General features: G+C 38.6%; 9 protein-coding genes and 1 non-coding gene across 13 annotated transcripts; 4 read left to right on the plus strand and 6 right to left on the minus strand.

Moving 5' to 3' along the window:
- Positions 1 to 2,978: 2,978 nt before the first annotated feature.
- Positions 2,979 to 8,113, minus strand: LOC126969623 (vacuolar protein sorting-associated protein 41 homolog). The gene is made up of 2 exons (XM_050815170.1): positions 7,535 to 8,113; positions 2,979 to 5,200 (listed from the first exon to the last, which is right to left on the minus strand). Exons 1-2 carry the CDS (start codon positions 7,968 to 7,970, stop codon positions 3,108 to 3,110), a joined length of 2,529 nt encoding a protein of 842 aa, XP_050671127.1. The 5' UTR covers positions 7,971 to 8,113; the 3' UTR covers positions 2,979 to 3,107.
- A 7,283-nt stretch (positions 8,114 to 15,396) lies between these two features.
- On the plus strand, positions 15,397 to 67,562 carry LOC126969619 (regulatory-associated protein of mTOR). Of its 2 annotated transcripts, XM_050815166.1 has the most exons (27): positions 15,397 to 15,691; positions 18,628 to 18,730; positions 20,091 to 20,212; positions 22,650 to 22,769; positions 29,729 to 29,875; positions 30,514 to 30,743; positions 31,653 to 31,882; positions 32,009 to 32,164; positions 32,315 to 32,556; positions 33,286 to 33,360; positions 34,387 to 34,467; positions 37,941 to 38,295; positions 48,184 to 48,262; positions 51,581 to 51,693; positions 51,854 to 51,966; positions 52,036 to 52,141; positions 53,961 to 54,050; positions 54,200 to 54,400; positions 54,891 to 55,020; positions 55,114 to 55,260; positions 55,373 to 55,476; positions 55,809 to 55,883; positions 57,750 to 57,899; positions 57,976 to 58,162; positions 58,721 to 58,837; positions 60,931 to 61,059; positions 63,727 to 67,562. In XM_050815166.1, exons 1-27 carry the CDS (start codon positions 15,515 to 15,517, stop codon positions 63,791 to 63,793), a joined length of 3,846 nt encoding a protein of 1,281 aa, XP_050671123.1. In that variant the 5' UTR covers positions 15,397 to 15,514; the 3' UTR covers positions 63,794 to 67,562. The 2 variants fall into 2 exon arrangements, with proteins under 2 accessions (XP_050671123.1, XP_050671124.1); XM_050815167.1 differs by lacking the exon at positions 58,721 to 58,837.
- A 12,777-nt stretch (positions 67,563 to 80,339) lies between these two features.
- On the minus strand, positions 80,340 to 81,103 carry LOC126969652 (EKC/KEOPS complex subunit Tprkb-like). Its single transcript, XM_050815221.1, has one exon. The coding sequence runs from the start codon at positions 81,068 to 81,070 to the stop codon at positions 80,537 to 80,539; it is 534 nt and encodes a 177-aa protein (XP_050671178.1). The 5' UTR covers positions 81,071 to 81,103; the 3' UTR covers positions 80,340 to 80,536.
- A 5,997-nt stretch (positions 81,104 to 87,100) lies between these two features.
- LOC126969646 (enoyl-CoA hydratase domain-containing protein 2, mitochondrial) lies at positions 87,101 to 90,093 on the plus strand. The gene is made up of 3 exons (XM_050815214.1): positions 87,101 to 87,537; positions 88,259 to 88,594; positions 89,574 to 90,093. Exons 1-3 carry the CDS (start codon positions 87,258 to 87,260, stop codon positions 89,837 to 89,839), a joined length of 882 nt encoding a protein of 293 aa, XP_050671171.1. The 5' UTR covers positions 87,101 to 87,257; the 3' UTR covers positions 89,840 to 90,093.
- LOC126969649 (phosphomannomutase) lies at positions 90,008 to 91,191 on the minus strand. Its single transcript, XM_050815216.1, has one exon. It carries the CDS (start codon positions 90,830 to 90,832, stop codon positions 90,077 to 90,079), a length of 756 nt encoding a protein of 251 aa, XP_050671173.1. The 5' UTR covers positions 90,833 to 91,191; the 3' UTR covers positions 90,008 to 90,076.
- LOC126969631 (N-sulphoglucosamine sulphohydrolase) lies at positions 91,089 to 113,506 on the plus strand. The gene is made up of 11 exons (XM_050815190.1): positions 91,089 to 91,309; positions 98,164 to 98,293; positions 98,379 to 98,515; positions 99,904 to 100,060; positions 100,669 to 100,843; positions 100,956 to 101,019; positions 105,861 to 106,036; positions 108,666 to 108,801; positions 109,545 to 109,717; positions 110,592 to 110,721; positions 112,551 to 113,506. Exons 1-11 carry the CDS (start codon positions 91,213 to 91,215, stop codon positions 112,694 to 112,696), a joined length of 1,521 nt encoding a protein of 506 aa, XP_050671147.1. The 5' UTR covers positions 91,089 to 91,212; the 3' UTR covers positions 112,697 to 113,506.
- A 10,352-nt stretch (positions 113,507 to 123,858) lies between these two features.
- LOC126969654 (28S ribosomal protein S33, mitochondrial) lies at positions 123,859 to 124,502 on the plus strand. Its single transcript, XM_050815223.1, has one exon. The coding sequence runs from the start codon at positions 124,006 to 124,008 to the stop codon at positions 124,354 to 124,356; it is 351 nt and encodes a 116-aa protein (XP_050671180.1). The 5' UTR covers positions 123,859 to 124,005; the 3' UTR covers positions 124,357 to 124,502.
- An 84-nt stretch (positions 124,503 to 124,586) lies between these two features.
- LOC126969324 (tuberin) lies at positions 124,587 to 211,890 on the minus strand. Its single transcript, XM_050814680.1, has 38 exons — positions 211,643 to 211,890; positions 211,421 to 211,557; positions 207,615 to 207,869; positions 205,444 to 205,580; positions 203,689 to 203,863; positions 202,501 to 202,737; positions 199,471 to 199,612; positions 198,541 to 198,686; positions 197,944 to 198,110; positions 190,921 to 191,089; positions 186,830 to 187,057; positions 175,227 to 175,412; positions 174,804 to 175,161; positions 174,431 to 174,586; positions 170,134 to 170,330; positions 169,274 to 169,387; positions 167,800 to 167,945; positions 167,249 to 167,374; positions 164,169 to 164,232; positions 162,615 to 162,682; positions 159,323 to 159,413; positions 154,162 to 154,311; positions 152,037 to 152,144; positions 150,900 to 151,118; positions 150,601 to 150,665; positions 150,454 to 150,522; positions 149,576 to 149,672; positions 148,540 to 148,721; positions 147,009 to 147,190; positions 144,378 to 144,490; positions 141,885 to 142,003; positions 140,875 to 140,996; positions 139,479 to 139,594; positions 137,992 to 138,068; positions 136,351 to 136,492; positions 134,557 to 134,697; positions 133,528 to 133,704; positions 124,587 to 126,178 (listed from the first exon to the last, which is right to left on the minus strand). The coding sequence occupies exons 1-38, from the start codon at positions 211,713 to 211,715 to the stop codon at positions 125,960 to 125,962; spliced, it is 5,670 nt and encodes a 1,889-aa protein (XP_050670637.1). The 5' UTR covers positions 211,716 to 211,890; the 3' UTR covers positions 124,587 to 125,959.
- Trnap-ggg (transfer RNA proline (anticodon GGG)) lies at positions 200,550 to 200,626 on the minus strand. Its single transcript has one exon. It is a non-coding gene; the product is annotated as a tRNA-Pro (tRNA).
- A 16,475-nt stretch (positions 211,891 to 228,365) lies between the features above and the next one.
- On the minus strand, positions 228,366 to 244,494 carry LOC126969627 (ecdysone oxidase-like). 3 transcript variants are annotated; one of them, XM_050815179.1, is made up of 5 exons: positions 244,373 to 244,494; positions 244,171 to 244,301; positions 238,510 to 238,637; positions 230,255 to 230,388; positions 228,367 to 230,050 (listed from the first exon to the last, which is right to left on the minus strand). In XM_050815179.1, exons 3-5 carry the CDS (start codon positions 238,634 to 238,636, stop codon positions 228,533 to 228,535), a joined length of 1,779 nt encoding a protein of 592 aa, XP_050671136.1. In that variant the 5' UTR covers position 238,637; positions 244,171 to 244,301; positions 244,373 to 244,494; the 3' UTR covers positions 228,367 to 228,532. The 3 variants fall into 3 exon arrangements, with proteins under 3 accessions (XP_050671138.1, XP_050671137.1, XP_050671136.1); XM_050815181.1 differs by lacking the exon at positions 244,373 to 244,494 and having other exon boundaries at positions 228,366 to 230,050; positions 238,510 to 238,642; positions 244,171 to 244,366; XM_050815180.1 differs by lacking the exon at positions 244,373 to 244,494 and having other exon boundaries at positions 228,366 to 230,050; positions 238,510 to 238,661; positions 244,171 to 244,366.
- Positions 244,495 to 288,358: the final 43,864 nt, after the last annotated feature.

A 288,358-nucleotide genomic window follows, 5' to 3' on the forward strand; every position in this document is an offset into this window, starting at 1 on the left:
TTTAAAAGCAACAGCCCATGAATATCCATTACATTAGAGGTCAAAAGATGAATTGCCAGCCTTTATGTAGGAGTTTTTTGTGGGAGTAAGTATGTTCTAAGCTTGAAAGCCCCTAAGTCGTAGGTCCCTTAGATAGAACTACAGCTATCTTATTTTAAAATAGGTAATAATAATCTTTGACATTGACGAAGAATTATAACTATAAATTGAAAAGAATCAAAAATTTAAAAATTCAGTAAATAGTACAACTAGAGTATAAGATTTAAAGACTAGAAAGAGAGAGAAAAGCCAATAATATTGTAATTTTTGGGGTGAAAGAGATAGAAAATCAAGCTGACAGCTATAACATCTAACTTCAGAAGAACTTTGGAAAATAGACACAGATAAGGCTTGTGTGGAATAGACACAGATAAGGCTTATGTGGCATTTCGCACCATCGTTGGTGGTAATGATGCGAAAACCGATCCAACGCGCTGTTCCATCTCAGCAACCGTTGGGCAATCGGAGAAATACACTCTGTCCTTCACATAACCCCACATAAGGAAGTCCAAGGGTGTGAGGTCCGGAGAACGAGCAGGCCATAGCACCGGTCCCCCGCGGCCGATCCGTCCTCACGGAAAGTGAACGTTAAGATGTTCTCGTATGTTGCGAGCAAAATGTGCCGGAGCTCCATCATGCTGAAACACCACGTTTCTTTGGTTCTCAAAGTAATCCCAAAAGTAAGTAAATAGCATACATTTATAAATGAAAAATTGAAAAACTATTAAAGTAGACAATTATTACAAGTACAAATGGAAAATGGACATGGCTATTTCCCGATTCAGAAACTAAAAACGAAACTAAAAAATATGGAACGGGCCGGACATGTAACATAAAAACTTAGCAATAGCTGGAGTAATAGGATCACATCATGATATCCGTAGGACACAAAACGAAAAAGAGGCTGACTACCACCAGGATTGACGAAATAATTGCCTTTGAAGAAGTAATCTGTACCCGATCAGGAGCCGACAAATTTTTTTGAAGAAAAGGACGACAAACGAGCGTACGGGTCACCTGGTGTTAAGCGATCACCACCACCCCCATTCTCTTGCAATACCAGAGGAATCACAGGAGCGTTGCCGTCCTTTAAGGAAGGTGTACGCGCTTTTTTTGAAAGGTACCCATGTCGTATCGTCCCGGAAACACCGCACAAGGAAGTTCATTCCACAGCTTTGTAGTACGTGGCTGATAGCTCCTTGAAAACCGCACTGAAGGCGTGTCGTGCGACGGTGGAATTCAGCGGCAGGAATCAGGTGAAACAGCTAGTCAAGTCGGAACACTCCCCGTGATAAATGCGGTAGAAGACACACAATGAAGAGACGTCTCTACGCAACGCCAAGTGATCCAGCCGTTCACAGAGCACTCGGTCCGAGACACTTCTAGCTTCTCTGCGTTGCACGCGGTCAAATGGATCGAGCTGAAACTGGGATGTGCCAGACCAGAGATGACAGCAATACTCCATGTGTGGTCGGACCTGCGCTTTGTAGAGCGATAGAATATGCCGGCTTGAAGTATTGCCGTGCTCTATTAATGACGCCCAGCTTCCTCGAAGCCAATTTGGCTTTGCCCTCCAGATGGCCACGGAATTGGCAATCGCTCGAGATTTCGAGACCCTGTATTCCGATCTAGGCGAGGCTTTAGGGAAATGCTGTCGAAGAGCGGTGATACGACAAATGGTTTTTTTTAGTGGTAAACACGCAAACTTGAGTCTTCGGGGGGACCTTCTCTAGAAAGGACTCCATAGAAGACACAAGTTTTTCGCGGCACTGGTCAACGATTTCCCGAGAGACCTGCATGGCACGTGTATACGGCATCACCGGTGCTGACGTCTGCATAGCAATGTATGTTGTAGATGTCCAACATATCATTGATATTCAGAAGAAACAGCGTGGGAGATTTTTTGCGTAGAAAATACTAAAAATACATTTTAAAATTGCGCTTTATAGCGTGAAATTATAAACCATTAAGCCCTTTTTTGTAATTATTAAATAATAGTAATATAAATAAATATAGTTCTTTGAATTACAAATTAAATGTTTGCTTAGGTGTTTTCGTAAAAATAACGAGATAAGAACGCCCCTCCATTGATGTTTGATTTGACAGGACCACAGAGTACATTTTTTATAATTCGTTAATATGCAATAGCCCGGGCCCTTACTGCCTCGTCTTTAGTATTTTCATTTTAGGTATTTATTTTCAGTATTTTGTGTTACAAAAAAGTCCTATAAAGTATTCTCATCTCATCTTTCATCAATAAAATTTTCCTTTTCTGTATGTTTTCGCTATTTTTTAAAAGTTATTAACAACACGATTCACTTTCCTCTAAGGAAGTAGCAACTTATTTCGAATCACTCACTTTGACACATATGCTATCCAGTTTACGTTGAAATATTACCTCATGGTACGAATGAATGAACGAACTAAATCAGTTTGCTATTATTTGACATCATTTTTGACATTCAAATAACATCATTGCGATATAATCAGTTCATTTGACGTCAACCTAAAGTATATAGCTCTAATCAAGTCGTGGTACGAAATAGCAAAGCAGTTCATTTTAGATTGTCAATTGAATCGCACTAAGAGCTCATGGCAGGCCCGCAGGTACAGCATTGCGAGCGTACTTAACATGAACTTTCATTTATTTTCTCAAAAACAATCAAATCATTTGTATTTGAGGCTCACTATAATAATAAATTGATTTAGTTAAAAATACATTTTTTTTTTGTCAAATTGTATAATTTAATGAGAACTGTCAAGTTGCAGTTTATCAAGACTATGTAAATAACTAGTCATATTTAGACCAGACAGTGAATTTAAAAACCTTAAAAATATTAAGATACATTCAATATATAGCACAAATTGTTCAAGTTTTATAACATCAGCTTGTTATTGTAATGAGGAAATGCTATAAAAACAGCAATATAACACCAAAGCACCATTAATTAGTTAATTATATTCAATAAATAGATCATTTACTGTTATAATATAAATAAGCAATAATAAGGTACATTGTGGAAAAATACAAATTACATACACTGTGATAAAATCATTGAGCATTTGGGTCACATTTTAACAGCACTGCAAACACTACAAATGTTGCTGACAACATCAGGCAGACACTCTATGTGAAAGGAGTGCCGGCAATTGTAGACAACCAGGTCTGAGGCATTGGAGAGATCCCTCATGATGATACGTCTCTGACACACGCAACACATAAAGTCATCAGTAACAGATATTCCTCGCTGGTGGGTACTTATAAGTTTCTCATGTAGATCAAAATAATTTCTCAAAGTAATTACTTTGCATGCTTCTTGGACTGACATTTGCAAATGATAGTCACACATCATTTTAACTAATGACTTCTTAAGATCTTTGATTTCTTGGTTGGGCTGTATGTTCTGTATGAGCATCCTAGGATCCACATAGTTGCCTATCCGCTTTAGAAGCAATGTCACACATTCAGGTTTGTCCACTGTTTGCTTGATCAGGTCTGTCCACAGCTCCTTGTCATTGTGCTCCTGGCAGAAGTTTATGGCCTGGTTGATATCATTCAAATGCTCGATAATAATTTGCAATGCCTCCCTTGTATTTCCAATACGGCCCAATAAAAACACCATTTCTGGGTAGAAATGATTGCTTTGACAAACATCTAGAGCTTCTTGAATGGGATAGTTATCACTGCTCTTTAAAAATGGAAGCAATTTGTTCCGAGCATACTTGGCATAGAGCTGCAGTAATTTTCCATGATATTTTCCATTTGGCTCCACCTTGCTATAGGCATCCAAGTATTTATACAGAAAAAAATCATTGTTTTCTAGTTGTTTTTGGACCACTTCTACAGGGACTTTAGTCTTAGCTTGAAGTAACACTGATATAGCTTTATCACAGTCGAGGTTCATCAGGTCAAGTATTTTGTCATATATCACAGAGAACATTTGGTGTTTCATTATCAGATTGAAGACATCTTTGTGTTGTATCTTCAAATATGCGTTTAAAGCCTTATCATACTTCTTCTGACAACAATATAGTAATGCTAAAGCTTCTAAATAAATATTTTTGTCAACTTCTGTTGTCAACAAATGTTCCAAAACTTCCTTTATAATAACCCCCGTATTGTACAGACAAGAATTGATTGAGTTGAACTCTTGAACAAGTTTTAAGAAGCCAGGTGGATCCACTTTCAAATATTCGTAAAATATCAATTCATAAATATGTGAGTTCAAGGCTTGATCCGGGTTTCTAGGGACATAAGAACTAATTGCTCTTAATTGATTTACTTCAGCAAATTTTAATATTTGGTTCTCCCATAATACTTTATCATTCTTACATATTCTGGCACACAGTATAGCAGCATCATCATACATGTGTTCTGACAGTAAGTGGTCCAAATATTGCACTCCCACTGACACAACTGAGTGCTTTGCAGTTTTACCTCCAACTTCCCCTAACACTGATATTGCTTTTTCAAATCTGCCGTGTTCTGTTAGCCAGCTTACCCTATCATCAATGTCATAGGGGCTTGCTATTAAAATATCTTTAGGTGATACAATAAAGAACCTGTTCTCTTCTATAAGCATGTCTAAATAGTAGTCATTAAATGAGTATTCTTCATATCCGCGAATATTAAGACTATCCGTAGAAACTTCACAGAACTCACAATCTTTATAATCAGCTACAGATAAAACAGGCCTTTGTGCTTTTCCAGTTTCTCCATCGGGCTCTTTTGGAACGCCAAGTAACACTAGTTGATCATCTAGTGGTCCCAGCCCACTTATATGGTAGTCAGTCTGGAAAGTGTACACAGGATCAAGAAGATATTCACTTACATCACGTGTCTGCAATTCAATTTGGTTACGTTTTCGTATAACACATATTCTTATGGTGTCCACCCACCCAATCATCAGAGTCCTGGATGCTGACCAAAGTAAATTGCAACGAAAGTCTTCAATAGATCGGTTGGGAGTGTTTTCCCATTTAATTAGACCTAGAGAGCATCTGGCCACAAGGTCGTAAACACGAACGCCAACTTCGCTGGCCCACGCTACAAACCTGTCGTGCCATGCCATAGCTTGCACATTCCCCTCACATGCAAACAATACCGTAGCACGTAAGCGATTCAAAAATGTTTTTTCGTATAAAGTTAATTTGTTGTCACCTGAAACAAAAACAACACAAATTTTAATTATTTTTTGCAAAGTAAGCACTTCATATATTAAAATAAAATATGACAGATATTCAAAACTTCAAAATGCAAATTTTAATTTTATGGTGAACTTTAACCAAAAATTCCTTTAAGACCCTGATTCTAATTTATGATCCCCAATAAAATAATAATCTCAAGTTTGACGGTCACACATAAACAACTCTTGCACTCCAGTATTTCTAACTCAAAATTAGAGGCCATGTTCTGTGTGACTGTGGACTAGATGAGGGAAATGTGGACAATTTGTTCTTATGTTGCCCTTTACTGAAGTCCCTTGTAGAATTTTATACTCTCAAGGATTAATTTATAAGAAGTCTGTCTGTGGTGCGCGAGCCAAGCTTTTCTCCATTATACCCATTGAAGTCACCCATAGTATGATTTCAGCGGAATAAGCGTGCCATCACACCAGGACTGTCCAAAAAAGTATTTGTTTTGCCATATTCGCTAGCCCATGAATTGAATGAGAGCTGATCTCCTCAGCTATCCTTCCACGTCCAAACGTCGCTTTTCACTTTAGCATTGTTATATTATAGCATACCCCCGCTATTGCTGCGGGCAAATGCTCTTGTATTGGCTCAGGTCCTTACGCATCTTTGACAGCTTAACGGATAACTACGCAATCTTGCGGGTTCGAGTCCCTCATTGTATGTAAAGTTTTGTTTTCATATTTTATTTGTGTATGATGCTTATTTAAATTCACACCTCGGTAAAAAATTCATATTGATCTAGATATCACTACGTTTGTGTTATTTTTATCGAGGTATCAAATAATATTATTATTATATTATAAAATTCAATTACATATTAGTTTATTTCCTTTATAAATATGTAAGTGGTTTACAGCTCTCCAAACAATAAGTAACACCATTTAAGATTAAAAAAGGCCGGCAAAACTCCAGTGGTTCCTCTGGTGTGTCAAGAGAATGTCGGTGAGAGGTTGACTTAACATCATGTATCCCGAATGCTAGTTTGTCCTTCTCTCCATAAAACAAAAGGTTAAAATTAGTATCACATAGCACAAATTATGAGGTATAAAATATTGTAATTGATAGAGTTTTAGTCCACGATTATAATGCTACCACTCTTTATTACAAGGTAATGCACCATGCCAGAGAAAAAAGCATTATGAATATTATAACCTAACCTCAAGTTATGATATTTTTAAGGATTGGGACATTTTTATGGGGAGGAAAGAAAGGCAAACACCTAGAATTCGTTTCTGGCACTCGCCGGCTGATGCTGCGGACCCCTAAGCTCGGCTCATGTGTTGTATTAACTGTTCTACATAACCTTACCTAATCAATTTTAATAAATTGTTGTTGATAGAGCTTTTTTTTATGGAATAGGAGGACAAATGAGCGTACGGGTCACCTGGTGTTAAGTGATCACCGCCGCCCACATTCTCTTGCAACACCAGAGGAATCACAAGAGTGTTGCCGGCTGTCTTTTTATAAATGTTTTCCTTTTATCTAAAAATAATTAGTGATGAAGCTGTCTAATCTGTCACAGACTATTTTTTACATTTCATTTCAATGTTTTTCATACAATTTATGGCTGCATGGGCTTGAACCCTTTGCCATCCTTTTGCATTTTACGAAGAAACCAATATCATTTCATGACAGTTTTCAGCCTCCTGCCGCGATACCTTTTAGGTTGGAATTTTTTTATTTTCTTGAAAACGGTGCATTACCTTGTAATAAGAGTGGTATAATTATAATCGTGAAATAAAGCTCTATCAGCTACAATATTTTTTACCACCAAATTCATGCTAAGGGATACTAAGTCCGACCCAAACAAAATATTGTATTTATAAGAATACCAAAGTGGCACTGCTTTTTAAAAATTTAGAGTATCTGTCAATATTGTTTAAAATTTCTACAGGCTTTTTCAGAGAATAAGTTCAGTTAAGAATAATAAAATAATGTTCTAAACTCACAACAACCAATTCAATCTACTCAAATTAGAACAAGCTTTATTAACCAAAAATTAACCTTCATTGACCAATAACTTATTACTACTCCACAAAATTTAGGTGCCAAAATCCACATTTATATCACCCTATTTCTCTCTTTTATGAGACTGGTTCAATAATAATATTACATACACATTAACATAGCACAACATTAATACATTAAAAACTATTGCTAAGCTATTATAAGATAATAACAACTATTACAGAGACAATAAAAATCAAGCTCTATAACTCTCAAAATATCAGATGTTGCAGAACAAAGAAAAGTTTAAGAATAAATAACATAATAATATGTTGATAAGTGAAAACTCTACCTGTAAGAAATCTTCTCCCAGATCCAGATTTAAAATAGTAAGGGTCTAAGGCAACTGACTTAACAACTCTTCCCAAAGATAAGCTATGAGCGTTATCATTTGTATATAAGCCATACACCAACACCTTTCCATCATCTGAACAGCTGGCAATATAATCACCATTTAAATCAACAGATATTTTGTTTACAGCGATTGCATGTGCTTGTAAATACTTCTGACTGTTGTCCTGGGATATCGGCACGATATTGCCTTCGTGATCCAATAAGTGTATGACACCCCATTGCGTACCAAGGCAAATAAACTTAGTGTGTACACAAATGCAGCTAACCGCATCTTTTAGTAGAATATTTTGAACGTCATTACCCATTCGATCATATTTCAATTTAGGTTCTTCATCTGGTGGCAAGCTATCACAGCTCTCCAAGTTCAAAGCCATTTCAATAATGATTTCATCAAATAAAAAGTTACACTTATTTTATTAACAAAATCACATTTTTATAAATTCCAACTTTTCATTTTTCATTAATATTATGGATTTGTGCACTGTACCCTAGGTACTTTGTAGGTACACCTATACATAACAATAGTAATGACAAATAACAATTACAGACATTTGACAATGACATTTGAATTACATTTTTTTTTGGGCTTATGACTAGGATGCTAGGAGCATGAAGCTATACTTTTGAGATGAGCAGAGCAATTCTAATAACTGCAACTGCACGAATCCTGCAAACTGCCACAAGTAGGTAATGTTACCATATAATCAAAATTAATTTCAATCAATGAATGAATGCTTGGAAAGAGATTTTAATTAACTACTGGACTGGCGGCTGTCAATGTGCTTTTGTGCCTGTTTGGTATTCGCCATTTTGGCGCTGTTGGCCATGTAGCGAGAGTCTGCGGTACTAAAATTAGTGATGACAACCTTAGCAAACATCGATAGATGGTCGGAAACTATTTACAAAAAAATGTGTACTTTATTACGTTGATTCTTGAAGTATAAATAACACAAAAAACGATCGAAATTTATTTAAAAATGCAAAAATACTTCAGAGTATTGTACGTTCCTTCGCAGCCATTTTATCAGATAACGATGTCCTTGAGCAGAGGTAGGTAGAGGTCCAACAATATCTATGTGTATATGCTGAAAACGAACGCTTGCGTCAAAACATTGAATTTTGCTGACTGTGTGGCGTTGTATTTTACTTTTCTGACAATTTATACAAGTTTTACTCCACTTCCCGATGTCGATATTCATTGATGGCCAAAATAATTTTTGAGATATTAATTTACGTGATGTTCGTACTCCTGGGTGAGTAATATTATGTACACTATTAAAAATATGTTTGCGGAATTCTGTAGGTATGTAAGGACGTACATGACTTGTTGGTGTTTCGCAATATAATTCTAGGTTCGTGTTAGGTACATTTATTTTCTTGAAGGTTAAGTTTGGTTGTTGAATGAGTTGTGTTATGCTGCTGTCTCGCTCTTGTGCGTTTGCCATCTCGCTGTAGTCGATCGTAGGTGATACGGTTATTGTTTCTATGCGACTTAATACGTCGGCATTAATATCGTATTTTCCACTGATCTGTCGAATATCGGTTGTGAATTCACTGATGAATAATAATTGGCGCGTTAGGCGTGGCGTTTCGTTTGCAGTATGTGTTTTATTCATAGCGAATGTGAGGGGTTTGTGGTCTGTGAATATAATTAATTCACGTACTTCAAACGTCTTACGGAAATGTTTCACTGACTTATAGACGGCTGAGAATTCTCTGTCATACGCTGAGTATTTCTTCTCCGCCTCTGAGAATTTCTTTAAAAAGTAACCGAGTGGTTGCCAATTAATTTCGATGTATTGTTGTAGGACGGCACCTACTGCATTGTCAGACGCATCGCAGAATAATGCGATAGGGGAATCATGTGATGGGTGAGCGAGTAAGGTAGCTTTTGATATACTATTCTTGCACTCTTCGAATGATTGTGATGCTTCGTCGGTCCATTCAATTATTGTTTTATCACCTTTCTTGACATGGTGTAGGTAAGCGTTTAGCGGAGCTTGTATTGATGCAGTATTCGGTATGTGGTCACGATAGAAATTTAACATGCCTAGAAATCGTCTTAAACCTTCTATAGTTTTCGGTTTTGAATATTCGGTAATGGCTTTAATCTTCTCTTCTGGTGGCTGTATACCGTTTTTTGATACGATCTATCCAAGAAATTTGACTGATATGTGATACCGTTTTCTTCCAATCTTCTAAGAACTGTTCTTAGGTGATCGCGATGCTCAGTCTTGTTTGCTGAGGCTATGAGCAAATCGTCGATGAATGGGAAAACGTAGTCTAATCCACGGAGCACTTCGTGAATAAATCGCTGAAATGTTTGTCCCGCATTATTCAGACCAGGACACATGCGAGGAAATTCGAATAAACCCATTGGTGTGTTGATAGCTGTCTTCTCTATGTCCTGTTCCCTGGTCTTCAATTGTTGGTAAGCGCGGTTGAGGTCGATTGTGGAGAATATTGTTTTACCAGAGAGATGATGGGTGAAGTCCTTGACTCTCGGCACTGGATAACGATCGGGTTTGGTTATGCTGTTCAATCGTCTATAATCACCGCATACCCGTATATCGCCATTCTTCTTAGGTACTATATGGAGTGGTGAAGACCACTCGACTTTTACTCGGTCTGCAGAGTCCTTGTTGCATCATGTTTACGAATTCTTTCTTCACTATTTCATAACGATGAGGTGGAATCGGACGAGCACGGCAATGTTATGGAGGTCCTTGTGTTTCAATATAATGTTCCACGTTAATTTTTGGCGATAATTGCATCGATGTTAATCTCGTGGTACCGGGGAATTCGGCGAGTATCGCGTGGTACGGGGCCTGTATATCGATACTTCGTATTGTGGGTGCGGTCGTTGACATAATTGGCGCGTTGATTTTAAGATTTGTGACGGCATCAATTAATCTTCGATTTTTTTAAGTCTACGATAAGTTGATGGTGGTTGAGAAAATCGGCACCTAATATTGGTTTCGTGACGTCAGCTACAATAAATTTCCACTTGTATGGTCGACGGAGGTTGAGATCGAGTTCTAATGTTTTCTCACCATAAGTCGATATTGTTGTGTTGTTTGCAGCATACAATTTAAATGGTAGAGGCGTTGCTTTCAGGCCTAGTTTTCTTGGTAGGACGGATATATTAGCACCGGTATCTACTAAGAATGACATCTTTGTTTTCTTGTCTGTGACAAAAAGGCGGTATGAAGTGTGAAGGACACCGGGTTCCGCCGCAGCTAACGTCCGTTCTAGTTTCCCGATGGCTCTTTCTTGAAACTGCAGGGCGTAGTACAACGTCGTGCTTCACTACCAAATCGGCGATGGTAATAGCAGTAAAGTTTTGGTGAGCTATTGAGTGTGCGGAAACGGTGTTGTGACGAAGTTCTATTGCGAGATGACGAGCGAAATCGGTGGCGATGATAGTGTTGAGATGGCCTTGACTCGTTAATAAAGAATTTTGTGTGATCTACCTGATTTGACGTCGATGATTCTGGACCTGATGCTGGTGGCTGGCTCGAGACGACTGGTGGCAGGCTGGAGACGGCTGGTGGCTGGCTGGAGACGGCTGCTACCTCCTGGATTTGCTCCATCATCGTGTCAGCAAGCAACGCTAGTTCCTCCAGCGTGGACTTCGCGCTGAATGACTCGCTGACGGCGAGCACGGAGCGGTCGTGGGCTGGCAGCAGCTTACTCCACATTATGCGGAGGGTGGAGTCGGTAACCTTGTCCCTTCAAGGTTACGCATGCGTCGCAGTAGCTGTGAAGGCTTCTGGTCTCCAAGCTCCATCTCGGCGAGTAGCTTCTGGAACTTGCGGCTGTCGGATTCTTCATACACCGATATGAGACGTTCCTTGATTGCTGAATATTGTTTGTCTCTCGGTATGTTAAATAGGATGTCGGAGATTTGTTCGATGTCAGCCTTTTCTAATTGGACCAGCACCATCTGTGTCAGCTGGGCTTGACTCCTTTTGAGATCATCGGTGGCGGCTTCAAAGCTGTGATACCACAATCGCAGATTTTCCCGGCAAAATGGTGGTATGCGCATCGACAGTGAAATGGTGGAGATTTCTGTTGCGGTGGGCGCTGGGAGTGGCTGAGCCTGGTTTGTGTCTTCCATTTCTTCGTCGGGTTGATATTCCTCGAGCAGAGATTCGTCGAACAGGAATTCGTCGTTTCGGCGAGCTGGTGAAGCTGTTCTTCGATGTGTAGCCGGCCAGAGGTTCGGTGTTCTTCTGTTCTGGCTTCCTTCCGTCGGCGTTCTTGTTCGGGTTTCTTCCGTCGGTGTTCTTGTTCGGGTTCCTTCCGTCGGTGTTCTTGTTCGAGTTCCTTCAGTCGGTGTTCTTGTTCGGGTTCCTTCCGTCGGTGTTCTTGTTCGGGGTCCTTTCGTCGGTGTTCTTGTTCGGGGTCACCACTTTAGAGACTGAGCGTTTGGCGATTAAATAAAACAACTGTTACAAGTTAGATATTAGACATTTGTATTAATTGATTTTATTGGTTGTAGGTACAGCTACAGTATTATACGTCAAAATAAGTTCTCTGGAGGCATGCGAGTGACGCTTCAAATAGGCACAAAAATTTGCGGTCAAACATATGGAACAGCCTGTCCAGTATTATTTATACAGGTCGGCGAATATAATACAATAATATGAAACTTGGTTTAAGCTGATGGACAGCATAAACCAAGTTGATTGAGTGTTATAAGTATACTCATGAATATAAGGATGCTATAGTTAATTTAAATGAAAAAAAAGTTACATGATAAACTTATAAGCGCTATTAAAATCTAGCATTGTCAATAATAAGAATTGTATACAATTTAATACTATAATAAGGCGATACTATAATCTATTACAGTGACTTAAATTGTAAACATAATAAACCCAAAAATACCTATTGCAAACCTCAACGTGGTCATACGAAGAAATACCTAGGTAACACTGAAAATGTTTAGTAAATAAGAACAGTTAGCCTGGATATAGCGAAGGCCTTTGATCGTGTATGGCACAAGGCGCTCCTCTCTAAACTTCCATCATTTGAGCTTTCCGAGAGCTTATGCAAGTGGACCTCCAACTTCCTCACTCGGCGCAGCATACAAGTCGTTGTCGACGGTTTTGCTCGAATCCCAAGCCCGTGGGGCACTCCAGCGCCCCAAGTGCCCCAAGGCTATGTGCTATCTCCCACGCTGTTTCTTCTGCATATCAATGATATGTTGGACACCTCCAACATACATTGCTATACAGACGAAAGCACTGGTGATGCCGCATACACGGGCCATGCAGGTCTCTCTCGGGAAAACGTGGACCAGTGCCGGGAGAAACTTGTGTCTTCTATCGAGTCCTCTCTCGAGAAGGTCGCGGAATGGGGTAAATTGAACCTTGTCCAATTTAACCCCCAGAAGACTTAAGTTTGCGCGTTTACCACAAAAAAAAACCCCATTTGTCATATCACCGCCCTTCGATAACACTTCCCTTAAAGCCTCACATAGTATCGGAATACTGGTTCTTGAAATCTCGAGCGATTGCCAATTCCGTGGCCATCTGGAGGGCAAAGCCAAATTGGCTTCGAAGAAGCTGGGCGTCATCAATACTTCAAGCCGGCCCATATTCTAGCGCTCTACAAAGCGCAGGTCCGGCCACACATGGAGTATTGCTGTCATCTCTCGTCTGGCGCACCCCAGTATCAGCTTGATTCATTTGAGCGCGTGCAACGCAGAGCAGCTCGAATTGTCGGGGACCCAGTGCTCTGTGAACGGCTGGATCACTTGGCGTTGCGTAGAGACATCGCTTCATTGTGTGTCTTCTACCGCATTTATCACTGGGAGTGTTCCGAAGAGCTGTTTAATCTGATTCCTGCCGCCGAATTCCACCTTCGCACGACACGCCACAAATTAGTATATCATCCCGACCATCTGGATGTGTGTCGGCTCCACAGTGCGCTTTTCAAGGAGCTTTCTTCCACGTACTACAAAGCTGTGGAATGAGCTTCCTTGTGCGGTGTTTCCGGGACGATACGACATGTGTACCTTCAAAAAAAGTGCGTACACCTTCGTTAAAGGCCGGCCACGCTCTTGTGATTCCCCTGGTGTTGCCAGCGAATGTGGGCGACGGTGATCACTTAACACCAGGTAACCCGTACGCTCGTTTGTCCTCCTATTCCATAAAAAAATATAAAATAAAAACTGTTTAGTTTAGAAAGTTGCCAATACTTTTATTGTTTTTTGAAAAAATCTCCGTTCCTCTCTACACTTTGTCGCATTCCATGGAACCAGTGAGAAGAGCAGGCCTATTCTGCCTTAGGGGTCTCTTCTATGGCATTTTCTTACGCTTACACCGCATCTTCAGGGCTCGTAAATCGAATACCTCGATTTTTATCTTTAGTTTTTGGGAATAAATAAAAGTCGCAGGGCGCCAGTTCAGGACTGTATGGCGGATGACTCATTATCTTGAAACCTTCCATAGTCAAATATTCAACAGTCCGTTTTGCAGAGTGCGCTAAAGCATTGTCGTGGTGAAGGAGGATCCTGCTTCGAAGGCGCTGGTGTCGAATTTTTTCCAATACAACAGGCAAACAGTGATTGACATACCAGTCTGCAGTAACTGTCCTTCCATCTTCTAGCACAACTATCGCGAAATGACCTTTCTGACCAAAGAATGAGGCAATCATCTTTTTTCCTTAACTTCTTCCTTTCTTTACCTTAGTTGGCCGATCCTCGGAAGGAAGCACCCACTGAGCTGAGTGTCTTTTGGTTTCGGATTCGTAGCAATATATCTTTCATCAACTGTGAAGATGTCAAATACAGCATTTGAGTCACCGCCGTTGAACTTATCTAACATTTGGCCACTGTGTTTCTGGTCGTCGGTTAAAGTATGGGGAATCCATCTGGTATAAAGCTTCCTGACGCCTAAATGTTCGTGTAATATTTTTTGAACTTGACTCATACCAATGCCTAGGCTTGATATTGCCGTATCTGCTGATAGGTCACTCTCTTATCGTCCTCTATCATGCGTTGCACATCACTGGTAATATCTTCAGTAGTCGCTGTTAAAGGGTGTCCCTCACGCGGATCATCATTGAGATTGCTACGTCCACGCTTAAACTCGTTAAACCAATTGTAAATAGTGGCATCAGATGGGGCTTCATTAAGAAATGCTAAATGCAGCCTATCATAGCTTTGTTGTTGAGTAAGTCCACAACGAAAGTCATAAAAAATCATTGACTGAAAATTTTCTCGCGTTAGGTCCATTTTCACGTGTAATAAGAGTTATATATATGTCGGTGGGACTACGTTTTTGAGTACGTATTGTAATATGTAGTATGCTGTGTGTTATAACGCCCCACTCTACACAGAACAGAAAAAACTAGTAGAAGTGGCATCATGTCATTTTACTATGGAAACCTAAGATGGAAACCGATGTTGCCAAACTCACACATTTATCTATAATAATATAATAATATTACAATATTTGTGCTGCAGAAGAGGGGCGTTTTGTGGGGCGGTGTATAAGCTTTTACAAGAAGATCCCAGAAAATGTTCAAAACAAAAGTATTACGAAATTCAAAAGAATAGGTAAAAACGTTTATGTGCTAAATGTTACTATGATATTAATGACTTTCGTAATGATACCACCGATTGGGAATGGAGCGACAGGCGTGCTTTAGGTCAACAGTTTTCCTAATTTTTTTTTATACGAACGACTTGGCGGTATTGTGTATAGACTGTAACCTGTCCTTAAAGGTTGAATTAAGAAAAAAAAATCATTTCACAATTCACATTTGTCATTTGTCAATGTTTTCCCATGTGCTGAGGAAGCGCCTGTGGTTATTGGATGTTTGAAGTGCTAAAATGTTTTATTTTGTGTTTACTTGAATATAAGCGTTTTTGTAATAACAACCTTATTAAAAGTGGAAAGTGAAAATGACTGAAATGCCCCCTTATCTAGCAGCAAATGATGAGGAGAAGAGCAGTGAGCAAACCGATAGTGATTCTTCGGATTACGAAGATGATTTACCCATTACATTTAATCAACCTAGACACACAGAGCCTATTATAGGACCTGAACGAGAGGAACACACTTGGAGAGCAAAAGAAAAGGTAAAGTTTCGATAACTTTCGTTAAATTTGTACACTTCTTCATACTGCGCATCATGTCTCGTTTTTTGTCAAAAACAAACGCACATGGTTAGCTTCCATAATTATTATAATCAAGCAAGTAATACTAAAAATGTGAAACAAAAATCTCATTAAGAAATATATTGTATGTAAAAAAAATGTAAATTTATTACGTCGTAAAAGTTTGTTTATTTACATCAAGTCAAAGATGTTTGACATTGATTACCTACAAAAAAAAAACCAGAAATTAATTCTTTTGTTTTCCTTGTATTCAAAGCGTCACAACATTATTATGATTGATTTTATTTCATACATTTACTTAGAAATTTTAATAATAGCTGACTTAAATTTTTGGAACTAAAGAGATTTTCATTGTAACACACATTATTTCACAAAACCCAACATAATAATTTGAGATTTTTTTTTGTCATTAAATCAAGAGAAAATTCTAAATCCTGATTGCTCAATGGGTCGGTTTTCAATCTAATTACTTAGAAATTCTCTCCAATATTACTTAAGCAAAAAGTTTGTTGACATTTGGCCTTTAGTTGCTAATCTCATTTTCTTGTGAATAAAAATAATATCTTAACTTCCCCATTGACTTGGAATAAACCCTGTATGGAGATTGTCATTGAATATTTTTTGGTAACACAGCTTATTTCAATGATGGTGCTTCCCATCACTTCATTTGGTATGCAGTTGTTAGGTCCAGTTTCACAACTTCATAACACATTCACTGTCTACAAAAAAAAAATATACAATAGCTGGGCACAAATCCTTCTTGAGGCAAAATTTGATTAAATACATATGAATGTTTGAAAATATGGATAAATGAATACTCATTTTTGTAAGTTGACTATATTAGCACAGCTGCAGCTCAAAGCAACATTGACTCGCCTCAAACTCCTGCAGTTTACTGACTACTACAAAATGAATGGGACACTCACTTGGATCCAAGTGGGGGGTGCCACTACTATAGCCCCACCCTACTTGGATCTAAGTGATCATCAAAGAATTTGTTAAGTTAAGGATCTCTGATAATTTATCTAACTTTTCCACATTAATAGTATCACTATTAGAGTAAGGGTTTGTAAAAATCTGTTGCTAGTTTTTGGATCTCTCTGCCTTGTGTTAGTGTGCTTACTTTCACACTCCACTTTTTAGATAGGTTCTAAAGAGTCATTAACCCTTTGAGTTTGAGTTAACCCTCTCTAAACATTGAATGTTGCTTGTTTGCCTGGCATATTATAGTTACAGTGATTACAGTGAATTTATCTGAAAGTTAGTGAAACAATCTTTTATAATAAGTGCAAATTATTTTATTTGTAGTTATATTTTATTTTACACAGACCTTTCTTTCGACAATAAGTTGAAAAACAGTTATATTTTTGAATGAACAAGGATTTTCAAGGAAAACAATTGGTTTTGTTTATAAGTGCTTATGGTTTTATAATTAACTTTATTTTTTTTTTTTCACCGAACTAAAATTTACATGCTTCACAGTAATTATTTGAGATATTCCTGCAGAAATTGATGATGAACAAAGATTGCACATATTAGTGACCATTCATTCATAATCCTATTTTGAATAGATGTTCAGTATAGACTCATCTAGACTTTATATATTTATATACTGAATGATAGGAAATTGAATCTAATTTGTATTGAATAATGATAATTTGGATAATTTATTAAACCAAATACCTTATGAAGCAAAATATTGAATAAGTTAGGAAATTCACAAAATTAATACGAAGATTTTTATTCTTTTAAGTTGTGAAAAATCTATGTTTTCTGTTAAAAATACATATTCCAAACTAAATAAACAGTAAAAAGCAGACAAAGGAAACAATGGTTCAAAGTTGTTATTCAATTTGAATGGAACCCTATTTCAAGTCCAATTTATATCATCAACAAATACTATAAGTATCATATCATACTATTATAATTTTATAATATGATGTCTCACATAATATAATTGTGTTATAACAATAGCAACTCACCGAATATTGGGTATAAATAATAAAACAACCAAATCCTCAGCACACTCACGGAAATAAGAGCAAAATTTAAAGAAATAAGCATTTTAACTGTTGCCTCTCAATATATCCTTCATAATGTTATGTATGTACATAGCTACATAAGCAAATATTCTAGAACCTGTCATAATAACATGTATTTATTTTTACAAGTTGATCACAAAAAAATTTCAATACAAATGTATTATGAAATTCAAAACTTGTTCTCATATTTATTTCTTTAATTATAGTAATTGTTATTTTTCTTATCTCACATTTTCTTTTATTTCCTTATTATGATGAGACAACAAAGAAAATCTTAAGGAAAGATTACCTTAAGATTTTCTTTGCTGTCTTGTCCATTTCAAAGTGATTTCCTTTCTTCAGATTTAGATTCAATATTGTTTCAGTTAGTTCTTTCAATTTGGTCGTGCTATGTTTAATTTAGTAGTTACACCCACATAGCCGCACTTCGTAAAAAATCTGTACCACAACTGTGGATTGTTTGCGGTATAATATCCGCGCGAATTTTTTTTCCGCAAGTGCGTGCAGCTTCATACAATTTTGGGGGAAAAACCGGGTAGAATACGAACTGTGTGCCAGCACTTATAGACAAAACCTTGATAAATAGATTAAAATCACAGTTTTTTTTTCTCCGAAATGATACCATTTTGTAGGATAGAGCCATATTAGTCATTGTACTTTAACAAAGGATTATGAATAAAGCATTTTATTGATTGTTTGATATAAAGTTTAAAATAAGTTTGACCAATATGGGTTCATGTTTTAATTATGAATAAGGCGGTTAAGGTATAGTTTAATAAAGATGTTTGGGAATTGAAAAAATAGCAAATTCTTTAAATTCAATAATTTGAAGAATGTATGTTTTTTTTTTTTCAGTATAAAACACATTGTGTTGCATTGGTCCTCTGTCTAAATGTTGGAGTGGACCCGCCCGATGTCATCAAGACGCAGCCGTGCGCCAGGATTGAATGCTGGACAGGTGTGTGAAAAGAAGCTTGTTAAGATTACATTAAGGGTGTGGTGGTTCTACAAGTTAATGTTTCGTTAAGGCTACTTGTGACTTATTAAAGACATCATTTGCGTTTCACAATGTGTGAATAGTGCTTGCCTAGCATATAATACACGCCAAAGGAAGCGAAGGATCAAGCCAAATATATTAATGGTTTTACAATAAGGACTTGACAACTTTTTTTCATAATAAAATGAAAACCATTGGAGATATTTTAAAAACTTTAATATCGGGTTGAAGTACATTCAAAACATTTATGAATGCAACTCGACTTCGCTCATATCGCCACCGCGGGCACGTTTGCAGCGGTCGATTCGTTGGACCCACACCACACAACGAATATGTAGACTCAAACTTTTTCACTAAACTTATTACTGACTGTCTACTAGTGCGAGAATTACTACCGAAAATCAGAGCTCTTAAAGTAGCGGCCACTGATGATGATTAGTGAAAAAGTTATGTCTACTGAATAAAGTGACAGTGACAGTTCGATGTTAAGTGAAAAGTTGCATTCACAAACTAAATTCAAAATTGTCAAGTCCCTATTGGAAAACCCCGTATATATATATATATAACTAGCTGACCCGGCAAACATTGTTTTGTCATATAAAGTATAATTCACGCGATAGTTTTATAAGTAATAAAATATTGCCTATATTATAGCCTGTACATCATTTTGTTCTATTGTCAATACTTTTTGCAGCGCACGCAAAAATAGGTTTTCGATTTTACACCTTGTGTTACAAAATAGCAATTTTATTACGGATCCCTAATTTTGCAAAAAAAAAACATAGCCTATAGCCTTCCTCAATAAATGGACTACCCAACACTGAAAGAATCATTCAAATTGGACCAGTAGTACCAGAGATTAGCGCGTTCAAACAAACAAACAAACACTGCAGCTTTATATATTAGTATAGATATATAGCCAAAGGTAAGCCCCATTTGGCAAAAGTGGATTACTGTAGAGTTTGGAACGACCTTTATATTTATAGTAAGATTTCATTTTAGTGGTTTGTTATGTATTATTATCGTGGTATATCTAGCTAGTAGTACACTTGTGTAGTGTTTTACAAATACTGATCTCTAAATCTAGGAGTGAGGCATTGCATAGAGATGTGGGTTCTCTGCATCTTCTACCACATACATCACTTTAATATAAAACATTAATTGTCAAAACAGTTTAGTTAAAACCTGACCCATTTATGTTGCTTTTTATAATATGATCTTGTCAAACCGACCTTAACGAATTAGCATGATGTACTAACTTTTTATGATACATAGATCTGTGAAATTAAACACTAATTAACCATTACTCTTTTTAATTCAGATCCAAACTCATTATCACAAACCAAGGCTTTGGAGACCATTGGACATGCATTGCAATCACAGTACGAGAGATGGCAGCCCCGTGCTCGCTACAAACAGTCGCTGGACCCAACGACTGATGATGTAAGTAGTAACATACTAGCAGTTCAGTGATCTGATCCAACAATAACAGCACCAGCTCAAAACAATACATCCACTCCTGTGACAATGTCATAAACAGCACCTCATAATCAGCACCCCAGCTGCTAAAATATCTGTGGTCGTACTTTATTAGCATATGTGAGCACCATTTCACGCGAGCCCGCTTCTGCTCCGCTGTCAGTTCATGAGAGATCTTACGACAACAAAGTTTCCGAACTTTCTATTCTTCATGTAAAATTTTCTGAATTTGGCTCATACCAATCCCCAATAGTCCTCGAATTGTCTCGTAGGTAATCCGCGGGTTTTCTTCCTTTAGCTTCCTTCATGAAATTCGCCATGTAAAAAACCCAACCTCTCTCAAATTCAGCAAACCATCGCCTCACGGTGCTCAAGCAAGGTGCTGCTCGCCCAAAAGCATTTTGAAGTCGAGCGGCACAGTCTTGCGGAGAGAGAGAGAACTTTTAAAATCATAAAAAATCATCGCTCTAAAATCTTTTCGACTTAATTCCATTTTCGTTGCGTACGTAACTTTGATGTGTGATAAAAATAAAATTGACAAATGAGTGTTGACAAAACCCGCCAATTGTTTTTTTTATTACTAAGAAGGTTGCAACGTTTCAAAAAAGATAAAAGATAATAAAATAAAGATAGCTAGAAGTGCAAAACTTTTAGTGTGCCCCATGTATTTACATCAAATCAATAGCTATTTATTCTTATAGGTAATTAATTACACATTATCCAAATATTTTAAATTCAATCTATGTACCAAGTACTCTCATACATTTCAACTTATTTAAATGTAAAAAAATATGAGTAGTAAATGTAATTTCTCCGTGATAGATGCGCTCGAAAACACACGTCGCCTCCGAGCAATGAAATGATAAGGGCAATTGACAGAGTATTTGATCATCGATGATTAGAACAGCTCTGTGTTGGATGTGACGAAGTCATGCGAGCCGGTACTCCGTCTCATAGCACGGTAGGTTGTAGTCCGGCGTGAAGTATCATTATCTCACAATTAAGACGAAGCCCAGTGTCCAGGAGTTAAGTTTAGTTACATTAAAATTTTTGATGGACCCAGCGTGATAAGTTTCAATATTGTCGTCGAACGAACTATAATAGGATTATTGTAATCTTAATTAATAAAATTAGAACAAGGTTACTGTACGTATTGCGTGCTTACTCCTAATTCGTCTGTCTGATCAAATGGACAAAATGTTTTTATTATACAGCTCCACGCTACAATGGTGACATTAAATGAACGCAAGGACCACTTAACTATAATCATATTAAATACATACATAGTTCATATAAATTGATCAATCTTTTATAGTAATGTTTCGGAGCAACCTGTACAGCCTAACGAAACACTCTACGAAAAAAGCGATTCACTCGATTGTATGAAACGTGCTGTGATTGATAGATTGACAGATGACAGCTATAGTATTGTAAAAACTGGAGATAGCCGAAATCCACTACGTTTTTAGCAACAGTTCGCTTTCAAACATAGCCGGATTACTTCGTCGCCAATCCCCATACTGTAATTACTACTATTACAAACTTATGTCAAATAACTGTACGTTTCATACTAAACTAAATTTCAATTTTGCTTAGGCAGTCCCGCCTTTTATTACGTAGTATTTACATCCTCTTTGAACCTGTAAGTAGTCTAGTAGCCGTGCGCTAGCGTAGGCACTGACACCTTTTTGTGCCTCGCCGCGTGGCTACGAGCTTGTAAGTGAGAAACGCCCACGCAAAGTTGTGTATATTAAAATTTAATATACTCAATGTACAATCTCTTTGTTTCAAAATTTTTAATATTTAGAATTTTTTATGATGACTGTTAAGTAGGTGTACCCGTGCAGTTTAGTGGCGTAGTAATCTGTATGAAAAGATCCCATTGATAATCTGTTCCGGACTCCGGTGCGTACACCAGGTGGGTGTATCGGGTTTACCGTAGTAAATGAGGGTTAAATGGACTAACATACTACATTAATAATTGTGTTAATAATAACAGCAGGCTATCCCGGTTTTTCCAGTAAACTCAGTGTAATGTGCTACGTTTGGTCACGAGTGAAACACCTGTTCTTTACTATGTATCACTACACCCAGAGACGTTCACTCGCAACCGATAGCCGATTGGAACTCCCTTCCGCTGTACTGTGCCTTCCATATATAGTACTCAACCTCACACGGTGAGTGTCACTGTCGATGTCATGACAGTGACAATGATTGCTAACACATACTCAGTTCAGACTAGATGTCAATACACTACACTCAGTAAAAGCAAAATTATCGCTTAAAGTTGTGTCATTTCACATTTGTATATTCAACAATGTTGCGTATTTGTCCGTGAGATGTTTAGTTTTTAAACTCAATTCTGTCACAATGTCTTATAAAGATCAACAATTTGTTTCAGATCAAAAAGTTGTGCTGCTCCCTTCGTCGCAACGCGAAAGAGGAGCGAGTGCTGTTCCACTACAACGGACACGGAGTGCCCAAACCCACTGCTCAAGGAGAAATATGGGTTTTCAACCGAGTGAGTCTATCGGGCATTTAATTATAATTTTTAATGTACCATTTCAACGACGGCTTTAATTTGATTGTATTCTATGACAATCCTATAAGCTTATAATGTTTAGTAAACCTGACCTTTAAGCTGAGTGATCTCAGTTGATTCAACTACTCATGTGGTTGTTTGAGAGTCATGTATAAATAAATCTATTAGGCCATTCTTCTGTATTTATGTAAACTTTCTTCATACCTACTACACCTTCACGGAAAGTGCCTTGTATGTGATTGATATGACAACTGGGCGGAAAGTACGTCATTTATTACAGTAATCTATAATTAATGTGCTCGTGAAAAAATCTGAAAAACAATATTTCTACAGTGTTCTACAGTTGCTTTTTATTAGGGTTCCGTAGCCAATGGCAAAAAAGGAATCCTTATGGGTTCGTCATGTCTGTCTGTCTGTCGGCCCGTATTTAACAGCCATTTTTTTTTTAAACTAAGAACTATACTGTTGAAACTTGGTAATTAGATGTGTTCCGTAAACCGCATTAATATTTTTACACAAAAAGAGAAAAAAAAAACAATATTTTTTCATTAAACCTACCATGGATAGGTCGATGTAGATGGAACGTGATCTAAAAAGTAGTTTTTTTTTAATATATTGTCATAAATCGTAAACAGTAAATACAATAATATAACTTTTTTAGGTGAAACTTTTACTACATCGCCTCAATTTTTTTCGTTCATCTATCGCATGTCACATTACAACCGGCCGTGGAGTAGGGGTGAAGTTGAATCACTAAAACACTACTGCTTTCAAGTCAGGTTGGCCGATTGGTGTATGGTTCGAAACCCCAAACCTGACTGACAGTATTTTTTATAATTTAATATTTTATTTTTCGAATAAATTTGTTTTTTTCTATTCTGTCTATAATTATGCTAGTAGTAATAAGTATGCTATTTAATGAACAAAGGTTTCACTTGCATCATTGTTTGTGAGAATCGTTTACTGTAACCATCGGTGAACAGTGTTCTGATGATGGTGATACTGTTGTCTATTTATTGTCTATAATATCTGTAATAATATTTTTTTTAAATAGGAGTTAAGGGCTTCTTCATAGGTCCTGTTATTCAATTTTACAGTATACTGGGACTCACTGAGCACAAATTCAAGACATATATTAAAGCTTCTTTGTCAAAGAAGGCTTGGCTTACATAGTATAGTAGATAATATAGGGGATAGTAATGTAATGCTCTTGTCTGGTTCTGCTCACGCCACCTAACATTGTAGTGTTTAAATATTAAGAAGTCTAAGCAACTTTGTTATAGGTATGATTTAAAAGGTGGGCTGGGAGTTTCTTATCAGTTCTTCTCTCCATTTCAAAGTCCCTTTACGAACTTATGTAAATTTATGACCTTTACCAAGTTTTGTTGCCATATCTTACGTTATTGTCACTTCCTACGGAAAATAAAAGGCATTTATTTTCTCAAAATTGATTCCTTTAGAATTGTTTTTTATGTCATTTCTAATAACTACTAGATACTACTACCGCTTCGGAAACAAATGGCGCTCTGAGAGAGAAGAAGCGACGCAAGAAACTCGCCCAGCATTCTTTTTTTGCGCTCTTTTCAATAAAAATATACAATATTGTACAGTCATTTCTATCGCTATAAAATTATCACAAAAAAACAATAAAAGTATTGGCAACTTTCTAAACTAAGCTGTTTTTCATTTTTTTTTATGGAATAGGAGGACAAACGAGCGTACGGGTCACCTGGTGTTAAGTGATCACCGCCGCCCACATTCTCTTGCAACACCAGAGGAATCACAAGAGCGTTGCCGGCCTTTAAGGAAGGTGTACGCCCTTTTCTTGAAGGTACCCATTTCGTATCGTCCCGGATACACCGCACAAGGAAGCTCATTCCACAGCTTAGTAGTACGAGGAAGAAAGCTCCTTGAAAACCGCACTGTGGAGGACCGCCACACATCCAGATGGTGGGGATGATATCCTAATTTGTGGCGTGTCGTGCAAAGGTGGAATTCGGCGGCAGGAATCAGGTTAAACAGCTCTTCGGAACACTCCCCGTGATGAATGCGGTAGAAGACACACAATGAAGCGACGTCTCTACGCAACGCCAAGTGATCCAGCCGTTCACAGAGCACTGGGTCCCCGACAATTCGGGCTGCTCTGCGTTGCACGCGGTCAAATGGATCGAGCAGATACTGGGGTGCGCCAGACCAGAGATGACAGCAATACTCCATGTGTGGCCGGACCTGCGCTTTGTTTTTTTTTTTTATTAATTTTTAAATTAAATAAGTACATTTTTAACTTATTAATATATCTTGCCAAACTTCAACAGTTTGTTGGCAAGTTAATGCGCTTAAAAAACATTTAATTATGTGTACATACTTAACTACTACGTACTATAATCTAAACTATTAGGACTTACAACTAAACATTAATAGAATTATTCAAATTAGACAAAAGAAAACATTTACTAAATCTATTATTGTATCTTGTTATTGTTGAATAACATTGAACAACATTCAGTGAGAGTTATTCAATGCTATTCAACAGCGCATTTTTCATCTTAAATTTAACTGCATTTTTATTTAGTTTGGGAACACTCCTCAGCCACGCTATCTCGTTGTATATGACTGGCACCACATATTCATTCAATCTTTTGCCGTAGTAATTTTTAATCTTTGGAACCATTAACTTTCCCTCCCTCACGCTTCTGGAGTTATATTTATTTTTTATAGGAACTTTCAAACTATCGTTAAAATAAAAATCTATTGCTATTTGGAATTTGGTTTTTAAATCAACAGGTAGTATTTTAGTTAGTGAATATAGTTTTCGATAATCACCTTTACAATTATTTTTATCTTTTTTGCTTACCAAATATTTTATAAATCTGGTTTGCAAGATATATACCTCTTTAGTATATGTATTGTAGGTACGACCATACACACCAACAGCGTAGTTGATAAGCGAATCAACTAGCGCATAGTACACAGTGCGAAGTGTTTGTTTATTATTTACGTACCTTAGCTGATAATATTTGCTTAAAATAGCTCTCAATTTTATGCATAGCGCGTCAATATGTAATTTTAAATTATAGTTCTTATCAACTACTAATCCTAAATATTTGTATTTTTCTACATATTCTATTGCGGAACAGTTACAATTTGCTTTATTTCGGTGTAGACATTCGTAAGTATGTCCTATTATAGGTATATTATTGTAGTTTATATTTTTTGCATTTCTGTTGTAGGTGGAAAAAATATGCAAACACTTAGTTTTTTCTAGATTCAATATGATGCTGTTGTCATGCGCCCATTTTATAATATTTTCGAAATCGTCTTGGATTGCCATTTGTGCACTTTCTATGTTTTCAGACGCATATAATAGGCACATGTCATCAGCATACATATAAATATTACATTTTTGCACGACGTTAACTACACTGTTGACAAGCATTGTAAATCCAATAGCGCCAAATACAGAGCCAGTCGGCACCCCTAGGGTCACCTTAGCCTCTTCACCAGTGGTTCCATTTATCATCGTGTTTATTGTCCGATTAGAGAGGTAGTTTCTGAACCACTGATTCATTTTACCCCCCACTCCGCATTCTTCCATGGCTTGCAGCAACACATCATGGTCTAAAGTTTCAAATGCCTTTTTGTAGTCTAGAAAGAGAGCTATTACCTGCTTTCCACTATTTAGACTATCATTTATAAAGTTGGAAAAGTTGTTAAGCGCTGTTTTAGTGCTGCGCCCCTGTCTGAAGCCGTGCTGGTGAGGTGTCAACATACTGAATTTTTCTAAAAAGGAGCAAATTTGTCCTACAATTATTTTTTCAACAATCTTATTTATCACTGATAATATTGCTATTGGTCTATAATTAGTATATTCGTAATGGCTACCACTTTTATAAACAGGTCTAATTAATGCACTTTTTAATATATTCGGATATAATCCAGTTAAAACACTAATATTTATAAAATGCGCTAAAACTGGACTAATCTTTTCGTTTATAAATTTTAAGTCTTTAACTCTTATCTTATCTATACCAGGAGATTTTTCAATATTAAGTCTGTTGATTATTTTATAAATATCCCTCGATGAGGGTTTAGCAAATCTGAAGGATACATTATTTAGATTTACATATGTCGTTCGGTCTAACAATTTCATATTACAAACATGTTTTAAATCTATGATTTCTTTCGTAAAACTTTTTGAAAATTCATCACAAATATTTATCAAATTATTGGTTTTTCCTATGTACTTCATAATTACACTATCTATATTAGGTTTCACCCTTCCTATCCAGCTATTAATATTCCTCCATATTTTCCTATAATCTCCTTTACATAATTCTATTTGACTCTGCCTATATTTATTTTTAGCAGCATTTATTTCTTTATTTACTTTATTTCTGAATTTTGTGTACTGTAATCGTTTGTTAATATTATTATAGGACGCTTTCCACGCGCGAAATAAAGCATCTCGTTTTAGAAGCATGCAGTATAAGTCTTTGGTAACCCACGGTTGAGGTTTTCGCTTCTGTTTTACTATAATTTCATTTTGAGATTCCAAATAAATACTGCTAAAAATAGAATAAATTTTATTATATAAAATTAGTGGACACGTAATTACTAAAAGTTTATGCCAATCGTATTTATCTAGTTTATCTGCGATAAGATTCTCATCATATAAAACTTTTCGTACGTCTTCACCTTCACAGCTGTTGCTTTGCGGAATGTTGTAGAGTGCTAGAATGTGGGCCGGCTTGAAGTATTGCCGTGCTCTATTAATGACCTCCACCTTCTTCGAAGCCAATTTGGCTTTGCTCTCCAGATGGCCACGGAATTGGCAATCGCTAGAGATTTCGAGACCCAGTATTCCGATACTAGGCGAGGCTTTAAGGGAAGTGCTGTCGAAGAGCGGTGATACGGCAAATGGGGTTTTTTTACTGGTAAACGCGCAAACTTGAGTCTTCTAGGGGTTAAATTGGACAAGGTTCAATTTACCCCATTCAGCGCCCTTCTCGATAGAAGACACAAGTTTCTCCCGGCACTGTTCGACGATTTCCCGAGAGAGACCTGCATGGCCCGTGTATACGGCATCACCAGTGCTGTCGTCTGCATAGCAATGTATGTTGGAGGTGTCCAACATATCATTGATATGCAGAAGAAACAGCGTGGGAGATAGACACAGCGTTCGGGCACTCCAGCGTTCACGGGCTTTGGAATCGAGCAATAACCGTCGACAACGACCTGTACGTACCATAAGATACATAATAGCTTTAAGGGTAAATGTATACACTTCTACAATAAAGTCCCAGCCACTGTTCAGGCATTGTCTATAAATAAATTTAAATGTTTTATAAAAAATGGCTCTGTCGTAAATCCTATTACTCCACTGCTGAATATCTAAATGATCGGACAGCCTGGGACTAGATTGTGATTATTTTATAGCAACTGTACAATATTGTATATTTTTATTGAAAAGAGCGCAAAAAAAAAAAGAATGCTGGGAGAGTTTCTTGCGCCGCTTCTTCTCTCTCAGAGCGCCATTTGTTTCCGAAGCGGTAGTAGTATCTAGTAGTATAAGAAATGACATCAAAAAGAATTCTAAAGGAATCAATTTTGAGAAAATAAATGCCTTTTATGCCTTTTATGCTGCGCCCAGTGAGGAAGCTGGAGGTCCACTTGCATAAGCTCTCGGGAAGCCCAAATGATGGAAGTTTTGAGAGGAGCGCCTTGTGCCATACACGATCAAAGGCCTTCGCTATATCCAGGCTAACTGCCAGGCCTTCTCCCTTGCTTTCAATAGCCGCCGCCCATCTATGTGTTAGGTATACCAGAAGATCGCCAGTAGACCGACCATGGCGAAAGCCGTACTGCCGGTCGTTGATCAACTGGTGACCCTCAAGGTATACCGAGAGGTGGCGGTTAATTATGATCTCGATGATTTTGGAAAGCAGGGAGGTAATCGCTATAGGCCTGTAGTTTGCCGAATCCGAACTGTCTCCTTTTTTTTGGATCGGATGGACAAGGGCTGACTTCCATGAGTCAGGGACTACGCCTTTTGAATAAGAGTGCCGGAATAAACGTGTTAGCACCGGCGTAAACTCAGGGGCACACGTTCTAAGCACGATTGGAGAAATGTCATCCGGCCCGCTCGACTTCCTGCCGTCCAACGAAAACAGAGCTCGCCTGACAGTTTTTTGTCTGAACTGTACTTCAGGCATGGAGCTCTGCCACCGCGGGATGATCGGCGGTGTTTTTTCGTTGTCGTCAAGAGTCGAGTTGGAGGCAAAAAGAGTGCACAGGAGAACGGCCTTCTCTTTTGCCGTATGGGCCAGGGTGTCATTCCTGAAGTGCAACGGCGGCATGGACGGCTGGTTGAAGTTACCAAGAGCAGCTTTCGACAACGACCAGAACTTGCGTGTTCCGGTGGGGTTACTGGAAAGCTGCTCGCCAATTTTGACGATGTGCTTCGATTTCGCACGGGCGATTTGCTGTTTAAAAAATCTGGAGGCACGGTTATATTTCCTCTTCAGAACTTTGCAGTTCGGATCCTTTGAGCCCAGCGCCGCAATCCAAGTTCGATACGCCTGTTTTTTGCAGTTAGATGCTGCTCACGCATTGAACCAAGGCTGTGATCTGCCACCGATCGGTACTACAGAGCTTGGTATAAATCATCAAGTAAGTATCGGCTACTGCAACGGCGCAGGCACTAGGATCATCCGAAGGGAAACAAACCTTGCCCCAAGGTTTGTTTAAATTTATTTATAGATAATGCCTGAATAGTGGCTGGGACTTTATTATAGAAGTGTATACATTTACCCTTAAAGCTATTATGTATGTTATGAAGCCTAGAATTAGTTATAAGCAATCACAGCACCTGGGTCTGGAGTCCGTTCGTCTTCCAAGTGTAACAGCAGCAGGTTGTTGAATTGTATTGTGTTATCCAGGCGTACACGCAGTACATCCCGCTGTCCATGTTCGACCTGCAGACCTGGATGGGGGCGCCCTCGCTCTACGTGTACGACTGCTCCAACGCGGGCACCATCATCAACATGTTCCACATGTTCGCCAAGCAGCACTACAGGGAGTACGAGGTTGCTATCAGTGTTATTATTTAAAACTGGCATGCTTTGAACAGGAACCTCGCCTTTGACCGAGCTAATCTATTATTAATGTAACCGATTTTGATTGACAAGTCGTTAACAGTCAGCTACGCATGGCATTATTAGCTCCTTCGTATTTTGAACATTAAACCACTGGCTAACTCACACATTGTTAAAACAAAAGTGTTAACACATTACCCGTTTACAATAAATTTTCTAATATAAGTAGCATTGATTAAACGTAAAGGTAAATGAATCATACGTCGTAATATAATGGTTCATTTTTAATTGTATATTTTGCATAACACATAAAAAGTCAGTAATTGTATTTAAATCGGAAAATTATGATTACCGGTGATAGGAAATCCCTGCGTTGGATATATTTTTATTGCAGATATGATTGCTACAGTCAAAAATCGCACACTAAGGCATATTTGTATTTAAAAGATAATTATGCTTCACTCGACATCAAACAACTGGTCTCACTTGAGACTCGAGTAGATAAATTTGTACACAATATTGGCGACAGGGTAACCCCACATTCCACTTCCAATAGTTTTTTCTGTTTCGTGAACTAAGACACCAGATTTTTTCTTTTGATAATAAAAGTACTCGAACAATGTCCTCAGAAAGATTTAAAAGCGAAAGGCAGAGACGCCGTGGGGCCCCCCGTCTCGTACAAGAACTGCATCCAGCTGGGCGCGTGCGCGGCCGGCCAGAGCCTGCCCATGTCGCCCGAGCTGCCCGCAGACCTGTTCACGGCCTGCCTCACCACGCCCGTCAAGATGGCCATGAAGTGGTTCGTGCTGCGGAGCAGGCCGCGCGCCACACGGGCCGACCTCATTGACCTCATTGATAAGTGAGTTGTAGCACCACCGCCCAACCACACCAATCTCATTTAAAATATATGTCCCTAGTCCCTGTCGGGCCAACATACTAGGCTTCAATATTATCACACTAGATGCAGGGTTATAACGTTCACGCCGACATCCTCACGGACAGCTAGTTATACAATAGTTTCGTATCATCTTCATATCAGCCGAAAGGTGTACTACTGCTGGATAAAGGCCTCCCCCCTAAAGATCTCCCCGCAGATCCGTCCTGCGCTGCCCTCATCCAACCTATTCTAAAAAATATTATATTCCGGCGATCGTAACCATATCATCGGTCCATCTTGTGGAGGACTACTTCCGGAACTTTACTGCCTTAACGACTATCTGTGTTTCGATCTACGTGTCCTGCCCAATGCCACTTCAGTTTTCCAATCATCTGGGCTATATCGGATTTTTCAGCTTTGGTTTTATATCCAAATCCGTATCTCCTCAATTAATTCTATCTCGCAGGGAAACTCTGAGCATAGCCCTCTCTATTGCCCTATGGGCGACCATGAGCTTTCTCATTTGGGCCATGGCGACTTGCGACATATTTTTTAAAGTAATACTTATTTTGTAAAGCCATAATTGTACTTACGTGATTGGCGGCATCGGTAAAAGCACAGCGGTATACGGCGTGAGGGAAGATTTCCCGTCTTTTTCGTTTGAGTTTCGTTTGACTCAGCTGACACTAGCTCTACGTTATTGGACCTAGTTCAGGGCGATAACCTTAGTTTACTGGTAGATTAAATAAATCAGGGGTTTTCAAGATCTTTGAAATCATTTAATATGAAATGTTATTATTGTTTTATTTTTAGTGGTGTCTCTACAATCTATTTCATATCCGTATCTTAGAGGGTTTTTTTGAACACAGTATATTATGTATGTTATTTCAGAATCCCCGGGCAGGTGACCGACCGCCGCACAATGCTGGGTGAGCTCAACTGGATCTTCACGGCGATCACGGACACGATCGCCTGGACCTCCCTGCCCTCGGAGACCTTCCAGCAGCTGTTCCGTGCGGACCTGCTCACGGCCAGCCTGAGCCGCAACTTCCTGCTGGCGGACCGCGTGATGCGCTCGTACAACTGCACGCCCGTGTCGAGCCCGGCGCTGCCCTCGCTCGGTGAGCTGACACCACACCACCTCCGTCCAGCTGACGATACTATATATACCACTTACTGATATTGTTGCACCTATTAAACTAGTTGAAGTATTAAAATGTTCTCTGACATGTATCTCGCCTGGTCAGCCCGCCACCCGCTGTGGGCCGCGTGGGAGCACACTCTGGAGCTGTCGCTGGCGCAGCTGCCGTCGCTGGTGACGGAGCGGCCGCAGCCCTACGTGCCCTCCACGTTCTTCAGGGACCAGCTCACCGCCTTCCAGTTGTGGCTCGAGCTGGGCGAATGTGAGTCAACCTTTCTATAATACACTAAATATTTCAGCTTGAAGTCGAGTTGACCCGAGAGGCGAGGCATTCGCCCTTTACACTTAAGCCGCGTCACATAGTTCGGCGACACATGAACCATGCCGAGTACACTGCTCTATAATACCCCAGGGTCGGCGGCGCGCGGGTCCCCGGAGCAGCTGCCCATGGTGCTGCAGGTGCTGCTCAGCACGCTCCACCGGCTGCGCGCGCTGCAGATCCTGTGCCGGTTCCTGGCGCTGGGCCCGTGGGCCGTGCGCGCCGTGCTGGACGTGGGCATCTTCCCCTACATGCTCAAGCTGCTGCAGGCCTCCGCGCCCGACCTGCGCCCCGCCATGCTCTACATCTGGGCGCACATCATCGCCGAGGATCCGGTCAGACCGCCGTCGCTTTGTACCATGATATTAATGACACCTATATTGTAAACTTTTAAAACAACCAGTCAATACGATGTCACAATTTTACTAACCCAAAATACAGGCGAGTAATACATATCCTTAATATATTAATACATAGTCTGAACAATTTATAGATTATAGACAAAAAAAAAATTGTGCGTTCGAAAGCACGCACAAATTTTAGTCCAACATAAATAAGGTTGTGCGAATGATTACACGAACATACAAGACGAAACATCCTCCAAATAAATAGCGAACATCAAAATATAAGAAAACGCCTACCCACAATCAGTTCAAGTCACTTCCTGTAGACGGTGTTAAAGAAGATTCAGACTTGTTTCAATATGCAAGCAAGAAAAAATTTAATATTACTCCTCCAATCGCTATAATTCGTGCTTGGAACGATAGAAGAAAGCTCCCTTAAAGTTTATCTATATTTGTAAATATTGAGTTTGGTTTAACAGCACAGACCACACTGACAAGGAGCCAGCACCTCCCCACAAATAGGGGTAGCTTATGTCGTTACCATTATACATGTCCTTGCGAACGTAAAATGTTAAATCAAATTAAGCATTTAATTGCCTATCAAAAATAATATTGATTAATGCACCTTTACTTTTTGCCCACATTAATTAGTTTCATAACTTAGAGAAGTGCCTATATTGGTACACTGTGTCCTATTTATTGATGTTCAACTTCCCACAGAGTTGCCAAGTGGAGCTGGTGAACGCCAAGGAGCACAAATACTTTCTCGCAATTCTGCAGGACTCCACTGTTGACGTGAGTGTTTCATCATCAATCATTGCTAGTAGACAACAAAACATTCTTGGTTTGATCAAATATAGATATCTTTTTTAAAGTGGTAGGTCCTTACATTATTTTCATAATAATTTTTTATTATCCCCCTTTTTTAAAATGTCTTTATTCGCCAGGGGGGCAGCTGCGTAGTGCCGGCTATTATGTTTTGGTTTGAAGGGCAATATAAAAAAAAGGGCAGAAAAAAAAGGCGCACTATCTAGTGAAATGACTGGGCTGTAAATGAGATTTAATATCTTGTCAAAGTGAATGCCAAAATCTTGATGCCGCTCAGAGTAAAAATTACATAGATTCCTTCCGATACCAAGTTCTTCTTGTATCGATACTTTAAAATAATAATCGAAATACCAAAATTACAATTTCATTTGAACACATTCTTTGTTGATACGTAAAACGCTCTTGTTTTATATAAAATATTTTAGACTTATTCTTTTCCTAATTTAATGTAGTTGTCCAGCTTGTTTATTATGCCGCCAGTCGCTGTCAGTAGAAGTGTCGTGCGTGATTGTCATCGACTATTGCTTTGTTTTTGGTTTGCGCTCGTAATGTCAGCTGTTTTGTGTTAAACGCATTCATTGAGTACTTTATTATTATTTGTTTATTGAAAAAGGGTCCACCAGTCTAATGTGTGGCAATATTTCATGATAAATGAAAAAAAGCGAACGCTGCAAAAAATGCCTTCAAACCATGCGGTTTTGTGGCAATACTCACAATTTGCATGTGCATTAAAAAAGCAAATAAAATTATTTTCATGTAAATCAATACTTATCACTATTTTTATTTAATTTATTCCAAATTTCCCTATGAAGTATCGATCGATAAAAATATTGAACATTTACTGTTTCGCGTATAAACATCTAGACGTATAAATTATCATGATATTAAACTCCCATTAGGCGTATTTTAGTTTTACCTTTAATAATGTTTGTGCCACCATCAGATAATAAACACGTATTTTATGCCAATGATTAAAATGATTGACGTGAACAGCGCGCGCACCGCACACTGGCTGCCTTCGTGTTGGCGGGCATCGTGGACAACTACCCGCCGGGCCAGGAGGCCGCTCTGCAGGTGAGTGAGCCGCGCCCGCACCGCACCACCGCAGGAAGATAACATGATACAGATTCATTTGAAACTATCGTTCGGTAAAGAGTCTGCAGTCGGACTGAATGCTACTGCACATTGATCAGGTGTTTTTTTTTCCCTAGAGATCAGTTGTTAAGAACTGTTTCAAAATTGATACAGTTACGCTTGTCTGTCAAAAGGGAATGCATAGATAAAATAAAACACCCGATTGTAAAACTATAGTGTCAGATAGATGCATCGCGAATTGTATATAACTCTCAGGCTTCTCTGATCTCAGATGTCTTACAATATCTATATAGAGTATGTTCCGATATGCACTGCGAGCGCTGCACAGTGCTATCACTAGAAAAATTCATTCCGTTATGGACTGCCAGTATACTGCCGCAGTACCCTAGGGAAATATATGACGTCATAAATCGCCGCCATATTCTATTGTGAGCACTGGTGTTTTCGAAGTAAGGCGCACAGTACTTTGATCACGTGATCAGTCAAAACCACTCGAGTGTCTAACGTTTTATAAACAATACCTACAGTTTAATCCCAAATATTTTTAATTTGACAGTAGTCCAACAACAGTTTTTTCAATGAATTAGAAAACTTTAATACACTCATTTGAATGCTGCATCAAAAAATGCGGCTGACAGTATACGGGATTGTGATCTGTTTTATAGAGTAACTAGTATAACTAACTATAAAGGCTTCACAGTATACTAAATTGACGTCACACTGTACAGTGGTCACAGTGCATATCGGAACATACCCTAAGTGAGCCGTTCATACATACTAGTAGGCACAACTTGAATCGTAATTTTATTTTATTTTGGCAGCAAACAGTCATGTACAAAAAAAATCTCATTCTAATTCTTAATAGATGAGGGCCTTTAGTGCCCACAAATTATAATGAAGTTATTAATTATTGATGTAAATATTCAGGAAGTATTAGGAAATTAACAATAACACAACCCGAATACCAAAAGAAAACAAACCAACATTAATTGCTTTTTGTAAAAAAATCGTTAATTAGTGATTTTTTAAAGGTTCTTATATTAGTGGTAAAGGGATCCAAGTGAGACATTTGATTAATATTATCTGCATAAAGGAGAACTTTGCAGTAACGAATGTAACTAGTAATGTCTTTAATGTATATGGTAAACAATACTGGTCCCAAGTGTGATCCTAGCGGGACCCCAGAAAGTACTGATAAAAAGTCTGATATGTAACCCCTGGTGGAAACTGCTTGAGGACGAAGACTTTTATAGGACTAGACCCAACGGAATAGTTCGCCATGCACTCCGGCAGCCCAAAGCTTCTCCAAAGGCATATTTTTTTTTTTTTTTTTTTTATTAGGAAAAGCAAACAACTACAACTTACAAAGTAGATACATAAAGAAATAACAATTAAGTCTAATAAAATTGTAGTCAGATACGCTATCCACATCTTACTATGAAAAACTTAGAGGTATTCAATGTTACGTACAAAAATAAATGTTTATACAAAACTAATTGAAACTAAAGAGAAATAAACAATGTTCTTAATATTATGGCTAGTTGGAGTAAATTAAATTTATAAAAATCAAACAATTAATAAACACAAAAAGGAAAACAAAAGAAATAATTATCTACACAAATCTACACTAAATTATGACTATATATACAATGATATTAACCTAAAGTACTTATGATGTTTAGTAGGCATTTAAAAGAATGTATGTAAATAAATCAAATATTATCCAGTATTTTTTTTTTTAATTTGGCACTTGAACTGGCTCTCGGATAAATGGAAAATGTCAACACTAATGAATTCTTTGTTGTAATTGTCAACTAATTGATGCAGAGGTGATCTTATTCCTGCATTAGTACGAAATTTACCTGTTGCAAAAAGTTTACGATTACACAGTCCCCGGATATGGGCTGTTCTAGGAATAACATAATTTAATTTGTTGGTCAATTCTGTACAATCAAATTTGCTATGTATAATGCCGTGCAGAAACATACATTGAAGAAGTTTGCGCCTTGATTGAAGGGATAGTAGTTTATACTTATCTATCAAATCTGCGTACGACATATTGTAATTGTCATAGCATCTGTAACTCATGGATCTTAAGAATTTACGTTGGACATTTTCTATCATTTCGTAATACTTTTTATAAAAAGGGTGCCAAATAGGAACGGCATATTCCAATTGGGAACGTACAAGGGATTTATATAAATGTAAAAAAGTATAGGGCTTCTTAAAGTCAATGGATGTTCTCATGATAAATCCATACATTTTGAAAGCAGTGTTAACAATTTTGTCAATATGAAGATTTAAGTGTAATTTATTATCCAAGATAACTCCTAGGTCCCTAACAGATAAAACTTTACTCAACGTAACATTAGAAAGAGAATAATTATAATTAATAATGCATTGTTTTTTTGAAAAGTTGATAGAATTACATTTATGTAGGCTTAATGTTAATTTATTCTTTCTGCAATAATCAGATAATCTATTTAGGTCCTGTTGGATTAACTCACAATCGTTGAGATTTGTAATTGAGTTGAATATTTTTAGATCATCAGCATATAGTAAAAATTTACAATTATCAAAACACTGCTTTATGTCATTAATATAAATAATAAACAGGAGAGGTCCAAGTATGGAGCCCTGAGGTACGCCAGAAGTGACATCTATACTTTCAGACCTAAATCCATTAATAACTACTTTTTGAGTTCTTTTTGTAATATAAGAAGAAAACCAGCGTAACAAATTACCACGTATACCATTAAAAGCAATTTTACCTAACATAATTTCATGGTCCACCTTGTCAAATGCCTTCATAAAATCAGTATAAATCACATCTGTTTGAACGTTATTGTCCATATTATTAAATAGAAGAGAAGTGAAATTAATTAGGTTGGTAATAGTAGATCGCTTTTTAACAAAACCATGTTGCTCCTCTAAAATTGTACTACGGACAACAGGATAAAGTTCATTATGAACAAGTCGTTCAAAAACCTTTGCTACTTCGCATAAAATAGAAACGGGACGATAGTTTTCCACTAAATGTTTAGAGCCGCTCTTATGAACTGGTACAATGTTTGCACGTTTCCTTACTTCAGGGAAAACACCATATAGAATACATTTATTAAAAATCAGGTGTAAAATTTTATCGAACGCCTTAGAAAAGTCGGATTACATGACGTCTACTTGTAGTTTATTATCCATTGTATTAAGTACAAAGTCGATGAAAGTTATTAGATTTGTGTCTAAAGATCTACCGTGCAAGAAACCATGCTGGTAGGGCGTTATATAATATCGAAAGGCAAAGGCTAGTTGATCTGTAACAGTTTTTCCAAAAGTTTACCTAATACACATAATTTTGAAGTAGGTCTACATTCAGTAATATCATCTCTTATGTGATTTTTGGGTATCGGTGTTATAATAATAAGTAATATAATATAAGTGTGTGTCGCGCGCAGTGCTCCATGATATCGGCGTGCCTGGAGCAGGTGAGCGGCGAGGAGGCGGGCGCGGGCGCGGGGGACGCGCTGCAGCAGTGGGCGTGCATCGCGCTGGGCCGCGGCTGGTGCGGCTGCGAGGCGGCGCGGGGCGCGGGCGCGCGCGACCTGGCGCACGAGAAGCTGGCCGCGCTGCTGGCAGCCGCCGCGCCGCCCGCGCGCGCCGCCGTGGCCTTCGCGCTGGGCTGCTTGCTGCGGGCCGCGCCCGCCGCGCGCTCCGACCACGCCAACGCGCTGGACCACCAGGTGGCCGTGCTGCTGGCGGCCCGCCTGGCGCGGGACGCCTCGCCGCTCGTGCGCGCCGAGATCCTGGCCGGTGAGCGCGTCCCCTCGTACAGATGCTGCGTCACTCTTAACTGAGGCCGCGCTCCGACCACGCCAACGCGCTGGACCACCAGGTGGCCGTGCTGCTGGCGGCCCGCCTGGCGCGGGACGCCTCGCCGCTCGTGCGCGCCGAGATCCTGGCCGGTGAGCGCGTCCCCTCGTACAGATGCTGCGTCACTCTTAACTGAGGCCGCGCTCCGACCACGCCAACGCGCTGGACCACCAGGTGGCCGTGCTGCTGGTGGCCCGCCTGGCGCGGGACGCCTCGCCGCTCGTGCGCGCCGAGATCCTGGCCGGTGAGCGCGTCCCCTCGTACAGATGCTGCGTCACTCTTAACTGAGGCCGCGCTCCGACCACGCCAACGCGCTGGACCACCAGGTGGCCGTGCTGCTGGTGGCCCGCCTGGCGCGGGACGCCTCGCCGCTCGTGCGCGCCGAGATCCTGGCCGGTGAGCGCGTCCCCTCGTACAGATGCTGCGTCACTCTTAACTGAGGCCGCGCTCCGACCACGCCAACGCGCTGGACCACCAGGTGGCCGTGCTGCTGGTGGCCCGCCTGGCGCGGGACGCCTCGCCGCTCGTGCGCGCCGAGATCCTGGCCGGTGAGCGCGTCCCCTCGTACAGATGCTGCGTCACTCTTAACTGAGGCCGCGCTCCGACCACGCCAACGCGCTGGACCACCAGGTGGCCGTGCTGCTGGCGGCCCGCCTGGTGCGGGACGCCTCGCCGCTCGTGCGCGCCGAGATCCTGGCCGGTGAGCGCGTCCCCTCGTACAGATGCTGCGTCACTCTCAACCCGACAGATGTACCTCTAAGATAACTTTCATATTTTGGCTTATTTATTCTAAACTTCATTCCTGGCTTCATCCACAAAATCTACTATTCAGTTGATAGTCCATAGGATTCCACAAGGTTCTCTCTTAGGTCCGAAACTTTTCCTTGCATTTATAAAGGACATCTCTGAAATTACATTGCATTCTCAGTACCCATTGTTTGCTGACGACTTACAAGTTGTGTCAACTATCCTGCCGATGTGATCTTACTGCAGGAATATTTAAATCGGATTATTGAATGGTTGAGTGACAAACATTTACCTCTCAATATCAAAAAATGCAGATTTCGCCTCCAACTCGACTCTTGACGCCAACAGAAATCACCGCCGAGCATCCCGCGGTGTCAGAGCTCAATGCCTGAAGTACAGTTCAGACAAAAAACTGTTCGGCTTGCTCTGTTTTCGTTGGTCGTCAGGAAGTCGAGTGGGCCCGATGGTATTTCTCTAATCGGGCTTAGAACGTCTGCCTCCGAGTTGACGCCGGTGCTAACGTGTTTATTCCGGCACTCTTATTCATAAGACGTAGTCCCTGACTCATGGAAGTAAGCCATTGTCCATCCGATCCAAAAATAAAGAGACAGTTCAGATCCAACAAACTACAGGCCTATCGCTATTACCTCCCTGCTCTCCAAAATCATGGAGAGCATAATTAACCGCCAGCTCTTGGTATACCTAGAGGGTCACCAATTGATCATCGACCGGCAGTACAGTTCGCCATGGTCGGTTGGCAGGTGATCTTCTGGTATACCTAACAAATAGATGGGCGGCGGCTATTGAAACCAAGGCCTGGCAGTTAGCCTGGATATAGCGAAGGCCTTTGATCATGTATGGTACAAGGAGCTCTTCTCAAAACTTCCATCATTTGGGCGCAGGATAAAAGTCGTTGTCGACGGATATTGCTCGAACCCAAAGCCGAACGCTGAAGTGCCCCAAGTCTGTGTGCTATCTCCCACGCTGTTTCTTCTGCATATCAGTGATATGTTGGACACCTCTAACATACATTGCTATGCAGACAACAGCACTGGTGATGCTGTATACCCGGGCCATGCAGGTCTCTCTCGGGAAATCGTCGACCAGTGCCGGGAGAAACTTGTGTCTTCTATCGAGTCCTCTCTCGAGAAGGTCGCGGAATGGGGTAAATTGAACCTTGTCCAATTTAACCCCCAGAAGACTCAAGTTTGCGCGTTTACCACTAAAAAAAACCCATTTGTCGTATCACCGCTCTTCGACAACACTTCCCTTAAAGCCTCGCCTAGTATCGGAATACTGAGTCTCGAAATCTCGAGCGATTGCCAATTCCGTGGTCATCTGGAGGGCACAGCCAAATTCGCTTCGAAGACGCTGGGCGTCATTAATAGAGCACGGCAATACTTCAAGCCGGCCCACATACTAGCGCTCTACAAAGCGCAAGTCCGGCCACACATGGAGTATTGCTCGATCCATTTGACCGCGTGCAACGTAGAGCAGCTCGAATTTTCGGGGACCCAGTGCTCTCTGAACGGCTGGATCAGATCAGATCAGCAGATTTTAAAGAAAAATTGGGAGAGTCCAGAACTAAAGCGGTCGCCCAATTTCACCAATTAGAGAAACGTTTTATCAAAAACATAGCCATTAAAGAGAATTATAAGCAATTCATTAACGAATACATTGAATTTAACCATATGAAGCAATGTTCCGGTAACCAGACACCGGAATCATATTTACCACACCATTGTGTAATACGCGCGGAGTCATTGACCACTGCAACTCGTGTCGTTTTTAACGCATCAGCTAAAACTTCGACGGGGTATTCTTTAAACGATTTAATGTATAGTGGGCCAAATCAACAGAAGGATTTACTCACCCTTATTATTAGTTGGCTTCAATATGAAATTGCTTTTACTCCTGACATCGAAAAAATATTTAGGCAAGTGTTACTCAATGAGAAAGACCAACCTTTGCAAAAAATTGTTTAGCGTGACCATCCCAAACAACCACTTAAAAATTACCATCTAGCTACTGTTACATACGGCACCAAGGCTGCACCATTCCTAGCTATGATGACTTTTAAACAGTTTTGCCCTGTACTTTCTCCGGGGCGTAAAAAGAATAGGGGAGTCCCAGGCCCATGGGTGTCGTAAGAGGCGACTAAGGGCTTTTTTAGAAGTGGGAGAGTCACGCTGCCGTCTTATGACGTCAGCACAATCGGGCCAGACTCGTCCGGGTTAATTACCACACTCGCACAGATTACCGGCGTGAAGTAGCGGCCTAGTGCCGCTATGTTTCGCATAGGTTAGTGTCGAGGACCGGAGGCCATCCCTTCCCCCCCCCCCCACACAAATTATGAGAGCGGTCCGTAAAAAGATATTACCCCAGGAGGGTACCAGCTCTACCAGAGCCGGAGAATCCCTCCCCGAGCACTCTCGCTCGGGCCGCCCTTCGTATTCTGGGGTGGGCACTGAACCGCGCATGACCGAGGACAAACGAGGCAGTAACACCACGGCACCCCGCTCCACGCTCAACGTGGACTTTTGCAATATCAGGGGAATTCACTCCAATTTAATCGCCGTCCACCACCACCTTGAGACGGCGCAGCCGGCCTTGTGTTTCCTTACAGAGACGCAGATATCTCGACCTAGCGATACGTCATATTTAACGTACCCCGGGTACAAAATTGAGCACAACTTTTTGCCTCATGCCGGGGTATGTGTGTACGTTAGGGAGGATATCTGCTGTCGCCGTCTCGACAATTTTGAGGGTAGGGACCTGTCTACTCTCTGGCTCCGCGTAGATTTAGACGACCGCGTCCGTATCTATGCGTGTGTCTACAGGTCCCATAGTGGTAACGCAGAAACCGATCATCTCATGGGCTGCGTTCAAGCTGCAATTGACGTCGTGCTTGCACAGATCCCCTCCGCTGAAATCGTGGTCTTGGGTGATTTCAACGGGCACAATGCCGAATGGCTTGGATCACGTACCACAGACTACGCAGGGCGATCTGTGCATAATTTTGCATTGGCGTATGGTCTGTCCCAATTGGTTGAGTCGCCAACGCGGCTCCCGGATGTGGATAGCCACATGCCGTCCTTATTAGATCTTCTGCTGACTACACATCCCGATGGTTACCAGGTCTTTGTCGACGCCCCTCTTGGAACGTCCGACCATTGCCTGGTCAGGAGTGTAGTGCCTATCCGACGCCAACGTCGCAGACCACCAGCGACCCGCCGCGTTTGGCACTACAAGTCAGCAGATTGGGATAGGATGCGTTCCTTTTTTGCATCCTACCCTTGGGGCAAGGTTTGTTTCTCTTCGGATGATCCTAGTGCCTGCGCCATTGCAGTAGGCGATGTGATACTGCAGGGCATGGATATTTTTATACCAAGCTCTGTAGTACCGATCGGTGGCAGATCACAGCCCTGGTTCGATGCGTCAGTTAAAGCAGCATCTGACTGCAAAAAACAGGCGTATCGAACTTGGGTTGCGGCGCTGGGCACAAAGGATCCGAACTGCAAAGTTCTTAAGAGGAAATATAACCGTGCCTCCAGATTTTTTAAGCGGCAAATCGCCCGTGCGAAGTCTAAGCACGTCGTCAAAATCGGCGAGCAGCTTTCCAGTTACCCGACCGGAACACGCAAGTTCTGGTCGTTGTCGAAAGCTGCTCTTGGTAACTTCAACCAGCCGTCCATGCCGCCGTTGCACATGAGGAATGACACCCTGGCCCATACGGCAAAAGAGAAAGCCGAGCTCCTGTGCGCTCTTTTCGCCTCCAACTCGACTCTTGACGACAACGGAAAAACACCGCCGACCATCCCGCGGTGTCAGAGCTCTATGCCTGAAGTACAGTTCAGACAGAAAACTGTTAGGCGAGCTCTGTTTTCGTTGGACGTCAGGAAGTCGAGCGGGCCGGATGGCATTTCTCCAATCGTGCTTAGAACGTGTGCCCCTGAGTTGACGCCGGTGCTAACGCGTTTATTCCGGCACTCTTATTCCAAAGGCGTAGTCCCTGACTCATGGAAGTCAGCCCTTGTCCATCCGATCCAAAAAAAAGGAGACAGTTCGGATCCGGCGAACTACAGGCCTATTGCTATCACCTCCCTGCTCTCCAAAATCATGGAGAGCATAATTAGCCACCAGCTTTTAGTATACCTAGAGGGTCACCAGTTGATCAACGACCGACAGTACGGCTTTCGCCATGGACGGTCGGCAGGTGATCTTCTGGTATACCTAACACATAGATGGGCGGCGGCTATTGAAAGCAAGGGGGAAGGCCTGGCAGTTAGCCTGGATATAGCGAAGGCCTTTGATCGTGTATGGCACAAGGCGCTCCTCTCAAAACTTCCATCATTTGGGCTTCCCGAGAGCTTGTGCAAGTGGACCTCCAGCTTCCTCACTGGGCGTAGCATACAGGTCGTTGTCGACGGATATTGCTCGAACCCGAAGCCCGTGAATGCTGGAGTGCCCCAAGGCTGTGTGCTATCTCCTACGCTGTTTCTTCTGCATATCAATGATATGTTGGACACCTCCAACATGCATTGCTATGCAGATGACAGCACTGGTGATGCCGTATACACGGGCCATGCCGGTCTCTCTCGGGAAATCGTCGACCAGTGCCGGGAGAAACTTGTGTCTTCTATCGAGTCCTCTCTCGAGAAGGTCGCGGAATGGGGTAAATTGAACCTTGTCCAATTTAACCCCCAGAAGACTCAAGTTTGCGCGTTTACCACTAAAAAAACCCCATTTGTCGTATCACCGCTCTTCGAGAACACTTCTCTTAAAGCCGCGCCTAGTATCGGAATACTGGGTCTCGAAATCTCGAGCGATTGCCAATTCCGTGGCCATCTGGAGGGCAAAGCCAAATTGGCTTCGAAGAAGCTGGGCGTCATCAATAGAGCACGGCAATACTTCAAGCCGGCCCACATTCTAGCGCTCTACAAAGCGCAGGTCCGGCCACACATGGAGTATTGCTGTCATCTCTGGTCTGGTGCACCCCAGTATCTGCTCGATCCATTTGACCGCGTGCAATGTAGAGCAGCTCGAATTGTCGGGGACTCAGTGCTCTGTGAACGGCTGGATCACTTGGCGTTGCGTAGAGACGTCGCTTCATTGTGTGTCTTCTACCGCATTTATCACGGGGAGTGTTCCGAAGAGCTGTTTAACCTGATTCCTGCCGCCGAATTTCACCATCGCACGACACGCCACAAGTTAGGATATCATCCCCACCATCTGGATGTGTGGCGGTCCTCCACAGTGCGGTTTTCAAGAAGCTTTCTCCCTCGTACTACAAAGCTGTGGAATGAGCTTCCTTGTGCGGTGTTTCGGGGACGATACGACATGGGTACCTTCAAAAAAAGCGCGTACACCTTCCTTAAAGGCCGGCAACGCTCTTGTGATTCCTCTGGTGTTGCAAGAGAATGTGGGCGGCGGTGATCACTTAACACCAGGTGACCCGTACGCTCGTTTGTCCTCCTATTCCATAAAAAAAAAAAAAAAAAAAGTTAGCCAAAGATGAAGCTCATCGTTTTCCTGCTGCAGCCGAAGTGGTGAATACCAGCTTCTTTACTGATGACGTATTGCACGGGAGCCATGACCTTGAATCCGCAAAAAGGTTAAAAACAGAATTTATAGCCCTGTTAAGTTCGGGTGGATTCAATCTGAGAAAATGGTCATCTAATAAACTTGATTTATTTGATGAAGATACGGAGAACAGTACTAATGATCACACATATATTTTCAAGCACCAAGAGTCAACAAAGGCATTGGGATTACAATGGAAACCAAGTGATGATAAGTTTACGTTTAACCTCATATTAGAACCATCGTTAAAGCTTACCAAATGCACTTTATTGTCTGACATATCAAAAATATTCGACCCACTTGGTTGGTTATCACCTGTTACAGCCAAGCTTAAGTTGTTATTCCAGGAAATTTCGTTACTTGATCTTCAGTGGGATGATATATTGCCAGAAACCATTGTATCTAGATGGGATACCATAAGAAATAACTTAAATAATAATATAAAGCATATTAATATACAACGTTGGCTACAACGCAACGCTAATGACACCATTGAGTTTCACGGATTCTGTGATGCATCTGAAAAGGCTTATGCTTGCGTTATATACGCTAGGATTCATAAGAACGATCAAAACAAATCGTCGGTTGTCATCGTAGCATCAAAATTAATCAATAATTGTACCTAGCATAAGTTTATATAAATGTGTAATATATGTAATGTTGATGATCCAAAAAAAAAAAAAAAAAAAAAAAAAAAAAAAACACGGCTTGTTCCGTCCAAGAAGATTATTTCGCTACCTAGACTAGAACCATGCGCCGCTGTGATACTATCAAAGTTGATAAAAACAACTTGTAAATGTTTGTCTAAATTTAATATTAAGATATTTGGTTGGTCTGACTCCACAGCGGTATTAGGATGGTTGAGCGGAGATCTTAATCGATGGAAACCATTTGTGGCGAAAAGGGTCAAACATGTAATAGAACAAATACCGTCATCATGCTGGGGATATGTACAGTCCAAGGACTACCCTGCTGATTGCGCAAGTAGAGGAATCACGTCTGACCAGCAAGTTCACCATTCTATATGGTGGTCCGGCCCAGTTTGGTTGCTATCGTTTGAGGAAAAAACCACAGAAAGTACATCCTTCAGTACAAAGGAAGAGATTAAAATTTCAACACAAATAAATGTGTCTACGCTAAAATATGAAAATAACGTTATAGAAACCTTATTAAGCAGACATAACAATTATAAGCAAGTATTGCGAGTTATGGCTTGGATGCTTCGTTTATCTATGCGATTGAGTAACGAGTTGCAATTATACAATAACTTACTGTCGAGTAATAGGTTCCCAGGCGGGCACGCACGTCGTTGACGCGGACTTATCAATGGAATGGGTTATGATGCACATTCGTTGTTCGGTGTACTCGATGACCATTTCGCTGAACAATATAAATATAATCTTGTAAGAAACAACCAAAACCATTTAATTCAACTTTGGAAGAATCAGACATCAATTATAGAATTAGAATATAATGTTCTAAAGAGGATTAGCTCTTCCATAGACAAACAACACAAATTGTTTAATCAATATCTTAACCAATTGCAAAATAATACCAATGACATCAAGATATAGTGACAACAAATGGATTTTTATTATCATCTATAGCCCTTAACGGTGTGTTGAGTAACTTAAAGGGGATACAAGATATATTACTAGATACTGTTTCAGAAATTAATTATGGAAAATTAAAGCTGCATCTATTGAAACCAGACCAACTATACCAAGAATTTAATTTAATTTCAGGGAAATTATCAAAAGAATTGGCGTTACCAATAGACATCAGCAATTCTGAATTACAAAAAATGTATCCATTATTAAAGGTAAAAGTGAGGATGACTACAGACTATTTCATCTTTGAAGTAAGAATACCACTTGTGAGTAGAGATACTTACGAAATTTATAAAATAATTCCGCTACCGAAGAAAGTTGGCAGTAGCATGGTCACCATAGTTCCCGTCTCCGATTACATAGCAATTAACTTACGTAAGGATGAATATGTACGTATTACTCACAATGACGTTGAAAACTGTCTACATGTGGACGCTACGTCACTACTATGTTTTACAAAATGGTCCTATTTTTCATTTAAAGCCAGAGGATAATTTATGTTGGAGGAACAAGGCAACACGACTTTGTAAAACAAATTCAGTGTCGTGTTCAGATCTGTGGATGCCATTAAATAATATGAATAATTATATATACTTCTGTTGTGAGCCTACGACTGTGCGAATTATATGCGAAGACCATGTAACTTCGGAACGTCTCATTGACCCCGGCTTAATAATACTCGGTCCCTCCTGTGTCGACAAGGGGAAGGATATAACCATTATCGCGCCTCGAGAGAGTTAAATAACAACATGAGCATAAGATCAGATGTGGTGGAAATAGATATACCACCAGTTAATCATATATTTAATCAAAATCTGTCGTTCCCTCTCGATTTGGATCCTTTAATAACAGACCATAAAACTGAGTTGGATAAAATAGGATCCAGAATCAGGCAATTGAAAACGGAGGCAGAGTTTGGTAACGGGATGTCCTACCACGACGTGCACCATTACGTTACCCGCAGACCCCGCCCCCGCCGAGGTGTTCCCGCAACCCGCGGTGCGATGCCTCAGCAGCGAGGCGGTCCATTATAGTGTTAGTGAACAATGTGCAAAAGCAGAGTGTAGTGATAAAAAACCAGTGTATAGTGTGAACAAATCTACTGTTGTGTTTAGGTATAGTTTTAGTGATGAGAATAGTGAAATAAAATAGAGACTGTACATTAGATTAAGATTAATTGTTGATCACCACGTACCATTTTCATTATTCATGACCATTTCACCTTACTCCTCTAGGGGGAGCATGTACGAGTGGAACATCGCACATCACGTTGCGCCCTGTCAGCAGTTGCGCTGGCGCATTTTCCCCCAGTTCACGTTCGAGCATCAATCGGTTCGCGTGTGCTCAAAACCATTTCAACCATTTAGAAGTTACGTTCAATAAACTAATTGTTCTTAAGTCTAGTTTAATTTATGAACCAAACATAAATTAATCTGTACGGCAACCAGAACACCGTACACTTGGCGTTGCGTAGAGATGTCGCTTCATTGTGTGTCTTCTACCACATTTATCACGGGAAGTGTTCCGAAGAGCTGTTCAACCTGGTTCCACGACACGCCACAAGTTAGGACCCACCCCCATCTGGGTGTGTGGCGGTCCTCTAGGGTGCGGTTTTCAAGGAGCTTTCTTCCTCGTACTACAAAGCTGTGAATTAGCTTCCTTGTGCGGTGTTTCCGGGACGATACGACATGGATACCTTCAAACTAAGCGCGTACACCTTCCTTTGAGTAATTTGAGTACTTCCGCGATTCCTTTGTGTTGTATTTGGCCATCCACACCTACTTAGATAATCCACCTGACAGAAACGTTAGTTATCAATGCAAATAATAAATCATTAACTTCGCTAGACTGGCTATAATTACAGTGAACATTTACTTTAACTTGGCAGCGTTGCAGTGGGTGGTGCTGACGTTTGAACAACACTTCATTGCAGTGTACCTGCAGCAGAGGCTGAGGCGGAGCGACAGGTGAGCACCTACTTTCATATCCATTTAACCTAACTAAAGTGAAGCAACATCCTCTCAGAACATACTCAACGTCCTTAAACTACTATCTATTAAAGCTGGGCATACATATTAAATTTCAAATATTTTTTCGTAATAGGATATAATATCGCTTATTGAATGTCAAAAACAATGACCCATTCGAAAAAGTATAATATAGATCTTTATAATATGTCAACATATTAATATTGACACGAGAGTGGGTCTGGGATTGGAAATAATACTCCGCTTATAGGAACGAGTCTTTATTTGCGTTCACTTTTTCTGAACTTGCACTACGCCGGTCTGCCGCTGTTCCTCTTGTGGGCGGCGGTACCTTCAACGCGTCACACTACACCGAACACTAAGTCTCTTCTGTCTTCTTCTTCTTAGAACACTTCCAATTTTCACTACTTTTTCTTTTCTTCTTCTTCTTCTTTACACTTTCGAGTCAGAACTAGAACTGCCGTAGGCCACGCTTAGTACGGCTTATATACCCCCGGATCTATTCTATTTTCAAAATGATTCTCCCATTCCATCTTTAAATTTAAATTGTACTAGAAAATTCTTTTAACTATTTTTATCCTGCTTACACATTTTCCATCCCTTTTTTTCTGTTCGATTTGATCCTGAACTTACTAGAAATTTCCATTAACTTTACAAAACCCAAAAAAACTCCATAGACTGGTAGGTGTATCGAACCCGGGTCTACAGCGTCTTAACACTTTTCCGCTAAAGCTACGAGTATTGCTGACGGAGCAGTTAAAATTATCAATGTTTTGAAGTTTGACAACTCTCGTCATGTACGTTGCTGCACGATATGACGTTTGACAACTCTCGTCATATACGTCGTAGCGTTGCTACGCGACAATATGTTGGTACTAACCATAGACTTACAATATACAATTAAAGATTGCGAGAGAGAACATCTCTTACTGAGCTATAGAGAGATAGCAAAGGTAAGCGAATATATTTGGCTACTAATTGTGCATTCGTCATTAGATTAACTCTTCGTTTAGTATTGATAGCAGATAGAGACTTATAGAAACATTGTTGTCACTCCGCCATCGAGCGAGCCGGCGACGACTGGTCTGGAATGCACCTCCTCTGCCGCGAACTCTCCGGGAAGTCCTCCCCCGATTTAGACCCCTCATGGCCAGTGACGGAACCACACGTTACGGAGCTGAGGATCGATAGGAGATATTTGCGGACCACCTAGAGACGCAGTTTACACCCAACCCGACTGCGGATGTGCAGCACATAGAGACTGACGAGCAACATGTGAAGAATTACTTCGAGTCGCTGATAGCGCCGACAGAAGACCCCGTCGTGCCCTCCCCCTGGCCCCGATCGAGTCAATAATGAAGCACTGCGTCACCTACCTGCGCGAGCAATCGCGACGCTGACGCGGCACTTTCCACCGTAGTGGAAGCTCGGCCGAGTCATACTGATTCCCAAGCTAGGCAAGAACATTATGTTGCCTGGGAGTTACCGTCCTATCACTCTTTTGTCCACCACCTCAAAAGTATTTGAGAAGCTACTGTTGCTGCCCTGTAGAGTTAAAACGGTTTCTTGTGCTGTATGAGGTTTCGCGTTATCATGGAGCAATAATGGTGAATATCAATTCAGGAGTCGGGGCTGTTTCACTGCTAGAGTTTGGCTTTCATTGTTTGGAGTTCAGTACAGTAGACATTTGCTTGAACAGATCAGAGAAAGCTATAATGAATAACACCGTGCTGAGACCACCAAACAGTTACCATTGTCTTTTTATTGGTAAGCTTTGCTGTAGGACACTGTTGTGGCGTTTGACCTGGGGTCAGCCATTGCATTTTTCGCTTACGGTTATCGTACAGAATCCATTTTTCATCGCATGTCACAATTCGATCCAACAAGGCAACACAAGTTTCAATACGTGTTTCTTTCTTCAGGTCAGCCAATTCATGAGGTTCCTATTTTCATATTTTTTATTTTATTGATTTGACGCCAATGAGTCAATATTTGTCGGTAAGGTAATGTTAAACCATGCCATCACTCCCTGGGTAGTTTGGCTCGGATCGGATTCCACTCCATGAAAAGCTTTTGAATTCATTCCTAGAAGACTGAAATTCGATATTAAGGCTTAGAATAGCATATAAAGTTTATACTTGATTGTCTCTCGGCAAACCGAGTGTTTAATCAGTCGCTAAAAGACTTAGAAGTTTATAGGATCGTTATAACTCTTAACCGGTAAATTTTAAAAAATCTCAAAAAAAAAAGTACGTACTAATCAGCTCTAAGCATCAAAAAATCACGTCGATCGCCATGTGGAACTGCTCTATTATATTGTGTTTTTGAGCTCGAAGAGCTCAAAATCGTCATTTAGGTACAATTTGAAGCGGGATATATATGAATATGGAATTAATGGGAAGTTGCAGGGATGTCCTTTAGGGTTAACCGTATTCCTAATTTTTTTTATGTTTTAATGTTATGTGTTGCCTATTATTAATGTGTTAAATTATCTGTATAGTAATTTCTTTTGAATTTTTGCAAAACGTGGATAATTTAAATCGGACTTCAGAATTTAGTTAGATAGTTTGTTAGCTGTAAGTTTTCTAAAACTTGTAAAAATTACATAAAAATTATTGAGCTGTGAAGAAAGTGATCAATGATTAAATTGAAAAGATTTTATTTTCAAATATCGAACATCTATTTTGGATGTCCGTTGAAGAAATAATATATTCTATTACAATTTTAACAATTTTTGTGCATACTGCTACTATACATAGTAAAAATAAGCAAATGCTACGTTATGTTAAAAAGGGAAAAACAGTTTTACAGCTCTATATAGTTCAGCCAGAAATGGAAATATAACAATGACGAGCACTTAGATTTGATTAAAACTATTACACATAATACATTCATATTTATAAAATTCGGAAAATTCCCTATTGCCAAGAGATACTTAAAATATCACCAACGCAAAAATAAAACAAAATGGAAATTTTCTCTCCTCCAACCCTTCGCTTCTTTCTGTAAAAGTAATAGTAATGTAATGTCAACAGAGTCACAGGTTCACAATGCTTTAAACCAGGCTCGGTAGAGTAAAAGTATAAGTAAGAGGAAATGTTCCGTGGCAACATTAAGCCCTTTAGGAATGTTTTGTGCGACATTTACGAAATGGCCAAGGTATACTTTTAGACCTAGTTAGACTCTTCCTGCCGCATTTTAAACTTTTGCATCGTCGTGCGATTTGATTTCCATAATTTCAACTCTTCTAAATGTTTAATGTCATTAAGTAATTATTGTAAAGCTAATTAATCACAGAGAGGGCCAGCGCGGCGGCGCCGGCGTGGACCCCGGCCAGGAGGCGCTGGTGGGCGTGCGCGGCGTGCGGACCTGGTCGCCGGCGCAGCACACGCTGTCGCTGCCCGCCATCGGTGAGCACGACCTAGCCATTGTGACAACCGGTTTAAACGAGGCTCATACTAAACTTGACGCTCCTTCTGCTTAATCAATGTAGTTCCATTCTTAGAAACCACCTGCTGTAATTGTGTATGTGTGAGTCGGTCCTTGTAAGCAGCGTGCGTGCGTGTGCAGGGTTCGGGTCGGTGTACATGAAGCTGTGGAGCACGCTGAGCGCCATGTGCCGCGAGCCGCACCCCACGCTCGCCCAGATGGCCAACGACATCTGCTCGTACATCGCCAACCAGGTCAGTCGCTGACTGTTGTGTTGGACGTGCAGTGTGGGCTGTATATTAATATGACGTTATACGCGGCAGGTGGACAGCGTGGGCCGCGACCTGGAGCGCCACAGCAGCAGCGGCTCCAGCTCGCTGCCGCCGTCACCCAACACGCGCCCCGCGCCGCACACCATGCCGCACCACGGTAACATATTACTAAATTTACTATGGAATCGGATGAACGAATACTCAAAGGGTGTGTCGCTTGCTTCTTATTTAGATTATCACAGACTAAACTTGCGTGACGGTCAGCAATATGTCCGGCGTGGTCTGTTCGAATCCAACCTTAACCACACACGATCTGGGCTTATTCAGGGATCGATACTGGGGCCTCTTCTTCTTCCAAAATGATTAACGATCTTCCAGATGTACTTGATAATTCTCGGTGTCTCCTTTATGCTGATGACCTAAAACTCTTCAAAAAGATCAAATCTGATTCAGATTGCATGGCACTCCAGAACCGTGTCATTTAATACGTCCAAATGCTATGACTATATACTATCATGACATTCGGTCGAAAGTGAGGCACAATATCTCGATCAGAAACTATCAATGACCTGGGTGTCACATTCGATCGAAAGTTAACCTTCCATGATCATATATTACCACTCTGGCAAAATAATCCTATAGAATTTTAGACTTTGTCTTGAGGACTTCTGTGGATTTCACATCTGAACCAGTCATAAGGCTTTTATTTGGTGCTTTAGTGCGCAGCAAGCTAAAAACAGCTACGTGTGTGTGGGATCCGCATGAAAGTACTTATGTTCTCCTCCTCGGCGTTTCTTAAGTACGCTTTTGTACAGTTTCTAACCGCTTTACATATATATATATATATATAGTACTGCGGATTCCATACAGAACTGCAATATTCTAGGATACTACGTACGAGACAGGTATAAACTACTACTTTAGTACTGGGACTCTTAAATTCTTTACAGTTGCGAAGAAGGAAGCCTAACATTCTAAATCCCTTGTTCGCAATATCATCGATATGCAGGTTAAAACACAATTTGCTGTCTAGAATGACTCCCAAGTCTCTAGTGTGGTTGACTTCATTCAGGGTTACCTGATTAATCTGATAAAGTCTCTTTGGTGTGTGTTTTTTCCTACTAAATCGAATTATGTGACATTTTTCTGGATATAAGCTCATTGCATTCACATTGCACCACTTTATCAGATTGTCAAGGTCATTTTGCAGAGACTGTGCATCTTAAAAAAAATTGACTCCTGAAAACATTTCCCGATTTCATTAATGAAAATATTAAAGGATAATTGTCCCAAATGTGATCCTTGAGGAACCCCAGATGTAGCAGTGAATGCTTTGGATTTATATCCTCCAACCACAACGAATGATTGTCGGTCCAACAGGTAAGACCTGCACCAATTTAAAAACACGCCGGCTATTCCAATACAGCACATTGTACATATCAACATTCCATGACTTACCCTATCGAAAGCTTTACTAAAATCGGTATATATTGCATCAAATTATTGTCCACGATTCAAATCAAGTTGGTTGAAGTGGAACGTGATTTAACGAAACCGTGCTGTTCAGGTGCGACCATATGTTTAAATTGATAAGATATTTGTGTATACAAAAGGAATTCGAATACTTTTGCGAAAGTGTTTAGTATAGATATAGACTTTTATTTTTTACCTCAATTGCGTATAAATAAATAAATTAGGTATCTCCTCATAATTTTTCTCTATAATTTTTGCCTCATTTGCATATAAATAAACAAAATAAATTAGGTATCTCCTCAACTACCTATCACGTGGAGATAATATCATCATAATATAAAATAATATAATTAATAATATATCATTTGAAACCATGATGCTACAATCAGAATTTTGAAAATTGAATATTTTCTCATAAGGATACAATAAAAAAAACTTGTTGAGGATAATTTATATTACAATTAAACATTACCATGATATAGCGTTGTTTTGTTTCCCGTCAGGTCATCGGCGCGGCAAGTCCGGTCTGCCTCACACCATCTCACAGGACTCTGTGCCAATCAGGGACAGAGACTCCACTTCTTCCACCTCCAGTAAGACTCCTCATTCATTATGTCAACACCGAATGCTTTCTTAATGTGTTAATGACGTTATTTAGTTGTTGTTTCGCAACACAATTCCTATTTATAAAATGTCAATATTTTATATAGTCAACATGCTGTAATATTATGCCGTGTGACAGGTCAGAGTTCAAAGAAGCCGATAGTGACGACGCAGTACGTGGAGTGGGCCGCTGCGCAGTTCACGCGCGGGGACTCGGACGCGAGCGTGGTGGCGGGGCTGGCGGGGGGGGGCGGGGCCGCCGTCGACTGCGAGAGCCGCGCGCACCACGAGCGGGTGTGGCGCCGCGCCAGGAACTCCAGTATCAGGCGGGAAGCGCGAGGTAGGACGAGGCAGTGTTACTTACAGCTCTTAAAGCAAAAATTCTACACATTAGCTCGATTGCGCTCGTCATCTTGAGACATAGAAGTCAGGTCTTAGTAGCGTCATTTAGCTACGGCGCTCATAAAACCGATTAACAATTATTTATTTTATTTTATTTATTTGGGAAATCAAACAGTTTTTCACAAAATATAGTTAAATTTAAATAAAACACAAACAAACTTAAAGTTCCATAAAATTAAGCACAAACTTAAAATTACAAAGTCAAAGGTCGGTCGTTAAATATATCATCTATCATTATTTGTATTAAATTTTAAATTATTATATTCATCAAAAAACCAGCTTACGTTGGATACATTAAAGTCCCCTAACAATAGATCAATATCATAACTATGTATTAATTCAGAAGCATTATCAAAAGATGATTGTGACGATTCGATATATTTGTTACCATAAGTTGCACACTAGCCGGTACATATATCGTAACGCAGCGCTCCGCACGAGCCGCGCGGCGCGTGTCGAGACGCAGGCCTTCCACTCGCGCTGCCCGCTGCCGCCCGCCGTGGTGCTGTTCCACCCCTACGAGCAGCACGCCGCCGTCGCCTCCAAGGACAACTTCGGGTGAGTCTCTCCGCGTGGCGTCGTTTATTCTGATTGCCTATTAGGAATGCGTCTACTTCTACACGGTCACACAACTGAACCTGATATTTTCAGTATATGGGACTGGGGCACCGCGGCCAAGCTGTGCGTGGGCACGTGGCGCCGCACGTGGGGTCGCATCACCTCGCTGGCGTACCTCAACGCACACGATCGGGCCCTGCTCGCCGTCGCCTCGCACCAGGGCAACCTGGCCGTCTACAGGTATGCCCGTATACCTTTTATTGATTACTATTAACTAAACTAATCCGACAATGACTTTTAGATGATTCAACAATAACAAATTAAAATGATTACGTGATTGTTGCTGTCGCAGACCAAACGGCAGCAGCACTGAGCCGCAGCTGGTGTCCGCGTGGCGTGCGCTGGACGTGCGGCCCGCGCCCGAGTACCGGCCGCCCTCGGCGCAGCCGCTCTACAGTACGTACTACAGTACACACGCACGGACCAACCCTTACTTATCACTGTAACTGGGAAGAAAATTATCCGAAATCACATAATATGTAATTGATGATGTTACTTTTTTCGGGCTTTTTTATTTGAGAATTGTGAGTGTGCGTACGGGATAACTAAAAACTTACTTCCGCTAATTTACTGATTTGCACCGGGGGCAACGCTATCAATTACAGCTCGTTTCTGAGACGTCATCGCTCTAATGTTTCGAGTTATCTAATGTTTATAGTTATTGTGAACTATTTATTAGATGAGGCTCTCACTCGCTAATGATAAAATTGTTTGTATCGTGTCCGCAGGTTTGGCGCAGCTGGTCTCGGAGCAGTTCAGCTCGGCAGAGGAGCGGCTGACGACCCGCAGCTCGCGACCAGACTGTGAGTATGAGAGCCGACCATACAACACCTGATCTTTAACTGTATTGTATCCATTCCTGGTGTAGGTTCTTCTTTTAAGTGAATTGAACTGAACAGATCGTGACGTCAGACTACATCGATACAGGTGACAGTGACTAGTATTGGGATCATCGCGTCAGTGACCCACACTTGAAGTTACGAACAGGTCTGACTATGATTTGATTTTGATCACTAAACCCACAGGGCGCGAAATTGCCACAGCAACAATATCGTTTTCAGAGTGGAAGACACTGATTTGGGATTATTCTTGAAATACAAGATGGCCGCCGCTCAAAATTATAATTGCAACATAATTAACATGATTACCTAGGTTTCTCAAGTTTATCGTACGACTCATCGCACTATCACTCGCAAAAAAATGTCCGTGAAAGTAACTAAAGTACAGCAATCGTGCAGTTTCAATGTCCGACAAGAACGCGGAAATTAGTAAGTACTTTACTTAAATGCGAGCGAAAATGTTATGCAGCAGAATAAGTCTGCTCGATATTTTTTATTTATCCAGAAGATCGTTTTCCATTGAACATACAGTCTTTAACAAATGATATTTATATATGTATTTGTATAATATAGTTAAAATTAATATCGACAATGAGATCCGTGCAGGTTAAACATAAGCATTTTTTTAAAGTATAGACACAACTTATACATAGTTATCATAATTTTGACAATTATCTTAAAAGAGTACAATATTTTTCTTATATGTAACTTAAATTTACCAAATGAAAGATGAAATATATCAACTTCTAAAAGAGGTCTGTTGTACAAGTTAATAGTTCTTCTAAAATATGTATTCTTTGCATAGTTGGTATGATATATATCTATGGAAAATAAAATGCGGAAACGAGATGATTTGCTTGAAATTCTAAAGCTTATTTTATTTATTAGAGAGGGTGAGACGAAAATGTTATTTAATATTTTATATAATAATATGGTGTCTAAATATCTACGCCGACTGTTGAGTGATGGGATGTTATGACGTTTGGTAGAAACATGAGAGTCTTTGAATACATTTCCCGTGCGGAAATCAAGTTGTTTCAATAATTTATTCTGAAAATTTTCAAGTCTAGTAACGTGAACCTGATATTGCGGGCTCCACACACTGAACCGAATTCAAGTATGTTTCTTACGACGAAAAATATAGTATTTTAAGAGTAATGGCTGATTGACAGGTTTTGTGATACGAAATATAAAGCCGAGCAGTTTAAATGCTTTATTAATAATATTATTAATGTGTATATTAAAATGCATCTTAGAATCTAGGGTTATTCCAAAATTTCTGTTTTCCAAAACCCATTTAAGACTTGCACTACCTAGATTATAATCGAAGATTATTTATTTATTTGAAGGTTAAGTTAGAGCTGATTTGTCGTGCTATGATCATTTAATTTATCTAGATCATAGTAAATGCTGATAGTCAACTGAGACATCAGCGTAAAGAAAATGATAAGATTTTGAAAACGTGATCAATATCGTTTATATATTGAGAGAAAAGTAAAGGACCCAAATGGGAACCCTGAGGAACTCCGGAGGTAACATTGAGAAAATTTGAAATGCAACCTCTTAATGTAACTGCTTGACGTCGATTACTAATGTATGATTTAACCCACCTTAGAAGGTCGCCGTGGATACCGAATGAAGATAATTTCGTTACGAGGAGGTTATGATTTATTTTGTCAAATGCCTTGGAATAGTCTGTACAGGCAGCGGATGCTTTAAATCTTTTACCATAATTTTTATCTCAGCAGAGGCGAGAGTACCATGGAATGTATCAAATGTTGTAAAATAAAAATATCAGTTTCAGTAAAGTGTAACATTAATTATGTGCAGTGATCCCCGGCGCGGGCTGGTCGCCGCCGCCGCCCGGCACGCTGCTCCGCTGGTGCGCGCGCCGCGCCACGCTCACTCTGGCCGGCGCCGCCGCCGCGCTGCGCGTGTGGGACGCCACCACCGAGCTGCTGCGCGCCGACATCCCCACCCGTGAGCACCCGCGACCGCGACCGCGCACCAGCCCCGCCCGCCCCCGCCCTGACGTTGCTCTGTGCCTTGCTTGCAGAGTGCGAGGCGGCGGCCACGGCGCTGTGGCGCGGCGGTGACCGGCTGGCGGCCGGGTTCGCGGACGGCAGCGTGCGAGGCTGGGACGAGCGCGCGCCGCCCGCGCCCGCCTTCACGCTGCGCGACCACTCCGCGCCCGTGCTGTGCGCCGCGCGCCGCGACGACTTGCGCCTGCTGCTCACCGGCTGGTCGGTATCGTCTCCCACGGAGCGCGGGGACGCGAGGAGCGTCCGCCGGAGCGTTTTTGTTTTTGCATAAAGTCACCAATTTATGGCGGAAAGACAAGTTGGATTCGCTGGCCGCAATACCTGACTGCGTTTGACGAAAATACCGTAACATAAGCTTTATAGAACAAAATATGTTGGTTGAGTGCCGCGGCCCGCGGACGGCGTTTCTCCACTGCCTTCTTGTACTTCATTCCTAGCCACTGCAAACTTAAACCTACCCCCATGTAACAAAATGCTTGATTTTTAAAATACCAAATCGTTGTATAATGACTGGCATCTTAGTAAAATAAAATAAATAAAGAAAACTGAAAAACAATTGATTGGGAATTATAAAATTCAGCCCATGCATATGCTAACACACATACTACTAAACACATCCTCCTTTGTGTCACGCATGGTAAAAAGATTCTTCATGATTATGGTTAAAAATTATAAATTGAACAATATACAACTAGATTACACATGCGAGACCACTACCTCCATGTAATAATGTTTGTCGTTTGCCGGTGCGGCGGACAGCACGGAGGGTGTGGTGCGCATCTACGACACGCGCAAGATGGCGGCCGTGGTGACGCTCCGTGCGCCGGGCCCGCTGGCCGCGCTCGACATGCACCCGCGCGCGCACCTCGTGGCCTGGTAACACCCGGACACCACACAACTTGACACACTTTTTACTTCAAAATTATGACTAGAAATTTATTTTACACAGTATCCTAATACTGCAATTGATTAATAAAATAAAAGCACGCTTAAACGTTTGAACATACAAGAAATGGGTATTGATATATAGAAAGAATAAAAACGACAAAAAAAATTAAAGAGTATGTCCCATGATACTTCTAATAAGCCTAGACAGTGCTAGGATACACGGTTCTATTTAGGAATTCCATTGTCCACCTTCCGGCTTGATCATCAGACTGCATATCACATATATACAGAATACTTAGCTTTAAAAAGCACCGGTCCGGTAATATATGACCCTCATCCAATATTTATTCAAAATCAGATTTTAAATATCAAAAATTACCGACGATTGTATGCTTAAATAACCGTACAAACGTTTCAATATAAGCGACACCATGCAATGTGATTTGCTGATGTTATATTTTTTATTATATTTCAATATATTAACTTAGTTAGTTAGCATTCAGACGTCGTCCCGGGCGCGACTGTCTAATCCCAGTCTCGTGTCACCTCATTAGTTTAGTCCATGTATTATCTAATTTTAAAATAATTATCCAGTTGGTCCTTCGAGCCGTTGGTCGTAAAAATGAAAGAATCAGAACGCATGTGCTTGTGAAATATATTTCTGTGTGTGTCGCATTGATATCTGCGTATCAAGAATACATATTGAAGTACGCCTCCAAAATTTAGACTATACAATCGAATTGAGATTCTGTTCTTAAAGTTGCTTAAAAATGAAAAGTAATGGTCCCAATTTAACTCCTGAAGAACTCCAGAAAGTATTCATTTGTAGAGCGAGCTATAACCACTATTTAATAAAGTAAATAATTTCGATACAGGCCTAGGATAATTCAATACTTCTATAAATTGACTAGTACCTCCATAACCAAACGGCCCGCTCTGAATGATTTATCAAATAAAATGCATCTCATAAAGAGTAAGTTACATATTATTGATTATGTAATAATACATTTTACTAAAATTGCAATTAGAATTTAAATCTTATGTGAGTACATTTACAATATCTACCTGACCGAATGTCTAAAACAATAGGTGGTGGAGAACTCATCGTTAACTCTAGACATTATATTCTATAAACTTTATATATACAACTAGAAATATTTTATGTTTCTTACAATTGTTATGACTTTATAACAATCTGAAATATTAATGAAAAGCAAATACAAGTATAGAAACCATAGTAAATTAAGATTTTTAAATAATTAAGTCAAACTTACATAAACAGTTTTTGAGCCGTAATCATTTTTAATTTCTTATTTGCGGTATTTTTTCCATTGATATTGACAATATAACAATGAATGAATGTCTAATGTACGTATACGGCAAGATTGAGTTTTTAATTATGGTTAGTTACTGTTGAGTAATATTTTTTTAAGTTTTAGGAATTCGTTAATAAACTTTATTTTAATTATTAACATCGAGAAAAAGGTGATAATTATCGTTTGTTTGGAGGAGTACGTTTCCTGTGCTGATATTTAAGTCAACCATAGATGGGCAATTTTACTGTCAGCATTGAGTACAGCACACTTCAACACCACCTTAGATAGTAAGATTAAATAGAACTCATCTCGGCTGTATATTAAATGGTATGAAATATGTCATTGTATCTTTATGTATCTAGACAATATAACTCCAAAAACCTTGAGAGCAAAATGTGTCATATGAGACACTGCTTTCGGATATGGATAGGTGTTAACTATAAATGCCATATTATTATGCTCGTGTCATCTTTAATAAAAATTATTCAAACAGTAGCAATGAAATAAAGAAAACACATTGGTGATCATTACAGCTTATGTTACTAATGATGCAGTATAATACTGTTATATACTTAATTCGTGCGCGAAGAAGCAGAGATGGAACCTTGTGATATTAAAGTCTGCGCGCGGATCAGTTTGCAAGCGCATCTTTTGATTGGTGATTTTAGTGTGCCTGTAGATGACCTCAACAAGATGACATGCTGTCCTCATCTCAACGCGCGGCAATAATTAAATAAAGCATTAAATACTCTTTATTTGTAACAGCGGCTCGGTGAACCAGTGCATCAGCATCTACGACCTGAAGGGCTCGCACCTTAACACCATCAAGTTCCACGAAGGCTTCATGGGGTCGCGCATCGGGCCCGTCTCCTGCCTCACATTTCATCCGCTCAGGTGACTATTGTTATTGAATTCTTGCTATGATGATCTTTTAATGTGAGTCTAACCCAAGCATGTTATAAGTATACAAGTGATACTAAGACATCATGAGAATAATAATACCATTGCTATTACTTCTCTCTTACGATTAGTAGGGCCTAATATATATATAGGTATGCCTATACCTAATATAGGTATTCATGGGCTACTTTCCGGAACTCGACGTCAGCTATGAGCCTATTCTGCGTGGTAGGGTCAGGTTGCTTATCTTGCCATCCCAACTCCTCAAGGAAGTTACTCAAGCCTCTGATGTCATCCATGACTTCGGGGAGAGTACTCGGTGACCCCAGGTGTTTGGCCCGGTATTTGGCCACACTACGGCACTCCAGGATGAGGTGTGTGGCCGTCTCTTCTGTCTCCATGCAAGCCCTGCACAGGGGACTGTCGGTGACATCTATATTAAATAGATGCTTGTTAAAGGGGCCGTAATCTTGATCGTGTGAGTTTCGCCAGCTTGCAAGAAAGCCTCTGATCTATGCATGGTAGAGCCTCTTTTGTCTGTCTGCATCCACTCATCTCTGTCCAGTATTTATTATGTAGCTCCTTGGTATTAGTATGGCTTTAAAATCACTTCAAAAACTGACACCCATTTTAAATGTATGCCTTAGACCTGAGAAGAACGGGCGCAAGAAACTCAGCGGATTTTTTTCAGTTTAGTTAAAATATATGTAGTATCGTACATAATCATAATCTGAGGGTATTCCGTCCATTCCCAGTCTATGTTATCATTAAAAAAACCTTTACCACACAAATGTTTTTGAACAATTCTATTGAATTTGGTAACACATTTGTTTTGTATATTTTCTGTCATCATTTTGTAGAAGGATATACATCGCGCAGTAAAAGACTTAGCAACTCGACGTAACCGAGTAGTTGGCATAACTCGTATTAACATTATGACTGTCGCACTTTTTCTCAAATTGGTTAATATGCTTATGAACATATAGAACATTATTAAGAATATATTGAGAAGCAATAGTCAAAATGTTTTTTTTTTTTAATTTAGCTTCTTTATAATAATTCATTAGGACCTAGGTTATTAATAGCGCGTATAGCTGCTGAATGTCGCACCGTATCTGTGTCAGTTAGCTGTCTAATTTTTTTTACTGCACAGCCTGCAGAACTAAGTCTATTTGCCAATCCTTCAATATCCGCATTGCAATTTGGAGTCAAGAGTAGTAAGGCCCAGAAATATAGCAGATTCCACCGGTCTTACTACCTCTCAGTTTAAGAAAACAATCGCATCTACATTTTTGACATTTGGTGCTATAAATTTAATATATTTAGTTTTATGACTATTTAACAATAGGTTATTATTGGCGCTACACCAGAACACTGTCAGATAGGGCATAGTTTATTTCGTCATATAAAACTTGGCATCTTTTGTCTTTGAATGTGAGGGAAGTGTCGTCCGCAAATAATACTTTGTGTTTTTTTTTCTTCAATGTTAGGTAATCATTTATGAAAATTAAGAAGACAAACGGTCCAGAAATAGACCCTTGCGGTACCCCCATACCGAGAGAAGTCCTTAGAAATAGTTTGGCTTCGATTGCTGCACTCATCTGCCGAAGGACAAATTTAAAACTTTTGTTTTTATTGTTTATTGTGTTACTTTTTCTCGAAAAGAAACGGTCTACTTCTACTCCATATTGATGGATAATTCTTGTTCAAGTTGATTCCAATAGGTGATTTAAAAAAACCTAGTAAACTAAATCAAAATAGTATTTAAACCAGCCATTCGAAAACGTATAGGTCAGGTTTGAGAGGAACGGGCGCAAGAAACTAAGCGAGTCTCTTTTTTGCTTAAACATATAGCCTGGGACGCGAATATTTTGATGTAGAAACTCATACATGATTACGATGATGATGGACATAAGCACGAGGAGCAGGCAGTCGTCAGTATTACTAGTTGGTGATAGTTAGTGATGCGTGAAGCTGACGTCACAAAGATGGCGTGCCAATAAATAATAATAATAAATATTAATTTATCAATTAAAAACTTATACTATATTATTGCGAAAGTTGCCAATGTTATAGGAAAAGTATACAAAATTGATATATTACTATAATTGATATATTACTATTAGGAAATAAGATCAAGAATAAGTTTCAAACAACACAGTTACTAATATTCGAATAGAAATCTCTATACTATAGAAATGACTATAATTGATATATTACTAACTTTATAAAATTAGCTCATTTAGGTCAATTAAATATTATGTCAAGCACTAAGCTTATACGTATTTTACTGATGTGTAACCTAAGTAGGTAAACTATTTGTGTCTTAAACAAATAAGAGATTCCAAATTGAAAGCACGAACTTTTACATAAACATGGTAAGATTATGAGTATTGTTTGTAAAACAAACAAGTGCCTGACTGATAGTACATCACTCTAGTAGTTGTGTCGTGGAATATTGAAAGGGACGAAAGGAGCTGACCTTCAGTTCGGCTCTCTGTTCTCTTTCTAACTCTATCAATATTTGTGGGCGACGCCCCGGGTCGTGATGGAATAGAGTAGTATCACAACGCGCGGCATATTATAGTAATGTGAGCGGTGCGGGTGCACTCTGAAATATTGTTAATACTATAATATAATAATATGTGTGGTGTTGATCAGATGCGCGCTCGGCGTGGGCTCCAAGGACTCGACCGTGTCGGTGTACGTGTCGGAGGCGCGCCGGTGACCCTCGCTGTACGCGCACCTCCCGTTCGCGTGCTGACTGGCCTCACACAACACACACATAACACACACAACACACACAACACACGCGACACACCACATCTATTGCCGTTCTGAATTGACTGACGCAGGCTTTTTACTGCCGCAACAGCACATGTTATGACACACTGTTGTGTGCTCTGATGCGAAATACACAAATGAATTCCATTTTTATGCTGCAGAAAAGGTTGGTTCGTGCAACATTACAAATAAAATTAGTAAATGTTATGAAAAAAATATTGAAAAAATATTTGCATTTACATTTTTATGAGTGACTGTACATCCCTCGGTGACCTTATCAGTCGTGTACTATACATTGTTATATGTAGAACAGAGGGGGGTGCGGATGATCGCACTGTATATAACTAATATTTCATTCAAAAATGTATTCCTTTATTTATTTTTGTTGCAAATCATGATACGTTGACTATAAAATTGTATGTTACTATAGTTTTAAATTTATAAGTAAGAAGTATGTACAACATCTACTTAAAAAGCTGTTAAATGTAATTTTATAATAGGATATATTATACGCAAAGTAAGTGCCAGTAGAATCGGAACACATTTGAAGCTGTGACTATCGGAAATACAAGTCTCCCCACCGATCACATTTTGTGCCATTTATTACTTTTTCCTATTTGTGGTCACTTGATAAACTGTTTGTTGCCGTAACAATAAATTTAATACGATCTAGATATGACCAATATTTGAATTATCAGTGACATTTAAATAATTGCAATAGTAATACATTTGTAGATATAAACGACAAATAATCTGAGACTGATCTTGGGGTCTAGTGTTCAATAATGTACCTAATGTTATGTGTTAATGTAAGTTAAATATTGATAGCATGGATTGGCATGAAGCGGCAATCCGCACTGTAACATACATATTTCCTACAAGCTATTAAATAAAAATTGCAATCGATATTGTATAGAGTGGTACTTAATGTATGATTTAATAAGGCCCTAGACTTGATATATGTCAGGCTGTACTATTGTGTAACTGAGGCAAAACCCGCACCGAAATATTTTCTTATGTATACATAAGTATCTTGTATTACACAAATAAAATTTAGAAAGCAAAATTTTATTTCAGGTCGTGGCTTCATCTACTGAGAGTTGAACAAATCATACAAGATTTTATGACGATACGTCACTCGAACGGTTAGCTCAGTTGGTTAGAGCACTGGCACGGAACGCCAGGGGTCGTGAGTTCGAGTCACGCATAGTTCAAAAAATTTTGTTTTTCAAATTTTATTTGTGTATTAATCCTAGAAGTGAGGGTTATCACTTTAAAAACAACAAAATGTTGTAATAACCAAACGACAATCCTGATGGACTGTCTCAATGTTTCAAATGCTTCAAGCTTGCGCGAAGAACTCATATTGTATACAAACAGTACAATCACAAAACTTAGAAGACTACTATATATAATGCAACTCTTCTTTTTCTTATGTAATAAGATTTTGTAATTTTTCCACTTAATTTTAGATGATGGAGTGTAGATCCTCTCGGAAGGAGTGTTACCATAATTATTTAAGCGTTTTGAGTAAATAAAAGAGAGGGGCTAGTCTCACTCACCAAAGTGTTCATTGGGTGCTACCGCCTAGGTTAACGTTATTACTGTTAGCTGGAGCACTGTCACCATGAAGTAGGAACACACCACATACCGACAACTACCACTATCTTATAGTAAGATATTATCTATTATAATATGTTAGACATGCTGTTTTATTGTAAATTAAGGCTGGCTGCATCATATTAGCTGTTATATTTAAGGTTAAAGTAACATTTAACGCTGACTTTAACATAGACTGCGGAATGTGTTGCACCATCGTTTTCCTTGGCATGGTTAAAGTTAAAAAGTGAAATATCAAGTCTATAGAATATTTATTTAAAACTTTTGACAGGTCGCTATTTAATATTAACAATAGCTTTAACCGGCGAAGATTGAAAGGTTACGGTGATAACAGTTAAAGTTATGACGTCATCTAAATATTGTCAAATGGTGCAACACATTTTTGCTTAACCGGTACTATAACATGTTTTAATTGGCTAAAGTTAGTTGATGCAACCCACCATAAGTGTAGAGCGAGTATCTATATATTTAGATTCAGCAGCCCTTAGCGCACCGTGACAACGAAACAAACTAACTCGCGACCACACAACTAAATACGTAATAGGCCTCTCGTTCATTAATTATTTGCAGGAAATATATCCATGAAAATGGACAGACCAGGGGAGATGGAAACTGAAGATTAATAAAAAGTGTTCTAATCGAAGATTTTTGTTTGTAAATGATCAAATTTTTTATTATAAATGTAATTCTTCATCGGATTGAATGGAAGTTGTCAAATTTTAAATTGATCGCGTCAAATTCAAGTTGACATTTTGATGCTCCGAGTTTATTAAAAAGTTCCTACAAGTCAACCGATTAGTTATTAGATATGCCATTATTATTGTGTTCCAGTTTGTTAGGTGTATACTAACAACTTGACGACCTAATAATCTTAATTTTACGTGCTGCTTTCAAAGTTTTAGTAAATATCGTACCTTTTAGGTAGGTGCGGGTAATAAGGCTTATCTAAGGGAGATTTGAAATATAATACAAACTATTTAAGTACCTGAATCAACAAATTTTAATGTAACAACTATTAAATATAAAAAATGGCAACTTCTGCCGGATAAAAAATAAAATTTAACATTTTTAAAACCTTGTCACTAGGCCTTATTAAACTATAGTAAGATAATTAGGCCTCAGACTTTAACGTCATAAATAATCAAAAAAGGCTCTTTAAGTTTGGTAGTTGAGTTCAATAAATATTAATTTTTCATTAATTATGGTAGTCTTAAAAATAATAACAGATTCCTTAATTTAACAGCCACAATAATTATCTGTATCATCCGCTGACAAACAAACGCATTCCTCGTGACCACAACCACTTGCCGCATTTAAAGATTGCCTCATATCGGCGGCAGCCATCTTGTCCTCCTCACAACCAGTATTACCATGACAGTATCACCTCGCCTGGTTTTCTTTAGAATCTATGCGGTTACCTTTGCAAAAACATGAGTGTATTAAGACCTACGGTTGAATTTGGTAGGCTTTAAAAACCATCGACAAAGTTTGTTAAAATAAACTAAAAACATTATTATTTAATCCATAATACAAATAAAACCGTTTAAACATAATTCAAACATAAAATAATACAAAACTAAAGTGCAAAATTATGAATATAAGTGTAATACTACAAAAAATACTTGACTTATTCGGACGATTTTTTATTATTCGAGCTGTCAAACCGCACACACTCACAACGCATGACGCCGCTCTGGTCACGCGACAGGCTTGAAGCGCCATCTTTGAATGTGAATATGCTACTTATGAGTGCGACTACGAGCGGCTACGGTCATTTTAAATTGTATTTTTGTTACTTAGGCCTTACTAGCCGCACCTACCAGATTTTTGAGGTAGGAGACAAATTATTTGTTGATTATTGAAAAAAACTGATGTAAGCATAATATAAGGGCTACTATATCATTTCTGTGAAGTCATAGTATAGTTAGCATCTTGTATACAGAACAATGTTGATTAGACAGGATTGGCTCCTAGCTAGTGAACAAAGTTTGTGTAGGTGAGCGATGACTCCTATGTTAGGGTAACATTGCTTGTACACATAAACGAAAACATTTTACATAATAAAGTTATTGTTGTTTAAATAAAACAAAGAACATTGTTTTATTTCAATAATCTAATATCGGTTCTTTCAGGAGAGTACATAGTTAAAGATAAATATGAAAATACATACGTTATAGTTTCCACCAGTCTTGGGGTAACTTTATATTTAGCTAGACACACCCCAACCACATAGATACCAATATACATAGCGAGTTTAATATTAAATACTGACACCATCTGTAAAACTCCTTCACTAATGTGAGCTTAATATAATGTGTTATAATAATATTATCCGGTAAAGCGGGAGTCAAACACAGGGTTGGGTACTACATGTTTAAATACAAACAAGTGATTACAAGTATGATTTCAGTGATGCCGCTCAGCCGGTTTACCTTACCCCTAGACGGGTGTTAGCTGTTAATGTCTGGACATAGTGAGAGTCTGCAAACGGGTCAAACAAAATCTTCGAAGCTTCCTATAGGACGTTAAAGGTGACTTGCCCTGTGCATTTTCGGGCCAAAAATATAATAGGAAATTCCAACTGTGTAAGCGCCCCGCCTAGATTAGTAGGTACCAAATTCGCATAGAAAACCGGTGTGAAACAACGAATGGTGTAGCGCAGCAACACAAGGAGAGTTTTGGTTCTCCCAGAGTAGGAGGAGCCCGCCCCGAGCATTATCGCTCGGTAGTGAGCAGGTCTATGTAGACACTCCTCTCAATCTCTAACATAAAATTCATAATTTTATTTAACACTTAATAATTTTGTAGTCTCCATGCAGAGATAGATCAGAAAACTATTCAAGCTACTTATGCAGCTCTTGAAATTATAAACCCACAAGATGATGAAGTGGCTGAGCCCTCTCCTGTGGCTTTGTTGTTACGTCACACCCTAGATATTTATGGACGAGAACAAAATGTACCACAGCCCACGGCCAAACGTGGCGCCGTTGTATACAAATTTCAAAAGTCGAATTCCTTCAAAAATTTGTCGACATCCATCCTAGAGTAAATAACCATTTTAATAGGTAGGTACACCTGAAACAATTGATATAGTTAAGAAATAAAGCCCCCAGCACATGTGGTAGTTTAAACGTGCGTTTTCTATGGCGTAGATGTAGATTGTTTCGTCTACTGCGCGTAAAACGCACGTGTGAAGCACGTTCGAAACTTGTTTGATGCGAGTAAAAAGGGCTACAGCGCGTCTGTATCGTTGCATACGCGCAGTAGACGCACGATCACCCCGTGAGGTTACAAGTTTGCGTTAAAGCGCGTATACCTACGTGCGTTGCCAGCGCGTCGTCTGCGCGCTTAAAATAAGCCGTGTTCTAGGGGCCTAATAATATTTTAAACATGCACGTTCATTTTTGCATTATTATTTACAGCTACAGCAACGAAATAATGTTATATCCAATGACGTTCTATAAATACTGCATATCACTCGCTGTCTGAAAGCGGCACAGCAAAGTGTGTTTTAAGACAATGTAACCAGACTTTTCTCTTTAGTCGTGTCAACTGTGTGTCAATCATCAAGCCTAAATGTGCTATAAAATTGCTCAAGTAATAGGGTACGTTAAAGACGCACAAAAAAAATTTGTAGTGACTTTTCACCGGTAAGTTTATTTTATTTATACAAGTTTTCAATAAATATGGTACAATTATTGATAAGTATGTGAATACTTATCAACAACCCTTTCTTTCCCACATATCAGAATGAGACAGATGACAGGACACGAAATGAAAACTATTAAGTCGCTCTTTTTTTAAAAGGCCCAGTGAACAATGAATAGCAAAGTTGTATTTTGTGTACAGAAAGCATCTGCCGGTGAATGTGAATGGCTGTCAAGAATGTGAACAATTTTTCAGCTTACCCGTACACGAGATAATAAAAGGAAATTGGCGCCAGTTAACCAACAGGCAACCGCAAGAGAGAGATCTGAAGACACAAATAAAATTTGATAAACAAAATTTTATGAACGATGCGGGACTCGAACCCACGACCTCTGGCGTTCCGTGCCATTGCTCTAACCAACTGAGCGAACTGATCGAGTGACGTATCGTCATAAAATTTTATACGCTTTGTTCAACTTTCAAGTTGTGGCTTCATCTACAGGATCTACTTTACAGTTGATAACCTGCTCAACCCCCAATATTTGCATATTAGGAAATTGACTTGAGACGTCGCTCTTGTAAATCTAAACAATTTGTTATGTTTTTAAAGTGATAACCCTTTAACTTCTAGGATTAATACCCAAATTAAAGATGTGAAGAATTTTACAAACCAAATTAGTCGAGTATCTTGCTCGAATCAATTGTGGTGTGTGGAGATTTTAATATAAAATTGCTTGAACCTTCGGCCAATTGTACTAGCCTTAAAAATTTATTTCAAAGTTTTAATTTGTTCAATGTATTTTGGGAACCTACTAGAATCACTTCTACAAGAGCAACCTGTTTAGATAATATTTTTACAGATGTTACTGTTACTAGTAAACTCATAATAATCTTCAGTCCGACCATAGTGGGCAACTTATAAAAGTTAATACAAGATTGGACAATGTCAGACCAAAAAAGGTGACGATTTTACCAGTTACGGGTAGCCGTCTTGAGAGATTTAGAAATAATTTGGTAAATACGATACCATTTCTACACTGTGGTAAAACTGCTAATTTTCACAATAACTTAGTCTTCAATTCCTTCTGTGAGGAATTTGACAGAATTTTTACTCCAGTAACGGTGACAGTAAACAACAAACATTGTTTTAATGATTGGGCAACAATGGGTATCCACAAAAGTTGTAAACGCTTATATGACCTTTATTATGAGAAACAGTACAATAATAATGAAGAATTTAAATTATATGTAAAAAATACTCCAAGCTCTTTAAAGTAGTTTGTCATAAAGCGAAAACACGTTTCATTGCAGATAAAATTAAAAACAGTAAATTATTACTTTATCGCTTTTAGTTTATTAAAACTAACTGTTAGTTTTAATAAACTAAAAGCGATTTGGAGTGTAATTAACAATGAAACTGGTAGATAAAATTGCCGTAACATACATATCTGTTTAAATATTAATAATCGCGTTATAAATTCGGAAATAGAAATTGCAAATGAATTTGATAAATACTTCTCCGAAATCCCGATTGTCACGACCAAAGACCTTAACTCTTCACCAAAAGCAGCACATGATATGCTTAAATTACAGGTACCAGTATCTTCCATTGATTTGAAATTTAAGTATGTTACAGGTAGCGATATAATAAAAATCTTCAAATTAATTAACCTAAAAAATACAAAAGACCTATGGGGCCATTCAACTAATATTGTAAAATACATACTTGACATTATAGCAGCTGAATAAGCAATAATATTTAATGAATGCATAGATGAGGGTGTGTTCCCTGACCTCATGAAATACAGCAAATTTATACCTTTGTTTAAATCGGGCAGTCCTTTTGACCCTGCTAATTTCAGACCTATTTCAGTGCTGCCTGTTGTTAGTAAAATTTTTGAAAAACTTTTGCTTCAACAGCTACAAATGCATTTTTGTAAATTAATGAACAAAAATCAGTTTGGTTTCACTCTTTGGGGCTTATCAACAATTAATGCGGGTACTAGACTCATTGAGCACATTTTTGACGCCTGGGAAGAGTCACAGGATGCATTGGGCATTTTTTGTGATTTGTCCAAAGCATTTGACTGCGTCCACCATGAAACTTTACTCCTAAAACTAAAATATTATGGTGTGAAAAATAGAGCCCTAAATCTGTTAAAATCATATTTAAGCGACAGAGTTTAGATAGTCGATGTAAATGGCAAACGGTCTTCGGGTAAACCTGTGGGAATAGGTGTTCCACAGGGTTCTATTCTCGGTCCTTTCTTGTTTCTTATATATATTAACGATCTACCGTTTGTGGTAGATGAAAGCCATGAGATTGTATTGTTTGCTGATGATACTTCACTTATTTTTAAAGTGAAGCGACGTGCGAATTGATGACGAGGTAAACAATGCACTCTCAAACATAGTGCGTTGGTTTGAGACGAATAATCTGCACTTAAACAGTAAAAACGGTTCATTACACCAAACACAGCGGAGGTACAAACCAACGTACTTATAAATGACCAGAGATTGGAACTTGTGGACACTACGGTCTTCTTGGGTACCACGTTAGATAAAAAGCTTCAGTGGGGTCCACGTATTGCCTATCTATCTAGCAGATAAACTCAGCTCTGCGGCATATGCGGTTAGAAAGATTAGAGAGTACACGAATGTTGCGACCGCTAGATTAGTGTACTTCAGTTATTTTTACAGCATCATGACGTACGGTATATTACTATGGGGTCATGCTGCTGACATTGATATAGTGTTTGCTCTGCAAAAGAGAGCTGTTCGTGCTATATATCAGCTTGGTTATAGACAGTCTCTCAAAGAAAAATTTAAAGAAATAAATATTATGACTGTTCATTGTCAGTACATTTATGAAAATTTAATATATGTTCACAAAAATCGTCACCTTTTTGCTCTTAATAGTGATTTTCAATATTATTACACTAGAAATAAGGGATTGCTTGTAACTAATGCTATGGCTTCTTAAGATACATAATAGCTTTAAGGGTAAATGTAAACACTTCTATAATAAAGTTCCAGCCACTGTTCAGGCATTATCTACTTGACTCTTAACGACAACAGAAAAACACCACCGACCATCCCCCGGTGTCAGAACTCTATGCTTGAAGTACAGTTCAGACATAAAATGGTTCGGCGAGCTCTGTTTTCGTTGGACATCAGGAAGTCCCCGACTCATGGAAGTCAGCCCTTGTCCATTCTATCCAAAAAAAAAGTAGTCAGTTCGGTTCCGGCAAGCTACAGGCCTATCAAACCATGGAATACGTACAGTATTCTCAAGTGTATGAGGAAAAGAGATCGCCTGTACAAAGTATTTAAAATATCGCCATCCTATCTTAACAGGATAACTTATTCTAGGTATAGAAATATTTGTAACTCACTATTGAAATCACTTAAGCGGCAATACTCATCAATAATTAGTAAATTAGGCGAACACAAAATAGACCGTCCTCTCGGTATGGGGGTACCTTGGTCCCTTCCTCTTCCTAATTTATATAAATGATCTACCTAATCTTGTAGAAAAAAAACACAAGGTGGTATTGTTTGCGGATGACACTTCACTTATATTCAGAGTGAAACGAAGCCAAGTTTTATATGACGAAGTAAACAATGCTCTATCTGACATCGTGTACTGGTTTAGCGCCAATAACTTATTGTTAAATAATCATAAAACCAAATATATTAAATTTACCGCGCCAAATGCCAAAAATGTAGATGCGAATATTTTATTAAATGGAGGTGGTGGTAAAACCAGTGGAATCTGCTGTATTTCTTGGCATTACTCTTGATTCCAAATTGCAATGTGGCCCCCATATTGAAGGATTGGCGAATAGGCTTAGTTCTGCAGCATATGGTGGTTAAGAAAATTAGACGGTTAACTGACATAGATACGGCGCGACTAGTATACTTTAGTTATTTTCATAGTATTATGTTCTATGCTATATTGTTATGGGGTAGTGCGGCTGATATTAATACCATCTTTGTGCTGCAGAAGAGGGCTATTCGCGCGATTTATAAACTAGGTCCTAAAGAATCTTTATGAGAAAAATATAAAGACAAAATACATTTTTGATAATTTTCAGTATGTTCATAAGCACATTGAGGAATTTTCTACAAACTGTGACATTCATAATGTTAACACGAGGAACAAACATAAACTTGTTATGCCTACTACTCGGTTGGGTCGAGTTAGTAAGTCTTTTGTTGGGCGATGTATATGCTTCTAATATGATCCCAGAAAATGTACAAAACAAATGTGTTACGAAATTTAAAAGAATTGTTAAAAACCGTTTGTGTGGGAAAGGTTACTATAGCATAAACGATTTTCTTAATGACGCCACGGACTGGGATTAAAGCGAACACCCTCAGGCTCTTTAATTATAAATGTTTATTGAACGATATCACATTGTAATCCATATTTTTATATTAAAAAAAAAAGCCCGCTGAGTTTCTTGCGCCCATTTTTATTAGGTCTGAGGCAGTCTCTTTTGAATGGGTGGTAGTTTTTGACGTTCAATAAGTAATTTTGAATGAAATATTTGAATTGCTCTGATATGGCCTCAAATGTTCCATTTGGATCTCTTATGCTTTACCCTACTGATATTGTCGAAGGAAAATGTATTATTCTCAAACTTAAATCAGCAAGTGCTCCAGGTTATGATAAAATTCACTCATATTTTGTTAAAAGATTTATGGACTTACTCTTAGAACAGCTGGTTCATATAATTAACTTAAGTCTTTCTAGTGGTATTTTCCCAGAGGTTTTTAAAAAGGCAGTTGTAATTCCGGTTCATAAGAGTAGTAACAAAAAAGTTGCTTCAAACTATAGACCCATATTATTGATGAGTGTTTTAGTAAGACGTTGGAAAAAATAGTTCATATCAGATTAACTAAGTTTCTTGAAAAATATGAGCTACTTGCTCAAAACCAATTTGGCTTTCGGTCAAATCGATCTACTCTGGATGCAGTACATGAGGTCACTAAATAGTACTATACTAGTACCCTAGATAGTGGCAATAAATGCATAGGCGTTTTCCAAGATCTGCAAAAAGCATTCGATACAGTCTCAATCCCTATCTTACTCAATAGACTTTCCAATTTAAGAGTTAGAGGAATAGCATTGGACTGGTTCAAAAATTATTTTAATGGAAGACAGCAGTGTATTAAGATAGGCGATCTTACTAGTGATCTTTATTCTTAGCTTACATCAACCCTCTTTGTAAGATTTCTCCCACGTTAGGACGTATCTTTTGCTTTGCCGATGATACTGTGGTTTTATTTAATGGAAATCGTTAGCCAAAGAAGGATTGAGCCAAATCACGTCTTGGCTGGAAAATAGTTTACTAACTGTCAATACCGCTAAAACTAAATATATGTGCTTCAATATCTCAAACAGAAATAATCCTGACGGACAATTTACTCTCCGAATACACACGTATCTTTGTAACCGGAATAACAATCAATCTTATTGTAAATGTAACATCCTAGCCAAAGAGGAAACCATAAAATACTTTGGTGTTACGCTAGACGAACACGCAAATTGGACGCCCCAAAATTTATAATACAAAAAATAAAATAAAACGTCTCATTCCATTATTTAGAAATTTAAGAAACGTGGCCCTTCGGCATACGCTTATAACTACTTTAGTAAATTTAATAAAAATATAAGTAAAATAAATAAATACCCTAAGAAAATCTTTAAAATCATCAATCAAACGTTCTTAAAATTAAAACTTAAGCATCAATTACTAATACTTATTTAATCTTGTGCACAGTTTCACATACTAACATAAATAAATAAATATAATAAAATAAAAATAGCCTTTATTGCAGCAGCTACATTACATTTAAATATATTGCATAACTTAATTATTAAAAACTTTTCTTGCTGCGTGTCCCTCGACATAGGCCTCCTCAAAATTTTTCCAAGTCGTTCTATCTCTGGCTAGACGAGTCCACATGCTTCCGACCAAGTTTCGGATGTCGTCCTCCCATCTTTTGGATTGGCTGCTTCTTTTCTTTTTCCGTTTCTGGGGTACCACTCAGTCACTTTTTTCGTCCATTTTCCAGAATTTTCTCAGATCATATAGCCTGTCCATCGCCATTTTTGCTGTTTAATAATTTTGCTTACATTTATAAAATTTATTTTTTCTTTAATGTCCTGCAGCTTCATTTTGTCTCTCAATCTAACACCTAGAACGCTTCTTTCCATGGAATTTTGGCAAGTTTTTAGAGTTGTGAGATTTTTCTCAGTTAGGGCCCATGTTTGTGATCCATAAGTTAAACATGGTAGTATGCAAGCATTAAAAACCTTTCTTTTGTCCTTAATGAGAATATGCTTGCTCTTCATCACTTCGCTGAGCGACCAATATCTTTTCCAGGAGTTCGTGACCCTTCTATCGATTTCTTTTGTCATACAGTCTTTGATTGATAATAAATGCCCCAGGTAAACGTATTCGTCTACATATTCAATTGTTTTACCATCTACTTTAATTTCTTTTCTATCAGAGTTTGTCATTATTTTAGTTTTGTTGACGTTCATTGTGAGGCCTACTTTAGCACTTTCCTCTGACAATTGTTGTAGCATATGCTCTAGTTTCTTTGAAGACTCAGAAAATAGTAATATATCGTCCGCAAATCGTAGATGGTTTAGTTTTTCCTCATTTATATTAAGTCCCTCACTTTCCCATTCAAGATTTCTGAATATAATTTCTAATACTGCTGAGAATAGTTTGGGAAATATAGGATCTCCCTGTCTGACTCCTCTTTCTATTGGGAATTCGCTGCTGGCTTTATCCAATTTTATTCGAGCTGTGCTTTTGGAGTATATATTCTTTAAAATATTTATTATTTTTCCATGGACTCCTTGAACTTTAAGAAGTTCCAAATTGCATCATGTTCTAGCGAGTCAAAAGCTTTGTTGTAGTCGACAAAACCTAGATAATATACACAGTTGTACTCTTTAAATTTTTCTAATATTTGTTTTACTATTTTATTTACTATGGTCTACAGTCGAGAATTTTGTCCTGAAGCCTGCCTGCTCTTTGGTTCTCGTCTAATACCTTAGAGAGTCTTGATAGTAATATCTTGGAGAACATTTTATATATGTTTGCCATCAAACTTATCGGTCTAGTTTCCGATATCGTTATTGTCACCTTTTTTATAAATTAGTACTATAGTTGATTTAGTCCAGTCTGCCGGAATGCTTTCAGTTTTCAGGATTTGATTAAATAGTTCAGTGAGCTTGGGTGCTATTATAGGTAAGGTGGCTATGCATCTCATTTGATATTTGGTCAGGTCCTGGTGCTTTGTCGTTTTTCTGTGATTTGATAGCTGAAACAGTTTCACTGAGAAGGATCTCCGGTAGAGGATCTTTGTCTGTAATAACATCATATTGATTGTCTTTAACATTTTCCGCTAAGTTTCGATAATTTCTAGAAGTTTTGTACAGATCACGATAGAACTCGGCTGCAGTTCTTATTATTTCTTCCCTATTCCTAGTTATTCTATTAGTTTTATTCTTGAGATTAATCATCCAATCCTTTTTGTTCATTAGTTTTTTTAGTGCTTTTCTTACTCCTCCAGCTTTGGTAATATGATCTTGTATAGTTTTATTTATTTTCCGAGTTATATCTTTGCGTTTTTGAGATCTTAATTGTTTACTTAATTCTTCAATTTTAGTTTTAGTGGCCTTATCCTTTTTTGAAATCAACTGTTTTCTTTGTTCTATCAATTTCTCACTTTCTTCTGATAGAGTCTTTGCTTCTGGTTTACATTTTATTGTTTCCCTTATTAGGTTAGTTATTAATGTATTATATTGTTCTTCTATATCCTCATAGTTTTTGTCTTCCTGGTTTCAAGCTATGGACAGATTATTTTTTAGTTTCTTGTAATCCTCTGTTAAAGGTATTGGCTTGGTGTTTTATAATTCCTTCTCGATTTTTTGTCTGGTACTATTTGTAGTGAAGCTCTTACCATTCTATGGTCGGTATTAAAATTGTTCAAAACATGTGTATTAGAAAAACATCTCGCTTTATTTGTCATAATAAAATCAATTTCGTTCTTATAATTTCCATTAGGTGACAACCAGGTCCATTTTTTATTAGGTTTTCTTTTGTATTGACTGTTGAGAATTGTTAGTTTATTTTGTAAGGCATAACTGATAATTTTATTACCATTTTTACTGAGTATAACATAACTAGAATTGCCTATTATGTGCTCTTCGCCGGGCTTACGTTGTCCTATTTTGCCATTAAAATCACCCATAACTATAACGTTCATTTTCATATAATAGTTGTTCGATTGTAATTTTTCGAATGATTCTTCAACTTTCAAACGTTCTTCTTTAATTACAAATAACCTACAGGTTCAGTGGGAGCATATACTTGTACGATTGTCCATGATTCATCTTTTACTCATGTTGGTAAATTTATATTCTTTCGGATTTCAATTATTTCTTCTACTTTTGATGACAGATATTTTTTTAATAGAAAACCAACTCCGTAAAGGCCTGGTGTTTCTCCGTTATGATATAGAAGGTAGTTGTCATAATCTTCAATACACTCTCCCATTCTTCGCACTTCGCTTAAACCTATTATGTCCCATTTAATATCGTCGAGTGCTTTTTCAAATTCAAGTAACCTTTCTCGTGAGCTAATGGATCGTACATTTAATGTTGATATGTATATATTATGTTTGTCTTTTTGAAAAGGGTAGTTCTGTGAAGTTACAATTTGAATTTAAAGGGTGTTGGTCATTTTCCTCCACGATGACCAATCGGCTTGGAGGAAGATTTTCGTAGTTATTCTTAATGTTGTCTGTAACAGTTCGGTTGCCGAGTAAGGGTGATTGCTACTTGTTTTGGTCCGTGCCTTGGTTAAAAGAATTAGAGCGAGCCCGCATTATATCGAAAGCATTGACTCTACTAAATTTTGATGTTGCTGTGTTGTTTTTAGACTATTACATTTGGACTTTGTGAAGAAGCATTAGAGCTATATGGCGTCGATGAGGTACGCTTTCGTTTCTCATGACTCTTATTGTTCTTTATTATTAGTTTATTGTATTTGACGTAAGCAAAATTCCCTCTTTTCCTCTCTTCTAGCAGTACAGTTCACATACTAACATAGACTTAATAAAATAAAAACACACACATACCTCTTTTTAATGAGTTTGCTAATTATGTATAATAGTGTATCTTTAAATAATCTAATAATGTACCTTTCGGAAGGACCTAGCCTCTGCAACTCACTCTGATCCTACCACAGCGGGTAGGGCACAAAACATTCTGTACCATATATTTTTAGTCTTGAATAAATTATTATTATTATTGCTTTTACCTCCTGATCTCTAAAATCATGGAGGGTATAATTAACCGCCAGCTCTTGATGTTATACCTTGATGGTCACCAGTTGATCAACGACCGACAGTACTTCTTTCGCCATGATCAGTCGGCAGGTGTTCTTCTGGTATACCTAACACATAGATGGGTGACGGCTATCGAAAGCAAGGGGAAGGCCTGACAGTTAGCCTGGATATGGTGAAGGCCTTTGATCATGTATGGCACAAGTTGCTCCTCACAAAACTTCTATCATTTGGGCTTCTCAAGAGCTTATGCAAGTGGACTCCAGCTTCCTCAATGGGCACATCTTACAAGTCGTTGTCGACGGTTATTGCTCGAACCCGAAGTCCGTGAACGCTGGAGTGCCCCAAGGTGTGTGTGTGCTATCTCCCACACTGTTATGGCGGAACGTGCAGCGAGATACAGTCGAAACATCTTGTTTGTCCGACGAGATTCGTGTGTAGTCGGTTTATAGCCATATGAAGTAACTTATGAGAGTTAAAGTAAGTAAATATTTGGCTTAAAATTATTTTATTCTTATAATAAAATTTTTACTGAGGGTCGTCAAAACCAATACAGGACTATAGTTATTTGGGTCAGAAGAGCATCCCTACTTAAATATTGGTGTAATTTTACTATCTTTCAGTAGGTCAAGAAACATGCCATGATTAATACAATTACTTATTTAAATTCTTGAGAAAAGATGCAACATGATTATATCATGACCTCTCACTATAGGTATAGTTCATATAGCCATTGTCTGCTCCTATGAATGCCAGCTGTTGTCATTAAATGACAAGAGACCACCTGATTTGACTGTCTTAGAAGTTAATATAGAAGCAAACCCTGTTTTAATTATTTTAAGTAACATAACAAACATTTCATTATGTTATCAGCATTAATATTATATTTTAATAATATTATACGATAATAACATTATATTTGAGAGTTTTACTGACACATTACCTCTATATTTCTCCATTCGCCTATTATTCACAGGAACAAACATAAACTTTTTAATTTTAGTACATTTCTTGACCTAAATATTAAGAGGCTAATTGACCAAAGTGGTCTGAACTTATTATTGACTGAGAAATGTGTTTATAATTGGTAAATATGGTATCAATACATATACATGTAAAGGATATAACATAATGTGATGCAACAGTCAAAATGACTCTCCGCCAGTTGCATAACACATATTTAAAGTTAATGTTTTGTTATATCACATCTTTGACTGTCAAAATGAAAAATAAATTGACATTATTATATTTAAAGAAACATTAAGTTTAAGGAAACTTTGTGCAACTGGTGACATGTTTATTTCTTTAAAATTTTGTCTAATTATTCTCTAATTATTGTAAATATTTATAATTTCTCAGATAAATATAGGCTGTTAGAAAAAGCCGTTATAAAATAGTTACCCAACCTTTTTTCCTATTCTATTTCATAAGTTGATATTTTTTCAGACTTGCCATATAAGAATACCACATCTAAATGGCACACTGTAATGAGCCTTGGTTGTGACTGCATACTCTTTTATTATATCTTACTTATAACAAGCATCTATTTACCATAGGTGTGATGGTCTGTTGTTTATGCAGGGGATGCATGGATGAAACACCATTAAATGTGCACCATTAGAGTGCAACATTGTGGCTGAACAACAGTCACAAATTCTCCAATCTCTAGTATCATCCCAGATGCATGCAGCAGTCTGAAACGGCTGCTATCTAGCTGGGACGGCCTGGGCTGGTTAGAGTAAGAAGATTAACTGACATGCACAATGGCCCAATCAAGAGGCTTAGTGTGCAAACAGCCCAGTCAAAATAACTAACTATTGAACACCATGATATAAAAACCCATCTAATAAACAGATAGCATGTCTGCCCTATGTGATTTGATTTCTTTATTCATTTCATAATAGTAATTCACAAATAAGTATAGATACTTAAACATTAGAAGCAAACTAAAACCTTCAATTTATAACAAAAAAAAACTTAACTTTAACTTACAATGATCATTGGTCCATTCTATTGATCATACTCAAATATTTTCTGCCTAAAACTAAAATGTAACAAAGTTTTTAGTAACTATTCTACTGACTATAATGTCAAGTAAATCTGTATCTTTTCCAACAGAACCTAACTTATACACATCTTTGACTTGTTTAATATCTGTATATCTTGATAACTCTGTCAGAGGACATTGCTCACCATCCACTTGTTTCACTACACTTTCAAATTCATTATCATCATCAGTTGATAAAAAACATAATAATAAACTTTCATCTTGGTCAATACCAAACTTTTTCAAACTTTGAGATATGTTTTTGGATATTGATAAATTGTAAATGATTTCTGAATGCACTGTCTTTGTTATCATGTTTCCAAATTTCTCAGCAATTGCAGCACGATTAGCGGCGACAATCACTTGAAATGGATCGAGCACAAGGCTAGGTTTTATAGCAGCACATTTCCAAACTCCTCCTATAATATTTTTTCTTATATCATCGACATTATTGACGTTCTTGAATAAAAATATTTTCAGTGATGTTTTAAGTTCAGGATCAAGATAACTTGTATACTGATAGTCTGACATTTTTCATGTAAAAAAGAAGAGCATAATTTTTTTTTTTTATATTAATTCGTTCTTTCGAACAGGCTATAGCCAGGGGCCTTACTGCCTTGTCGTTAGTATTTTCATTTCTTTGGTATTTATTATTTTCACTATTTTGTTTTACAAAAAGTCCAATCCAGTTTTCTCATTTCATCTTACATTATTTCCATTTTCCTTTTCCAATTATGTATATTCGATAGCGAATATTTATAGTAGTTTCTTTCATCAAATCCAATCCAGTCTTAAAGTCATCAGTTATTTTACCATTTCCGTTAATGTATAATTCTCTAAAGAATATTTTCCATATTTTCCTTTTAGTAAGTCCAAATCCAGTAATATAGTCTCTAATAATTTTCCCCTTTTCTTAAAGTCAAATCCAGTGTAATTTGCATAACTTTTTAGAATAATACCTACCTATTTACATTATCTGTTCAGTTCGCGAATTGCGCTATGCTATTACTAGTTGTATATGTACAAGTTATAACGTATTTACATAATTATAAACAAATTTACAACGTATGTATCTACAAATTACAATGTATTTACAGTACTACATACAAATTTATACAAGGACATATAAGTTGATGTGTCCTTTAATAGATCTATTACTGAGAGCGGGATTATATTGGGTGCACCATATATTTCCAGTAGCTCATCCATCAGCACAAGGCGCTGTATGCCAAAGGACGAACAATCAAAAAAGATGTGATCCAGAGACTGATCTTGTTGCTTATTACAATGGTCACAAAAAGGAGAGGAGACAATTTTTTTGCGATGAAGATGAAAATTCAATCGATAGTGACCAATACGCATTCGTGTTATTGTAGTATAGAACTTTCTGTGAGCGTTATTTTTAAACTTACAAAACCAGGGTGTGCTATTAACGGGATTATCTAACAAAGTATACGAATGAGCCTTATTTTCAACTTCTGTACAATTGTACCAATATCTTCCCCAAAGAAGAGTCATATTCTGTTTTAGATTACTTATTATATCTGTATATGGTATGTTAATGTCTAGATCTTTGCAATCAGGATATAGGGATAGATCGGATATATTAATGATAGTTCTAGCTAGAAAATCAGCGCTTTCGTTTCCTGCTACTCCTATATGGGACGGGACCCAAACGAAATCCACTTTAATATCGATTAAACATAGTTCGAACCACAATTCCTTTATAGCAAAAATGATGTAATTGATGTTAGCACTCATTTTGTTATTTGACAAACTTTTTAACACACTCATACTATCACTTACTATTACCCACTTCTTATTAAGTTGATTTTGTTTCTTAATATGCTTTAAAGCAAAAAGAATAGCGACGGCTTCAGCAGTAAAAATACTGGCATATCTATTAATCTTAAAGCCAATACCCTTCCTAATTTCAGGAAGGTAGATTGCAAAAGAAACATTATTATTGTTTTTTGCGCCATCCGTATAAACAAATTTACAATTAGACCATTCTGACAATAATACATGAACCTCCTCTTTTGAAGTTAAATTTGGATCTATTACAACATTAATTGCAGAATATTTACATCGAAAAGAACCTGCATGGCAGGGAAGTATATCATTATTCCGATGAATATTTAAATCTTGTAGAAATTTAAAAAATGAAGAAAAATCTTGCAAGATAAACAACTGTCTCGGAAATGAAGACGATTGATAAGCAATAAGATTCTTAAGAAGATTGTTCGTCGGCAAGCTATAGAGCTTTAAAATAAATCTTTCTTTAAGATAACTAAATCTAATACACAAAGGAGGAAGGTTGGCCTCGATTTGCATAGCAGCTATTGGGCTAGTTTTAAGTGCACCCAATATTGTACGCATACATTTATTTTGTATTTTATCCAGACTATTAACAATTTTGCTGTCTGCGGTGAAACAATGAAAGCCATATTCAAAATGACTACGAATAAGCGATTTATACAAAATTAACAATATTTTAGGGTCCGCTCCCCACGACGTTGCACACAAAGATTTTAATACATTATAAGCTTTATTCGCTTTAATTATAACACTATCTGTATATTTTTTCCAAGAAAGTTTTGGAGTAAATGTTACACCTAGAAATTTTATGTCACATGAAATAGGCAGTAGAATGCCATTGTATAAAATGGGAGGCAATATGATGCGTTTACGACCAATCACAAAGACTTTTGATTTGGTTGGATTTACATTTAAATTAAGATAAGAAAAGTATTGATATAAATTTACAAGTGCTTTATTAATAGTAGCGGCTAAATTAATCAGATCAACTCCCGATACATAGACGACTAAGTCATCTGCATACTGTAGGTTTACTATATTTGGCCCCAAAATAAGGTTCAATCGTCTTATGTACATAATAAAAATTAAAGGAGACAATATTCCCCCCTGACAAACACCTAGAGAAGAAAGTCGTGGTCCATACAAATGTTTATTAAATTTTACATATACTTTTCTGTCAGTCAAAAAGGATTGCATCCAATTTATTATTTTACCTGGTATCCCTAACATTGATAACTCGTCACAAAGCACGGCAATATTTACACTATTGAAGGCACCTGAGATGTCAAAAAATACAGACAAAAGATATTGATTACTTGCTAAACATTGATGCGCATCAAGCTGTAACTGCGCTATACTCTCCCTAGAAGACCGACCTTTGCGAAAACCAAACTGATTATTAGGCAAAAGACAATTTTGTTCTATAAAGAACTCGAGACGTTGTTTTAGAAGCTGCTCAAATATCTTCCCAACACAAGACGTGAGAGCTATAGGTCTATAAGAGTCAGGTAACATTTTATTTTTGTCTGGCTTTAAAACTGGGATTAAACAGTCTGTTTTCCATTCTGCAGGAATAGTATTCTCCTTCCATAGGCGATTAAGATTATTTAAAAAGATGTTGAGACTGTGGCAATTAAGTTTTTTGAGTAAAATATATGGAATGGTATCAAGACCGAAAGATGTATCTCTTCTAGTAAATAAAGCGGATTTTAGTTCTTGTAAAGAAAAAGGCTCTATCAAATATTTATTACTATCATTAACAACATTTACATAGTTAGTTAACTCATTTGATACAAAGTCAGAAGCATACTTTTGTAGAAAATCTGGAATCCAACTATCATTCAACACACTGTCAGGAATGTAAGTTTTGTTAAATTTGCGCATGTATTTCCAAATTGAAGACAAAGGAGTACAACGATTAAATGAATTGCACAAGCCTATCCAGCTATTTCTTCTTTCACTTTTTAAGATAAGTTTTTTTAAAGCCCGCAATCTCTTAAACTCCACATAATTTTCATCAGTGGAGTTGTTTTTAAAATTAATGTAACCATTTTTAGCATTTAAAACTGCTTCTGTACACCTCTGATTCCACCAAGGCGACCAAGGATATTTAAAAGATTTTTGTGAACAAGAACTAGTAGCATTATTACTATTAGAACTTTTGGAAAACAGACAGCTAGGGATTGACTGCTTGGCAGCAGAAAGTAAAATATTACAAAAGGAATTAAAAGCATCTATTGAAGATAAAGTGTCAAATTTAACATCATCCAAATAAGAAACAACTAAGTTACTATACATATTCCAATTCACCTGCTTATAATTAGGGTGAGTGGGCAAATGTAGATTATTACATAATGTGTTTTGCAAACTAATACTATCACTACTTACTGCCATTTTTATTATTACAGGGAGATGATAACTACTGCCCAGAGGACTGTCAATAACTGACCAGTCACATAAAAGAGCTAAAGATGGAGTTACCAAAGTCAAGTCAAGAGCATTAGGACGCCAAGATGGAGATCCTATTGTGGTAGCTTGACCATTATTCAGAATAACAAGACCATTCTCATCTATAACCTCTAAAACATCTTTACCTCGAGGCAATGTATCAACACATCCCCACAACATGTGATGAGCATTGAAATCACCTGCAAATATCATTGGCTCTGGAATGGACTTGATTAAACTGTTTAAATTGTTTTTATTAAATGGAGGATTTGAATTGGAAGGACTGTAAAAACTCACAATACTCAGTTCTTTGTTATTAATTTTAATTTTAATGCAAACATTTTGTAGAGCACTATCATAATATGTATTTATGTTAGAAAATGTGATATTATTATGAATAAAAATTGCTACACCATTGTGTTTATTACCACAATCATTCCTTATTGTGTTATAGCCTTTTATTAAAAAATACTGATGTGGTTTTAACCAAGTTTCCGAAATTATAGCAATATGGATATGATTTTCATATAAAAACCTTGTAAAAATAAGCCTATTACTAATAATACTTTGAGCGTTCCACTGCACTATATTCAATGTATCCATAATAACAATTAACTAGGTGTCTTTTTTCTAAAAGTGTTATTCAGAATTTCCTTAATACTATTTGAATTTATAGTTAACTTATCTTTATTTGTACAAATTTGTAAAACTGCTTCAACCAAGAGGTTCATAAATTTGTCAGATTTTATAAGATTGCTCAGGTGTGTGTCAATATACTTTGAGTTTAATTGAGGGAAAGCAGATTCATTGAAGAGATCTGAGTATCTAACACTACGGGACTTCACTTTGTTTTCTTCAATTTTTTGTTTTTTCAGAGGACAGGTAGATGAGATAGCTATGTGATCTCCACCACAGTTGGCACATTTTGTTAAAGTTTTTGGACACATTTTAAAATTGTGATTGTCAGAACATATGGAACAAACTTCATTGTTTCTACAAAATTTAGCAATATGGCCAAATTTCATACAGCGTAGACACTGTTTAATAGGGGGTACATATACATTAACCTCATGCCTCCAGTGATCAAGTGTTACATACTCAGGTAACAACGTTGATGCAAATGTGACTGCAACAGTTTGCGTTGGAACAAAGGAGACAACACCCTGTGGGTCCTTTACTCGCCGCATGAACCTTCTCACAGCAATAACTTTTTTACTTGATGCAATTAATTGATGAATTTTTTTGTTGGAGTAATCAGTGGGAACAGAAGTAAGAACTCCAGTGACCTCCGTTTCAGAAGCCGGAATTGAGGCAACCATCTCCAACTCGCTAAGTAACTTCATTTTTTAAAAATACATTCGCATTGTTAGGCAGGTCAAAGGTAACACCAACTTTAAAAGCATTAACGGACCTCAGGTGCAACACACCCGATACGCAATGCCTCCTGATTCCATTTGACAGACCCAACCTGTCCTTGTCTGATATTTTGACTTCACCCTGCTTGCGATTGAGAAATACAATAAATTCCTTCTTATTTGAATTTTCGTCGTATAACCTATAATAATTTGTCGCTCTATAAGGGGTATACTTCTCTTTATCCTTTCTTCTTACAATGAGACGTTCAGTCACCTCCACGTCAGATACCGAGGATTCGGATAGGGGAAGTTCGTCTGCTGGTTCTGCGTCGCTCTGGCCGTTCTTCGGCCTTTTACCTGTACGCTTCCCCATGGCGATGGGGAAGCGCACTTAACAATTTATATATACAAAAATCGAATATTTATAAACCAGGATAAACAATTTACAAGTATGAAAAATATATGCACTATGAACAATAATTTAAACAATTTTTTTTTGTATAAGCGCGCCTTCCTTCGTTCACTCGTTCCCGCCAAAAAACAGAAGAGCATAAATTGTAGTATGTACCTACTAATGTAGAAGAATGAAGTAATCAAAGAGAATTTAAACACTACGTTCAGAAGTAATGTAATACTTTAGCGCCGTGAACGTAGTGATTATATTCTCTTTGCCCGATTAGCAGAGCTTTAGTTCAAACAATAGGTACAAAAAAAGGTTTTGTAGGTTGGTAGGTATTCTATTTAGTTTTTGAATATAAAGTTTCCAAAAAGGAGTGAAATTAAAAAATAAAAGTGGCAACACTCCTGGCTGACACAATACAAATCAGTCAGGCCTGTGGACTTGCATACCGTGCCACAATATAAATAAAAAAAAAAACCACATCAGTCAATCTGTCAACGTAGTGTATAGATTCTCTTTGCAATCTGTTAACATCAAAGAGTATAATAATATCTTTCAAATCGTCTTGTGATTGTGTTTATTTTATTTTAGTCATTTTCATTGAATTTGCAAGTGTGAATTAACGTACATAAAAACAGGTTACCGTTACTTAGGACTTAGGTTACTTCCAGGGAGCTAATATTATCATATAACTAACATGTTTGTAAGAGTAAATAGATTTATGGGGAGATCTCACTATTTCAAATTATTATCAACTCAAGTCCAAAGTGCAGAGGGAGCTAATCCGGTTGTACTTCAAAAGCTGACTGGTGAAGAAAAGGGCATTGCATTGTACGGTCTCAATAGCGCAAAAACTAAAAATGTACTTGGACATGATCTAATACAGTCAATGAGAGAGGTTAACAGGATTTTAAAGGAAGATACCAGAATTTCGGTTATCATCATTCACAGTCTTGTTCCAGGAATATTTTGTGCTGGTGAGGAACTGTTGTTTTTATCTGTATAGATATAATTATGTCTAAATACAAACTTAACACCAATAAAGCTGTTTTGTCACAACTGTAACCTCCGGTCTGTGGTAGATCATACATGTATAGTGGCTGGCCTAATGAACTACCCTGTGGTACGGCTTATACCCCTGCCAGTATATATTGGAAGTTTGATGTAAAATTATAAAATTTTTCTGGCATAGTTTGTTTAATAGTCCTGTCTCTAGGTGTCACTAGTTTCTGAGGTGAATACAGATCAAGTGTACATTTTACATCTGCATTGGTGGTTTCTGGTTCAGGTCTTATTTTATCAGAAAGAGTGAGAGAGAAAGCAAGACATTCACTGGTGGTGTTCCTAACAATTAAGTCCCATGTGGAAATTTTGAAAATCTTGTAAAACATATTTAACCAACATTCTGAGTGGCATTGCAATTATTATGCTGATAACTTTAGAGATATAAGATAACAAGTGTCTCTAGCCCAGTAATTTCACCAGCTACTCAGTCCTTAAAACCAAAACACAATTAATACTTGCATTTTATTGCTTGGCGGAAGAAAAAGGTGTCACTGTGGTGGCCTCCTAGCATTTTCACATCATCACCGGCATCTTGTTTATGAACTCTACCATGGGTATAACTTTATAATTAATAATCTGTAGTGGTGGTTTACTAAACTAATATGCATTACTAATTACACTTGTATTTTACAGGAGCAAATTTAAAAGAGAGATTTCAAATGAATGATGAAGAAGTAGCTTCATTTGTACGTGAATTGAGACAGACTCTGATAGAGGTAGAAGATTTACCCATGCCAACAATAGCAGCCATTGATGGTTTTGCTCTTGGTGGTGGTTTAGAATTTGCTCTAGCTTGTGATATAAGAGTAGCAGCTGAATCAGCCAAGTTAGGTCTAGTTGAAACTAGCAGGGGCATTTTACCTGGCGCTGGTGGAACTCAAAGGCTGCCTCGAGTTATTCACCACAACATTGCTAAGGAGTTAATATTTACATCTAGAATCATTAGTGGGAAAGAAGCTAAAGAATTAGGTATATAATCTATACATTTATAAATAATTTGTCCTATATACAGACACAAAAGATAAGTCATAAAATTTTTTGAAGCTTGAATTTGTTGAGCCAATTGTTTGCCAATAAAACAACTATAAGCACTTCAGAACAATTGTTATCTTATCTAAAAACATATAATTAGAGAGAATTTATATATTTAGAGATAACATCTTTTAAATTATTCACTAATTTATGGAGCTGACTATGAGCAATTCCTTGTTTCTTAGCTATGATAAAGATATATTTATTATGAAAATATATTATACTAGCAGAACCAACAAATGTTCTGTTCATAATAAAAAAACTCTTGCAAGTGGAAAAAATCTTCTTATCTGAACTCTACTCAGCAAAAGAAATATCTACAATACCAACCAAATAATAAACCAACTTTCAAGTCTCTATGCCTTATGGTTCCAGAGATATTGTGATACATAAGGGAAAATCATATTATATAAATAGGTTTTTCAAATGTATACTTAGAATGAACAGTTATATTTTTCCCCTAAGAATCTAACAAAGCTCTCTTCTTAATGTTGGTATGCCCTCATAGCAAGACACCTATGTCATAGAGCTATGAAAATAACATAAATAAACAACAAAAATCTGGCCACAGCAGTGTTGCTAATGTTAGTATATTCTCATAATCTATATAATGGTGTATGTATCAGAACTTATTTTACCTGCTTGTGTTAATTTACCACAAAAACAACCTGACCTTTTTCAGGGGTTTCAGGCAAAATTCCTAAATGGCTGAATAACACATATAGCTGCTATAATGATGTAGCTCATTTCCCAAAATGAATAAGCATTCTATAGCAAAACAATCTAAACTTATGAAATTGTAAATAAATCAGTGATCAGAGTACCACGGTAACAAAACACTTTATAAATAAGCTGCACCATTTTATAAAACTTTATTTAGTTATGTGAAATATTCATTGAATCTTTTTTTATTCAGGAGTGGTGAACCATGCAGTTCCACAAAATAGTAGTAACAATGCGGCATATGAGAAAGCGCTTGGTTTAGCTCGTGAAATCAATTTAAATGCACCAATAGCATTGAGGTGTGCAAAGCAAGCTATCAATGAGGGTGTACAGCTGAGCATCAAAGAGGGCTATGAGGTGGAACAAAAATGTTATGAACTCAACATTCCTACTAAAGACAGGATTGAAGGAATGGTGTCATTTATTGAGAAGAGGAAACCAAAGTACATGGGACATTGAAATTTTGTTAAGTGTTAAAATGATAAGGAGACTGTGTTACTTTGTTTTTTTAATATAATTTTAACTGATAATATTAAGAAAAATGATAATGTTGAAGTTATCTCTTATCTAGTTGTGTATATAATCTCTGTTGAAACTTGTTGATTATTGTATAAGAAAAAACATGAAGCATTTATAAATAATATATTTTTATACACATTATGTACATTGTACTTTAATCAAATATATTTTATGATATTATATATTTATGTTAAGTATTTGTCTTAATTGATTGTGTGTATCCTCTGCCGAGATTACTTTGTGACTGATTGTTCTCTCGTCATTGTATATCTCATAGTCATTGCCACCTGGCATTGTTTTATCTCCAAAGAAATGTATCTCATCAAAGTTCTCATTGGCAACATGCTGCAGACAGTATGTTTTGTCCCATCCTTCAGGAAATACATCAACACTTATTTGCCCGCCAAGAGCAAATTTTAATTTGGTTTCACTAAATTTTGCTTGCAATGCTTCCACAAATTTTGCTCTAATTTTATGCTCCATATCAAATTTGCTGAACTCATCTCTCTCTGCCTGACTACAAGAGCGACCTACAGGGCACATATTTATCATACTTGACCGAAATTCGATGAAATTGCCTCTCTTAGCCGGCAATTCAAGTTGAGACATATAACCCAGGGAGAAATTGATCACACTTTGTAGAGTTTTCTCTCCAATGAAATTTAATATGCTTTCGGAGCTTTTTAGTTCTCCATTGCTGTAGTGCACCACACCATTCTCACAGAACACGTAATCAAATTGGTTGGTAACATGTTCACCACCCATTTGTTCTACGATTTTTGGGTAATCAGAGCCACTTACCAACCCTATAAATACACGAGGTTTCACTTTATTTAAAAGGAACTCTTTAAGATCATTAGAAATCACTTGCCGTGGTTTCGTAAGTGTACCATCAACATCGAACAGAAATAAAATATTTTTTCGTCCTATCATTATTAACACTATTTATTATTAAATCAAAATATTTTTATTAGATCTAGTAAATAAACGCCTACCGGCACCCAAGTCCTAACCTTAATCTTTATTCTCACTTCTCTGTAATGATTATAATATTATCTATGAGCCTTATCAACAAACGACACCGGACACGACCTTTAAATTTTAAAATGCAAATAGTCCGGCCGACCGGCAAAACTAATGACACGTCAACAACTCAACACTCAGTGAAACGTCATTAACAGCTGTTTTGCACAGTACACTGAACACTGAGGTCAGTTGAGGTTCATGTCACTATTTGCACAGAAACAATGTTTAAACAAGTTTAATAACTTTTCTTTAATAATTGTATTTTTGTTAGGTTAGTAAGTGATAAGATGACGAAAGTATCAGATACTATTTACGTGCTTCTTATCAGTTGCCTTATCACAGAAACTGTATGTAATACTACCCGAAATGTGCTCATATTATTGGGTAAGTACTAAGTACTAGCGCTAATTGTTACAGTATGTACGCTTATTTTTAGTAAATCGAAAAATGTAATAAAAGTAAGAACCAATCGTATGTCTAATTAGTGCTATGGGAAGTTCCAGACCGTTTTCTTATTTTTTATCGCTACATTTTATGGTATCTACCTACGATCAGTGCGCATCAAAATGATAAACTCAGCAGCGGCAGTCAAAATTTTAAGAGATATGTTCAGGAATATTCCCTATAATAAAGCAAAAAAAAAATTATATACAGGATGCTATTTTGAGATGGGCGGTGATGGCCAAGTCGGTACCCACGAGACTTAGAGAAAAGTCCTTAGTCACCATGCCCTCGATCTATTTATTTATTTATTTATTTCATATACAATACAGTACAATAGTTTTAAATAAAATCTAATAGTGACAATAAGCCAATTAAAGGTCCTCACGGATAGCGACATATTAGTTTATAATAGTTTCGAACACTTCAGTTAATACTGTGAACGATAGTGATAGATATACTTATATAATAAATTACATACTTATACTTATGCTCTAACAATTCAATGAAAGAATTCGTTACTCAACATGTGTCTAGCCGATGCTACGCTTGTGCAGAATAGGTCTAAGCCTACTCGCTTATCGAGTTTATTAAAGTTACTGCTCACTCGCCACAAGTAGGAATTTTGCCTGTATTTGGTTTTAACTAATGGTGTATGTATAAGAGGATTGAAACGCAAAAGGCTAACAGGGGTATTAAATTTTATCAAATTTAATAATTCGGGACAGTCAATTAAATTGGAAGTAATTTTCAAGAGGAAAGATATATCTGCTATTTCTCTTCTCATGGAGAGAGGGAGTATGTGAAATCATGAGTCGAAAACATAAATACTTAATAAATTTTAATTGTATCCTCTCAATTCGTCTAATGTATGTGTCGTATTGTGGGTTCCACACCTGGGAAGCATATTCATGTATACTGCGTACGAATGTGCAGTAATTTTTTTTAAATGTTTTGATGTTTTTGAATGAAGCACATGTGCGTTGCATAAATCCCAGGGCGCTTGAAGCTTTCTTGACTATATGTTCAATATGATCATCAAATAACAGTTTAGAGTCATATAAAACTCCAAGATCACGCACAACAGTGTTTTTTGTTAGTGTTTGACTTTTTAATTTATAATCCGATGGTATAATGTTATATTTACGTGTAAAAGTCACTACAGAGCATTTGGAGGGATTGAGATCAAGCTTATAGGTTTAGCAATAGTTGTCCAGTCGGTCTAGGTCAGCTTGAAGGTTCTCAACATCACTAAGAGTCGCAATGGTATTAAATATCTTCATATCATCAGCAAAACAGAGCAAGCGAGTGTTATGAAAGCAGGTGGAAATATCATTTATAAAGATGGTGAATAATAAAGGACCAAGTAACGAACCTTGCGGAACCCCACTGGGAATGGTTACCCAGCTCGAGATATAGTTGCTGATTACCACAGCTTGTGACCTTCTGTCAATATAAGATGAAAACCACCGATGCAAGTCCCCGACAATACCGAAAAGTTGAATTTTAGATAAAAGCGTCTTATGGTCTATACGGTCAAAGGCTTTGCTATAATCGGTATATACTACATCTACCTGGCTACCATTGTCCATGGCTTCAGTCAGAAATTCACTGAGCAAGATAAGATTGGATACAGTAGATCTCCCTTTGAGGAATCCATGTTGAGATGGGTGGAAGGAGTTCTTTAATGAGTCGTAAACCTGGGTGTGTATTATCTTCTCAAAGACTTTGGCTATTAGGCATAGCTTAGATATAGGTCTGTAGTTTAATACATCCGTTTTAGAACCTTTTTTGTGTATTGGTGTAATATAAGCTGATTTCCAAATTTGAGGAAACGTACATTCAGTAAGAGATTTTCTATACAAGAGTGCGATGGGAATTGCAATAGTTTTAGCACAATTTTTTAAAAATATCGGACTGATATGGTCTGGTCCGGCTGATTTAGTTGGGTCAAGTTTTGATAGTAGTTGAGCTACTAGATCTGTGTCTATGTGGATTTGAGAAATACAACTTGAGTGAGAACGAGTCAGTGTCGCTAGGGGTGAGGAATGTTGAGTGAAAATAATTGCTAAATGACTTACAAATATTGTCGCCTGTGTCAGCAGCACTTCCAAGATAGTGCACTGAGCTGGGAATGCTGTTAGATTTGGTTCGTGATTTTACGTAAGACCAAAAATGCTTAGGATCCTTTTCGATAGAACTTTCTACATTTGCTATATAGTTCTCATAACAACGTTTTTCGAGTGATTTGGTTCTGTCGCGCAACAAAAAGTAAGTCAATTGGTCAGATTTATTGTTGTACGTTTTATATTTTTTTAGATATTTGTGTTTTTCTTTTAGCGACTTAATCAGTGCAGGCGTATACCATTTAGGATAGGCTTCTCGCATTATACGTTTGGTCGGTATGTATTTTTCAAATAATTTATCAAGGATTTTATAAAATAATGTAACAGCTTTATCTACGCTATGTAAGGAAAATTTGCTATGCCAGTCAGTTTCTAATAATTCCGAATTATTGGCATTATAATCTCCCTTATTGAACAGATAAGTTGATCGAGCTAGAGGTATTAATAGCGGAGTATCCATAAACTCCACCTTTATTACAATTGGCTTGTGATAAGGATCAATTTTTGAAAGGGCGTCGTCACATTCAAACACATGCACAACGTCATTACATAAAACAAGATCAAGAATCCTTCCTTGATGATTAACAACCCAGTTGAATTGCTGCAAATCTAAAAGAGTAAGGTCATCAATGAAGTCTTTGTGTTCGTCGGTAGTTACATTATAGGGCATCATGTATTGAGAGTCATTACAGCGGGACCACATAATTGAACTGAGATTAAAATCGCCAACTATCAAGTACTTATCATTTGGGTTCATTAAAATTATTTCATTAATTTTTGATAAGAAATTTTGTAGCTGATCTGAAAATGATAAGCCACATTTCTGTTTACATAAATATATGGCACACAAATTGATTTTAATACAATTTTTAGAATGGCTTTGTTTTAGTGTTATTGTGACCCATAAGTCTTCAGCCGTAGAATGAAATTTGGACTGTGTCATAGTGGTAATGTCCCTACGTACAGCTATAAGGACACCACCCCCCATAGCTTCCTGGGTTAAATCATAATCCCTATCTCGCCGCCATACGATATACCTGTCGTCAAATAACTCTGAACTAAGAATACTATCTACCAACCACGTTTCCGTTAATATAATAATATCATACGAATTGAGACAGAGATTTCGATAAAAGGTTGTTGTTTTCGTGCGTAATCCCCGAGTATTTTAATAGTAGATATTAATTTTGCCCGTGTTATCCATTTTTAAAGCTATAGTATAGAACAAGAAAAGTAACAGTGTATAATAGAGCGCTTGTAAACATTATGAAGTTTGCGTTTCGAAAAAATAAGTATAAAATTAATAGAAGAAGATCTAAAAGAAACGATTAACTGCATATTTGTTTTTTTTTTAATTTTTTGAACATTTGACAGAAATCGACCCGGCATAAACTTAGTAACCCGCAGCACGAATTATGAGGTTAAAAAATAATGTAATTGATAGAGCTTTAGTCGACGATTATAATGCTACCACTCACGATTACAATGTAATGCACCATTCCAGACAAAAAAGCATTATATCCTAATCTCAAATTATGAAAATTTTAAGGGTTGGGACATTTTTATAGGGAGGAAAGAAAGGGAAACGCCTAGAATTCGTTTCTGGCATTCCGCTGCCGCGGCCCGCTACGCTCGGCTCGTACGATTCTATCGTGCTGTTCTAACATAACCTAACCTATTTTTATAAATTATAGTTGATAAGAGCTTTAGTCCACGATTATAGTGCCACTAATCTTATTAATGCAAAGTTTTCAAGAAAATAACGAAAAAAAGTTACAACCTCTAATCGGATAAAACACAGAGCACAGGAACATTCATGCAACTACGATAGAAACGGAATAAAGTATAAACAGTATAGGAAAACGGAATAGACAATAGGTATAAGAAATATAATTATTGCTTTTTTACTGGCTTTATAACTCTGGGTTCGAGCCTTTTTAGTCTAAAAATTATAATTGATGAAGCGGTCTAGTCTACCCCAGACTATTTTTTACGTTTTATTTTTTTTCATTTATAATTGACAGTTATTATCAAGTTTTTAGCCTCCCGACGCGCTTTTAGCGCTCATCTATAGTTTTATTTTCGTGATTTACCCGTCTCAACTTAGATTTTTTTTTCGTTATTTCTTGAAAACGGTGCATTACCTTGTATAAAGAGTGGTATCATTATAATCGTGAATTAAAGCTTTATCAACTACAATATTTTTTACTTCTTATTCGTGCTACAGAATAATAAGTCCAACCCATCGACCCGAATCATTATTCATAAAAATTACATTCTGTACCTATTATTGAAACAATGGACTCTGTTGCTGACAAAGGATCAATCGTTACAAAGATGTGTATTACTAAAAATTCAAGGAAATAGAAAATTTTTACAAATTTAAAAAGCTGATGAAAAGCTTCAACTGTCGCAAAGATCTAATAACCTGCTATTTTGGCGCGCTTGGTACACACAATATAATAGTTCATAGAATTTACAAACGAACAAACAGGTTTGGCTGAAAATTGACATTTTTCACAGGAACTATTTGAATTTTCCAGAAATGATTGCACTTAAAAGAAAATTATCTGCTCATTATAAAATTAGCATCAAAGATACTGATGTATGCAATACATAAAATTGTAAAGCGATAAAGATTATTAGAGATAATTGACACTTATCTAAATCGTAAAATGCAATGCTGAAGCTCCACCAGGTATCCCGAGCTGGCGAATTATGATCAACTGCATTACTTTGGAGAAAAGGTGTGTAAGTGCAATGGGGCGGTACTTGGCAGACATGATAGTACTTACATTTTTTTGGGTTTTGGTGCACTCAACCTGTTCGAAATAGGATTCAAAGTCACTTATTGAACGTCAATAACTACGACATAAATCTGGAATTGCGTTTGATCAGAAGAAGTAAGTAAGAACTGGAGTCAATTCTGGAGCACGATCGGTGGAATAAAGCATAATGAATGTCCAAGGTGTAGTCTTTAGGAGTGCGGCTGCCGCTATGCCGGAATATTAACTCTGGAGTACCAGATGAACAAGGTACAGTAGTACCTTGTTCATTAAGAGTCGAGTTGGACGCGAACACAGAGCCATAGGATTTTTTAACACTTATTGAATTTCAAAATCTATCACCGATCCGAAATTATATGACTTAGACCTGAGAAGAACTGGCGAACTCCATTCCCAAGGTACCATGAAGTGGTACATCATTAAGAATAGAAGTATGTTACAGTTGACTTTTATAAATTCTTTTGAATTTCGTAATATATTTGTTTTGTACATTCTCTGAGTTAAAGCATATACCTACACCGCCCAACAAAAGACTTAGGTGCTAACACGACGTAACATTAAGTTGTTAAAGTTATGATTATTAGTTTCTAGAAAATTCCCTCTGCGCTTATCTAGGACAATTTATAGAGACATGATCATGACATTATCAAGAATATTAAAAGGTTAATATTTTATTTCTTAATTTTTTTCCCTAATGATTCTTCATACTTAGGTTAGCGCGAATCTCTTCTTAAAACAATACTATAAAATAAAATAACTAAAAAAAATGTCTAATCTTTTTAACCTGTATGCATGCCCTCATAACGTGTAACATTGCAGAACTAAGTCAATGTCTTATCGTGCCATATTGCGCGTTCGAAGACACTGCACTAAGGGCCCAAGAAGAAAATATTCTTCGGTATCGGTCCGTTGTAGTGTGATCAGTGACGGATTAACCCTTAACCAAATTAAGCATTTGCCTAGGGCATCAAGTCTGAGGGGGCACCAGAAGAAGAACAAAAAAGTCCGTCCTTAGGGCATCATGTCTCACTCTCACGTCACCAAAAACCACACCAAAAAAGTTTCTGGGACTAATTTGAAAATTCGCGCGTTGAAAGTTGACAGACTCTTTATGACTCTAGGTCGGACACCTAGAGTCATAACCCCGCTCCACATTAGGGAAACCACAGTCTTTTCCCTAATGTGGAAACAGCCCTGAGTATATTTTTATCGCTTATGATAACAAATTGCTCAGTGGAACGTTCTTCTCAAAATTAAAAATATAAAAAAAATTAAAAAGGATAAAGATGATATAAGAAAGGCTCGATAATTTATCGATATTTTACATAGCGTCCGATATGTTAAAAACGTTGGATGTTAATACTATCTTGCGTGAATTCAATGTTAGGAAAAGCTGCAAGGTACATTTCGATAAAAAATAAATTATGCTTTGGTTTTTATTGTTGTCGCACCTACTCCACTTCTAAAGTGCGTTACATCTCATCATCTTATTTTACAAAAAACTAATGTTTGTAGGCGGTAAAGGTTAAAAGACCGATTCTAGTTGAGATACGGATAGTGGGGCCCACAGGCATGGATTGCTTAGGGCATCAAGTTATCTTAATTCGTCACTGGGTGTGATGTCGCACCGAGTGCATTCGCACCCTATTCATTAATAGAAATAGTGAACATTGGTAGAATTTTACAAAGTGTTACAATTAAAGCAGTAAAGAGTTTTATGATACCTAAGTATCTCAATAGGTCTTCTAGTTCATACCATGCAAGACAACTTACTTGTTACATGTGTTTTGGCCAAATAGGAATTGTATGAATAAAAGTAAAGCTATGTGATTTAAATACTTTATCAATATACAAGGCAAAGCTTACATAATTCCTTTTTTCCTAGCTGACGACGGCGGGTTCGAGCTGGGAGTGTATGGCAATAAGATTTGCCAGACACCGAACATCGACGCGCTCGCTCGTCGCAGTGTGATTTTCAACAACGCTTTCACTTCTGTCAGCAGTTGTTCACCCAGGTTTGGACCCCATACCATACTGCGTGTCTGCCTGAGCAGATTGTGAATTGATTGTTCACTTAAGTCTACCTTGTTATTTACATAGTCGCGCCGCGCTGCTAACGGGCAGGCCAAGCCACCAGAATGGCATGTATGGTCTGCATCACGGCGTCCATCACTTCAACTCCTTCGACAATATCACCAGCTTACCAAATATATTGCGGGAACATGGAGTATATACAGGTGAGTCCATCTTGTTATAACCCTTTCAAGGGTAAGGCTAAGAAAACCACACTCAGCACACATGTAACTAACTTCACAATCACTGTATACATATCTGTAACACTCACCCACACACTTCACCCAAAACTAAACACATAATATAATAATAATAATGTATACATCTTAAATCACATGTCCTGTACAATTTTTTAATGTACATACATACATACATATAATCACGCCTCTTTCCCGTAGGGGTAGGCAGAGACCACTTCTTTTCACTTGCTACGATCCTTACATACTTGTTTCGCTTCGTCCACTTTCATTATTCCTTTCATACATGCTCTTCGGTTTAGGGTACTCTTGACCTGGCCTTTTTCCAAGACGTCCCTGATTTGATCTTGAAACGTCCGCTTAGGTCTTCCCCTTCTAACACTCTCATTCACACTGGCCTTACACACTTTCTTCGTCAATCGTTCTTCATTCAATTTCTCGACATGTCCAAATCATCTCAGCATGCCTTTCTCAATTTTTGTCACAACATCTTCTTTCATACCACAACGTTTTCTTATCTCACTATTTCTTATCCTGTCACTAATTTTAACTCCTATCATACTTCTCAACGCTCTCATCTCAACTGCATTTATTCTGCTTTTATGTTTCTTCTGCCATACCCAACTTTCACTTCCGTACTTGAGTGTTGAAACCAACACCCCCTCATGCACAGCCAAACGAGCCTTATTAGACACCTTCTGCCTGTTCATAGAGGAGTGCAAAGCTCCATTCACCATGTTTCCTGCATTCACCCTTCTTTCAATATCACTCTCATACTTTCCATCTATTGTAAACTTAGAACCCAGATACACAAACTCATTCACCTTTATTTTTAATGTCTTGTTATCAATTACCATACTCTGTTTACTATTTAGATCTTTGCGCATGGAACATCATTCCTTATTGTATTCGGAGAAGGTCATTGTTAGCTGCGCTGCTGTTTATACTTTTGCAGCTATCGTCATTTTAACTTGTTTGTATTAGCTTTGTTAAATTGTCCCAAATAAAATTGTTATATATTTATAAGACTCACAAAATAATAGGTATGACACAATATTCTAGCTCTACGTTTCTTAAAATTATTGTATTTTGTTTTCGATACAGAACAGCTTGAACATACCTAGTATAAGTCTTGCCATAAATATTACTTTACCTTATTTTTTTTATGGTAGAAACTTGTCTGGTTGCCTTGCACAAAGTAGTGGTAGAGAGTATTTGGTCATTTTCAAATCACTTAACCGACGGTACCTGCTATCGAAAACCATAAAAAATAAATATTCGTGTAATGGTGAAATTTACAATAAAATTATTTTTGGTAATTTGTAATTAAATCGGCGGTATCAATATCTATTCAGGTATAATAGGAAAAAAGCACGTGGGCCCCGATGACGTGTACAAATTTGATTACGAGCAGACAGAAGAGAACAACCATATCAACCAGGTCGGTCGTAACATCACACATATCAAGCTGCTCACCAGGCAGTTCCTGCGTGACGCTAAAAAAAGCAGCAAGTAAGTTATACGTAGTAGAAGTACCCATATTTACATGATAGTATCTACCAATCTATTATTGAATATAATAATTACTATCCGTGACCACATAAATAAACACAAAAATCTAGGGCTGATGCTTCGCATCCGGGTGGCACTGATGCAATTCCTTCCTGCCACGTATTACAACAATCTGTTTTCGTTTGTCGAATTCTAATGTACCTACCTATAGGTATATGTTTTTTTCAACGGTCTTACGTTGAACAAAATCGTTTGGAAAATCAACATCACACATAACCTTTGAATCTGCAAAGAGATACCAAAGAGTGATGTTGACGGATCACCAAATCTTAATAGGTTAACTTAGAACTACAGGCTCAAAAATATTGGCCGTCGTAAAAATATAGATCGTGCAGTTCCAGATTATAACAGGATCGGAGTTTCGTTACTTTTAGTGTTTTCTTAAACCGACCGACGAACCTTTTCTGTTACCTGCAACCGGTAACTTTTCTGGTACTACTGAGCTTGGTATGAATATGTCTATGCCCTGTAGAGTCACTTCGATTGGTCTGACCACTAAAATTTGTTTAGTTAGATCGCAAAAGCACAAATCTAATAAATATTTGCAGCGGCTTCTTCTTGTACGTGGGGTTCCATGATCCTCACCGATGCGGTCACAACGAGCCGCAATATGGTGCATTCTGCGAGCGCTTCGGATCTGGTGAGCCAGGTATGGGCCGCATCCCGGACTGGCAGCCCTGGTACTATCAGTGGGACGAGGTGCAGATGCCCTATCATGTGCAGGTATCTATACTTCTGACGTCCATTTAAATATTTAAAATTTCTTTGATTCATATAAATTTATGCATTTTTTTATTGATATGTCCCATCCTGATTTACAATGAGACTGATGCAGGACACAGAGGCTGCAAGGAGAGATATCGCGGCGCAGTACACCACCATGTCCCGCCTGGATCAAGGTACCTACTTATTATGCTTAACTAATAAAACACAAGTACATCGAAATCTAATAAACTTTGTTCAATTAGGCTTAAAGTAAGCGCTTTTAAATCTTCCTGCTTCATTGTTGCCAGCAGAAACAAGTTAGGTACAACCCTTAACATCAAGTTTAAACATTTCAGAGTTGTTCGTAATGCGTGGCGATTGTTTAATCTAATATTTTCACACTGCAGCTAAATCACATATAATCATGACATTCATACTAGCAGGAGTTATGATTGCTCATGAGTTGTAGGCAAATGTACTGTAGAAATGAGAGTTTTTCAAATTATAATCCGCGATATCCGTCTTAACCGTCTTAACAGGCCTGATTGTATATTATATAATACTAGCTGACCCGGCAAACATTGTTTTGCCATATAAAGTATTTGTAGTGTTCGACCGCTTTTTCTCAGACTTATTTTTAAAATCAGACTATCACGAAAAAGTCTTTTCAAAAGTTTTTGTCAGACGCGCTATTTACCCCGGCCGGCCAGAACCGCAGCAAACGCTACCTCCCGCAATTATTAAATCTGTAATATCTTCGAAAATATTCATTTAAATCATATGCTGTAAAGGGCCATATAGCTATATATTAAATCAACAATGTATTTAAGGTATTTAATTAGATAAGGATTAATGCTGTATTGGTTAAAATCGCTTCGAAAATAAGCCATTATTTGTCGTAAAAAGTAAATGACAAAAAAATGTTATTGTGGGATATCCATAAGAGATAGACACATACCACAGCGGAGTTTTCTGTAGACCTTTTCAATGTGTACAATACTTAGTTCATTATTTTGATAAATCTCTTTTTTTTTTTGTTTTTATGGAATAGGAGGACAAACGAGCGTACGGGTCGCCTGGTGTTAAGTGATTACCGTCGCCCACATTCTCTTGCAACACCAGAGGAATCACAAGAGCGTTGCCGGCCTTTAAGGAAGGTGTACGCGCTTTTTTTGAAGGTACCCATGTCGTATTGTCCCGGAAACACCGCACAAGGAAGCTCATTCCATAGCTTTGTAGTACGAGGGAGAAAGCTCCTTGAAAACCGCACTGTAGAGGACCGCCACACATCCAGATGGTGGGGATGAAATCCTAACTTGTGGCGTGTCGTGCGAAGGTGGGATTCGGCGGCAGGAATCAGGTTAAACAGCTCTTCGGAACACTCCCCGTGATAAATGCGGTAGAAGACACACAATGAAGCGACGTCTCTACGCAACGCCAAGAGATCCAGCCGTTCACAGAGCACTGAGTCCCCGACAATTCGAGCTGCTCTACGTTGCACGCGGTCAAATGGATCGAGCAGATACTGGGGTGCGCCAGACCAGAGATGACAGCAATACTCCATGTGTGGCCGGACCTGCGCTTTGTAGAGCGCTAAAATGTGGGCCGGCTTGAAGTATTGCCGTGCTCTATTGATGACGCCCAGCTTCTTCGAAGCCAATTTGGCTTTGCCCTCCAGATGGCCACGGAATTGGCAATCGCTCGAGATTTCGAGACCCAGTAATCCGATACTAGGCGCGGCTTTAAGAGAAGTGTTCTTGAAGAGCGGTGATACGATAAATGGGGTTTTTTTAGTGGTAAACGCACAAACTTGAGTCTTCTGGGGGTTAAATTGGACAAGGTTCAATTTACACCAGTCCGCGACCTTCTCGAGAGAGGACTCGATAGAAGACACAAGTTTCTCCCGGCACTGGTCGACGATTTCCCGAGAGAGACCTGCATGGCCCGTGTATACGGCATCACCAGTGCTGTCGTCCGCATAGCAATGTATGTTGGAGGTGTCCAACATATCATTGATATGCAGAAGAAACAGCGTAGGAGATAGCACACAGCCTTGGGGCACTCCAGCATTCACGGGCTTCGGGTTCGAGCAATATCCGTCGACAACGACCTGTATGCTACGCCCAGTGAGGAAGCTGGAGGTCCACTTGCACAAGCTCTCGGGAAGCCCAAATGATGGAAGTTTTGAGAGGAGCGCCTTGTGCCATACACGATCAAAGGCCTTCGCTATGTCCAGGCTAACTGCCAGGCCTTCCCCCTTGCTTTCAATAGCCGCCGCCCATCTATGTGTTAGGTATACCAGAAGATCACCTGCCGACCGTCCATGGCGAAAGCCGTACTGTCGGTCGTTGATCAACTGGTGACCCTCTAGGTATACTAAAAGCTGGCGGCTAATTATGCTCTCCATGATTTTAGAGAGCAGGGAGGTGATAGCAATAGGCCTGTAGTTCGCCGGATCCGAATTGTCTCCTTTTTTTGGATCGGATGGACAAGGGCTGACTTCCATGAGTCAGGGACTACGCCTTTGGAATAAGAGTGCCGGAATAAACGCGTTAGCACCGGCGTCAACTCAGGGGCACACGTTCTAAGCACGATTGGAGAAATGCCATCCGGCCCGCTCGACTTCCTGACGTCCAACGAAAACAGAGCTCGCCTAACAGTTTTCTGTCTGAACTGTACTTCAGGCATAGAGCTCTGACACCGCGGGATGGTTGGCGGTGTATTTCCGTTGTCGTCAAGAGTCGATTTGGAGGCGAAAAGAGCGCATAGGTGCTCGGCTTTCTCTTTTGCCGTATGGGCCAGGGTGTCATTCCTCATGTGCAACGGCGGCATGGACGGCTGGTTGAAGTTACCAAGAGCAGCTTTCGACAACGACCAGAACTTGCGTGTTCCGGTCGGGTAACTGGAAAGCTGCTCGCCGATTTTGACGACGTGCTTAGACTTCGCACGGGCGATTTGCCGCTTAAAAAATCTGAAGGCACGGTTATATTTCCTCTTAAGAACTTTGCAGTTCGGATCCTTTGTGCTCAGCGCCGCAACCCAAGTTCGATACGCCTGTTTTTTGCAGTCAGATGCTGCTTTAACTGACGCATCGAACCAGGGCTGTGAACTGCTACCGATCGTTACTACAGAGCTTGGTATAAAAATATCCATGCCCTGCAGTATCACATCGGCTACTGCAACGGCGCAGGCACTAGGATCATCCGAAGGGAAACAAACCTTGCCCCAAGGGTAGGATGCAAAAAAGGAACGCATCCTATCCCAATCTGCTGACTTGTAGTGCCAAACGCGGCGGGTCGCTGGTGGTCTGCGACGTTGGCGTCGGATAGGCACTACACTCCTGACCAGGCAATGGTCGGACGTTCCGAGAGGGGCGTCGACAAAGACCTGGTAACCATCGGGATGTGTAGTCAGCAGAAGATCTAATAAGGACGGCATGTGGCTATCCACATCCGGGAGCCGCGTTGGCTACTCAACCAATTGGGACAGACCATACGCCAATGCAAAATTATGCACAGATCGCCCTGCGTAGTCTGTGGTATGTGATCCAAGCCATTCGGCATTGTGCCCGTTGAAATCACCCAAGACTACGATTTCAGCGGAGGGTCTGTGCAAGCACGTCGTCAATTGCCGCTTGAACGCAGCCCATGAGATGATCGGTTTCTGCGTTACCACTATGGGACCTGTAGACACACGCATAGATACGGACGCGGTCCTCTAAATCTACGCGGAGCCAGAGAGTAGACAGGTCCCTACCCTCAAAATTGCCGAGACGGCGACAGCAGATATCCTCCCTAACGTACACACATACCCCGGCATGAGGCAAAAAATTGTGCTCAATTTTGTACCCGGGGTACGTTAAATATGAGGTATCGCTAGGTCGAGATATCTGCGTCTCCGTAAGGAAACACAAGGCCGACTGCGCCGTCTCAAGGTGGTGGTCACGGTGTTTAAATTGGAGTGAATTCCCCTGATATTGCAAAAGTCCACGTTGAGCGTGGAGCGGGGTGCCGTGGTGTTTCTGCCTCGTTTGTCCTCGGTCATGCGCGGTTCTGTGCCCACCCCAGAATACGAAGGGCAGCCCGAGCGAGAGTGCTCGGGGAGGGATTCTCCGGTATTCTCTGCTAGAGCCGGTACCCTCCTGGGGTAATATCATTGTACGGAGCGCTGTCATATTTTTGTTGGGGGGGGGTTAAGGGATGGCAACCGGTCCTCGACACTAACCTATGCGGAATGAAACATAGCGGCACTAGGCCGCTACTTCACGCCGGTATACTGTGCGAGTGTGGTAATTAACCCGGACGAGTCTGGCCCGATTGTGCTGACGTCATAAGACGGCAGCGTGACTCTCCCACTTCTAAAAAGCCCTTAGTCGCCTCTTACGACACCCATGGGCCTGGGACTCCCCTATTCTTTTTACGCCCCGGGGAAAGTACAGGGCAAATCTCGTAGGGTTTAGCCTGCGTTTGCAATGTAAGCGGAAAAATGTAATTATTTACGACATTACATTAGAAACCTCAAAAATAAGAGTATTTCTCCACTATTTAATGGATGTTATTATACATATAAATCTATTAAAAAAACCGCATCAACATCCGTTGCGTAGTTGTAAAGATTTAAGCATACATAGGGATTTAAGCATGCATAGATATAGGGACAGAGAATGCAACTTTGTTTTATACTATGTAGTGATATGTATGGGTAAGTGTTATTAGCATTAGTTGTTAACCTTTGTGGTTTTTTTTAGATGCTAATTTGACCTAGTTTTATATCGGTATATGTAATATTATAAATAAAAAAGAAGTCACATTGAAAAGGTTGAGCAAAAGATATCAGATTATTATAATTGTTTTCCTTTATTTAGGCGCCGTAGCTAGCGAAGTTACTGACTTAACATCTTATGTGTCGAACTGACTGAATGGGCACAGAGCAGGCATTTCAGTATAAATGAATCACTTTGTAAAGGTTTGGTGAACGGAACGGAAGGATCAGGTGAACGTCTGTCTCGTATATAACAGTTGTCATCGTGTTACAGGTGTCGGCTTGGTGCTGCAGGAGCTGGCGGCGGCCGGGCACGCCCATGACACTCTGGTGCTGTACTCGTCCGACAACGGCGTGCCGTTCCCCGCGGGCCGCACCAACCTCTACGACCCCGGCGTGAGGGAGCCGCTGCTCGTGAGCTCCCCGGAGCCCCGCGCCCGCCGCAACCAGGTCTTAAGTTCCATCAATCTTGTTATAAATTCCCTATAAATATAATGCTATAAACTATTAACGACCGGGGACGCCTTCTCAATTAGAAAGGACAGAGCGCTCGCGATCTAGGAATAATTTCTGACGAGAGTTTGAGATTCGAAAAATATGTGAATAAAACTACTAGATAACTGCTACTGTCGACCTAAAACACTTTATCGTATTAGAAATTACATCAATAGGTACTTTGAGACTGCCTAGGCGATTCACTTATCTAGTCGAAACTGAATTTCGGAGACTTGGTGTCTGGGGATCGATTACCTGGTCGCTCTAGGAAGGCAATACAACGTGTACAAGACGCGTGTTACTGCTGGGACATACCTGCCTGATCCTTTATAACTCTGTTTTTGAACGATACCGGTATCGTTCAAACACAGAGACTCCGGAGTTCTTAACACAAGATGCCACGGAAAAGTCCACTTTGCAGTTATGCTATTCGGTGTACTAATGGCCAAAACACCATACTACCTCTACAGTAAATTGTATTGGCTAGGGGATTTCAATGCCACGTATTTTACAAGATTCTCGCAATATGGACTGGCTGTCTTAAAACACCATAGTGCGGCATTTAGAGGAAGTTTCATCTTCCACCTCCTTCGTGAATTACAAACCGTCGAAAATGTAAGTCACGATTGTTGGAACGTCTAAAAACAATATCAACTTTGGTAGCATTGGTGGTGAAAATATAGGTGTAGTCCAGTATTATAGATATAAGTACGTTTGATGCTATATGTTTCTATTAATACTACTTTTTATTTTAATACATCTATATATTTTACTATCGATCATTACATGAGATAAGTATATATATTATTATGAATTATTTATTATACCTATACTAGCGGACCCGACAGACGTTGTCCTGTCTTAAATTTGAAAATATTAAACTATTTGGAATAAGTCTTATATTGAGTCCTCTCTCCTTGGCCCAATTTCACCCGCAGACTCAAGTTTTACACTAAAAGAAAACTCATTTGTCGAATCACTGCTCTTCGATAAACCTTACTTAAAGCCTCGCCTAGTATCGCAATACTGGGTTCCGATATCTAGATCGATTGCCAATTCCGCCCACATCTGGAAACAGCAAAAATTGGCTTCGAAGAAGCTGGACGTCATAAATAAAGCATGGCAATACTTCAAGCCAGCTCAAATTCTAGCGCTCTACAAAGCGCAGCTCCGACCACATATGGAGTACTTATTGCTGTCATCTCTGGTCTGGCGCAGTCCAGTATCAGCTCCAACCATTTGACCGCGTGCAACGCAGAGCTGCTCTAATTATCGGGGACCCAGTGCTCTGTGAACGGCTCGATTACTTGGCGTTGCGTAGAGACTGAGAGAGAAACACACAATGAAGCGATTCATTGTGTGTTTTTTATCGCGTTTATCACGGGGAGTGTTCCGAAAAGCTGTTTCATCTGATACCTGCCGACGAATTTCACCTTCGCGGCATGGTGATCCTCCACAGTGGAATTTTCAAGGAACTTTCTTACACATACCACAAAGCTGTGGATTGAGCTTCCTTGTGCGATGTTTCCTGCAGGAAACGTATGGTGCACCATAGGTCATGGATATCTTCAAAAAAAGAGCGTACACCTTTATTCAAGGCCGGCAATGCTCCTGTGTTTCCTCTGGTGCTGCAAGAGAATGAATGGCGGCTGCGTTGACTTAACATCAGGTTTGATTAAATGTGTCACAGATAATCCTGGGTCGGTTACCCATTTCCTGCACTGCACAGGAACTCTCCACTAATAAATCAATTACCTACTATTTAAATACGTTCTTTTTCGGTTTCTTTTGTAGTTTTAATATTTTTCTATTAAATGTATCCTGCGAGTGTTTTGTGAAATAAATGATTTTCTTTCTAACTAGGATCGTATTACCCAATATACTTAAATCAAGTGAAATATTATAAATGTCGTAGCTATTCTCAATTTCATTAGATTACGCATAAAAATTTTATTTTTTAGATAGATAATCACGATTCTTTCAGGCCTTCGCTATAAGACAGCTGATTATCTCACATATCTTTTTATGCAATCGATTCTCATTGGTTCATACATAACACACATAACACATTTTTCCAGTGGGAGGCTCCTTTGCACAGGAAGCCGGCTAGATTATGGGTACCATAACGGCGCCTGTTTCTGCCGTGAAGCAGTATTGTGTAAAGATTACTGTGTTTCGGTCTGAAGGGCGCCGTAGCTAGTGAAACTACTGGGCAAATGAGACTTAACATCTTATGTCTCAAGGTGACGAGCGCAATTGTAGTGCCGCTCAGAATTTTTGGGTTTTTCAAGAATCCTGACCGGCACTGCATGGGTTGGGCGTATCAATTACCATAAGCTGAAGGTCCTGCTCTTCTCGTTCCGTATTTTCATAAAAAAAACATAAATTCAGACCGTTAATGCTGCTGTGATTGCTTTGGTGCTGCAGAGTGTGTGGGGTTCTTGCGTTTAACAAAATGAGGGCTATTAAGGATATATAAAGTTTGATATTCTTTGTAGTATTATTTTGATGCATCTACCAAATATTTTAATATAATCTAGTTAACTTTGTGTTTCGGATTGCAGCAATTTCGATTGATTTTTAGGTTTCGTACGCGATGATAAGTCTGTTGGACATATTCCCTACAGTTCTGGACTGGTTTCACATCGGCACGGAGCAGCAGACAGCCAATGAAATCTGGCAGGACGGTCCTAAGAGTCTGCTCCCCATTTTGGAGAAAGGTACCTTCAATAATGTTATTATGTTGGTATATATATCCTCAATAAGCGACCCAGTAACTATAATTATTATTATGAGAAATATCTATTTTAGATCTATATATATCTAGATATCTAATTATAGATTACAAGCTGACTCGACAGACGTTGTTCTTGTACATAATAAATAAAATACTGTTTTTGCCAAATATTTCATAATGTCAAGAATTATTTCGTAACATATGCTCCATGTTTTTATAATGAAATTGTTTCGCAGCAGAACTGTCAAACCGTGCGTCAATAAATTCACTCATAGAAAATATGTCCATAAAAACAAATATTGGAAATAAAAATAATTATGGGGCCCAAATCGAAATATAAAGTATCCTATCTCTCAAGTTGGACTAAACTCCATGAAGTTAATTTATATATATTAAGACTAATTTAATTATCAAAGGTTTATAAATGCTTTATAAGAGCATAAATAAACGTCTCATTTGTGTTACCTAGTAATTACTACTACTTACTTATTCTTATGTTATTATTATATTAAGTAGATACTTATCGATTCAAAAAATATACACCAATATTGTACATTTCAAGAAACAAAGACTTATAAGAAGATAAAAGTAAAGGGAAGTCCGACTTGTCTGAGTAGTTTATTATATTATGTAATACATATGGAGGAGAGGCTGACATTAAATTGATCAATTTGCTAAAACTATGAATGTTGTAGAAGATATAATATGTAGCGCGGTCTGGTTCAGAGCCGGCGCCGGCTGCCGACGACGCGGTGTTCGGCTCCCAGACGCACCACGAGGTCACCATGTACTACCCCATGCGGGCCGTGCGTACGCGCCGCTACAAGCTGATACATAACCTCAACTTCGCCATGCCCTTCCCCATCGACCAGGACCTCTACGTCTCGCCGACGTTCCAGGTGAAGTCTTGTTACCTAGGTACTATATTAGAAGTATTGTTTATGTTCAGGTAGTTGTATCGTCATAGAAATTTAACGAACACTTAACACAACACATACCTACTTTAGTGAAATTTCTACCAAAGCTTATTTTACAATTTTAGAAAACTTACACTCTAAAATAACAAAATAATGATAAAATTTCCTCAAACTATACTTACTAAACCTAGTTAGATAGGTAGGTACCTACCTATTCATCTAATTATTAAATACATTTTTCACAGATAAATAAATGTTATTGTGCAAGTCGATGGAAATTAGTTCTACAAGTTATATTTCGAATGGTGTTATACTCAAGGTCATATAGGTCAAGGTCATATTTTTAGCATGTTCTAATAAAACAACTGTTCTGACTATGCTGAATGTATTTCGAATACGTTGACTCGTATTTGAGAGCTGACGGTACGCCAAGCTACTGCAGCCATTCTCCACAGTTCACAGATAGCTACAGATAATACGTAAGAAAGGTCTGCAGTACTCATGCAAATAATATTAGGTACATGTAGATATGTAATACATAGGTACATCTTGAAAAGGTAAAAATGAAATTGTTTACATAATAAGTAGGTGAGATTATTTGCACCAGATTGTAAATAACGTTTGAATATTTTTTGAATTACTTCAACACGGTTAATGTACCCGTGATTGTTATGGGTAAAGTAACCACAGTAACATTGTCTAACATAATTGTAATAGTCTTATAAACTAATGTAAGTATTTTGTTTTAAACTAAACATAATTTGTCCGACAAGCTGTTACAAGTTTGAGTACTTATTATATATAAGTTTGTATATAGTTAATAGTTTGTTGTTTAAATGATTGGTATGTTGGGCAGGACATCCTGAACCGAACACGCGCTAATCAGCCGCTACCCTGGTATAAGACCCTCAAGCAGTACTACTACCGTCCGCAGTGGGAGCTCTACGACTTGAAACAAGACCCTGAAGAGCTGAACAATTTGCATGGTACGGCTGCTGCTTCAATATGTCCCCGCGGGCTGGCCTTCCAAATATTAAATATGCTAAAACCTCAAGTTGCCTATACGGTGGAATACCGCAGTAGTTAGCCTGATATATTATTATAAGTTTGATCAAGTAGACCGTCTAATAGTGTTGAGGAAGCTTTACTTTCACAGCCATAAAGTCAACCTTCTTAGGTTATTTACATTGTACCTTGACAATTTATCGTCGTAAATATCATCCTATTTATTATATATCATAATAATCGTGCTTTCATGCTAGGAGCTCTGGGGTACCTACCCTAAGTCTATATTGGGTCCTTTTCGATACATTTCTTTATTTAAGGTATTAAACAAACGTTTTAAACATAGTCAAATCTGACACACTTAAAATATACAGATGTATATAATAATAGTTTGCTTTATACCATTATAGTACCTTAGATATAATATCACTCGCTACAGACAAATGGAAGTAACATTCACAAGAAAGTGCAACCAGATCACATAGACATATTAAGCATTGTTTACTAGTGGAAAGCTCCTTTGCACAGGATGCCGGCTAGATTATGGGTACCACAACGGCGCCTATTTCTGCCGTGAAGCAGTAATGTGTAAGAATTATTATGTTTAGGCCTGAAGGGCCCCGTAGCTAGTGAAATTACTGGACAAATGAGACTGAACATCTCACGTCTCAAGGTAACGAGCGCAATTGCAATGCCGTTCAGAATTTTTTGGGTTTTTCAAGAATTGCCATTGCCATGGCAGGGCGTATTAATGACCATCAGCAGAACGTCCTGCTCGTTTCATTGTACCATAAGGACAATTAATATAATTTCATAAAAAAAAAACTGTAAGTATTCAAATTCAATCATGTTTCACGTAACACATGACGTAATCTTGGACTCATAGCTATTAGTTAAATAACATGTGATAGCTGCTATTATGTAGGTCTAGGAACAAAGAACTTCTCCGAGCAATTGTGAGGATCCATTTAGAATACCCATCACCAAATTGGAACCCAGTATTTACGATAAATTTCGTGCAGTGCTGAATCCATCAGCGAAAGTACACAAAAATGTTTCACATTCGACTCACCTCTTTTCTCAAATTAATTTCCTGTTCTACGATTTACTTCGAGAATATCTCACATATTTGCCTAACCAGCATGTCTCCCTATGAAAACTATTGATTTTTAAATTTGATCTCTAAACTCTTGACTCTTCCCCCAAGTGCAAGCAATAAGTTAGCAGCCAACAAATTTTTATCGCAATCGGATGAATGATATGGCAGCGCTTATGAACAAACAAAAATAAATTTGAATGTTATTTGGATTCGCTATTTTTACTTAAAATCCCAGAAATACTACTATCCTTCGAGATATGACCTCGCACGTTAAACATTTGTTCAAATCTCATTCTTAGTTTAATACAACAATATCTGGACCACCGAGCCTTGCTCGGATTTTTAAGAATTACAAAAATTTTACAAAAAAGAAAACTAATAGGACATCTGGATCGGAACCGCGGTCTTCTGCTTTCCAGATCACCCAATGTGCCATTTGAGCTATTTTATTATAGTCATGTATATAGTGGCGAAATTTACATTTGTATTCTAATGTTATTGTAGCTGTTGCTCATTAAAACTCGGATAAAACATTTTTTTTAAATTGAAACCTAGCTAGATCGATTCATCACTCCCGATCCTCTCTATAATAAATTTTATGAAAATCGTTGGAGCCGTTTCCGAGATTCAGATTTTACAAGAGTTGTTTTAAAGATATAAGATTAAAGGTACTTTTTTACGAATGAGTACTCATCAGTTATATCGTGACAGGCAAGGAGGCTGTGTCTGGTGTGGAGAAGCAGCTCCGCTCTCGCCTGGGGGCGTGGCAGCGTGCGTCACTCGACCCCTGGCGCTGCGCCCCCGCCGCCGTGCTGGAGCGGGGCGAGTGTCGCGCGCTTGACAACATAGCGAGCTAAACATATAGCTACTTTCTTACCTTCCGAAGTGGGCGCTGTTATTACATACTATCTCACCACGGCATCACAATAAAACAATGTATGCAGGAATTTCGATGTAAATTCACTTGAACCTTCTGTGAATTGTACTTTCCTTGAAAATAAAAGGCGCAATATTTTTTTGCGGATGACACTTCACTCATATTATATTAAACGCTCAATGCTCTCCTGAGCACAAAGTGTGACTTGTTTGCGGATGAATGGACGGGAATAATGTCAGAATGTACTGTGAGCGAGATGAATGTCTGAGTTAAAAAAATTTTTGTTTAATTTATGTAATTGGTGTAAACCGTATTAATTAATCAAATAAATAAATTAAAGTGAAAAGAAACCAATTTTAAATGTTTTATCAGACACTGTACTGGCTCAGCGACAATAATCTAATGTTACCTACCCATAAATCAAGAAAACTAAACAAGTAGGTACCTAAACAGATGTGGCTCGCCTAGTTTATTTACTAAAAGTAACCATGTAAAACTAAGTCTAACTATATAACTGAGATATTGCACTTATTAAATAAACACTGCAATATTTCTCATTTAGTAATGGAACCTACCTACAATTCATGTTTTAGAAAAATATGTTAATACGTTGAGCACTGTTAGAATTAGACCTGAAACAAGGATGCAGCTCTGAATAGCTTAAAGATTTAGGTTATAATGATGATCATAATATTAATATACTGGATTTAATAAGTCTAATATTTACTATTTGTAATACCTAAGTTTAGTTTATGTATATTTTAGAAATAAATAACAACACATTATTAAATTCTTTTCATTTATTGTTCAGTTAAATGCCTGGCTACAATACAATACTCACTAACAATAATAAACAAACATAATATTATATTGTTTGATTTGTAATGCTTAGACTTAAGAGTATACTTATGCCATAATGCTAATGAGATCCATCAAAGTAAATTCTTAAAAATATAATAAATTAAACATAACAAAATAATTGGCTTTTAACAACATAGCTATTAAAAATAATAACAATATATAAATTAATCAACAGTCTTTCTTTTTGAGAATTACAAAAAAGTGCCTGGTTCAGATCCCCAACAAATTGTTCAAATAATATAAAGTGGAGGTCACCATAAGAGTAGACCAACAGATTCTGTGTGTTACAAAATTGTTAGTGTTAGCTCAGTGGTTTAGAGCACCGGCACGGAACGCCGGAGGTCGTGGGTTCGAATCACGCATCGTTCATAAAATCTTGTTTTTCAAATTTTATTTGTGTATTAATCCTAGAAGTGAGGGTTATCACTTTAAAAACATAACAAATTGTAAGTGTTGTTTAAATCCCCCTGAAGGAAACTAGTATTTATTAAGTCTTTATATAGTGTCAAGTACAAAGAAAACAAGAATAAGAATTGACTCCTTAAAGATTTTTCTGTACGCCTTAAACCTTATATCATTAAATCAATTCTTGAATGTCAACTGTAAATCAATATTTATTCTTGATAGTATTATGTATGTACATAGGCACATAAGTGAATTTGCTAGAAACTCTCATAACTATAATGTTAATACCAGCAACACACATAAACTTATAATGCATACTACTCGGCTAAATCAAGTTAGTAAGTCTTTTGTGGGGCTATGTACCTATATGCTTTTACAACAATATCCCAGGAAATATTCAAAACAAATGTATTATGCAATTCAAAAGAATTGTTAAAAATCGTTTGTGTGGTAATGGTTACTATAACATAAATTACTTACTTAATGATACAACAGATTGGGAATAGAGCGACCGCGCTCAGGCAATTAAGTAATAAGTTTAATTGAATTATATTACTTTGTAGACATATTTTTTATGAAAAAAAAAAAAAACCTTGGGCCGCCATGTTTCTCATAGGTTACTGTCGAGGACCTGAGGCCATCCCCCCTCCCCCTCCACCAGCCAGCTCTTGGTATAACTAGAAGGTCACCAGTTCATCAATGACCGACAGTACGGCTTTCGCCATGGTGAGACGACAGGCAACCTTCTGGTATACGTAACACATAGATGGGCGGTGGCTATAGAGCAAGGGGAAGGCCTGGCAGTTAGCCTGGATATAGCGATGGCCTTTGATCGTGTATGGCACAAAGCGCACACGGCAATACTTCAAGCCGGCCTACATTCTAGCGCTCGCAAAGCGCAGTTCTGGCCACAAAAGGAGTATTGCTGTCATCTCTAGTCGGCGCACCCCAGTATCAGCTCGATCCATTTGACCGCGTGCAACGCAGAGCAGCTTGAATTGTCGGGGACCCAGTGCTCTGTGAACGGCTGGATCACTTGGCTTTCACTTCCCTTTCACTTTCTTCTACCGTATTTATAACGGGGAGTGTTCCGAAGAGCTGTTTCACCAGATTCCTGCCGCCGAATTCCACTTTCGCACGACACGCCACAAATTATGATATCATCCCCACCATCTGGATGTGTGGCGGTCCTCCACAGTGCGGTTTTCAAGGAGCTTTTTTCTACGTACTACAAAGCTGTGGAATGAGCTTCCTTATGCGGTGTTTCCGGGACGATACGACATGGGTACCTTGAAAAGCGCGTACACGTTCCTTAAAGGCCGGAAACACTGCTGTAACTCTTCTGGTGGCGCAAGAGAATGTGGGCAGCGGTGATCACTTAACACAAGGTGACCCGTACTCTCTTTTGTCTTCCTTCTGTCCTGTTATTATGTCCTCCAAAAAAAAAACAAATTAAAAAAAAAATACCCGATTTTAGTTATAGTCCTCATATAACTGACTTTGGTCTGGAAGTCCCTTTTGGTAGGAGTTTACCACCTCCTCAACCTATTTGGCAACATTACATTCCATCTCAATAAGAGCGGCTAGAACTGGCTTCGTCTTAGCGATCTAGAAGTTAAGCGAATTATATAAAACAGGCAAAAAGACATTTCAATATAGTTGGTATAGAAGATAAACATGCTACGTGCAAAAAATCATTTTTTACATTTTAATAACAAAATATATACTTTTAAAAATCAAAATGTTTCTTGAACTCATAACATTGATTTATTATGGCTTAAGTTCAGTCATACACTAAATTTCATAATAATAAATAAATAATATCAAACAGATAAAATTAAAATCAAACAAATCAAATAAGTAATATAAATAACATCAAACAATTCCAGGCTGCTTTATCATTTAAATAATCTTGGATATTGTAATAGCATTTGCTGCTTAATTTACTTTTTGTGAAGGCTTTGAATTTGTTTATAGACATATTTGCTATATGTTCGGGGAGTTTATTATAGAAGCGAACACACTGACACCTAAAAGAATTACTGATTTTATGGAGTCTTGTGGCAGGCATGGCAAGTCTACCCTTATTTCTAGTATTAATACTATGTAAGTCACTTAGTTTTGTGAACTTATTTTTATTCTTTTGTATAAATTCTCGTAAATATATTGTGAGGCCACTGTCATAATACTTATTTCTTTAAACTTATTCTTTAACGAAATGCTAGATCCCATCTTATAAATGGCTCTAACGGCTCTCTTCTGCAGCACAAATATCGTATTGATCTCAGCAGCATTACCCCATAAAAGGATACCATATCTCATAATGCTGTGGAAGTAACTAAAATATACTATTCTGGCCGTATCTATGTCAGTCAGTTCTTATCTTCTTAACCGCATATGCTGCAGAGCTTAATCTGTTTGCTAAGGCAGTTATATGGTCACCCCACTGAAGCTTCTCATCTAGAGTTATACCCAAGAACACTGTCTTATTTACAAGATCCAACATTTCTCCATTTAATTTAATATGTGTGTTAATCTTTTTTACATTTGGTAATATTAATTTTAAGCATTTCGTTTTCTTACCATTCAAAAGAAGATTGTTTACTTTGAACCATTGTTCTACCTTAGAAATAGCATTATTTACATGTTCAATAGTAGTTGCATGTCGATTAACTTTAAATAATAGTGATGTATCATCCGCAAACAATACTATATCACGTGTGTTCTTTATAAGATAGGGTAGGTCATTGATATAAACTAAAAATAGAAAAGGTCCGAGAATTGAACCCTGCGGGTCACCCATTCCTAACACGGAGCCTGAAGACCTTACACTATTAACACACACACAAATATGAGATTAATAAATTTAATGCACTTCCTCTTATGCCATAGTGTTGCAATTTCCTGATTAGAATTTCATGTTGGACGCAATCAAACGATTTGGAAAGGTCGCAAAAGATTCCTAAAGAATCTTGTGAATCCTCCCAAGCACTAAAAATATGTTCCATTAATGCAACACCTGCGACAACAGTTGAACGTCCCCGAGTGAATCCAAATTGTATTAAAATTTTATTTATGTTAAAATGAGCGCGTAGTATTAGTTTTTCAAATATTTTACTCAGGGTAGGCAAAATTGAAATAGGCCTATAATTAGAGGGATCTGATGAGCAACCCGACTTGAATAAAGGTATTATTATTGCTATGCTTCATGAGGTCTGGAAATGTGCCACATTCTATACATTTGTTAAATATTAGGGCTAGATCAGGCGCTATTATATCAATCAGAGACCTATTACTTTAACAGATATACCCCAGAGGTCAGCTGTCTTTTTAACATTAATCTCTTTAAATGACTTTATAATATCCGAGATATTAACATACTTAAATTGGAAATTATTTGAACATTAAGTGACATTTGCAGAAAGAAATGATATTGCCCTGGTTGGACATAAGTTTAAATGTTTAGTGGTAGATATGGGAACATTGGTAAAGAAATTTTCAAAAGCTCTAGCAACATCTAAGGTTGATTTTACAATTACATTATTAATATTTAGATTAAACTCAGAGTTTTGATCTTTTGTTTTACCAGTTTCATTATTAATAATTTTCCAAGTAGTTTTGATTTTATCGTTAGAATGTCTTATTTTATTTCTTAAGTATAAAGATTTTGCTGCTTGACAAACATGTTTAAATGTTTTTGAATATTTTTTTAGATATTCCAGAAAGAGTTTATTATGGTTGAAAGTTTTTTCATCATAGAGGCTATAGAGCCTCATTCTAGTCTTATGAATTCCAGTAAACTTAAAAATTCAAGCTCCCTTGCTTGCAGTATTTTTAAAAATCTTGTCTACTACTGTCTTACTTTAATGTTTAACTGTCTCTTAATTGACATTTCTTCAAATAGGCGTTTCGGTCGCCCAGGCGACTTGACGACTCGCCACGTAGTGGCGACACACAAGCAACTGCCGGTCGCCGGCGACCAATAGCAGCACGGCTTCAAATGGAAGTATTCACACTGCGAACAACTATCTAACCGGACGTCGCTCACAAAAAAATGTCTTTCGATACCGATAAATTTATATTGGAAACCCAATCCCGAAAAGCTATTTGGGATTTACCGACTGACGAATATGCTAATCGGGATTTGAAGAATTTATTTTGATTTTCTTTTATTTTTCTTCCTCTTTATTATTTGTAGGGCTACTACTATTATTGCAACTTCTGCGACGTCCATTCTGCACGAATGTACTTGGAATACTCTCGCTCGGCTTGGTCTCCAACCCTAGTTGCATATGTTTGCCCCTCGGCAACCGCCGAGGGGCTGCGTCGACGGCGACCAGAGCGTAATAAGTCACAATCAATTATGTAAAAGCTAACAATGCTTGGCTGAATATTGCAAGCATTCAAAATTTTCCAGACGATTTAAAGTGTCAAAAAGCATGGGACGCACTTCTTTGTAAGTCAGCCTTTGATGATCTTTTGATCTCATCTACTGACATAACAGAGCGTGCTCGTCTTTTGGCCGTGACACAAAATGAGTCGAGATTTTGGTTACAAGCCTTGCCTTCTGCGCCGATTGGAACGCTACTTGACAATATGACATTGTCAATATGCGTATCACTCCGGCTAGGTATAAATCTGAATGAACCACATCAATGTAGATGTGGCGTTCAGGTAGATGCTCTTGGACGCCACGGGTTATCCTGCCTAAAATCGGCAGGCCGTATCAGTCGTCACGCCAGCATTAATGAAGTCATCCGCAGGGCATTTGCCGCTCTTAATATACCAGCTGTTTTAGAGCCAAATGGTATTACCCGCCGCGATGGCAAGCGTCCTGATGGAATGACGCTGGTGGCTTGGGCACGGGGAAGGGCGCTGGTGTGGGACGCTACTTGCGTCGACACTCTGGCTCCTTCTCATGTCCAAGTTACGTCAGTTGGTGCTGGGGCTGCTGCTTCGACTGCCGAAGACAGCAAGCGTCGCAAATATGTTGGTCTCAGTGAGTCATACATCTTTGTGCCGTTTGGTGTCGAGACACTTGGCCCGTGGGGCCCAGAGGCGCGGAGAATGTTTAAAATACTATCTTCGCGCCTCAGTAAGGCTACTGGAAACCCAAGCGCTGGCAGCTATTTCGGTCAACGGATCAGCCTTGCTATCCAACGCGGTAATACTGCCAGTATTCTTGGTACGCTTCCACGTAATGATAGTTTTAATTTTATGTAGTCGTAGTATTGTAAATATAGTTATAAAATTTGTTTTGGTTAAATAAATATGCACAATTATGTAAATGATAGTTACCAAAGAGAATTCAAACACTACGTTGTAGTTACTACACATTGCAAAAGTAACAAATCATATGTGTTTTTCCGTTGTCGTCAAGAGTCGAGGCAAAAAGAGCGCACAGAAGATCGGCTTTCTCTTTTGGCGTATGGGCCAGGGTGTCATTCCTCATGTGCAACGGCGGCAGGGACGGTTGGTTGATGTTACCAAAAGCAGCTTTCGTGCGTGTCCTAGTCGGGTAACTGGGCAGCTGCTTGACGATAATCAAAGTGTGCTTCGATTTCGCACGGGCAATTAGAATCTGGAGGCACGGTTATATTTCGGTTATATATATAATTCGCAGTTCGGATCCTTTGAGCCCAGCGCCGCAACCCAAGTCAGATGCTGCTTTACTGACGCATCGCACCAGGGCTGTGATGTGCCACCGATCGGTACTACAGAGCTTGGTATAAAAATATCCATGTCCTGTAGTATCACATTAGCTACTACAACGGCGCAGGCACTCGGCGGCGAATCAAACCTTCCTATCCTAATCTATCCTAATCTGCTAGATATAGCTGTTGGATAGACACTACACTTATAACCAGGCGATGGTCGGACGTTCCGAGAGGGGCGTCGACAGAGACCTGGTTACTATTGGGATGTGTAGTAGCAGAAGATCTAATGAGGACGGCATGTGGCTGGCCACATCCGGGAGCCGCGTTGGCAACTTAACCAATTAGCAGAGACCATACGCGAAAGCAAAATGATGCACAGATCGACCTGCGTAGTCTGTGGTACGTGACCCAAGCCATTCAGCACTGTGCCCGTTGAAATCATCCAAGACTACGATTTCAGCGGAGGGGATCTGTGCAAGCACGTAGTCAGATTCCGCTTGAACGCAGCGCATGAGATGATCCGTTTCTGCGTTACCAGTATGGGACCTGTAAACACACGCATAGATCCGGACGCGGTCAAAATCTACACGGAGCCAGAGAGTAGACAGGTCCCTCCCTCGAAATTGGCTAAATGGCGACAGCAGATTTCCTCCCTAGCGTACGGGCATGAGGCATAAAATTATGCTCAATATTGTATCTGCGTCTCCGTAAGGAAACACAAGGCCGGCTGCACCGTCTCAAGGTGGTGGTGGACGGCGTTTAAATTGGAGTGGATTCCTCTGATGTTGCAAAGGTCCACATTAAGCGTGGAACGGGTTGCCGTGGTGTTACTGCCTCGTTTGTCCTCGGACAAACTCGTCCCCAGTATACGACGTGCATTCTCGCTCGGGCTGCCCGTCTGATTCGACCTGTTGGTTGTCAGCTGACTCGGGAGGGATTCTCAAACTTTGGTACCCTCCTGGGGTAAAATCTCTATATATTTCTCTTCTGTCATAGTATGGCCTCCGGTCCACAACATTAACCTATTGGAAAAATAGCGGCACTAGGCCGCTATTTCCCGACAGAATTCTGTGCGAGTGTGGTAATTAACCCGGACGAGTCTGGCCTGATTGTGTTGACGCAATAATACGGCAGCGTGACTCTCCCACTCCTAAAAAGCCCTTAGTCCCATCTTACTTTACTTTTACCTCTCACTTTGAATTAGCTTTTTATATTTTAAATTGTTTTATATATATGTATTAAACTAACACACTGGAAAAGTAATAAATGTTATTTGCAAAAAAAAGAAGTTTTTCAGTATTTATTGCAACACTAAGTATATAACAATAATGTTTATTTCAGATAAGTTAAAATTCCTAGTATGTTAGTAGAAAACAGAGATCTAAATAATTCTTTTAGAAATTCTAGTGCTTAGAGATAAGCTCGTTTCCTCATTTACCTATGAGTTATGCAATTTAAAATCACAGAATGATACCTTCCTGCTATAGTTTTCAGGATGTAGTACAATAACTAGCTGTTCCAGCAAATGTTGTATTGCCATATAAATTAATAAAAAAAATTGCAAAAAATGTTTGTGTGGTAAGTATAAAAAATAGATTACCTTTGATACATACACATTACACAACTAACATTGTGACACAAGAATTTTTATTATAGAAACATAATTTTGGTTGATCAATTTATGAATATACTTTTTGTAAAACCAAAACACTAAATAAGCTAATCATGAACATGAAGAAAGAGAAAAGCTAAAGCATACCAAATAGTAAAAAGAAACCTGCCAGATGATTCAAATTCAAATTCAAATAAATTTATTCAAAATAGGATGTGAAATCACTTATTGAAAGTCAAAAAACTACCACCCATCCCAAAATGAATGCCTCAGGCCTGAGAAGAATGGGCGCAACAAACTCAGCGGGCTTTTTTTTCATCAAAAATATGTTTTACAATTATAGTAACATTTACAAAGTAACAAAGTAACATTGTACATTTAAACTTATTATTTAATAGCCTGAGGGCGGTCGCCCCATTCCCAATCTGTGGTATCATTAAGAAAGTCATTTATGTTATAGTAACCTTTACCACACAAACGTTCCTTAACAATTCTTTTGAATAACGTATTACTTTGTTTTGAACATTTTCTGGGATCCTGTCGTAAAAGCATATACATCGCCCCATAACAGACTTGCTAAGGCGACTTAGTCGAGTAGTAAAAAGTATAAAATATGTACCTAGTCAGATTTCAATACTTAAAAGTAGGTATATTATTTTTCTCATTTTTCTGATGATTTAATAATCATATGAATTTTGCAAAATTTATTACAAAGCAAGTCTTACTAAAACCAAGTTAATAAAAATATATGTGATTTTTACTATTACAAATGTTTAAGTGAATAACTCTTTGTTTTCAGTTTGTGCCATCAGTGATCATGGTAATTGTAGAAAGAGGTGTCATGTCGATCACACATATTGAAAACTAGAGGTCACGCAGAACCACACAAAATATCATGGTGACTTTGGTATGTTTCCACTTTGAATATTACAAAAGTAATTGTCAAAAGAACTATAAAAAAAATTATATAAGAAAAATATTATAATAGTAAAAAGGTGGAAATTTGCAACTGAGTTGACCTGACATGGTAAGAAGTTGAAAGTAAGGCAATCACTTTAGAAAATCAAAATATTTTCAGTTGATGCATTTAATATTTCTTTTAATAAACTACATGATAGTTTTACATAACATTTTCTATAAAGCACAACATATGAAGCCATTGTCTGTCTTTTTAATTTGCCTGACAGCAATCTATGAGATATGTGACATGAAGGTCTACCTTCAATTTTTAATTAGCGATTCATTTCTGATGCAGTTTAGTTTAGGTACCAAAACCGAATTGCTAAAATTTGTACCATGAAGTGTCTATAACTGAATGGTGTTTGAATTGCTTATGAAAGAATGAACGAAAGAAATTCGTCTGTGGTCCACGGTGTGAGAAAGAGTTAGAGAGACAGACACTGTAGTCTGTAAAGTTAATTTAAATTTAATGTTTCCTTGTTAGTACTGCAATATGCTTTCATTACAGATGTAATATATCATTGCAACCAGAAAACATACCATCTACATCAGATTAGAAATGATGTTAGAGAAATAAATGAATATCTATTGTTCGTATTAACATTTATTTAAAGAACATATCTTTAAGTATGAAACTTAAAATTTTGTCTTTTGAAATTAAGACCTGAATTGTTCTCATCTCTTCGAGGCACCTCCTATGTAAGTGTTTATGATCTGCATGAATTTGAAATTAAAAACATATTTTATTCTTCAGATGACGGCTGACGCTGTGCATCACACTCCATCAAGGAAGAGAAGACCACATGTCATTTAAAAAAAAATGAAACTTTCACCGTATTGTGCAAGTCTTTATCGTGAATTTACCAAATCACGAAAGCAGCTTAACTTTGATTTAAGAGCTAAAAGTGCATTTTCACAAGAGAAATCATTTATAAAGCTTACAGAGAAAATGAACCCTATGGCAAAGAAATTTTTGTGGATGCAGATTAAACAGGCTTACAATAATTTTAAAACGAAAATGAAAAATAAAATAAGATAACATGAGACGTTCTTTCTAAACTTTTCCCTTCTATTTAGTATTATTAATTGGAATTAATTTCCTCAAAATTGATTTCTTTAGAATTACTTTTGATGTCATTTCAAATTTGCAAAAGAATTAAATTATTCTAAAATGGCTAGGAGTACCTATGTACCCAAGCAGGAAAAAATATTGCAGGCTGTATTACTACCACGCCTTGGCCAATAACCCGTGTTTAAATAAAAAAAAAACTAAGCTGTCATTTATGATATGTGAGATTTTATCAAGGCTAATATTGCTCTATGAGAGTGCCCTGTCTGATGCGTTAGCATCATAATAGTCTGTGGAAGGAACATATTTACTGTTGTCGAGTGTCGACTATTGAGTTTTTTTTTTATTTGTTTCATGCCCATGGATGCTGGTCCTTCTGCCTCCAGCTAATAGAAATTTAAAACACGACGTTGAAGAGACGGGACTCGGGAGTGCAAAGAAACTTTAATCCTTAATAATATTTAAGAAATTTAATGCAAAAGGATCAAGATTCTAGATCCTAAAATATAGTGTCAGGCCTTTGTACACCGCACAGAATGTACCTTTTGCAGGTACCTATGTACTATGTATTCAGTATTGTCATTTGTCAGGTTGACATATGTGCAATGGTGTCGACAATCGTATTTTATTAAATTATAATTTTGAAAATTGAAACAAGTTAAATTACTACACATGTCACGAAAGTTATAAATTTCCTTTAGTTAATGTTAACATCATATTAAATTATGGCTACAAATTACGTAAAGTATGCTCAGTTGATTACAGGAAAGTCAAATTATGCTCGGCGAATGAAAAGGTTATCCAATAAAATTTTTGGAGAAGTAGCAACACCTACAAATGCAACTTCTTTGAAAGTGGTTCAGATGTTCGAGAGCCGACCTCTTCATACAAATGAAGAAATAATTCATTATTATCCGCGTCATATTGAGACTCACGCTCTAACGTCTAAGCTGAGAGAGTATGGTTTGTTCCGAGATGAACACCAGGACTTTGTTGAAGAAATGAAGAGACTTAGAGCGTTGCGTGGGAAAGTAAAGGTCTGGAGACAAAAGCCCGATGGTGAGAAAAATGAATAATAAAAGTTTATCGATATCAAAACTTTGTGGGTGGCAATTGAAAATGTTATGCTATTATAGTTCACATTGATATGTTCAGGATACTTTAAGGTAATTTGTAAATATGAGGAGTAGGTTAGCAGATTGAATAAAGAGAAAATCTAATATTTATGAACTTTTATTTCTATTGAAAACCAGTTGATTACAGTAATTGTATTGAAACTTAACAGAAGAACATGAAATAATACAAATTTATAATAGCCATCATTTATTTGATAAAAAAAATTTTGTCAGGAAATAATTTGCTACATAAAATATTTAAATAACAACTGCCTCAACTGCTTAACAAGCATAGAGCACCAAGTGACATAGATATCCTATCCTATTTGATAAAACATAGATAGCTGAATGTAGGTACCTAATATTATATCTTAATTCACTTGGTATCTATGAACATAATGTTGATTTCCAATTTGTTGATTTTTAAAATAGAGAAGTAATGCATGGTATGCCTCAATATAATTATTATGTCAATCACATTTGCAGAAAGCACAATCACAAACTATTTACATGCCCATCAATAAATCCATACACAAACTATATAGTTGCTTCAGTGGATATCACATTGTTACATAAAGTGCAGATAAAGCTCCAATAATTACTCACATGAGGATACACCTATACCATATGACACCATGTGCAACATATCCTTCCTTCAAAAGAACAAATAACATGACAAACACAATTGTAACATTTAAATCAGGATACAGGCCATAGACTTCATTAGTTATCTTTAACATATAGCAGTAGTTCGTTGTAAACCCTGACACAACATGGTTTTGCTAAGCTAAATCTATATCTTAGATTTGTAAAGATGCTGACACACCAGATATAATAGTTCTATGCAAAACGGTAAAGGTAGTAGAAATTGTACATTATCACATGTCTAAAGTATTGTAGAAAAGTTAAAGATAGTTCTTGTGTAAATGGTATCTCATATTGTGAGACTGTGCGTCTCAGTCCCTACCAATGAAATCCAATCAGTATGTATTTATAGTTCACTTCAATAATTAATTATAATTAGGGCTGGCAGAGGAACTTTATCCTAAGCAACAGTTGTATATCTAGGCCCATATTAGTTGATAAATATTAGATCAGTATAGTGCTGCCTCTACTGTTCCTAATTATGGCACCATTCACCAATCTTGTCCCCAGCGACCAATTTTATTCTAACATATTGAGTCAGACAGTGTGTACATTTGATTTATGAAGAGATCTTACCATTTCGGAATATATGATCAAATAAGAAATTCATGTATCCATTAAATTTATTATACATGAAACATATTTGTCATACAGATTTACTTTGAAGTCACAGATGATAGGTTGTGGTATTTGTCATTCTCATTGAGATCACATGCAAGCAAGATATATTGAGAATTTATGAGGGTTGAGCCCAACTTGAGTACATTTTGAAACTGTCGTATTTGATATGGCCCAGATACAGGTAACTTGCAACATTGGTCAGATGGTGCCTTGAATATAGATTACATAAAGTTGGTGGTACAATGACTTCATTGATATAGTTGTGCCCGCCCGGAGCTGCTCGTGGTCGGCGGGCGTGTTACGTGTAGTCGTTGAAGTCGTCGATGGCGACCCTCCGCTGCGTGTGCGCGGAGTGCGGCGACGCGTGGTAGGGGGCGGGCGCCCGCGCGGCGGCCGCACGCCGCTCGCCCTCGACGCGCGCGCGGAGCCGTTTGATGAGGCGCAGTCGCTCGAGGCAGTTGGAGGCGTACGGAGCTCCGCCGCGCTGCTCCAGTGACTGGCTGATCTGTGACGCCAACTGTTCGAAACCAATCCATTTTTATATCATGATTGGGATAGGAGTAGCGTTGAAGCGAACATTTTCAGTTAAGATTAAAAGCTGACAAACCTAATAAGTAATAATTTTTCTGTTTAAAATGTGTTTTTTTTTGTTGCTTTGTGTATTTTTTGAAAATGAGTTGTTTTGTTTTCATTTGCGTTTTATTCAGAATTTGTTATTGTTTTTTTCTGAATAATCAGTATAATTTGATTGATCTCATTTTAATAGTAATATGTACGTAAATAAATGTGGAGTTGATAAATTCATTGTTTTAAGATACCGCGGGATTGAAAATTCGTAGTCTCGCAAATGCCGAGACTGAATACAGTCCGTGGGATTGGAAGCCCTACGCTAGACGAGCCATCAGCTCCCTCGATCATATTACCTTGATCGCTACGACGGCCTCACATGAAATGGTATTTAGACGAGCATGGCGTAGAAATAATTAAGAATCATGAAATCGCTAATTAGGGTTAATTAAATAGACTACAATTATAACCACAAACAAAAAACAAAAGATGACAAATAAAAATAACACAAAACATCGAACCTACACTCATTTCTCGATTTTCTATGTGCAATAAGAGGACCAGCGAGCGTACGCGTCACAAATGTTAAGTGATCACCGCCGCCGACATACTCCTGCATCACCAGAGGAATCACAGGAGTGTTGCCGGCCTATTCATAATGATATCAATACACAGTAGATATTAGAACGTCAGATTATAAACCAAAAACTCCAGAGTATTTTTGCACTTAAATCTTGACTCTCGTATAAATGGAAAGGATCAAAATTAACAAATTATTTGTAGTAAGTGTCAACTAATTGGTGCATTGGTTATTAATACGATATTTACCAGTTGCAAATAGATTTCGATCACTCTATGCTCGGTGATCACCCATGATATGAATAATAACGAGGGTAAATACTTCGATTAAATATATAAATAACACATTACAAAAAAAAAACAGCATGTACAATTGAAATTTTATCTAATCACACTGCAATAAAGCTTTTAATTTATTTCATAATTTTTTACCAAATAAAAATCTAGCAAACACTCTGTCAAGTCAAATCCACTAATACTTATAGACGATTAGAGAGAAATTGAAGATCTACAAATATATATTCATTTTGGAAACCAGACTGATTATAGAAGTTTACAACTGCTCAGTGATTGCGGTAAAAAGCTCTGTAAAGCAAATGCTATTAGTTTAGACATCCGGGGCTGATCCATTTTGCGATAGCCTCATAGCATTTAAACGTAAGGTATTGCAACTATAGTATAGTGATTCTTTAATTACTTACATCATATTTTTTTATTACCATATTTTTTTTTATTATCATATTTTTTATATACTGTATAAGTCTCTGTGTTATATATAAGTGCCCAATAGAAATGATTCTCATTTATGTTGTGTGCACCTGTAATTGACTCATACACTGGAACTATTTTTGTGCAATATTTAAGTTTAAGAGTGTATTGTGTATGTGTCGTTGGAGCACCTTTAAATAAATAAATTATCTACACACTCCTACTCAACATGAAGGTACTTTAGCTCTAATGCATCAACAACTTACCATCAGCTAACTATTTATAATACAATTTCAACTCATACTCACTACTTCCCTTAGAGCCATTTCTGCGTCACCAGATGAATATAATAATAATAAGATTTTTTCCTAGAAAATCAAAACAAGTTTGTAAAGTTTAAGTTTTTCTGATATTTTTACTGAAAAAGATACAAACAAATCTCTTAATAGTTTTCATGAACCTTTTTTGTTTTCTGTACATCCAATGCTTCCCTAAGATCCGTATTAGAGTATCCATTAAATTGTCAGGTCCTATGTGGATAACTAGAGGGCTTGGAAATAGTAGCAAAGTCAAGTGACAGCTGCGATTTGCATATTACCGACATAGAAGCTCAAAAAATAAAACTATTGAGGAAATGCATATGCAAGGCTCAACCTAATTGTGCAGGTAATCTTCTCAAATCAAGAAAAATGTAGCTAGAACATCTTAGACTATTATAAAAGAAGCAAGCATCTCCTGTAATTGATGTTTCAGTCTTGAAAACTTCAAATGTTGGGACTTCTCATCCTTCTGTCATGGTAACCGATTTTAATAACAATTTTTGTAATTTACCAATCAAACCTAAATCCAAAATTTCACCAGCTGATGCCGCAAGGGCTGTAGACTCGTAGTGCCTAACTCGACGACTAACGAAATTGCAGAAGTAGTAAATTTATTAAATGATACCAATGCTTGTGTGCCAGATGATTTTTCTACAAAGATCTTTAGAAGTCCGGAATTGCGATCCTAAGTGTTTTGACTTATCTGCTCAATTTGTCCTTCGAAACAGGTACTTATCCGGATGTGTTGAAAGAGTCACGCACAATACCACTTTCTAAAAAAGGCGATAAATCAGATATATCTAATTACCGTCCAATAACTCTTATCTCTATCTTTGCTAAACTTTTCGAGAAATGTATGTACTTAAGACTAATGAATTACTGTTTAAAATTTAATATTATTTCACCAAATCAATATGGACTTGAAAAGGGTAACTCCACTTCCCTTGCCGTCAGTAACTGAGAATCTTGATTGCAAAAAACAGGCAACTGTTGTAAATTTTGAAAGCTGTCGATTTCGTTTCCTAAAAGCTACCGTTCTGAATCGGCCCGAATTGTATTCAGTCATAGTTTGGTCAAGCCCTTTCAAATGGCGCCAACCGCGATGAAATCGGTCGAGCCTTTCAAAAATTATAAGAGGTTTACATACATACATTCACACACACACACACACACACACACACATACAGACGTACGGACACTATCGCGGGAATAGTCAGGGAAGCTTCCTAGGACTTTAAATTGTCGGGATCTGATGAAAACTCGATTTTCGAAGATCGGGGTAAAACATTGTAACTTCCCGAATTTTCGATTTTTTTTAATTTTCTTAGCGGGGCGTTAAAAAATTATATTTGGAATCTTGAGTCCTCAGTACGAAATATATAAAGATATAATTGAAGTTATTCAATTTGATCTTTATATTCTTTTCCGTGTGATTGCTTTCCTACCAAATTATTTTTGTAATTGTAAATCTGTAAATACAACTTAAAATTTAATGTAATATAATATATGTTGTATATATTTTCTTTCAATGGCAAATTGATATACAAATGTCTCAAATACACGATACTGGTATTGCTCTTTATAAGAAACTACATTTAAACATTGTCAAAAATGTTATAACAGTTAGGTATCAACTAAAGATGATTACCTAAAACCAATGACCTTACTTATTACCTAAAAGCAATGACTTTAAAGGATTTTGCTTCACCATAATATATAATGTTACAAATATTAAAACTAAAAATCTACTTTACTTTAATTCCATAGACGATGTTGGTTCTCTCTCATCTGCCTCCTGACAATTGATTATAGTACGTGTTTAACACAAACTATTAGCAAGCCAGTTGATCTTCAACAGTTTACCAGTATGGTATTAGAAGGCATACCATACTCGTACATTAAGTGAAGTAATAAGAGAAATTATTGTAAATTCTAATAAAGCGCTTATTGTGAAAGACGACGTTTTATTCTACGACCTAAAAATAAGTTTGTTGCGGACGGCACCCTAGATAGATACCGCACAGTGCAGCGCCTGCTGGCGGGCGAGCAGCAGCGCGCAGCCGTCGGACAACGTGATGGGCAGCAGGTGAGCCAGGAACTTGGTGCGGATGGCACCCTAGATAGTTACCGCACAGTGCAGCACCTGCTGGCGGGCGAGCAGCCGTCGGACAACGTGATGGGCAGCAGGTGTGCCAGGAACTTGGTGCGGATGGCACCCTAGATAGTTACCGCACAGTGCAGCACCTGCTGGCGGGCGAGCAGCCGTCGGACAACGTGATGGGCAGCAGGTGTGCCAGGAACTTGGTGCGGATGGCACCTTAGATAGTTACCGCACAGTGCAGCACCTGCTGGCGGGCGAGCAGCCGTCGGACAACGTGATGGGCAGCAGGTGTGCCAGGAACTTGGTGCGGATGGCACCCCAGATAGTTACCGCACAGTGCAGCGCCTGCTGGCGGGCGAGCAGCGGCGCGCAGCCGTCGGACAACGTGATGGGCAGCAGGTGTGCCAGGAACTTGGTGCGGATGGCACCCTAGATAGTTACCGCACAGTGCAGCACCTGCTGGCGGGAGAGCAGCCGTCGGACAACGTGATGGGCAGCAGGTGTGCCAGGAACTTGGTGCGGATGGCACCCTAGATAGTTACCGCACAGTGCAGCACCTGCTGGCGGGAGAGCAGCCGTCGGACAACGTGATGGGCAGCAGGTGTGCCAGGAACTTGGTGCGGATGGCACCCTAGATAGTTACCGCACAGTGCAGCACCTGCTGGCGGGCGAGCAGCCGTCGGACAACGTGATGGGCAGCAGATGTGCCAGGAACTTGGTGCGGATGGCACTCCAGATAGTTACCGCACAGTGCAGCGCCTGCTGGCGGGCGAGCAGCGGCGCGCAGCCGTCGGACAACGTGATGGGCAGCAGGTGTGCCAGGAACTTGGTGCGGATGGCACCCTAGATAGTTACCGCACAGTGCAGCACCTGCTGGCGGGCGAGCAGCCGTCGGACAACGTGATGGGCAGCAGATGTGCCAGGAACTTGGTGCGGATGGCACTCCAGATAGTTACCGCACAGTGCAGCGCCTGCTGGCGGGCGAGCAGCGGCGCGCAGCCGTCGGACAACGTGATGGGCAGCAGGTGTGCCAGGAACTTGGTGCGGATGGCACCCCAGATAGTTACCGCACAGTGCAGCGCCTGCTGGCGGGCGAGCAGCGGCGCGCAGCCGTCGGACAACGTGATGGGCAGCAGGTGTGCCAGGAACTTGGTGCGGATGGCACCCTAGATAGTTACCGCACAGTGCAGCACCTGCTGGCGGGCGAGCAGCCGTCGGACAACGTGATGGGCAGCAGGTGTGCCAGGAACTTGGTGCGGATGGCACCCTAGATAGTTACCGCACAGTGCAGCGCCTGCTGGCGGGCGAGCAGCGGCGCGCAGCCGTCGGACAACGTGATGGGCAGCAGGTGTGCCAGGAACTTGGTGCGGATGGCACCCTAGATAGTTACCGCACAGTGCAGCACCTGCTGGCGGGCGAGCAGCCGTCGGACAACGTGATGGGCAGCAGGTGTGCCAGGAACTTGGTGCGGATGGCACCCTAGATAGTTACCGCACAGTGCAGCACCTGCTGGCGGGCGAGCAGCCGTCGGACAACGTGATGGGCAGCAGATGTGCCAGGAACTTGGTGCGGATGGCACTCCAGATAGTTACCGCACAGTACAGCGCCTGCTGGCGGGCGAGCAGCGGCGCGCAGCCGTCGGACAACGTGATGGGCAGCAGGTGTGCCAGGAACTTGGTGCGGATGGCACCCCAGATAGTTACCGCACAGTGCAGCGCCTGCTGGCGGGCGAGCAGCGGCGCGCAGCCGTCGGACAACGTGATGGGCAGCAGGTGTGCCAGGAACTTGGTGCGGATGGCACCCTAGATAGTTACCGCACAGTGCAGCACCTGCTGGCGGGCGAGCAGCCGTCGGACAACGTGATGGGCAGCAGGTGTGCCAGGAACTTGGTGCGGATGGCACCCTAGATAGTTACCGCACAGTGCAGCGCCTGCTGGCGGGCGAGCAGCGGCGCGCAGCCGTCGGACAACGTGATGGGCAGCAGGTGTGCCAGGAACTTGGTGCGGATGGCACCCTAGATAGTTACCGCACAGTGCAGCACCTGCTGGCGGGCGAGCAGCCGTCGGACAACGTGATGGGCAGCAGGTGTGCCAGGAACTTGGTGCGGATGGCACCCTAGATAGTTACCGCACAGTGCAGCGCCTGCTGGCGGGCGAGCAGCGGCGCGCAGCCGTCGGACAACGTGATGGGCAGCAGGTGTGCCAGGAACTTGGTGCGGATGGCACCCTAGATAGTTACCGCACAGTGCAGCACCTGCTGGCGGGCGCGCAGCCGTCGGACAACGTGATGGGCAGCAGGTGTGCCAGGAACTTGGTGCGGATGGCACCCTAGATAGTTACCGCACAGTGCAGCACCTGCTGGCGGGCGAGCAGCCGTCGGACAACGTGATGGGCAGCAGGTGTGCCAGGAACTTGGTGCGGATGGCACCCTAGATAGTTACCGCACAGTGCAGCACCTGCTGGCGGGCGAGCAGCCGTCGGACAACGTGATGGGCAGCAGATGTGCCAGGAACTTGGTGCGGATGGCACTCCAGATAGTTACCGCACAGTGCAGCGCCTGCTGGCGGGCGAGCAGCGGCGCGCAGCCGTCGGACAACGTGATGGGCAGCAGGTGTGCCAGGAACTTGGTGCGGATGGCACCCCAGATAGTTACCGCACAGTGCAGCGCCTGCTGGCGGGCGAGCAGCGGCGCGCAGCCGTCGGACAACGTGATGGGCAGCAGGTGTGCCAGGAACTTGGTGCGGATGGCACCCTAGATAGTTACCGCACAGTGCAGCACCTGCTGGCGGGCGAGCAGCCGTCGGACAACGTGATGGGCAGCAGGTGTGCCAGGAACTTGGTGCGGATGGCACCCTAGATAGTTACCGCACAGTGCAGCGCCTGCTGGCGGGCGAGCAGCGGCGCGCAGCCGTCGGACAACGTGATGGGCAGCAGGTGTGCCAGGAACTTGGTGCGGATGGCACCCTAGATAGTTACCGCACAGTGCAGCACCTGCTGGCGGGCGAGCAGCCGTCGGACAACGTGATGGGCAGCAGGTGTGCCAGGAACTTGGTGCGGATGGCACCCTAGATAGTTACCGCACAGTGCAGCGCCTGCTGGCGGGCGAGCAGCGGCGCGCAGCCGTCGGACAACGTGATGGGCAGCAGGTGTGCCAGGAACTTGGTGCGGATGGCACCCTAGATAGTTACCGCACAGTGCAGCACCTGCTGGCGGGCGAGCAGCCGTCGGACAACGTGATGGGCAGCAGGTGTGCCAGGAACTTGGTGCGGATGGCACCCTAGATAGTTACCGCACAGTGCAGCACCTGCTGGCGGGCGAGCAGCCGTCGGACAACGTGATGGGCAGCAGGTGTGCCACGAACTTGGTGCGGATGGCACCCTAGATAGTTACCGCACAGTGCAGCACCTGCTGGCGGGCGAGCAGCCGTCGGACAACGTGATGGGCAGCAGGTGTGCCAGGAACTTGGTGCGGATGGCACCCTAGATAGTTACCGCACAGTGCAGCACCTGCTGGCGGGCGAGCAGCCGTCGGACAACGTGATGGGCAGCAGGTGTGCCAGGAACTTGGTGCGGATGGCACCCTAGATAGTTACCGCACAGTGCAGCGCCTGCTGGCGGGCGAGCAGCGGCGCGCAGCCGTCGGATAACGTGATGGGTTGCAGGTGTGCCAGGAACTTGGTGCGAATGCGCTCGTCCTTGGTCTTCACGAGCACCCGGCACACGCCTCCTTCCAGGGGCTCCACTACCACCACGCATAAGTTGAACTGACCCTGGACAGGCACCACAAGAACACTGAATAACTGTTTGGTATTTAAGGGTTTCTGCGAGAGCGCCATTTTTGTTCCCTATCGCTAGGGCACTTTGCTATAACCCGAGAATTATTCATTCGCACTATCTCGGGGTATCAAGTTTGTCTATGTCAGAGAAATCATCACTTCCTTAGGTATTCGTCCAGATATCTTCAGATCGCTTCGCACGGTATCAGTGGCAGCGTAATAATTGACATGCGTGAAACATACAATAAAAATTGATGCTTTACGCCTTTTCCTTAATATTATGCCGATGTCAGTATGATGAAACATTATTATATATATGGGGAAAAACTGATTCTTTTGTAAAAATAGTAGCGGAGGTCAATAATGTGTTTCCAGGTGTAAGTACAATTTCAACCTATTAAAATAACAATTATTTGTAAAATAAATACGGTATTTTAACGATATATAATACCTACGCCATTTCATTTATTTATATCGGCTTTACTAATCGGGTCAAGCCGATTTAAATAAATAAAGTTTGTAATGTCTTACGATAGTTTTAATAATTTAACTAAAGCCATTTTAAAAAGCACTCACTATACATGCTTCAAAGATTTGCGTAAGTAATTTAGATGGATTATGTGCATCGCGTATCCATTGCGATTTTTATTTCGTATAAAGCACTTATCATTATTTGACAATAATTCCCTCAACACGGAATACCATAGGTATTTATTCCTCATGGGTCTAATCACTCTAATGTCCAGTTTCGTCCCACTCGTCTAAGTTAAAGCTCGAGTATACAGGTGGCACAAAATCGGTAAAAGCACTAATAGGTATGTAAATTTAAAAGCAGTGTCCAGTTACCTTTATAGTTAGAATGTTGAAGTCATGTCCGGAGTCATTGAAGACGATGGACACGTAGTCATTGCCGATGTACTTAAGCTTCTCGTTGCAGTTGGGGTCGCGGGGCCAGCACGGCATCGCCGTCGCCACGTGGAACAGCACCTGCGCACAACATTTCATACATCTTGTTGTGTACAGCGTAAATCGGCATTATTGAGGACTCCATCTATATGCTTTTTAAACATGATCTCCCAAATTGTACAAAACATAACCAAATACTAGGAATAGAGGGACCTCCCCTCAGACTATTTAAAATAAGAACTCCGTTAATTTTTTCGCCCGTTCTTTTGTTTTTCATCTGAACAATTCGGGAAATGGCAGCGCGATGTCAACACTAACAGATGAAAATGACAGTTTTGTTTGACATAGGTTTTGAAATAGATGCAATAACGTCAAAAGGAGAGAAAAATACTAAAATCAGAGGCCGATTAAATGCAGGGAACGTTTCTTCTACTTTGGGTTAACGTTACCTACACCTCGCATCGTTCGAGAACTAGCTGATAAACATATCAGTTTGTACCTCCAGTTGCATCGAGGGCTGGCGCCAAACGACACAGATATGCTATTAGTTTTTATTAGACTATGGAGTGGCTAATTGTTTTATTATCTTGTTGAGATTATCGCGGGAAAGACCCTTCCGCATCTTAAGCATCGACTGAGTTTTTTTTAAGGATTATTCAATTTTTAATAAGATGGGCTAACAAGCATCCGGGCCAACTGACAGTGCGTTATTATCACCGCTCACACGACGAAGTTCCTTCCATGGAAGAAGCCTATATAATGATGATGTGGATAAACACCATGAATATTATATTAAGTGATGTTTGTATTAGTTTTGGTAGCGTGCGGTATGAGTATGGCTCAACCTTCTCTAGGATATACCAATATATTCATGATAATCTTACTGTAACATTAATGATATCAGAGATTGGGAATAGATCTACCGCTCTCAAGCTATTTAATGATCAATTTTATAGTACGAAGTTATATTGTGACAAAATTTCGAATAAACATACATTCATGGACAAACGTGGAACGCAAGAAAAAGAATTCAACTCGTATCGACAGCCTTCGGGAAGTTCTGTAAAATCTTCTCATCCCATATACCACAACATCTGAAGACGAAGGTTTTTTACCAGTGTGTTGCCATTGATGACATATCATGGAACTATGGGCCTTATGCGGAAGCTCGTGGTTGCTCAGAGGGCGATGCAGTGGGCTATCCTCGGAGTTAAACTAATATTAAACCTCAAAGGGCATGTCTGTGACAACCTTGGGAGACAAATTAAGAGAAGTCAACGTGTTACAGGAAGAACGCAATCCCTCTAGATTTTGTGATAATTTGATTAAGAGTATGCCAAGGAGATTGGAAACTGTTCGAAGAACTAGGCTATTGAGGGACAATACTGAGTATTGATTACTTATAGCCCGCGTTAGGACCTTTCCTAAAGTTTATGAAAAAAAAACAGAATAATGAAAAATTTTACCAGGAGAAAGGTTTGTTTTCTGTTAATAATATACCTTATTTTGGTTGATTTTGTTAATTGATCAATAATTGTTTCAATCTTTGTAATTCAAAATAAAAAAAATATTAAGTAATAAACTTAACTGTCGCAAATTTCTATAATATTTAGTTTTATACACATTTTCTTTCGCGTTCTTTTAAATTTGTCCATGACCGTATTTGTATTTGATAAATTGAAGACACGATGAAGCGAACTGTTCATATTTGTATAGTAAGTAGGTGTGGGTGACCTGCATGATGTCGTCCGTCCACACGTAGGTGTAGCGGCCATCCTTGCCGCCGGTTTCCAGGTTGAGGAACAGGTTGGACTCCTGCACGGCAGCTTCCTCCAGCGGAACCAAGGTGCCCAGCGCGCGCAAGAACTCACAGTACCTGATGGACGAGAGCTGATCATAACTATCATGTTGGCACCAGGGACAAACATTTTCGAGATAGTAAGTCTATAAGATCCCATGGATATAAAAATATATTCAAATGAATGGTTTTAAGACGTTTATCTACACCCATGCTTTAAATCCTTTATTAAAGATTCTAAAACAGTCAGCTTATTGCCAACATTAAAACAGCCGATATCCTAATAAGCACTACATCATCCAAACGAATGTTGTAATGAAATTCAGTACAACATTATATCATCCGTTTTCATAATAACACTCCTTTGGATGATATTATGGTTACTAGGACTGGCTTTATTAATGTTAGCAGTAAGCTAACTGTTTTAGAATCTTTAATAGAGGATTTAAATCATGGGTGTAAATAAAGTCTTGTATGTAACTGTTGATAATTAGGTACTAAAACACTCATGTGATACTAATATAAACCCACATTCGTGTTTTAATACCCCTTATTACACAACAGTTGCATAAAAAAAATAAAAAAAAATATAAGTATATATATGTCAGATGTGTCAAAAGCAAAAGTGGACTGGACACATTCTGAGGGAAAAGAAAGAGAAATGGACAAAAACCGTTACAGAATGGTATCCAAGAGACGGGAAACGAAGTAAAGGTAGACAGATTAGAAGGTGGGAGGACGATTTTAAAAGGATAGCAGGAACGGACTGGATGAGAGTAGCTAGAGACCGAATAAGGTGGAAGTCCTTAGAGGAGGTTTTGGTGAAATATTTAACAGTAGCAGTTTCCGAAAGTACTGAACCAGGTGCAGTTATTCGCTTCCGAATAATATGCAGAAAAATTTCAGTTTAAGAGTAAATTATTAAAAAAAAGTACAATTTTTATGTCTGCTGTTATCAGACTTATTTATGGTTTCCTGATCATGACATTTGACTACTTATATCAATAAAAATAAAAGGAGGGGTGATAGGAATTAGCTACTGCTCCATTCATATCCTCACACCACGCTTATACAGTTCCCATTACCTATTATATATATTAGCTTCTCAGAATACAGAACAAGGCACAAACCGTCAACGCGTTCAATAGTGATGCGGTGTAAACTATGCGGAAACGGCGTAGTTCGTTAAATTATCACATAGCAATGTCTGACCCGCGTACTGTGTTTACTACAAGTTGCAGTTGTCAGTTTTAAACAAATACGCCGTTGTGTGTCGTTCTCACTTGAAATCGAATGTGATTACATTTCATCTGTTAGTAGCACATTCCACTTCATTTTATTGAAATGTTGAATTTATTAAATAAACCCTAAAACATGTAATGTATGAGTGTGCTGACCCTACAGGACGCGGGCACGGAGTTACTTTGGACACTATGCGCCACGAACACTCCTTCTGGTTTGTTCTGTATTCTGAGATTAAATATCGTCATGCACATACTTGACGTGTTATACTTACATTCATTAAAATCATGAAAATGAATGAAAAAATTGAACACGGACACCATATAACAACTAACCTCACACTGCCATATTCATTTTTCAAAATGGCGACCTCGTCATCCTGTTGCCCGGGACCAACGTACAGCACTCCGACCTGATGTAATAATTAACAAATTATTTTAATTTTATTATGGAATCACATAATTATCCGAGGCGTTTATTATATCGAGCCACTCTTGCTAACATTATGAACAATACATTGGCTATTTGTTATGTTTTAAAGTAATAACTCTCACTTTCTGGGATTAATTATTATTATCAAATTGTCTATATCTGCAAGAGCGACATCTCAAGTTAATTTCCTAATATGCAAATTTTGGGGTTGAGCAGGTTATCAAATGTAAAGTAGTAGATCCTGTAGATGAAGCCACAACCTGAGAGTTGAAGAAGAAGTTGAAGCGTACAAAATTTATCAACGATTCGTCGACACTCGAATGGTTGGCTTAGTTGGAAGAGCGCTCGCACGGAACGCCAGAGGTTGCGGGTTCAAGTCCCGTATCGTTCATAAATTTTGTTTGCAAATTTTATTTGTGTAATACATTGGCTATCAAGGGCAAAATTTAAGAGTAATTTGCAAAATATGTCCAATAAGAGCGGGCGATCGACGATTTACTTTACGAATAATGTCTCATTTATAGGTTTCTGGAAGGTTATTTCTCTGGTAAGTTCTTGAATAACACTGAGTGCCAGAAGCATGCCTAAAAACGCTCTGTTTATGAAAATAAAAAAAGCAATTCCTCAGTATTTTCCACGAAGGAAAAAAGGAATAGAAAGAGCCCGGATACAGCCTTTAGGAGCGAAAGGTTGTAGGCACGAAATAAGCACCTATTGTAGCCATCTAGATACAATGGAGCACTTGCCTGCTGTGAAGTTTTCCTGTTAGAATTCCGTGGGCGCCAGTGTTATCACCGGCACATGAGATACAATCATAGAAATCTAAACGAGTAGGTTCTGTAAATGTAAAGAAGGAGAGAAGACTTCAGCGAAAGAGCATCAAGATACTGCTTGTTATGAAACCTCTTAGCTATACGAATTTTTAAAATGTACGGACTTTCTAGCAAGACTGCACCCAGCCTCAACGCTCAATTGTAATGCCGTTCACAATTTTGATGTTAATCTTAGCGGCACTGCATTGTAATGAGTGGAGCCGTATTTTCATCGCTATTTCTGGTTTAAAAAATAATATTAAAAAAAAAAATAGAAAACACAACACCATAACAAATATAGACTAGAAACCACCTCCCTCCCCCAAAGCCGACCGTCAAACAGAAAAACGAAATATAACAATATATATTATAGCAACTATAAATTGTCGATCACTAGGAACTAGGTTAGAAAACAAACAGCAATAAAGGCTATTTTATTTAAAAAAACAGCCCGTGCAGAATGTAGCGCCCTGAGTTTTCAGGTCTGAGGCATATCTTGATTTGATTTTCAATTGGTGATCTTAAATATTATTTTTATAAATATATAAAAATATTAATTAGGTGTGCAGCAGGCTCACCTTGTAGGTCTCGAGCGGAGGCACGAGGTCAATGTTCTTGAGCGTCCGGAGGTGCTGCGCGCCGGTCACCTTGAGCGGCCGCTCCGCTCCCGCGCTCACCATGGGCGGCGCCTCCCCTGCGGCACAAGCACGGTCACATCACGGTCACATCACGGTCACATCACGGCGCTACAGGTCTACACCCTCAATATTAACTGTGATTCAATCAATATTACCAACACGCCAACATGAACCATTTCAAATGCACATCGAAAAGATTTCGCCGTTTCCTGATTAAAATCTAAGAAAGGGTTATAACGAGTGCTTACTTTCATTAGGTTTTATCTATAATGTCTGCCAATATCAAAGTTAAAAATAAGTTAAATTAAATACTTTTATTTACACCCATGCTTTAAATCCCCTATTAAAGATTCTAAAACTGTTAGCTTATTGCCAACATTAAAACACCTAATGTTTTAGTTACCATTACATCATCCAAACGAGTGTTGTAATGAAAACGGATGATGTAATGTTGTACTGAATTTCACTGGCTGTTTTAATGTTAGCAGTATGCTAACTGTTTCAGTATCTTTTATAGAGGATTCATATTATGGGTGAAGATAAAGTCTTGTATGCAACTGTTGATAATTTGGTAATCTTTTTAATTATTTATTTTAAATTTAACAAGTACAGTTTTTACATAATGATATATATCTTACTAAACAGTTTGTTGGCAAGTTATTGCGCTTAAAAACATTTAAATATGTGAACCAATTAAACTGCTACTTACTTTGAAGTAAACTATTAGAACTATAAATAAGAAAGGATTTACTAAGTTTTACTAAAATATTAAGTATCATTATTGAGTAGCGTTAAACAATATTTAGAGTTATTCAATCAACAGCGTATTTTTAAGATTAAATTTTATATTTTTTTTTAAGTATGTATTGGAACACTATATCGTGATATCTCTATATCACGATATAGTGTTCCAATAGGCCTCTGCCTATGTCGTGCAGTGGGCGTCTTCCAAATGAAATGATGATGATAATGATGAATGTTTACTTTACCCTCGTTAATTTTTAAAAAGAAAATTTATCATAATTATTGATTAATTCTATCTACTACACTTTATTTGAATATTTACTATAACTATTTAGATTAAACTAGTTGTGCCCGTAACCGTACTATCAGTACTTCATTTTAGTACTTTTGAATAACGTTCATGGCCTTAGATCTATTTAACACTAATATAATATCATGTATTCCGTAGCGTATAGTCCGTTTTTTAACCGACTTCAAAAAAAGGAGGAGGTTCTCAATTCGTCGACTTTTTTATTATGTTTATTGTATAAAAAATCAATGTATGGATTGTCCAAAGAAGCAAAATTAGCATAAAGATGTTATTAGATGTTACCAGGCACGGGCGGCGAGATGGGGTACGTGCTCATGTTGTGGTACAGCTGCAGGAACACGAACGACGGAGCCACGCCGCCGCTGGAGGAGCTGCAGCCGCTGCCAGGCCGGGATATGGGCTCGCTGTAAAATATAATTAACGGTCAAGTGAAAGCAACTCTCAAAATAGTTATTTATGCAACTGTTGTGTAATAAGGGGTATTAAAACACGAATGAGGAGGATAATAGTATCACATGAGTGTTTTAATACCTAATTATCAACAGTTGCATACAAGACTTTATCTACCCAGAATATGAATCCTCTAAAAGATTCTGGAACAGTAAGCTTACTTACCTAATATCATTCATTACTGATTATATACAAATAAACTAAGTATTAATGAAACAATTATTTATTTTAGTAGTAATTTATATTTTGTATAGTGCAATAATTAAAATTCAATCGAATATAATGTTCTTTTGCAGCGTTCAAAATGAATCGCTCATTTTTTGTAAACAAAACAATAAAAATATCGAAGAAAAATGGCGGGGATTCGAATAACCTACTTTTTTTTTACGGCGGGCGACGTTCCGGGAGTGTGAAGCGCGCGTAAACGAAAATGTTCTTTTTTTGAAATTCATACAGATACCACGCATTGAGCAATAATAATGTGGCTGTCTGTTGAAACTCTTTGCGCATGAAGGGATAAAAAAAAGCATAGGAGTGTTGTTATGAAATTCAGTACAACATTTCAACACTCTTTTGGATGATGTAATGGTTATTAGAACATTGGGTGTTTTAATGTCGGCAATAAGCCAACTGTTTCAGAATCTTTAATATAGGATTTAAAGCATGGATGTAGATAAAACATCTTTCTACACGGGAAGCCTAGTAGAATATATAAGGATAGTAAACAATATCTTTAACTGACATAAAAAAAATGCAGTTACTTTTTATAAATTCTTTAGGGATCCGTTCAGAGCACTAAATGTAATATGTTAAGACAAAAGCTGGAGCAGCGGTAACGTTACCGGGTGCGGTCCGTGGGGCTCATCACGGAGATGGTGTTGGACCTCTTGGAGCGAGCCAGCGGCGGCAGCTCATCGCGGAGCCCCGCGCCCGTCGCGCCCACCGTGCTGTCACTGCTGGTCTGCGGGCCACAGGTAGACATACAAGAGGCAAGCAATCTATGGTGACAAGTTAACAGTCATGGAAAAAAATCTCCCTAGTATTTGAAACTAGCAAACGCCCACATTGACAAATCACAATGTGTAACATTAACCTCATAATTTTTGGAGTTTTTCAAGAATCCTGGCACTGCATTGTTATGGGCATTTGCGGTTCAATTACCATCAGCTGAACGTCATGTTCGTAAAAGAAAATAATACTTCAGGCTCCTATACAAAATAACTTTACTCTGTTGTGTAAATGGGCTCACGATGTCGGCGCTTTAGTAAATAATCAAAAAACTAAAATTATCCATATTCATTCTTCAAATATCTCATCCTCCACTTCGCCAACTATCATTGCTTATACCCATCAATGCTTGCATGCTGTAATTAGTTTTAACTGTCGTTGTCCAAAAATAGATCAGCATATTATGTATCTCAGCCTTATAATTGACAACAGATTCAACTGGAAACCTGATATTGAATATGTATGCTTAAAAATACGAACTATACTCAGTAAATTATTTATATTAAAACCATAGCTGCCACACACTACTATGAGATTAATTTACACGGCTCTAGCAGGTTCAATTATTAACTATGGCCTGAGTAGTTATGGCAGAACTAATTAAACTCATATTAATGAAATTTATAAAATTCAGTTGATAATATTTAAATTATTTACTCATAAAAATATTCCTATAACTAAACATAATATCATTTTGGAGGAACAAAATGGTTTCCAAAAAGGAAAATCAACAACTTTAGCGTGTTTTTTGCTAATAAAAGAAATATCGGAATGCATGGACACAAAAATTCCAGTAACATCAGTATTTTTTGATATGAGCAAAGCTTTTGACAATGATTGTCATGAAAAACTATTAGATAAATGCGCTCAATATGGTATTCGAGGTCTAGCAAATGACTGGCTTAAAAGTTATCTTTCAAACCGTACTCAATACGTTGAAATTGCTAAATTAAATAATAAACAAGAAGTAATACCTTATCGATCAGAACTTAGACTTAAAACAAAAGGTGTACCACAAGGAAGTATATTGGGTCCACTTCTATTCATAATCTACATAAACGTACCTAGCATTACTACTAATAACTGTACTCTTTTTGCTGATGACATCTATATTGTAATTAAATGTAACAATGAATTGACATATGATATAGAAATTAATAAAACAATAAAGGACACAATTGAATGGCTTACTGAAAATAACCTAACTGTAAATATAAAAAAAACAATGTATATGCAGTATTATAATAAGAATGGGAAAGGAAAAGATATTAATGTTAATTATCATAATGAGAATATTAAAGAAGCACAACTTGTCAATTTTCTTGGTATTTCTTTAAACAGCAACTTGTCCTTCAAGTCACATGTTGACAAAATTAGCAAAAAAATTAACCAACATGTATTTGTCCTCAAACGCGCATCAAAAACAATAGGTGAAAAAACAGCGCTAATGGCATATCATGCATTCGTGGTTTCAGCTTTAAGATATGGATTGGTCATATGGGGCAACTCGGTGAGCATAGGGCATTTATTTATTGGACAGAAGAAGTGTATCAGGGCGGTTTGTGGAGGCGGCCCCCTAGATTCTTGTCGACCGCTATTTAAAAAATTGAAAATTCTATCGCTGCCATGCCTATACATTTATGAAATAAGCCTATTTGTTCAAAAACATATGTGTGATTTCTATGCAAAAAAAAGCCAGAAGGTTTTAAACACAAGGTATCCAAATAAACTCATAATGCCCTTCTGTAGAACTGCATCTTTTAGTAGAAATTGTTTCAGCATGTCTGTGAAAATATATAATAAATTGCCCAATGAATTGAAAGATTTACCGTTCAAAGTTTTTAAAAGAAGACTGCACCAGTGGTTAACAAATAAGTGCTTCTATAGCTTAAATGAATTTTTCAATACAAAATGAATTAGTCTATTTGTTCATAATATATGTAAATTAAGATACTTTTTTGACATTGACTTTGTTAATATTATACATAGGTACTAAATGAATTATTAAGTTATTTACGTCTCACATTATAATATCTTAAAATTTCATTTTATAAATATTATTGATATCATTGTGAAATCCGACATGTTTCAATATAACAGTACGATTAGTGTTTAGACAATAGATGACGAAACATATTGGATTATCCATTATATTGTTAACACCTTAAGTACAATGTTTCCTGCAAATAAAATTTCATTTCATTTCATTTCCTAATAACTATAAACATGATAAACGTAAATTGTTTAAGAATTGCAAGATTATTAATGTATAAGATAAAGTTAAATATTTAATTCTTAGAGAAGTTACTAAACCATTTGAGTTATACCTTCTGTAGATGGTGGTGCGTGCTGTGGACGCCGCCAGAGGGCGTGTCCGCGCGCGCCACGTGGTTGTCCTTGTCTGTGGCGCTCTCTCCGTCTCCGTCGCTCGACGCGTTCCCTTTTACACCAACGTCCCGTTCAACTCACAATTTTATTAAAACAAGCTGACCCTACACATGTTACGTCTACAATATAAGACTTGTATTTATTTGTAAAATATTATATACACTATATTAAAAAGTTTAAAGAGCATCAAGCAGACAGTAAAGAGCAGTATGTTATCAGAAAAGGCGATAGAGCTTATGAAAGAAAGAACCGAACTACAAAATCATACAAAATTAAACAAAACAGAAAAGAAAAATTAAAAATACTCTACAAGACTACAAACAAATAAATTAGAAGATGCTACCATACCCACAGAATCAACACTATAAAAAAGCAGGTCGAAAAATCTAGAGCCACCAAGAAAGCTTACAAGGAATTGAGTAGAACAAAGACCTGGATTCCATTTCTACAACCCGGATCTTCTAATTGTAAGTCCCGAATGGAGGTCATTAATGCAGCTACGCAGTTCTACATAAAACTGTATAGCCAGCCGAATTCACAAAAGCAAATGAAAGGCGATTGTCAATGCATAGAAACCTCACCAACTCCAGAGTTTACAGAGTCAGTAATATTAAAACAAATGATGAGGCTTAAATCAGAGAAAAGTCCAGGACCAGACGGTATCACAAATGAGAACATCAAGTCTGCAAGATTTTTACTACTGACGCCAATTACTCTTTTATTTAACAAGATTTTACAAGAAGAAGCTGTGCCGCCCATATGGAGCGATTCTGAAATTATCTATAAAAAAGGAGACCCGGCTAACATAGAGAATTACCGCCCAATAAGTCTCATGCCTTGCCTTTATAAACTATTCGACTCCTACTTACTAGAAAGAATATCATCAGACATAGACGCACAACAACCCATAGAACAAGCCGGCTTCACAAGGGTTACACTACAACGGATCATATCCAAGTAGTCCACCAAGTGATTGAGAAATATCTAGAATTTCTCAGACCCTTGTATGTAGCCTTTATTGATTATAAAAAAGCCTTTGACTCTTTATCACATGACAGAATTTGGGAAGCATTAAGATTACAAAATATAAAAGTAACATATATAAGCATCCTTCAAAACATTTATGCCAACAGTACAAGCAGAGTCAAACTAGATAGAGTCGGCGAAAACATAAATATAAATAGAGGCACGAGACAAGGCGACCCGATCTCCCCAAAAATATTTATAGCAGTCTTACAAAACATAATGAAAAACTTACCATGGTCTATGTAGGGCATCAATATAAATGGAAATTTTCTAAGCCATCTACGGTTCGCCGATGACATCATTCTGTTCTCGGAATGTGCACAAAAACTAGAAAACATGTTAAACGACTTACACCATGCTAGTATAAGAGTTGGCTTAGAACTGAACCCAGACAAAACAAAAGCCATGACTAGCCACCACAAGACACCCATCTCAGTAAATAACACTCTTCTCGAGTATGTAGAAAAATACGTCTATCTTGGCGAACAGGTCTCGTTTGGTAAAGGAAGAGGTGCCCAAGAAATAGACACAAGAATAGCGATCACCTGGAAGAAGTACTGGGCTCATAAAGAAATATTCAAATCACAGCTTCCGATGCCAACCAAGAAAATAGTTATGGACTCTGAAATTCTTCCATGCCTCACCCATGGCTGCCAAACCTGGACGTTTGATTCAAAAACAAGAAACAAAATACAGACTACTCAAAGGAGAATGGAAAGAAGCTGTCTAGGTTTAAAAATTAAAGACAGGGTGAGAAACGCAGACATCCGAAGTAAAACTAAAGTAAGCGATGCACTTACTTTCTCCTTCGAAAGAAAATGGAAGTGGGCGGGGCACTACACTAACGACAGATGGGCACATAGAATAATTAAATGGTCCGGTCCTTGAAGCATTAGAAAGAGAGGCAGGCCTTATGGTAGGCGGACAGATGAAATAGTGGCGGTGGCGGGGTTAAGTTGGATAGAAACTGCAAAAATCAAAACTAAATGGAGTTCTTTGGAGGAGGCTTTTACCCAAAAGGGGTCTATACAAAACCAGCGATAGAGATAGTAACTCACGAGTAAGATTAAATAATTGTTATTTTTGCATGGAATCAAATAAACCTTCATTATTATTATTATTATTATTATTATATATTTATTTGTAAAAAGCCATCATAAGCGTGTACTCAAAGTAAAGGTGACAAAAATATATTTTAATTATCGTGATCTGATAATGACTTGTAGTAAACATGTTTAGTATTATGGTATAATTAGGTCATTTTGTATTTAGTTATAACCCAGATCATATTGACTCTGTAATGAACAGGACATACCGCTTGACGTCGAGTGGAAGTTAAATATAATAATCAAATTAAAAAACAATTATACTCAAATTTCTTGCCATTCAAATGGAACCCGGGCAAAGTACGGGCATACTTCGACCTTTAATAAATAAAGTCCCACGAGGCAACAACCCAGTGTTAAAAAACCTTATCGAACTTTAAAGCAGTTTTAGTTTCCAGACCTTTTATTAAAATTCCGTTGTGGTTGGGTACAACTCACCTGGGTCAGAGTTATAGGTGAGCAGATGCGGATGCTGCTTGTTTTGTTGTTCGCTCTTTTGTACAAGGGGCAGCGGCTGCGGGGAGGTGCCGCTCATCTCCTCTGGGATGGCCTCGCACGACACTCGCATGTCACTCTTCTTAGCTGCCTTTTTACACGCGTGCATGGTCATCGATGCGCTCCTGTTACGAACAAAATATATTTTTGATGTCATTTGAATCAGATATTTCTATGTTTTCTGCTTAATCAAATCGGATCCAGCCCTTGGGTTTGTTTTCGATTCTTGTGCCGCTGCTATGGCCGATGTGATTTTATAGTGAATGGATATTTTCGTACCAAACTCAAATCAAATCCAAACACCTACCACCACCACCAATTGAAAATAAAAGTAAATTGTCTCTGAAACTTGACTCTGGCTAAATGTATGCTGAGACGCAGGCGACCCAGTTCCGCTCAGTGCGGGCACGTGCGATGTTAACTGTAGTGGTAGATAGAATACCGCGCGACGCGTGCACGCCTACAAGGGTATCTTGACCAGTTTACCGGCAAGCTTTTTTCTTTAAACTCTACTCCATGCCCATTAATAGACTACTTACACCGTCGTCTTCGGTTTCGGCACTATCTAAATGGTGTAGGCCCTACACCGTGGCGGAATTTATTAGTCGATCGCAACAAATAAATAATACACGTGGGAATTAAATTGTAATCAACTCCATGATTGGCAAAACGCTGATCACATCTGTTAACCATAAAAGGCATTTATTTCCTGTAAATTGATGCCTTTAGGATTATTTTTGATAGGATAGTCGTAGAAGAATCAGGGATGAATGCATTAATAAACGAGACAAAACTTTGTAATATTTTAAGTGAAAGTTTTTGTTTTTTTTTAAAGTGAAAACTTCTTGGCGGTGTTGAGCCCTTTTCTTGGGATGGGTATAAAATGTTAAACTCGCGTCAGGACACGTGACCTAATCGAAAACTCGTAAGACAGTCGTTGAAATTATGGAAAGATTTATACTTTCAACTAAATTATAGTTCAGCTATTCCAACTTAATCATCATACGGTCATGGGATCAGTGGTTGAATCATTGTGATTGCGAAGCCGAAACACCGCGGGGTCGAGGGATCGAATCTCAGCCGTGAAATATTTTTACAGTTCAATTATTTGGTTTTTAAGCTTTGTAATTAGCGAATACTCTCCCTTAGTCGATAGTTATACTTGTTTTTATTTTGTTTCTTACTTCAGCTACCATAAATATATTGTATCAGTTTTAGAGATTGGCGATGATGATACTATACGATATGATTGGTGGTAATGTACATTCTTAAAGTGTCACTGAAATTATGGATGAAAGTTCATTTTGAGAGATAAACTTTTTAATGTAACATAACTGTAGTTGTTCTGAAGTGTTAAATTTTTATGATATATAAATTGTCATTTTTATGTATGACAGCGCATTAAATGAATATTGTATTTACCAACATATATGCTAGTATTTTATTTGCATATTGTATATTCGTGTGTACTCACGTCGGTTCGCAGCTGGGCAGCAGGATCATCTCCTCGGGGTCGGCCAGCTCGAGGTAGGGCCTGGCGGAGGGTGCGGGCGCGGGGCAGGGGGCGGGCGAGGGGGGTTCGCGTGACGTCAGCTTCCATGACGTCGACATCTCTGGTGACGAGTTGGAACGACGCACCGGGTGTCTGCTTTTACCCTGTGCGAGTTAAAAATATGTTAAAGAGGATGACATTCGGTTCAAGATGGCGCCTGAAAGAGTAACTGGAAAAAATTGTACCCGTGTATAAAAAAATAAAATATGTAATTTCGTTACGACTTTTTCTATTCAAGTTTACAAGCATTATTGTAGTTATTTATGCAACTGTTGCGTATAAGATTAAAACACGAATGTGGGTTTATAATAGTATCACATGAGTGTTTTAATACCTAATTATCAACAGTTGCATACAAGACTTTATCTACACCCAAAATATGAATCCTCTAAAAGATTCTGAAACAGTTAGCTTACTGCTAACATTAAAACAGCCAGTCCTAGTAGTAAACTAATATCATTCATTACTGATTATATACAAATAAACTAAGTATTAATGAAATAATTATTTATATTAGTAATTTACATTTTGTATAGTACAATTATTAAAATTCACTTGAATATTATGTTCTTTTGCAGCGTTTAAAATATCTGGGGGTGTGCTGTCAAAACTTGAATCGCTCATTTTTTGTAAACAAAACAATAAAATTTCAAAGATAAATGGCGAGGATTCGAATAACCTACTGTTTCTTTTACGGCGCGCGACGTTCTGGTAGTGTGGAACGCGCTTAAATGAAAATATATAAAAAATAACAAAAGAGCAATGTTAAGAAGTCAGTACAACATTACAACACTCGTTTGGATGATGTAATAGTTATTAGAACATTGGGTGTTTTAATGTTGGCAATAAGCTAACTGTTTCAGAATCTTTAATAGAGAAGTTAAAGCATGGGTGTTTATAAAATTAGCATTATGAACTTTTTAATGAAAGGTGTAAGTAAGAACGGCAACAAACACACCTCTGTCGCAAACAGCAGCACGTCAATATCGGCGGCGTCGGCGGGCGCACTCGTCCGCTGCGGCGACCCCGGGATGTTGATGGGCTGCGTGCTTATTCTGGTAAAATATCAAATATCAGAATGGTTCTTGTAGTCTACGCGCAAATAGAGACCCAATGACGTTATGAATAGAATGCTATATCCTTATATGTGTATGCATATATGGATATATCATTCGCAGTCTTATAGCGGAACGGCAAAAGTGTGCTTAAAGACAATGTAAGCACGTGTGCCATTGTTGTAAGTATATACAGATCCCCCGATGCACTATATGAGATAATTGAGAGTGTATTGGAGGAGGTTCTATCAAAATCTAAGAAATATTTATTATGATTTGTGGTGACTTTAATATTAACTTATATATTTTCTTAGAGCCTACTAGAGTAACCAGCACCTCTAAAAGCTGTATTGATAATATTTTTACTAATTATAAACCTATTTCTCAGTTAATAATTAATAAACTGAGCTCAGACCACTTTGGTCAATTAGCATCTTTTAATATTGAAGTAAACAAATGTACTTCAACTAAAAAGTTTATTTTTTAGTCCGGTAAATAATAGGCAAATGGAGAAATATGCAATGTTTCGAAAAAACTCTCAAATTTGTATTTGAATTATAACAGTACTCCAAATGAGATGTATGGTATGTTATTTAAAATTTAATTTAAAATAATTAAAACAGAGTTTGCTTCTATATTTACTTCAAAGACAGTCAACTCGGGTGGTCTCTTGTCATTTAACAACTGGGCAATAATAATAAATAGGTTACATAAATATAAATTATAAAGATACTTGTCGTCATAGCGATAAAAGTATAAAAATTAAATTAGTGCAGATTACCGAGCGGGGTGAGGTCGTGGCGCCCCGGGCGACGCCTGCAGCCGGTCACTGGCCACCACCGAGTCCGAGCTGCGGAGGTGACAACCTCATTACCAACACTACACTTAGATTGGAATAATCTGTATGAAAAAACATGGAAAACACTACCTGGATTTGTGTAAGTCTGTAGCATGTTGTTGCGTTTGTCGGTTCAGCTTTGATTCTTCCGTTGCCTGGGAGTAAAAAAAACGTCATTTAGCTAATACATGATAATTCCTTTTGCCAGGTCAACTAATTAAGCAAAGACCTTAATTAAACCTGCCCAATAAATCAAACGCATGAAATATAGAAAATGTTGACATCGAAGTTAAAGTGAGAACCATCACGTTTGTCCCGCACAATGTAATAACATTACAAATTCTTCAATTAATAGCACATGTCACAGCAGTGTCGATGGTGCTTCTTACGAGGTCAGTGGCGGAGGCTGCGTGCGTGGTCAGCTGTGCGGAGGCCGGCTTGCCGCCCGGGGCGCCAGCGGCCATGTTGTGGCCGCCCGGGGCGCCAGCGCCCGTGTTGTTGGCCAGCGGCCCTCCTACGGCCACGTTGTTGACACCGGCGGCCAGCGGGGGCGATATCACCGTCAGCATGTCTTGCAGGTCGCATTCTTGCAGCTGAGACGCAGTTATCTGTGTAGCAATAATCCACAGATTAACGCTTACAAATGAGGGTAGTCTATTAACTGTTATTTTAATCGTAACAAATATCTACTAATAATTATAATTAATTATTATTTATTGTACGGATCACATTTATCAAACAAAATTACTGCGCCTCAAATATTAGAAGCATTCAATTATGCAATGTGACTGATACACCAAAGATATAAATCAAGTAGTATTCGGTACGCGATTGTGATTCTAATTATGAAATAAAATTATTAGGTATTTAATTTTTAAACAACCCTGTGCCTCACCCCGCTACCTGTTGCGTCCACAGCCAATGTTCGGGTTCGTTACCCTTTACTGTAAGCGCAAGCACCACCAGGTCCGTGTGTCCGGCTTCCTGATTACTACCGTGTAATCCGTCGTGTGTATAGCAATACACGTGGTTCTGCATCCGCAGCAGCCAGCTCACGTCGCCGGTGGCCGAGCGCACGTGCAGCTGCGCCCAGCGCGCGCACCAACACTCACAGGCGCCGCCCTCGGCCCCGCCCTGGTGCTCGTACTCACGTGGTTCTGCATCCGCAGCAGCCAGCTCACGTCGCCGGTGGCCGAGCGCACGTGCAGCTGCGCCCAGCGCGCGCACCAACACTCACAGGCGCCGCCCTCGGCCCCGCCCTGGTGCTCGTACTCACGTGGTTCTGCATCCGCAGCAGCCAGCTCACGTCGCCGGTGGCCGAGCGCACGTGCAGCTGCGCCCAGCGCGCGCACCAACACTCACAGGCGCCGCCCTCGGCCCCGCCCTGGTGCTCGTACTCACGTGGTTCTGCATCCGCAGCAGCCAGCTCACGTCGCCGGTGGCCGAGCGCACGTGCAGCTGCGCCCAGCGCGCGCACCAACACTCACAGGCGCCGCCCTCGGCCCCGCCCTGGTGCTCGTACTCACGTGGTTCTGCATCCGCAGCAGCCAGCTCACGTCGCCGGTGGCCGAGCGCACGTGCAGCTGCGCCCAGCGCGCGCACCAACACTCACAGGCGCCGCCCTCGGCCCCGCCCTGGTGCTCGTACTCACGTGGTTCTGCATCCGCAGCAGCCAGCTCACGTCGCCGGTGGCCGAGCGCACGTGCAGCTGCGCCCAGCGCGCGCACCAACACTCACAGGCGCCGCCCTCGGCCCCGCCCTGGTGCTCGTACTCACGTGGTTCTGCATCCGCAGCAGCCAGCTCACGTCGCCGGTGGCCGAGCGCACGTGCAGCTGCGCCCAGCGCGCGCACCAACACTCACAGGCGCCGCCCTCGGCCCCGCCCTGGTGCTCGTACTCACGTGGTTCTGCATCCGCAGCAGCCAGCTCACGTCGCCGGTGGCCGAGCGCACGTGCAGCTGCGCCCAGCGCGCGCACCAACACTCACAGGCGCCGCCCTCGGCCCCGCCCTGGTGCTCGTACTCACGTGGTTCTGCATCCGCAGCAGCCAGCTCACGTCGCCGGTGGCCGAGCGCACGTGCAGCTGCGCCCAGCGCGCGCACCAACACTCACAGGCGCCGCCCTCGGCCCCGCCCTGGTGCTCGTACTCACGTGGTTCTGCATCCGCAGCAGCCAGCTCACGTCGCCGGTGGCCGAGCGCACGTGCAGCTGCGCCCAGCGCGCGCACCAACACTCACAGGCGCCGCCCTCGGCCCCGCCCTGGTGCTCGTACTCACGTGGTTCTGCATCCGCAGCAGCCAGCTCACGTCGCCGGTGGCCGAGCGCACGTGCAGCTGCGCCCATCGCGCGCACCAACACTCACAGGCGCCGCCCTCGGCCCCGCCCTGGTGCTCGTACTCACGTGGTTCTGCATCCGCAGCAGCCAGCTCACGTCGCCGGTGGCCGAGCGCACGTGCAGCTGCGCCCAGCGCGCGCACCAACACTCACAGGCGCCGCCCTCGGCCCCGCCCTGGTGCTCGTACTCACGTGGTTCTGCATCCGCAGCAGCCAGCTCACGTCGCCGGTGGCCGAGCGCACGTGCAGCTGCGCCCAGCGCGCGCACCAACACTCACAGGCGCCGCCCTCGGCCCCGCCCTGGTGCTCGTACTCACGTGGTTCTGCATCCGCAGCAGCCAGCTCACGTCGCCGGTGGCCGAGCGCACGTGCAGCTGCGCCCAGCGCGCGCACCAACACTCACAGGCGCCGCCCTCGGCCCCGCCCTGGTGCTCGTACTCACGTGGTTCTGCATCCGCAGCAGCCAGCTCACGTCGCCGGTGGCCGAGCGCACGTGCAGCTGCGCCCAGCGCGCGCACCAACACTCACAGGCGCCGCCCTCGGCCCCGCCCTGGTGCTCGTACTCACGTGGTTCTGCATCCGCAGCAGCCAGCTCACGTCGCCGGTGGCCGAGCGCACGTGCAGCTGCGCCCAGCGCGCGCACCAACACTCACAGGCGCCGCCCTCGGCCCCGCCCTGGTGCTCGTACTCACGTGGTTCTGCATCCGCAGCAGCCAGCTCACGTCGCCGGTGGCCGAGCGCACGTGCAGCTGCGCCCAGCGCGCGCACCAACACTCACAGGCGCCGCCCTCGGCCCCGCCCTGGTGCTCGTACTCACGTGGTTCTGCATCCGCAGCAGCCAGCTCACGTCGCCGGTGGCCGAGCGCAGGTGCAGCTGCGCCCAGCGCGCGCACCAACACTCACAGGCGCCGCCCTCGGCCCCGCCCTGGTGCTCGTACTCACGTGGTTCTGCATCCGCAGCAGCCAGCTCACGTCGCCGGTGGCCGAGCGCACGTGCAGCTGCGCCCAGCGCGCGCATCAACACTCGCAGGCGCCGCCCTCGGCCCCGCCCTGGTGCTCGTACTCACGTGGTTCTGCATCCGCAGCAGCCAGCTCACGTCGCCGGTGGCCGAGCGCACGTGCAGCTGCGCCCAGCGCGCGCATCAACACTCGCAGGCGCCGCCCTCGGCCCCGCCCTGGTGCTCGTACTCACGTGGTTCTGCATCCGCAGCAGCCAGCTCACGTCGCCGGTGGCCGAGCGCACGTGCAGCTGCGCCCAGCGCGCGCATCAACACTCGCAGGCGCCGCCCTCGGCCCCGCCCTGGTGCTCGTACTCACGTGGTTCTGCATCCGCAGCAGCCAGCTCACGTCGCCGGTGGCCGAGCGCACGTGCAGCTGCGCCCAGCGCGCGCACCAACACTCGCAGGCGCCGCCCTCGGCCCCGCCCCCTCCGCCCCCCGTGCCAAGCGCCCAGACGCCCTCCTCGACCTCCTTACAAACAGTAATAGATGAATTACGGTACGCAGACGTGCTCGCTAACTATGGGCCTTATGAGAAAGCTCATAGTCGCTTAGAGGGCAATGGAGAGGGCTATGCTCGGAGTTTTCCTGCGAGATCGAATCAGAAATGAGGAGATCCGTAGGAGAACCAAAGTTACCGACATAGTCCAAATGATTGCAAAACTGAAGCAGCAGTGGGCAGGGCACATAGTTCGACGGATAGATAGCCGTTGGGGCAGTAAAGTACTCGAATGGCGACCATGTAACGGAAAACGCAGTGTTGGTTGGCCCCCCACAATCCAAAAGTGCACGCCTGATACTCATTTTCCACAATAAAATCGATTAAAGTATACACAAGTACGTGGTGCATGCACTCGTCGTCACGGGTCGTCTTCTTTCCTCAAATATGTGCAAAGAAAAAGATGGCTGATCCATGCATCAATTGGTGAACGGGTGCTACTTGTGGCGCCAGGCGATCTGTTATACTTAATAAATGATTGTATTTGTTGGATGTGATTCCTAATTAAGATAGTAATCACGACCTTCATGTTCACGAAGCATCCTTACACAAACAATGAATTCAAGCTCTAAAGGTTGCATTGTAAAATACTCGTATTTGGTTGAAAAGAGTGGCCGTTGAGTTTCTTGTATGTACTTCCCACGAGCTCAATTTCAAGTTCTCAAGTCAAAATTTTCAAGTCAGCCCTTGTCCATCCGATCCAAAAAAAAGGAGACAGTTCGGATCCGGCAAACTACAGGCCTATTGCTATTACCTCCCTGCTCTGCAAAATCATGGAGAGCATAATTAGCCGTCAGCTCTTGGTATACCTAGAGGGTCACCAGTTGATCAATGACCGACAATACGGGTTTCGCCATGGTCGGTCGGCAGGTGATCTTCTGGTATTCCTAACACATAGATGGGCTGCGGCTATTGAAAGCAAGGGGGAAGGCCTTTGATCGTTTTTTTTGTGTACCCATGTCGTATCGTCCCGGAAACACCGCACAAGGAAGTTCATTCCACAGCTTTGTAGTACGTGGAAGAAAGCTCCTTGTAAACCGCACTGTGGAGGACCGCCACACATCCAGATGGTGAGGATGATATCCTAACTTGTGGCGTGTCGTGCGAAGGTGGAATTCGGCGGCAGGAATTAGATAAAACAGCTCTTCGGAACACTCCCAGTGATAAATGCGGTAGAAGACACACAATGAAGCGACGTCTCTACGCAACGCCAAGTGATCCAGCCGTAGTACTGGGTCCCCGACAATTCGCGCTGCTCTGCGTTGCACGCGGTCAAATGGATCGAGCTGATACTGGGGTGCGCCAGACCAGAGATGACAGCAATACTCCATGTGTGGCCGGACCTGCGCTTTGTACAGCGCTAGAATGTGGGCCGGCTTGAAGTATTGCCGTGCTCTATTAATGACTCCCAGTTTCTTTGAAGCCAATTTGGCTTTGCCCTCCAGATGGCCACGGAATTGGCAATCGCTCGAGATTTCGAGACCCATTATTCCGATACTAGGCGAGGCTTTTAGGGAAGTGTTGTCGAAGAGCGGTGATGCGACAAATGGGGTTTTTTTAGTTGTAAACGCGCAAACTTGAGTCTTCTGGGGGTTGAATTGGACAAGGTTCAATTTACCCCATTCCGCGACCTTCTCAAGAGAGGACTCGATAGAAGACACAAGTTTCTCCCGGCACTGGTCGACGATTTCCCGAGAGAGACGTACATGGCCCGTGTATACGGCATCACCAGTGCTGTCATCTGCATAGCAATGAATGTTGGAGGTGTCCAACATATCATTGATATGCAGAAGAAACAGCGTAGGAGATAGCACACAGCCTTGGGGCACTCCAACATTCACGGGCTTCGGGTTCGAGCAATGTCCGTCGACAACGACCTGTATGCTGCGCCCAGTGAGGAAGCTGGAGGTCCACTTGCACAAGCTCTCGGGAAGCCCAAATGATGGAAGTTTAGAGAGGAGCGCCTTATGCCATACACGATCAAAGGCCTTCGCTATATCCAGGCTAACTGCCAGACCTTCCCCCTTGCTTTTAATAGCCGCAGCCCATCTATGTGTTAGGTATACCAGAAGATCACCTGCCGACCGACCATGTCGAAACCCGTATTGTCGGTCGTTGATCAACTGGTGACCCTCTAGGTATACCAAGAGCTGAAGGCTAATTATGCTATCCATGATTTTGGAGAGCAGGGAGGTAATAGCAATAGGCCTGTAGTTTGCCGGATCCGAACTGTCTCCTTTTTTTTGGATCGGATGGACAAGGGCTGACTTCCATGAGTCAGGGACTACGCCTTTGGAATAAGAGTGCCGGAATAAACGCGTTAGCACCGGCGTCAACTCAGGGGCACACGTTCTAAGCACGACTGGAGAAATGCCATCCGGCCCGCTCGACTTCCTGACGTCCAACGAAAACAGAGCTCGCCTAACAGTTTTCTGTCTGAACTGTACTTCAGGCATAGAGCTCTGACACCGCGGGATGGTCGGCGGTGTTTTTCCGTTGTCGTCAAGAGTCGAGTTGGAGGCGAAAAGAGCGCACAGGAGATCGGCTTTCTCTTTTGCCGTATGGGCCAGGTTGTCATTCCTCATGTGCAACGGCGGCATGGACGGCTGGCTGAGTATATGGCGCATCGTGTATGGCACAAGGCGCTCCTGTCCAAACTTCCATCATTTGAGCTTCCCGAGAGCTTGTGCAAGTGGACCTCCAGCTTCCTCACTGGGCGCAGCATACAGGTCGTTGTCGACGGATAGTGCTCGAACCCGAAGCCCGTGAATGCTGGATTGCCCCAAGGCTGTGTGCTGTCTCCCACGCTGTTTCTTCTGCATATCAATCGTATGTTGCACACCTCCAACATTCATTGCTATGCAGACGACAGCACTGGTGATGCCGTATACACGGGCAATGCAGGTCTCTCTCGGGAAATCGTCGACCAGTGCCGGAAGAAACTTGTGTCTTCTATCGAGTCCTCTCATGAGAAGGTCGCGGAATGGGGAAAATTGAACCTTGTGCAATTTAACCCCCAGAAGACTCAAGTTTGCGCGTTTACCACTAAAAAAACCCAATTTGTCGTATCACCGCTCTTCGACAACACTTCCCTCAAAGCCTCGCCTAGTATCGGAATACGGGGTCTCGATAAATGATCTTCCTAATCTAATAGAGAAAAAACCTGTTGTTAAATAAAAAGTTAACGAAATGAATAAAATTTACCGTACGAAATGTAAAAATGTTGATGCAAGTGTTTTGCTAAACGAAGAGGTGATAAAATCGGTGGAATCTGCTAAATTTCTTGGCATTACACGGGATTCCAAATTACAATGGGGCCCCCATATTGAAGGATTGGCGAACAGACTTAGTTCTGCAGCATACGCGGTTAATAAGATTAAACAATTAACTGACATAGATACGGCGCGACTTGTATACTTTAGTTATTTCCATAGTATTATGTCTTAACTGTGGGGCAGCGCTGCCGACATTAATACAATATTTGTGCTGCAGAAGAGGGCTATTCACGCTATTTATAACCTAGGCCCTAAGGAATCATTGAGAGCAAAATTCAAAGAAAATAACTTCTTGACTGTTGCTTCTCAATATATTCTTGATAATGTAATGTATGTTCATAGGCACATAAGTGAATTTGCCAGAAACTGTCATAACCATAATGTTAACACAAGGAACAGAAATAAGCTTATAATGCCTACTACTCGACTAAGTCGAGTTTGCAAGTCTTTTGTGGGGCGATGTATCTGCTTTTACAACAGGACCCCAGAAAATGTTCAAAGCAAATGTATTACGTTATTCGAAAGAATTGTTGAAAAACGTTTGTGTGGTAAAGGTTACTATAACATAAATGGCTTTCTTAATGATACCACAGATTGGGAATGGAGCGACCGCCCTCAGGCTAATAAATAATAAGTTTAATTGTACAATGTTACTTAGAAAATGTTACTGCAAAACATATTTTTGATGAAAAAAAAAGGCCGCTGAGTTTGTTACGCCCATTCTTCTCAGGTCTGAGGCATTCATTTTGGAATGGGTGGTAGTTTTTTGATTTTCTTTACTTGACTTTCAATAAGTGATTTCACATCCTATTTTGAATAAAAATATTTGAATTTGAATAGTTCAGGAGATCCACAAAATTAATCATATCAAAAATTGCAAAGTCCTCCATCATTAAATAACTGTCAGTATAATTGTGAAATTTGTCAACAATATTGTGACGAGTGTAATACATGTCAGCTATAAAAATATTTATTTTTATAAATATAGATTAAACGGCGGTGAATTTAAAGTTGATTTTTTTATAAATAATAATGAAACGGTAGTGAAATGAACGCTTATATTAATTGAAAAAGTCAGCAATGTGTTTTTTTAAACATTAGAAATATGTAGTATATATTTTTTTTCAATTTCCCTGGCTCATACATCTATACATACACAGACGTCCATAAAAGATTATTTTTAATGTTATTATTACTACGTTAAACAGAATAATTGCTATTGAAATATATTTAATTTATCTCACAGACTATTTGACTCTATATAAGTGTACTCATATTAACCAGTAAGTGGGATATAATAAAAATCTAGGCGCAGGCAGAAGCCGTGAAGCAGTAATGTGTAAGCATTACTGTGTTTCGGTGTGAAGGGCGCCGTAGCTAGTGAAATTACTTGGAAAATAAGACTTAACATCATGTCTAAGTTGACGAGCGGCACTACTCTTAGTGCCGCTCAGAATTTTTGGGTTTTTCAAGAATCCTGAGCGGCATTGCATTGTAATTGGTACGGCGTATTAATTACCATCAGCTGATCGTTCTGCTCGTCTCGTCCCTTAATGTCAATAAAAAAAAAACAATTTCACGTATCATTGGACAAACGGGCCAACGTGATAACACATTATGAAGCAACCGCCAATGGACATCAGCAACACCAGTAGTCAAAAAATGCGTGAAATATAATATAAAACATAATATTTATGTGTACTGACCACTTCTTTTGATATCTTGTCGATGCGCAGATTGCATGAACTCAAAAAATCCATGAATGGATCCGATGATTTGTTTTCCGACGAGTTTTGCCTGAAAATGTTAATTATTTAATGACATTCGCTTCATATCGTCACTCTCGGGCAATATTAAACAAAGCGATGTCTCAAACAACATAATATTATGCACCGCCACGAGTGTCAGTAATGAGACAACTTGATATAAATATGGAGAATGGCTCTCCTATATAACTACGTTTGAGTTTGAACAAAGCTTTCCGGCATTTACATTACTCATATTAAAGTTTTTCTCAAAAGCGAATCTATTCTATTATTTTATTCTAATGACGAATAAATTCTGTAAAGTGAAATGCGTATTGGGATTATGCGGAAAAAGTATTAGAACTATTGACATCACCGAGCCTGATTATTTGATAAATAACCAGAATGAACACAAAAATATTTTGGAATATTAGATAATCAACATAACACTGGAAGCTTACCATCAATTCACGTGAATGGCTTCCTCACCCTCACATGCACTCCGCATAGGAGACTACAACGTTTGATATGCTTAGTAATTTTGATTTGATTTGATTATTTGTAAATTGATGCAAAAATGTAGATTTTATTATAAAAATCGGATTATATTTGATCAAATTACTTAATCGTTCTTATTGGGCCCAGAAATTGTCTACTTTGCGAGAGGTATAATATTTATTTGAACGGAATAAGACTTCAACAACGCAACTAGCAGCGGGCATGCCACATGCCAGCCTGTCACTACCAGCCACCACTACAGCTTCATTCTGAACTGCAAAACACATCCAACTGAAGAGTATAAGAAGCTGTTCAATAAGTTACTTCACACCGGCTACAATCATCTTTATGATTCATAATGTTTCTGATTTCTCACGTGCGATATCAATTCAGTATTGACACTGAACTGCTTTGAACTGCTTTGGTGGTATTAATATATTTTTTAGAGCCATTCCTGCCACCGAAGTCCACCTTCGCACGACACACCACAAATTAAGATATCATCCGCACCATCTGGATGTCTGGCTTTCCACTACAGTGAACTTTCAGAAGTTTCTTCCACGAAAAACCAAACAATGAAATGAGCTTCCTTTTGCGGATTTTCCAGGACGGTAACGACATCGGTACATTGAATTAGCTATTTTTTTTCTCTCTTAAAATTCGCATGTATCTTGATTTTGTAATTTTTGATTTTTTGTAAAGACTGTGCATGTTGTGATACCATCATTTGTTGTACATTCAACTTATATTTTGTTAAAATTCAATATATTTAAGCGTATTAGAATGTAACAACTACTGGTAGTTCAATAAATAAATAAATAAAAAATAATTAAAAACAAAAATGATGAACACGGTTGGCAGCAACGCGTGAAAGCAAAATTTACAGAAAAGCGAGAAGCAAACATTGCAACAACACAAATTGAAGGAGACAATATACAACAAACATAAACACTGTCCTAAATAGAAGAGGCACAACGATCATTCAGCCGCGGAGCTTCAGCGAACAAAATAGTAGAAGGTGAGAGAGGAAAGGAGGGATTATTGTGTGGATGTGAGGCTGATCAGTGTCAACGTCAGCGAAATATTTACTTCTCAACTTTGTTTCTTTGAAAAATCCTTAGTTTTGTATATTTCTCATTACGTGATCTCTTGTACTTTAGATATAAAATAATTGACTTTATTACTTACTAATATTAGCAGAGCCATAACCACGATCTTTTTACGAAAATGAAAAAGAATCATTCAACCAGACCTCTGCTATGTTCGTTAATTAAAATTGTGATTGTTGAACATATTAATACAGAATATTTTAACTGAATTACCTATTATCATATTAATTATTTATAATCTTATATAGCGCTTACGTTAATACTTTTATATTTAAGACGTAAGTATTGCGCACTCGCCATCTCTTTTACCCGATATTAGGGTGTAATAATCCCTTGCAAGCTTAAACCACACCTATGCCTTTTTTAATATTTGTTAATATATTTTACCCTTAAATTAAAATAAATGGTGAGATTCTATAATTTAACTGTGTCAAGTCAATTCGCTAGATCAACGCAGGATGAGTATGGAGCGGGAGACGGCAGCAGGCGGAGGGGTGACGTCACACCTGGAGACGTGTCCGCTGGATGGCAGCTGCAGCTCGGAGATGGAGAGCGAGGAGCACGACGTCTCCGTGGAGCGGCTGTGCTGCAGCGACCACTTGCTGTACCTACGCGCACGCACACACGCGTTTATCTCACACGTAGCGTACACACACACGCAAGCCACAACCCCGCGACATGTCTACCTCAACCAGTTACACTGCGCCGATGAACATGGAGTTTAGTTACATCCTGTTTGAACTTTGATATGCTGAATGAGGGTCCATCCTGGATTTATCAGGTGGATTAATACAAAGCAGATTACTACGGGAAGCGGCAGTAGCACTCTCGCTTCTATCACAATCTATAAATTAAATTTTCATCTGCGCAGTGTGTTTTAAATAGCCCCACCGGTACACGCACACCATTAGCGAAGCCAACTTGACAATCAACAGAAAAGACATATTCCTGTCATGTTAATGTTTCGAACAGCTTTAAAAAGCTTTACAGAAACGCAATTGTATATGTACTGTTTTGAGGAGAAAAGTAGAGGTGCCTATTAAGTTAATTGTAATTCCATTGTTGACAAAGTTAAAGTGCCGAAAACTAGGCTTCATAAAATTAGACATTTATTTGAACTGTATGCGTTTTTAAAATACTCTGCCGAAAATTTGACAATTAATAAATTTAAACAATAAAGGCCTGATACAATTTTGAAGACTTCATTACTGATAAGGTTGCTTTGCAGCGAAAAGATTACTCTTAATTAACGATATTAATTCATATTATTAATCATTTATATTGACTTATTCTCTGTTATTGTAATCACAATAAAAATTTTGCTCTGTGAGTTTTTTTGTGGCTTCTTCTCAGACGACTCCGTATAGTAAAGCCATACCAAAAGAAGCATCACAGCCTGACGATTCACAGTGATAAAATCCTGATTCTAATGTCCCTATTAAATCCTGTACTTGACGGTTAATGTAACTTGAACGAACGTAGCACGGGTTTCATCACTTGATGTTAGGTGATCAACTTCGCACATTATTAAATATTCCATTGAGTTTCTATTTAAAATTCGAGTAAAGGAGAGTTTTGTAAACGAAAGCAGTTTTAACTTTATGTCATCGACCTGTCAATAGTCTACTGTTAACATTCAAGATTACCGCTTCACTTCGGGATGCAGGTGGTTGCTGGACGATCCGTTACTCTCCGAACTGTCTCTAACTTGTACCTGACAAACAAACAATATTTCAGTCTAAATGGGTTTCAACTTATAGTGTGCCTTACTTTTGTAAAAATACACTTACAATATACCGGCGTATATACAAACAATGCGAGCGAGGGAGACGAACATCTCTAACGGAGATAATTTATAACTTAGGTCCTAAAGAATCATTGAGAGCAAATGTCAAAGAAATTAACATCTTGACTGTTACAAAAGGCGGATCTATTGTTACTGTAACCGACAATTTTGATTGACAAGTCATAAGCAGTCAGCCACGCTTTGTTAGCTCCGGAGTTGTATTGAATTATACACCAGTATCTAACGCACACATTCACAAATATAATAATTGATCACGCATTATCGAGCTGTCAGGAGACCTTTACGCTGATATATTGTAAGTCTATGGTTGTATCGTAATATATATAGAAAAGTGGATGACTATGTAATAATAATGGGACGTTATTCCAGAAAAACGTTCCAAGCCACAAACTTAACATTTTAAGGAATTCGTGTTTACTTTTATAAATATTAGTGTATTCCATACATGTGGGTTGGGCTACTAAGTCATGGTGTCATGGTGTTGTTAGTATTTTGCTGTCAGGCATAACCTTAGTGTGCATGACAATGTATGTATCTTTCTATTAGTGTGCGTGCAAACTTCTAGCTGAAATTAGAGGTTAACAGTTAGCTGCTATTTGTTCGACTTGTTCACAGCTGTTACAGTCTACCTTGACGTATATATTATCTAAGCATAAAATATGTAATAATGTCATATTTGTGGAAATGTATTTAAAAAAATATTATGTGTCTTTCAGACGTATTATAACAATATTATAACTAAGCCGCATTTTATTCTGGTTTGTATGTCAGCACCGTGGGCGGGTCACAATATATTGAGGGGTGCAACCTGTCATCGTTAACTATACTGTCGTTGGTAATAAGGGGTTTATCTTTATATAATATTAGCTGACCCGACAGACGTTGCTCTGTAGATAATTTAAAAAAACTGTTTCATAGGAATTTGCCAATAATATTTCAAAAAATCAAGAATTATTTCGTAAAATTGCTCCCTGTTGTTATAATGAAATTGTTTCACAGTGGAACTGTCAAACCGTGCGTCAATAAAGTCACTCATAAAAAATATGACCATACAAAACAAATATTGAAAATGAAAATAATTATGGGTCCTATCCTATCTCTCAAGTTGGACCTAACTGCACTCCATGAAGTAATCCCCATTAAAATCCGTTCATTAGTTTAGCGAGTCCATCGCGGACAAACAACGTGTCACGTAATTTATATATATTAAGATAATTATTTACAGTTTGTATAATAGGCTAACGCACCTATACTCACCGGATTTTTAGGATTCTGTTTGTGTAAAATGTATACCTAATAATCAAACGTGACTTCCACAAGTGTTTCATTATATAAATTAATAAATAATATTAGACTTTAATCTAGAGCTATTAGTGCGGGTACTTGTACGTACGTGCGGCGCGGCTGCGGTCGCAGACAGGTCGTCGCTCGCCGCCTGGCAGCACGTCGCAGAGCACCTGCACAAAGCGATCACTGTGATTCTCTTCATGGAGTAATCCCACTACTTGAAGGTTATTATAAAGTGTATAATCTTTGAAGTGTAAATTTTCAACCCTATTTGATTTCTAGTTTACTTTGTAGTATTCTTCAGGGCACCCGGCTGTCTGTCTGTCATAAACCGCAATGTACTTAATTTTGACAGCGTGTATTAATTACAATGACGCTACAAACAATAATAATAATAAATAAACCAAGATGGCGGATTCAAGAATGGCCCCTGTGCTAATAAAAAATATTTAATTAACAATTATACAGCGTCATGTCTTGCATGGAACCCGTTGTGTACAAGTCGCACTTGGGCTTTTTCATGTTTTAATTTTCAAGTCATTGGGCGTGCCCTGCGAAATCTATTCATCTAATAGAATATATCTTATGATACACAAATAAAATTTGAAAAACAAAATTTTATGAACGATGCGGGACTCGAACCCACGACCTCCGGCGTTCCGTGCCGGTACTCTAACCAACTGAGCCAACCAAATTATGGGACACGAATTTACTAGACCCAATCCTTAAAAAGTTACGCTGTGATTCGTACAACTACCGGCTCATGACAAATACCACCTCCTGTTTGAAATTGAAGACTCGCTTATCAACGACGGCAATAAATATTTTTCACTGCATTGTAATGGGCAAGGCGTATCAATTAGTATCAGTTGAAAGTCCTGTTCGTCTCGTCCCTTATTATCATGGGCATGTCTCCTGCACCGGGTGTGCCAATATCTCTTGGGCTAACGTCGACAGAAAGGGCCCACTGTTCGCAATTCAAAGAGGAACCAGACAAGGAGACCCACTGTCGCCAAAAATATTCATTGCAGTACCTGAGCTTATAATCCACGATATAAACTGGTAAAGGGGAGGCATCAATATCAGAAATAAAAGGCTAACCCATTTAAGATTCGCAGACGACCTGGTTCTTCTAAGTGATACCGCTAGAGACCTACAAGAAATGCTGACAGCACTACATCGGCACAGCGAGAAGGTCGGTCTCGAAATAAATTTTGACAAGATAAAAATCATCACAAACCATACTAAACCTACTTTCAGCGTCGAAGGCGAAGTAATAGAGTACGTTGAAGAGTTTAGGCAAACTGGTTTCGTTCAGAGAGATTGACTCGGAGGAAATAGATAGACGAATGGCGCTGGCATGGAAACGATACTGGTCCCTGAAAAATCTTCTTAAATCTAAGCTATCTATTGTTCAGAAACGGAGACTCGTGGACTCTATCATTCTACCTACACTAACCTATGGTAGCCAGACCTGGTCTTTAACAGAAGCTAACGCAAATAGACTGTCGGTATGCCAAAGAGCGATGGAGAGAACTCTCCTAGGGATAAAACTTAAAGACAGGATCAGAAATGAAGAAATTCGGAAACGTACCAAACTTAGAGATGCTATACAACATATCAGAAGACTAAAATGGAAGTGGGCCGGTCATGTAGCGAGACTTGAGGATGGGCGTTGAACGAAAGTGGTCACAGAGTGGAAAGGACCAGGAAGTGGAAAGCGCAAACTATGTAGGTCGTCCGCTCAAACGCTGGGTAGATGATAAACGCGAGACCGCAGGCAAACACTGGCTCGGATTGGCACAAGATAGGGATAAATGGCAACCTGGAGGAAGGCCTTCACCCGCACGGGGGTTGCTATGGAAGAAATAAATAAATATTTCCTTAACTAATAAATACTAACAAAAATTACTTTATTTCATTATAATTACTAATCCACTAAACAAAATGTTACTTAGTTTATAGGAGCAAATAAAAAGGCTTTTTATTTTTTTTATTTTATTTATTAACGTCGACGAATACCTGAACAGAGTTACGTCTGAAATCGGGACATTATAGTGCAAGGAGCCAGCCGTCTCGGAAAGGAGCCGGCCTGGTTTAGTCCAGTTTGACAATAAGAAAACTTATTGAATTAGGCGTTACTTTGCGGAAATCCATAATTATACACATGATTTAAGTTTTCTTTAGTGTTAATTCCGCCAATATTTGTTTTTAAAACAATCTCGCACGAGTCTCGTGCCAGATTTTGGCGAGACAACACGTCCTGAGGATGCCTCGTGTAGAGGCGAAACACGTGTCTAATTGTTGTAAAAACAAATATTGGCGGAATTAACACTAAAGAAAACTTAAATCATTTGTATAATAAGAAAACTGATGCTTTATGTAATGTTATTGTCACACCCTAATAATATATTTCTATTTCTTTACTATATGTCTCATAGGTTTGAGAACACTCCCCGGACAGTACTTCATCACTTCAAGTTAAGTTTTCACATCTAGGAGGAGGTTTTCAGTACCAGCTTTTTCCATTTGACCAAATATATCGAAGAGCGGCCCGAACAATCTCTAATCGGTTTATCACAAAGTGCTCAGAGAAAGTTTTTATGTTAATATACCAGAAACCAATTTTAACGAAACACTTTTGCTCCGTCCAGCCACTTTGTGGAATAATTTTCCGTTTGCAGATATTTTGAGTTTGGGCATGTGTGTTCTTAATATATTACTTTAAAATGATCCAGCCCAATATTATAAAAACTTGTGTTATTGTACCCAATAAAATAGTCTGTATCATACAATCATTAAGTCCACAACCATTGGAGTAGTACACTTCACTTGCAGGACATTTAGCTTATGTTAATTCATACGCCCCGCTCATTATAATGTAGTGCCGCTCAGGATTATTGAAAAACTAAAAAATTCTGAGCGGCACTACATTTGCGCTCGTCACCTTGAGCAAAGTCTCATTCGCCTAGTAATTTCACTGGCTACGGCGCCCTTCAGACCGAAACACAGTAATGTTTACACATTACTGCTTCACGGCAGAAATAGGCGCCGTTGTGGTACCCATAATCTAGTCGGCTTCCTGTGCAAAGGAGCCTCCCACTCCTTAAGTCGCATCGGATATACTATGGCTGGTAGTGAATGTCATGTATGTCCACTTCAATTTTAATAATATTATGAATGAACCTGTCGCAGAGAGCCCGGCGGGCGGCGCTCTGCAGACAGCCGGAGGTGGTGATGGTGACCAGTTTGTGACCCACCAGCCACGTGGTGGACTGGCCGCCGTTGAACAACCCGTCCGTACGCTCGCTTCTGGAATATTTTCAAACACTTTAAATCCCTTTGGGACAAACGCTACTCATATTAATAATCTGCTCAATTGACATGATCAAAGCTGCAAATCTTCCAACCATTTCTTTTACTTCTAAATTAAGGAAAATATGGCTAAAACATTGATAATATGTAAGTTATGCCCAACATTTAGAATTGATGTATAACATAAACAGGCCTTTAAAATTGGTATATTTTACGTATAAAAAAACACTATTCCAGGAATGTAAAATGCGGTAGAAATCTTTCATTTTGGGATTGTGATATTGCGTTTGACAATTTATATACTAAATAATGAATAATTAATGTGGAGAAGAGAAAAACTGTCTGTCAGCTGGTATGTGGGTGATAGTTTTCTAGTATTTGTTTTAAATCTGTCGTGTGTACCAATAGCAACAATCAAATACCGCTGCGGCTTGACGCTGCAGGGCGTGAAGGTGTATCTGGCCAGCAGGTCCACGCAGGTCTCCGTCAGCTCCACGTGGAAGGCGGCGGGAGCGCCCTGCCCCGCGACCTTCCCCGACAGAGGTGCGCGGGACACTGCCTTCGAACCCTGCGGGAACAGACAATCATCACAAGAGCACAACGTGTGGTACATTATAAGGTTCCTTTACTTTTACCAGTGAAAGGCTCCCATCCACACGATGCCGGCTAGATTATGGGTACCACAACGTCTCTTTTTTCTGCTGAAAAGCAGAATGTGTAAGCATTATTGTGTTTCGGTCTGTAGGGCGCCCTAGCTAGTGAAATTACTGGGCAAATGAGACGTAACATCTTAAGTCTCAAGGTGACGAGCGCAATAATTGTAGTGCTTAGAATTTTTGGGTTTTTCAAAGAATCCTGAGCGGGACTGCATTGTAATTGGCAGGGCGTATCAATTACTCGTCAGTTGAACGTCCTGCTCGTCTCGTCCCTTATCATCATAAAAAAACCTAATATGAAAATCCAATAATTCCACTTAATTTTTATTTAATTAAAATTTAAAAAATAATATTATTTATTTTATGTTATACATTTCACAGGAATAGCTTAGCATTGCCACTTAAACAGATACATCGAAAACCAAAATTTCTACAGTAATATTTCGACTGAAATAAGCCATCACAACTTAAAAAACATATTTGTTATTTCAACTAATTACCTATTATTAAATAATCTTTAAAAAATGTTTTTAATTTAAATGTTCTTTTAGAACAGCACCAACTTGAAGGAGTAAATTCTAATCATCACACAACAGTCTTACATATTTTTCGTAGAGATATCTGAATACGATCTTAAGATCTCCCACAAACATTAGCCCACTTTTTTGTGCCGGTAAAAAAAAAACGATTATCCGACTCAAGAGCAACACTCTAATTGTACATTTTGCAGAACACATAAAAAAAAATTGTATTTAAATCGGAAAATTATGATCACGGATGATAGAATTTGTCTAAGAGGCATCGTTAGGAGAAGTTGACTCGCCGAACGAGAGTTCTGGACTCTCGTTTCATATAATATGTAATATCCGGACGACCGAGCCTGGCTCGGATTTTTAAGAATGTACAAAACTTGAACAAAATAAAAGTAGTAGGACATCTGGATTAGAACCGGGGTCTTTTGCTTTCCGAATCACCCAATGTCCCATCCGAGCTATTATAGTCTTGTATATAGTGGCGAAATTTACCTTTGTATTATAATGTTATTGTAGCTGTTTCTTAATAAAACACGGATAAATCTACATTTTTTTAAATTGAAACCTAGCTAGATCAATTTATCACCCCCGAAATCCACTGTATACTAAATTTTATGAAAATCGTTGGAGCCGTTTCCGAGATTCAGATTATATATATACAAGAAATGCTCATTTAAAGATATAAGACATTATATAGAGCAGGTTACCAGACTGGAACTTCGCTGTCGGTTCGAGGAGTCCTCGTTGGCGGAGCTCTGGTGCACATTGCTCTTGTACTGAAGCTGCTCCTCGAACGGCATTATGATGTAGTTGTGGAGGCCCTGACAACGAACAATTAACCTTACATAATTTATACGTCTAGATATAGTCTCTACTCGTGCCGCTATACAACTGATAAAAACAGGCCAGGTTTAATGTGCATGACAAGCTACGTCTTACATTCGCCATTTGTATGACACTTTGTGCATGCATTCCACAAAATAGAAGTTGGTTCTAAACTCATTTTTTTTGACGTTTTCACAGGTGTAAGAGTCTATCTAGACGTATAAATGATCTAAGCAATTAACATCAACACCAAGTCAAATTTAAAATACGAACTTATGAAAATATTTGTAATTTCATTCGCATGAATTTCATGTATTCAATATTTTTAAATAAACAAATGTTAAATTTTTTACAACATTCTTTGTTATAGTTTTAATTTTTTTTACCAATAAAACTTAACAAGTGCATTGGCGAAAACTAACATCAGTAAAATAAATGACTATACATCAAAATTTAATGTGTGAGTTCACAAGATGTACGGTTTATTTTCATTATAGAAGTGTGCCTGTACCGGACTCGACTATGACGTCATTAAGATGGCGGCCTATCCCTCTTCAAATTTGTAGGGACTATAATTAATTTATTCATTTATTTCTTAAAATAATAATTATTAATGTTAACTTGATTCCTTTACGTGTTCCTAAATCGGGTTTAGATGGTCAGACGAAAAAACGAAGTGATTTTATAAGGAGTTCTCTCTATATAAGAAGTAGGTAGCAAGATTTAATTACTGGTAACTCACATGAATAATAAATCGAACGAAATTCCTGCGGTAGGAGAGGCGACACTTGAGGAACCAGGCGGCGATCACGTGGTGTGCGAGCGAGACGACGTAGTGGTTGTAGCGCGAGGGGTTGGTGTACGGCAGCAGGATGGCGAACACCGACATGTACTGGTCCTCCACGAACGACGCGAACACGCGCGGCAGTCGCGTGAGCGCTGTACAAACATAGTATTCAGCCCGCGGAGTTATCACAATACAATAAAATTTGAAAACAACATTTATGAACGATGCGGGACTCGAACCCACAACCTCTCGCGTTCCGTGCGAGTGACGTATAGACATAAAATCTTGTATGCTTTGTTCAACTCTCAGGTGGCTTCATGTACAGGATCTACTTTACAGTTGATAACCTGCTCAACCCCAGTATTTGCATATTAGGATATTGAATTGAGATGTCACTCTTACAAACCTAAAGAGTTTGTATTTTTCAAAGTGATAACCCCTCTCTTCTACGATTATACAAATAACATTTGAAAACAAAAACCAGTTACCACAATATTTAAATAAAATACTTTTTAAAGGAGTAAAACGCGTGTAATCCTTTAGTATTTTATTTATATGGCGTTGTCAGTATATACCTATAATAAATAAATAAAAAAGTCAGTGAAAACACACAAGTCATAGAAACCCTTCAAACTGAAAACCAGGCACTGTGGAATCACTTAAATAATATGGAACAACGGTCCAGATCTTGCAACTTAGAAATTCAAAGTGTTCCTGAGTTTAAGTCAGAAAATCTAGAGTCTACCATCAAACAACTCGGAAACATCGTATCAAGAGTGATTATATGACTAGATAACGAGATAGTTGACTTCCACAGAGTGCCAAAAGTAAACCAACAGTCTAGTGGACCGAGATTCCTAATAGTAAAGTTAAATAAGACCTTTCAGAGAGAAGAAATTTCAATTGAAAATACCCTAAAGAAAAGCTGCACTCGGGTCACTTAGGAATTGGCGGTAACAGACAGTCCATATACTTTACCGAGCTCCTAACGCCCATTAATAAAAAACTGCATGCAGCCGCTCGAATTGCCACCAAAGAAATAAAAATACGAGTTTTTGTGGATCCGTAACGGAAAAATATTTGCTTGAAAAAACGTTGCATCGAAATCGTTTATTTTATTGATTGCGAGGGAAAAAAGCTGCAATCGTGGTTGTAGTTGTTTCTCTGTTATATATATATGTACTATATATATATATATATATTACAGAGTTATATATATAGTAGTTGACTGAAACTGGCTACATGATACAGTTTTTGATCACGAGTTTCTGGATCTTAGGTACAACATTTTTAGAAAAGACCGTTGCTCAACAATCTCATCCAAGAGAAAACAGGATGGTGGAGGTGTATGTATCGCAGTACACAAAAGGTTAGATGTAATAGAACAGCCATAATGTGGATCCGAGTGTGAGGATCTGTGGATGACTATCCGCTATACTAGAAAATCTAAGCAGTTCAGGGTTAACATATGTGTAGCATATCACCCGTCAATATGGAATATTTAGAATTATTTCTGAAAAATATGACAAATGTACTCTGTAGTAAAATAAAACAACCATGAACTATACTATATTATATTATTAATAATTATAATATTAGGGGATTTTAATATTAAGAACATCAAGTGGAAATTCGATTCAACAAATTATTCCTGCGTAGCACTTAAGAGGAACTGTGGTAATATAGAAAATACCTTCTTGGATGATATAACTTTTAATAACCTGAGCCAGTGTAACATGGTACGAAACACAGCAGACAGAACCCTGGACCTCGTACTAACAGATACACCCGAGTCAGTTTAAGATAAGTGAATGTCAGAACCCACTCATACATGTAGACAATCACCATCCAGCGCTTGTTGTTGAATTTGTGACACCTAAAGGCTCAACTTTCCTAAAGAGTGTCAAAAGTAGCACCCTAAACTTCAATAAATCTGACTTTACTAAAATAAATGAGGACCTGTCGCGATTGCAATGGTCAAAAATTTGGAAAACAAGCGCAACAGTAGATCAAAGGTGGTTAAGTTCTATTCTACCATTATTAAAAGATAACACACCGTACACAAAGCCAAAAGATGAATTATATCCTACTTGGTTTAGTAGCTCTTTAATTAAGTGTTCCAAAGAAAAACTTAAATTTCATAGAAGATATAGGCTATATCGAAATCTGAGGTTTTTACAAAGTTAATAAAACTTAACTAATACAAAGGTATGGGCATGGATGAAGTTCCCAATATTGTATTAACTAAATGTGCTGAAAATATATCTGTTCTTTTGTGTAGGTTGTATAATAAATATATACGTGATGGTGTGTTCCCCTCAATATGGAAAACGCGTGACAGCCATACACAAAAATGGAACGAGGAATGCCATCTCAAATTATCGTCCAGTGTCCATCCTACCTACCTAGCTCTTGGGAAAGTTTTTAAATCGATAGTACACCAGAAAATATATTGATATATAAAACAGTATATACACCCACAGCAGCATGGTTTCTTATCAAAAAAATCGACTACAACGAATTTGGATTTATTGAGGAGGTCGCGAAAAGTATTGATAAAGGTAAGGAAATGCATCTTATATATACTGATTTTAGTAAAGCTTTTAACTTCATTAACCAAGACTTATTACTGAGGAAGATTTTGGCCATGGGTATTCATGGTTCATTATATAGGTGGTGCGAATCATATCTCAAAAATAGAACTGAAATCGTTATAATCCAACGTTATGTATCGAGAGCACAGTCAATACCCATGGGGGTACCTCAAGGATCTCACTTGGGTCCACTATTCTTTATCATATTTATAAATGATTTAGCGTATGACTTAAAATATTATTTTCAAATCATGCTGACGATTTAAAATTGTACAAAAATACAGCAAGATGATGGTAACATAACATTACAGGAGGAACTGAACAAAGGAAACAACTGGTGCAGACTTAACAAAATTTTGTTAAATGAAAATAAGTGCTATTGCATATGCTTTTCAAACAAGAAAAAATCGTCCGCTATGAATTTCTACTTACGGGATCACCGACTAAAAGAAGTTCAGATCATAAATCAGTTCAGCCTTAGGAGTAATAGTTGATACGTCATTTTCAACTTTCAGAGAACATTTTGAAAGCATTTGAAAGATCTTCTAAGCTCTCTGGTTTTATCTCCAGGCTTATTACCCTTTTTAACCGCAGCTCTTAAACACAATATTTTCAAGCATCGTTAGAAGCATATTAGAGTACAATAGTTGTATATTATGGTCTACAAAGTACTTGGTTTACTATGCAAGATTGGAAAATATTCAAAAGAAATTCTTGTGCCAGCTTTCTTTTGCAAATATTAAATGTAGAAATTTACCAAAGTACGAAAACAGATTAGTATATTTTAAAATGGAATCGCTAAGCACTCGTCGGAAAATCTTGGATTTAATATACTTATTTAAACTAATGCATGGCTACGTGGATTGTCCTGAATTGCTGACACTTGTGGAGATAAATGTTCCATGCGACAGCTGCTGGCTCATGAACCGGAAGAACTTTCATTTACTGTATCCTCGAACTAACGTTGGTAGAAACACGCCCATTTACAGGTTCTGTTCTCATTTTAACTCTATTTCTAATGAAATTTATATTTTTTTTCAGCTTAAGCCAAAATTAAGGCTATAATATGAATAAATACACATAATAAGTGTTACCTTATCTATTTATATACGTACATAAATATAACCTAAAACTATAGGTTACTTTCTGTTTATCTGAGTGTCGTGCCCACCGTTTATAGGGAAGAAACTGTATTTATTGTCTATTGTTTTGTCTTTATGTATGTATTGTGTTTGTCCCAATTGGTGGACCAAATAAAAAAAATACCTATAAAGCCAGATCTCGAAACATTATCACAAAATTTACGCAACTGCGCTGTTTTGTTTTGTAAAAATAAACGCGCACCATCAAGTAATATATATTTTCACGTAAAAGTACAATTTTAAAGGTTATGGTTATCTTTTTTATTTTCATCAGATGGGTCGTTTGCCCTTCTATCATAAACAAAAACTTAGGCTCCTTGCACACTGTTTGCTTAGTTGAACAGTGGTGTCGCTAGATTGGAGTTGAAAAATAAAATAAATATCTATTTATTGATAAATTGATACATAATGATACTTAAGGGAATACTTTTAAAATAATTAAAAATATTATCATTAGAAACGTAATAGATTTGTCGTTATTTTGATCACAGTCAAGTAGTATGCGGCATCACTTACTGGATAGAAACTCGAGCATGGGACTGGCGATGGCTTTCGTGTCGGATATCTTGGACAGGTCGAGCAGCACCTCGGGCAGCATGCGCACCATGGTATCACGGGTCTCCAGCGCGAACGCCGTCAGAGCCATGATGTACTGCTGCGGCGTGCGCAGGACTGGCGAGGAGGAACGTCGGACATTCACTTATTAGACTCAACTCGAACGGAACCGAATGGACAGTCTATTCGAGAAGTCGTTAGATTATTTGAATTGTCATTTTTAATGTTGCTACAAATAAGATGAGAATTTTTAATTTCAAGATTTGAATGATTCAATTAATTCATCGTAATAAGCAATCGATCGATCCGCCCCGAGGCGGGCGGCGCGACTCACCCATTCCGTACTTCAGCAGACATCGCACGATGCGCTGCTGCGTGGGCGGCTCGAGGTAGGCGTGGTAGGAGGACATGGCGGCCAGCGCGGGCAGCACCAGCGCGTGGAAGTCGGACAGCAGCAGCGTGGGGTGCGCGCGCACGCAGGCCGGCGCGCCGCCGCGGTCGGCCAGCATGGCGCACAGCGAGCCGGCCAGCACGTCCAGGTCCTGCGCGCGGCGGCCCAGCGCCGGCGCGCGCGCCGCCAGCAGCTGCGGCAGCGCGCGCAGCACGTGCGCCAGCACCGACCACTCGCTCTCGCAGCCCAGCGCCGCCACCAGCGCGCGCGCGCAGCGCCCCACCGGGATCAGGCATGCGCCCTGCCGACCAGAGTCACGTGTGAGCCCCGCACGAGTCACCGGCGCGCGGTCGCCCCGCTACTCACCGGCGGCAGGTCCCTGGGCGGCGGGGCCTGGTTGCGGGCGGCGGGCGGCTCCACCAGTAGCAGCGGCGAGCACGTGGGCCGCAGCCGGGCCGCCGCCGCGCCCCACACCACCGCGCCGCTCTCCTCGTAGCAGAACCCCACGCAGTTCAGCGGATTCGCGCGTAGAGCGAACAACATTTCTAGGATCTAGAAGCAAACTTATTTATTAGGCATCTGTAACTTGTCCAACCGATGTGCGTGTAGTGTCGCACCAGAATAGCACCACCCCATCTCCTCCCGTTGGTGTCGTGAAAGGCGACTAAGGGTTTCAAACAACTGAGGATGGGCAGCAGCATCCTTCCGAGAGACCACCAACACCCACTGCGATCGCCAACCCGCCTGCCATGCGTGGCGATTACGATAGAAAACACCCCCAAATATAAAAACAGACACTGAAAGGCCCCAGTACCCCGCGGCCCCGCTCGTGGTGGCCACGGTAGCACATAAGTGACGCGGCAGAGGGTGCTAAGAATCCCCGGGTTCGGAATCGCTACCACCGACGAAGAACATTAGCCCTGCCAATATATAATGTAAATAAACTACGGACCGACGAGAAGTTGAAGGACCTGGAGGACGTTTTAAGCAGACTACAATGGGATGTCATGGGGTTATCTGAGGTCCGAAGACAGGGTGAGGAATCGATAATCCAAAATTCTAGGAGGGCTGTCCCAGGATGGTGTCGGATTCCTCATGCACAAGTCTCTCTTCAGCAACGTAACTGAGGTGGGGAGCGTGTCAAATAGGGTAAACGTAGCGACGATGAGTTGAGAGTGGGGAAATTTGGCTATGGAAATCGGAACGCCCGAGGCCAGATCCTGGCTGAAGGAGGATCTCTATATGATGAACTCATTCTTCATGAAGCCAGAGCAACGCAAATGGACTTGGATCAGCCCCGATGGTGCCACCAAAAATGAGACTGATTTCATCATGTCGATCAAAAAGACATATTTATTTCTTTATTTAAGGAAAACCAACAGCTAATACAATTTCTGTAGAAACTTAAATAGTAACAGACAGCCAATTACAGATTTTCACTAATAGAAGTAATTTACTATTTTTCGGCTCAAATTCATGGCAATAAAGATACTTTTAAAAAAGATAACAAAAAACAATACTTAATTAAAAAAATTGAGAGTTATGCACTGCTTTGCCTTGGAAATGCTTGTAGCAAATACACTGGCCTGCAAAAGTATCACACTTTTCAAATTAATTTATTTCTTAACTATAGAAGGTAGAGATTTAAGATTAAAAACGTTTTGTTGCAAATTTTATAGGCCTTAATTCTTAGAAACTAAAATTATACATTAGTAACATTTTTAACTTAAAAAAGATAAAACAATGAAAATAGACATCTTTAGTTTAAAAAAATTCAACTAAAATGTATTACATGTTATTCAATTTTTAATAACTGGTATTGCCTCCTCGAGCTCTGTTGGGGAATATTCTCCCATTCTTCTACCAGGGCCTGCTTTAGTGCCCTGAGGGTAGTAGGTGGTGGTCTGCGATTTCTGACTAGCCTCCCAACCTCATCCCAGGCGTGTTCAATCGGGTTGAGATCAGGACTTCTTGATGGCCAAGCCATCACGCTGATACCGACCTCCTGAATATACTCTTGTACGATATGAGCCGTGTGTGGCCGGGCATTATCATGCATCAGCATCGATCCATCACCCATATTTGCTAAATACGGCCCTGCATACTCATTGAGAATCTCTTGAGCATATCTTTGCCCAGTGAGGGTGCCATTTTTGAAGGTGCCATGCCAGCCCATGCATGTACACTGCCTCCACCGTATTGGACTCTCCCTGAGATGCAGGCTTGAAGGTATCGCTCACCAGGTCGCCTGTAAACACTTCGCCCTCCATCAGAAGTGTAAAGGGAGAATCGAGACTCATCTGCAAACAAAATTCTTGACCATTCTTCTTCATCCCACTGCATGTGTTCACGGGCGTATCGCAGTCTTGCTACTCGATGCTGTCTCTCAAGTTTTGGGCCACTCGCTGGTCTTCGGGGTTTCAAATTTGCTTCAGCAAGTCTTCTTCTCACTGTACTGTCACAAATGTAGTCCCTCCGGGTCTTAAGTAGCTGTTGCTGGACTTCAACTGCATTTTGGTGGCGATTTCTTAACACAGTGGAAATAATATAACGATCTTCTCGGGCACTGGTACACCTGGGTCTGCCATTACAAGGTCTCCTCAGATGGTGTCCAGTCTCTTCGTACCTTCGCTTTACCTTCTGGACCGTTCGTACCGTCACACCCACCATTCTTGCAGTGCGACGCATACTGATGCCTAGTTCCAGAAAAGCCATGATCCTTCTTCAACTGAAAGAGCCATGATAAATAAATGTTATGTGCTTTTTAGCATAAATTTTTAAAACAAGACCCATCGATCTTGAAAATAATTTAAAACAGAAAGAAAAATGTGAATGGTAAAATTGTAATTCGGAAACGTCCACTTTGAAAAAGGAATGGTTTTGTTTTTGATGTTTTTTTTTCAGACAATTCTTAAAGGTTAGGACTATAAAGTTTTTATGTATAAAATTAAATTCTCTTTTGAGTCCTTTTTATTTCGAAAGTATATCTTGTGAACTTAAAACGTTATCCCAATTTTAAAAGTATGATACTTACTTTTGAAGGCCAGTGTATGTCAATATCTAGTAATCTACTAACATCATTCACTGTTCTACACGTTCGCACCATATATGAGTTTTGCCTATAGTTGCTACTAACAGCAGGAACATCAAGTGGAGGGCTATATCTAAGAGTTTTTTGAGGTACATTAAAATTAACTTTATGCAGCAAATCTGGGCAGTCGACATGATTGCTTATAATTTTTAACATAAATAAAAAGTCAGTTATATTTCGCCATTCTTTAAGTGGTAAGAAGTGAAACTTTTTACACAAATCAATATAGCTGTTAGAATCGTAAGGTACCTTAAATCTAAAACAAAGGTATCTTAAAAATCGCCTCTGAACACTTTCTAGACGGTCAACATACGTACTATATGTAGGATTCCAAATTTGTGAAGCATATTCCAGATTACTTCTAACAAAAGTATAATATAGTATCTTAATAGTCTTAATATTATTAAAATTCTTTGAAATTCGCTTTATAAAACCTAATGCCTTTGAAGCCTTGTTAATTATCTTATCAATGTGATCATTGAATAGCAACTTAGAGTCATGGTAAACGCCGAGATCCCTCGTACCATTGCATCTAGAGAGCACCTGACCTCTTAATGTGTAATAATTTGTTTGTAGGATGTTAATCTTACGGGTATATGTGACTACTGATGTATTAAGTTCTAGTTAATTAATAAGACAATACTCCTCCAGGCGGTTGAGATCCTTCTGAAGGGCAATCATGTCAAGGATTGATGGTGTATATTTTCATATCATCAGCGAAGGAAAGTAAATTGGAAGACTTAAAACAGGAATCTATATCACCTACATAGATAATAAAAAGAAGTGGACTAAGTAGTGATCTCTGGGGAACACCACAAGGAACTGGAACCCAACTAGAAATGTAGTTATTTAGTACAACAGCTTGTGAACGATTATCTATGTATGACGAGAACCACTGTAACAAGTCGCCCCGTATTCCCGACTGAGATGGCTTACATATTAATGTATTGTGGTCGATTTTATCAAACGCCTTACTATAGTCGGTGTAGATTACATCGACTTGCATACCATTATCCATAGCGACTGTAATAAAATTTTTGGGAAGTAAAAGATTAGAAACAGTAGACCTACCATACTATTCAGTCATCGACGTTCGTAGTGTACGCTCGTACTTCGTGTAATTTTAAACGTGTGTACAAGTGACTACAAACTGTTTTTAAAAGTAATAAGATAACGAGTAGAATCTAGTGATGCGACTCATCATTATCGATAGGATATCGATGAATATGATTCAAAATGGATAAATATTTATCAAGATCATCCTCAACGAGTAGTCAAGATGCAGTAGTCGGCATTAAAAAGACGGGACATATACCCCCTATAATCCTCGATATACCAAAGAAATGGACTCACGAAATTATAAAAAATACAATATGTAAGTACACGAATCGTTTCCACCTTCAATATAGAAACGGAGGTAAAGTAGCAATAATATGCTACTCTTCCGATGCCCATCAGGCCGTCAAGCAGGGCCTACTTAACGAGGGTGCACCCTTCCTAACGTACACCCGCAAGGATGAGAAATCACCCAAGGTTATAATCAGAGGTCTTCCAGAATATGTTGAGGCTGAGCTTTCGGCTGAGCTAGAAAAACTCGGCTTTAAAGACGCTGTTGTTAAAAAGCTGAAAACTCGTGGTGGAGATAGTACACCGTGTCCTCCTTTTCTTGTGCAACTCTCTAAAGGTACAAACATTACGTTTTTCAAAAGAATTAAATATTTATTTAACTGTGTCATCACAATACACAAATATAAGCCCAATAGATCAGCCGGCACGCAGTGCTACAGATGTTTAGATTTCGGCCATTCGTCAAGTAACTGTAACATGCCTGCTCGCTGCGATAAGTGCAAAGAATCTCATTCTACACATGAATGCCCCAAGAAGGATCGTTTGGAACCTGCCCATTGCTGTAATTGTGGTGAAGATCATCCTGCCAATTTCCGGAAATGCAGTGCAAGACAGGCATACTTAGAGCGGATCCACCAATCTAGGAATAAAGGGCGAATCCCATCAATTACTATTCCGAAAAAAGTTCTTCCTGCATCACTTGCACCAAATCTAACTCCAGGCTTGAAAACTTGGGCTTCTGTAGCTGCAGCGAGTCCTAGTAAGAATAACGAACACCATAGAATAGTTCCCTTAATGGGCCTTAAAACGCAAAAACTTATGCCTTCAGATAATGTAATGGATGACAGTACTACAAAAGAAATGCTAGAAATCTTATCCGTCTTTAAGAGCTTAAAAGCGCAATTTATTTCATGCAGATCCTCTTTAGAGAAAGTCATGCTAGTGTTAACCCATTTAGGTCAATATGTTTAACCATGATAAGCTTTGTTTGTTATCCTGGAATGCAGACGGTATTCGTGGTAAGATTAATGAACTTTTGGATTTTGCTGTGAGATGTGTATCAACTGACGTTATCTCTGTGAATGAAACACGCCTCTCTGGCAATATATCATTAGCTACACCTGGCTTCATTTGCTATAGACAAGACAAGCTTTTAAGTGATCGTGGTCAAGGCGTAGCCATTTTAATTAGAAGTAATCTTATACACTCTTTAATTCGTTTTCCTGGTACCAAAAATATAGAAGCAATCGGTATAAGGATAAAGATTTCCGGTATTGAGTACGTGATTGTATCGGCCTATCAATCTCCTAATTTACCACTTCTGAAGTCAGACCTTGATCTACTGTTCGATGTGGGCAGTCGTGTTCTGATTGCTGGCGACTTTAACGCTAATCATAACTTTTGGCGAAGTAGCTATACCAACAGTCGTGGTAGGGTTTTGTTTCAACACATGTTAGCAAATGACTACTCAATCCACTACTCCAGTAGAGCAACTCAAGTTAATTATTCTTCGCGATATAAACCGTCAAAGCCTGATTTGGTCCTTTCCAAGAATATTGTTAGCATAAGTGATATCCAAGCTAAAATAGCTCTCTCATCTAATCATTAACCCTTAATTTTTAGTATTGATGGCACCGTGTCTCGTCTTCCTACAACAGTATCCTATCGCTTCAAAGATGCCAACTAGAGCCATTACAGGTCAAAAATGGACGAAATTATATGTCTCGATTCAACTACATTTAACACTACAAGTGAGATCGACTTGGCTGTTGATGTCTTGCACACTACGCTTCTTGCTGCCAAAAAGTATGCTGTCCCAACGGCCATGACTAGTTTACAACCTCCAAAGCTACCCCGCTATATTTTCAATATGATTAAATACAAAAACTACCTGCGACGTATGGATTATAAGCTCCCTAGCGGTAATGATAAAAAATATATACGAAGTGTAATAAATAGACTTTGCCACCTCATCAAATATAATGTTAGAATCCACCTTGACAATACTTGGAATCATGAGCTTGCTAAGGTTGATAATCCCTCAGCCGACCTATGGCGCATTACAAAATCCCTAAAGCCTAAGTCCACTGTAATTCCAGCACTAATGCGTCCTGACGGCACTTTTACCAATAGCCCTTCCGAACAGTGTGATACTCTTGCTACCGCATTCCAAAGTAATATGAATCTAACCAAGGATTGGCAAAGTCCTGAAGTCGAGACTGTAATAAGTGACTCTTTAACAAGGATTGATGAGTTCACAATTGTGAAGCCAACCCGAATAGTGCGTCCTATAGAGATTCGGAAAGCACTTCGTGCGCTCAAGACCCACAAAGCTCCAGGACACGATGATATTCACAATATAATGCTCAAAAACTTATCGCAAAAGGCTGTAGTCTTCCTAACAAAAATCTTTAATGGCTGCCTATTTCTTGGGTATTTTCCTAAAGTTTGGAAAAGGGCCAAAGTTATTCCTTTAAAAAAACCGGGTAAAGACGAATCAAATCTTACTCATTATCGTCCAATTACTTTACTCCCGTCCTTAGGTAAGTTATTTGAAAAAAATATTTACACCCGTTTATTATGTGTTTCTGATCATATACTTATTAATGAACAATTCGGCTTTCGATCCAAACATTCTACAGTGCAACAATTGGCTAGAGTATCAGGGCATATTTCTCATAACCTAAGTCTTCATAAGTCAACAGGTATGTTCTTATTAGACATTGAAAAAGCTTTTGATAGTGTGTGGCATGAAGGCTTACTTCACATACTAGTCAATCTAGATGTTCCACTAGATCTTGTAAAACTTATTAAGTCCTATCTTTCCGACCGCCAATTTATAGTTCACTACAACAAATCCAATTCATCATGTTTTCTTTCCCCTGCTGGTGTTCCTCAGGGATCTATTCTAGGCCCATACTTGTTCCTCATCTTTCTTAATGACATCCCTATCCAACCGCATACTAGCCTTGCATGTTTTGCGGACGACACAGCCTCATATACTTCATCTGACGATGTCGATCTTATAATTAGCAGATTACAACTTGCAATCGAATTGCTTTGTACATACTTCTCTAAATGGAAGCTGAAATTAAACGAGTCTAAGACGGAGGCTATCTTGTTTACACGTCATCGCAAAGCCCCGAAACGACGTCTTATTATGGCTGATCATGAAATCTCCTGGCGAAGCTCTGTTCGGTATCTTGGAGTATTAATGGATAATAAACTCCACTGGTCAAAGCATGTTAAGCACGTGCATGTAAAAGGCGCCCAAGCCCTGGGTGCCCTTAGTCCCGTTTTAAATCGCAAAAGTAATTTAAGCCCGTATACTAAACTGAGAATATACAGTACTCTCATTCGTCCCTGCATTACGTATGCATGTCCGGTTTGGAGTTCTACTTGTATATCTAATCATAAGTTGCTACAAATATTGCAAAATAAAGCAATAAAAATTGCTTTTAATACCCCTTTTAGAACAAACTTGACTAAACTACACCACAGAATTAATTTTCCACTTCTACATGACTACACTTTAAAACTTTCACGTACATTTTACTTAAAAAATTTAACTAACAAAAATCCATTGATTTCGAATATAGCTTATAAAATTAACAATCATCGATACACGCGTAACTTACCACAGCACTACCTTTTGTTTCCCTCAACTCAAGCCTGAGAGCACGAGCATAACAAACGATTGGAGCCAGGGGCACAGCGCCGCGACCCCGCTCGGTTCCTAAAGCCGTGAGATCTGCGCTGTGGTTGTATTTGGTTGTACATTGTGATGGACATAATTAAATTATAACTTTTAGATTTGTGAATATATATTGTAACAAGCGTAATTTTTTTCAAATAATACGTATTGGATGTTATTGTCGCAATTTATTTTAGTAATTGTAGCAGTTATACATTGTCTTAAAGAGATTTATGTTATTATGTTTGTAAAAACTTTAATAGGCGTTCCTTCTTTTTCCTAGCCTCAAAGTTGTTTAGCCTTCTCATGTTTAATGTTCAAACGTAAATCGCTGTACATTTCCGTTGTAATATCATTTATCAATAAAGAATTTTGAAATGAATGAAGTATACCTACCTTTCAGAAATCCATGTTGGAAGGTACTGGTGTAATAAATGCCGATTTTCATAACTTAGGGACAGAGCCAGTAGAAAGTGATTTACTGAAAAGCATGGAGATAGGAAGAACAATAGTGGAAGAGCATTTTCTAAGAAAAAATGACAAAATGTTATCAGAGCCTGGAGATTTAGTTATATTTAGCCTATCAAGTAATAGTTTTATTTCATGCACATTAATATCAATATTTTGAATATCAGAATTAATATTTAAATCAGAACTAAGAGTTAAGTCACAGTTATCTGAAGAATAAGAGGATATGCTTCTATTGCTGTGTCGTGGGGTTAAGAAATGTTGTTTGAAAGTATGTTGAGAACGCATTACAGATAGTTTCTCCACTTGTTAAGCTATTATTATTGAATGTCATTAGACTAGGCATACAATGAGATTGTGACCTACTTTTCACCAACCTCCAAAAATGTTTGGGATTTTTTATAATTGAATCCTCAGTTAATTTCATATACTGTTCATAGCATATAGATTTTAATTGGTTAACTTTATTACGTAATAATTTATATGTAAAGTAATCCGATTTGTTACCGTAGTTCTTAAATTTTTTATGGTATTTACTTTTCTCCTTAATCGCTTTTATCAGAGCTGAGCTATACCAAACTGGATACAAATAGTTCCGTGCAGGTTTTATTGGTATATACTGACTTTGAAGGGCATATACCGTTTCATTTAAGAAGCTAACACACTCGTCAATAGGGCGAGATAAAAACTCGCCTTCCCAGTCAATCCCTCTGATTCTATTGTTAATATTTTGAAAATCACCTTTATCATAAATATAGCGTAGCCGTGGCGCGTGATCTAATAACGTGGTTTCAAATGATTTTGCATCTATCAACAAAGCAGGGCGGTAAGTATCAATGTGTGTAAGAGGATCGGTGCACTCAGGTACTTAGATTAATTGGTTCGAAAAAATTAGATCTAATAGTCTGTTCTGTTTTTTAAGTATGCCATTAAACTGATGCAGGCATAATGCGTTCAGTTCGTCCATAAGCGAATACTCATCCGAAGAACTCATGCAAGTACTATAAAAACTACTAGTATCTGTAGGTTGCCAAAAAATACCGCTTAAATTAAAATCACCAATAACCAAAAAAGCATCGGAAGGGTTGACTGATGACGCATAATTTAATTTTGTGAGGAAGTTTGCCAATTGATTACTAAATGACAAGCCGTTATTCTGCTCGCACAAATAAATAACACAGAGATACAAATCAATCCACTTACGTGTATTTTCTTGTTTGATGCGTACACTTATCCAAAGGTCTTCTGCTGTTGAGTTAAATTGCGGCAGCAACTTAACTTGCAAATGTTTACGTGTAGCTATTAAAACACCACCGCCCTTTGTTTGACCCGTTAAACTATAATCGCGGTCACGTCGCCAAACTAGGTACCGATCATTCAGGAACTCGGAGACAGATATGCTGTCTTGTTACCACGTCTCAGTAAATATAATTACGTCATAAGAAGTCATACAGACTTTACGATAAACTTCATTAGTTTTTGTTCTTAGACCACGGATGTCTCTGTGATAAACTCAGTAAAAACTGGGAGTGATCACCGCATAGTAAGAGGCACATTGAATATCAAACAAAAACTGGAGCGGTCTCGACTGGTGAAGTCTACGCTCCGGCCTGCAACTTTCAACTCGACTTGCAAAACCGCTTCGATGCCTCGGTGAATGCGTTGACGTGGACGAGTTTAATAACAGGTTAGTGGCAGCAGTTCAAACGGCAGGGTCTAAGTTCTTCAAGGGCAGCCGTTCAAAAAGAACCTGAAAAATCTCAGATCTCTACCTTCAAATTGATTGATGTAATACGCCAAATGGCCCTTCAGTTACCGGACGATGCATCCCAGTATAGGCAGCTAAATAGACAAATCTCCAAGTCATTGACTCGCAATATACGCCGCCATAAAACAGATTTTGTGACGGCGGCCATAGAGCGTAACAAAGGCGAATACTTTATTCGCCTAACTGACGAGGCTAAAGACCGGCGAAGGCAGGGTCGTTTCGTCTAAGCCCGAACTTTTGAGGGAGAACGAGAAGTTCTACGGACAGTTTTACACGACTGCATGGGCACCTGTCTCAAACAATACCGAAGATATCCCAGACGTCAGCGGGTACGTGATTAGTATGGTCCTAAAACAGCTTAAAAACAACAATGATGGAATTACCGAGCTTCTGAGAGCTGGTGGTACTCCTATGCTGAAGATTGTCCAGAAGCTATTCAATTCCGTTATTCTCGAGGGCAAAACGCCGCAAGTAAACGCTTTTGAAGAACTATAGCCTATATCACTTCTGAGCCATGTATATAAGTTGTTATCTAGGTTTATCACGAATCGTCTTATGCGCAGGTTCGATGACTTCCAGCCATAGACCACATACATACGCTGCGGCAGGTTATACAGAAGACGAAGGAGTATAACCAGTCACTGTGCTGGGTGTTCATGGATGAGAAAGCCTTTGATTCATCGAGATCTGGGCCATGCTTCAGTCTCTTCAGGGGTGCGATCGATATATCGAAGCGTTGAAGTGTTTGTATGGCAACACCACCATGTCAGTCCGTCTCCAGGATCAGTTCTCGAAGCCTATCCGACTGCAGCGGGGAGTCAGACTAGGCGATGTGAAATAGCCCAAGCCATTCACCACTGCATTGGAAGAAATCTTTAAGGTGCTGGACTGGAACGGGCTGGGCATCAATATCAACGGCGAATACATCACTGACATTCGATTCGCATACGATATCGTAATCATGGCAGAGACCATGGAAGACTTAAGCCATATGCTTGATGGCCTCAATACAGCTTCCCAAGGAATAGGTCTCAAAATGAACATGGACAAGACGAAGATCATGTCTAATGCCCATGTCGCACCTACTCCCGTAACAGTTGGGAACTATACTCTCGAAATTGTTGACAAGTACGTCTACCTTGGACAAATAATGCAGTTGGGCAGGTCCAATTTGGGGACAGAGGTCACTCGTCGAATACAACTCGGATGGGCAGCTCCGCAAAATCTTCTCGTCTACTTAATACAATACCACAGTGTCTGAAGACGAAGCTAACCAATGTGTGTTGCCAGTGATGACATACGGAACACAGACGTGGCGTAGCGTTGCGAAACTGAAGTGGCAGTGGGCAAGGCACATAGCTTGGCGGAAAGGTGGCCGTTGGGGCAGTAAAATACTCGAATGGCGACCACGCACCGGAAGGCGCAGTGTTGGTAGGCCCCCCACAAGATGGACCGTCTGGTCAAGATCGCCGGAATACGTTGGATGAGGGCAGCGCAGGAGCGATCGTCATGGCGATATTTGGAGGAGGCCATTGTCCAGCATTGGACGTCTTCCGGCTGAAATGATGATGATTGTCCAACCGGCAGTGCTGGCGTGTCACCTGCAGGCGCGCGCGCGGGTGGTGGTGCAGCAGCGCGGCGCGGCGGTAGTGCAGCGCCAGGTGGTCCAGCAGCACGAGCAGCGCGCGCGCGGGCGGCGCGGCCGGGCCCGCCAGCCGCTCGTGCAGCACCTCCAGCAGCGCGCCCGCCGCGCCCGACACGTCGCTGGTGTCCGACTCGGCGCCGATGCACACGTCCGACACGTACACCTCGAACGGCCGGTTCAGGATCTGTACAGTTACAGCTCCAATTAATTATCAATTCTTAACCGTTTTCTGCCACTGAAATAAAATGAATGAATGGAATGAAATTAATTTGTTATTTAAAACTTGTACACTTACAAAAAGCATCTGTAAATAGTCACAAAATGTTCACAAGTGCGCAAAAGCGTCCAAAAGTAAATTACGTAAGTTATTAAAAATACGTCAGTGGATGCTACAGGGTCCCAGAGACTCGCGATATGCATGGTACCGTACTCCAAACTTTTTTGTCCTCAATATATTCCTGTTCGAAGTAAATCCATCGAACAGAGTAGTTGCATGTATAGAAACACAATCTTACGGCCACAGCTCTCAGCGGCGCCTCGGCGTCGGCGGCGCACGCCGTCAGGGCCGCCGCGCCAACCAGCTCCTCGCAGCCATTACCTTCTCCAGCTGGTCGACGGCGAGCGTTGCGCCGCAAGCCCGCAGCAGGTCGGGCGCCGCGCGCGCGCCCACAGCTCTCAGCGGCGCCTCGGCGTCGGCGGCGCACGCCGTCAGGGCCGCCGCGCCCACCAGCTCCTCGCAGCCATTACCTTCTCCAGCTGGTCGATGAGGTCGACGGCGAGCGTTGCGCCGCAAGCCCGCAGCAGGTCGGGCGCCGCGCGCGCGGCCGCAGCTCTCAGCGGCGCCTCGGCGTCGGCGGCGCACGCCGTCAGGGCCGCCGCGCCCACCAGCTCCTCGCAGCCATTACCTTCTCCAGCTGGTCGACGGCGAGCGTTGCGCCGCAAGCCCGCAGCAGGTCGGGCGCCGCGCGCGCGCCCACAGCTCTCAGCGGCGCCTCGGCGTCGGCGGCGCACGCCGTCAGGGCCGCCGCGCCCACCAGCTCCTCGCAGCCATTACCTTCTCCAGCTGGTCGATGAGGTCGACGGCGAGCGTTGCGCCGCAAGCCCGCAGCAGGTCGGGCGCCGCGCGCGCGGCCGCAGCTCTCAGCGGCGCCTCGGCGTCGGCGGCGCACGCCGTCAGGGCCGCCGCGCCCACCAGCTCCTCGCAGCCATTACCTTCTCCAGCTGGTCGACGGCGAGCGTTGCGCCGCAAGCCCGCAGCAGGTCGGGCGCCGCGCGCGCGCCCACAGCTCTCAGCGGCGCCTCGGCGTCGGCGGCGCACGCCGTCAGGGCCGCCGCGCCCACCAGCTCCTCGCAGCCATTACCTTCTCCAGCTGGTCGATGAGGTCGACGGCGAGCGTTGCGCCGCAAGCCCGCAGCAGGTCGGGCGCCGCGCGCGCGGCCGCAGCTCTCAGCGGCGCCTCGGCGTCGGCGGCGCACGCCGTCAGGGCCGCCGCGCCCACCAGCTCCTCGCAGCCATTACCTTCTCCAGCTGGTCGATGAGGTCGACGGCGAGCGTTGCGCCGCAAGCCCGCAGCAGGTCGGGCGCCGCGCGTGCGGCCGCAGCTCTCAGCGGCGCCTCGGCGTCGGCGGCGCACGCCGTCAGGGCCGCCGCGCCCACCAGCTCCTCGCAGCCATTACCTTCTCCAGCTGGTCGATGAGGTCGACGGCGAGCGTTGCGCCGCAAGCCCGCAGCAGGTCGGGCGCCGCGCGCGCGGCCGAAGCTCTCAGCGGCGCCTCGGCGTCGGCGGCGCACGCCGTCAGGGCCGCCGCGCCCACCAGCTCCTCGCAGCCATTACCTTCTCCAGCTGGTCGATGAGGTCGACGGCGAGCGTTGCGCCGCAAGCCCGCAGCAGGTCGGGCGCCGCGCGTGCGGCCGCAGCTCTCAGCGGCGCCTCGGCGTCGGCGGCGCACGCCGTCAGGGCCGCCGCGCCCACCAGCTCCTCGCAGCCATTACCTTCTCCAGCTGGTCGATGAGGTCGACGGCGAGCGTTGCGCCGCAAGCCCGCAGCAGGTCGGGCGCCGCGCGCGCGGCCACAGCTCTCAGCGGCGCCTCGGCGTCGGCGGCGCACGCCGTCAGGGCCGCCGCGCCCACCAGCTCCTCGCAGCCATTACCTTCTCCAGCTGGTCGATGAGGTCGACGGCGAGCGTTGCGCCGCAAGCCCGCAGCAGGTCGGGCGCCGCGCGCGCGGCCGCAGCTCTCAGCGGCGCCTCGGCGTCGGCGGCGCACGCCGTCAGGGCCGCCGCGCCCACCAGCTCCTCGCAGCCATTACCTTCTCCAGCTGGTCGATGAGGTCGACGGCGAGCGTTGCGCCGCAAGCCCGCAGCAGGTCGGGCGCCGCGCGCGCGGCCACAGCTCTCAGCGGCGCCTCGGCGTCGGCGGCGCACGCCGTCAGGGCCGCCGCGCCCACCAGCTCCTCGCAGCCATTACCTTCTCCAGCTGGTCGATGAGGTCGACGGCGAGCGTTGCGCCGCAAGCCCGCAGCAGGTCGGGCGCCGCGCGCGCGGCCGCAGCTCTCAGCGGCGCCTCGGCGTCGGCGGCGCACGCCGTCAGGGCCGCCGCGCCCACCAGCTCCTCGCAGCCATTACCTTCTCCAGCTGGTCGATGAGGTCGACGGCGAGCGTTGCGCCGCAAGCCCGCAGCAGGTCGGGCGCCGCGCGCGCGGCCGCAGCTCTCAGCGGCGCCTCGGCGTCGGCGGCGCACGCCGTCAGGGCCGCCGCGCCCACCAGCTCCTCGCAGCCATTACCTTCTCCAGCTGGTCGATGAGGTCGACGGCGAGCGTTGCGCCGCAAGCCCGCAGCAGGTCGGGCGCCGCGCGTGCGGCCGCAGCTCTCAGCGGCGCCTCGGCGTCGGCGGCGCACGCCGTCAGGGCCGCCGCGCCCACCAGCTCCTCGCAGCCATTACCTTCTCCAGCTGGTCGATGAGGTCGACGGCGAGCGTTGCGCCGCAAGCCCGCAGCAGGTCGGGCGCCGCGCGCGCGGCCACAGCTCTCAGCGGCGCCTCGGCGTCGGCGGCGCACGCCGTCAGGGCCGCCGCGCCCACCAGCTCCTCGCAGCCATTACCTTCTCCAGCTGGTCGATGAGGTCGACGGCGAGCGTTGCGCCGCAAGCCCGCAGCAGGTCGGGCGCCGCGCGCGCGGCCGCAGCTCTCAGCGGCGCCTCGGCGTCGGCGGCGCACGCCGTCAGGGCCGCCGCGCCCACCAGCTCCTCGCAGCCATTACCTTCTCCAGCTGGTCGATGAGGTCGACGGCGAGCGTTGCGCCGCAAGCCCGCAGCAGGTCGGGCGCCGCGCGCGCGGCCACAGCTCTCAGCGGCGCCTCGGCGTCGGCGGCGCACGCCGTCAGGGCCGCCGCGCCCACCAGCTCCTCGCAGCCATTACCTTCTCCAGCTGGTCGATGAGGTCGACGGCGAGCGTTGCGCCGCAAGCCCGCAGCAGGTCGGGCGCCGCGCGCGCGGCCGCAGCTCTCAGCGGCGCCTCGGCGTCGGCGGCGCACGCCGTCAGGGCCGCCGCGCCCACCAGCTCCTCGCAGCCATTACCTTCTCCAGCTGGTCGATGAGGTCGACGGCGAGCGTTGCGCCGCAAGCCCGCAGCAGGTCGGGCGCCGCGCGCGCGGCCGCAGCTCTCAGCGGCGCCTCGGCGTCGGCGGCGCACGCCGTCAGGGCCGCCGCGCCCACCAGCTCCTCGCAGCCATTACCTTCTCCAGCTGGTCGATGAGGTCGACGGCGAGCGTTGCGCCGCAAGCCCGCAGCAGGTCGGGCGCCGCGCGCGCGGCCACAGCTCTCAGCGGCGCCTCGGCGTCGGCGGCGCACGCCGTCAGGGCCGCCGCGCCCACCCGCTCCTCGCAGCCATTACCTTCTCCAGCTGGTCGATGAGGTCGACGGCGAGCGTTGCGCCGCAAGCCCGCAGCAGGTCGGGCGCCGCGCGCGCGGCCGCAGCTCTCAGCGGCGCCTCGGCGTCGGCGGCGCACGCCGTCAGGGCCGCCGCGCCCACCAGCTCCTCGCAGCCATTACCTTCTCCAGCTGGTCGATGAGGTCGACGGCGAGCGTTGCGCCGCAAGCCCGCAGCAGGTCGGGCGCCGCGCGTGCGGCCGCAGCTCTCAGCGGCGCCTCGGCGTCGGCGGCGCACGCCGTCAGCGCTGCTGCCCCCACGCGCTCCACCAGCTCCTCGCCGCCCGTGTACCTGCACCCATCACATTTTTTTTAATGAAAATAAGGGACAAGTTGAGCAGAACGTTCAGCTGATGGTAATTGATACGCCCTACCCATTACAATGTAATGCCGTTCAGGATTCTTGGAAAACCCCAAAAATTCTGAGCGGCACTACAAATGCGCTCGTCAGTTGAGACATAATATATAAAGTCTCACTTGCCCAGTAATTTCACTAGCTACGGCGCCCTTCAGACCGAAACACAGTATGCTAACACATTACAGCTTCACGGCAGAAATAGACGCCGTTGTGGTACCCATAATCTAGCCGGCATCCTGTGCAAAAGAGCAAATATTCAAAAAACTGTATATAACCTTTTAAATTAATGAAAAACAGGAATATCTCGAAAATTAAAGCGACGACCCCTATATTAAAAATCAGGAAACGTTTAGCCTCATTGAGTCAAACAATTTGACACCTAAAACGGATTTTTCCAGCCACCCGCAGCGATTTTATCGTCTTCTTCCTGGAAACCACGTGGCACGTGGTCGAAGTTCCTGTAGGAGGAGAGCCTCGTGAGTTACTGCGTTGGGAAGCCCCTGTCTTATGGAGATCACTGCCGTTTTCAGAAAGAAGATCGGACCATCCGGTGAGGAGCTAGCTCGAAAAAACCACTTCTATATAAGGACATTCGATATTTTTTTTTTTTATTTATATAAGGAACAAACAGTTTCATACAACTATCTTAATAACTATGAGTTAATATTAACCTTTAGTTCCCTGTGTTATATACAGGTTATGGCGCATTTACTCGTATATACATAAAGTTTTTACGTGTAAGAAGGTGAATTTTATAAAGTATATAAAATATGTATAGATACTATAATATCTTATAGGAAAGTATGTTACTTATTTAAATTTATTACTTTTGTTTTTGATTTTAAGGTATCTTTTTAATTTATTTATGGAGTTACAAAATATATCAATATTATTAAAGGAGTTATTATAAAGCCGACAGGCACGTCTTATGAAACTATTGTGGGTAAAACAAGTTCTACTAATCGGAATTGAGAATAAAGGTTTTTCTCTACTGTTGCGTTCACACATACGAGGTATCCTAAATGTAATCTTCTGTAATAACGCAGGGGCGTCAATAACATTACTTATGATTTTATATAATATGGTTATATCGAATTTGTCACGACGCTATGATAGAGATTCTATTTTATGTTTGTCTAATGATAATTGGTAATTAATGAATTCATCATGTCCAGTTCTAAATTCTAGAGCCTTAATAAACTTTTTTTGAATTCTTTCTAAGCGATCAACGTGAATTTGATAAAAAGGTTTCCAAACTACACATGCAAATTCCAAGTGGCTTCGTACAAAACTATTAAATAAAATTTTATAAGTTAAAGGATCCTTAAATGGTTTTCCAGCGCGTAAAATGAAACCAAGTTGTTTATATCCTTTATTTACGATTTTATCAATATGATTAACATATGTGAGTTTCGAGTCTAAAATTACGCCTAGATCCCTAACTTCAGTGACTCTTGTGAGTTCTTTACCACGAAGATTATAATTGTAAAATATTGGATTGCGTTTTCTTGTAAATGTAATAATATGACATTTTTCTGTATTTAAAAATAAATTAATGTTTGTGCAATTAATTTCAAAAGTATTTATATCACTTTGTAGTGCAATGCAATCATCTATAGTACGTATTACTTTATATATTTTGGTATCATCTGCATATAATATTGAGTTAGATTTCTTTAGAATCTCAGAAATATTGTTAATATACAAAATAAATAATAGAGGGCCCAAATGCGATCCTTGTGGAACACCAGAACTTATTGATTTAAAATCAGAAACGAAACCACTAGTTACAACAGCCTGACTCCTTTTAGTGATGTATGACTTTATCCATCTAAAAAAAGATCACCATGTATACCGAGTTGCCAGAGCTTCATCAATAGAGTATCATGACAAATTTTGTCAAATGCTTTGGCAAAATCGGTATACACAGCATCCACCTGGTATCCCTTGTCCATAGCATCTAACAAAAATTCATTAAACACCAAAAGATTACTATCAACACTTCTACCTTTAAAGAATCCATGTTGATTTGGGCAAATATGTTGACGGACAGCTACAGATAATTGGTTCGTTACTATTTTTTCAAATATTTTTCCAAATTGACATAATTTAGATATTGGCCTATACTTTTCTATATCCATGCTAACAGAACCTTTCGGTACAGGGGTTATATACACTTGTTTCCAAAGGTTCGGCATACATCCTTCATCAATAGACTGCTTATATATTAAGAAAATAGGAAGTGCTAATGATCTAGCACAATTTTGTATAAATAATGGATGAATGCCATCTGGACCGGCTCCTTTATTAGTATTAACTGATTGAAGATATTTTAGAACCATATCCATACTTAAACTGACTGTACTAATTGCTACTATTGCTGAGGGATTTATTTCATTGTCATTATAGTGGCGTGGATGATCTTTAGGCTTTTCAGACTGATTGAAAGTGTTCATTAAACATGTTACAAATTTCTTTACCATCTGAGGACGTCGATCCTTTATATTGCATAGTTTGTGGCAGACCCTGATTAGCTAAAATAGATTTAATATAAGACCAAAAAAAGTTTGGATATTTCTTGATATTTTTTTCAGAAAATTCATTATAACAGTTATAACATTCCATTTCTAGTTTGCGAGCTCTTCTTCTTAATAGGGAGTAACTACTATAGTCAAGGGGATTACCATATAGTTTCCATTTTTTGTGTACTTTTCTTTTCTCATTTAACATTTTTTTTAAGGCATTACTGTGCCATATGGGCATTGAGTTAGAAATACGGTTCTTACGATAAGGAATGAATTTAGAAATTAAATTATTAATTATATTATAAAATTTTAAGACACAGTTTTCTACATCTAATGATTTAAAAAGCGCAAACCAGTCAGTAGCTAATAATTCTTGATTAATTTCATTGTACTTACCCAAATGAAAATTGTGTATGTAACTAGATTTAGCTTTAAAAGGAAAAAGATAATTTAATGTGAGTTCTATATATAGGGATCTGTGATGTACATCTTCATTAGTGAGCGGGTGTTCACATTCCTGAACAGTACAATTTGTGTTACATAATACCAAATCAAGTAATCGGTTGTTAATATTTTTTATTCTATTATATTGTTGCAAATTAGAAAAAGCAAGGAATTCAGAGAAACGTTGTATAACTTGGTTACCGCTGAGCATTAGTAACAGATTATTACTTTGTAAATCGTGCCACTGTGCATTAGATAAATTAAAATCGCCGGTTACTAAAAACAAATCGTGTGGTCTTTCTATAATTATTTTACCGGTAATTTCAGTAAACGAAATCATAGTGTCTTTATAAGAAGGTCCATGAGGGATATAGATGCAGGCTATATTTACATAACGTGTCGGCCCACTTTGCGTATCATGTAAAGGAATCGAGATCCACACACAGTTACAAGTAGCAGCTGGCGGGACCGGCCAGTCTCGCTGCACTGGCTGTAAGTCGGCGCGCACGGCTACTGCCACGCCACCACCGCGGGCCGCACCGCTCGCCTCCCACGACCTGTCGCTACGGTAAACATAATACCTACGATCGAAATACTCACCGCTATGAAAGTCAGCTGTTAGCCAGGTTTCAGTTATCAAAATTATGTCATAACTATTTATTGATACTTCAGAAATGAATTCATTTGATTTTGTTCTTAAACCCCTAACGTTCTGGTAGTAAATTTGAAATGATTGTTGAGTCAACATTTTATTAGCCTAAATTTAATTAAAATAAATAAATACCCAAGCAATATTTGTGTATATTTATCATATTTACCTAAACCTCGTATACGTGAATAAAAACTAAGTTTATATATAAGACGTACCTGTTTACCACTACAAGTATATACAATAATAAATTTTAATGCGAAAAAGTTTAATGTGATGTTACTATAATATAATGTAAGGAGAATTAGTCACTTCAGTTTATTTAAATCTTGTTCACTTGTTATACGGAGAGCCTTAGATTTATCATTCTTTCTAATAAATAATTTACAGTCACGAATCCATAAATAAGAGTAGTGTAAATCTTCTTTGATTTTCCTGGCCTGCTTCAGAAGTAACTTATTAGATGGAGTAAGGTGATCTGACACATATAGGTTCACTGTGGGTCCAGGCAAACCTATATCAGCTGTTGTAAGGCCGCGGCGCGCGCGCACCGCTGCTATCAGCGTATCCTTGCGGAGTCTCCTGCTAAACCTGACTATGATCGCGGGGGGACGGCTGCTAGAAGACTGTGTTTGACCTTCACTAATGTTGGGATTCACTAAACGACGAACACGATGGATGTAATCTACATCAGATTCTTGTAATTGAAACGCAACCTTATGACAGATATTACGTACAATAGATAGCAGATTTTCACCATTCGAGATTGGCACTCCTGATATTTCAACATTATTCAATCTCGAGTGTTGATCCTGCTCGTTATTGACACGACGAAGTTCATCAATTGTAATGTTGGCAGAGGTCAAATCCTTTTGTATTATTGTTTCCACTGTAGAAATTCGGCTATCTAAGTTGTTAAAGCGAGCAGCTAGACAAGATAATTGATTGTTAAATTCCTCCACAGCCTTGGTGTTTGAGGTTATATCTGAGCGCATGCTGTTGAGATCTCCACGCATAGCCTTAATTTCATGCAAGACAGTAGTTATGTCCACCGCGGTGGCAGACATATTGGCATTGCGACATTGTAAACATTTCCATGATGCCTTTTTATCCATTGCCTTTTTGCGATAGGTTGTTTCAGCAACGTCTGCGCAGCCGAAATGTAATTGTCCGTGGCAGTGACTACATAATACGCCGTCATGCACTGTTTCTAAACATTTTGCACACTCCATATTAACTTATAAAAATAAAAGTTACAAACTTAATAGTACACCTTCTTAAGTACTTGCGCACATAGAATTAAGGTTGATAATTATTCGTCGCGCACACTACGTTAGCTTGGCGAAAGTGCGAACGTAAACAAACGAACACAGAGACCGCATTCAATGGGCTCGCGACGATGCCTGAGAATATATATAGTATATAAGTATATGTATTATATACTATATATATGAGTATATATATAGTATATAAGTAGTTATTTGTAAGTTGTGATTTTAAAATCTTATTCCCTTAATTTTTCTGAGTTAAATGAGCCCAAACTCGGCACATTTTGGATAGTCCTAACAATTTTTAGAAATTATTTTATGTTTCCAAAATTTTTTGTTTTCAAAATAATTTAAAAATTCCAACGATCTGGGACGTCAAAAATAGCATAGATTACAATAAAAATAGTCATATTTAATAGTCCCACTGGTCATCACACATCACATCACATTTTTTTTTTTTTTTTTTTTTATTTATTATTGAACCAACAGCACACAAAAATAAAACTAATAACAAAAATATTATGCGATGGCCGACTGCCAATTACAGGTTCACACTATTTATGGTATAACATTTAACGCTCTAATTAAACTATGATTAAATCAAAATAAAAAATAATTAACTAATAAATATAAAGGTGTGTATGAGTGTATGAGTGTATGGGCGTATGAGTGTGTGTGCGTATGTCTTAAGTCGTTTTCAACTCTTCGATTACAGTATACTTAAAATGATTTCCTTTTTGAAAGAGCTTTTAGTATGGACGAAAATATCTGTTGGTAAGAAATGTTTATTATAGCAGGTAAGGCAGACCACCGAATTCTGTGCATAAATAGAGTGAGTAATTGGGACATTAAAAAGGGTGGTATGCCTTGTACGCTTATTCGGGATTCTAAATTGCATGAATGAAGATGTAAGCTCGGGGCAGTCAATTTTGTTGTTGCACACGTCATACAGAAATAACATATCTAGTAAAGTTCGCCGGTCTTTTAATTGCATTCATTTATGGTGGCTGCAGGATTTCTCATAACTAGAACCATAATGCTGAAGGCGATATTCTAATACCTTTACAAATTTTGATTGTATATTCTCTATTTCATCGATATATATCCTATAGTATGGGTTCCAGATATTACAGCAGTATTCTAAGACGCTAAGATTTTATCTTCTTCACAATCGTACATCACATTACTAAATAATAAAACCTTTCTGTTTAGGTATTTCCGGATCTATACGACGACGAAAAAATATGAAAACAAAATTATATTGTAACTCAGTGGAAATTTTAAATGCTCAAGAAAGCTCCTTGAAAATCGCTCTGTGGAGGACCGCCACACATCGAAATGGTGGGGATGATATCCTAATTTGTGGCGTGTCGTGCGAAGGTGGAATTCGGCGGCAGGAATCATTGGAACACTCCCCACGATAAATGCGGTAGAAGACACACAATGAAGCGACGGATCTAAGCAACACCAAGTGATCCAGCCGTTCACAGACCACTGGGACCCCCGACAATTCGAGCTGCTCTGCGTTGCACGCGGTCAAATGGATCGAGCATATACTGGGGTGCGCCAGACCAGAGATGACAGCAATACTCCATGAGAGGCCTGACCTGCGCTTTGTAGAGCGCTAGAATGCGACCCGGCTTGAAGTATTGCCGTGCTCTATTAATGACGCCCATTCAATTTGGCTTTGCCCTCCATATGGCCACGGAATTGGCAATGGCTCGAGATTTTGAGACCCAGTATTCCGATAATAGACGAGGCTTTAAGGGAAGTGTTGTCGAAGAGCGGTGATATGACAAATGGGGTTTTTTTAGTGGCAAACGCGCAAACTTTAGTCTTCGCGGGGTTAAATTGAGCAAGGTTCAAATTAATTAGTTAATATTAGGATCACAATATACGTACCGGTTCCGCTTGATGTAGGCCAGCACGGTGTGCAGCGTGTGGAGCCGCACGGGCAGGCGGGGCTCCTGCCGCAGGTAGCGCTCCACCAGGGCCAGGGCGGCGCCCGCGTCCCCGGGCCCGCCCAGCGCCGCGCCTCGCAGCGACACCAGCCGCACCGTCGACGACTCCTGGCACGATCACACACAACTTGGATTCAGCAATTTTAGAATAATATCCGGACGACCGAACCTTGCTCGGATTTATGAATGTTCAAAACTTTAACAAAAAAAACTAATAGGACATCTGGATACGAACCGGGGTCTTCTGCTTTTCGGATCACCCAACCTAGCGAACTTCTTTTTATGCTTCACTAAATAGAATACACTCTAAAACATTATCCATTAATATGAAGGGGTCATAATCCTACACTCTTAAGTCTAATTTTGTGTCAACCATGACACACAATCTCGCATTGTTAGAACGTCTGTCTTTATAAAAGTAAATATTTCTTGGAGGATATTGTTAATCGATCACTTTTAAACGTCCGTAAGCCCGAAGAACGCACAACTGCCTACGCATTGATACATCACATCCACAACGCGAGCCTGTATTAGTTACCGGTCGGTCGTGGCCACAGTAATCGATGAGATCGAGCAACGAGTCAGGATCCCCCTGGAACTGTCCCGCGTCCTGCAGCTGCTCGAGGGTCGTAATCAGCGCGTGGACCCGGCTGTGAATCAGTTCGTTTGGCGGATCGAAACTCTCTGAAAAAAGAAAAAAATACTAAGTAAGCTATTCTATTCTTCCTACTGTGCCTTCTGTGGTAGGTATACCACATGTTAGCCAATGTCACGTTAAATAGACCATCAAGCTTAAAGTATTTGTTTTTTATTTTTAATGGTATAAAACTTAGAATAATGACGCTTAGAACGTGAGTAGGTAGACTGTGGCTTCTGTGGAAGACACACCACAGATTAGCCAGTATCACGTTAAAGTAGAGTGCCATACTGTCAACACCATTAAAAAATATGTTGCCAGCTATGAATGTACTATATACCCCGAGTTCCTATAATGTACGACGCCAAGTGATGTTATAAGTATTCAATGTCAAAAAATCTTAATTCAATTAGGCTTGAACTAAGCACTTTGAATAGTCACTATAAATATTTCTTTTAAATTACTGAATTTACCATATGTTCGGAATAAGTTGAGCTCCAGAGAACATTAACGGCCGCTCTTTTTAACCAACTTCAAAAAAGAAAGAGGTTCTCAATACGTCAGTATGTTTTTGAAGTGAATCTTCTTTATCGCGTATGAGAGAAATTTTATAGCAAATCGCCATGATTTTCGGTTACGCGCCATTTTGTTTTATAAATCCAAGATGGCCGCGCACAATATTATGATTTCAAGAATATGGATATGGTATCCGAGGTTCTCGGGGGTGCAGAGAACGAATTTGAGATCATTTTTGAAATCCAAGTTTACGAGGGTGCAAGGAACGAAACTTTGTTTTATACTATATTTAGTGTGGGTGTGGGTGCTACTGACTGTCGTGGTGCAGCACGGCGCGCACGATATCCAGCAGCACGTCCCAGCACAGCTCGTGCAGGTCCAGCGGAGCGCGGGCCACCAGGCTCTGGAGCGACACCACCACCTCGTACGTCACCACGGCCTGCCGTCCGCCCAGCGCCTGCCGGATAACTCAGGGGTTGCAGTTCAACATCTAGTCACTATGCAGCTATAATACATTTTTGATAACAGAGCAAATTGCTATAACGGTCACCTCATCCTGTTTTGTTTATTTATTTTTTTGAGAAGAGACGACAGGCGTTTACCTGAGACCAAGTATCATATCTACGCTCTGGCATTACAATGCATTGCCGCTCAGGATTATTGAAAGGAATATCCAAAATGGTGAGCGGCGTCGAAATTGCGCTGATCACATTGTGATGTTAAGTAAAGAGCCTAGTAATAGCAGTAGTCATGGAGTCCTTAAACCAAAACAATAATGCTTACACATTATTTTTTGCCGACAGTTAAAGGCGCCGTCGTGGTGCCCATCTAGCCGAGAGCATATACAAAGAAGTCTCTCTCCAATAGCAGTGGTATAAGACCTGACATCAAGTACCACAGCGCCCATTGCCTGTTGCAATACTATTGGCTATCGACTTTTTATTTATTTATTTATTAAATTCCGCCAACAAGGTAAACACATTATATAAACAAAGTATAATACAAAAAAAATAAAATTCATATGGTAAGTGATGGCTCAATTATCTCCCGAGGTGCCAAGTTAGCAACCCGAGCGTTGCGCGTTGCGTCTATAGTGTCTAGCGACGCCAAGGTCACCGCATGACGCAACGGGCTCGGGTTACAACATAATTTTTTACTCTTCAATTGTTTAATAACATAAACAACTACTACTACTTTACTGCGTAATTTAAACAAATTTCGTATAAAGTAAAAAGTCATGCATGTTTCATGATTTTTTTAGATTTACCTCTTACCATATTTAATTACATTTCGATTATTACTAATGAATGTAGTAATTTTTTATAACTAGATAATACTTCAAAGTTCCTAATTAGTAATAGAATACACAAATAAAATTTGAATAACAAAATTTATGAACGATGCGGGATTCGAACCCTCAACGACCTCCGGCGTCCCGTGCCGGTGCTCTAACCAACTGAGCTAACCGTTCGAGTACCGCCTCGTTATAAAATTCTGTTTGCTTTGTTCAACTCTCAGGTTGTGTCTTCATCATATTGTTTAGTAATAGAATAGTCACTAAAACATCATAGATAATACAAAAAAGAATTTTTAAATCGACTGCTACAGACAATTTTTACGGCTGACCGCATTTTGACGGCGTATTTTACCCAGATAAAGTTTTGAAATTAAATATTTTTACTTTTATAGTCTGTTAAATTATCTTCTTTGTGGTATATCGTGTATCTTGTCTTGCTCTGTGTATATTTAACGAAAAAAAAATCTCTGCCCCCCGTGAGCAGACATAATATGTCTGCTTGCCACTCAACGGCAGTTTTTATACCAGACATATTATGTCTGCTTGCCACCTCGGAGGCGAAATGACATGCTATTCAATTAAATTAAGCCAAAAAATAAAATAAGAACTATAATATACGAATACAATCTTAGAATCAAAGCCTAGAATCTGAAAGCTTTTTTTAGTAATTGCATCAATATTTGCATCAATATATCTTATATATATATCTCTCGGAGAGTCATTTGGATTTAAAAATCGGGCGTCACGGTGTTGGTATCCTCCATGTTGTTTTAAGTCGATCAGTGCGCACAACCGGCGCGGGCGCTAGCTTGAAGACGAATGCGACTTCTCAATGAGCACTCTACTGATGGACAATAATAACTAACTTCAATCACGTCACCGACAGTGACGTACACAGTGACAACTTCAAACACACTGAAAGATGACGTTCGCCATCAGTTCAGCCCAATACACAGAGTAGAATATAATCATACAGGCCATATTACTTTTATATTCTAATTCTCCGACATATATATTATAATTGAACCGTAACCTGTTGTCGATGATGACCCCTAGATCCCTAACGAGGTTCACTCCAGCCAAAGCAATAGCATTAACATAGTATGTTCTCGTGGGTAAATTATTTTTCTGTCTACTAAAGCGAATCACGTAACATATATTAGTGTTTAATCTCATTCCATTTTCCTGACACTAGATTACTAGATCATCTAAGTCATCTTGAAGAAGAAGAGCTTCATCGGCCGTATTAAATTGTCTGAAAAATTTAAGATCGTCAGCAAATAAATAAAATCTAGAATTTTCGGAGCAGTTGTATATGTCATTAATAAATAAGTTGAAAAATAATGGTCCCAAATGGGAGCCTTGTGGGACGCCTGACAGAGTAGTAAAAGGCTCAGAAGAATAGCATCCAATGACAACAGAATATTTACGGTTAGTTATGTAAGACTTGCACCATTTTAAGAAGATACCATCAATTCCAGAAGAATAAAGCTTGTAAATAAGTAGTTTATCGTTAACTTTGTCAAAAGCCTATAAATATAAATAGTGTCAATTGAATGACCATGATCCATTCCTCAGACAGATCATTGACAAAGGACATAAGGTTAGTAGCTGTAGATATCTTTTTCATAAATACATGTTGTTGGGTTATAATAATTTGTCTTAAATGGCATGACAGAATCGGATACACCAGAACCTCAAAAACTTTAGCAAATACGGGAATATTTGCTATTTACAATGGCAAATTTATGAATGTGTATGTGGTTGTACATGGGAGTGAAGTTGAAACCACACTGTGGAGGAACGGCACACCACATTATCAGGACGACATTTAAATTTTTATAATATAATGTGACAAAGGGATTCTGAGACAGCTATCACAGCTGTTCGGAACACTCATAGACAGGCCGGCGGTACACGGACTGCTTCAAGCCGCGAACGCGCGGTGAACTATAGTTATTCATTCGCGGCCGTACACACGACTGCTCGAGCAGTCGACGCCAACCAGTCGAGCGGTATACTCGGTGTCCGCCCTTACATGCAGATACCTTGAGGAAGGCGGGCAGCACGGCGAGCGGCGACACGTGCAGCGAGTGCACGCGGCGCGGGCCCCACAGCGCCATGTTGATGTAGAACACGGCCCCGCGCAGCAGCCCGCCCCCCTCGCCCTCCGCCTCCCGCCCCGCGCCGCCCTGGCCGCCCGCGCCCCCCTCGCCCCGCAGCATCTCCACCAGCTCCTGCAGCGCCGCGTGGCCCAGGTCCGCGCCCATCACGTTTCGCATCAACTGACCAACAACAAAACCATTGTAGCTTACTTCAACTCAATATACTGTTCGGTAATAACACGTAACAAAATTGTGAGGTAACGGATATATAAATAGTTTATTTTGAACTGTAGTAAAATAAACACGACGAAAAATCAAAAAATATTCAGCATAATGATAAGACAAATAAAACATTAGTTATATTTAACAATAAAGGAAGAGTAGAGACCGAAAGAGTCAACATCAAACCGAACTGTCCCAAGTGTGTTTCATTTAAATATACTTCTGCTCAAGAAGACAAAATCACCTATGAGAACACCAATAGCAAATTAAAATAAATATATAAAGTAGTCACCAATTTTTATTTTGTTAAATATAAGAGCTAGCTTTAAAATACGTTGTTAAATCTTTCATAGTATTTGTTAAGTGATTATAAATGTGTGCCTTCTCAAACCATAATATGTTGTAGCACAAACTGTCCTAATATTTATGTAGAGACGCCACTTCAAGTGTCTTCTATCGCATTTATCACAGGCAGTGTTCCATTCAGTTGTTAACTTGAGTCCTCACCACCTGGATGTGCAGAGTTCCTCTACAGTGTCGTTTATATTGAACTTTCTACAACACTTTAGTATAAAGCTTGTGCGGTGTCCCCATAATGATACGACATGGGTATCTCAAAAGCGCGTACACCTTGCTAAAAGGCCGAAACGCTGTGATTTCTCAGTGTTGCAGGGGAGAGCGTGACCAGCGGTGACCAGTTGATCCGTACGCTGATCTGATCCCTCTTCCGTATAAAAAGAACTAATTAAGTAGGTCTGCAAGTACTACATTGTCTGTCTTGTTTCGTTAAACTAAACTTAGTCTGGGTTTCATCAGAACAGTTTCACTATAGTCAAAATCTTAAAAAACCCCTTAACGTGAAGCATACGTTGCCAGGGCATTGCTGTAGTATCTGTCACCCAAGCTCACCTTCCAGCTGTTCTGGCAGTAGTGCTCCACGTTGACGGTGCGACACAGCGCCGCCACGAAGGTGGGCAGCGCCGTGCGGGGCAGCAGCGAGTACGACACCACGGCCTCCAGGAGCGACAGGCAGCCCAGCACCACGCCGCTGTCGGCCGAGTACACGCACAGGTGGCAGCTGTTACTGTGGAGTGTGGATATCAACAATCAAATCTTTAACTGAAGGCCTCTAACACATTATTTCAATTTGACACATGGTTATTTTGTGTACACTATAAAAATATTCCAACCAATTCTTTGTTCCTTGAAGTCGCAGTCGCCAATGTGTTTGGGCATTTCCAAGAGAGAATAATTATCTCTAGGTAATGTTTTAGCACGATTTAAGGACAGCATAACCACCTCTGGAAACTCAAACAATTGGGACTAACTTATCACACATGGCCCCCGTGGTGGTGGCTTCCTGAAAATAATGACACTTCAAAATTAAGGTATAGACAGACGTGTGACACTATTTAGTTTCCCCGTGCGGGTACCTCGAGCAATGCAGTCGACTGTTTCTCGAACACCGCGACGCGAGTGCCATATAATAAATAATCATAGGATTATCTTTTCTTTGTTTATTTGATAGGAGTAAAAGTCTTCTCGAACATGGAATATCATAAAAAAGTTTTAGAGACACAAAACATACGCAAACATTACACTTAGGTATGTAATCAGTTAAGTAAGTATGTAAGCATTTCTTCTGTCCTCGTGCGCGTTGTAAAGTAACTTTAGCTTTGTCACATTGGTCCTAGATCTTACAGCCATAAATAATTAACCAAGTAGTAAGTAATTGTATTCACTCGCCCCAACCATGAGTAGGTAGCCGATAGGTAAGTTTGGTTCGTAATGTGTTAGTCAATTTATCAATGTGTGATGAGTCCTTCCTTTGAGATCTTCGAACTTCAAATGAATTATACTAGTGGGCATCCATGGACCATGTCTTCAAGAAGGTTAATTGAGTGACACTTCTGTAATATTACACTATTTATTCAAATATTTTTATTCAAGATAGTATTGAAAATCACTTATTGAACGTTAAACGCTACCTACCACCCATTCGAAAATTTACGCCTCAGACCTAAGAAGGGGCACAAGAACAAGAAACTCAGAGGGATTCATTTTTTTTATAATGATTTCGCACGTTTAAATTTCGTTAGAATCTTTAAGTGTTGTATCATTCAGAAAGTCATTACTTATGTTATAGTAACCTTTACCACATAAACGCTTCCTAACAATTATTTTGAATTTCGTAACACATTTGTTTTGTACATTTTCTGGGATCATATTGTAACATATACATCACTCTACAACATTTACAAATTCGACTCAACCAAGTAGTAGCCATAACAATTTATGATTGTTCCTGATGTGATAACATTATTATTGTCACCGTTTCAAGGAAATTCGCTAATGTGCCTATACATACATAACATTATCAAGAATATTGAGATACAACAGTCAAAATGTTTATTTCTTTAGATTTTTTTCTTAGTGATTGTTTAGGTAAACATAGTGTGAATAGCCCTCTTCCGCAACACAATTAATATATAAATATAATATACCATAGTCCTATGGTATACTGTTATGGAACTAATACTATGAAAATAACTAAACTAAACTAGTCACACCATATGTAACCTAAATAATTACAAAAAATATGTGTCATCATCTATGAATATGTAGATGAATGTTAACTAATGCTATAATTTAATGTTCACCTACTTTACAATGCCATGTACAATTTCTTCATCAAGGTACACTGCATTGAACTTGACGACATTAGTGATGAGTTGAACAAAGTCGATGATATGAGCAGTGGATTGCAGCTGAGGGAGCCACTCTAATAGAAATGGGCCAATCTGAAAAATACATTTTTAATATTAGTTTTTTTTTTGTTAAACTTGCATTGAAAATTTATTGAAGTATAAATCTATAATCATCGCAGTATCTGTATCGTGCCAGAGTCTGGCGAGTCAACATCTTCTGAGGATGCCTCGCGTAGACGCGAAATACGTGTCGAATTGATCAAGACTGATTAATGTAGATAAACTTGCTTTAATTTACAATAAATAACGTGACCTGTGTCATCTCATGTCATATCAGAGCTGTCACTTTTTTATGGATCGGATGGACAACAATTCATGAGCTTGGAAATACCCCTTTTGAGTATGAGGCCGTAATAAATGCGTTAAGCACTTTAATCATTTCAAGGGCACACAATATAAGCACCAAGAGAGAAATCCCATCCGGCCCGCTTGACTGCTTAACATTCAAGGAAAACCCAATGTGCAGTTTTAGTTTCTGAAGTGTACTAGAGGCATAACACCGCGGCATGATCATGTGTCCATCCATTTTCATTAAGACATAGAGTTTGAGGCAATGGCCAGGGCTATGATTTGGCTCCGATCGGTATGAAAATATTTAGGTGCAAACAGTCACGCATGCTATCCCAAACTGCCGACTTGTAGTGAAATATACGGCGGGTCCCTGAAATACATCGCATGAGTTGTATTTCAGTTAATTTGGCAGTGGCAACAAGGGCAATGGCCGGATGTCCGGAGATAGTGGTAATGGAGAAACAGTAATTCCCGTTAATCTCTGCAGCCAGCAGATAATATAATATTGATTGAGTGTGGGTATGTGTTCAGGCCGCTCGCCGCGTTTCTATTCGAGCTTGGCGTCAGATTTTCTAACGTTACACGAAAACGTCAGATTTATTTTGTTTATATTATTTTAAGTAAAAATTGATACTCATGAAAATTATATTTTGCTGCCGGCGCCAAATTAAATTTTAACATTCCTACCGAGATATAACATATGCGGTGTTTTATTGCCGCGACGGAATTTATTAGTTAAACTTTTCTATCACCCGGAATAATATAGGTTTCTTTTTTATGTCAATAAATGAGTACGAGAAGATGATCGCCATAGTTTTCCCATAACAGTTTCGTTACACAATACAAAACGACCTAAGGTAGGTATTATATATTATGATTAGACCCCGATAGCATCCCACTGTGCCCGTCACCCTAAGACAATACTCGAACAATATAAAAATCAGACATATAGAGTAATATAAGAGTAGATAAAATTTTCTTATTTTCGTTTTGTTTACATACAACTCGTAATTAGATACGAAGGTAGGTACTCAAAAAATGATTGTCGTTCCTACTCGGTAGCCGGTATTCACGCAGAAACCGAAACTAGACAAAACAAGAATCGAGAGCATCAGGTCGTTTCGGAAAATAAATAATTTTGTTAATAATACCATGGTGTTGTAAACCGTTTTGAAAAGGAGAAATACAAGTGTATGGATCACCTGATGTTAAATAATCACCATCTGACACTTTTTCTTGGAAAACTATATGAAGAACATGTAGTATGTAGTTTGTATGTATGGAGCATGTAGTTTAGCCAACCATTTGGGATCTCACTTAGGTACCACCTCTCAAGGCTACAATTTCAGTGAAGATTTGTGCAAGTATGACTGGTTGGGAGTTTGGAGTGTCACACAAATGCACATCAGTAACACGATATGTGAAGAAACATATTACATAATCTAATTTTTACACAAAATGTAAATTTATTTAATGTGGGAGTGGTGGCTCCTTTGCACAGGATGCTGGCTAGATTATGGGTACCACAACGGCGCCTATTTCTACCGTGGAGGAGTAATGTGTAAGCATTACTGTATTTCGGTCTGAAGGGTGTCATAGCTTGTGAAATTACTGGGCAAATGAGAGCGGAATTGTGGTGCCACTCAGAACTTTTATATTTTTCAAGAATCCTGAGTGGCCCAGCAATGTAATGAGCAGGGTGTATCAATTACCATCTGCTGAATGTTCTATTCGTCTCATCTCTTGTTATAAAAATAATGGTGAATAAATTCTTACCTGTTCTTCGAAGCATTTGATATCTTTGCCAGTATTAGTTAAAGTGTTAAGAAGTTTGAATCTGAGCTGATAGTCTTCAGGAGGGTGTGTTGAGTGTGTCTCCCTTAAGAATCTGAAGAGTATTGTGCGCATTATCAACAGCTCTGTCTGTCCCTCTGCAATGCAGCGGAGGAGACCCAGAGCTGCATGTCGCCCTTCAATATTTACATCTTCTAAAAGATCCCTTATACATGCCCAAATTTTTTCAACACCACCCTGAAATATAAAGAATAGTAATTATTTACCAGTTCTATTTCAATTAATTTAAGTAAGTGACCATCAATAGAATTTATTTTCACTATTTTATATCTTAGCACTCCAGTATAAGTATTTATTGCTTTATGCAATAGAAAAAATTACAAAGAGTAGTAAAACCATTTACACAGCTTTTAAATTAATTAAATGTGGTAATATATTTTGCATCAGAATTGAATAACAGTACCATTATTTCAGAATATGGAACCAGTCCAGAGATGAGACCTTTCTCCACATTATGTGGCTTATCAAGTGCTAGAAGGATCAGCAAAAATTATTGTTTTACTCTATTGATAGGCCCATAGTTATTTAAGCCAATTCTTAGGCTTTGCATTCAAGATGGTAGTAGAACTGGCACTGAAACTGGCAACCACTTGACATTTTGAAACTTATCATCTAATAGGAGGTGAACCACTAAGAGGAGTAGTGTCATACCCTGTGGTTATAATATTATAAATGCATTTTCTTTTTTTTATGGAAAAGGTGGACAAACAAGCATACAGGTCAGCTGATGTTAGGTGAACATTGCCACCCACATTCTCATCTCATTTCTTAGAGGTAACTTGAGTTCTAGGGGTTAAACTGAACTAGGTTCAATTCAATTTCTATCTTCACAAAGGTTTTAATAAAGGATAGAGGCTTCTTCCAGCACTGGTTGTTAATTTATCATTCAATTAGACACCCATTACCTTGCAAACCTTACAATATATATATTCACCACATTTTTAATAGTTTAGTATTAATTTGTCCTCTGAACCAGTTAAAGAATCACCAAAAAATCTATAAAGAAAAATCAGAGGCCTTCTCCCAGCAGAGGGATGAAATATTACTTTAAGAAATTTAACTAAGCAGATTTAAAATAAAAGTAAAAGGCCTTAATATATAAATAAATTTATTAATTTACGAAATAAACTAAAGATCAATGAATATAGCATAGATATGACTTTATAACAGGAATAAGGTTAAATACACACATCAAAAAAGTCTAAGCAACATGCATGATATAACAAATTTACCATTTATATTAATTAATTTCTAAGTCTTTATTCTTTTTTTATTTTTTTATGGAATAGGAGGACAAACGAGCGTACGGGTCACCTGTTGTTAAGTGATCACCGCCGCCCATACTCTCTTGCAACACCAGAGGAATCACAGGAGCGTTGCCGGCCTTTAAGGAAGGTGTACGCGCTTTTTTTTAAGGTACCCATGTCGTATCGTCCCGGAAACACCGCACAAGGAAGTTCATTCCACAGCTTTGTAGTACGTGGAAGAAAGCTCCTTGTAAACCGCACTGTGGAGGACCGCCACACATCCAGATGGTGAGGATGATATCCTAACTTGTGGCGTGTCGTGCGAAGGTGGAATTCGGCGGCATGAATTAGGTAAAACAGCTCTTCGGAACACTCCCCGTGATAAATGCGGTAGAAGACACACAATGAAGCGACGTCTCTACGCAACGCCAAGTGATCCAGCCGTTCACAGAGTACTGGGTCCCCGACAATTCGCGCTGCTCTGCGTTGCACGCGGTCAAATGGATAGAGCTGATGGGGTGCGCCAGACCAGAGATGACAGCAATACTCCATGTGTGGCCGGACCTGCGCTTTGTACAGCGCTAGAATGTGGGCCGGCTTGAAGTATTGCCGTGCTCTATTAATGACGCCCAGTTTCTTTGAAGCCAATTTGGCTTTGCCCTCCAGATGGCCACGGAATTGGCAATCGCTCGAGATTTCGAGACCCAGTATTCCGATACTAGGCGAGGCTTTTAGGGAAGTGTTGTCGAAGAGCGGTGATGTATGATGTATTCACTCAAAGTGCATAGGTATGTAAACTTTTTTGTTATTATGTAGTATGACATACTGGCTGGTTGTAAAAAAGAATCGATTATGTTTTGTTTTTTTCATAAAATTAAATGAAAGGGAATTTGTTTGAATTTAAGTGCGTTTTTATTGCTAGTCTTGATTTTATAATTTTACCAACTATTTAAATAAAGTTAGCAACAAAATTGAATTGTTAGATATTCTTTACGTCATGGAGCGACGCCATTTGACGGCAAATAAAATGCAAAGAGCTGTAGCAATGTTGCAAGCGGGAAGTAATCAATCTCAGGTATCTCGGCATTTTGGCATTCATAGAAGTGTTATCTGTCGTCTTTGGCAGCGCTACAATAATACAAGGTAACCCGCTGAACAGCATTCAGGCCGTAAAAGGAGTACAACCACTCGGCAATACCGGTACATACAACTGACTGCAAGATGCTAGCCCATGTTAACCGCTCGTGAGATAAGTTTGAGGCTACAAAATTCAAAATTCTATGTCTATGTCTATGTAAGTCCCCAAACTGTGCGAAATCGACTGCACGAGTACGGCCTACGAGCTCGACGCCCAATTAGGTGCCCACCGATACGTCACGGTAATCGCGCTCGTCGAAATGAATGGTGTAGAGAACGCAGAACATGGACCAGGAACAATGGGATAAAATTTTGTTTTCCGATGAGTAGTGATTCGGGTTTAGGCCTGATACAAGAAGGGTATGAGTGTACCGTCTGCCTAGAAATACTGAAAGGCTCAGGTGCATTCAGGAAGTTCATCCATACAGCGGCTCAATAGTTATGTTATGTGCGGGTATTATGCAGAACAGGCGAACTGAGCTTGTTTTTGTAAATGGAAACATAAACACTGAAAATTATGTTGAGGATATTCTCTGACCTTGTCCATCCATTTGCACAAATCTTTGTCTTCCATTTTATGTGAATACATGACAATGCATGTTCACATACAGTTTGGCGAACTAGTAAATACTTGGCAAGGGAGAATGTCCGGGTATTGCCCTGGCCTGCACAATCACCAGACCTCAACCCTATCTAGCATGCATGGAACATGCTTCAGAGACGTGTTTTGAAGGACTTGGACGGAGTCACAACAACCCAACAGCTGAAGGATTTGCTACAATTCCATTGGGAGCGAATACTGCAAGATAACTTAAACAGTCTCATTAATTCAATTAATAATTGTTGTCAACAAGTTCTGAATAGCAGAGGAGGTCATACTTTGTATTAAATTATCCTATTCTTTCACAATAAAGTCATTTTCTTTAGAAATGTCATTTTGCTAAAAAAATTTTTAGTTGCTTATGTGCCTTATTTTCTGCAGTATTTCTAATATTGTTAAATTCTGTTATTAAAAGAACTTATTAAGACAACAGCTGTTATTTTTACATGATAGGATCCTAAAAATATTATTTTATAAATAAAATACAATGTTATAATGTGAAAAACCATCCTAAAATTTAAATTAGTACATGTTGCTAAGACTTTTTTGATGTGTGTATATTAATACTATACAAACTACTACTATATTAAACATAGAATGTCAGAAATAAAATCTAAGAAACTGCTGAAACAGAGGAACCTTTTAACAGAAATTGATAACATCTATTACAATAATAGTCAAGACAAAGTGTGTAACAAAACATAATAATATAATATAAAATAATACACATGGAGAATCCTTACATCTTGTACACGAATATGAAGTACTTTATCTCCCAATTCTTTAACGGCACGGAGACGACGGCTAAGTGGAGATTCTGGACTTAGTTCTTTCCTGAGATCTGCTGTCACTACCAGCTCGTTTTGGGCGGCCAACGGTGCTGTACGTGGAAACAAAAAGAACTATATAATATCCATCTTAATACGTCCATATTACTGAAAGATTTGCATTACATCTACACTAACCTGATGCTCCTTTTTTGAAGAACACTTTAAGTTTGTCTTGAAGAGACTTTGTGTCCCTGTCTCGGGAGCTCATATTGAGGTAGATCCGTCTCCTTCTCTGTAACTATATGTCTTATGTTTAAATACTAAGAGCGGTGATTACCTATGTGTATCAAATTGAGACTTTAAGCACATAATAATTGTTGTATTAATTAATATTATTGTTCTTCACCGCTCTGCTCTTAACGTCTATTCACCACAATCCATTAAAAAACGTCAGATTTCAACAGAACTGTCTGCTCACAGCTGTCTAAAGACTTGTCAGTTCACAGCTGTCTACATACTTGCCATCTGTCAATTACAGTGTCTCTGTTTTTTACACAAGGTGTCAGACGAATTCTTAGATTAAGGTTGAGATCTATAGAGCGTACCTAAATTAGACTTTACTCAGGTACGTAAACCTTAGCTGGATCTGATAAAACGCGAACTTGACTTTTGCTCGACTCGACATTGGGCTCGCTCAGCTCAAGCCCATCACAATTTCAGTTGTTAACTGACTATAAAAAAAATAAAAGATTATGTTAAGCTTAAACTCAGCTGAGGTTTACGTAAGTTAAGTCTAGTCAGCCTTAGTATATACATTTTAAATTAAAACTATGAACATAACTAGTTTATCTGTATTTATTTAGTTGATATTTTAAACACTTACTGTCGTTATAATTTAAATGCAATGGTATATTTAAAATAGGAAATACAAAAATGTCAGTATCACAATTATTATGCTTGAAAACACATTCAAGGTTTTGCGATTTTTCAATACCTTTTACATAAAAAGTCACTTATGATATTTAACATGACTGCCTACCCCCTAGGTAAGGTTGTTTCTGAGCTGTGGGCGGTAATGAGTACGTGATAACCCTGATTGCCTTGCCGGCACTCATGTAGTGATCACCAGCAAGCGTCCTCCACCCGCATCACATCGCCTCTCCCCACTTACACTCAACTATTTATCGCGATGATGTTGTATTTACTTTGCCAAGGTGGAACTCTTTCAATGTGGAAGTGTGCTCTAAGCTTGAAGGTCGTATAGATTCGGGAGTTGAACTATTTCAATGACCAAAAAACTGTGCGGGGCATAAAGTTTCTTGGAAAAAGTGTGGTTGTGAAATTTCGTATAACATTTATATGTGTATGGCCTTTTTAATTCTGACGGATTGTCCAGAGACGAAATACGGCTGCAGGTGGTGGTCTATGGTACTTGAATGCCAAAACCACGCAATGCCAAAGAATAAAGCAGATTGGGAAAAACATGATCGTCGATGATTCTAGCCGCTCATCGCTGTATGCGGTCATATGGAGGTACTGGGGAGCACCCGCCCACAGTTGGAAACACAACTCAGTAAGTGAAGTACACTGTCTCGCCATTATTATTTCGCTAGAAGTGCTTTGGTCACACTCGATCGTAGTCGAGACTAACTCCTAACCCCTCTCCATTCGCCCTAACCGCTTCCGCCCATCTATGAGTATATACAAGAGATATATGTATCTAAGATTATATACATGAGAGTATACAAGAATATATAAGAAGTGACAGAAACTACTGCCATATAATTTTGGGACTAGGCCTGAGGTGGACAGCCCAAAAAGATTATTCACAACATGATCTAGTTTTGGGACCGCTAGATTTGTGGTAAAAATACATGTATCTACATGCCGCAACATATTCAAGCTTATTGGTTGAACGGAGCAGAAATTGCGATATGTTGTAGTGCCATCTAGTGGGGAGATGCAATAAAAAACCACAAGAAAATATAAATAGGTAAAAATCAATTTTCTTATTGATCGGTTTAACAGTATTTGAGTGAAACGATATCATTAAATAAACAAACTTATTATTGAGTGTTATTAAAAAATGGTATTTAATTGATTAAGGGACCGGGTGGCAGGGCGGGCGGCAGACAAAATGTTTGTTAAAGTACACTAACATAAATATATTTGTCTGTCAACAAATGAAACCCTTATACGAGAAGGTGAATTTCGAAACGTCCGCTTCGGTAGCGCAATAGGTAGAATCGTTGACTCTCACCACAGTGCTAACTGTTGTTCTGGTGATAATGATGATCACAGTTTATAGAAAAATCGCTACTGTACGTACCTACATGACCCAGGGTCCAAATAGCGTGACTTAAAATTCTTTTAGTTTTACAACAGAGTATGGGCCGCGGTGATTACATAATATCACCCGTGACTCTTATGAATGCTCGTCCGTCCTCCTCTTTCATAAAAAAACGATTAACAGTAAATAACGACTGCCTTTTAATACGTTTAGTTACTACGCAAATTTTGAAATTCAAGTTCTTTTTTTTTTGCCGCCATAGTTATTATCTGTAATCAATTTTGTGATTTTCTTCTTTCAATAATATTCAATGTAATTGTGTTTCTGCGTAATACAATAGCGCTCGGTCTCCTCTAGTGATCGCACGTACGTTAAGTTACAGTGAATTGCGTTCTGGTTTACACCGGATTAAAGATATAGTGATGGGAAATTGCCTATCGATAATTTTAATGTCGTTATTATGGACAGGTTTTTCAATAGATCTTCATCAATTCCAAACCTAGCCACCAAGAGACCTCGTGAAGACTTGCCTTCTCTCAGAGACCAATGGCAGCAGCCTAAAAAGTTCGCCACCTCTAAGGACACGTCTGAAAAGGGAAGTGAAACTGAAATCAGCAATCGCTTCAACAAACTTCCAGTTAACGATGGAGTTACAGATACATTCAAAAAAGCCTCACATAAAAAGTCACCCATCCAAGTTCCACCCATTTTGATTGAACTGTTGGGTGATTGGAGCTGCAAGAAGATTAAAGATGTAATCGAGAAGTACGAGAAAAATTTTCATTTGCAGATCAGAGGCCGCAAAATAGTAAAGATGCAGTGTTATTCGACACACGGTCATTAACGACTCAAAGAAGGCCTCTCTAAAGAAAATGTTGTATTTCACACCTTTTCTAGAAAAGAGGAGAAACTTCCCAAAGCAGTCATCAAAGGGCTGCCAAAATTTATTCATGATACTCTACCCATTGAACTAACGTCATTAGCTTTTGCTGGAATTACGACGACTGAAATGAAAACACTTCGCTCTACTGAATGTCCTCCATTACTTATTCAGCTACCTACCGGAAGCGACAAACGCAAATTCAAACAAATAAAATACATCCAGAACTGTGTTGTCTCAATAGAAAAATACAAACCGAACAATAAAACAGGCACACAATGATTTCGATGTCAGGATTTTGGTCACGCTTCTAAGAATTGTAATAGACCTCCAAGATGTGTAAAATGCCTTTTAGCTCATCCAACTTGGGAATGTCCAAAAACCAACAGAGATGATCCAGCTCACTGCTGTAATTGTAAACAAAACCACCCAGCTAATTACTCACAATGCCCGGCGAGGCTAAAATATCTGGACCGAATTCAAACTCAGAGAGAAAAGATACGTTCGTCAATCGTGAAAACTGCTCCTACACCGTTAATGACATGTTCGCAAACAACACCATCATGGGCGCAGATTACTGGAAAACAAAAGGCACAACGCGTGGAAACCAATACCGTCTGCACCGAAGTAAATCATGGTCCTATGGATTCACCTCAACAGAATTCCAAGCAAACCTCTTCCGTCTTACACCAAATTGAGCGAGAGAAATCCAGTCGAAAATCTACCATCATGGGATAAAATCACGATGAAGCTACAGGCGAAATATTAGATATAATAAATACACTCAAGGAAATTAAAAATGAATTTTCCGGTTGCAAAACTTTTATGGAAAAAGTTAATTTGATTTTGACTTTGGCCATTATGTCTGACAAGAATTCCTGTCTTCAACCTTTATATTGGAACGCTGACGGTGTCCATAAAAAACAGCAAGAACTCGCGGACCTAGCGTAAGTGTGTATAATAGCTCTCTGCGAAACACGATTGACTAACCGCTTAAAATTAAACATACCGGGGTTCTATTGCTATCGGCAAGATAAACATTGTAGTGGAACTGGACAGGGTGTCGCAATATTAGTTAGATCCGACATCCCACATAGTACATTGCCAATTCCAACTACTACAAATCTTGAAGCAGTTGGTATTCTAATTCAACTACCAAAGACTAACATAGCAGTTATATCTGCTTATATGTCTCCTAACAAACTGCTGCTTACAAGTGACCTTAATGCAATTTTATCTTGTGGTACTCAAGTTTTAGTCATGGGTGACCTGAATACCAAGCACCCCTACTAGTCACCAGGCACTTTAAATTCACGTGATAATACACTTTATCATCACATTTTAGATAGCGAGTTCGTAATCTTTAGTCCTCAAGACCCAACTTTAGTACATTATCATACTAACATAATCCCATCTACTCCCGACCTCCTACTTTCAAAAAATTTTAACCACATTGACAACATATGCACAACACCCACTCTGTCTTCTAACCATTTTCCGTTTTTTGCTAAGTTCAATAAAATCATTACTCGTAGACCTATCACGAAATATAATTTCTCAAAAGCAGACTGTACAAAATATCGTCAAATTCTAAACAGTAACATAAACCTTTCTTCCTCTATATATAAAACTACTACTGAAATTGATTTAGCCATAAGCGACTTTCAAAACACCATACTAGCCGCAACAATTGTTGTCAAACCTTGGAGTATGCCAGCTTTGCCACGTCGTGTGAAAAGACTTATACAACAAAAAAATCGACTCCGTAGATATGCTGCTGCTGAAAATGATATTGCCGTGCATCACTTGTTAAAACTCAAAGTACGTAAACTACAGTTTGATATCAATTACGACTTAAAGACAATCCATGATAACGCTTGGAGCAAAAAACTCGGCAAAGTAGCTAATCCGAATTCTGACCTGTGGCGAGTGATCAAAAGCTTAAAATCGAATAATTTCCCACCAATTCCTACTCTTAAAAGATGTGATGGCACTTTGGCAACCAGCAAACAAGACCAGTGTAATACTCTTGCAGATTCTTTTCTCAGCAACATGCTTTTAACTCATAACTGGTTTAGTGAGGAGCAGGCAACAGTCGACTGTTCTGTAGCTGCTTTAGATAATCAACCTCTTGAAAAACTCACCGCGACCCTTGTCCGTCCACTTGAAGTTAGAGAATATATATCTAAACTAAAAACTCGAAAAGCACCAGATCCTGATGATATAACAAATCTCCTCATCAAAAACTTACCTCAAAAGTGCATAGTGTTGCTCTCTAAAATCTTCAACGCTTGTTTATTACCGACATATTTACCTACGATGTGGAAAACAGCGAAAGTGATTGCAATACACAAGCCCGGCAAAATATCTGAGGATCCTAGGTCCTACCGGCCCATTAGTTTACTTCCTTCTCTAGGTAAATTATTTGAAAAAGTTGTTTACACCACGTTGTTAAATGCTACAGAAAGTATGCTGTTAGACGAGCAATTTGGTTTCCGGAGAGGTCACTCCACTGTTCAACAACTGGCGCGGGTTACTGAATATATGTCACACAACTTAAATCTAAAGAAGTCGACTGGAATGTTCCTACTGGACATCGAAACGGCTTTTGACACAGTTTGGCACGATGCTTTACTGAGTAAACTGATTAGCCTAGATACTCCTATTATCCTTGCGAAATTAATAATATCGTACTTGAATGAAAGACATTTAATAGTTCATGTTGGTGAAAACTCTTCATCTCCAAAATCTGGCTGCTGGAGTCCCTCAGGGCTCCATCCTGGGACCTTATCTGTTTCTTATCTTTGTGAATGACATCCCCATACAAAACCACACAAACAACGCATGCTTTGCTGATGATACAGCGTCCTTTACCTCATCAAACGATATAGATTTAATAGTTAGCCGGCTCCAATTATCAATAGACCTACTTCTTGCCTATTTCAAAAGATGGAAACTTAAAAGAAACACGTCAAAAACAGAAGCTACCAAATTCTTTGGAGCAAGTCAGTTAAGTAATTAGGTATTTACCTTAAGTAAAACACTCAACTGGACAGCGAACACTTCAAGATTTTGTCAAAAAGGTATAAAGGCGTTAAACGCTCTAATTCCAGTCTTCAACAGAAAATCTTGTCTAAGCAGCCAAACTAAAATAAGTATTTATCGCACCCTAGTCCGTCCCTGTATAGCCTACGCATGTCCCGTATGGAGCAGTACATGTAATATCAATTTTAAAAAGCTACAAGTTATCCAAAATAAAGCGGTAAAAAATTCATACAATACCCCAATGTTTACAAATCTCACTAAATTACATAACAATATCGGCCTGCCTAACGTATATTCTTATATACACAAAGTTTCAAAAAAATTTTACCTACACATCAATACTAAAACCAATAATAAGTTAATTACCAGCATGGGTAGGTACAACCAAAAAAAAACCAAAACAAATAATAATTATCGATAAATACGAAATATTTAACCACATCACATACTCAACTGGACTTGTCTAGTTATGAGTCATCACTCAACAGGCACACATCTACTCGCGCAGTTACGAGCTACGACGCACTGTCTGAGTTGTTCGCGAGCTATTGTCGCCCGTATGCAGAAGCTACCTAGGGTGCTGGTGGCATGTGAGCGACAACGACGGATCGTCCACTCTTGCGTAGCACTGTTGTTTACAAACTGATTCTCAGTTCTCACTCAAACGACCGCGATGGCTTCTCGCCTTTGTTTCTTGCTGTTTTTTATGGACAAGTGTATAATTTGGATTATCTACTTATATTGTAAAAAATATTATGCTGCTTAGGTACTGAAGCATACATATAATTATAATTTACCTGTTTGTTATTTATAATAATTAAGTATATATTAATTAAGTATTTGTAATTTTAAATTCCTGTTAATAGTTTTTGTAATACAGGCGATATCTGTTATTAAACGTGTTACTAGTGTTATTACTTGTATTTCTAGGTTTTAATGTACACTGGAAACATACGACTGTAATAATTATGATAATAAAGAAATTTCAAATCAAAAATCAAAATGTAATCGTGTTTCTGCGTAATACAATGGGTAAATAATTTTGGACAAATACTTATTTACTTTATCTATAACGTATTGCTTATATAGCTCAGGATCTTGTTCAGCAATCTTACAATAGAAAAAATATGTAAAAGTACAAGTAAAAATGACATTTTAACAGGTATCTATTTAAATAGTTATTGTTATGTATTAATGTATCACAAAGTACTGACTAGTATGATGATACTTAAAGCACCTCTCTCATATTGATGGACTTGTATTCCCATAATCATAGTAGCGTTGCTCTTCAGTGCTTATTTCACCCAGCACTCCCAGACACAGCACTTGATCTCGTAAGTCACTCCAGCCACCGGCCCTTCGTTGTACAGCTTTAATCGTTGGATGCAGACGACCTTTCGGTCCAAACAGAAACGTCAGCGTCATATATTTAGGAAACAATGTCAGTTGATTGAATGTATCTTTAACCTTCGTTGCTAATATTTCGTAGCTGGTATAAATCGCTGTAGAAAAAACTCTCGGAACCAGGCATGTGACCATGTCGGCGTGTCGAATAGGAAACTTCTTGAATAATTTAAGCAGCGAATAGCTCCAACTGTAATCATCGTACATACAAAAATCTGCTGATAGAGATACAATTTTCTTCCATACAGTCAAATTAAACGCTAAGCCAATTTGAAACATGGGTTGCCATGGTTCAACAATCAGAAAGTCTGGGTTTGATTGTTTCATTATCATTTCACCAAATGAAATGACATCTATGCCAGGGAAATGCTCCACCACAGGCTGTAAATATCTAGACACATGAAACAAATCAGGAAGTACGTAGTTATCTTCTCGCAAGAATAAGACAGTACCCTTTTTCACCAACTCCAGCTCGAAGACGAAGCTAGCCGACCACCACCAATGTTGTTTATCCTGAACTAACTCAGCATCTCGTGACTCACATTTTTCGTTAGGTCCAGATAAATTGCTCTTGCAATCTATAGGATCTACCCCTGGAAACTTAGATGGGTTAAGTTGCAATGAATGAGGAAAGTATATCAGCATAACTCTACAGAAGTCTATACTTCGGACAAGGTCATCAATCTGCTTGTCGTACCATCTGTGGGAGAATATTAAAACAGCGTTTTCTATATCATAAACGTGCGCCAACGACAAAATTAGATGGCGAAGTCTAAAGATATCCTTGTTTACTTGTACTAACAATATGGGGTTTTTCTCCTCGAGGGGCCTAAATCTTTCGTAGTTTAGGATAGTTTTATTAATGTTTAATATTTCAAGCTTGGTTTTGAGGTCTTGAATATTGAAACTTTCCTTTCGAATAAACTCGTTTTCTCTTGCAAAGTATTTTAGATATTTGCTTGAAACACCATAGATTATGTTTCTTGAGACTGAATAAATAAACACAAAATATATCAGGACAGTACATACAGCAATCTCGGTAAAAAGACGTTTCATTATGCAAATTAGTCACATTTTACATACAAAACAATATTAAATAACAATAATAAAAATTTCAACGATGGGGTCTTTCCATCTCGGTCTAAAACATTGTCAAAAGAAATGTCTTTTTAGACCATAGATTTAGCCTTCGGTGCAATTTCATAATATTTTGTTCTGAACGTTGTCGACATCCCTCAAAAATCAGACCCAACTACATTTGTCTTAAGATGCATGAGACCGAAATCATGTCGTAACCGTTGTTTTATTTTAAGTACCAATATGCAGGCAGGAGATAACAATACCTACCCTTGATCGTAGAACCATAGTTACTGGGGCACCTTCGGGATCATGGGCAAAGCCTTAATGGTAGCAAAAAAGCATTGGTAGCGTAATTGATAGAACCGTTGACTCTCACCCCACTGCCCTCGGAGTCCCCGGTTAGATCCTCGCCCGCCACGTACCAATGTGTTTTCGGTTTTATTCGTTGTTTTATAAGGTCGGCAACGCTCATGTCATACAGAGTATGGGCCGCGGTGATAACATACTAATAGGTGACCATGTCTGTTCGTTTTTTCTCCTCTTCCATAAAAAAAAGTGTTAAAAATTCAAGAAAACTGAAGAAATCCTCTTGTACGGTCCATATATATAACAGACAGTTAGTTTTTAAACTATTGCATAGCTTTTATCGCGGGCCTTGAGCGTTGAGATCGAATCCAGAAATTCCATAACGAAAATAACCTAACACCCCACTTACTACATGTATATAGATAGATATTAAGCCTTACATGAATGAATGCCTACATAGTTACTTGGTGTTTGTTAACCTAGGCACAGAATACACAACAGTACAAAAAATGTAACCCAATAATAAATATAAATAGGGTTTGTAACAATGGATGATAATTCTCCGTAGCGTATATAAACTATAGATGGTTTGACTCTGATGGAAGAAACATGCCTTAAAATGTCAGCCGCTTTTAAATAAATATATTCATAAAATTAAAATCTCCGTATAGTTCGCGCATGTTGGTGCAAATTTAAAATAAAAAAATATTGTTAAAAATACCAACAGTTAGCCCCTGTTTTATAATTTACCTACCCCTATTAGTCGAGGGCCCGTTTGCACTAAACTTCTCTTACATCCTTGCCTAAAGACTTTTTATGTAAGGTCTAAATTAACATTTTATGTACGGATTTGACGCTTAAAAGCTCCGCCTTGCGACAGTTCCCAATATTCAGTTATCTCTTACTTGAAATAAAAATTGTAACTATCGTTGGCTTTTCTGTCCCAATAAACTTATCGACGGTAACTCACCTTATCCGTACACGCTGTCTGTCAATGGCAGGTCGTATAGCTTACCAGCGATAGAAGTTTATATGGAAATTGCATTCACGCGTCCCAATATAAGGCGATAAGAATAACTTATCGGGTACATTGGGACAGCTTCAGCTTATTCACAGCTAATTACTGACAGTAGAAGGTAGTTTATAACTATCTGTAGATTTGGATATATTTTGGTATATTGGGAACGGCCGTTAGTAATTTTGGCGATAAGTGCAACCGGGTAATACGACATTCTTGTTATGACGTTGAACATAGTGTTTAAATTCTCTTTGGTTATGGGTTTTTAATATCCACATAGAAACGCAGTTGGACTTTTTTGTTTTTTAAATAACCGTTTTTTTTAGTTTTACTAATGAATGATTTTCCTTTTAGCGACAATGACGTTCTATACATATAGACTATGCACCTCATACAATTTCAAAGCCAAAATATGGCACATGCCACAAATGACACCATAATAAGCTTCGACTACTATATTACTGCGTTTACTTCAGTTTTTTAAAAATATTAATGGTCAATAGATAGCAATATAAACACTATTTCAGTTTTAGCTGCGTATTTTGAATTTAGAACCCGATTTGGAAAGTGGCATCAGTGGAGTAGAAGTTAGGTATTTTTTTTAAACCCTAGATGAAAAAGAGGGTTCCTATTAGTTTTTCGTTCGTTAGTCTGTCCCTATTTTCCGATCAAGATCTGTTCAGTTGGAGATTTTTTTACGTTTTTAATCAAAAAACACTTTCATAATATTATAATGGGACTAGTTTGTATATTTATTTATTGGATTGTGTTTATATTTGTTATTTCTTTACATATTAAATGGATATGGATGTAATAAGTTAAGGTAACCTTTAATGAGAGAAACTAATTCTCAAATATAATATTTTTATTCACATAAAATAATTAGTTAAACTGGTTATTTAAATGTTAGGTTTCTTGAATAAAATAAAATTTGTCTTTTAGGCTTAGATACCTTTTCAGATCTTTTTGGTATATGTAGTGTAAGCTGTTCTTCTGTTCAAATTTTAAATGTGGTTAAATCCAAAAAACTTAAATACTTTACTGGTGAAATATAAATATGCTTAATTGGTTTGTAAATTTCTTCACATCTCTCTCTTGCTACCAACTGGCACCAATTCTCTTTGATTCATTTGTAAATTAGTATCAATTATCACTAGGTAACGATACTTCCGTGATAACCTGTAAATAGCACTAGTATGTAATTGTTCACGTTCTTGTAAGCCATTATCACACAAAATACAATATTGCTAGTCATTGCTTACTAGGCCTTCAAAAAAACTTCAATAAAAAAACAACCGACTTCAAAAACACTATTCCACAACAATAGATATAATATGCACTAAAAAGTATAAAAGTAATTGCGTATTTGTTACCTAGCTGAGACTGTTACCAGAGTTACCTTGGCTGACACCGATCCCAAAAATAACAATAATCGTTACTAGGATTAGATTGTATTAAAATACTCAATTATTTTATACTTTTTAGTGCATATTATATCTATTGTTTTGGAATAGTGTTTTAGAGGTCTGTTGTTTTTTTTGTAATTTTTTTTTATTATAGATTTTTAGTAAATCTGAACTACACTAACTAATAACTTGTCTAAATTTGTTTAGATCATTGCAATATTATTACAGATTGTTAGAAATTCTGCCACAGATCGCACCCTTACTGTAAGTCGTTAAAGAGTTCCATTGATCATTATAGTAGTAAAAACTACGACAATTACTTGATCAAAACGACGTTACGGTAGATGACTCAAATATCCGGATAGCATAAAAAAAGTGTGTGTGTCAGTTCCGACGCAAGACTGGAGTTTACTGCTCAAGAACGATTGTCTTTGAACAGGTACTAAACAAAATCAAGTCCAATGGAGTCGGTTACAAACATACATACAGCAGAAGCTAATAAAAGCGTATTAATTAAAAAAAATATATAGATATTAAAAAAATAAAATAATAGGTTTGGTTAAAAAATGGCTATTTGGCGTGAAATACGCTATATATAATCTCCATATTAAATTAAACATTTAATTATGTGTATTGCTCACATAAATTTGTATGAACTATATTGATAATTCAATATTAAATAAATACAAAGCACACATGTTTATATATACAATACATGTCATATTAATGTATGAATTGTAACATACTTAGTATCCACGTGCTTATCAGATTTTCCGGCACTAGTATTTACACCACTTTCTTCCATAATTTATAGAATTTTCACTTAACTTTATGAAAGTATAATAATAAATCAATTTCAATAATATAATAAAGCTTCAAAATACAAGAAAGTGAAAGGTGCGCGAGAAATGATGCGCACCAAAAACGTTACTATGACATTTTGATGAGCAGATTTTAGTGTCCATATTTTTCTCATACCGGGCGCCTTATATGAAAATCGATTCTTAAGGAGTAAACTCCAAAAATTCGGCCTAGTATCGTTGATCCTAAGAATTGAATAGTTCCGTTACTTTGTCATGGATCCCATAAGCAGAACCTAACCAAACTATCACCAAACTACCTTTGAAGTATATCCTTTCCAATAAAAAAACGAATTATCGAAATCGGTTGGCGCGATATTGAATTATTCGTAAATTTGTTGAGCACATACTTATAGCAAATTTAACACTTTTATGGCTTTCTCATTTGGTCCAGAGTTGCCACTGTCAAATATGGACCAAATTGCAATCGGACACGGGAAGCACCAACTTTCAATTCAAAATTAAAAAAAAAAACATAATAAAAAATAACAAAAAATAAAATTAAAGAAGAATTATCAAAATCGATTACCGACACATACCGAAACATACCGACGAATTGAGAACCTCCTCCTTTTTTGAAGACGGTAATAAAGAGCGACTCTATTATTTTCATTTCTGACAGTGTCCTTTCATCTGTCCCATTCTGACAAGCGGGTCTTGTCTGGGCACTTGTCAATAATTGTACCACATGTAATGAAAAATATTCGTTTTTATTAAATTACTTACGCTTTTTGCATATCAATCTTATATAAATAAAATAACCTTACCGATGATAAGTCACACAATCCTTTTTTTGGGTCGTTAATGTATTATTTAAGGACTTTTAATAACACACTTAGGCTTCTTGATTGACACACAGTTGACATACGACTAAGGAGAAAAGTGTACTTACATTGTTTTTAAGAACACTTTTGCCATTATCAGACTGCGAATGATATATCCATGTGTATAGAACGTCATTGTTTAGCCAGTTTAAATGATACCGCCTTCACCGCGTGGAGGTACTCTCAGCTTATGTTGTGTTCTGATTAAAAATTGCCGTTCTGGCTGCAGTGTGCCAAATATTTGAATTTCAAATCCATTTGTTTTTTTAATATTTTGATATACCCAGTATCACTCTCAGAGTAAATAAGAATCTAAGGACATCTCTGAAGCTAAAATCCATCTAGCCGTTTAGGCTGAAGAGAGTGCCAAACAATTATAAGTACATACATAATATTCAACATAACTTCAATTTAGGAAATTCAGCGGCATTCTAATGGAAAAATATTTTTTTAAGTATATGATATCATTGTTTATATGCATATATAGGTTTTAAGGAGAGTCCTAGCTTCTATAAAAGACACATAAAATCGGAGAGAAGATCCGCGAATATAAAAGATCGTAACCTAGAAGTTCTCTAAGAAGCAATTATAAATTACTTAAATTAAGCCATTTTTTAACAAATTCAAATCCAAACAAGCGTAGTAAATAATATGATTATATTTGTGTATTATTGGTTGCTGGCGTTTTGTCTTGTTCTGTATATTAATTTAAATGTAATAAATTATGTTATTTAAATGGAATGCATGTTATGCAAATAATTAATTAAATTCGTTTTTAGTTTTTGCTGCGAACGATGAAATTGCAAGATAAAAAAATGTAGATAGAAATATCTTGGTCATCGTAGAGTTTTGAGGTAAGGAGTGTTATGTAGAGAGGCTCTCAGCGGATCTTGAGTTGTGATAGCGCTGCACTAGCGAGCTCGCCACTTCTCTCTTTCTCCTCACTGAACCTCGAGGATGCTAGGCAAGACTCTTGTAAAGATAAGATTAACCCTTACTTTTCTATATAAAAGGTGCATTTTTAATATTTTTTCGAACATTCATCATTTAATTCATCATTACTTTATTCATCATACTCTAGATGAATTAAATCAATACTTTATCACTTTTAATCACTTTAAGCATTCTTTAATAGCTTATTCTTTTGTTCTTTAGTGCTTCGCCTTCTTCCTACAAAGGGAATATAGCCATGAAAATTCTCTTATCCCATCTGACCGGATTTTAAACCACATATTTCACAAAGCTTGTAAGAAATTAGAAGGCCAAAAGCTATGCTAAGCTAGCTGTAAAGCTATGTCTTAAGCATGCCTTCTACAAATAATTTAGCAAATTCCCCTGATTATTACACGAAAAAAGTAAACGTAAACGACAATTATACCAGTGAACGCATATAAAACATGGAAGCATTTCTAACGCTTTAAAATAGCGCAACTAAAACCATACCTACCGTTAGTGGGCAGGGCTTACAAGCCGGCACGCGGATTACTTCGGTTAGGCTAGTGTTTAGTAAGAATGATCGAATACTGGTCGGGCGGGATTTTATAAAACAGATAAAACAAGGATTTAAAATACATGCATGTCTTATAAAAAGGTGCAGAAATTATACGGATCGTCGTTCCAAGGGGAAATTGAATCACTTTTCATGTGTAGACCAGTAGAGTAGACCAATTAGGTATATAAGAATACATTAAAATGTATTTTATTTGAGGGATGGCATAATTTATACTGTAGGTAGTAGTAAATTTTACTAACATTTTATCATAGAACTAAAATATTTATTTAGTTACAAACAGATTTGGTTTAAACATTGCGTCTTTATGGGATGGTATTCTGTTGTAGTTTTTTCGGTAATGCTCACGTTTCTTTTAGAGTATTTCTGGAAAAAAATCTTTCTAAGAAAATTTGTGTACGTGCTAGTGCCTTTTATTTCACGTTAGTTTTAATTTAAATTCCTTTAAGGCAGGGGTCGTAAAGATTATAGATAAAAGCTGGTCTATTAGAGACATGGAAATGATTACTAATGATACCTTACAAGACATCTTACAAGAAATCTCTTCAATTTAGAAATAAAGATTTCTATTTATACAATAAGAAATTCAATATGCTCTCTAAAAGCACTGTACAATTAGTACCAGGAGAATTTATTTGGCTCTATGGCAATACGATTTTGTGCAATATACTCAATTCCTTAAAAAACCACTCGAAACACTGATATATATTGCAAGAACAGACTGCTTGACTATACTAATCTTGCCAAAAACTAAATTAATGTACGATTTTCCACGGAATCTAAATTACATACTTGTAATAAAGTGCGTCTTTTTAAATATTTCAAAACATAAAATTATATTGAGTGTAAAGTTTCTCTACATTTTTCTTTTTAACCACAACATTTTGTTTGCAAGTTTTGTATGCATTTTTTTTTGTGTATTTTAATAAATATTTTGGTGACAATTAATTTATTATTGACAGTTCATTCATTATTTAACTAATTGAATAATCAATAATTATTTAAGGAAACCTTCGCCGGCCATTACCCGTAGTTACCGTTAGTAGTACCCGTTTCACACAGCTTCAAGTCTGATAGATAGTTGTTCCAGGCTAGTTTTCAGGGGGAATGCAGATGAAATGACTCAAGATAGTATTTGGCATAGTTGTCATTATTAAGGTTAGCGTCATTTATTGCTTCGTAGGTTGTATTTTCTGTTGACAGATGGTTTTTGGCAATTTTTACTGACAGTGTCCTCTTTTTTTTTGTTTGTGTAGTTTTGGTTGTTGATTTAGAGATATTTGGATCCCAGGTGATAGATAATTTTAGACCGTCTTCTCTATTGAAATTTGGGTGTTTTTTGATTTCAATGGCATCACGCACCAGTCTTGGTAGAATCCTGTTCTCTTTTACCAAAACTCTTGGTTGGTCGAAGCACATGTAGTGGTTTGGACGGTCTGTTAGGTTAATTAAAGATAATACTAAAATGGTAATTGACAGTGTTTAATGTCTTATAATATCAATCAAGAAGTCACTTCTCAAAGTTAAATACTCAAAGGGACTGCCTTAATTAAATGTTTTGTGTAAACATCAGACAGCTGTATTTAGGCTGTCGAATGAGACGTTTCAGCACGCATGAAAATCTAAGCACCTCATCAACATGTATGTATATCCTTTAAGGAAGAGGAAATTCAAACGTAAATGACATTCATCATAGTTCGGAAATGTGTTAAAATACTCCACTTTCTATTTGTCACATAATAATACTATTACATAATGCAGCAGACACAGCTCTAAAATTCTTGCTAAATGAACCAACTATACATATATATGAGTTCAAATATCATTTGATAAAAGATTTATTTTAGAATAAAACTTTTCAAACTTGTTTTTTTTTTTATGCATTAGCTTTCTGAAACTTTTGCAGCTCCCCTATCCCCTAGAAGCTTCGCAACCCCCTTAAAGAGTTGTAAAACACTGATGAAAATAATTAACTCAAAATTGTTTCATTTTCTGCGTTCAAATTTAATATGTAAATTTAAAAAGCCGTGCGCTACAGCATCTGGTTGTGGTGTCATTTGTTGGTTCCACTCGTTATAAAGATCAGCACTGGTTACGATAGTAATCAGGAACATGCTGAAGTGTGACCAATTTATGGCAAACACTTTTTGTATATATATTACTTTATTTACTTTGGTTACAACTCTTCTATATAAACTTTTAATACTGTGTTTGTTGTAGATAAATATCTTTCTTTCTTTATACATTCATAACAAATCTATACATTTTTATTTGTCACAAACTTATGTATAGCCTAGGTAGTCAAATGTTAATTCTCTAGGTATCTCTCCACGCAAACAATTGAATGTATCTTGTGATTAATGAAACAAAAATCTTTTTTTAACTTTACTATATTAAGAATTAGAAAAGAAGGCTTTTAAATATGTTTTACTTATAATGTTCAATTTATCAAATTTAGGCTGCTAATAATCTTGGTAGTATGTTGCCTCGTGTTGAGTTCTTATAAAGTCAGCAGCCTTCTCAGCGATCATGATGACGGGAGCATTGATATTAGCGCCCGGCAACCGCGGGATGATGCTGGCGTCCACGACTCGTAGACGATCCACGCCCATTACCCGCAACCGGCTGTCTACTACGGAGCCCAGCGAGCACGTGCCCGCGTAGTGATACATCGTGGTGGACATCTGAAGCACGTAGCATCGCCAGAACTGCGTACTGTTCCACTTGAACTCCTTGCATCTGGGATACGAAATGTCTACAAACTCTGCACCGATACTTTTGAAATATGAGGATTTGAGCACGTCCACAAAGTCCGCCATGTACGCGGCGAGGCTGTCCAGATCTTCAGAGTTTGAGAATGTTCTAGCTTCTATGATCGGAGCGACCAATGGGTCAGTGCTACGCAGTTTGACAAAACCTCGTGATTTGGGATGTAAGAGATTTATATTGCTATACATGGTGTTCGATCCCACCCCAGCATCGTATAAGTTTTTGCAAATAAAGTCTTCTAAACCAAAATTAAATGTACAAAGTTCGAACGGCGCAGGGGAACCATTGGGAACTAAAAAGTTTACTGTTTGATACTGCGCACACTCATCATCATCTAAAGAAACATAGCCGCTAAATGTGGTCAATGGAAATTCGTTAACCTTCATTGGTGGCGTTGGCGCGTCTGTCTTTTCTGTTCTAATTGTGGAGCTTACAATAGTGTGATCATGATAGTTTTGTCCTACGGGCAGGTCTTGTTTTACTTTTATTTTAAATGATTCGAGATGTTCCTTAGGACCAATGCCAGAGAGCATCAGGAGTTTTGCAGTGTTGATGGTTCCGGTCGATAAAATCACTTCTCTCCGAGCTCTAAGTGTTATCGTCTTCTTATCCTCAGTTTGCACTTCCACACCTCTTGCTACGTTATCATCATCTATAATAATTTTAGTTACCAGTGTGTGCTTTCGAACGAATAAATTGGCACGATATTTGTTTGCTCCTAAGTTTGTTAAGGCTGTTGTCTGTCTCGTTCCGTCTCCTATTGTAAATAAGGTTGGTGTATATCCAAGACTACATGGCCCATTTACATCGAAATTTTCTTGTTTACCTACTTCTTTAAAACTTTTGATGTATTTATAGATATCATGATTGTTTTCTCTAGAGACTTTTGTATGACCTTCGGTGCCATGGTATATATGATAAGATGATCTTAGGATCGCACCATCATCGAGTTTTTCGCTTTTAATAAAGTAAGGATAGACTCCTGACCAGGACCAGGTATCATCATTAGCCGCATCAGCCCAGTATGAATAGTCTCCTCTGCAGCCTCGCACGTACAGCATGTAGTTGACAGAGCTGCCGCCGCCCAGAACATGCCCACTCGTTAGATTTAACGCCTTAATTTTGTGACCCTCATACATGATTTCATTCTTCTCGGAAGTAAAGTTGAAGTCGTACTGTGTATGTGGCAAATATGAAAATAGGCCTGGTTTCTGTAAGTAAAAAATATTATTATTATTATAAAAATTACAGAATGGTTGGAAAATTATTATGACTTATTTCTGCTTCATTGATAAATGCACAGTCTCTCGCTGAGAACGGTCTGGCGGACGGCCGCCAGCCCGCTGTCTGCAGTCCCCGCGCCTTATACTATAAAGTATTGTTCTATATCTTTATGTACTAAGAGGATAACTCACTAGAGATTCTATGGGTGGGTCTCCTCCTGCGTCGATGACCAGCACGCTATGCAGTCCGCTCTCGCTGAGACGGTTCGCCAGCACGCTACCCGCAGATCCCGCGCCACATATTATGAAGTCGTATTCCTCTAAATCTACAAGGAGAGTCACATCTCTTAATCTATATATAAATAAGAGAGAAATACCACTGACTCACTGCCTAATCACGAAACTATAAACGCTACAAACTTGAAACTTGAATGGTAGCTTCCTTCTAGGACCAGGCAATTATACGCAAGTGCCATGTTTATGAAGTATGACGCGGTGGTAGAATATGGTATGACAGTTGGGAAAGTTTATAAATTGTTATTATTAACTTAAAATTTAAAAGTTAGGTTATTTTTAACAAGTAAGCGTTAGTTAAGAAACAAATTGAGATAAATAAACAAGTTGGAAGTTTGTATGAAAGTCCTATATTTTGAAGTTAGAGACGTGAACATCAACACTTTGGTGTCATCAGTCATCAGTGTTAAATAATAATATGATATATAAGTTATATTCGAAAAATTCTTCTTAATGGTTGTAAAATAGGGGATGGAAGTTTGTATAGGAAAGTATTAGTTTTGTTATTGTTGACTTCAAATTTGGAAGGTAATATTAATGGTTAAAGGTCCTAACCTTATATATACCCATAGCTATAAGTGTCAGATAAAAAATGGTATTTATAAAATCCCCCCCTAAGGGGGTGAAATGGGGGTTGGAAGGTTAGTTATATGAAATTGCTATATTTTTTACTAAAGTTTGAGACTTGAAAAAAAACATTAAGGTTGTTACTGCTTTAAATAATAAAAATGTGTGACGGTTCCGGCACACAGTTGGAACGAAGTCTCGTTCGTAGAATATAATATTAATATATCTTTGTAAAAAAATGAGTTCAGGGATTTCTCCAAAACTTTAAGTCATTTAGGTCTGAAATTTGGTAGGTACCTAGATATTAGTTTATGAATTCGTACTAATAAAAGTGTTTTCGAAATTAAAATTTTAAGGGGAACAAGGGAAAATGTCAATTTAGCGCATTCCTAAATAAAATTATACGTTATTTTCGAATCCATACCTTTTTCGTTACCAATAACTATATTATGGATAGCCGTCTACACGTCACGCATATTTAGTCATGCAAAAGTGAATGATTTTAAAATGGTACATGTGATACAAGGGTGGAAAGTAAATAACCACAGACGTAGTGCTTAAATTCTCTTTGGTCCACATCTGTATATGAGACGACGTTTCTAAAGACAGTTGTCACAGGGTTCGGCGAAGTGTGGGTTGGCGAGCTTCACACACCTTTGAGAACATCCTTTTTATGGAACTGTACTCAAATCATTTTTGCATATTTTGAAAGGGCAATTATTTGAGGTGAATACTCAAATACTAAAATATCAAAAATGTATATTACATACTTACATGTGTTTGAATAAATAAAACGAAAATGGGATGTATGACAAAGGTACAACATACCCTATGTACTTAGGCCAGTACTATGGTGTACCTAGGACACATTGAGGAATTGGGGGTTATTTATAAAAATATAAGTATTCTTAAATAAAACCGTTTTTTTCGTTTAAATGACATATTTAACAAAAAATAACTCACAAATTCTGAACAAAATGAAAATGATAATATTCATAATTTCTATTTTCTAATGAGACCAAAAACTTTTATATTTGTGCCAGGAGCCAGTGGGAGGCTCCTACCAGTGGGAGGCTCCTTTGCACAGGATGCCGGCTAGATTATGGGTACCACAACGGCGCCTTTTTCTGCCGTGAAGCAGTAATGTGTAAGCATTACTGTGTTTCGGTCTGAAGGGCGCCGTAGCTAGTGAAATTACTGGGCAACTGAGACTTAGCATCTTATGTCTCAAGGTGACGAGCGCAGTTGTAGTGCCATTCAGCACTGCATTGTGATGGGCAGACCGTATCAATTACCGTCAGCTGAACGTCCTGTTCGTTTTGTCCCTTATTTTCATAAAAAAAAAATATTCTCCTGGACAAAGTACAACATCTTATTGTACCTTGGCCACTGATCAAGGTATTATATATGTTTGTCACTACTCCGACCTCAAAGTATATTATAAATCCTTACTTTTTTCCCCAAAAAATTATTAAGGTCTTTAGCACCAAGCTCCGTCCTAACGACGGTATGTGACTACCTTCAAATTGAATAGTCAGTAGTGACGTATAGAATACACTAGACAATAGAATTTAACATCGCGGGAATTTTTGAAACAAGCCCAATGGCCTAGGTACAACATAGTGCCAATGTACAACAGGTTCCCCTACATGTCACTTTATTTTAATGTCTAATTATATAAGTTCGTCTCTATTGCTTGTTTAAGAGTAAAAAACGGTTAATCTCGATTTGTACGTCGTCGCTAAACGAAATTACCGATCGTAAAGTTTTCAGAGGTGCCAATCATTTTCTTTTGTAATGAAGTGCAAGTTATGTAAGGCTTATAAGTATAATAAGTTATGTTAGTGTCGGTGAAGGTGTTCGATGTCAATGTAAATCAGAAGATACATCGTCTCCAGGTAGCGACGAGAAGTTAGACGCTATTTTGAACGAGTTAAGCAAGGTAAAACAAAAACTCACTGTTCTACCAAAACTAGTCGAGGAAATTAAATCCATTAAATCCGACTTTGCGGAATTGAAAAAAGCATGTGAATTTAACAATGCTAAATTGGAGGATTTAGAAAGCAGATTACAAGAGTCCGAAAAAACTTCAAAACAGGTGCAAATTCTACAGGATACCCTAAATGCTACACTACTGGAAATCGGCAAAGCAAAGCAAGAGCTTGCGAATAGAGATCAGTGGGCACGACTCAATAATGTTGAGGTAAAGGGCGTGCCGGTAAACAAAAGTGAGAACCTTTACACTATTGTTGAGAGCCTGTGTAGTACTGTAAATTACAGTGTTTCGAAAACACAGATTAACTACATTTCTAGGGTTCCAACACCTAATTCTTCAGAAAAAAATATTGTGATGAACTTCTTAAACCGATATATAAAGGAAGATTTCATAGCTGCGGCAAGATTGAAAAAAATTATAGTTGCAGGTGATCTAGGCTATCGCGGTGAGTACACCGCGATAGCGCTTATAATATAGCGCTTAAATATTCGCTTCTGGCTGTACTCAGCAAGAAGCGAATATTTATCAACGATCACTTAACAGCTGATAGCAAAACACTGCTCAATAAAGTTAAACATTTTGCCAAAGAGAAAGGATATCAATATGTGTGGGTGAAGTTCTGCAAGATCCATATACGCAAAAACGACGAGTCACCTGTCAAAGTTATAACCAAAGAGACTGATTTAAACAAATATTCATAGCTTATTTTAAATCTGTGTTGCTTTCGGTTTACATGAACGCACTCATTACTTCTATTTTTCAGTTTAATCAATTCTTGTTATTAGAAAATGTAAGCTGCTTTGAAATGTTTGTCATCCCTGGCTGGCACGTCTTGCCTCTTCGCAATCATAACCAGTTTTTATACCGAGTGACAGCGCTTCGCATTAGTATTTCATTTGTGATGTTACTACTTTGCTTGTGCGTATTAAGTATTTTATTATACCTACGTCTCGCTAATTACCCTGGTCAATGTTATAGCTTAATTACTTTACTTTATTTATTCACTTGCATTGTTTATAACGATATGTGGGAAGTTTATTATCGTTCTGTTTATATAACATGTATTTTGATTGTTTTTGCTTCATTTTTTATAAATGCTGAATACTAAAGTAATAGCTAAAGACGTGTTGAACGACATGTCTATTGTCAAAACGCAAGGGGCTTACGTACTAAGACCAATTTGTTTTATAGAAACGTATGTACACAGGAATTCGATATTGTTATCATAACTGAGTCTTGGCTTCTGGATAGTATATGTGACGGTGAATTATTCGATACCAGGTATTCAGTTTGGCGCCGTGACCGTGACTATTCGAGTACGGGTCAGACCCTTGGTGGCGGCGTCCTAATAGCAACGCGGAAAGATTTACAAGCCCGGCCGCAGCCCGCATTCTGCTCTTCGGCAGAAGACCTATGGATAGCACTAGCTAACTAGCTTCAAGTAACAAATATGTTAATCTACATGTTTGTGTGGTCTATATTTGCACTCAAAACCTGGGAAACTCATTCTCTCTGCAATTATCAAATTATTTTAACAATCTTAACAATATTATTGCTGCCCATCCGGACGATAAATATTTATTAATAGGTGATTTCAACCTTAGCAATATTATCTGGCTACCGGGTCTCGATGGTTCATTTGTGCCTACCAACGTATCATCTGATGACGAGTACTTATTGACTGACGAGATGACTTCTCTTGGGCTTAATCAATTCAATGGTGTGCGTAACTGCTTCGGCCGTACCCTCGACTTAGTTTTGTCAAACGACTCAGTATAGGTGGCTGATTTTAGTCATGATCCTCTTGTGCCCATAGAAAACCATCATGGTGCTCTCTTAATAAAAATATTTTTTTTAGTATACAAACCTCTGCTTACTAATCCATTTACTAAGACGTTTTTCAATCAAGGGGACTATACCTCAATAAACTGCGAATTAGAGAACACAGACTGGTATTACGAACTAAACTCTAGGAGTATCGATGACGCAGTTAATTATTTCTATGAAGTATGTAGTAAAGTGATCAGCGAGCACATTCCTTCTAAAATTGTTTCATATGGTCGATTTCCGAAGTGGTACTCCTCGAGTCTTAAAAAACTAATCAAAGAGAAACATAAACATCTAAACAAATTAAGACTATATGGAAATAAGGCCGATGAACAAGCTTTTAAGTATTTACGGGCTCGAGTTACAAGTTTAGAAGAAGAATGTTATAGTAAATATATTTCGTCAGTTCATTTGGTCATTTTTTAAAAATAAATCAATATTGCATTATATTCCAAATAATATGTCATATCGAAATAATGTTCTTACTTCCGGTGAAAATATATCTAATGGTTTTTCTGACTTCTTCCTAAGCAATTTTATTGCAGGTTCTACTGCTACTTCTCTAAATACCTTAGATAATCAAAATGTTTCATCCATATCAAATATTGAGGTAGACGCTCGTAGAATAAAATAATCTTCTTTGAAATTTGGATCCCTCTAAATCTGCAGGTCCAGACAATGTGCCAGCTATCTTTTTAATTAATTGTGCTAGTACTTTAGCCGTCCCTATGGCAATTCCGTTCCAACGATCACTAGCTGAGGGCATTGTACCATCTGGAAACGCGCCTTTATTACACCTATTCATAAATAGGGTTCCAAAAACAATATTGAAAATTACCGTCCTATTTCCAAATTATGTATAGTATCCAAAGTTTTTGAACAAATAATTTATTCTCAGGTCAGTCTTGCCTTAAAACAATCTTTCAACTCCCAACACCACGGATTTTTAAAAAATAGGTCAACTACAACAAATTTAATTCTCCTTAATTCCTGTATTACCGATGCTATGGCTGATGGTCACCAGTTGGATGTAGTTTACACTAATTACAGTAAAGCCTTTGACAGGATACAGCATCATATACTTATTGATAAACGCAAAAAGATAGGCATCAGCGGTGATTTATTGCGGTGGTTCACATCATATGTTCATAACCGATCTCAAGCAGTGGTCATTAACAACTATATATCTAGTTGGGTTATATACAGGTGCCTATATCACTCACAGCTTCTATGCTTTGCGGATGACATGAAAATCACATCCTTATCTGATGCTTTGTCTTTGCAATCTGATTTGAAACGCCTTGAACACTATTGCCTTCAAAATCAGTTAGAATTGAACGCGTCTAAGTGCAACATTCTGACATTCACTCGTAAACGTAATGTCCTATTGTTTGATTATATGCTTAAATATACTAAACTTCAACGTAGCTGTGTTATTCGAGATTTGGGTGGTCACCATGATTCAAAGTTACTTTTTGACACTCAAATTGATACAATAGTTAATAAAGCCTATAGAGGTCTTGGTTTCATCATACGTAACTCTAAAGACTTTAAAAATATCAAAACTTTAAAAATTCTGTACTGTTCATTTGTCAGGAGCAATCTAGAGTACGCCTCTCAGGTCTGGAACCCATCATACTTGAAGTATGTTAACCGCATCGAAAATATTCAAAGGAAATTCCTCAAACATCTTTGTTATCGTGTGAAAGTCACATACCACTCTGATGACTACCTCAAAGTTTGCAGTAAACATCATCCTTAAAGAATCGTCGCGAAATAGCCGATATTACACTCCTTTAAAATTGGCCCAAGGGCTAATTGACTGTCCAGAACTTTTTTCTGAGCTTCAGTTCAATACCCCTGTTAGATTACTGCGACAGCATGATTTACTAAGACTTCATCACACTAACCTAAACTATAAAAGAAATACTTTTACTTGGCGAGCAAGTAATAGCTTCAACAATCTGTCAAGAAGTGATAATAATCTAGATCTCTTCTGTTCAAGCGTAGACTCTGTAAGACGTGCCTTAGCCAACAAATTCTTTAGTAATAACCCTACATCTTCGTAAGTTTTTACATTAACTTTAACTTTAATGATAATGTAAATTGTAATTTCGAATTGTATATGCTCACGTTGTCAGTTCAATTTTTCTACTCTAGCACTAATTATGGAAACCTATAATTGGCTCTCTGTAATTATCTTAAGTATCGTTTAAGTTTTTAAAGCTGTTGGTTTTCCAAATAAATAAAATAAAATAAACTGTGACGACATCTCTGTACAGTAAGTTCAAAGGCAAATAGGATGTTAAGCTTTGTTATTAAAATCGCCAGACCGTTTAAACAGGAAAACTCCAGGATATTATTATACAACGGTTTAGTGAGAAGTATCCTGGAGTATTGCTCAGTGATTTGGTCTCCAATTTATAATGTTCACCGTGATAGAATAGAGTCAATTCAGCGGCGGTTTGTAAGAGTTCTCTGTAGCAGGTTGGGTGTTAGACGTAAAATTTCCGAATACTCTGAGCGCTTACGTAAATTTAACTTGCATAGTCTTGATAAACGAAGATGTGATATGTGCGTGTTACATAACATCGCGAATGGTTTTATGGATAGTCATCCATTAAGTTTGATAAACTTTAAAGTTCCAATACGATCTGTGCGTTTTCCATGTTTATTTTCGATCAATTCCTCAAATAATATTGTATCGCATAACAACCCGATTATGAGAATTTGTAGAGAATTTAACTAAGTGTGTGCTGATTTTGATATATTCTTTACAAATATAGACTTTTTTAAAAATACTCTTTATAAAACTTTCTAGTTTACGTAAAATAATTTAATGTTTAACTTAAATTTCGTTATAATGTAATTACTGTTGTGTCCACTTATTATTATTTTTTAACTGTATTTGGTGAATGATGTGTACAATTTTAATTGGATCTCAGGATCATAAATATATTCTGTACTTGTTATTAGATGATAGTTTTATCTTGTTATCTGTTATTCTACTTACTTGTAAATAAAATAAAATAAAATATGTAAATAAGCATAAATATAGTATTATGTCCTTTGGTATATTGCTATGAGGCAACGCTGCCGATATTAATACAATTTTAAATTTGTGCTGCAGAAGAGGGCTATTCGCGCTATTTATTACCTAGGCCCCAAAGAATCATTGAGAACAAAATTTAAAGAAATTAATATCTTGACTGTTGCTTCTCAATATATTCTTGATAATGTAATGTATGTGCATAGGTACTTAAGTGATTTTGCTAAAAACTGTCATAACCATAATCTTAACACCAGGAACAGACATAAGCTTATAATGCCTACTACTCAGCTAAGTCGACTTAGTCTTTTGTGGGGTGATGTATATTATTATATTAGCTCTTAAAAGAAGATCCCAGAAAATGTTTAAAACAAAAGTATTACAATATTCAAAAGAAATGTTGAAAAACTTTGTGTGGTAAAGGTAACTATAACATAAATGACTTTCTTAATGACACCACGAATTGGGAATGGAGCGACCGCCCTCAGGCTGCTAAATAATAAGTTTAATTGTACGATATTACTTTGTAAACATATTTTTTTATGAAAAAAAATAGCCCGCTAAGTTTGTTGCGCCCACTCTTCTCAGGTCTGAAGCATTCTTTTTGGAACGGGTGGTAGTTTTTGACATTCAAGTGATATCACATCTTATTTTGAATAAAAATTTATTATTGTAATTTGAATACACTATTATTTAATTTAATGTAATCCTTACCTTGAACCTCAGCCTGTTCTGGAAAGAGATACGATGTGACGTAGAGAGACGCCACCAGAGCTAAGGCCGCCTGTATCTTGAGAATGGATGCATTCGTTGAAGCAGCCATTGCAGCTGCCGACTCCATCCTTCAGTATAATAATTTCAAACTCCTTAAAATCGAATTATAATAACTCCTTAGTTATATACAGTCATGGTGATAATTTTTGGTCTTTAACTGTTTTATTTGTTTATGTATGTATAATATTATATGTTCATGTTGCTGTCAATCTGGGGGTCCGGGCGATTTGAACCAATAAAATGTTATGAATTTTACTGTGCACATACGGCCACATAATTTATTATGCCTAGCTCACTGGCATTTTGTTATATAATATAATTTTTAGTTCAGTAGTATTTTTTAAACGCCTCTAGATAACATGCACATTATATTTTTAATTCAATTAATATGTAGTTCTAACATTTTAACATATTAACCTTTTGGTGGTTATAAAAGTATGAATTTACGTGTTCTTTATGTTTAATTGTATGTGATGTTATGAGAGAAAGAAGCAGCACTTTATCATTGTTAACGCCAATCATGACCAGAGATAAAAACACAGCATAGGAAATAATCATCAGCCCCCGCAATAAACCGCAAAGAAAAAACACAATAATTATAAGGAAAATAAGAAACCAATCCTCAATCCTCATCCGTCATCGTGAGGACTTAGACCAAAATCCAAAGAAAAAGAATTATTAAAAATTTGTACATACAACGTGAGATCATTGTCCTCGGTAGAAAGACTTTTAGAATTAACTAACGCACTACAATCTATCAATTGTGACATAATAGGACTTCCTAAAGTAAGAAGACTAGGCTGCAGTATAGAAGAATATAAAGAATATATATTTTGTTTCATGGGAGAAACTTAAGGCAAGCATGGAGTAGGATTCTTGGTGAAGAAGAGATTTAAAGAAAATATATCAAATTTCACAGGAATATCAGAAAGAGTGGCACTGTTACAAATGTCTTTTTACGAAATAAAAATTTCAATAATACAGGTATACTCACCTACAGAAAAAGCAAGTGATACAGAAATTGATAAATTCTATGATGACCTTCAAAAAGCGCATGATTTAGCAGACAGCAAGGTTGTAGTTATAGGAGACTTCAATGCAAAAATAGGTCAACCTAAAACAAGACAAAGTATGGTCATGGGAAAATATGGTATTGGACAAAGAAACGAAAGAGGAGAAAGATTAATAGAATATGCTGTAACACAAACTGTCAATAACTAATACGTTTTTTAATAAAAAAACAAAAAAATAAATGGACGTGGATGTCGCCAGATCAAAAAGTCAAAAATGAAATCGATTTTGCCCAGACGAATTCACCACAATCTGTCACAAACGTGAAGTCTTAAGTAAACTAAATTTTCCGTCGGATCATAGACTGTAACGACTAACTTTTATATTAAGTTGTATCAAGAAGAGTAGGATGTCATACAGAACAAAGCTTCCCATCCCTAAAACAGAAGAAGAAACAAAGAATTACTTAGAACACTGTAAATGTTACATGGAAAAGTAACAAGGGGAATGGGAAAAAGAAATTGATGTACAAACCTATTACAATTTTCTAGTAGAAGCTATATTACAAAGACCTACACCACAAAAAGTGCAGATAAAGAAAAACCGGAACAGAATATTTAGTGAAAAAACAGACAATCTAATTAAAAAAGAACAGAATTGATAAATACAAAAAATAAGAATAAAGAACTTAAAGAAGCATTGAGTAAAATTTACAATGAAACTAAAAAATTGATAAAAAAAGATTACAGTACTCATAGGCAAAATATTATCACAAAAAATTTAGAAAAGCACAGAAGCGTAAAAAGAGCTTTCAAAGAATTGTGTACTCATAAAAAATGGATCCCCAAAACTGAAAATAAAAGAACCATAGCAAATACTAGCAAATATATGTGATATGTGATAATGGATCAAGCATCAAATTTTTATAAAGAATTATATCGTAAAACAGAGGAAGAGGAACTGAGGTCTGAAATAACAAAACATACAAATAATAAATGTACACAGACAACTGATATTATAATACAAGAAACAGAAGTATATGACAATATTGAAAACCTAAAAACAAATAAAAGCCCAGGCCCGGACAACATAAGTAATGCGATACTTAAAATTTATGCACCCATTCTTGTTCCTCATCTGACCTAGCTATGTAATATGATAATTGAGACAGAAGTAGTACCGAAACAATGGAATGCATCAGATATAATATTATTATATAAAAAAGGCGATCCTAACAATATAGAGAACTACAGGCCTATTAATTTACTGGCAAACATATATAAATTATTTTCCTCAATAATCTTAAAAAGGATAACACAACAAATTGATAACGAACAACCAGTAGAACAAGCTGGCTTTCGCTCAGGTTTCAGTACAATGGATCATATTCATACCTTAGAACAAGTTTTCGAAAAATATAAAGAGTACAATAGACCACTTTACGCAGCTTTCATTGATTATAACAAAGCATTCGATAGTATTAGTCATGATTCAATTTGGAAAGCACTTAAATCCCTTAATGTACCTCAAAAATATCAGAACATAATAAAACACATCTACTCTTATAGTACCAGTAATGTTAAATTGGAAACTAGAGGAGAGTCAATAAAAATCGAACGCGGAGTAAAACAAGGAGACCCTCTGTCCCCAAAAATTTTCATTTTGGTACTGGATTATGTATTTCGACAAATTCACTGGGTAAACAAAGGCATAATAGTTAATGGCTGTTTCTTGAGTCATCTAAGGTTCGCTGATGACATCGTAGTACTAGCAGAAACTCCAAAAGATCTAGAAAATATGATCAATTCACTAGACAAAGAAAGTTTAAAAATTGGATTAAAAATGAATTTCAATAAAACCAAAGTGATGACCAACAGTTTTCAAATACCCATCACCACTAGCGGCAATGAAATTGAATACGTTGAAAAATATATATATCTAGGCAAACAAATATCATTTAATAAAAATTCCAACGAAGAAGAAGTCGAAAGAAGATGGAATCTAACCTGGAAAAAATTTTGATCTTTGAAAGAAATTCTAATATAAGATTTCAATCTAAAGCTGAAGAAAAGTGTAGTTGAGACATGCTTATTACCTTGTCTTCTATATGGATGCCAAACATGGACTTTCACGAATAAAGTAAAACAAAAAATTAGAACGACACAGAGAGCAAAAGAAAGAAGTAACGGGAACTCTTTAATTTTTCAGATGCTGTTAACTCTTTAATGTTATCTAAGATGTTGACCGGGGATGTAAAGTTCAAAATTTCATCATGCAAAATTTCAAATAAATCGGTCCAATAGTTGCAGAGATTAGCCCGTACTAACGGACAAACAGACAGAGAAATAAGAAATTCCAAAAAATCGAGACTTGTTCTATTTCTCTTTTTACATCCCCTGACTTGCTTTTGATAATTTTTTTTCTTTGTACAGAAATTTGATCTCTACGTTTTTAGTTTTATTATAAGTATAGATACTTATTGTACGTATGAGTAGAGTAGTTCTTGACGTTATATTAGCTATTTTAAGTCTTATTTTAAATAAAAATATTTGAATTTGAATATACTTATATCGTCGTAACGTCTATTTGTCTGAATGACATAAATACGAAAAATACCATATTCATTTTCATGCGATGCTGACTGATATACGATCTGATTGATAAGAAAAGTATAGGAGTGGTTATTATACCAACTTATATTAGTAGATTGTAATTAAGTATGTCAGTTTGGGAATCGAAATAAGATTTATAATGAGAAAATAAAATACATAAATAAAAACTTCGGTAAATTATATATTGTGGTGCTATGGAGTTGGAAGGCGGTCATAGGAACTCCTAAACAAAGCAGATGTACCCTAACTGTCTTATTAATAACTAAGGTAGTCTAAGTTTGTAATGTCTCACGAATGCTTTAAGAATTTAACAGTTAAAATGTTTATTTGTTTAAATACTCTTATTGATTCTCTTTGTTTGATGGATCTATTTTATGATACTCATCTTTATAAATATTAATTAATAATGAACATTCATCAGGAGCTGTTCAGAACCTTCATCAGGATTGCGGATGGGCGTGCCTCAGGGTTCAATCATAGGACCTTTCCTATTCCTAGTCTACTTTAATGATTTGCCATTTGTAGCCTCAAAAGGATATGTTTTGACGATTGTTTATTTCGCAGACAGCACTCCATTAGTCATCAGTCATCACTTCATTCTTTCATTAACATATTCCTTTATAAGGCGCTAGTCCTTAGTATTCTTGAGTGCAACTCAGTTGTTTGGAACCCACATGAGATCAAATATACTTTAATGATCGAACAAGTCCAAAAACAATTCCTTAGACATTTGTATAAGAGGCAATATGGATACTATCCATTTATGTACCCAACACTCTTTTTACAAGGACATCTGAGCTTTGATTCACTGCAGTTACGTAGGTACGTAGCTCGTACTAAGTTTGTTCTCAAAATTATTCGGGGCAGAGTGGACTGCATATACTTATTACAACGTTTGTTGCGTTTTTTTGAACCGACCTCGTACGTACGCGCAGCCACCTACACGCACTCAAGCGCATAAGCACACGCCTGTAATACAAGCCATCTGTTTTCTAAACTCTGTACTTGAGGTAGCACCACAGTGTGATCTATTTGCCAGCTCGATGGAATGTTTGGTCAAAGAATGTAAGAAAAAGTTTGAGAGTTTGATGCCTTTAATCTCTATAAAATAAGATAACTAGTTTATAATTTTCATTGTTTGTTTTTTCTTTAGTATAATATCTTTGTAACGCTTTAGATTTAATCTGTAATGTTACATTGTATCTTTTATAAATAAATAAATGTATTAGTTTATAATATTCATAGACATTCACATAATTCAGATAAAATAAAGCTGTCCTTGGAAAACATATCTAAATGTTTCAGGGTGAATAATTTGCCATTTACGTGAGCAAAACAAAATGTATTGAATTCTCCATACCAAATGTAAAAAAAAGTATCAAGTAGTATAATATTACCTTTAAACAAATATAATCTATAGTCTATACTATAAATTTCATAAAGAGGTAAAGGTTGTAGGGGGTAATTTCTGGATCTACTGAACCAAGTTTAGAATTCCGCTACCAATAGAAATATTGCCTGAAAATTGATAAAACTTTTTCGTGATAGTCGGATTTGCAAAGTAAAGTGACGGACGAAGTCGCGGGTAACGGCTTGTATTAAAGTAAGTTAGTGGCAATTATTAATGATAGCAACAAGATAGAAACAAATATATTTCGTATTGATATTACATTAGTTATACCTAATATTATCTATTATATAATTGTGAATTGAATGTCGTAACTTTATGTTTAATTACACCAGCTTCAAATTATTGACGAGATTTATTTTATACTTTTAATTTACCTTTAGGATATCGATGTTCAAAGTCGGTTTATTTTTGTAAAATCTTGTTTTTATTTATACAATCGAATATAAAAATATTTTATTTTATTAATATTTCTATTTCCTTTGCATTACCAACAATTTTAGTGGGATTAATTATTGGCTTTACCCCTGTAGCATGTGTATGTTACATAGGTATGTGAATATCGTATACCTGTCAATCCGATAGGTCACTGCTTGCTCCTCCAACTTCTACCAAGACACCTGCTCAGTGTCACAGCCACCGCGTTATGATCTAGGATCCACAATCACCACTGTCCGTGGTGGTGATGGGCTTCACATTATCTACAAGTTTATTATTTGTTTTGATTGCGTTACTAATTATCTAATTATATTGAATGTATTGTTCAAGTCACCTGTCTGTTACGGGTGCCTCTAGTACACTTATTAATTCAACAACCGGCTGATTAACATTTTCGCCGTTGTTATTTACAGAATAAATTCAATTTCATTTGTTTCTTGAATTTCCTCCAAGGTCAAGTCTGTACTTACTTTGAAATAACACGAGAGCTGAATGCAGACTTCAGGAATGCGATAGTGATGTGACCTTATTATAAGTGATGACCATAATCAAGCGTGTGTCAATTAAGTTTACCATTTAAACCTAATAATTAAACCTTCATTTTTTTCTGCCTTTCTTAAATACACGTGCTTAAAATCCTTTTTTGCCATGTCTCGTACTTGGCGATGAATAAAAAATCTTTTCTTTTTTTTTTTATGGAATAGGAGGACAAACGAGCGTACGGGTCACCTGTTGTTAAGTGATCACCGCCGCCCACAATCTCTTGCAACACCAGAGGAATCACAGGAGCGTTGCCGGCCTTTAAGGAAGGTGTACGCGCTTGGTAAGGTGTACGGAAGCTGATTGACTCGAATCAGTCATTATTCAAATTAAATAATAACACGGGATCGCAACTTCAGTATTTACGCGATTTACAGCGTACGGTAACTGACAAGAACTATTTATTTTCGCGCGTAGACGTACTACTACGCTTAAATGTTGACAAAGCAGGGAGATTGTCTACACATAGGTAAGGCAAGCTCATCAATCCCTTTTACTATTACTACTACGGGATTTAAAGTGAAAAGCTAGATTTTAAGAAACAGAAGATTATCTTCTATGTTGGTACATACTAATTACTTACACAATTTATTTTATGATTCTTTTTTCTTTGTTTAATAAAATTCTACTCGCCACATTAATTGTAATCTAGAGTCCCTAGCCACTTGCCTAGTTTGCCTGAAGGGATACTCCACCCCTGTACGTAATTAATTAATTATTTAATGTACAAGTTCGTCAACAGTTGTATTTCAAATGTAATGCTTAGAGCAACTATTCGCAAAATATATTTGTTGCTAAATGCTATGAAACAACAAAGTAACCTAAAGACCTTGTACTTAAAATTTAATTAGCAACTTATTCAGCATTATGTATCAATATTGGTGTCGAGTGTTGATTACTTCAATAATTATCTCACAATGGCGAAAATTAGCATAATAATTGACACATAATAAGTCAACCGTTACAAGTTAATAATGTCTAGATAAGTCCGTTGAGGAAACATAAGTTGGAGCACGCCAAAAAAGTAAGCAATTTATTATAACAAGTAATTAATGGTATTCACACTACTCTATGGTACTTACAACACAGATATAAGAAGATATAATATCGCCCGAAATTGACGCATTCAGGGTAGGGCATTCCATAAAAAGATGCATACATGAGAATGCGTATAACTTATATATATATATTGCCGTTAACTCCCTTCGTCATTCTAGTACATACGTGTACGGGCCGCCCAAAACAGTTATGATCTGGTCAGTCCATCGCATAGTTGACCTTCCGCGTGATCTTAATGTCTTCCACTTAAGTCGCGGTTATTCGTGGGTTTGGTGGGTGGTATGTCGCGGGATGACATGGCGTTCAATGGACTAGCTGCCTCGTTTTGGAACGAATGAAATGAAAATGATTTGATAAATTTGTTGTTTACATAACCTCATAACATTTGTAAATAGCCAGAAAATGTTAAAAAAAAACAAGTGCGTAGAAGCGTCAAAAAGTAAATTTACGTAATTTAAATATAATATTAAATAAAAAAAAGTAAAAAAATAGTAATTATAAATACGTTAGTAATGGATGTTATTGTTGGGATTGCAGAGACTCGCAATATGCATGGAACCACACGCCAAACTTCTTCATCCTCAATATACTCTTTAGATAATATTATAATAACCCCTTAACATTAAAACATTTTCTAGATGTCATCTTAAATGTTTTGTTGGGCAGTTCTGTTATGATCGTGGAGATATTGGGTATGTTCCGATATGCACTGCGACCACTGTGCAGTGTGACGTCAATGTAGTATACTGTGAAGCCGTTCCTTTATAGCCAGTTATACTGGTTACTAAATAAAACGGAACGCAATCCCGTATTCTGTCAGCCGCATTTTTTGACGCAGCATTCAAATGAGTGAATTAAAGTTTTCTAGTTCATTAAAAAAACTTTTGTTGGAGTACTGTCAAATTAAAAATATTTTTATTAATATTTCAGGCACTCGAGTGGTTTTGACTGATCACGTGATCAAAGTACTGCGAGTACCTTACCTCGAAAACGCCAGTGCTCACAGTAGAATATGGCGGCGATTTATGACGTCATATATTTTCCTAGGGTACTGGGGCAGTATACTGGCAGTCCATAACGGAACGATTTTTTCTAAAGTGATAGCACTGTGCAGTGCTCGCAGTGCATATCGGAACATACCCATTATTGTACAATTTAAAATAATACTAATTCCCACAAATTCTAATACAACTTCCCAAAAATTATTTATTTGCCTTACGAGAAATCAAGTATATTTATTTTTTTAAACAGAATCCGTATAGGCTAAACTGGTCTATACACGAAAACTAAGTCTAGAGCTACCTTATTTAGTTTAGTTATTCGTTAAGTAAATGTGACATTTGGGAGAGAAACCTAAATACATTTAGTTTTTCATAGTTTAAACAAAAGATTATTTACAGAAAACCAGTTAAAAATAATGTTTAGGGCGTTAATAGTTTCAATCATCTATTTACTTTAGATATAATTGATGTACTATCGGCAAGTAAACTTATATCTGACATTTTATCTACGAGGTATGGAAGTTTGTTGATATAAACTATACATTGGAATGGACCCAGTATAGAACCTTGAGGCACTCCCATTTTCGAATTACCATTGGATCGAGGAAACTACAGAAGTGACAACTAACAACTAACTTACTACTTTACTACTTTGGACACTATATTTTGCTCTCAACCGCACAATTAGTATATTATCGTATCCAAAGATGTTCCAGAGACGCCATAGTATTTCGGGTTTACAAGGAAGGCGAGTATGTATGTGGGTCTGCACTATGACAAAAAAACGCTGTTTGTTGTCTAAATGCTGGAGTATCGAAACATTTTGAGATTCCAAAACTAGGTCAGTCTCTAAGAAGACTTCATTGATTTTTGCAACATGGTTTTCAGCAGTTTTGCAAGGAATCACCAAACATTCTTGTAGTGATTTTATTCGTTAATACTTCTGATGAATATAAAGTGAGGTCAATTCTGCCAAATAGCGAGGAAGGTGGCATTGTTGGAATAATATTATTTAACTTCAGAAAGAACGTTTTATTGCAGGGAAATGTATCGGTGCAAGTTAAGCTGTGAGCGGGTTAACGTTAAACTACGGTAAGCTATTGCACCTCCCCCTGCCTCCTATGCCGCCTGCCATCTGCCCCCTCAAGCCCCCACACCACCGGATGCCTCTGTCGAGGAATATTGTATCGCTTTGACGCGCCGCACCCCGCAATGTTAAGTCGACACAACACATACATCTGGCGCTACTAGCTGAGTGATACATAGATGGAGCCTTCTTAAGGCTCTTTCGTACTTTTGGCTTTCATATTATTTCAGTAAGAAAAAGTGTTTATATATAAAGGTATTAAGAGAATTCATTAATACAAAGAAGTTATATTTAAATAAAAAACTTTAAATTTAACAAAAGCACATCCGTCTGAAGAGATAATGCACGGTCGAGCGATCATTTAGGCTGAGATCTATAGAGTAAGACTCTGCTCAGACAGGGCGCCGTAGCCAGTGAAATTACTATGCAAATGAGACTTAACATCTTATGTCTCAAGGTACGAGCACAACTATAGTGCCGCTCAGAATTATTGAGTTTTTCATGAATCCCGAGCGGCACTGCATTGTAATGGGTAGGGCGTATCAATAACCATCAGGATTACGACCTGCTCGTCTCGTCCCTTACTGTCATAAAAAGAAATTGTGATGTGTAATCAATTGGGTGACCTGTGCCCATTAGACAACAGCCATTCAGATATTGGATAATATATCGTCGTGCAAGCGGCTGAATATGATAACCAAGGAATGTCATACTGACCCGGAAACAGCGATAAATTCTATCTATAACTTGGTTATGACTAAATACATGGATTTCTATGATCACGTTAGATCCAAAGCAGATATATCGTATTAGTAAAATATTTACTTCTGCTCTAATTGTATAAGTGTTCTGTCTATTTTATTACCAGGTCTGCGACACACACAGATACACAGCGAACGTCTGGGAAATTACACCTGCAGTTAAATATGCAGCGGATTAACGGCTGAAATACGAGAACCTGTAACCCTTTCTCCGGGTTTACCTACTGTGCCGTATGACACGAACAGCTATTTGTGCAGGAGTTCTGGCTGAGTTTAACAATCAAGATATTATTTTCCTATTAGCAAGACCAAAACTTCAATATGCAACGTTACAACATATATATATATATATATATATATAGATTTCCACGTATACAGTCACTCATCACGATATCTCTGGAACCATTAGAGCTAAAGACTTGAAATTTGGTAGGAATATTTTTTTCACCGGGTAGAGGTCAGCTAAGAACGGATTTTCCAAAATTCCATCCGCAAGAGTTTTTTTTATTATGAACAGAACAAGATAGAGTCCAAAGAATTACAATGTAGAGTCGACGTGTCTGTACATTGGATTTCTTTTTCTAAAAAACCGAATGTAGATGATAGACATGGCTAAACACGAAAATGTAAATAAAAAGAATTGTTCGTTTGTATGTCGTCTGTTATTTTTGTATACCTACGCTAAACTCGAACAACTGGATAGACTCTGTATACATGCCATACAGCCATACATATTCAAGTATCTTAATTACTGAAATAAGCATTACACATAGAAGCATATAGAATGCATCTTGATATACGTGAACAAAGTCGCAGCCACAGCTAATTGATAATAAAGGTACTTATTGTAGTATATTTATATGATTTGCAACATGACCAATTGGTGGTGTCATTTAATTGTCGATAAGAGTCCTGTTCGAGACAAAGTGCCCAGGGCAGTTACCAAGTACAGTCTTCGACAGCGGTTAGAACTGGCGTATCCATCTTTTGTAATTTATATTATACCTATAATCACCAACGGGAACCAGCGGTTCTACCAGCGGGCTGTATCTTACAAAATCGCCTAAAATAAAGAGTTTTACCAAAATATTTAAAACATTCATAGTGATATATCTTATACAATGGTGCGGTTCTTAAAAGTTTTTGTTCTTTTATTCCATAGGTAGGTACGGCTGGATACACCTTGTACAGTCTTGTTCATAACAAAACGCTTATGAAAGGTTTAAAGCTAGATTAGCTTACACGTGGTCCTTCGCATGATTCATGAAATAACAATTTAGTTTGCGCACTGTTGCTAACACCATCGTAATTGTCAAAGTCAACAAGTTTATTCTTTAAGTTTATTCTCATGTTCCCACGTGTAACTGAAAAACAATTTAGACAAAAATATTGATGTATACCTAATATTTTCTCCAAAGTTACAAGGTATTGTTCGTGACTTCCGACTCACTTGAAAGTTGTCGACGGAGACAATATCTGCGAGCTTCGGAGACTTGTGAAGTATTGAACAGATTGCAGCCTGCTCTTAACTTTGCGCTTGCAATTATGAATATCAAACTCTTGGCCAACTAATATTTTGTGAAAACTAATAATGAACTCTGCATTTTATATAAAATGGAAGTTTACCAGTTTAAGTATAGCATTTTAATTCAGTTCAATTTGATAAAGGATGTTTTTGCTGATGATTTAAACCAGGAGCTAAATTATTTAATATTTTTGAAAATACTTTAGTAACATTAAAAACAAACATAGTGTAAACAAACAGTACTGAAGAAAACTTAAATAAAAACATTAGATTATTTTTAAATAAAAAAAGTTTAGTTAAACGATTTAAAATACAATTTAGTAAATATTAGTTCAATGTATTTAAAACCTTATAAATTTGATGATCTTTGACGAAACGTGTTTCAAGTCGCTGAAACGAGAGTCTAATACAGCACACTACTACTACACTAATATAGTCTAATTATTAATAATAGTCATTAATATAGTTCAAGATGACCCGCACGCTCGTATGCTCCTCTTCAATATAAAAAAGGCACAAAACGTCGACTTGGAAATTAACTTCTTATTAGGTTTTGTGTATTACAAATTATTAAATAAATCGAACGTACCTTAAGAATAAAACGAAAGTGAAATATTAGAGATTTCATGTTGATACATGCCGTGGGAAAATGGTCTTCCCGAGCCCGAGTGTGTAAGACGGTCAATTTCTTGATGGATATCTAACAGGTGTGTGGGGATGGGATTTATGACAGAAAAAGGAATGACCGTCGCTAATATTAAAAAAACACCAGCCAATTATTTTGTCTATCGAATGTATTTCATTTATAGTTTGATCTCTTAAAAGTTAGATGTAAAATGTAGCGCATTATTTCGTCGTTGTCGATAAACCGAAAGGCATTCACAATGTTTTTCAGTATTTGAAACAAACCTACCCAAAATTCTTCAGCGTTCTTCAGCCTTCGCGTATATGCTATCACCAACTTTTATCAATGTGTCGTTAGTGTAATTTTTAACATAATTAAAATCGGCGACAAAAATGATAGTGACACCTGATATTTATATATTAGATATCTAGTATGTATAACATCTCTTGCTTTGGTTATTTTTATTCAAAATAGGATGTGACATCGCTTATTGAAAGTCAAAAAACTACCACCCATTCCAAAATGAATGCCTCAGACCTGAGAAGAATGGGCGCAACAAACACAGCGGGCTTTTTTTTCATCGAATAAATATGTTTACAAAGTAATATTGTACAATTAAACTTATTATTTAATAGCCTGAGGGCGGTCACTCCATTCCCAATCTGTGGTATCATTAAGAAAGTCATTTATGTTATAGTAACCTTTACCACACAAACGTTTTTTAACAATTCTTTTGAATAACGTTATACTTTTGTTTTGAACATTTATAACAGATATAAATAGCGCGAACAGCCCTCTACTGCAGCACAAATATTGTATTAATATCGGCAGCGTTGCCCCATAGCAATATTCCATAGGTCATAATCCTATGAAAATAACTAAAGTATACTAATCGCGCCGTATCTATGTCAGTTAATTGTCTAATCTTTTTAACCGCGTATGCTGCAGAACTAAGTCTGTTCGCCAATCCTTCAATATGGGGGCCCCATTGTAATTTGGGATCTAGAGTTATGCCAAGATATATAGCAGATTCCACCGGTTTATCACCTCTCCGTTTAACAAAACATTTACATTTACATTTTTGACATTTGGTACGGTAAATTTAATGTATTTAGTTTTCTTGCTATTTAACAACACGTTATTAGCGCTAAACCAGTACACGATGTCAGATAAAATATCGTTCACTTCGTCATACATAGCTTGGTTTCTTTTCACGTTGAAAATCAGTGAAGTGTCGTCCGCAAACAATACTACCTTATGTTTTTTCTCTATAAGATTAGGAAGATCATTTATATAGATAAGGAAGAGGAACGGTCCAAGAATAGACCCTTGTGGTACCCCCATACTGAGAGAAGTCCCAGGAGATCTCCTGCCATTCAAGTCGACCCTCTGAATTCTATTGTTTAGATATGAAGTCAGAAGATCGAGCGCAGTTTCTTTTATACCACAGTGGGATAGCTTCCTAACCAGCGTTGAATGTTGAACACAATCAAAAGCCTTAGATAAATCACAGAAGATGCCAAGTGCATTCTGCGTTTCCTCCCAGGCATCAAAAATATTCTTGATTAGCGCAACACCTGCATCCGTTGTTGAACGTCCCCTAGTAAAGCCAAATTGTTTCAAATGAAGTAACTTATGAGAGTTGAAGTAAGTAAGCATTTGGCTTAAAATTATTAAAAAAAAAAATTACTAAGGGTCGGCAAAACCGACACAGGACGAACGTTATTCGGGTCAGAAGAGCATCCCGATTTAAATATTGGTGTAATTTTACTATGTTTCAGAAGGTCAGGAAACACGCCACGATTAATACAATTATTAAAGACTATTGCAAGATATACATCAATTATTGAACTTATTATTTTAACAGAAATGCCCCATATATCAGCAGTTTTTTTCATGTCGAGAGACTTAAAAGTTTTAATTATTTCTCCAAGGCTAACAAAACTACAATTAAAAGTTTGTTGGCATTGTTTAACATTTTCCAGAAGAATTGACTCAGCAACACTGGTGGAGGAGACAAGAGTGCTTGTGATAGAAACTGGAATGTCAGAAATAAATTTCTCAAAGGCAGAAGCAACTTCGTGCTGAGAATGAATTATAGTATTGTTTATTAATAAATTGTATTCAATGTTGCGGTCTTTCACTCTTCCAGATTGGAAGAACTATTAATTATAGCTCACTGCTCAAATTTATTCTTTTCATGAATCTTAATATATACTTATTTTACAGTGAGCTCACACATCTCAAGTGGTTGAAGAATTATTGGTTTTCTCACAGAAATGCAACGTTTACACATTAACACATTCCTTGCTCACCACTCGGATCCGAGTAAGACGGGGCTATAGTAGCGGCGCCTTCCACTCGGATCCGAGCAAGCGTCCCGACTCTCGTTCATTATGTAGTAGTCAGTAAATTGCCGGCATTTGAGGCGAGTCAATGATTTTTTGTGCAGCAACTCTGGCAATATAGTTGACTTACGAAAACGAGTATACATTTATCGCTATTTTCGAACATTCACATGTACCAAAAAATTAAATCAAAATTCGATTTACGTAGGTATTATTTTTATTTATTTTGTTGGCTAAGGACTACTCTTTCAGGACCACGAGAGGTGTATATTTAGTCTGCTAATCTATTGCTTATGCCATATGAATCGAGTCTCAGTGTCATCTGTGTATCTGCCACAACAGAATATAGATATAGTTCCAACAAAAATAAAATTTTCGCTGTAGCGGTGAATTATTCACGCTGATATTATTCAGCGAGCCTTTGTGAATACGAAGCGAGGCGAGAGGCAAGCCAGCGTGCGCCGAGATATCGCGGCCATTCACGCTAATTTATGAATCGTCTACACACAAACTGTGTTATTTATTTATTGAAAAGGCCAACAGCATTAATGTTACAATAACAACTAAAAAAAATAGATAGGTCGACTGAAAAGTAGATTCTGTAGATGAAGCCACAACCTGGGAGTTGAACAAAGCATACAAGATTTTATGACGATATGTCACTCGAACGGTTAGCTCAGTTGGAAGAGAACTCGCACGGAACGCGAGAGGACGTGGGTTCGAGTGCCACATCGTTCATAAAATTTTGTTTTCAAATTTTATTTGTGTGTGTAAACTCGGATTAAAGTTGTTCTTTTCCTTACTTCGCGTAATGAAGGGATAGTGATTGCTTGAGTTGCATCCAATTTACAATCAATGGGAAGAGAACTATTTTTCTATTGAAAGCTCCGTATGTCCTCTCAGATTCAGTTTCAATAAAATATTTCAGCAAAGCCCACTATTGCAGGAAGAGTCTTTCAAACTGTTGATTGCTTTCGCTATAGTTCGAAATGTTAATTCATTTAGTGTCGCATTCAGGTGCTTTAAAACTTTAATTGTCCCAGTGGCTGACATTTTGATTGTTTATCAACGGGTTGCACATATTCCAAAGTATTCTTTACACATTTAGAGTAGGTAATCAGGGCTATTGTAATCTGAGTAGGTATAGTTTATGTGTGATTATCGATATTAGTATCTTTTTCTTCAATCATAATAATGTGGACATAAATTATAAATAATTGGTTATTACATGAAATTATGCATAATAATAATGTTAAAATAAACATAAACCTAATGTTTATTTCATATCCACCTAATTTTAACTAATTAGTTACAAAAATCAAGCAAATTAATAATTATTTTTACTCCTTTCTTCATGCAATAGGCAAGTCGTAGTAACAAACACACTAGGAAAACTGTGATAAATCGTAGTTTAATAAATTAAGGCTTAATCTATACATCTGGGTACGGAATCAATAATTTGTAATTATTCGTACCTACTATCGTAAGACCAAAACAGTACAAAGATGTAAGACTCACTGAGACCGAAATTTAGTGTTTTTAACCGACTTCAAAAAAGGAAGAGGTTCTCAATTCGTTTGTATGTGTTTTTTTATGTTTGTTACCTGAAAACTTTCGACTGGGTAAACCGATTTTGATGATTCTTTTTTTTTTAAAGCTGGTGCTTCCGTGTGGTCCCATTGTATTAATTTTTATAAAACCTAATTAATTAATCTAATTCTAGTTACGATTATTGTAATTTTTAGAGTTGGTGTCATCCATGATAGGTTTGGTAACTACATATATAGTATAGGTGAGATATGCTTTAGTCGTGAGGAGGCGAGGGGCGAGAGCGAATCGCGGCGGAAGAACATCGATTGCAAAAATAACAATAATCGTAACTAGAATTAGATTAAGTAATTAATTAGATTGTATAAAAATACGCAATTATTTTTATACTTTTTAGTGCATATTATATCTATTGTTTTGGAATAGTGTATTTGAAGTCGGTTATTTTTTTGTTCCCCAGCACCAATCCCACTAAATAATTACTCCAAGTAACTGTCTCCACTAGATCATTCTCTTCACCCCGCACTCTCTCCAAACAGAAATACAGAATCAAAAAAATGTGTACTTCAAAAGTGTAACTCTTTAAATCGGAAGATTTTCAAATTCGACTCAAGATGCCATATTCAGTCATCATCATTAAAGGGAAATTTAAAATTGAAATGTTATGTAATAAAACGCCTTTGGCTAAGAGATTCACTCTTTGTTACATGTACATTTTTCTCGGATCTGCGTTTAAAAGCTTCATAAAAAATTAACAATCAGAAGATTCAATAACAATAATTTATGTTGTACAAGTAAAAATAAAATTTGGAAAAGATAGAAAAATTTAGGAGATGCGAAAAATATAAATATTAAAAGCAAAATGAATGGCCTGTGCATGTTTCAAAAGACTTAATAAAAAGACAAAATAAAATTATTGATAGAATCTGTATATGACTGAGAGTATCTGTATGAGAGCCTTAAATACGGCTTATCTTATAATATAAGCGGTCATGACGATGTTATCTCAAGTGTGAGTGAAGAAAGCTAGAAAAGGGTAAATTAATTAAATGATATACAGTAACGGTGAAAGAACGCACGTCACTTGTCACTTCAACCGTCACCTGTCACCTGGGGGCGAGCACGAGTCACGTTCTGCAGTTGGAGCGTCGCCAAGTTAAGCAAGTGGAAACGCAACGACCAGACATTCTTCTATATAATTTAATATTTTAAATTGAACGAGATTTTTCTGCGTAATAATATTGGAGGACTTGCTAATTCATCCTATCCTAATCATCATTTGGATGACATCCAAAATTATATTAAAAATAAAACTGGAATAGTAGTTACCTTAGAGAGTGTAAGTATGAAACAGAAAAAAGGCTATGCTGCATACAAGTTTTATATTTCGAAGGATAAACTGAGTGTTTTCATGGATGAGAACCTATAGCCTAGCGGTATTTCATATCGCAAATTTATTATTTTTAAAAAGAAAATAAACTTTAGTGAGACTAAGAAAGCGAGTAATCTTTCGTCTACTGATATGTTATGACAGCTGATAGTGTAACAAAGTTTATTAGTTTTAACTGTAAGTCTCTTAAGAGATCTATTGAATGTGTTCGGCATCTCAGCTTAAGTGCCCAGGTCCTTGCTCTTCAAGAACATTGGTTGAGAGAAGATGAAATTCCTGAGTTAGGTAATATAAATCTTTTGTGGAAATCAGTTGTATAATATACGAATTTAATAAAACGTAATCAGTGATTAAAATTCAAACTTAAATTACGTATGTCGGTACAATTAAAACTATTCATAAGCGTACTTGTTTGTGCCGTCGCGTCTGTCATCGTGCGTGAGTCATCTTCACCGCGCAGTGCTGCGTTCAAACGAGCGAGTCAACTTGCCAGCCACCGAGCTCCGCTTATCGTATTCCGTGCTAGTAAGTTTATAATCTGATCGGATAAAATATATTATGTCGCAAAATAAAACAATATTTGGATGTTGTGAACGCCAGACTACTTCATCAAACATTTTAAACTGTGTTTCCTGCAGATTCAAATTTCATTTAAACTGTGTCAACATTAACAAGGGATTAAAGGACTTATCGGAGGAATTTAAGGCAAAGTGGATATGCCCAGGTTGTCATAGTTAGCAGCCAAAATCGGATAATACCAACACACCAATTCGATCAGCCGTAAATCACCAATCACCGGAGTCATTTAATAATATAAATTGTAGAAGAGGAGGACAAATCGTACAAAACAATACGTCCGAAATACCAATAGAGAGTGTTCGACAAATTATCCACGAAGAACTCCAAACTTTATCAGACAATTTTAAAACGAACATATTAAAACAATTGGAAGTACAAACCAAAGAACTACTGGACAGTTTTAAACGGGTATCAGATTCCTTAAATACAATTGAGAAACAACAAGAGATCAACACTTCAGAAATAAAGTTACAGTTAAAATCCGACAAGGAGACGTTACGGAATACGGTCTCAGACCTTAACTCAAGGATCACTCGCATGGAACAGCACGCTCGTGCCAGTAATCTAGAAATACAGATCATTCCCGAGCACAAATCTGAGAACCTAATTACTATTGCTAAGCAACTTGCTTCTGTTACAAATTATAAGTTGAACGAGGCGGACATCCATCTATGCACAAGAGTTGCTAAAATAAACAGTGGGAGTCCCCGTCCTAGATCCGTAATTTTAAAATTCAGTTCTCCTAGAATTAGAGACGATTTTCTTGCAGCGACACTCAGATTTAATAAAAAAGCAAGCAACGCAATTGATAAGCTTAACACATCTCACATTGGTATCAGTGGTACAAAAAAACCCGTATTCGTTGTTGAACATCTCTCACCATCACAAAAAGCCCTCCACGCAGCGTCCCGTAATAAAGCAAAAGAGCTTGGTTACAAGTTTGTCTGGGTAAAGTCAGGAAGGATTTTCATGCGTAAAACCGAAACATCAGAATACAAATTAATTAAAAGTGCTGAAGATCTAACCCAACTAACCTAGACCTTAATCCTTATCTCAATTTAATAACCTAAATAGTAATTCTTACTAATTATAATAATTAAGTATTGCTAATTGTTTCAATTTTCGTCAATCTTTGTCTTAGTTAACTACATATTTATTATTAAATACATACACTAATTATCCTTACCAATTTGAATGACAACTGATAACATTAAAATTTACTAACAGAATGAAAGAGGATTGAATTCTAATGCAGCTGAGGTACGTCAACAATTGCTAAATTATAACTATGATATTTATATATTTACAGAAACTTGGCTTAATAGTGTATGTTTTGATGCTGAAATTTTTGAAAAAGGTTATTTAGTATATAGGCGGGACCGCGAAACTTCTTCAGTTACTAGTTCCATAAGAGGAGGGTGTTGATAGCAGTATTCAATCAACTGAGTTCTAAGCGAATCAATGAGTATGAAAGCAATTGTGAGGATCTGTGGGTGTCAGTTACTACTGCTGGAGCTCGACCAGGCAAAAGTGCTACATCAATTTTATTATGTGCTGTATATCTGCCACCGCCAATCACCAATGAGAGTCTAAAAATGTTCGTTGACAAAGTCAATGTAAATCTGGAAACCTGCAATGCAGTTTGATTTTAGGTGATTTTAACATGAGTGGAATTACATGGCTATCAAATCAAAATGACTAAATATTGAATTATGCAAAACCTTCAGGATATGAAAACCGTGAACTGTTTTGCAAATTCGTAGACTTTTTGATGCTCAATGACCACAAACAATTTAACTTTGTGACAAACAAGCAACATAAAATTCTTGATTTGGTACTATGTAATGAAGATCTTCTACAAGTTTCTGAATGTATGCACCCATTGATGTTGATGAATGGATGGAATGTTGATAAGTTTCATCCTCCTCTTGACATCTTGTTAAAAGTTAAAACGAAAAGAAGTACCATTCCACTCACCCGTCGACATAATTTTTTTAAAGCCGATTATAAAGCAATTAATAATTACTTAGAATCTGTACAATGGACTGATGAATTTAAATCGTGTATATGCGTAAAGGAAATGGTCAAGAAATTTTACGAAATATTACGAAAGACTATTAAAAAGTACGTTCCAATGACTAAATCTGTAAATTGTTCTTACCCTATCTGATTCTCTCAGCACTTAATATATCTGCTAAAGCAAAAAAATATTAATTTTTTAACAAAATTAAGAAATACAATAATCCTTTGGACAAAATAGAATTTGAATACCTAAGAGATGATTGCAAAAGACTGATAAAGGACTGTTACGTCAAATACATCAATGGACTCGAATATGAACTTATGAAGAATCCGAAAAAATTTTGGACACATACTAAAAACATGAGAAAGAAATAGTTCGTTGTATCCAGACACTATGACCCTAAACTACAATGTATCATCAAATCCAAACGATATACTAGACATGTTTGGAATACATTTCTCTGATATTAGCGATAACAACAACGACATAAAAAATCCAGAATCATGGACTGAACCACTAGACGTCATAGGACATTTTGAATTCACACTTGAAGAAGTCGCAAAGAAGCTTAAAATGATTGATACCACTAAAGGCAGAGGTCCAGATAATATACATCCACTATTCTTAGTTAATTGTGCTAATATGCTAGGCTTTCCCCTCGCATATTTGTTCAATGAATGCCTGCTCTCAGGAACATTCCCAGATGTCTGGAAGAGAGCAAGAGTAGTTCCTATATACAAAAACGTAAAGAAAGACCATATAACTAATTGCCGCCCAATCTCTATCCTATCTTCAATATCTAAAGTATTTGAATCACTGGTGCATAACGTTATTTATTCACATGTACAAAAATATATTACCACTAAACAACATGGATTTATGGCTAAGAGATCGACCAATACAAATCTTACACTTTTTATGTCCGAATTGAAAGAAACTGTAGATCAAAACATACAGGTAGACGCGGTCTATACTAACTTTTCAAAAGCGTTTGACAAGGTTAACCATAAAATTCTCATTGGAAAATTACATAGAATCGGGATAACTGATAACCTTCTCAATTGTTGTGCTTCCTACCTTTCTGATCGATGGGCGAGAGTAGTAATGGATGGAAAAGACTCAACCATTTGTTGCGTCTTCTGGTATACCTCAGGGCTCCATTCTGGTGCCTCTGTTTTTCAATGTCTTCATCAATGACATAATACGATCTGTAAATCACAGCGACGTTTATCTTTTTGCAGACGACTTCAAGTTGGTCAAGACAGTGAGAAACAGCTCTGACGTGAAATGCCTTCAGAATGACATTGACAAAATTCATGATTGGTGCACAAAGAACAAAATGTTTCTAAACACCTTAAAATGTCAGCATATAAAGTAGGTTAGAAAGCGATGCACTTTGCAATCCGAATACTTCATTGACGGACAAAACTACATGAAGTACCAAGTATTCGAGACCTCGGTATCCAGGTAGACAGCAAGCTACGTTTTTCGGATCATATTGATAAAATCTCGGCTGAAGCAAATCGATCTCTGGGCTTTATTTTAAGAAGCACAAAGGGCTTCAAAAAACCAGCTACAGTAATTAAATTATATAAGTGTTACGTGAGGAGCAAGCTTGAGTATTGTAGTACAGCTTGGAACCCGACTTATGAGAAAAAGTTAATTGGTAGTCTATCGTACCGATTCAAGACTCCAAATACAGTCAGGACATATGCAGACAAAATGAAGCACTTTCAATTACAGCAGCTATCCTCGCGACGATCTCATCTCGACATGTTATTTCTCCATAGGTTAATAAACGGCGGCATTGATTGTCCAGCTCTTTTACTTAAATTTAAATTTAAATTTCCTGTCAGAATACCACGACATCTATGTGATTTGTTTGAGCCAAGTTTCTGTATAACTAATCTAGGACGTGATTCACCTGTGGTACGCATTTCTCGTCGCTATAATGACTATACAAAGAAAAGTCCAAATATCGACATTAATTCTGATAGTCTTAACAACTTAAAATTAAAGCTTATTAAGTGTGACCTATCTACAGCCTCAGAATGTAATACTTAGGTCTTATATAGTCTTATATAATAAATTGGTTGGAATATTGCATTCACAGATTTGTAATTAATATAAATAGCTCGATATTTACTAATTTTAATTAATATTTTTTGATTTCTCCTTACTAATAATTTTTGTAACACAAAGCATGCTGTGATTACCTTTAAGTGTAGGAAAAGTTTAATTTTATAAGTTAATGCAATGTAATTATTAAAACTGTAACTACTATTTCTTATGTTGGTGATCCATTAAAAAAAAAAAAAACAAGATTTTGGTTTCTTTGGAAAGTCGGCGATGGATGGAAGCAAAGGTATATTACGTGGCCGCCCCTATGGAGGAGTTGTACTTTTATGGGACAATAATAGATTCGATAGGGCGTCAGTGATCCCGTGTAACAGTGATCGCATTGTAGCGGTAAACCTGAGTGCGTCGGGCCGGTGTATACTGGTATGTTGTGTGTATATGCCTGTTGATTTGTCAGAAAACTTATTAGAGTATGTTAATTGTTTAAGTGAAATAGCAGCTATTGTTGAAAATACTGATGTCGAATCAGTATTTGTTTTGGGCGATTTTAATTCGCACCCGGGTGAACCTTTTGGAAGAGAAATGATGAATTTCTGCTCTGATCAAAACTGGTTGTGTGCGGACATACAGAAGTTTGGTGAGAGTTCAGACACATACACTTTTATCACCGAAGCGCATGGCTGTCGTCGTTGGCTTGACCACTGTTTAGTAACTGAGGCCGCCTGGCGGTCAATAAAATCGATAAGAGTACTTCATGACGTTTACTGGTCCGATCATTTTCCGCTGGAGGTACAGTGTAACATTTTGGAGGTCAATCTAAAGACCGAAACGCCGTGCGCTCCTATCAACAGGGTTATATGGGGCGAACGGTCACTAAGTCAAATTGAAACATATAGTAAATACTGTAATGAAAAGCTTAAAAAAAAATAGACTTTCCTCAAGAATTTTGTCAATGCAATATGTGTTATAATTATAGTTTAGAACATAGGACCATTATAGATAATGTATACCAGAGCATTGTTAATTGTTTAACAGAGGCGGCCTCTTACAGTCATGAACTTATTTATTGTCAGCCGAGGAACAGTAGTGGTAGGCGATGCATATTAGGGTGGAATAAACACGTACGCAACGCTCACTGTGACGCTAGGCAAAAATTTCTAAATTGGGTTCGGTTCGGAAAGCCAAGGCAAGGTCACATATACGAGGCTATGTGTGATTCCAGAAAAAAATTTAAGAAAAAGCTGAAATATTGTCAGAATAATCAAGAGGCAATAAAAATGGACATAATAGCTTCGCGCCATAAAAATAAAGACTTTCGTTGTTTCTGGAAAGAAGTGAAAAAGTTAAGTCCAAAAATGGAGTTACCAGTGAGCGTTGATGGTGTTAAAGAGCCAACGGAGATAGCGAACATGTTTAAAGACCATTTCCAGGTACACTCATCGTCACAGCCTGTACTGAGTGTGAGCGGTGGAAGCATCGTGTCCGGCGTGCCAGCTCGAATAACTGCTGAGGAGATCAGTGAGATACTGACAGGTATGAAGAGAGGGAAGTCACCCTGACACGATGGCCTAAGTATAGAGCATCTTATACATGCCGGGCCGCATCTCCTTAGGCTCTTGGCTTTGCTTTTCACCATATGTATCAGGCACTCCTTTCTGCCTTGCGAGTTAATGAAAACGGTCGTCGTGCCTATAATTAAAAATAAAACCGGACAAACAGAACTACCGACCGATCTCATTGGCTACTATTACTGCAAAGGTATTGACGGTTTGATAGAGCGTCAGCTTTCTAAACAACTCATTTTTCATGATGCACAATTTAGGTTTCGCCCGGGTCTATCTACGGAAAGTGCGATCCTGGCTCTCAAGCATACCGTCAGTTACTACACAGACAGAAATACCCCCGTGTACGCGGCTTTCTTTGACCTGTCGAAGGCATTTGACCTGGTTAGATACGACATCCTATGGTCTAAATTAAGTGAGGCTGGCGTAGCACAGGAAGTGATTAATATTTTTAAATATTGGTATGACCATCAGACTAACCAGGTCAAATGGAAAAATGCACTTTCTGATGAATATGGATTGAAGTGCGGTGTGCGTCAAGGCGGTTTGACCTCTCCAGCGCTCTTCAATCTTTACATCAATCAGCTCATCGTGGAGCTCAGCAATACCATGGTCGGCTGCTCGATTGACGGACATTGTATAAACAGCATTAGTTATGCAGACGACATGGTGCTATTGAGTCCATCAATTAGTGAACTTCGAAGGCTTCAGGCAATTTGTGAGTCTTATGCAAAGAGGCACGGCCTATTATACAATGTGAAGAAGAGTGAACTCCTTGTGTTTCGGGTGAACTCACAAAAACCAGCTCATGTTCCGCAAGTGACACTGGAAGGAGTGGAACTAAAAAGAGTGTCGCAATTCAAGTACCTAGGCCACATTGTTACCGAGGATTTGAAGGACGACCTAGATATAGAGAGGGAAAGGAGAGCCATTGCGCTCCGATATAATATGTTGGCTCGCAGGTTCGCACGATGTACATTAAACGTTAAAGTCACACTTTTTAAAGCGTTTTGTCAAACGCTATACACGTGCAGCCTGTGGGTTAAATATGCGCAAAAGACGTACAATGCTCTTCGAATCCAATACAATAACGCATTCAGGGTGATGTTGGGGCTCCCCCGTCATTGTAGCGCATCAGCGATGTTTGCGAACGCACATACAGACGACTTTTATGCAGTCATACGGAAACGAGTCGCATCGCTCATGCACAGGGTGCGGGGGAGCACCAACACTATGTTGAGTGTTGTTGTTGATGTGCCTGACTGTCCAATACTGAGGCATTGGATACACACACATGTACACATATCTAGTGCCTCAGTATGTCGTGGCAAGTATTTAAATTAAACGATATTAAAGAATTGTAATCAAATTAAATCAAATCAAAATTAAATTGAATTAAATTTTATTATATTAATTAAATTACATTTTATTATATTAATTAAATTACATTATATTTATTAAATTACATTTTATTATATTAATTAAATTTGGATTAAATTAAAAATTAAATTATGCAATGCTAAATATTATGTACTAACATAGCTTCTAAGAAATACTAACACTTATGGGCCAACAGTCTGAAATAAACAGATTTATTTTATTTTATTTTATTTATTTATTTTATTTAAGTAATTCAAACTCAAATTCAAATATTTTTATTCAAAATAGGTTGTGACATCACTTATTGAAAGTCGAAAACTACCACCCATTCCAAAATGAATGCCTCAGACCTGAGAAGAACGGGCGCAACAAACTCAGCGGGCATTTTTTTTTCATGGAAAAAATATGTTTACAAAGTAATATTGTACAATTAAACTTATTATTTAATAACCTGAGGGCGGTCACTCCATTCCCAATCTACGGTATCATTAAGAAAGTCATTTATGTTATAGTAACCTTTACCACACAAACGTTTTTTAACAATTATTTTGAATAACGTAATACTTTTTTTTGAACATTTTCTGAGATATTGTTGTAAAGATGCAATGCAAGTCTAGTATTAACAATAGGTTGTCAACTTATGCTTAGGTTCATGATTCTTTCGTCCGTTCAACTCAATTCTATTTCAAAATAATATTAAAAAAATAACATTAATTCTGAATTTCAATAAGTGATTTTAAGACCCTATTTAGAATAAAACATTGGAATTTGAATTTATGGTGAGGTACGTGGTAAGGTAAGTGTATTAGTAAACATTATAATATACATAAACTTGCAACATAAACACTAACTGCATAAATAACTTTGCAATGTCATCTTTAATATTATATAGGACATATATTATAGAAGACAGACGAAATATAAATCTTTGAGAAGATATCAATCTTTCTTTTGTTCATCGCGAACACAAATTATTTTATGCAGTTGATGTATCCAACTAGATACCTGGATCTAAATTGCAAATTATTCATCCTTTGATTTGTATACATATTTCTAATTGTATTCTAAATTTGAAACTTCTGTGTCATCTAGAAGTGCCCTAAACAGTTCATGATCGGTCAGTCCGTCAATCAGTGATGTAAGTATTTTTATACTGCTGGTTCAAATTGACTGAAATTTTAAATATACCGTGTTTATACAACGTCTGTTTGGTTACTTAAAATTCAGGCTTCGATTTTTATCCACAACGAAGTTATAGGGTGTCGAAAATCGTATGAACTGCTTGGAGAAAAGGATGGTACGGCCGTGCCCCTTGTTTTTGCCCGACTTGGCGGTGCACTGCCGTGTCCCCGGATGTATTGATGTCTAGAAGTAATTTTACAATTGTATCTTTTACACTTTCTTTTGGTTCAAGTTGGTTACCTTCTGAGAAAGAAATGGTTCTCTCAGAGAGATGAAACAGCCAAAGAAATTCTTTAAAGATTGGGCCTCATTAGTAAGAGAATTATTAAAAACCGTACACCTTCCTAAAACGCTCCAGTTTTACCCAGAAATTACAAGAGAGTGTGGGCCGCGGCGATCACATACCATCAGGTGACCCTTATTAATGCTCATTTGTCCTTCTCTTTCATAAATATAATACATAAGTTATGATAAACATTTATTGAGTAATTATATCCGGTTGCAATCGTAGTGTCACTTTTGTCATTTTTGCACCAGAATATTATGTCACCTCATCTCCCCCAGAGGGGGTTCTCTACCGAGTGGCTCCCTTCCGTTCATTCGCGACAAGTCTGAGCTACGTCGCCGGCTACCTCCCTATTATGTATGAAAACTATTACAAGTATTTCACACCGCCAGGTGCGTTATGAATTGTTTACTACATTGCAGTACATCCGGAGAGGTGCGAAGGGGCCGGGTGTAGAAACTATAGACATAGAATATACTAGCATAAAGACAAATTGCTTCGTGTTTCGATACTCCAGGAACTTAATATCGAACCACTTTAATCTTCCCATAGGTGCAGTCCCGCATTCTCGCCCTCTTTGGAAAATTGTTAATGAAGGTCACCCATGCGATGGACCGATCAGATCAACCTGCTGTGGCGGCCCGTGCATGAGTGCTCTCTAACAAAGAGAGGTGGCGATAAATAGTGAGGCGCGATTACATCTCCGCTATTGAAACTAGTTGAAAACCGAGAAGAAGAAGCGACGAGATATTAACTGACAACTCGATAATAACAATAATAATATTGAACCACTCTTACAGAAGTTATCTTGCCCCAAACTAGGCATAGTTTGTATTCTGGGTACAAGACAACAATATATTTACTTAAACATACATAAATAGGGGAAGGTGGAGTAAGACGGGGTAGCGAGGTAAGATGGGAACCCTACCAAAATAGGTATTGCAGTGTCACAAGCAAATTTATTTTTACGCTATTTGACGGTGTTGAGCATTAGTTGTTAGCGTCACAAAAAGTTTTGTCGAAGGAGTGCACGTTTCTTGTTGGTAAGTATGTTTTTTTAATTTTAAGTGGTTTTATCTAACTATTGACGTATTATATAAACTGCGTGACTGTTCGTAATATATTTTATACAAGCTGCCTTTTATATTTTTTTTTATTAATGTTTGTTTATTTTACTATTCTAAACTCATTAATTCTTTCCGTTTTTTTTTATTTATAACCTTATATAATATAATTTTATACAACTTATAAGTACAGATTGGGAAAGATACTACCTACTTGCAGTACAGATCTACTTGCGGGCAAGACGGGGTTGGTACCCCATCTTACCCGCTGATTTGTTATTATTTTTTGGATGTAAATTGAATTCAAAATATAATTCGTTTGTTTAATTTAATTTTTTTTTATAATCCTTAAATGGTTCGAAATTAAAAAAGAAAAACTGATTGAGGAGGGTGGAGTGAAGAACAAATGAAATTAGCCATTCAAGAAGTTTTGGATGGAAAAAAAAGGTTATAAATCGGCCAGCACGGCTTATAATGTCCCTCAAACAACACTCGAGCGTACAGTTAACCAAGCGAGAAAATGAGGCAATAATATACTAAAAGTCAAGGTCTCCTTGGGTCCAATTACTACAGTGCTTTCCGAATGATACTCACCAACGCTTCTAAAACCAACCCAGCAATGCTGATTTTAGATGGTCATGCCTCTCACACCCCAAAAGTTGCAGTTAATCGATGAAGCACGTAAATTCAGTGTGACAATAATATGCTTGCCTGCAGATGCTGGTTTTATGCGGCCTTTGAGAATCTTTTTTGTTCAGGCTCTAACAGGGTGGTTAAGATTTAATCCTAGGAAAGTAGTTTCCCAATTTCCAAAAGTGGCTGAACTCTTCGGGCAAGCATTTATTCGGGCAGCAACAATGCCAACTGCAATTAATGCATTTAAAGCATGTGGGATCTCACCTTATAGGTGCACACCTGATGCACAGGTTGCACAGATTTTTACTGAAGATGATTTCATTGCTGCAGAGGCCCCCGAAATCGAGTGGAACACTGCAAAGGAACCTAAAGCTGATACAACTTCGACATCATCGATCTCACAACGAACACTGACAGTTCCACCAGAAGTTACACCGTCAGCTCCTGGTACTCAAACTGCTACCTGCACCGCCTTAAATTTTTCAGCACACACTCTACCTCAACTGCTGCAACCTCACATGTAGTACAGCAAGCAACAGTAAATTCTGAGCGACACTACAATTGCGCTCGTCTTTTATATATCATATAAAATATATATAATATCTTTTACATTAAACCAGTAGTAGTGCAAACGTAAATCAGTTGAAAAAAACATTATGAAAACAAAAGGAATTATATTGTAACTCAGGAGAACATTAAGATGTTCAAGCTGAAACAAATTAATAACATTTACCAATAATCAGTTTGATATTATGAGAACTTTCAAAAAAATATAATGTTAACATAACTAACATTATAAGAAAACCAACTAATATCAATTATCTGTAACAATAATTCTTTTTCGTCGGTTATTGACTTTGGTACACACACCATATTACAAAAATTGAATTGACTTTGGTACACAAAAATAAATAAACAATAGTTAAAAAAAACTAAAAAGCACGCTTTATATAAAATTCAACTAAAAAATAGAAAATAAATTTTAATTGAAAATAGTGTAAAAAAATATATTTTATTGTAAAAAAAAGCGTGGGGTGCTTTTAAAGATATTATCAAAATAATAATTCTTCTACTTTCAATTTAAATTTATTTTCTATTTTTTAGTTGAATTTTATATAAAGCGTGCTTTTTAGTTTTTTTTAACTATTATTTATTTTTCATTTTTTAGTTAAATTTTCTATAAAAGCGTATTTTTAAAACTATTAAGTACTTTAACATCAATTCCTGCCTTATCGACTATAGATGAAAATTATATAAATTAACAAAAATCATATTTTGCAAATTGAATAATTTTATCAAATTAGTGTAAAGTCATCGGTCCTCGATAAATCTACAAAGTTTAAACGAAATCTAGCCGTTGAAAGTGGGTCAAAATCGCGCCCAAAGAATTCGGTGACAAACATACAGGTGAAGCTAATATAAAGCTATAAAAAACGCCCGCTTACGTATAAATAACTAGTACGCGGGTAACACAGCTTGGCTGTGCAATAATTATTACTCGAGATGTTGCCTGTTGGTGTCCTGTGTAAATTTAAAACCAATCTTTCAATATTATATTGTCGTACGGTTGTTATTCATTATTGAATTTTAAATAATACTAAAATAAAGTAAAATAAAACAAATTAAAAACAGATTATTTATTTTAAAGAACACTTGCTGTGTGTTCTTCAAGCAATACTGAATTCAATGAAGTACTTTATTGAATTTTTGTATCTTTGTCTGTATGAATGTCCGGGAAATAAATAAACGATTGAATAGATTAAATTCTTATTTTGCATGAATATAAAGGAGAGGTCTACATAACATATACATAATAAAATCACTCTAGATGCAGGCATAATAATATTTTGTTGTTTATAGCGTCTACACGGACACCGCCGCGAGAAGCAGCTAGTTAGCTACATAAACTTAATATTGAATATTTTTTTTTTATAATATTATGAAGTATTTTATGTAAATTTTAAAACCTATTTTGTAATGTTTGTACCTTTTATTAATTTGCTATTTATTGTCTCCTCTATTTACATATCAACAGTTCTAATAAGTAATACTTAATTCCGTATCTAAATGAAAATATTGAAATTTGAAAATGATTATTAAATTTTTCGAGATCAGATGATTTTATCTTATGTTTAATTGGGGACGAGGTCAACATGCTAATTATATTTGCATACTTAGAGTATGTTACGTTTTGCTATGAATTTTAACTATCAATGTATAAATGAATTAATGATAGATATTTTAGAAGTCGGAATATTTCGCGTTGCTTTACATTACTTTTTGCAATGCTTCAAGTCGGAATTATTGTTACAATTAATAAAAAACGAGTGTATCGCGGGACGCCCGATAGAAGTTATAACTTAAACTAATCTAAGTTGAACTATTTTATTTAATTAAAACAGAGTTTGCTTCTATATTTACTTCAAAGACAGTCAAATCAGGTGGTCTCTTGTCATTTAATGATTGGGCAACAGCTGGCATTCATAGGAGCAGACAAAGGCTATATGAACTATATAGTGTGAGATAATTATATAATTATGATGCATCGTTTCTCGAGTATGTTAAAAATTACTCTAAATTATTTAAAAGTGTTTGTTCTATTGCAAAGACTATGCATATCAGACAGATAATTAAAAATGCACCGAATAGAATAAAGATGACTTGGAATGTGATTAACTGGGAATCTGGAAGAGTGAAAGACCGCAACATTGAATACAATTTATCAATAAACAATACTATAATTCAATCTCAGCAGGAAGTTGCTTCTGCTTTTGAACATAGTAAAATTACACCAATATTTAAGTCGGGATGCTCTTCTGACCCGAACAACTATCGTCCTGTCGGTTTTGCCGACCCTTAGTATAATTTTTGAAAAAATAATTTTAAGCCAAATGCTTACTTACTTTAACTGTCATAAGTTACTTCACTTGAAACAATTTGGCTTTACTAGGGGACGTTCAACAACGGATGCAGGTGTTGAGCTGATCAAGAATATTTTTGATGCCTGGGAGGAATCGCAGAATGCACTTGGCATCTTCTGTGATTTATCTAAGGCTTTTATATGGAGCGCTGACTGGTATATGGAGTATATGGTTCGGTATACAAATGATTTATTCCAGTATATCATTGATCTATTTAGAAATTGTCTTGTCGGTAACAGTGTTTAATCTTAGTATTTATCACCAAAATGTACGGGGGTTACGAACTAAAACAGAGGTATTCTCAAGAAATATGTCTTTGAGCGATCATGATGTAATAACACTCACTGAAACATGGCTGACTGAATCAATCTCTGACAGTGAGCTATTTGATAGTAGGTAGGCACAAGGGCAATCACGTGGAGGTGGTGTCCTTGTAGCCATTAGACGTGATCTGTTGGCTACACCCAGAATTGAATGGCAGTCGTGTGCCGAGGATGTGTGGGTTACACTGTTGATAACTGCATCTAGACCGAGAACAACATTTAAAATACACATATGTACTCTCTATCTTTGCGAACAGAACCTTGGGAATAATTTTGCTGCTCAGCTTAACAATTTTCTATGTAAACTAACATCTTTGATTAATAACAATCCGCTTGATAAGTTTATTATTATGGGAGATTTTAACATGAGCTCCATATCGTGGGTTCCATGCGAAACTTACTTAAATCCAATTGCACCAACCACGTCCCACATTTTGCACTTCGTAGATACACTCAGTCTGTGTGGACTTAGACAATTTAATAGTAATTATAATGCATTTGGCAAATTATTAGATTTAGTTTTAAGTAACAATGAGCTCACTGTGTCAGCATGCACTGATCCGTTAGTACCAGAAGATCCCTATCATAAGTCATTAATTGTGCACTTTAACTTTTCATATATACCACACTTGAAACCAGCTGAGCGGACAATTTTTAACTATAACAAAGGTAATTTTGAGGAGATGAGTGCGGAACTAAGTCAGATTGACTGGATTAATATTCTTACTCAAAACTCTGTAGATGATGCCGTTAATCATTTTTATTCAATAGTTTATGATATAAGAAACCGTCACGTGCCGAAACGGATCATTAAAAATAATAAATATCCAATTTGGTATAACGCGGCCTTAATTAAAATCCTCAAAGAGAAAAATAAATATCTTGTGAAATATAAAATATATCATAATCTCAATGACTTACATACTTTCCACCTACTTAGAGACAGGGCTAAAGTTATTGAGCGTAGTTGTTTTGATCACTACATTAGTAAAATTGAAAATGATATATCTAATAATCCCAAGGCATTTTGGTCCTTTATGAAAAGTAAACGTAATTGTTCAAATATACCATCTAATATGATCTATGGAGACACTGAAGGCAATAAAGGACAGGACATTTGTGAGCTTTTCTCAAGATATTTTTATTCGACTTTCCAAGAATCCACTACCACATCCAAATCCTATAATTGTTCAGATAAATCTATTATTAGTAATATAAGTTCTATCGAAATTGATAATAAACAAATAGAAAAGCTCTTAAAATCACTTGATCTAAATAAATCACCTGGGCCAGATAGTTTACCAGCACTGTTCCTCGTCAAATGTTCTGAAGTATTGGCATTACCTGTCACCTTGCTTTTTAAGAGATCAATTAATGAAGGTATCATGCCGATCAGGTGGAAGGCGGCATTCATATCACCTATACATAAAAAAGGTCAGAAAGACAAAGTGGAAAACTATCGAACGATTTCAAAATTATGTCTTCTTGCCAAAGTGTTTGAGCGCATCATCTATAATCAACTTTACCCTAGCCTTAAAAATGTGTTAAACCAACAACAGCATGGTTTTATAAAAGGAAGATCAACGGTTACTAATTAACTTGTTTTCACCGACTTCTTAACTGATTGCATGGACGGTGGTTAACAAATTGACGTTGTGTATACAGATTACACCAAAGCTTTCGACCGCATAGATCATAGAATCCTTCTTCAGAAACTTGCTGGTCTTGGTATTAGGGGTAACTTATTTAGATGGTTTAGTTCGTACGTAAAAAACAGAACTCAGGCAGTTGTTTTAAATGGCTACACCTCCTCATACATCACGATACCTTCTGGAGTTCCTCAGGGCTCACTCCTAGGTCCTTTATTATTTATCTGTTTCATAAATGACATCGATACATGCTTTCATCATTCCAATTATTTACTTTTGGCTGACGACATGAAGATATTTCGGCCTATCAACGATATCTATGACGTTGATCTCCTTCAGGAAGATCTCAACAGACTAGCATCATATTGTAGTAATAATAAGCTTTGGCTTAATATACCTAAATGTCTTTTTATAAGTTTCCCCGTAAAAAGCTAATCATCAAATTTAATTATACTATAAATAATCAATTTCTATTGCGGGTCGATTGTGTCACAGATCTAGGTGTAGCTCTTGACTGCAAGCTAACTTACGAATGTCACATCGACAATATTGCAAATAAGGCATCACAAGCACTTGGGTTTATAATACGTTCAGCGAACTGCTTCAAGAGAATGAAAACATTAAAAATTATTTTTTGCGCTTATGTTCGTAGTCATTTAGAGTATGCTAGTCAAATCTGGAATCCGGTATATATGATACATAGTAAAAGAATTGAACAAATACAGAAAAAATTTACGAGATTTTTAAATTATAAGTTCAGAATTCCCAAAACAGATTACAAGACTCGGTGTACTCGATTTCATCTCCTACCATTAACACTCCGTAGATCCATGGCTGATATTACGACTATTATGAAAATTGCTCAGGGTAAGATTGACAGTCCAACCTTGTTATCTAAAATAAACCTCAATATACCGTACCAACATTCAAGAAAAAAGAATCTCCTCCATATTCCACTCATGCGCACAAACTATAGATCACACTCCTTTATACCACGTACTTCGTATAATTTTAACAAACTAAAATCATCCGAAATAGATCTTTTTTGTTCCAGTTTAGGTAGTGTTAAGAAACATATTATACAAGGTTATTTGCAAGTCACAGAAAAGTAATACAATGACAACATAATATATGTATACTTTAAGTCAATTTAAATTGCAAAAAAGCGTAGTTAACTAGTACATAGTAATGCCTTTAATTAGTTTAAGCATTTGTAAAAACGTAAAAAAAAAATCTATTTAATACCTATTTGTGGAGGCTTTTAATTGGCCTATATATAAACATGTAGATATATGTTTTTGTATTGACGGCTGTTAGCCACCCTATGAAAATAAAATAAAATAAAATAAAAGGAACTGCGCTCGATCTTCTGACTTCATATCTACACAATAGAATTCAGAAGGTCGACGTGAATGGCAGGAGATCTCCTGGGACCCTTCTCAGTATGGGGGTACCACAAGGGTCTATTCTTGGACCGTTCCTCTTCCTTATCCATATAAATAATCTTCCTAATCTTATAGAGAAAAAACATAAGGTAGTATTGTTTGCGGACGACACTTCACTGATTTTCAAAGTGAAAAGAAACCAAGCTATGTATGACGAAGTGAACGATATTTTATCTGACATCGTGTACTGGTTTAGCGCTAATAACCTATTTTTAAATAGCAAGAAAACTAAATACATTAAATTTACAGTACCAAATGTCAAAAATGTAAATGCAAATGTTTTGTTAAACGGAGAGGTGATATAATCGGTGGAATCTGCTGTATTTCTTGGCATAACTCTAGATTCCAAATTACAATGGGGCCCCCATATTGAAGGATTGGCGAACAGACTTAGTTCTGCAGCATACGCGGTTAAAAAGATTAGACAATTAACTGGCATAGATACGGCGCGACTAGTATACTTAAGTTATTTCCATAGTATTATGTCCTATGGTATATTGCTATGGGGCAACGCTGCCGATATTAATACAATATTTGTGCTGCAGAAGAGGGCTGTTCACGCTATTTATAACCTAGGTCCTAGAGAATCATTGAGAGCAAAATTCAAAGAAATTAACATCTTGACTGTTGCTTCTCAATATATTCTTGATAATGTAATGTATGTTCATAGCCACATAAGTGAATTTGCCAGAAACTGTTATAACCATAATGTTAACACCAGGAACAGACATAAACTGATGATGCCTACTACTCGGATAAGTCGAGTTAGTAAGTGTTTTGTGGGGCGATGTATATGCTTTTACAACAAGATCCCAGAAAATGTTCAAAACAAAAGTATTACGTTACTCAAAAGAATTGTTAAAAAACGTTTGTGTGGTAAAGGTTACTATAACATAAATGACTTTCTTAATGATACCACAGATTGGGAATGGAGTGACCGCCCTCAGGCTATTAAATAATAAGTTTAACTGTGCAATATTACTTTGTAAACATATTTATTCGATGAAAAAAAAACCCGCTGAGTTTGTTGCGCCCATTCTTCTCAGGTCTGAGGCATTCATTTTGGAATGGGTGGTAGTTTTTTGACTTTCAATAAGCGATGTCACATCCTATTTTGAATAAAATATTTGAATTTGAATGTTGATATTGTTTAACTTGAAAAAATTGTAAGTTATTAGGTACCTACTTAAACTTTATGTATATTAATATGATAATGTATGAAAAGGATAATTATTAATAAACTCTCCTATTCATTATAAAATATATTTTATTCTTAGTTATAATTCTAGAATAATATGTGCATTACAATGTTGTGTATGTACATTATTAGTATAATTATTTAATAAAAGTAACAAACGGCTTATGGTAGCTGTAATAAGCAACGAAACGTACATTGTACATGCCATCTAAAAATCTAACAAAAATAGCTTTGACAATAATTAATTATTGAATATTATCGAATATGGCTGTATGGGCTTGAACCCTTTGCCTAATAATGGACAAAGAAACAAAAAAAAATAACTAATATCGGAAACGTCAGTCATTATTTTTTCACGAAATTATGAAACATTGCGTATAACAAATATGAGAGACAGAACAGTTTAAACAGTACCTATTCTGTGGCGTATACCTTCAATATGTAATACATCCATAATTTATATGTATATATATATGTATATATATTTGTTTATTTATTTATTTTTATTTGTTATTTATTTCACACACATAGCAACTATCATTACAGGTATTACCTAATGCGACAGTTACAAACAAACAAGAATAACAAACACAGCAAACAACAATCAAATCAAACTGAAACTAATCATACAATCAAACTACATTACATTACAAATAATATATCACACCAGAAATAGAAAAAACTTAAACATACTACTAATTACCATAACATACTACATATAACAATACCCTTGTGAGTTCACTCCACGTACACTCAAAAATGTCCACTTTGTTGTGGAGTTCATTTATATGGCGAAGGGCTCTAGTTAATGGCGACTTTGCCAACACATTTATTCTCGCCATCGGAATGGATAGTAGTGGCGGATGGAGGCGCCTCCACTCGTACCGGTCCGGCACACGAAGACTCAAGCAGCACAGAATTGGTATTTGTTTAGACCAATAAATAATTTTATTTATTACTAGCCGATACCCGCGACTTCATCCGTGTACACACATTACTAAGCACGTAGTACTTTAAAAAAAATCTTTATTACTTAACAAAACTTAAGATTATTCATAAAAATTTTGATTTCAAATTTTAATCGAGCTAAAATTAAGTTTATATTTGTGAAAGTTGGAAAGATATAAAAATTCTAATTAGTTATTCATTTTAAACTATTCTTTCCATTTGATTTCTGAAGAACGGGGGACACATCAAAGGAATAAAAAAATTGTTGTTTTTATTTTATTCCGAGCATTTTCATATTTATTCAACCTTTTAAACCTTCCCTGGACTGCCACAAATAATTCAAGACCAAAATTAGACAAATCGGTCCAGCCGTTCTCGAATTATAGCGAGACTAACGAACAGCAATTAATTTATATATATATATATATATATATATATATATATATATATACATATATATAGATTTATTTAGTTCAATATTTTTGAGATGTTAAACTAAAGAAAAGTAAAAATCAGTTTTCAGGCTCAAAAACTCGTAATGAAGTCGCAATATAAATTTCGATTTCCATTTACGTATTAATTATCTCTTTTAGCATATATTATATTAAACTCCTAAAATGTTTTCTTAGATAATTTATTGTCTGCAGTAAAGCTCGACTTATTGGGGTAAATGGTTTGTTGCAGAATGCGGCAAGTTAGCGTTATCACGGCATCGAACCGACGTCCCCGCCCCCAGATACCATCACACCACGCGATCTCCACCTGGGCGCGGGGCTGAGCCATCATGGATACAAACTAGCTTAGAACTAGATAAGCAGATAAGACTAAAATAAAACGAGGCATTCACTTAGGCGGGAAAACTGTGATGAAAAGGATATTGTTTAATTAATAACATAAAATATACACGTTCATAATGATTTATATAAAATTCGAGGAAAGATTTACTTATTGTAAACACAATAATGTTGTTGAAGGTATTCCGTTTAGTTCTGCAGTTATATTGTCAGGGATGCCGGGAGGGATGCCAGAGATGTCGTCCTCTGGTTATCAATACAATAATTACTATTATTATTATTTTATGTACAGCCATATTATATCTTATATATAAAATTCTCGTGTCCTGGTGTTTGTTACCAAACTCATCCGAAACGACTAAGCCAATTTGTTTGAAAATTACGGGTAGGTCAGAGAATCGGTCGGCATCTATTTTTTATACTTAAAAATATTGATTTTTTTATTACTTTATATGGCAATACAACGTTTGCTGGGAAGCTGGTATACATAAATATATTCGAATGTTACGTATTATGCTAAATAATTCTTAAAATCGGTTTCTGTAGTTTCTCAGTAATCAGTATATCCGAACTTAGTGTGCATGACAAGCTACGTCTTACACGCGATTTATATGTGACTTTGCTCAAAATAGAGGTTAACCTCAATTTTTGTTCAATGTTTTCACAGCTGTCACAGTCTATCTAGCCTCGTAAGCCCCGCGGCCTTGCATGTAGCATTTAAAAGGACCAAAAAGTCAAATTCATTAAGGCCGAGACATTTGAAATTGCAAGTTGCAATTAACGCTGACGGTATTTTTACGAGACCAAAACTTTGACGTTCATTTAAGTTAAAATACTGGCGTACAGTAAAACAATAATTATATAAACAATAATTAGTTTGTTCATAGGCACATAAGTGAATTTGCCAGAAACTGTTATAACCATAATGTTAACACCAGGTGTTCAGAATGTATTCGTTCATAACGCTTTAATCAATATTATCCAAAATGTTTACACTTCCACTTTATAGATGGCGTTGTATTTAATTGTATGCACTTTGCAACGCGCTATAACTATTTTCTACGAAAGAGTGTGTAAGGCTGTTTTTGTGGAATAAAATCGGCCAGAATGGCTCAAGAAGTGGCGGCTATCGGTGAACGTTGGCAAAATCCAGGTGCTCGCGACCGGGAGTGTGCACACTGGCCAGCATAGGTTGCAGCTAAACGGACAGGACATTTCGTGGTCCCCGACGGTCGACCGCCGGCTCAACATGAACGAGCACATCACGAAGACCATCGCGTCGACAAACATTGCGATGGCCTTATTTCGTCCAGTGCTCTCCTCAAGCCTCCCTCTGAGGGTGAAGGTCTTGGTGTACAAGACCCACCTACGCAGCCGACTCACGTACGCCGCGCCTGCATGGTACGCGCTCGTGAATCTAACTAACCGGAAAAGGTTGCAAACCGTGCAGAACAAGATCCTCCGCCGCATCACGGGCGCACCATGGTACGTGAGGAACCAAACAATCCAGAAGGACCTACGAGTCGAGGGCTTGGACGACTTCACTCGTCGTCTCGCCGTCAACATGTTCGCGCGTGCCGACTCGTCCGATCTCCATCATCTGCTAGATCTGGCCCCCTGGCACGCGCGGCCACCTGACAGCCGCCGCTACCCGCGTGATCTCGTGCGGGACGAGGATGAAGAGTGACGTGTTTGCGCGCGGCTCGGCTGATCGCCCTCCCTCTTCTTCGGGGCTGATCGTCAAGGCCCGCGCAAACCGGCAACAATCACCGGATCTCAGCTGAGGGAACAGGCGCTCCCTCAGCTCCAAAAAGATGACCACAAGGGGGGGGGGGGGGCGCTCCCCCAACCATACCATAAATTAAAGAAGACTACCGCAGAGAGCAATGACTCTCACCCCCAATGACCCCCCCGTTTCAACGGGTGGCGAGTGATCCTTGCTGCAGGGGACGAAAAGTCCTGATCAGCTGATTCCCCCACCGCGCCCATGTGGGCGCGGCGAGAGAAGACCACGAAGTAATAAAATTGACTCGCAGTGAGGTGAAGTTTTATTGATAGTGTCACTGGCTAGAGGTGTAGCTAGTACAGGTATTGTACATGGTCCATACGAGTCGAAGGGAATTTTGAAGAATAAGTGGTTACCTAGCGTAAGGAGGCGTAATTGCATTTGGGAGCTGCGGATATTGTTACGACGGTAGAGTAATAAGGATTAATTCAAATTGAGTGCGTGAGTAGTGAATTAAAACAAAGGACGGATCTATCAACTGTGAGTACATTTTAAAGTGATTAATAGTGCTAAATTAGGGAACTTAGAGAAATTTAAATTAATTTATTGACTCAGAAAATTTGAGTGATTGTCATCTGACACTTAGAATAGTTTGAATAAAAACGAGGAATCTATGCTCGATTTCTAAGCGGTGTACAAGTAATTAAAACACTTAGAAAATTTACTCTTGTTGACACTTAGAAAAAATATCACAAGACATCTTCAATAATTAGAACAGATACAACATGGATAAGGAATTAAGAAAGTTAAAAGATATTAAGGGACAGATTGAGAAGAGATTCATTAACTTTAAAAAATCACCAAAAGAACGTATTACCCATAATTATATAGACACACGACTGGAATTATTGGAGAATCAGTTGAAGAATTTTACTGCTAAATACGAAACAATAGTTGGTGAGGGCGAGGAGTTCTTCGACTATTTTCAAGAGGATATAAATGAAAAAGTATGTGAATTTTTTTTAAATTACAAGGTGGAACTTAAAAATGCATTGTCTCAGTTAAAGTCCCACAGCGCCCATGCAGAAACTTGTGATGTTGCCAATGTAAGACTACCAAAAATAATCCTACCCACTTTTAGTGGGAAATACACTGAATGGTCATCATTTCGCGATTTGTTTATATCACTTGTGAATAATAATAAAAAGTTAGATGACGTCCAACGTCTTCATTATTTGAGAACACAGTTAGGTGAAGCAGAACAGTTAATTAAACACATTCCTGTAACTGATGGTAATTACAAAAAGTGTTGGGAAATGTTAGAACATAGATTTAATAATAAGAAATTCATGTCAACTTGTATTTTAAAAAAATTGTTCAGTCAACGTAACATTGTAACAGAATCATCCAGTGCCTTAAAAAACTTGCTCGATGTAACAAGCGATTGTTTACACGAGCTAACCAATCTTGGTATTGACGTTAGTTCATGGGATATAGTTGTTATTTATATCATAAGTTTGACGTTGGACGTAGAATCGAGAAGGCAGTGGTACGTGACACGTTAGTAAATCCTCCAACGAACTGCCAGCTTTTCAGCAATTTCGCGAGTTTATTGAGACACGTTTCCGAGCCCTAGAATTCATTGAACCAAACAGTAAAACGAAAGTGATTCCCTCTTCAACATCTCATTCCAAAGTATTGCATGGCATTATTGAAGTTTCATGTCCGCATTGCTCAGAGAAGCATAAATTATCTAATTGCAAAAAGTTCAGTAATGCAAACAGTGACGAGCGCCGTGATATTGCAAAATTATTAGGCGTATGTTTTAATTGTCTAGCAAGTCATCACACTTCAAAAGTATGTAGAGTTCTTTCTAAATGCCGAATTTGCCAGCGAAAGCACCATACGTTGCTACACCCAAATATCCCCAGTGGCACTAGTGCGATGGCCACCCCTTCAGTGACCACCTCACATGAAAATAATTCTGAGACCCCACTATGTGGAATAAGTAAAATATATCAACTCATTTTGTGAATGAACGAGCACAGGGTCAAGTCCTGTTAGCCACGGCTCTAATAAATGTCGAGTCACAAGATGGGTCTTCGCAAATTTTGAAAGCGTTGTTGGATCAAGGATCGCAAGCATCCCTTATAACCGAGGCAGCCGCGCAATTACTTCGGTTGAAAAAGGTAGTTTCTAAAACTACGATTTTTTTTTTTTATGGAATAGGAGGACAAACGAGCGTACGGGTCACCTGGTGTTAAGTGATCACCGCCGCCCACACTCTCCTGCAACACCAGAGGAATCACAAGAGCGTTGCCGGCCTTTAAGGAAGGTGTACGCGCTTTTCTTGAAGGTACCCATGTCGTATCGTCTCAACGATTGCTGGAATAGGAGGTCGTCATGGCGATATTGTCTCTAGACACATAGTTAAGATTAATATGCAATCGTTGCATGACCCTTCATTCTCCTTAAAAGTAACGGCGCATGTTTTAAGCTCTCTGACCTCAGTTATGCCAGATACAAAATTTGAAATTCACGATTGGCCAGAAATTTTATGAATTTAGCGGACCCTACTTTCAATATACCAAGTAAAATTGATATTTTGCTAGGGGCGGAATCGTACTGTCGTATATTAAAAGTTGGTTTAATCAAGAGTCCTACGGGCTCTGCGGTCGCACAAGACACTCATTTAGGATGGATTGTGTCGGGCCAGGTAAGTAAATCACAAAATTCACTGAATTACACCGTTATCGCTATGCATACTCAAATTGAGGAAAACGAAATGTTAAAACGATTATGGGAACTAGATTCAGAACCTGATTTGACTAAAAGGCTTCTCACGCCTGAAGAACAGGCGTGTGAGGACTTTTATGCGACTACCACTAAAAGAGATGAAAATGGTCGATATATAGTCAAACTGCCTTTTCGTTCTGAAGATCCACTTTGTAAATATGGTCATTCCAAAAATATTGCGGTCAAAAGATTGCAAGGACTAGAAAGGAAATTGGCTGGGAATAGTCAATTAAAACAACAGTATGTTGATGTGATGAATGAATATTTATTGCTTGGTCATTTAGAAAAAATAATTGACGAATCAGACCGAAACGAAAGCGATGCAGTTTATTTACCACATCACGCAGTGGTGAGACAAGATAAATTGACCACTAAAGTTCGAGTAGTGTATGATGCGTCATGTAAAGGAAGTAATGGAGTTTCCTTAAATGACACCTTGATGGTAGGACCTACTCTCCAGGCAGATTTGAGACACACTGTCATGAGATAGCGGCAACATCCAATCTGTCTGGCAGCAGATATTGTAAAAATGTATCGCCAAATTAAGGTTGCGCGGCCAGATACTGACTTCCAAAGGATTGTCTGGAGAGAAGATTCTAGCAAAGAAAATGAGGATTTTTGGCTTCTGACCTTCGGAACATCATGCGCACCGTACCTAGCAGTCAAATCATTGCATCAAATTGCTTGCGATGAAGGTAAAGATTATCCAGTAGCTGCTGAACGGATAAAGACAGACTATTACATGGACGATTTGATGACTGGCTGCCAATCTGAAACAGAAGTAGTAAGAATTTACAATGAAATGAACAATTTATTAGAGAAAGCAGGCTTTCAGCTACAGAAATAGACAAGTAATAAGATGCACTTATTGGAGGAATTAGAAGAAAATTCAGGTTCAGGATTTGGAAATAAAAATAGATAAAATAACAAAAATTTTAGGACTTTCCTGGAACAGAAACACAGATGAGTTTGATTACTCAGTAAAAATGTTACCACTGGCAGAATCTGTAACAAAACGTACCGTGATTTCAGAAATATCACGACTTTATGACCCGTTGGGATGGATAGCTCCGTGTATAATAAAATCCAAGGTTTTTATTCAAAAATTATGGATTACTGGAATACGCTGGGATGAGGAGTTGCCATCAGAACTTCTACAAGAATGGATATGTCACAAGGAAGAGCTGGAAAAGCTGATTGACTTCCACATTCCAAGATGGATAGGCAAAGGGGAAGGAAATGCGGTCATAGAGCTGCACGGATTTAGTGATGCATCTAATGTAGCATATGCAGCTGTCGTGTATTTTCGAGTTGTCAATAGTGATGGTGAAATACACTCACACCTTTTAACCGCCAAAATAAAAGTAGCTCCGATTAAACAACTGTCCATTCCTCGTTTAGAATTGTGTGGCTCTGTCTTAGTGGCAAAATTGTTAACCGAGGTATCGGAAGTCATGAATATTCCAAAAGCCAATATACACGCTTGGACCGATTCTTCTGTTGTCTTAGCCTGGTTAAGCGATCATCCAAGTCGTTGGAAAACTTATGTAGCTAATCGCACGTCCGTGATTCTTAGCTTATTAGATAATGCTCAATGGGCTCATGTACAGTCCAAAGACAACCCGTGGAGAATCGCCAGCTGGTCTTCTTAATAGTGATCTTTGGAAACGAGGACCAAGTTGGTTAAGAAGCGACCCAATACAATATACAAGACCTCCTGGAATACGCACCCGCGAGGAGATAAGAGCCAAGGTACATACAATCAATCTGGTATCAGATTATGATATTAACTGGGTATCGCGGTTTTCATCTTTAAAAAAGCTTATTAGAATAACAGCGTATTGCAGAAGGTTTTTACAAACAATAAAACGTCGCAAAGCTAATATTAAAATTTCAGATTACCTTTCAGTTACAGACCTTCGTGAAACCTTAGATCAATGCATTAGACAAAGTCAGTATCAATGGTTCCATGCCGAAATTGTAGCGCTGGAAAGGAAAATAATAACCCGTTAGATAAGAAAAGCCCATTGTATAATTTAAATATTTTTATTGATGTTAATGGAATATTGCGCGTATTAAGTAGACTGCGAAATTCATTACTTCATACTAATACGAAGCACCCAATTGTTATTCCTCATGATTCAAGATTGGCCAAATTAATCATTGGTGACGCACATGAAAGCACCTTTCATGGAGGACAACAGCTGATGCTTAATTTAATACGTACCAAGTACTGGATCAGCCGGCTGTAAAATATATACGTTGCTGTGTTTCCTGTATACGGTATCCTGCTACCACAAAACATCAAATGATGGGTGACCTTCCACCTTGCAGAGTGACCCCAAGCAAACCATTTCTAAACTCTGGTGTCGACTATGCAGGGCCTATTAATATGAGAGTCTCAAAAGGTCTCGGACATCGGTCATTTAAGGGATATATCTGTCTGTTTGTGTGCATGGCCACGCGCGCCGTACACATCGAAGCTGTATCGGATCTAACGACAGAAGGGTTTTAGCAGCCTTTAAGCGGTTCGTCTCCAGACGTGGTCATTGCCGGCACATCTGGAGCGATAATGGTAGTAATTTTGTAGGTGCTGCTAAAGAATTACGAGTACTTTTTGCAAAAGAAAGTTCCATGTTTAAGGATATCGCAACTACTCATAACGTTAAACACCATCTGAGGCGTGTTGTAGGAAACTCAACGCTGACATTTGAGGAGATGTCCACTCTGTTATCTCAATTTGAAGCGTGCCTTAATTCTAGGCCTCTGTCTCAAGGCAGTACCGACTCCAACGATCCGGCACCTTTGACTCCCGGTCACTTCTTAGTTGGTCAACCGTTAATTGTCCCACCGGACTATAATTTTGAGACTGCTAAAATGAGCACATTACGCCGCTGGCAGTTGGTACAACGTATGCTGCAACACTTTTGGCGGAGATGGAAACAGGAATATTTAACCCAATTCTTTCAAAGACAGAAGTGGGCTGCTCAAATTCCGGAATTTAAAGAAGGCAATATAGTTTTAATAAAAGAAGATAACTTACCTCCAGCAAAATGGTTGTATGGAAAAATAATACAACTACATCCGGGTAAAGACAATTTGACGCATGTTGTTTCTATTCGCTGCAAAGATACTACGATCAAACGTCCAACTTCGAAGTTATGCTTGCTTCCCATTGAGGCTTAAATTCTTTATTGTTTGGTGTTGCCGTATTGGCGTATGTTTAAGATAGATAGGACTTACTCTATCATTGTTAGAATAGTTTATTATTTAAATTTATACTTTGTTATGGCCATAGATTATACATAGAATAAGTACAAATAATATTATAGAGAGTAAGAAATACTCCATGAATGTAATAGGCGATGTATATGCTTTTACAACAAGATCCCAGAAAATGTTCAAAACAAAAGTATTACGTTATTCAAAAGAATTGTTAAAAACGTTTGTGTGGTAAAGGTTACTATAACATAAATGACTTTCTTAATGATACCACAGATTGGGAATGGAGCGACCGCCCTCAGGCTATTAAATAATAAGTTTAATTGTACAATGTTACTTTGTAAATGTTACTTTAATTGTAAAACATATTTTGATGAAAAAAAAACCGGCTGAGTTTGTTGCGCCCATTCTTCTCAGGCCTGAGGCATTCACTTTGGAAAGGGTGGTAGCTTTTTTGACTTTCAATAAGTGATTTCACATCCTATTTTGAATAAAAATATTTGAATTTGAATTTGAAATATACTGTCGATGACGTTAGTGATTGAATATGTAATGTGTGTTCGTGAATAGAGGGCTAAGTAAATGAAAAATAGTTTCAGCTATCAATGTTTGCCACAAGATGGTGCACTCGAAGAAAAAAAATCTCAAATAATATTAGTAATCTTTAGGTTTATCACTTTATACATGGTTATTAAACTCAAATTATCAAAGAACACTCCTATATAATTATTTATCTCATTCTGTGTGAATTCCGTTCAGGAGTCCAAAGCAAACATTTATAGTCCCTTGCGAAGGACCTTTGGTGGTGTGGTCTTTGTATTCTTCAAGATTTTATTCAGTGTTTCTTGTTCTTATTGTACATCAAATATTTTAATTAAAACTGAGTCGCTTATATTTATATTTGAAAAAAATAATAATAGCCCTATGCAAGGTACTATCGGCTTTAGTAATTAATAAGAACGTAGTAATATGGTTTTTACCTTTTTAGTTTTAACTCCTCATAATCATCGTAAGATCCTCAAGGAATCTAAAGAATCCAAAGAATCGAACTATTTTTTATTAAATTCCAAATATTTACCAAACAAATATTTTCATACAAAAATTAGAGCTAACTAAATAATTTTAAAACCTACAGTACCTCCAAAGGTACTTATTATGAATGTTGCCATATACATATACTTATTGATACAAGTATTTTTCCTCGTGTTTCCTCCAATTGCATTAAAATAACCATATTTATAATAGTACACATAGTACATAATATGAATTTGAAGTTAAAATTCTGCAAAAGTTTGATATGGTATCGTTTTCAATTTTTTGCTCAAATTGTCTGGAAGTGAGGAAAAAAGGGAAGTACTTTTTAAGGAACAAATTTTTTTCTCTTATTTTAAACAATACCTCTACTTAATTTCAAGTCAATCTAATATCTATAACACTTAAAAATCTTTAGATGAATTGCTCGACCTTTCTGACTATTTTCAAAATTTGGACCTTTACAGAGTACCTGCCGTCGGTCATTATTACAACCCACCCTCAAATTACTTTCGGTCTTACGAGGCTAGCCTAGACGTATGGTCTAAGATGAAAACATATTACCTACATAACTACGGGCGCGCGGAACCTCGAGGTAGATAGAACCTCGGTTGTCAACCGAGTGCAAGTCAAGCGAGGCGCGACTTCTTTTGTTCTAGTCTTAGAAAAATATTTTCCTTTCTATGTTTATTTGGTTGGAGTAAAAGTTCTCATGAACGAGCATGGCGCATGGACAAGCTATCGCCTCCCTCGACAATGTTTTAGGGAAGGAAACGACTCGCCCCAAGACGCTGCCACAAGCAATAGTATTCAAGCTATTTAAAATAAGCGGATTTATCTTATAAATATGCGCTTTATTCATATCTCCAGGTTTTTCTGTAAGTCCTAATAAGCTTTTATTACTTTTGAAAGTAAATAAATTATTGTTGAACTTAAATGTAAAACAAATCTCAAGGCTTTCTACAACATTTTACCACTTTACGTCCAACGTAATTGAAATCACCTTGTGATTTTGCTTTGTACGGAAAAACAGTTCACAATTTTATTGTAATAATATGTTTACTTATTGGTTCTTCTTCTTCATCTTGCTCATAATTATTATTGGGAATTAACGTTAAATAATAAACATTTATAACCGTAAGTTTATGATATTAATGTCTAATTAGAAGGGTTATAACACACACATATATTACACACACATGAGTTTAAATAATAATAATAAAGCCATTTTATTCCGTACTAAAAACAATGAATATTTGAAAAACCAATAATCTTAAGCTATAAAGTATATGCTATAAAACGTCTTTTAGTTGGGCGTGCCGATTGGCAAAGGCAACACTTCTCCAGGTCCTGCTGTCAATTTTATTTTATGTAATATCTTGCGTGCTGTATTCCTCGTTTTATTTTGCCATCTCTTGGGGACCATTCTGTAAGTCTTTTGCTCCCGTTCCCCACTTTATCTCGCATCATGTGCCCATGAGTTTAATATGTGCACAGTATAAAATATTCTATTCGATAAAAAATACAAATTTCAATCGATTTAAGATCTACACTCGCACAGCTTGATTGAACAAGGTAGCTTAAAAGTAAATAATAAACATCGGATTTATCGATATGTTTATTATCATTTCATTTCGATGGTAGCTAAATTATAAAATGGCACGTTTACTAGATTAAATAAAACAACTGCTTGAGTAGTATGAAGACTGAGGAATATGTGGAAGATATATTTTACTTCAGTTACACGATATTTATATACAAAATCCTTAAAACTAGTTAACCAAATACAATAGTTACTTAAAAATATTTACAAGTTTAGAAAATACACACCAATACTAAAGCTTACATTTTGACCAATAGTTAAACGTTTCGTTCAATAAGAATTGGGAATAATATTATGTGTTCTATCTCACTCTAAAACTAATGCTATCGCAGTAAGCCGGCCAGCGAGCGCTTGTGCAAACTCGAGTCGATCCTCGATCGTCAGATGTCAGTGAGCATTGAGCACTTACTCTGTCGCTCATTGATTAAAATTGAATGAATAGTGATCGACCCCGCGACGTTTTAGTAGAGTAGGTACGCTCGGCCTTGCTGTGAGGTTGTGGAACGCGGAGCATGTGACTGATCACGTGAGTATATCCGCGGTCTTCGAGAGAACTTGACGATGCTTGTACTTCGATGAGATGACTACTGGTGATCTGTATGATTCTATGACTTGATATACAGCATTATGAAACGGTTCTTATAAGAGCTAATATTACGTTATACAAAATAATATGCTCTTTTCAGAACGAATCTTTCGGCATACGCTTATTACAGTTAATATGCACGTTTAATATTTCTACGATCTATAATGCTACGAAGGTATTACGTTACATGTTAGATATTAGACATTTGTATTAATTGATGTTATTGGTTGTAGGTACAGTATTATACTGTCTGGTATTTTATTGTAAAATTTACTAACTTGAAGAAAGTGATATCTAAAACGTAGATGAAACAGGTATTCTAATCTAAATCTGCGCAAATCTCTTGCAAATAATATTGCTAGAAAAGGTATGACACAGATTGGTGCTTTAACGTCAGCCGAGCGAGGCACATTGGGATTTATAGTAGACTAGCTGACCCGGCAAACGTTGTTTTGCCATATAAAGTATAATTCACGCGATAGTTTTATAAGTAATAAAATATTGCCTATATTGCCTGTACATCATTTTGTTCTATTGTCAATAGTTTTTGCAGCGCACGCAAAAATAGGTTTTCGATTTTACACCTTGTGTTACAAAATAGCAATTTTATTACGGATCCCTAATTTTGAAAAAAAATAAAACATAGCCTTATAGCCTTCCTCGATAAATGGACTACCCAACACTGAAAGAATCATTCAAATCGAACCAGTAGTACCAGAGATTAGCGCGGTCAAACAAACACTGCAGCTTTATAATATTAGTATAGATATACCCACGGACTAGTAAATAAAGAAGAACTCCGCGTCGTGATATTAGCAAGTGAAGCACCTCTATGCTAGTGTGTGTGCGGTTACGGGGTATACCAGATACACAATTTTTTCTCCCTTAAATAGTCATATATCCACTAATACTTTTATAGTATTGTTTTTAGACTTTTTCACAACGCACGACGGCATTTTTAAAATATTTTATTGCGACGCAAACTGATCTGTCACAGACGATGGCAAATCTCATAATGGCAGCCGATCGGCTTGTATTAGTGTAAGTGTATGTGTGGGGCTATGTATTTACACGTTTACCGGCTTCTTTTGGTCACTCTTGTTATGTAAGGTGACACGGAGTCCTTCTTATTTTACTCGTCCGTGGATATACCTTGTTTACTTTCCGTCGCAAGAATTAAAAAGACCATTTTTTTATCAACTGACTAATAGGATCGGTCAGTATGTCAAGTCCATAAGGATGGACGAATGAGGACTGTTTCATGCTTTCATTTTGCATTTTATCAGACAGACTAGATGCAGCGTTGAGCGTTCATTATTATTGCTATTAGACAATCATGATTCTCACCTAACTAACCTCACCTAACACTAAAGTCATATATGAATACGGTACTTATTCTATA

The sequence above is a fragment of the Leptidea sinapis genome, chromosome 18, assembly GCF_905404315.1.
Source record: "Leptidea sinapis chromosome 18, ilLepSina1.1, whole genome shotgun sequence".
NCBI classification, from domain to species: Eukaryota; Metazoa; Arthropoda; class Insecta; order Lepidoptera; family Pieridae; genus Leptidea; species Leptidea sinapis.

Excerpts from the sequence above, each read along its gene's own strand:
- LOC126969623 (XM_050815170.1), bottom strand. The coding sequence starts at position 7,970 with ATGGCTTTGAACTTGGAGAGCTGTGATAGCTTGCCACCAGATGAAGAA. Across the intron at positions 5,201-7,534 it reads TGGGAGAAGATTTCTTACAG|GTGACAACAAATTAACTTTA; the intron begins GTAGAGTTTTCA and ends TTTTTGTTTCAG.
- LOC126969619 (XM_050815166.1), top strand. The coding sequence starts at position 15,515 with ATGACTGAAATGCCCCCTTATCTAGCAGCAAATGATGAGGAGAAGAGC. Across the intron at positions 55,884-57,749 it reads CCGCAGCTCGCGACCAGACT|TGATCCCCGGCGCGGGCTGG; the intron begins GTGAGTATGAGA and ends AATTATGTGCAG. Across the intron at positions 61,060-63,726 it reads CTCACATTTCATCCGCTCAG|ATGCGCGCTCGGCGTGGGCT; the intron begins GTGACTATTGTT and ends GGTGTTGATCAG.
- LOC126969652 (XM_050815221.1), bottom strand. The coding sequence starts at position 81,070 with ATGTCAGACTATCAGTATACAAGTTATCTTGATCCTGAACTTAAAACA.
- LOC126969646 (XM_050815214.1), top strand. The coding sequence starts at position 87,258 with ATGTTTGTAAGAGTAAATAGATTTATGGGGAGATCTCACTATTTCAAA. Across the intron at positions 87,538-88,258 it reads TCCAGGAATATTTTGTGCTG|GAGCAAATTTAAAAGAGAGA; the intron begins GTGAGGAACTGT and ends TGTATTTTACAG. Across the intron at positions 88,595-89,573 it reads GAAAGAAGCTAAAGAATTAG|GAGTGGTGAACCATGCAGTT; the intron begins GTATATAATCTA and ends TTTTTTATTCAG.
- LOC126969649 (XM_050815216.1), bottom strand. The coding sequence starts at position 90,832 with ATGATAGGACGAAAAAATATTTTATTTCTGTTCGATGTTGATGGTACA.
- LOC126969631 (XM_050815190.1), top strand. The coding sequence starts at position 91,213 with ATGACGAAAGTATCAGATACTATTTACGTGCTTCTTATCAGTTGCCTT. Across the intron at positions 91,310-98,163 it reads AAATGTGCTCATATTATTGG|CTGACGACGGCGGGTTCGAG; the intron begins GTAAGTACTAAG and ends CTTTTTTCCTAG. Across the intron at positions 98,294-98,378 it reads GTCAGCAGTTGTTCACCCAG|TCGCGCCGCGCTGCTAACGG; the intron begins GTTTGGACCCCA and ends TTATTTACATAG.
- LOC126969654 (XM_050815223.1), top strand. The coding sequence starts at position 124,006 with ATGGCTACAAATTACGTAAAGTATGCTCAGTTGATTACAGGAAAGTCA.
- LOC126969324 (XM_050814680.1), bottom strand. The coding sequence starts at position 211,715 with ATGAGCTCCCGAGACAGGGACACAAAGTCTCTTCAAGACAAACTTAAA. Across the intron at positions 187,058-190,920 it reads TCATCGACCAGCTGGAGAAG|ATCCTGAACCGGCCGTTCGA; the intron begins GTAATGGCTGCG and ends GTAACTGTACAG. Across the intron at positions 164,233-167,248 it reads CGCCGGGCTCTCTGCGACAG|GTGCTCTGCGACGTGCTGCC; the intron begins GTTCATTCATAA and ends CGCTTTGTGCAG.
- LOC126969627 (XM_050815181.1), bottom strand. The coding sequence starts at position 238,636 with ATGGAGTCGGCAGCTGCAATGGCTGCTTCAACGAATGCATCCATTCTC. Across the intron at positions 230,389-238,509 it reads AGAACAGGCTGAGGTTCAAG|ATTTAGAGGAATACGACTTC; the intron begins GTAAGGATTACA and ends CTCTCCTTGTAG. Across the intron at positions 230,051-230,254 it reads ACCCACCCATAGAATCTCTA|AAACCAGGCCTATTTTCATA; the intron begins GTGAGTTATCCT and ends TTTTACTTACAG.